This window comes from Aquarana catesbeiana, linkage group LG04 (genome assembly GCF_042186555.1).
Source record: "Aquarana catesbeiana isolate 2022-GZ linkage group LG04, ASM4218655v1, whole genome shotgun sequence".
Lineage (NCBI taxonomy): Eukaryota > Metazoa > Chordata > Amphibia > Anura > Ranidae > Aquarana > Aquarana catesbeiana.
This window is the reverse complement of record NC_133327.1, coordinates 234,872,524-235,092,024: the sequence shown is the minus strand read 5'-3', so window position 1 is coordinate 235,092,024 and position 219,501 is coordinate 234,872,524. Positions and strand designations below refer to the sequence as shown.

The window sequence follows — 219,501 nt, the reverse complement described above, 5'->3', positions numbered from 1 at the left end:
ACCAAAAAAAAAAAAAAAAATAGATTTTAAAAAACCAAAAAAATTAAAAACTTGATTTTAAAAAACCCAAAAAAATTAAAAACTTGATTTTAAAAAACCAAAAAAAATAAAAAACTTGATTTAAAAAAACCAAAAAAAAGAAAAAACTTGATTTTAAAAAAAACAAAAAAAATAAAAAACTTGATTTCAAAAAACCAAAAAAAAGAAAAAACTTGATTTTAAAAAAACAAAAAAAGAAAAAACTTGATTTTAAAAAAACAAAAAAAATAAAAACTTGATTTCAAAAAACCAAAAAAAGAAAAACTTGATTTTAAAAAAACAAAAAAAATAAAAAACTTGATTTCAAAAAACCAAAAAAAAGAAAAAACTTGATTTTAAAAAAACAAAAAAAAGAAAAAACTTGATTTTAAAAAAACAAAAAAAATAAAAAACTTGATTTCAAAAAACAAAAAAAAGAAAAACTTGATTTTAAAAAAATAAAAAAAGAAAAAACTTGATTTTAAAAAAACAAAAAAAAGAAAAAACTTGATTTAAAAAAACAAAAAAAAGAAAAAACTTGCTTTTAAAAAAACAAAAAAAGAAAAAACTTGATTAAAAAAAAAAAAAATTAAAAAACACTTGATTTTAAAAAACCAAAAAAACAAAAATAGACAAACTTTATTCAAAAAAAATAATAAAAACAAAATAACTTGCTAAAAAAATAAAAACATAAACACAAAAATTGCTTTAAAAACCAAAAAAAAAAAAAAACACAAAACAAAAACTTGATTTTCCCAAAACCAAAAAAAAAGCCTGTTTGTGAAAATCAAAAAGCCAAAAATAATTTTTGTGGATTTAGGTATAAATATTTAGATATAATTATATTTTGCTACATTATTAAGATATCATTCTATTTTTGTCAATGAACATTTTATACTAAATGCAGAACTGAATGCATAACAACCATTAATAAAAACATCTCCTTATAGGAATTAAATAAATGTGTGGTTTGTTATTTCAAGGCTCAGTATCATTTTAGTTATAATTGTAAAAAAGTTGTTTACAGTGGCAATGGAGCTTATTTAGACATTTAAAATTACAATACAGTTGGCACTACAACTGCTCGACCATAACCTAGGAGACAGCCCAAAAGAAAGGCAAGCAATAAATATAATGCAAGATTTCATCAATAATTTTTTTATTGGCAAAAATTATATATCCTGGCCCATTGCAATGGCCCCCCTACCCATAAAATAATTAACATATTGCTGTCTAACTTGACGGGCACTTTGGGGGGCCAAGCCAGTACGGACAGTATCCAGGCCTGTAAGGTTGGCTTCTATTTGTCCGGCCTCAGGCCCAACTGTGCCTATATAATTTGGAGCATGCTTATTTAAAAGTTGTGCAGAATGCAGCACGATAAAATGATAAAATTAAGTTTGTATTCCGCCAAATTAATGGCTGTTTGAAACAGGCGGAACCGGCTGGCCAGAATTCCAAACGCATTCTCAACCACTCTTCTAGCTCTGGCCAGCCGGTAATTAAAAACCCTCCTCTCCGGGGTGAGTGTTCTTTGGGGAATGGCCTCATGAGGTGCTTGCTGAGAGCGAAGGCTTCATCGGCAATGAAGACAAAGGGGAGTCCTTCCACGTTATCCTCATCAGGTGGCAATCCCAGGCCACCACTCTGGAGACGCTGGCAGAACTCCGTCTGGGCAAATACTCCTCCATCCGACATCCGGCCATTCTTCCCCACGTCCACATATAAAAAATCATAGTGTGCCGACACCACCGCCATTAAAACAATACTGTGGAACCCCTTATAATTAAAATAATATGACCCCGAATGGGGTGGTGGCACAATGTGGACATGTTTCCCATCTATAGCCCCTCCACAATTGGGAAAGTCCCAACGGCTGGCAAAATGGGATGCCACAGTCTGCCATTCCTGTGGCGTTGAAGGAAACTGGGAAATCAAAAAAGAAAACCAAAATCAATTAATTTGTAAGCTAACATTGCAAGAAAATTAGACAATTAAAAACATTATTCCCCAGCATCAGTATAACATTCAATAATTTAATTGTTCTGGAATAACTAATATGGAAAGGCACACTTATCAGATTGCTCACCCCCTCTGATGGAACATTGATTACATTTTAGGGGGTTGTGAAATCCCTAAAAAAATTACTTTTAGGACACGCAGGAATTTAGGGACTAAAAAGGCTACAAGACTGCAGTTGTCGCACTCTGCAGGTGCAGTTGCTAACCAGCTTACAGTAAATGAGGTAATGTAAAAAGGCATTCATGTTGCAAGGAGTACACAATCACATGCAAGGGCAATTAATGAAAACACTTTGAGGCTTGCATATGATTTGATGATGGAAATCAGCAGAGCTTCTGCTCATTTACTAAAGCACTGGAACAAATGCACTTGTAGAGTGCACATGCATTTTGCAAAGTGCCACATATATTTGCTTTAGACAAATCAACACCACAGAACATTCCAGCAAATTTTAACGAGGGTGGGGGTGGGGGGGTTGTGAAATCTAGATAATTGCTCATTAGCAGCAAACTATTTGGAGTGAGTTTAGGTGGGGGGGGGGGGTTGTGAAATCTAGATAATTGCTCATTAGCAGCAAACTATTTGGAGTGAGTTTAGGTGGGGGGGGGGGGGTTGTGAAATCTAGATAATTGCTCATTAGCAGCAAACTATTTGGAGTGAGTTTAGGTGGGGGGGGGGGGGGTTGTGAAATCTAGATAATTGCTCATTAGCAGCAAACTATTTGGAGTGAGTTTAGGTGGGGGGGTGGGGGGGTTGTGAAATCTAGATAATTGCTCATTAGCAGCAAACTATTTGGAGTGAGTTTAGGTGGGGGGGTGGGGGGTTGTGAAATCTAGATAATTGCTCATTAGCAGCAAACTATTTGGAGTGAGTTTAGGTGGGGGGGGGGGGGGGGGTTGTGAAATCTAGATAATTGCTCATTAGCAGCAAACTATTTGGAGTGAGTTTAGGTGGGGGGGGGGGGGTTGTGAAATCTAGATAATTGCTCATTAGCAGCAAACTAAATACACTCAAACAAAATACATTCCAAATGAGTAGACTAGGTGGATATGTTCCCATCACTTCATGCTGGGAAGGTTATTGAAGGAAAATATACATGCATGACAAAAAATAACAGGAAAAAAATCCAGCATGTGTGAGGATAAAAAGGGGACATTCACACTATATTGCAATGATGGTAAGTAGTGTTTGAAGCAAGAAATACATTATATTATCAAAGATTACATAAAAGAACATGTGCTGCTAATAAAAGAAAAATATCTTACCTTAATATAGTCCTTCTGCAGGACCTGTATGATGGCAGAACAGGTCTCTGGGATAATGATCCCCAGAGCCTGGGGGGAGATGCCTGTCGAGAACTTAAGGTCCTGCAGGCTTCTCCCTGTGGCCAAATACCGCAAGGTAGCGACCAGCCTCTGCTCCGGAGTGATGGCTTGCCTCATGCAGGTATCCTGCCTGCTGATATAGGGGGTCAGCAAAGCCAACAAACGGTCAAAAACGGGGTCCGTCATCCGGAGAAAGTTCCTGAAATCCTCAGGATTATTCTCACGGATCTCACGGAGCAAAGGCATGTGACAGAACTGGTCACGCTGAAGCAACCAATTCTTGGTCCATGAACTCCTCCTCGCCCTGTTCATGGACTGGTCTTGGGCTGAAGAATAAACTACAGCACCAAGCACATACAATGCACGAGCTCTACGACGAGTACGTACAGGTAACATGGCTTCAAAACGGTCGGCTGGTCAGAACGCACTAAACAGAACGCACTGAAGAACAGCAAGGCCTGTGAAGAACGACCTGAAAATCAGGAACGAGCGGCCAATAAAACAAAGATTTCTCAATGCCAACTGACCAAACGCACTGAAAAGCAGATACAAACCTCACAAGCACAGACTGAACAACAGTTAAAACGAACTGAAAAATACGAGTCTCACAAGCGCGAATCGTCTCTCACCAAACTTCTACTAACACGAGATAAACACGAGATTAGCAGAAGGAGCCCAAAGGGTGTCGTACGGGCTATTGAACTTCCGTTTTATAGTCTCGTCGGACTTGGTGTACGTCACCGCGTACTAGGCTGTCGTACTTTTGTGTGGTCGTGTGTGCGCAAGTCCGTTCGTAACAAAGTCTGCCGCAAGTCCGCCGAAGGTACGTCGGAAGTCTGTCGGACAGGCTGTCGGACTTTTGTAGACGAAAAGTCCGACCGTGTGTACGCGGCATAACAGTTACACTTAGAAACCTTCGCCACCTCAACCCTTCTCTTCTCTACTCTGCTACTGATCACCTCTACCACAAAATCTCACCCCTGTCCTGCCCCAACCTAGCCACTTTCATGTACAACAGCTCACTGTCTTCCTCCCTAGACAAGCTTGAACCCCTCACTACACGCAGAATTAGGCCCCGACCGCTACAACCCTGGCAAGCAAATGACACCAGAAGTCTCAGAAAACGTAGCCACGCTCTTGAGCGCCTGTGGCATAAGACTAAGTTCCAGGAAGACTTCACACAATATAAATCTGGCCTCCTAAAACACTATTCCTGCCTTCACACTGCCAAACAGACCTACTTTATCACACTCATTAACACCTTCTCATCCAGTCCACGTCAACTCTTCTCTACCTTCAACACTCTACTCTGTCCTCCACTGCCTCCACCCACCAACTCACTCACTGCCCAGGAGATTGCCAATCACTTCAAAACTAAGATTGATACAATTCATGAGGAGATCACCAATGCGCAAAAACCTCCCCCATGCAACACCCCATGTCCACAGATACAATCACTACTTTCCTCATTCAACCCTGCTACTTTTACTGAGGTTGCTAAACTTTTATCTAACACTCATCTAACCACCTGCCCCCTCGATCCTGCTCCCTTGCAAATGCTACACTCACCCTCTGACTCAATTATACACTCTCTAACTCACATTTTCAACCTCTCCCTCTCTAGTGGCATCTTCCCAAACTCTCTAAGACATGCGCTAGTCACCCCCATACTTAAAAAGTCCTCACTGGACCCCACCAATCTTAACAACCTACGTCCCATCTCCTTACTCGCCTTCTCCTCTAAACTTCTTGAAAGACTGGTCTACAACCGACTAAGCGACCATCTGACTATGAATAAACTTCTTGATCCCCTTCAGTCCGGATTTCGCCCCCAACACTCCACGGAAACTGCTCTCCTTAAACTCTCAAATGACCTACTAATGGCCAAAACCAGTGGACACTATTCTGTACTACTTCTCCTGGATCTCTCTGCTGCCTTTGACACAGTGGACCACCCCCTCCTCCTCAATAAACTCCACTCCTTTGGTCTCCGTGACTGTACTCTTCGCTGCTTCTCATCCTACCTATCCCACCGCTCTTTCAGTGTCACTTACAACTCTACTTCCTCCTCTCCTCTTCCTTTCTCCGTTGGGGTCCCCCAAGGTTCTGTTCTTGGACCTCTCCTTTTCTCAATCTACACCACCTCCCTGGGTCAGTTGATTGCCTCCCACGGATTTAAATATCATCTCTACGCTGATGACACCCAAATCTATCTCTCCACCCCCCAGCTCTCTCCATCTGTCTCCTCACGCATTACCAACTTACTAGCAGACATATCAGCCTGGATGTCACATCACTTCCTCAAACTCAACCTATCCAAAACCGAGCTCATGATATTTCCTCCCTCAGGTGCCACTTCCCCTGATTTCTCTGTCAATATCAACGGCTCATCTATCAACCCATCCCCCCACGCCATAGTCCTAGGTGTAATCCTGGACTCTGAACTAACCTTTCGGCCCCACATTCTATCACTATCCAAAATTTGCTTCCTCAACCTCTGCAACATCTCCAAGATACGCCCCTTCCTAACCAATGTCACCACAAAGCTATTAATTCACTCCCTGGTCATCTCCCGCCTCGACTACTGCAACTCCCTCCTCATTGGTTTACCTCTAAATAGGCTATCCCCACTTCAGTTCATCATGAACGCTGCTGCCAGGCTCAACCACTTCACAAACCGCTCAGTGTCTGCTATACCCCCCTGCCAATCCCTCCATTGGCTGCCACTCAGTCACCGAATTAAATTCAAGATACTAACTATAGCTTACAAAGCCATCCACAACCTGGCCCCCAGCTACATCTTTAACCTAGTCTCAAAATACCAACCTAATCCTTCTCTTCGCTCCTCCCAAGACCTCCTGCTCTCAAACTTCCTTGTCACCTCATCCCATGCTCGCCTTCAGGACTTCTCCAGAGCCTCTCCCATCCTCTGGAATGCTCTACCCCAATCCATCCATTTCTCCTACTTTATCTACTTTCAGACGATCCCTGAAAACTTATCTCTTCAGAGAAGCCTATCTGGTCCCCACCTAACAACTGTACATTAATATTCTCAATCAGCACATCACCCACAGTTATTACCTCTTGTATCTCTTGACCTTCCCTCTTAGACTGTAAGCTCTAAGGAGCAGGGTCCTCTGATTTCTACTGTATTAAAGTGTATTTGTACTGTCTACCCTCAAGTTGTAAAGCGCTACGTAAACAGTTGGCGCTATATAAATCCTGTATAATAATAATAATAATAATGATATGTACAGCTCTAAGCAGACCACAAGAGGGCAGCATATTTAAGTTAGTCTAAGCAAAGACTATAGCAACACTATTTACAGTCTATTGTTACAGACTAATTTTCTTTATTGTTTTAGCTGTAGGATACATATCTCATAACTGTCCCTCCTATGCAACCCAAATACCGATGTGCTTTTTTCTTGGACAATTGTCCATATTTTAGATAGATAGATAGATAGATAGATAGATAGATAGACATTTTCGGGGTTGCTATAGCAGTCCCACATGCTACCTTGGCTCTGCCCCATGGAACTTTTTCCGAAGTCCTGGTTTGAGCAGTTTTACTGCCTTTGTTGCACAATTTTTGCTTGCCGCATTTGGGAGCCTACAGCTTATTGGAAACTTCTTATTGCTGGCATTTTGACTTTAAGGCTGGGTTCACACTTATGCGAATTGGATGCAGATTTTCCCACATCCAATTTGCATGACAGGAGATTGTAACCAGGTCTCAATGGAGCCAGTTCACACAGCTCCAGGGCGACCGCAGAGTGCACTGGAAAAGGGTCCTGTGTGTCTTTGGCTCAGTTTCAGCCAAAAATTCAGACCTGATTTGCCCCTGAAATGGAGAACAGGGACGCACTGGCCCCCCTGCTGTGAGCCGCGGCGGCAGCTAGTGGGAACCCATCCTAAAGCTCAACTCCAAGCATTGTGCTCAGTCTGAGGAGGACTGATTGTCATCTTTGTCAGTGAGAGGATGGAGGGAAGCGGAGGTGGGCTCTGAAGGGTAGTAAGGGGATCTAAAGAGGCTCAGAGGGTGGAAGGGGGCTGAAAGGATTCTAAGGGCTTGTTCAGGCATGCGGCTAATATTGTTGCTCCTCTGAAAAACAACCTTTTCAGAGGGCGTTTGACAGGCGGTGAGGAGACAATATTTCACCTCCTCACTGCCTGTTTTACCTGTGAAAATGCGCTACAGCCATGTGCATTCCATTCATTTTGCTGTGGCTGCTAAGCAAAGCATCAGGCCATGGCATGTGTACAGCCCTGAGCAGCTGCATCTCCTTGTTTAGGTGGATTGTGGGGGAGTGTAAAAATGCACCTCAACCTCTTGCTTTTGCCACCCTCCATCCACCCTAAGGCCTTGTCTACACTTGCGGTTGGGATGGGGCAGTAACAAAGACAGCAGCATTGTGATATTCATGTTTGGCAAAAAATTATTCCCATCATATATGATAGGCAGTACCGCCTGTTAAATGCAACCTATGCAAGTGAAATGGGGCAAGCTCTAACTGTCCCACAACCGCATGCAATGCACGTGGTTTTCGCATGGTGGAGCAGGATTTTGTGGGTTAAAACAGGCATTAAACAGGTGACATAATGCCTCATTACTGCTTGTCAAACTTCATATCACTTTTCAGAGGGTTACTGCAAGTGTAAACTAGCCCTATGACTCTGTTCAAACCTATGAGGTGAGAAAGAGGGCGTGCATTTTTGCTCATCACATTTAGGGCAGCCCATCAATTTCAATGAGTTGCCCTACGAGCAAAAATCATACCAAATTGCATGACCCCTTTTAAAAATCGCACCACACCAAATTACATGGTACTTTGTTACCGTGCATTTTGGTGTGAGCAAACAAGCATAAAAGCGCACGTTAGTAAGGCACGTGGGGGTGCCATTAAGAACTAATGGCACAACTGCATGCCTGCAGAAGTGCTGCGCAATTTGTGTGTTGTGGGAATGCACACGATTTTGCACACATTCCAGCAACACACAAATGTGAACCTAGCCTAAGAGAGGGAGGAGGCTAAGGTGGTCTGAGGAGGGGAGGGGAGATCTGGGGTTGAGTTCTAACCCTCCTTCCCCATTGTATTCACAGATCACACAGTGAATGCAAAGCCTGTCTAAAATAAAGCAGCTAGCTTCTCCTTCTTCCCCTCTCCAGTCATGTGATTCGTCACATGACAAGAGGAGACAGGAATAAGGGCAGTCTGCCCTCACTCACTGGCAGCACTGGCTCACTTTCGCCCACAGCAGGCTGGAGTGAGGAGAGAGAAGAATCCTCCCTTCTGCAGCTATTAGCTTCTATTCTTTCTGACAGGAGTAATGCTGCAGTCATTCCTGTCAGTGAGGAATTGGACAAGTGGCTAAATAGCGCCCGCTCTACCTCAAGAAAGTGCCTGGGGCACATGCCTCTTCTGCTTCCTCTCTTGTCCCATTCCTGACTGGCAGATCCCGATATAGGAGGAATTCTACCTCCTAAAGTGGTTGTCACTCTCACTGGACTATGCAGGCTTTTTTAATGCATTATTATTGTTAACACTCCCTGAATGCAGTTCCCCTTTCTCTTGAACTTTGAGCTCCTGATTCTTTCAAGCATGAAACACTGAATGCTGGGAGATGTAGTTTGGATGCCAACAACATTGCATTCAAAATAAACTACAGGATCCGGTGTGCCTGGATGCAGGGGGGAGCCATATAAATAGAAAAGCCTGGGAAAGAGCAGGGAAGTTGGAAGTTCACTGCCAGTGTGTGCAACAGGGAAGAACCTTTTCAGAAAGAGTAAGGGAACTGAGTAGGCTGATTACAGACTAAGTGCTGCATCAGTGTCGGGACCTGTCAGTTCCTGAGAGCCACGCAATCAGCTGCTAACCGCTGAAATTAGATAAAGGGAGAGTGCAGCTAACTGCTGTTGGTCAAGTCCAATGCAGAGGCCTGTCAGAGCCCTGCTGGGGGGTTAAGAGCATAGAGCCTAGCCTAGCTGGCTGTACTACTGCTGCGCAGGACCCAAGCATGACCGTTGCTGTGTTGGAGTCCATTAATTATCAGATCTCTGCGAGAGAGGGGAAAACTACTCTCATCATCAGCCTGGGGGGTGTCACCCGATGCCTTTTTGTGGTTCAACCCAAATCTCCCCGAGCTCTGTGGTCACACCGACTTAACCTGGTGGAGTTGCCTTGGTGTCACTCATGTCTCTCATGTTTTTCTAAATAACCTTTTTGTTTCATTTGAGGACTTGAAGGGCCATCATGGTGTGGACAATAAGTACTTTTTAAAATATATATATATATATATATATATATATATATATATATATATATATAGTTGGGGGCTAAATTGTGGATGGCTTTGTATGTAGTTGTTAGTATTTTGAATCTAATTCTTTGGCTGAGCGGAAGCCAGTGGAGGGATTGACAGAGAGGAGTAGCAGACACAGTGCGATTGGTAAGGTGGATGAGTCTGGCAGCAGTATTCATGATGGATTGAAGAGGTGATAGACTATGTAGAGGTAAGCCAATGAGAAGGGAGTTGCAGTAGTCGAGAGATGACCAGCGAGAGAGCTTTGTTGTGTCATTGGTTAGAAAGGGGTGTATTTTGGAGATGTTGTGGAGGTTGAGGTGGCAGGATTTGGACAGTGATTGGACGTGTTGCTTAAAGGAGAGTTCAGAGTCCAGGACTACACCTAGAACCTTGGCATGTGGGGATGGGCTTATAGTTGTGCCATCGATTTTGACAGAGAGATCAGGGGAAGGGACATATGGGGGCGGAAAAATTATAAGTTCGGTTATGGATAGATTGAGTTTGAGGAAGTGGTGTGACATCCAGACTGATATATCTGATAGTAAATTAGTGCTACGTGAGGAGACAGAGGGAGTGAACTAAGGGGTAGAGAAATAGATTTGGGTGTTGTCAGCATAGAGGTGGAAGCCATGGGAGGCTATCAGCTGACCTAGGAAGGAGGTGTAGATTGAAAATAGGAGAGGTCCACGAACAGAACCTTGGGGGACCCCAACTGAGAAAGGAAGAGGAGAGAAGGAAGTAGAGTTGTAAGAAACGCTAAAGGTGCAGTTGGATAAGTAGGAAGAGAACCAGCGAAGAGTACAGTCACGGAGACCAAAGGTGTGGAGTTTTTTGAGGAGGAGGGGGTGGTCAACCGTATCAAAGGCAGCAGAGAGGTCCAGGAGTAGGAGTACAGAATAGTGTCGATTGGTTTTGGCCGTTAGTAGATCGTTTGTTAGTTTTAGGAGAGCAGTTTCTATGGAGTGTTGAGGACGAAATCCAGACTGAAGGGGATCAAGAAGGCTATTATCAGCGAGGTGGACACTCAGTCGGTTGTAGACCAAACATTCGAGGAGTTTGGATAAGAAGGGGAGCAAGGAGATGGGGCATAGGTTGTTATAATTGGATGGGTCCAGTGAGGGCTTTTTAAGTAAGGGTCTAACAAGTGCATGTTTTAGAGAGTTGGGGAAGATGCCAGAAGAGAGGGAGAGATTGAAGATGTGGGTTAGAGAGTGTAGCATAGAGCCAGAGGGTTAAGGTAGCATTTGTGAGGGAACAGGATCCAGAGGACAGGTGGTAAAGTGGACATTACCAAGTAGTTTAGAAACCTCATCTATAGTGGTGGGGTTGAAAGAGGGAAGTAATGATTGTGCCTGTGGGTATGAAGTGTAAAGCATGGAGGGTATCCGAACAGCAGAGATCTCCTTGCAAATTGCATCAATCTTCTGTTTGAAGTGATTGGCGAGCTCCTGGGCAGTGAGTGAGTTGGCGGGTGGAGGACGAAGTAGAGAGTTGAAGGTAGAGAAGAGTTGACGGGGACGGGATGATAAGTTGCTAATGAGAGTGATAAAATAGGTCTGCTAGGCAGAGAGGAGGCTGGAATTGTATTTTTGAAGGGCAGATTTATATTGGTTGAAATCTCTCTGAGACTTAGTCTTACGCCACAGGCGCTCATCAGCACGACTACATTTTTCAGACTTCTAGTATCATCTGTTTGCCAAGGTTGAAGGGGTCGGGGCCTAATTCTGTGTGTAGTGAGGGGGGCCAGTGAGTCCAGTGAGGCTAGAAGTGAAGCGTTGTAGACAGAAGTGGCTAGGCTTGTTTTGGTGCCTGGGCTTTCTGAGGAGGGTTGGGAAGAGGCCACCGAGGTTTGTTTAGAGGATGTTAGCAGTATGGCTGATCGACTTATTCAATTTTAGTTTATTCATCTTCTTCATTAGACTTCGGCCAGACTGCTGCCTCTTGTTCCGGTTGTAGACTTGGGGGTGCGGACCTTTTCCACATGTTTTGGGTTTGCAGCGTATTCTATTTTTAGCTGGGATTTATCTCTCTTCTTTTAGACTACCCTTCATCTTCCAGTGGCTCAAACACTGGTGTTTGGACTTATAGGTATTTTGAATGACTTTGTTCCTCTGACTCATGCTCACATCCTGCTCCACATGCTTTTGTTTTATGTTTAATCTTGCTATACTGGAAAAATGCTGTTTTACCCTCGGTCCAACAGTTCTTTCGCTTAGTTAGTGCTGATCTACCTACATTCAAATTGATCTGCAAGGGTCGGGCGTGTCCCAAGACGTTTACCAAAGTATGGCAGCCTTGGTTGGAATTCCTGAAGTCTTTTTGAGGGGAGGTTTCTCTATCCCAACAGTTCTAATTGCTTTTGTACTACTTATGTTGGTTCTTATTTTTATGGTCTGTAACTCTGTCTACATTGATTATTTACCTTGCATATAAATGGGGATTGCGGTGCTGGTGTGTATTTGTAAAAATGTGTTCTGGGTTCACATACTTATTTGTTCCAGACACTTAGTACTGTCACCTACTTTAGTTGTAGGGCCGTGTGTAGTTCTCAGAATTTGTAATGTCTCCGCTGCCCTCAGGTGCCGTACTCCTGTCTGTTATATGAAAGTTATGTAATATTTTGTCCTTACTTGTTGGTTAATTTTGTATGTATAGCAATACCCCCGAATGAGCTGCTTAAAGGTGTTCAGTCCGTTACTCTGTCTTTCAACCCCAGGAATGGCCTCAACCCCTCTGGCACACCTGGCAATGTGATTAAAAGAATTCCACAGTAATGACACACTGACTCAGTTCAAGTATTAATGTTTTATTTAATTTACTTAGGCAGCAAGAACTCAAAATGGTATTGGCCAGCCAGATCCCGGACAAACAACCAGGATTTGGTTGAAGTGATTTTTATAGTGCTCAAACAAATATGCAAATAGACAGCATCCATACAGTCAGTGACAGATAATCTGTAAATACCTTCTTCAAAACAATTGAGTACTTGTAGATATTACCAATACTAAAGGGGAACCCCAGGCCAAACTATTAACTGTTAACTCTAATGAGAGGTCTGACTTAAAGGCAATGGTATAAGGGCCTTTATAGCAACAATGACAGTAATGTCCCCATTGCAGATCTGATGGTCTTCACCAACATGGAGGAGCTCATTAACTTTTATCCAATAAGGTGGTAAGGTAATAGTAGCAAGCCATAGGTTTTTGTTGAAATGAGGAAAGCTAAAGGTGTCTCTGCACAGTGTTCAAAGTAGGTTCAGCAAAGTATTTCTAAGGTAGAGATGTCTGTGCAAAGTGTCCCAGTGAAACCGTGAGAAAGGATTTGTAAAGGTGGGCGACTGCCCTCTCACCAATGACCAGGCGATTCAGCGTCTCACAGACAGTAGCTCATGTAGCGACACTCGTGCAGCGGATCTGCTGTATCGAACTCCCAATGTGAACCTCAGTACACAGGTTGGCAGGCGACCAGAGTGGTGCTGGATGGGTGTCTGACGAACAGCAAACAGGGCCAGGTCCTTCTCATCGGGGTTGGAACGTGGTACACTCGGTGGTAGGCTGCAATCCCCCTCTCACAGCGACAGGATGGCATCCACATAAGGGCATCTAGGAAACAAAGAGCCATGGGCCTAGTCCGCCCTGCACTTTTTTTTATAGTCTCTCCCACAATTCTCTTGACTCTCTGCAGTGCAGCCTGGGATTTGCAGTCCTGTCACCTTAAAAGTCAGTAAGGCTGCTTTGTGCTGGGACTTCATATGCCACACTTCCTTTCTCCTCCTATAGTCTTCCCTTGATTGGCTGAGTTCATTCTGCCAATTAATAATTAGGGGAAAGGGCAGAGTAGGCTGTTTCTCCTGTGTCATGTCTGTGAGAAGAAAAGTAGGGAGAGGCGAAATCACTCTTGCAGAACTGACAGCTATGTCCCTGTTTAATGAGGGTCCTGGTCAGCTTGGCACGGTAATCCTGATGCAGCAGCCACTACATATGTATATGCAAAATCTTAAATAAACACCTCTTAAAAAAATTATCAGATCTCTGCATGAAGCCGCCTGAAATCAACACCATCCTAAAAGGGAGCCACATTTATCAGAAGAAAAGCTGCTACAACAGATACAGTGGAGCTGGTAAGCAGGTTACAGACCCATTAGTAACCTTCTTGACTTTGTGTATATTTATTAGGATGATTTAGTATTCTTTACCTCTACTGTTACTTCCCATCTGCCTGCTACTGGGCACCCTTAGTCCTATTGGTCAGAGTACAAATCTCTATCCATTCCGCAGAACATTAACCCCTTTGCTAGCCCTTCCCACTCCAGTGTTCCAAGGAATCCATTGTTTCCTAAAACTATTTCACTAAGTGAAGAAATTCCCCACGTCACATTTTTCATTAAGCACGCCAATGTCTTCAAGGGCCCCAACATAGCAGGCAGATACTAAATGTAATGACTGTACATAGTTCAATAACGAGAGTAGTTACCGTTACATTGCAATCTTCTTGTACAAAAGGACTAGCCTTCGCTCCCTCATCACAAGAGCCCATTGGCAAATTAGCCTATAGTATAACTGTGTTTGGTACTTATATTGGCTGCATTTTGCTGCTCATTTAGTAAGAAGAGCTACAGCTTATGCTGGTCAGATTTGAGTTTATTGCAGTACCGTAAATATCGCAAGAAACCCTTCATATATTGTGTATGCCATTACACTTTTTACCGTTTCCTTGTCCAACTGATATTTACTTGTCAGTACACTTTGTTATTTGCTACAAGATCTTGAGTCTCATTTTAGGATGAACCTTAAGGTATTAACAAAACAATTACTAATTTATCTCTAATAATGTGCATATCGAGGTGTCAGTGTTGGCATGTGCTGAGGCACATGCCAAGGTCAAGGTAAGGACAGAGGACCTGACATAATCAGTGGCTTCTTCAGGGTTGATGCTACATGTGGGAGCTCATCCGGGATTCCTCTGTTCTGAGTGTCAGTGACCTAGACAACGAGCCAGAAGAAGTCGACTTGGAACCTACTGAGCCAGAATTCGACTTGGAACCTACTGCAGCTTCTGAATGGTGCCAAGAGCAAAACAGCCAACTAAAACTGTGTGTAGTAGTTGATATACCAGAGAGTGAGTGGACTGAAGAACAAGCCCAACAGACACTAGTAGCTTTAGTCCCAGGCCAGCGAGTATTCATTCTAGACATGAAGACAAATCAAAGTACTCTTCATACCTACGTCCTCACAGAATGGAAAAAGGAGTTCCTGCTCTCCTGCAAGGAGACAATCTTCAGCTGACTGATGAAGTTGAAGTTCGTCTGATCCAACTGAACAGGCCAAGATCGGAAGTAGTCGCCACGGCAGCGGAAATGTCTTCTGAGGGATTTTTGATCTCTCTGGTGATTGAGCACAGGAAGCTGGTGGAAGGTATTCTAAAGCAGTGGTTCACAATCTCAGTCCTCAAGTTCCCCCAACAGAGCATATTTTTGGAATTTCTCTTAGATAAAATAGCTGTCCAAAATACCAAGCCATTGACTCTGATTTAAAGCACCTGTGCAAGATAAAGGAAAACCTGCAAACATGGCCTATTGTGGGTACTTGAGGACTGAGGTTGAAAACCATTGTTCTAAAGATTACAGTCCTGCTGTCAGAAACCATGAAATCAGACCGAGGCAGAAGTACAGTTAAATCACACTTGTTTAATAATAAAAGTAAAAAGAACAAACATAGTCAAAACATAGCCTAAGTTCAGTAACTGGAATGGATAGTCAGCCAAGCCCGAAGTTAGGGATCAATGTAGTGGAACAGCAAGCAGGATCTGGAGCCAGAAAGGATGTCAGCAAAGCAAGTCTTTAAAGAGGAACGCAGGAGAATGTCTCTGTGATGTTGACCAAGGAGAAGGCATATATCCACTGGGCTGAATGGCTTAAGTAGGCAGGACTGACCAGCAGGATATCATCAACAGCTGAGTAACTGTGGAGAAATAGGAGCTGGCAATTAGCCGACAGCTGAGCTACCAGCTTTGAGAAGGAAGGGCTGAGCTTAGCCCTGACACCTGCCAACCAGCTTTGATTACAGCAAGTTAGGATTCTTTTCTGGCAAGACCCCAACATCTTCTGGGGAGAATAACTTTGACACCTGGATCAATCAGGTGGTGCAGGCAGTTGAAGAGTGGGTAGTAGCTGATGCTGTCAAGAGTGATTGAGAGCCTATGGGCTCCAGCCTGAGATGTAATTCGGGACCTGAAACAAGAGAAGCCAGATTGCCCTGCATCAAAATGCCTAGAGGCTCTTTTAGAGATCTATGAGGGAGTTGAAAACTGTACAGATTTAAGCTACCTCTTTGAACATACCTATAAGAAATAGAACAAGAAAGTGTTAGACTATGTCATGCAAATACTGTAGATAGGATCCTTCATTAAGTCATCATTAACAGTGGGATGGAAGCAGAGGCTGCATGCAAGGCCCTATTATCTCAAGTCCAGAACATGCACAGCCTTTAGACCCCATTGTGTTTAAGCTTAGGGCAAGGGATCAGAATGATCCACTCAAAAACTCCAAACTGATAAATAATATTAGAGAGGAAGAAGCCTTTAATGCTGCCAAGAGCCAAAGACCCAAAACATTCAAAGGGCACAAGCTCAGCATGGCCACTTATCCTACTCAGGTGAGTGGTGATGCAGAGACTGACTTGGAAGTTGGGCCTTCCACTTCTATGGATGTTTTGACTTAAATCATAGCTCAGATGGCCCAGGCACAAACTGGCTCAGAAGACAGGGGGGCAAAAGTTCTTGCAAAAGTTCCTGTTAAAAATGAAAAACAGACTGTATACACTCTAGCAGTCAACAGTGGGGGTGCCTTACCCGCTCTCTCAAGGGAATGTTATCATTACGGGGAATAGTACACAGTGTAATAGTGGGGAGAATGTGGCAGATCTAACTGCAGAAGTTGGGAAAGTGTTATGGAAGTTGTTCCTCAGAAAGCTGGAGGAACACTCCAAGGAACCAACTGAGAGTTTACAAACTACTGAGAGCTCCAGGACCAAAGAAACCCAAACACTGAATCTGGGGGCTGGAAAAATGCCCCCTAATTACACTGTTGAAGAACAACCCAAGCCACATAATCTGCTCCCTGGCAAACAGGCACAGGAGGTTGATGCACATTATTCTGTTGGGCCCAGTAAGAAACATCATAAGAGACAAGCACAAGGCAAGGAGCGTGTGCAGATATGGACCACAGAACCTGCCCCAAACAAACTCCCTGATTGAAATCAGGACTTTGACCAGACCAGTCCATCATACCCCCTCCATTTCTTATTTTTGAGCCATTCCTTGGTGGATTTGCTTGTGTGCTTCGGATTATTAAAGTGGTTCTAAAGGCCTAAAGCGGAACTTCGGTATTTTTTCATCTTTCCTTCTATTAAATCCTCTGCCCTTTCTGTTTTAACTTTGTATAGTAAAACATGTTTTTTTTTCTGACAGTAAATACCTTATACAGCCCACTTCCTGTTTCTTGTTTGGTAAAAAGTCTAGGCTTATGACATCATGCACAGATCTCTCTAACTCTTGTGAGAGTTTGCCAGGAAGGGAGGGGGGGATGAGTAATAAGGGGCCAATGAGAGCTGCAGAGCTGGAGGTGTGCCTTTGTGTGTCTGTGTAAATCCAGAAAGTGAACAGGCAGCAGCTTCAGCTGCCCACAGTTAAAATTAATACTGCCAGACTCAGTGGAGGGAGATTTCTGCAGCATATTTGGCAAGTACAGAATCACAGTATATGTAAAATAATATGCAAAGTGGTTGGAGGGAAGCTTCAGAATGGCAAAAATGTTTTTATTACAAATTATGTGAGCAGACTGCAGTTCCTCTTTAAGGTTTTTTTTACCTTAAAGTGTTACTGGACCCACAATAGTACAATCAGTGTATATATGCAGTAAAGCATGCTTGTTATACTCACTGTGGAACCTAAGCAGTTAATCCTCTGCATTGTGTAAAAAGGCTGTTTGACCCTGTCTACTCTGATCCTCCCCTTCTTCCACAATTCCCAAACCATCTCCTGATAGAACAGAGCCTTGGGGGAAAGCTGCACATGCGCAGTCTGGTGTGTATTGCTAGAAGGTTTCTTTTTCTTGGGAGAGTGCACTGTACAGACAGAGGGCCAGGGGTCCTGCAGCCTCAGGACAGTCAGAGGAGAATGAAAACTCCTCCTACAAGTCATCAGACTCCTCTAACTGCTGATGAGAAAAGGTATTTAGCAGTTTATATTTACTAAAACTATTGCAGTTCCATGTTTTGTGTACTGTGGGAGACCGGATATAGTGAATGCAGGGTCCAGGGTTTAGTAACACGTTAAGGCCTCATGCACACTCGACATTCAGGGAATAAAAAAGCAGCGTTAAAAATTTGCCTAATAAGGTCTCATTTCTGAAATTTATACCGACCTGAACAATCAAAACACTTCAGATTCCCATCCTTACAGAGTTAAATGGGAAACTGAGTGCTCCTTGGAGCATGGAATCTGGAATGTCTGTTTAGACAATTTAAAGAAATGTACAAGGTCTCTTAACATGAGAGAAACAGCTCTTAAACTCTATGAAAGATGGTACCAGACCCCGGTTAAAATCCATTCTATCTTTACCCCAGTGTCACCCCTATGCTTTAGAGCAGGGGTCAGCAACCTTTTTCCACTTAAGGGCCGGATTCAATGTATGTGAATGCACCTCTGGCCCCCTTTACATTACACAGCCCCTGCACCTCTGGCCCCCTTTACATTATGAAGCCCCCTGTAACTTTGAACCCTTTTACATTACGCAGCCCCTGCACCTCTAGACCCCTTTACATTAAACAGCCCCACACCTCTGGACCACTTTACATTACACAGCCCGTGTACCTCTGGACCCCTTAACATTACACACCCCCCTGCATATTACACAGCCCCCCCTGCATTTATTACACAGACCCCCCCCCCCAACTGTTTAAGCATGGAGGAATGGGGTGCTTTAAAAAAAAAATCTTATTTATTTTATTTATTTATTTATTTTTACTCTGTCCCATTTCTGATCACTTTTATTGCTTTGAGAAGAAATGTAAACATTCCTTGTGACAGTAATAGGCAGTAAGAGGTAATCTTTTTTTTTTTCTTTATGTAATCTTTATTTTTAGGTTTAGCCTAGGACCATAACGTTGTACAACCTTTGAGTATTAGAAAAAACAGAAAAACTGGGGAGGCATGGAGAAGGGAGTGAGGAGTTAGGAAAATTGGTGGGAACTTGTATCATTGCAATGCATAGGGGAAGTTCAATCCTGGCACCATTGGCGTGAGCCCAGTCCATATTATAAGTTTCGTTTGATACGCTGAGGCGTATTTCAGCCCATCAGCCGCTAAGGACTCGACAGGCGCCCCCCCATAGGAGAGGGGCTAAAAAGCCTCCATCATACCTCCATCTAGGGGAGACACCCTCCGGGCCCCCACTGCAGCCTGCCTAGACACGAGTCCCACAAAGGTACCAGGGTTGTCAGGTGAATTTTCCCATTGGGTGCAACCATCAAAGTACTGTAAGAGCATTAGCTAGGAAAAAACATAACAAAAAGTTGCAAAGGACATGTTGAACCTTAGATTTGGTTTCAGTTGTCGGCTATATAAACCAGAAAGGGGAGAAGGAAGGGGTATAGGGATCTCAACTCCAGGAAGGGTCTGTGAAAGGTCAGGTTCAGGTATGCACGTCACCATTAACAGGTATTTTCAGTTTCAATGAGGGCTCTGCCAACTCCAACAGCGCAACATCCAGGCTAGATGGCACAGGGTCTGGGTCTGCAGTATATTTCTGCCACCGTGCCCAGATATTGGTAAAATGTTCGCCTTTGTCCCTACACCTCGCCACTCACTCCTCCGCCTCTCTAATTTCGTCCACCTTCTTAAGCCACTCCCTTATAGTAGGAATCTGTGGGCGTTTCCAATAGAGAGGAATAAGCTTTTTAGCAGCATTTAAGAGATGAGGAAGTGTGCTTTTCTTGTAATGGCTCAGAGAAAGGGCAGGGAGGTGCAAGAGAAAGCAAGCCGGGGAAAGCGGGATTTCGATCTGTAGGGCATCCTTTATACAGGTGCGGACATCTAGCCAGAATGGACTAATCACTGGGCAGTCCCACCAAATATGGAGGAGTGTACCTTTCTGGCCACAGCCGCGCCCCCCTGTGACCGAGGGGTAGATACGTGATAGAGCCGCAGGTACCCGGTACCAACAGGTCAGAAGTTTGTAGTTAGTTTCCTCTGTCTTGGAGTCTATGGAGCTGGAGTGTGCGGGTCTAAACATGTGCGACCTTTGCTCAGCTGAGAACTCGACTTCCAGGTCACGCTCCCATTCTCGGATAAAGGCCAGTTTGGTGACAGCGGAGGCTGATCCCAGAAGCTGATAGAGTTCAGAAATCAAATGGGGGTGGGTTCCTCTTCAATGAACAATCATTCACATGAAGTAAGAGTGTCTAACCCTCTTATAGAGGCACCTTGGGTCGCAATGAAATGTTGGAGCTGCTTTTGTCTCCACCAGTCCATTGGGAAGCATCTGTGCCTGTCCCTCATGGTCTCTGGGGGGTTCAACTTGCCTCCCTCCAGAAATTTGCCACAACTATAGTTGCCATCTGTGACCCAGGACCCAAAAAAGGCTGCCTGTTCCCCAGGAGGGAACCACAGGAATCCTCCTAGCGGTGCCAACGGGGAGCCAGGGGGGGCTAGGGCATACAAAATATTGATGCGATCCCAGACACGAAGGGCATGAGTGGTCAGCGGAGAAGCTGACTGTGAAAGCCCTCTGTATTCCTGGGGCAGCCAAGGGGCATATGATAGATTGCGACCTGCCAGGCTTTTTCTCTAGGGAGACCCACAGTTTAGAGCTGGTATGATGGCGCCAGTTTAAAATGTGCTGGAGCGCTATAGCTCTATAATAGTGACGTATGTCTGGAAGGCCTAGACCCCCCTCCTCTTTAGGTTTCTGTAGTAAGGACACGGCCAGCCTAGGTTTTTTTTTTATTGTGCCATATGAAACTAATCATTAGGCTTTGAAGCTGTGTGAAGAAGCTTTTGGGGAGGGGGGTAGGTAGCATCTGCATCAAGAAAAGTACCCTAGGGAGGACATTCATTTTAAGTATATTAACTTTGCCTAGCCATGTGAAAGAGGTCTTGGCCCAGTTTTGCAGGTCTCTGCGCACCATGCCCAGAAGAGTAGGGAAGTTAGCAGAGTATATTGTATCAAACCGGTCCGTGAGTTGGATCCCTAGGTATTTGATAGAGGCTTTGACCCAACTAAATGGGAAAGCTTGCCGCAGGTTAGTGGCCAACGTTTCGGGTATATTAATGTCATTGCTTGCCCGTACTGTTCTAAGGAGAGGCTCTAGAACTAGGGCAAACAGGAGGGGAGAGAGGGGCACCCTTGGCTCTTGCTATTCCGTATGGAGAATCCAGTGGGTAGATAGCCATTAACCTTAACTTTTGCACTGGGGGAGTAAGAGGTAATCTTTATGGAGGGATCTGGGGTCTAAAAGACCCCAAATCCCTCCTTGGCGCTTAAAGGCATTAAAAATGCCAAGTTTGGCTGTTTTGCATACTGTAATTTTTTTTTATTTGGTACCTTTAAGTCTTCTGTAAACTGGAATTGATGTTATGACATCGCTTCTGGGTTACTAGATCCGAGATCTGATCGAAGCCAATTCCAGCTTCGTTCAGGTCTCCGGCCAGCCGGCGGACGTGCTGGCTGGTCACCCAGGCAAGCCGCGGAAGGTGGTGGGAGGGGGGGGACACCCCCTCCTGCTGCTTGGGATAACAGCCAAGAGGCTTCTTAACCCCATCGGTTGTTATCCCAAGCATAGGCGTGCGCACAGGGTGTGCCGGGTGTGCCCAGGCACACCCTAATCACCCCATGCGCATTAGTGTTATCGCTCTGTGTAGCAGCAGGAACATGGTAAAGATCTCCCTCTTACCTGCTTTGCCATAAGAAAAGTGTTTATGCTGTTCTCTTTCACTGTGCCGGTAGGGAGATCAATGTGCCGGGTTCATATATATGTAGACACATACACATGCATGTGTGTTTGAGCTTAAGGGTGCACACCCTAATGCAATAGGCTGCGCACACCTATGATCCCAAGAAAGCCAACCGCCGGCTCTAAAAAACGGCTTCAAACCCCTTCAAACCGAGGCCGCATATTTGCGTACAGTCAGCGTGAAGAGGTTACAATGTCCGCAGGCTGGGTGCATGTGAATTCATCATGTGCACTGATGGGCCAAACATTTAGTGCCGGTTGCGTAGGTTGCTGACCCCTGCTTTAAAGGTTGTCACTCCCCTGGTACATTTCTACATCTCTGGGAATGCTCTCATGTGACTCCGATATGGAGAAAACTGAACCTCTCGGCCTCCAAAATAGCAGGTGCTAAGCTCTGTCTCACCCCATCACAATGTTTATTATTTGCTCCAATCACAAAGGTTACCACGCTACAGATGAGACTAATTCACACACTTTGTGTTGCTATCCATTGAGTAGTTGCTCTGCACTGGAAAACTCAATCAAATACCTCTCTCGCAAGTCAAACTCAGGATAGACTCCATAAGCAGGGTGGAAAAACATTTTCCTACCCTTTACCACACTACCCCTTTTAATGAAAGAAAATGGTCTCCTTGGTCCAGTCATTGCACAATTTTTGAATGTTCGTCATAGGCTATTCAGAACTCCACCTACACTATTATGTCGATATTTATGTTCATTCATTCTCTACTTTGTACTATAGGTATCACTAACATCATTGGTTCCATTTCACATTGACTTTTTTATGCTGTCAACTATTGTACTGTTATAGCCATATTCTATAATTTTTGACAAATTATTGTACTAAGAAATTACCGTATATACTCAAGTATAAGTCGACCCGAATATAAGCCGAGGCCCCTAATTTTACCACAAAAAACTGGGAAAACTTATTGACTCGAGTATAAGCCTAGGGTGAGAAATGCGCAGCTACTGTAAGTGGAAAAGAGGATCAACAATGCCCATTTTCAGCCTCACTGTGCCCATTTGCATGCCTACAGATTTGCAGCCATAGGTCCCCTGAACTTCAAACTCGCTAGTTAAAAGGTTCCTAGATGCCCCCTAGCTGCAGCCAAAATTTGGGGTCTCTGGACCCAAAGGGTCCCAAAATGACATTGCTGCAGATGGACACAGTTGACCGAATTTGGGGCCCCGTATCTCAGGGCCACTTGGTGCTAGGAACCCCAAATTTGGTGTGCAAACCCAGTGGAACTAGCACTACAACGCTTCCTAGCACCAAGTGGCCCTGAGATACAGGGCCCCAAAGTTGGTTCGGAAAATGTCAAGCACTTTTCTGCAGCAGAGAATGACATTTTCCGAACCAACTTTGGGGCCCCATATCTTGGGGCCACTTGGTGCTAGGAACCCCAAAAAAAGTTAGTAGAAAAAAAAAATGTGCCTAAATCCTCATTTTGTAAATGCGCATAAGTGACTGGGCATTCATTCATTTCATTGGTCAGATTCTGGCCACTGGAAAGAATGAATGACCAAGCACTATACACGCCTAGTGCTGAAGTACATTTAGATGTGTTTTCACGCATTTCGGCATGTCAAGTGTTTTTTACAGTGAAATTCTCCTCTCCTAAATGTGCTGGCCCTGGGGTTCTTTTTTCTGCCTCTAGATGCCTGTAAATGCCTATGTGTGCATGGACACATAGCTTAACATAGAGGGGCGTTTCGAGGCAGAAAAAAAAAAGTTAACCGCCCTTAAAAGCAGAGTTTTTGATGACTAGTGTGCATGAGGCCTAATGCATTCTAAGCATTAAAGTGGTTGTAAAGGCAGAAGGTTTTTTATCTTCATGCATTTTATGCATGAAGATAAAAAGCCTTCTGTGTGCAGCAGCCTCCCTAATAACTTACTTGAAGTCCCTCTATGTCTAGGGATGTCCAAGAGTGTCTCAGCCGTCTGAGAAACTCCCTCCCGATTGTATGAGACACAGCAGCGGCACCATTGGCTGCCACTGCTGTCAATTAAAGTCAGCTAGCCAATCAGGAGAGAGAGGGGACGAGGCAGGGCAGGGCTCAGTGTCTGAATGGACACAGGTAGCTGTGACTCAGCTCGGGTGCACCCATAGCAAGCTGCTTGCTGTTGGAGCACTGAACAGGAGGGATTGGCCAGGAGCACAGAAGAGGGACCAGAGAAGAGGAGGATCGGGGCTGCTCTGTGCAAAACTATTACAAAGGGCAGGTAAGTATAACATGTTTGTTATTTTTATAGGAAAAAAACAAGACTTTACAATCACTTTAAGGTAAAAAAAACAGTATCAGCTCCCCCCATAGCCCCTAAATACTTATCTGTCTCCTCTTTTGATCCAGCAATGTGCTGGATCTCCTCATAGGCACAGAGGCAGCAATCAATCAAATACCGTGAAGAGGGAGCAGGGGGTGGGGCTGCTTGGGAGCGTGGCTGCACATCTGCCCCTATAGCAAGTTCTTGCTATGAGGCCAAACACAGAGGAGGAGGAGCCAAGGGTGCCGGGGGCAGGAGAAGATACCATTGCACAGATCAGATGATTATAACATGTTTGGTACTTTATTAAAAAAAATGTTTGCCTTCAATAATGCTTTATTTTGTGTTGAAAAATCTATTTTCTGTAAAACTTAATGTTTTGAACAGATGGCCTCACATTTTCAATAAGCACACTTTGATATGATGCAATTCATAGTCAACTTAATGACTGCAAGCTGCCTAGGCCCTGAAGCAGCAAAGCAACCCCAAACCGTAATATTTCCACCACCATGCTTCACAGTTGGTTTGAGGTTCTACTCCTGAAACTCTATCTTCCATTTCCCCAAACTTGTCTTCTGTTACTCTGGGTAAACAACTCTTTGCTTCAACAGTCCACAGCCTACTGTTCCAGAAGGCCTGGTCTTTACGTTTGTTCATTTGGCAAACTGTAGTCTCGCTCTAGTTTTCTTTGTGGACAATAAAGCTTTTACCTAGCATACCTCCCATGCTGGTTAAATTGGTGCAATCTCTGATTGACAATAACTGTTGCAAGAGTTATTTGCAGATCTGGAAATTCAGTTTTAGGGTTCTTGAAGACTGCTTTTAGTATCAAACTGTCAGCTCTTGGACCAAATTTGCTGGGCCAACCAATCCTGGACAAATCAGCAGTTGTTAAAAAATGACACCACTTGTAGATTTTTACTCTTACAGTAAAATAATTGATTTTAATCCTGTCCATTTACATACCTTATGGTTCAGTCTCAATCTGCCTGAAAAACTGACAAACAGATTCAGACTGAATGCCAGTGTGAAAGGGCCCTTACACTTGCAGTTGGGATGCATTAAAAACATGCATTTTAGTTACAATTTCCTGTCCTGCAACCGCTCCAGCTTAGGGTAAATTCACTCTGGAACGCAGAGCTTTTGACACACACAGCGCAGCTCGGCCTTTACCCCACTCCCTTCTCACAAGATTTGATTGACAGCAGCAATAGCCCGGTCAAAAGTGCGACCTTTGTGACCCTGGTAGTTCAGCCACTGGCGTCAGTAGTTTTTTTCTCTTGTTATTTTATTTTTTAAATTATTTTTTTACAATTTTTTTTTTCTTTTTTTACAATATTTTTTAAAATGATTTTTTACAATTTTTTAGGAGCCGTGTTGAGGGCTTTGGTGAAATATTAGGGGTTTAATCCGACCCCTGATGTTATACCTTAGGGATAGAGAAAGGAGATTGAGGACACAACCCTAAATCTCCTTCTCTGCAGCATCAGAGTCAGTGATCGATACGGATCACTGACTCTCCATTTACAAAAGGAAGGGGCCAGTAAATGACACAGTTACAGTTCCCTTCCACGCTCTCCATCCTGACACATTCCCAGCAGCAGCTGACGGGAGTGGGGAGGGAGGAAGAGTGCAGGGGGGGTGGGGAAGGAAGATGGATAGGAGGAGTGGCGGGGCGGCAGCATATAGAGGAATCAATCGCTCTGTTTTCCCTCTGCAGCCACTGAATGCCCGTTTCTCTTCCCCTCCCATAGGCATTTAGCAGCTGCAGGAGAAAAATAAAGAGATTGATTCCGCAGCTGCCCCAACTGCTCAACCTATCCAGGCATACAGGTTTAAATTTTCCCCAATGTGCCTGCACCATGTATTAATGTAATTACAAACTGCAAAGAACAAGGGTTTTTTTTTCTACACTAATACACACTTACAGGAAAAACTAAAGTTCCTCTTTATGTAGGTAGGTAAACTATGCTGCCATTAGCAACAATTGTTAAGTTGTTGCCCAAACAAAGGGCCTAAGCCCAAAGAAAAGGGGACACTCTTGGGAGTACAGACAAGAAGGCTGCGCACCCCGAATATTGAATTAAAAAATGAAAAATCCCCCTAATGGGGCTTTTAATGCAGCCAATGGTATATGATAAACAGAATACAAAAGGAGTAGTAATGGCTATTTTGTTTTATTAATACAGCAAGTACTGACAACAAAAGTTGGGACGTAAGCTAAAATCCAAAGATGAGCAAAATGAGAAAACAATACCAATAACAAAGGGCAGTGTACGATAGGGTTACATCATAGGCAACAGTAATACAATAACACAGAGATGTTGATTGTGTGAGATACTGACGCGTTTCGACCCCAATGGGTCTTCTTCAGAGGATAAATATATAGAAAAACTGTAAAGATGTAAACATGTGTCAAACGATTTAAAGCCAAGAGAAAAAGAATATATGAACAGTTCCATATGGTGCATCTTTACCAGCCACGATGTACTCGATGGTTACAGGTGGCCATAATGTGAGGGAGTTTCCCTCTTATTGTATCCCCGACCTCCTAGCGGGTGGGCCAGTCACAAGGGGGGCGAGTGCCACCCACACATGTCTTGCAAGGAATCACACACTAGGTATCCCCAAAGAGTAGGGGGAGAGGAGGGGGTACACACTGCACCTGCGATAAAATCACAATGTGTATTAAGTAACGGATTCCAAAATAGGGTTTGTAAGGCAAAAAAGACAAAAGAAGAATATGTCTATGTGGCTGTTTGAGTTCTAGGGTTAAAACTGAATGGCGGACGTGATGGGATAACGGGTCCATACAAAAGGGAAGACATCTAGGATAGCAAATTATGGGGAAAAGGGTGGAGGAAGGAGGGTGAGGGAAAGGAAAGAAGGGGAGATAGGTGATGAACAGGGATGGAATGGAGGGGGGGGGAGGAAGAGGGGGGAAAGGCAGGGAGGGGAAAGAAGGGGGAAGGTACAAGGGGGCGGGAGAGAGAAAAAAAAAAAATTAAAATTAGGTATGGGAAGAACATATCTATTGTATGGGTCGACTCCCAAATCACGTACATGTTAGTGGGTGAGGTGGCTGAGACACTGGGGTGTACATGTGTAGAGACCAAAAAGTGTGGGGGAGGCCCCTCAAGGGGCCAAAAGGAGTGAATGGTGAAAAAACAAAGATGGACGTGAACAAAACAAAACAGAGCAAAAAAACCCCCATGCAGGTATAATAAGTAAGTGACATGTGAGAAAAGCATGTGAGGTGGAAGGGTGAGTGAGGGGGGGCTATTGATTAAGTGTAAAATCGATTAGGTCACAGAGCAAGTAATCAGGAATAATCTATAATAATCTATAATATCACAAAGTGTTGAACGGGTAGGTCAGAATTGTTGGCAAGATAAAGGAAAGTATCACAGTCGCGGTGTGGGCCACGCATCATGAATGCAGTAAAGGGGTGTATGAATCAATAAAAATGTGTACTTACCACCAAATTGAATGATAAGGCAGCACAGAAGCGTCCAGCGGCCTAAGCCCAATTCATTCTTTTCCAGCCTTTGTGTAGAGTGTTGTTGGGCTCAGTTACAATCAGTTTTGCACCTTATACATACTACCCAATTTCTTGAGATGGGAACGAGGGACACCTTTTAGCAAAAGTATGTAGGCATAGGACATGCCTCCTGCCATGCCCCCTTAATGGAAAATTATACACAAAAAAAAGGGGGGGGGACAGAGGAACTTTGTTTCAAATAAGGGACAGTCCCTTGAAATCAGGGACAGTTGGGGGCTAAGCCTCTAGGTTGCCTAGCTATGCTCATGCTAAAACTGGCCGGCTTCTGTTGAACAGAGAGGGAAAATGCGGATCAAAATTTGGCCAGTTCCTGCTGAACTGGCCAAATTTTGATATGTGTATGCTCAGCTTAAAGTACAACTAAAGGACAACGTTTTTTTTTAGTTTTGGATAGAGTGGAGAGGTATTTGAACGCTTCTCATTTTTTATTGCTTTTTGTGCCCCCGTTAAAGAGGAAATAAACTTCCCTCTAATTTTTGTACCTATAGGTAAGCCTAATAAGGTTAACCTACAGGTACTGTAAATATCTCCTTAACGTGCACCGTTTATGAGATATTTAGTGTATACTGTGCCGATGACATCATTGGTACATGCGCTCTGAAGGAACTCCAACAGGGACAACGACGGCTTCGTTTGCAGGTAAGTTTCACATAATTTGCTAGTATGCGATGAATACCAGCACATTACAGCCGTGGCCAAAAGTTTTGAGAATGACAAAAATATAAATTTTTACAAAGTCTGCTGCTTCAGTGTTTTTAGATCTTTTTGTCAGATGTTACTATGGTTAACTAAAGTGGAATTACAAGCAATTCGTAAGTGTCAAAGACTTTTATTGACAATTACATTACATTTATGCAAAGAGTCAATATTTGCAGTGTTGACCCTTCTTTTTCAAGACCTCTGCAAATCGCCATGGCATGCTGTCAATCAACTTCTGGGCCATATCCTGACTGATGGCAGCCCATTCTTGCATACTCAATACTTGGCGTTTGTCAGAATTTGTGAGGGGTTTTTTGTTCACCTGCCTCTTGAGGATTGACCACAAGTTCTCAATGGGATTAAGGTCTGGGAAGTTTCCCGGCCATGGACCCAAAATGGCGAGGTGCTCCATCATGCTGAAAAAGGCATTGTTTGTCACCAAACAGCTTTTGGACCATTCTTTATTCATGGCTGTGTTCTTAGGCAAAATTGTGAGTGAGCTCACTCCGTTGGCTGAGAAGCAACCCCAAACATGAATGATCTCAGGATGCTTTACTGTTGGCATGACACAGGGATGATGGTAGGGTTCAACTTTTCTTCCCCAGACAAGATTTTTTCCGAATACCCCAAACAATCCGAAAGGGGATTAATCAGAGAAAATTACTTTTCCCCAGTCCTCGGCAGGGCGATCCCTGTACCTTTTGCAGAATACTAGTCTGTCCCTTATGTTTTTCAGGAGAGAAGTGGCTTCTTTGCTGCCCTTCTTGACACCAGGCCATCCTCCAAAAGTCTTCTCCTCCAGCTCTGCCCTGGGGGTGCCCTGATCTCACAGCTGAATCAACTGTAGGAGACGGTCCTGGCGCTTGCTGGACTTTCTCGGGCGCCCTGAAGGCTTCATCAAAAATGCAGTGGAAAATAGGATTTTTTACTTACTGTAAAATCCGTTTCTCTGAGTTCATTAAAAGACACAGCCTTCTTTATTCAGAACGGGTTATATCATCTTTGCAGGAGTAGGCCTAGGCAGAACATAAAAACAACCCTTGGCTATGCCCATGGGCTGTCCTCTGTCAGTATATAACCCCCTCCCTACTCTAGGTATTCAGTTTAGTAGCAAGCAGTAATAGAAGTATCAAAAAGCTCCATAGAGGGGTGGGTGCTGTGTCTGTCAATGAACTCAGAGAAATGGATTTTACGGTAAGTAAAAAATCCTATTTTCTCTTTCGTTCATTGACAGACACAGCCTTCTTTATTCAGAATGGTAGGGACGTCCCAAAGCAGTGCTGAACATAAGGGGTGGACAGCGAAAAATCCCAAGGCTAACACAAAAGCCAACCAGGTAACAGGAGCTTCATACAGGACAAGCTGGAACCCAACCTGAACGATACCCCTTAAAGAGGGATTAGACCCTCTTAACAGCAGCCTGCAAAAAGCTTGCGGCCAAAAAAGGCACATGCAGATGCCAACCCATCCACTTCATAGAACTTGTGAAAAATGCGCCACAAACACCTGAAGACAGAAGGTCCAAGACGCACTAGGCGCCCGAGATGAATGCGCCGTAACAGAGAAAGCAGGGACCCAATTCCTGACAGAATAGCCCAGAGTCATCATCTGTCTGATCCATCCAGAAGAAGGTCGCAGAAGAAGCAGACAGCCCCTTTCTTGGCTTGTCCGTGAGTAAAGAGAGCCTGACGTCCAAAAGACTCAGTGGCTGGCAAATACAACCGGATCACCAAAAAACCATATCCCGGGCAGATAAGGCAAATTCCTTGGGATGTGTTGCCAGGGACACAAGAAAGGAAACACAATGTCCTTGTTCAAATGGAAATCCAGGGACGGAACTATAGAAAAGGGCGAAGCACCACTTAAACCTGGGTAAGGTGAACGAGAAGATAACGCCACCCTTTTCGACACCCTGTGAGCAGAGGTGAAAGCCACCAAGAGGCCACCTTCTGAGACAGAGTAAGCAGTGGAATCTTGCGATATTTTGAGAGAGGGAGAGAGAGAGCGGCTCCTGGAGAACCGAAAACACCAAGTTCAGATCCCACGGCGGTAGAAAAAAAAACGCACCGGTGGAAACAGACGTCTAACCCCTTGAATAAAGGTATACACCAGGGAGCGCGAGATCAGGGGATGCTGACCACCCAGCCTGACACATTGTTCTTTCTAGGTGGCTCCAATTCCGACCTCCTGCTAAACCCCCCCATGAATGGGGGTCGGAATTGGAGCCACCTAGAAAGAACAATGATGAATGCCGGTGCTTCACACCAGGATATATGCGCTCTCCACACCCGGAGGTTAAAACCTCCTAAAAGATGGACTCCCTAGCCATCAACAGTGTCGGAACTGCCGCACCATGCTCAACACAGCCAGGCCGTCAAAACCAGTGACTCTAAGGCAGGATGGAAGAAGGGCCCTGGGACCACAGATCCTTCCTGAGAAGCAGTCATCAAGGAACGCCGGCGACCAGGCGCACCCGGTTGGCGTACCCAGACCGACTGGAGCCATCCGGGGATAATAGAATGAACCCCTGCAGCCGTGATCCTGCGTAAAAGCCACAACAGAAGCTGGAGAGGAAGAAAGGCATAGGGAAAAGTCACTGGCCCCATGGGCCACCAGAGCAACCCGTGACCTTACCAGAAACCTTGGTACCGTCCAGTTGAACCAGGACAATGAGTGTCCCAGCTTGAACAAACCCGAAGAAACGCGGCCCGGTGAAGGGCCCATCCGCGGTCCAACCCTCGCCAACAGAGGTATCCGCCTGTCAGCATTCCACTCCTGGAATGCATACACCGGAAAAGGGCCGGACGAAACATTCTGCCCACCGGGGAATATTGTCAACAGCCAGGACCGCCACAGCTTATTTGACCCGCCCTGGTGAAGGGCATAAGCCATCGTGGTTGCCTTGTCTGACTAGAACCGTACCGGGAGCCCCCCGAAGTCGATCCGTCCATGATCCAGACTTAGCCTGATTGCTCGAAGTTCCAGGATATTACCTGGTAGTCCAGATTCCACCAGCGTACATCGACCCTGAGCAGAACTCAGTCCCAGGACATCCTACCCGGACCGACTGGTATTGGTGGTCACCCTGTTTAATACAAGGGGAGATAGATTTTATCCCGCCGAAGAGCAAGCCACCAGACCAGGCAACCCTGGTTTCCTAACTCAGCTGAATCCGATTGTCCCGAGACCTTGGGCATTTGTCTCATGCCAGGATCTCCCCGAAGGGAGCTTGTATGGAACTGCGCAAATGGAATAGTTTCAAAAAGGTAGAAACTCTCAGACCCAACACCCACCCGCAGGTCCACAGAGGGCCTACCTGCCAGACAGAAAAATAAAATAGCAGCATGCAACTTCTTGAGTTTGTCCAAGAGAAGAAAACACGCTGGCCAGAGCTGAAACTCGGGCTTAGATAATCCAACATTCTGGAAGGGCCCAAGCAGACTTCAGATAGTATAGATGACTACTGAAATCAGGGGTAGCCGAGGAGTGGCAGAAGACGATTGTCCAGGCAGCCAGGACCGCAAACCCCCACAGATGCAACCATGCCCGATCCGGGGCCAACACCTCGCGAATACCCGAGGAGTGGTGGCCAGACTATGCGTTGATCATGCACCGCACCCACAGCAAAACGGAGGAAGTGCTGGAATCGGGCACATAACGGAATGCGTAAACAAGCATTCGTGATGTCGATAGAAACCAGAAGGTCCCCATGATGAAGGGGTGCTACCGCCGTGCTAACGGACTCCATCCTGACCTTCTGTACCCACACAAGGCAGGCCAGGGCTTTAAACTGTTCCCAACACAGGAACCATGATAACCACACTCTGCAGCAATGGAGCTTGCAACCCCGCCCCCCCCCCCCCCCCCCCCCGCGCGGAGGACAGCAAGCGGTCCGGCAGTAGACGCCCATTGGAAGTATTGACATCCAGGGTAGCCCCCAAAATACCCATCTAAGCACCACTGAGGAGACCTTAGAAGCTCAGCAACCAGGGGAACTACAGCCAAGAGGCGTAGCTGACATACTGCAGTGCCTAGACCATAGGTCTGGCAATGCAGCAAAGGCAGGGGAATTCCCAAATGGGTACCTCACGGCAAGCGTTTTTTTTTTTTTTTTTTTTTTTTAGAAACACAAATGCACTCTAGACCCTCCCAGTCTTCAAGGACAATATTGCCAAGATAAGACAGCTTATGAAGTATCAGCTCTCCACCACAGCCACCGCTGCAACCCCCATCTTGAAAGGTTCCTGCACAGATGTAATAAGTGCGATAACCAGCGTTTTGTTTGTGCCCTACTGCAGTCATCATCACTCCCCGACAAGATAGGGAGCGTGGCCATCACCCCACAAGGTGGGCCATGTCTCCAGAGCCAGATAGGAGACAGAGGGCGGAGGGCAGGGGTGCCATATACTAGTGTAGCAATAACTCTCGGTGGAGCTGCTGGTTTAAGCAGGCTTGTTACCTTCACTCTCAACACCCCTGCTTCACTGGCACAGGGTCTAGGGTTCCGTTGAGTTTACCTCCTGACGATAAAAGCACCAACACTTGAATACGTTTTCAATGCTTTATTGAACCAAGTAACGAAGGAAGTAGCAGGAAAGAGGCAGGAGGGAAGCTACAGGGAAGCTCAAATACCTTTCTTTAGGATTCTTGAGAGCGTCCTTTACAGTTGAATATTGTAATCGGATGCAAGGGACACAATCTTTGCTCGCCTGGATAGACCTCTCTCACTTGCCTAGCAGCCAGTACGTAGCACAAACAAAAGTCTCTGCCACAGACTTGCTTGAAATAAATCCGTACAATCCTCTGCCACAGGATGTATTAAACTTTGCGGTGAATGTCAGACACAGTACTTGGACCTCTAAGCCAGCCCGGCAGTGCTATGCTGTAAAACTACTTTAGGATACGTCCTCCAACCGAGTCACCAGTCCCCTCTCCAGACCAGCACTCTGCGTGATCCTTCCATGATGGGTCCTCCCCTGGGATCTTCTCGGTTGTCCAGCTTCTTCACTCTGGATAGACAGCTCAAGACCATTCCTCGGCTGCTGTGGTAGGCCCCAGACATGCTTCTGGGCCCACCCACGCCCCGCAGCGGCGCAGGCCTCCGGAACGGAGGACCACGAGGTAGCACTCTACCTGTCGGCCAGGAGGGCTGAAAACGAACCCCAAAACATGGCGTCTGTCCCGTAAATACCCTCTCCCAGAATGCAACTTGGAGGACCACCTCCACCGAGTTGTCTCCGGGACAGAGGAGCACCCATACGCTTCGACACATTGCCTTTCCAACACTAGCCAATGGTAACAGCGACACCCACCGGCTCAGTGTGGAACCACACGCAACGTCAGCCAAGCTGGAATATAGGCAAATCTAACTCCCCTAACGAGCAATTTACTAAATTTACCTATCAGTTGGTAGATCATAAATCTACCAGCGCTACACTAGGCTATATGCCTAAGCGCTACCCCCAAAAAACACAGTGGGAGGGGGCCACCAACTGGAACCCCCGCGCCCGAGGTCCACATATGGGATGTTGACCGAGGCCCCTCACAGCGGGCACATACCAAGGCCCCTCACAGGGGGCACAGACCAAGGCCCCTTTACAGGGGGCACAAAACAGAGCCCCTAACAGGGGGCGCAGTCCGGGGTCCCCTCACAGGGGGCAAATACCGGGGGCACCTCACAGGGGGCAAATACCGGGGGGGGCCCTCACAGGGGGAACAGACCGGGGCCCCTCACCAAGGGCACATTCCGGGCCCCTCACAGGGAGCACATACCGCGGCCCCACACGGGGGCACAGACCGGGGGCCCCTCACGGGAGGCACATACCGGGGGCCCTCACAGGAGGCAAAGACTGGGGCCCCTCACAGGGGGGACGATCCAGGAGGCCACAGAAGCCGCAGCCCAATAGGTACAAAAATGCGGCCCAGTAGGCCGCAAAAGCCGTGGGCTAAGTTTTGGCTGTCCGCTGCGAGCGTGTGGCCCACGGTGGGACCGGACCGCCCGTCAGTAGGCCGCAAGGCCGCAGCCTAAACTTTCGGACCTCCAAGCCGGTAGGCCGAAAAGCCGTGGCCTAAATTACGGCAGCCACTCACCTCCCAGGCCCAACCCTAGATGCCCCCCCCAGTAACAATCCGAAGGTGGAAAAGGGGAACCATGTCCCAAAGCCCCTAGGCCGGGAGCCTGGGCTTCACCCGGGATAGAGGTGGGAGGGAGGAAGGGGGGAAGGAAGGGGGGTGGAGGAGAACCCCGGAGGGACCGACCACCTCAGGGAGTACCCGCGCCCAACACCACTCCAGGGAAGGAGAGGAGGGGACCCCTTACTTACCCCTCCAGCGAAAAGCACGGGTAACGCTCCCAGCCAGATCCTCCTCGCCACCGAAGTGGGGGGTTGTCGGCCATGAGGAATGCTGCAACACAGGCCAAGACCCGGCCGTATGCGACCTAGTGAGACATTTAACTCGCAGGGCCAGCCCCTGTCCAGTGGGGCTATGTTGTGGCCGACCTAGCGCGTAGCTGTGGTCTGCGCGCGCTGGGCAGACTGGGATGACCACTGGATCAAGCGTCCAGCCCGTTGCCCAGCCCGGTAGTTGATTATAGATCTCACTGGAAAAAATCCAGGAAAAAGAGAAAATAACAAAAAAATTCCCAGGACTAGAGATCCCCGCAGGGATCTAGGTCCTTACTCCTGACTAGGCAGAAAAACACTGAATACCTAGAGCAGGGAGGGGGTTATATACTGACGAAGGACAGCCCATGGGCGTAGCCAGAGGTTGTTTTTTTGTTCTGCCTAGTCCTACTCCTGCGGAGATGATATAACCTTACCTTTCTGAATAAAGAAGGCTGTATCTGTCAATGAACGAATGAGAAATGTTTTTTTATGAAATTAAGATCATTCTCACGGTAAAGAGGGACCTTGCAATTAATCTGCTCACTCTTCATAACTTTCTGGAGTATATGCAAATTGCCATCATAAAAACGGAGGCAGCAGAGTTTGTGAAAAATAATATTTGTGTAATTTCTCAAAACTTTGGCCACGGCTGTATTTGCTTTGCAGGTCACAAAAAAAGAGGCAGTGCTTACTTCCTCTTTAAGGAGATTCCCCCTCTCTATTTGTCCTGTTTATCATTATCAATGAAAGTGAAAGTAAAAGAAAATCCCAAATTTTGGGTTGTCTACAGAAAATTAATAGAGAGGAAATCTTCCATTGGGGACACTAGTTCTGGTGGCCGGGGGTCTCTAAAGAATGTCCCTAATTTGCAGGGATTTCCTCTCACTAAAGCCCAGTACACATGATCCGAAAATCGAAAAAATGCCACATTCGAATCGATCGTACGATAATCGGATCGTTAGTACAGAGCTTTCGAGAGCCGATCAGGACAGTTCATCCAATATTATTCTATCGGACATGCACAGAAATTTTTTTTCCTACAATGCCAGATTGTACGATTTTCGTTTAATCAGTACAGCTATAGTTCGAAAATGCAATACAAATGCATTACAACACATGACATCACTTCCGAATTTTTATTCTGTCGTACGGGAATTTTCGTGACTTAAGTAAAGTCATCTGATTCGACCTGAGATTAGCATGCAAAAAAAAACGGACGATCATTCGTCCGATAATCGGATCGTGTGGACGGGCCTTACTGTGTGGCTTTGGGACAGGAAGTGAAGGGAAATTTCCACAATGGGACACAGATAGCAAAAGGAAAATCAGGCAGTGGCTTTAATCCTCCCCTGCTCTATGCAAAATGGAAAAAAAATGTCTATAGTTCTACTTTAACCACGAGCTAAAGAGGCACCTTCCTGAGCCAAGCTGTAGAGTGCAGACAGGCTGGTAAAATTTGAATGTAGAAAAGACATAGTATGTCTGTTTTGCAAAAAAAACCCTGTCTCTTCGCATTTTTTTAAAGTTAAACTTTAAAATGGTATTAAACCCAAAAGCAAATATTTATTAGGTGTTTTCCTTGATTTTCACATGGTGATCCAGCCAGTAAGTCTATTGTTTTTCCAAAGAACAAGCTCTCCTGCCTTTACCTAAGGCCCCTTTCACACTGGGGCGGTTTGCAGGCGTTATTGCGCTAAAAATACCGCCTGCAAACCGCCCCTAAACAGCCTCCGCTGTTTGTTCAGTGTGAAAGCCCGAGGGCTTTCACACTGAAGTGGTGCGCTGGCAGGACGGTAAAAAAAGTCCTGCGAGCCGCGTCTTTTGGAGCGGTGAAGGAGCGGTGTGTTCACCGCTCCTAAACCGCTCCTTCCCATTGAAATCAATGGGACAGCGCGGCTATACCGGCTATATACCGGTAAATACTATAGCCGCGCTGTACGAGCGGGTTTAACCCTTTTTCGGCCGCCAACGACGGTAAAACAGCGCTAAAAATAGCGCTGTTTTACCGCCGACGCCCCCACCGCCCCAGTGTGAAAGGGGCCTTAGAGCGGACTCTTCAATACACACTCTCCTGCAAATCAGTTAGAGAGTTAATACAAACCATTTACTACTTTTAAGGGTGCTTACAATGATCAGATTTTATTTATTTATGTAAAAACCTTTATAACAAAAGGAACAACGCTGTGGCTGTAACTGCTTGTGTAACTGCAATCTGAACTGGAGTTTGGCTTCAATTTGTTAGTGTATTTAAATCTGCTAGTACATCTAACCCTCCCCTTCTTCCATTATGGCAATGCGGCTGTCCAAGGTGCCCCGTGAGCCTTTATGCCAGAAGGGGGTCACGCATACAGGAGTTGTGTTAATGGCCAGATCACCAGGTGAAAATAGAGAGGAGAAAGGAAACTAATGCAGCCACCACATCTATTGATTGGTAAACTGTAATACATTACAATTTTAGTGTTGAGTTTAATACCGCTTTAACCACTTCAGCCCTCTAAGGATTTACCCACTTCCTGACCAGGCCATTTTTTGTGATACAGCACTGCGTTGCTTTAACTGACAATTGCGCTGTCGCGCGACACTGTACCCAAACAAAATCATCCTTTTTTTCAAAGTCATCCTTTTTTTCCCCACAAATAGCGCTTTCTTTTGGTGGTATTTGATCACCTCTGTGGTTTTTATTTTTTGCGCTATAAACAAAAAAAGTGACAATTTTGAAAAAAAAACTTTTTTTTTTTACTTTTTGCTATAATACGTATCCATAAAAAAAAATAACAAATTTATTCATCAGTTTAGGCCAATATATATTCTTCTATTTTTGTTAAAAAAAAAATCACCATAGGCGTATATTGATTGGTTTGCGCAAAAGTTATCACGTCTACAAACTGTGGGATAGATTTAGGGACTTTTATTTATTTTTTATTATTTTTACTGGTAATAGTGGCGATCTGCGATTTTTAGCAGTACTGCGACATTGCGGCGGACAAATCTGACCCCAAATGACCCTTTTTGGGGACCAGTGACATTATTACATCGATCAGTGCTATAAAAATGCACTAGTCAATGTATAAATGACACTGGCAGGGAAGGGGTTAACACTAGGGGGCAATCAAGGGGTTAAGTGTGTTTCCTGGGTGTGTTCTAACTGTGGGGGGATGGGCTGCCTGGAACACCACAGAGATCACTGTTCCTGATCACTGGGAACAGCAGATCTCCATAATGTCCCCTGTCAAAACGGGGATCTGCCTTGTTTACATAGGCAGATCCCCGTTCTGCCTCTGTATACTGCGATCGTGGGTTGCTGGTGGACATCGAGTCCGCCGGACCTGCAGGTGCGCTCCCCTTATATCACATGCACGGACCGACGTACACCTGTATAACTGCGGCAGGTGGTCGGGAAGCGGTTAAAGTGGTTGTGAACCCTTACACTTACAGAGCGAAGTGACTGGCCTCGGGTGATACACAGAGATAAAACAAATCTGCCTACATAAGTTGTACCTGTCTATCTGCAGCCTTCTCTTCTCTACATCCGTTCAATGTGACAAATTTTAAATCTTTACTGAGATTTGGTGGAGAGCTGAAGTTAAACTCTGTAGAGCTCAGTGAGGAGAGCACTGAGAGCTGATTGGAGAGAAGAGACACCCCCTACATCCCACAGCACAGGAATCTGCTGGAGGTCCCTCCCCTGTCACCATTTTTCTCCTGGTGTCAGAAAAATTTGTCAGAAGTGACTCATGCAGATAGCAGAGGAGTGAAGCAGCAGAGAGAAATGACACTTAGCACTCTTAATAGAGACAAGTACACACTATAGAGCAGGGATATGCAATTAGTGGACATCCAGCTGTTACAGAACTACAAGTCCCATGAGACATAGCAACACTCTGACAGCCCCAAGCATGACACCCAGAGGCAGAGGCATGATGGGACTTGTAATTTTGCAACAGCTGGAGGTCCGCTAATTGCATATCACTGCTATAGAGGGATATGCTTTGTTCATATTTCATGTCTGAGGTTTACAACCACTTTGACCTCTTGGCGCTGACAGCAAGCAAATACGCAGCTACATATTTGTGTGCAATATTGCAAAAACAACTGTGCCGAGGGAGCGCGCATTGGTTGCCGGCGGCTAATGGAAAGCTCCTGATCGCTGCTTGCCATTGGGAGTTTTTTCGATCATGTGACTGCTGTGATCACCAATCACAGCAGTCACATAATCATAAACCCTGACCCACCTCGTGGCATCTGAAACCCCTTAATAGGCCAGGAGGCCCAGTGCCAAGGGGTTAATGTAAAAATGTATAGCCTTTAGAACTACTTTCATTGCAGGGGGGCTCCACTGCAAGGGAAGATTTAAAACAAAATGTCGTGTTATAACATGTAATCCAAGTACTGGTGGTTAAATGAATATTTCATTTAAAGCGGAACTCCAGCTACAATGCTTTGAGTAGTGTAGAGAGGCGATAGGACCTCAGGGTTTTATTGATGTGTCGTGACAGAAAGCCCATATCTTTGAGAATGTTATCAGTTGGATGAGTGTAATATATTTCACAATCCAGAGATAGAAGATGAAGGTAATGTACTAGGAATTTTGTGCAGCTTTTCACCTCCTTTGTGAAGAAAACCCATGTAGATTCAGAATGATCAGGATGATGTGTCTTGAAACTACAAAGACCAGCATCCTTTGCAGCATGGGTGGGTTGAAGAATGAAAGCATCCCCAGCCACAGCCTCCCTCCATCAGCTTCCCTTCAGCAGACAGGGAGACAGGACAAAAGGATCTCAGCTGGAAAAAATACAATTACATGCGATCCACAGCCCATCATTTAGCCTGTAGGTGAGTGTTTTCATTGCACTGCTTTCCTTTACAACCCTCTTACATTTTTAGATCCACTAGTGCTAATAAATCAGCCATTTACTGATCATGTCATAGGATTAGCATTGATGTATATTTCATCTGATCCATTACAGTCTGTAAAGATATATGCATTTCTTATGGTTTTTTTTTTCCCCATCTCCGCCCTATTACTGATATTCAGATTACACATTAATACTATTGATTGCATTGAGGCTTCAGGATATGTTCTACAGGGAGGGACTGCAATGCTGGGTTTGATTTATGTAATGGGGAGGATATCCTCAAAGGGGGGGGGGATCTTTCCTGCTGCTTATCACAGTAACATGAAGATGCTCTATATTTGTGTGTCGCTGTGGGTGTGCCTTATGTGGATGGTGCCACTTTAGGAGGCTGGAACACATCCCTGAATGTGAGATCCATATTGAGTCATACGCTTATCCTTTTTGTTGCCAGGCTAACTAAGCACTAAATAGGTTAAGCTTTACGGTTCAGGATAACCATAACCATATTATTGGTGATGTTATTCATTCAGTGCTAAATATGATTGTATTCATAACTTAGTTCCTTTTTGTATATACACACACACACACACACACACACACACACACACACACACACACACACCACCTTTTTGATAAATTTCAATCCATTTATGGCCAGAAGGGGGGGAGACTGATAATGCTTAAAAAGGAGCTCCAGTCTGGGAAAACAATAAAATTAGTCAGCAGCTACAGTGCTACAGTATTTGTAGCTGCTGACTTTAATATAAAGACACTTACCTGTCCAGGGATCCTACAATGTCGGCAACCCGAGCCGATTTGTCAATCGGCTTCAGGTGCAGGCATTGTGCGTAAGGGAAACCGACAGTGAAGCCTTCAGGCTTCACAACGGGTTTCCTACTGCACTTGCGCAAGTCACGCTGCGCTTTCTGAATGGTCCTATGGTCTTCTGGGACCTGCGTGTAACCCAGAAGGCGGAAAGAAAAGGAGGAGGGGCCAGAAATGTTTGTAGATCGCCGGGGCGATCTTACCCAGAAGTGGGAGCGGGTACCTGTCAAAACCAGGTGGTACCCGCTCCCCCAAAAAAGTGCCAAATGTGACAGTGGAGGGTGCAAACAAGCAGAGCTTCCCCTTTTCTGTATACCTGACTATTTTTAAGCCAGCCTGGTCATGTGATCTGTATACCTGACTACTTTTAAGCCAGCCTGGTCACGTGATCTGTATACCTGCCTATTTTTAAGCCAGCCTGGTCACGTGATCTGTATACCTGCCTATTTTTAAGCCAGCCTGGTCACGTGATCTGTATACCTGCCTATTTTTAAGCCAGCCTGGTCAGGTCACATGATCTGTATACCTGCCTATTTTTAGCCAGCTCTGGTCTTATGGTTGCCACCTCATCCCTTTAAACCCGAACACATATTAATTACACAGGTTCTGAGGGCTGATTAAGGTGGTAATTAAACTCACTTGGTACCTTATCTGCATTTAATTAGCCTCAGAACCTGTGTAATTCAAAGGTGTTTAAAGGGATGAGGTGGCAACTCTAACTGGTCTGGTCACATGGTCAGCTCCCTTGTGTCAGCCAGCAGCGGCTGCAGGGGAGAGGAGGGAGCCACCAACAACGGATGGGCCATAGGAGCCTAAGGGTGATGTCACTTCTCCCAGGCATAACCACCTATTGTCAAGCGCTGTTTCCTCTCCCCTGCAGCTGCTTACACAGGGGAGATTATGGGACCAGACCAGAGCGAGCTAAAAATAGGCAAGTATACAGATCTTTCTTAAGCTGGCCACACATAGCTCAGTTTTTTTTGTTCAGAAAAACTGAACTGATTCCCCAATCCACATGTTTGGGGTGAATGCAGAAATCCTCCCCACTGTGTCATTGTATTCTGAGAGGGGAGGAGTCAGCTAGACTCCTCCACTGTCAAAATACACTGATCAGCGCTGCAGTCTATTGGCTGCAGTGCTGATTGACCTAAAGCTTTCCAGCAAGCCCGTTCCTGAGCAGTAGATCAACTGCTGTCGAACAGGACCAGCCATAGATGGATCAAAATTCACCTGGTCCCTGCTGAACCAGACAAATTTCAATCCATTTATGGCCAGGAGGAGGGGGAAGAGAGCGTCCTCAAAAGTTGTTTGGAAAAGCCCAGAATTCAACTTTAGGCTTGGTTCACACTTTTGCAAATTGGATGCAGGTTTCCGCGCATCCAATTCGCATGACAGAAGACTGTGACCGTCTCTTAATGGAGCCGGTTCACACATCTAAAGGGCGGCTGCAGAGCGAATTGCACAGGGGTCCTGTGCGTCTTTGGCTCCGTTTCATGTCCAAATTCAGGCAAAAATTTGGGCCTGACTTGTCCCTGAAACGGAAAACAGGGATGCACCGGACCCCTGCTGTGAGCCACATGCAAATCAAGTGTGAACCCAACCTAAAGCATATCTAAAACCCCAAAACAAAATCTGATATTACTGCTGCTTACCAGATCTTGAATGTGGTGGTTGCATTAGTTTTTTCTTTTTTTACATTTTTCTTTCCTTTATTTTAACCTGGTAATTCTGCAGTTTTAACGCATTTCTTTTCCTAGGGTGACCACTGTACTGATCAGTGGTGTTGCCCCAAGACAGGGAATATGGTAAGACTCTCCCTCTCTTATTCATAATGGGGGGGGGTTTGTAGTCCATGAAGATAGTAGGAAATAATGCTAAGTAATAACCATTCAGGGGGCAGAGAGTACAAGTTACCAACTCAAATGATTTCTGGACAAATTAACACTTTTTTTTTTTCTTTAATGGCACATTTAACAGAGCAAATAAGGGAAATTTGTTTGAGTTTACATACATTTTAATGGGGTGTACATTTAAAAACCTAGATGATAAAAGATGAACCAGTTAAAATCACTTAACGCTGTTTGTTAGCTAAATGCATTATACTATAGCCATTACCAGGAATTAATATTTAATGGGAAGAGTTATGTTGTTACCGGAAAGCAGGAGAATTCCTCAGAGAATGTGAAGGTTATTTAATTTTTCCACTGTATGTACAAGATATTTAGTTTTTTCTGTACTGCACCATGGGGGCAAAGTACAGTAGGTAGGACTCTTGTCTTGAAGCACTGAGGCCCTGGACTGATTTCTACCAGAGATGTTGTCTGCATGGATTTAGTATTTACATTTTTTGAGTTTCCTCCGGGTGCTATGATTTTGCTCTTTCCAAATGGTGGTAGGTTGAAAGGTTTATAACCACACTGAGTGTATTTGAGTGTGGTAAGGCATAAGACTGTATGGCTTATGGAGGGCTGATATGAGTAGTCATGTTCCTGTAGGAGCTATATAAATGAGATAAAAGGGAAGCACAGTGGCTTAGTGGTTGGCCCTTCTTCCTAGCAGCACTAGGGCCCCATGTCCAAATCCCAACCAACATGCTACCTGCATGGAGTTTGCATGTTCTCTCTGTGTTTGCTGGGTTTCTTTCAGGTACTCAAGTTTCATCCCACTCTCTGAAAACATGCTGGTAAGTTAATTAGCTCCTGTCTAAAATTGGCCCTAACGTGTATGTATGCATGTGTGATATGCCTTGTTTCCACTGAGCGGATCGGTTTGGTTCGGTACAGTACGCTATTTTGAGTGTTTCCATTATGAAAGCAGCCCATACAACCGAACTGCACCATTCTGGGTCCTGCTTCAGATGTGGGGCCATAGAAAATGGTTGCAGTTCGTTTAGGGCGGAGCTATGAAACATTCCACTGATTGGCGGACGTGTGACGCCATGCTAGGCATTTTTTCTAAACCCACGTATAGCCCCTGGCGGTCCGAATGGCAGTGGAAACGCTCACCTGAATAGGCCGGACCATTCTAGGCCTTCCAAACTGTACCGAACCGAACCGATCCGCTCAGTGGAAACGAGGCAATAGTGACCTTAGATTTTAAGTTCCTTGAGAGCAGGGACTGATGTGCATGTGCAATATATGTACAGCGTTCAAAAATGGCTGGTGCTATATAAAAGTGAGTCATAAAATATGTAGGCCTTTCTAGGATGAGTGTTTAAGTATGGCAGACAGTACTGGGCCTGTTGGAATGCGATGAATAGAGGTTGACCAGTTCTCCTAACTCAAGATAACTAGTGCCAATGTGAATATTGCCTTTAAAAAAGAGCTCCAGACAAAAAAATAAAAATAAAAAAAGCACTTTTTCGAACCTGATCCCCTGCTCTCCAGGCTGTAAAACCAGTGCATGCAGCCTCTTCTCCCCTAGTGTTCAGCAGTCACAGGCCCTCTGATGTTATCAAGTACAATGCAGAGCCAAAAAACCTACCTTGGACATGAGGACGCCAAGGGACAGTCCACAGGCAGAAGCGTAAGGGAGAAGAGAATAGGAGTGCGCCATCTGCCAGGGGATCGGGTAAGCAAATGGCTTTTTCTGGTACCCCAGACATAAATGAGCATTAAAACCCTTGCACTGTGTGTGTGTGTGTGTGTGTGTGTGTGTGTGTGTGTGTGGGGGGGGATCAGCCCCACTGCAAGGGAAGATTGGTATCCCCCAAAGGTAGGCTTTTAAGGCTTTTAATAATTCTTTTCAATTAATGTTTACATATATTTTTTGTTTTTTTTTAGTATGTGCTTTACTCAGTCTTTTGTGAAAAAGGGACACCAGAGGGAACAAGGATCTCAATTTTATTTCTCTTCTAATGTCTAAGATTTCCATCAACCCCCTTTTGTAATTTTTTTTAACCTCCCTGGTGGTTTTCCCGAGTGTGCCTCGGGGTTAAAATTCAGTACCATTAGCGGTAACCCCGAGCCACACTCGGGATCGCATTGCAGGATCCTGGGGCGGCGTTACTTACCTTGTCCCCGGGATCCTGCGATGTCCCCCGCAGTGTCCGAGGGCTCCGTCCTCCTCCGAAGCCTCTCCGTGCCAGGCTCCGTTCCCTGCGAGCGGCGCGACGCACGGGGGCGCAGCCTGGCGGCAAATTAAAAAAAAAAGTAAAAATCATAACACATACAGTACTGTAATCTTACAGATTACAGTACTGTATGAAATGATTTCACATCCCTTTTGTCCCCAGTGCTTTGTCCAATGCCCTGCATGCAGTTTTACATGATATACACTGTTCTTTCTGCCTGGAAACTGGAGATTGTCCATAGCAACCAAAAAGTCTCCCTTTACGTCAAAAGTGGCTTTAGACCAGCTAGAAAACAGCGATAGTAAATTAGAACACTTGCAGAATTGAGCGATAGTGAATTGTGGGGAAATTTATTTTATTACTATTTTTTAAAATTTTTTTTAATTATTTATTTTTATTTATTATATTATAATTTATGTTTTTGTGTTTCAAACTTTATCATACCCGGGATATCAACTAGACTCTGGTTTGGACAGATTTAAGTGTGTTATTGTTAAGATTTACAGACCTACAATATAAAACGCCAAATTTCCATGCAAAATAATGGTACCGCTTTCAGCACCTAAAATCCGAAATAATCATACCGCCAGGGAGGTTAACAGGCTTATTTTAAAAAATATTTTCCTGATAGATATTTATATGCATTTTCTCAAAATGTATTTTACAGAATAATAACTATACAACGTATCTACTTGTGAGAAACGTATAGACCACATTAGGTAGCTATTTTTTTGTTCTTGTGCTATTGATCCATTTAAAGCAGTCCTATATCCAGAACTGTACAGCTGTAATGTGGAAGCTTTAACCTTTAACAAGTCCTGCTTTTTAGATATCATCAAAGGTTTCCCAATGGCTGATTGCCACAGCTATAAAAAAAGTGACTCTGAAAGCTGCCATGTTCTCTGATGTCAGCATGGTGACCTGGATCAGGTTGTCCAACACGCATCACAGAGAACATAGATGCCAGGTAAAACTTGCCATCTGGTGGTCATTGGTCGAACAGACAACAGCTGTGTGTTCCTAGCCAGGGGATCAGCTAAACCCAGTGAGGTGATAAGCATTTGGCTTTCCTAGAAAGTAGACAAGTTTGACAAGCACGATAGACTCTCTTTATACTCAGGTTGCAGGTAGAGGCTGGTAGCACTTGATATGGCCTATCTATATATTGTATGCTGTTAGTTTCGCAATAAGTATCCATGAACTGTAGAATGATGATCAGACCAGTTAAAAAAACAAACTGTCCTGTAACTTTATTTTTCTCCTTTTAAAGGCCAGTGCTAGAGGTTTTCATTCATGTTAAAGGCCTGGTTCACACTGGTACGACAAACGCTCCGACATTGGGAGCTCATGACACATGACAATCAATGTTTCCATATGGGAGCCGTCTTAACTGGTCCGACACAAGTTAGTCCGAATTTGAAAATGCTCCCTGCACTACTTTGGTCCTACTTCAGCCCATTGAATATCACTAAAGTCAGATCGCTGTCTTAACTAACCCGACTTTGACATGCGACTTGTGCTCTGATGATCTTGAAGGGGAACTCCACACCAAAGGGGGGGCTTCCAGATTCCGATAAGCACCCTACTCGCAGACCATGAAACCAACGGCCAGGGTTGTTGGGAAGGGGCCCTTGTCCTCATCAACATGGGGACAAGGTGCTTTGGGGTTGGGGGGGGGGGACAGGCCCCCCCCGCCCCAAAGCACCCACCCCAGCATGTTGAGGGCATGCGGCTTGGTACAGTTCAGGAGGGGGGGGGGGCGCTCGCTCGTCCTCACTGCCTTTCCTGACCTGCCAGGCTGTATGCTTGGATAAAGGGTCTGGTATGGATTTTGGGGAGACCCCAATGCTGTTTTTTCGGTGTGGGGGTTCGCCTGAAAATCCATACCAACCCAAAGGGCCTGGTATGTTTTTGGAGGGGGAACCCATGCCGTGTGTATTTTACATTGTGCGTGGAGTCCCCACTAAAGATTCATACCAGACACAGTGCCTGGTATTGTCAGGGATCAAAGTCGGATCCCTGTCCATTGAAGTCAGACTTCAAGTCGCAGGGCAAAGTTAGATCCAAAGTGGTACGACTGTCATGTCGTACCAAATTGAACCCGGCCAAAGGATCTAGTTGCCACCACAAATGTATGAGGGCAATTGGATCATTCCTGCACATCTGTCACTCACTGTATCTGATCAGCCTATGATAAGCTGACCATGGGTGTACTTTTTTTAAGGCATTTTTTTTTTTTCTTTTATATAGGGTGGGGAGAGATTAGAACACCTGTCGGTTTTTATTTCTTTCTGTGCCCCTGTAATGCTGGCCATACACTATACGAAAAATCTTTTGAACCCATTTTTGAAAAACGAACAATCGGCCATGAGAGCAAACGATAGTGCCGTCATGTAATGACCGATAAATTGTTCAATGGACGTAAATGAATCCGTTTTTTGTTCGTTTTTTCCACATATGCCTAGTGAAAACAGTTAGGACAGGAAACACATTAACCTTTCAATTTATCGTTCATTTGGTAGAAAATTTCCAAACTTGTCCTTCGTTATTTCAGCTCAAAAACGTCCCAATCGATTACCGATTTGTGCCAATTAACTGGCCCAAAAGCGAACAAACTGGTCTGGTACTGAATTTTGGCCATTTTTTCGTATAGTGTATAGCCAGCATTAGGAAGATATGAAAGAAAAACCACATCCAATTCTGCTAGGTCTGGAAGGTTTGGAAGGGTCAATGCCATAAAGATGAGTGTGTTACCCAAAATAATTTACATCTTACACACAGTGCCAATTACACTTCCACAAAGCTTTTTTAAAACTACGGAAGGCCTTTATATCATTTGTATGGAATGATAAGCATCCTAGATTGGTGCATGATATTTTACGGCAGGGGAAACTGGAAGGAGGACTGGGACTACCAGATGTAGCCTTGTACTACAGGGCGATGTCCTTGGTGCAGATCCTGAACTGGTGCCACGACCCCTTAAATAAAATTTGGTTCTCCTCTAGAACAGATAATGGCCGTCAGAAAGCTGGCAGGAATCCCTTGGATTCCGAGTGTAGACAGAGGCCCTTCAAAATGGACGTCACCATTAACTCTGAGCACTCTATCGATATGGGACAAGTTAAATTAACTAGGGGATTATGCCCCACGGATATCTCCCCTGACCTCACTGGAGGGGTACCCATGGTTTCCTCCAGGAGAGGAGGTGGGATCTCTGGGAGCTTGGGGGAGGGACGGGGATACTACATGTGGTAAATTTGCCCCATGTGGAATGTTAGCTCCCTTGCGAGATCTGAAATTGAAGATGGGAAAGGTACCTATGGAGGAGTGGAGATACCATCAATTGGTGTGTTTTTTTTTTTTTTTTTTTTTCAATAAGCTGAAACCCTTGATGAGACCATCAAACTCTCTTACTGTATTCGAATCTAGGTGTGTAAATACATCTAGTGACAGACATTTGCTGTCACAGATGTATAGAATGGTTCTCGTGACACAAAACAAAACGGTTCCCTATTTCATCAGGGGATGGGAAGGAGAATTAAGACACGGTTTTACTACGGCACAAATTAAAAAGCTCGACACACTCTACGTCCATAAGTTCAGGGGTCCAGGAGATGTCGTATACATTTTTGACCAGGTGGTATCAGACCCCAGTTAGACTGGCACAGATTTATCCGACGGTGGATGCCAGATGAACAAGATCCCAACAAAGCCATGTACGGATTTTAATCATGTTATTACTTTTTCAATAAAGAGGATTTTATTTTTCACTTTTCCAATCCGGAGTGCGGCTGTCCAGATTTTTCCATCACACACATACCGGTGGATGCCAGATGTTGGAGAGGGTGTGGGCAAAAAGGCACCTTCCTCCACCTATGGTGGTCATGCCCCGGATTAGGGTGTTTTGGGAAGTGATTGCTCCATGGGTTGGGAGGCTATCCTCCGGACCCATGGAGTTGACGCCCTTGAATTTCCTATTCCACGGGACCTCAATGTCCATCAGATCCTATAAGAAAAGTATTATCCCTCATTTATTAAATGCGGCTAAACTTTTAATACCTAGGCTATGGAAACAAACTAGATGTCCAACTTTGTTGGACTGGAAGAGAGAGGTCAACTTGATAACGGAGACTGAAAGGTGGGCACATGCAGTGAAAGATAGGAAAGATAAATTCAGGGAAATATGGGCAGGATGGGAACACTGCTCTATAGAGAGTGGACAGAGTAATAATGTATAGAGATGCATAATCTCTGGGTTCGGATGCCGGTGACTCTGGTGGGAGGGTGGACGACGACAGATTTTTCTATAAAATTCTTTTTTTCTTTTTATATAGAATTTTTTTTTTTTTTTTTTCTTTCCCCTGTCTTTTTCTTCTTTCTTCCAGATATTATATGCAGAAGTATAGAGTGTTGCACACGATTTTTTTGAAGACTGTGGTAATGGATATTGGGAGGTTATAAGGGATGGGGGGGAAAAGGGATGGTGGACACAGAGGGGGGGGGAGTTGGAGTAGATATAGTTAAGGGAAGAAATGGGGTATATACTTACTTTAGGTTAATAAGAGTGAAGTATGGCTCACAGAAGCCTCGTACGTTATTTTAAAAAAAGTAAAAGAAATTATTTTTTCATTTATTTTTTTTTTGGTTTGGTCTTTAAGAGTGGGATTGAGATGGAGCAGAGAAGCCTCCTAAATTTTTTTTTCTTTTTTTGATGGAATGTTTGAAGGATAGTATGAATTGAACAAATTGGGTTTAGTTAGGGGGGGGGGTGTAAGACACAACAAACACAATGCATTTGGAGGAAGAGGAGAAACGGGAGGTATAAGTACAATTTTATTTATTTATTTATTTTTTTCTTTTTGAGAGGGGGAGATATGGATAAGGATGTATCTATTTTGATAAATAAATATGAATATTTGTGATATGAAGTTTGTTTTAATGGATATGTTAAAAATTTATAAAAATGTAATAATAAAAAAAAAAAAAAACAATTCTGCTAGGTCTGTATTGTACAAACCAGTGGGGGAGCCCTTCACAACCTCCCAATAATAACACCCCCCACCCCAATCAGTTATACCTGTCTCAAAAAAATATCCAGAAAGAAACATATAATATAATGGATAGTGACAGTTGGAAAAAGTATACCAATATCTTTATTCTTTAAAAATACATAAATTCATACACATAGACAACTGGAATAACTCAATTATATTAAAAGCAACCAGCTGCCCAAACTCCACTCACATATCTGAATATTATATATATAACAAAGTTTACACATCTTATATATTAATGTAAAATTGGAGAGTTTATTAGTAGATCCTAAGCCAGGACTTAGGATGGTTTTATGCTCTCAATGTGGAACTACTGCATCTTTAGTAGATTTTCAATGGAATATTTTTTAATCAACTCTCCAATTATTACATTGGTTGGTTGTCTGGTGGCCATTTATAAGTGATATATAAAAAGATTTTTTTGAGACTGGTCCCTGTTAGGAAGATTCACCCTATTTGTCATGTTTACAATTATCATGAAAGTTTACCATTATCCTGATGGTGAAAGAAAATCCCAAATTTTAGGTTGTCATCTGAACAGGAATTGAGGGGACCCTAGATGGATTCCCTCGCTTTTTAAGGGATTTATTGTTCTAGCTATGGGACAGGAAGTGAAGGGAAGTCTCCCAAATGGGACACAGGATGCAAACAAAACCTGATATGGATTACAACCCTCCCAAATTATATCCAAAATTGGCGGGGGGGGGTGTAGCAGTTTTGCCTTCAGTTCTTTTGTTCCACAATTATGTCATCTGCCAAATAAAGATATCTATGTGGTGCAACTGAACAGATTGCTAAGTTTAAGTAGTTCAATGGCTCTGTAGCATAGATTTCAAATCTTACATGTAATTTACTATGGTTTACAGCATCCAATGAGCCTAATCTTTGACTCCAGGTTTTGAGAAAACATAAATGCTTTAGGACCGCTAGTAATTATAATGGCTTTCTAAGAAACCACAGTTTGCATACTTTATGAGAGACAAGGCATTGAACATAACAACATTAAAGTGTGCGGTCTTCTAATGTGTAGAGAAGCTTGTCTCTTTTTGTAGCCACTCCTTAGTTAAAGCGGTTGTAAAGTCTAAATTAAAAAAAAAAAAAAAAAAGTTTCACCCTGCAAGGTAATATCACAATGGGCTAGCATGCATTTCATACTAGTACATTATGAAAGACTTACCTTTTAAAACGAAGCCCTCCATTGGCGCGCTGTCACCGCTGCAGTGGCTTCCATCTTCACCTGGTCTTCCTTCCCGGGTTCTCGGACCTCGGGCTTCTGACTGGCGGAGCCGCGATGACATCACTCCCGCGCTGGAGTCTCGACCACGGCATACAGCTCTGAAGGAACGGCACAGATATGCCTTTCCTTCAGAGCGAATGCGCTGGTGATGTCACTGGCTGCTGCTCGCTAGAATTTCTCTTAAATGGTGTACATTTAGAGATAATCATTTTACCTACAGGTAAGCTTTATTATAAGCTTATCTGTAGGTAAAAAATAAACAGCCTTTACAACCACTTTAATTCCATTTGTCAATTTTCACCGCTCCTTCACCGCTCCTGCCCATTGAAATCAATGGGGCAGCACGGCAATACCACTGCCAAAGTGCCTTTTGTGGTGGTTTTTAACCCTTTCTCGACCACTAGCGGGGGGGGTAAAACCGCCCCCGCTAGTGGCCAAATACCGCCTCTAAAACAACTAGCTTTACCGCCGACACACCTCCCACCCCAGTGTGAAAGGGGTCTTAGGCCCTTTGCCAGCGGTATAGCCGCGCTGTCCCATTGATTTCAATGGGCAGGAGCGGTGAATACACCGCTCCTTCCCCGCGCCAAAGATGCTGCTGGCAGGACTTTTTTTCCCGTCCTGCCGGCGCACCTCTCCAATGTGAAAGCCCTCGGGGCTTTCACACTGGATACAAAGCAGCGGCACTTTCGGGTCGGTTTGCAGGCGCCATTATTAGTGCAATAGCGCCTGCAAACCGCCCCAGTGTGAAAGGGCCCTTAGTAATATATCTCCTTCACAAAATATATAGCATGCTAATAGGATAATTGGCTTCTGTCTAAATTGGCCCTAGTGTGTGTATGTACTGTATGTGGATTGAGGACCTTGAAATGTAAGGGCAGGGACTGAGGTAAACGTACAATATACAGTATACGTGTGGCCCCTTTCACACGTGCGGACCATATGTCCGTATTTCATCCATCCGTTTTCGGATGAAATACGGACATACTTGCATCCCTATGGGATTGCAATATCATCCGTCCCCGCTCTCATCCGATTATGCAGACGGAGGGAAATCCTATTTTTCTATTCGTCTGCAGAGCGGATCGGATGAACACGGACAGACGGTCCGTGTTCCTCCGATCCCCCATAGGGGAGAGCGGAGATCTGACAGGGCGGTCCCTGCACAGTGTGCGGGCCCTGCCCTGTCATCCGCCGGCTCAGCTGGGAAAAACGGAGCGATCCCCGCTGAGCAGCGGATGTTCACGGGTTGGATCAACACGGATCCATCCCGTGTGAAAGGGGCCTAAAGCACTTTTGTTGGCTCTATATAAATGCCTGTAATAGATAAATGAATAAAGCTTGCTTTGTATGGTTTTAAAAGACAAATATATGGGAGCAGCAAATGCAGGCCTTTTATGAAGGTGTATGCTGTAAGATGTTATAATTTTCCCTCTTTTATTACAACTTGCAAGACACTCGCCTTAAAGAAGCGAATGCATGTTAGGTGTTGAGATACCTAAATTACATACTGTATGCTTGGTCAGTTTTTGGCCCACTCAGCAGTAAATCAATGAGAAGGATGACAGTCCCAGGGCAACATCCACCTTGAAAAACAAATCAGCTTATCTTGGCCTTACCTTTTTTGGCTTTTTTTTCGCAAATGGAAGGTTGGTGATGGCTTCCTTACATGGGTCCAAGCATTGGAACCAGTAGTGAAAGATATCCTCTCTAATATAAATATCTTGAGTAGAGTTGGCAGGTGCTTCGCATAAATTGTCCCTATTTGCTGATGACATTTTGGCATTCATCACTTCACCACATACCTCCTTGCTTAATTTTCTATCCTCATTCTGTTCTATTTGCATCTATATTGGGCTTAAAAATCAGTCAAGTAAAATCCAAAGCAATGAGTGTTTCCCTTGCCTATCAAACCATAATGCACCTGAATCAGAATTGCTCCTTTCACTTCCCCTGCTTATCTTGGAAACCTCTTAACTTTGACATACTGTATCCTTTACCAGGTTTATTTTCTCCTCCTGATGCACAGACGCAAGCAATGTCTTTAGACCTGGATGGGCAGGAGCAATGCAGTAAAAATGGCTTATTTATCTAAGCTTTTATATGTGTTTTGGGGCTTATCCGTCTATGTTCCATTTCATACTCTTTTTGTATTTTGCAGAGTGATGTTCTCAAACTTATCTGGAGCCCATCTAGACCAAGAGTTAAGCCTCATACACACAATCGGATTTTCGGCAGGGAATTGTGTGATGACAGACTGCCTAAAATCCGACCGTTGGTACACTCCTTCAGACAATTTTAGTCCAACTTTCCACCAACAAATGTTGGCTGGCAGGCTAGTAAATTTTTGCCGGACATCGGCCTGTTGTCAGATTTTCGTATCGTGTGTACACAAGTCCATCATACAAAAGTCCAAAGTACAAACATGTATGCTCGGAATCAATGCTCACCAAACACGACATTAGCAGAAGGTGCCCAAAGGGTGGCGCTCAAGAGCTGAAATTCCACATAGTACGTCACTACGTTTGTGTTTGTTGACTGACAATTGTGTACTGTTTGTATTCAAGACAAGTTCCCGGCACACGCCCTTCGGACAAAAGTCTGGCGCTCTGTTGGCCAACAATCTGATCGTGTGTACGAGGCTTAACCAGGCAGACTTTGTACCAGCAGATTCAAGGAAAAAATGGCTATAGATATACTTTAATGTCTGGCATGTATGCATTAAAATGAATTATCCTTGTTAATCTGTTTATGTTGTGATATGATCACAAACTTATAATAAAGAAACAGAAATGAAAAATGTAGAGAGATAGACAATGATAGACGTAGAAGTGGACATGAATGAATGAGTGACTTGTATAGCGCTACCTACGCGAACTGAATCGCCTCGGGGCGCTTTTCGCCGCCGGTGTCCATCTGCAGTATAGCACGGTCCTTTGCCCCATGGGGTCCTGACACGCTTACAAACACATACACATACAACATACACATATTTGGCCAATTTTTCGACAAGATCTAATTAACCTACCAGCATGTCTTTGGAGCATGGGAGGAAACCGGAGTACCCGGAGGAAACCCACGCAGGCACAGGTAGAACATGCAAACTCCAGGCAGATGGTGTCGTGATCGGGATTTGAACCAGCAACCCTATTGCTGCTAGGTGAAAGTGCTAACCACTACACCACTGTGCTGCCCTATATTTCCCATGGGGGTTGGTCCCCTCCCCTTTTTTTTTTTTTTCACATCAAATTCTCGGTTTATCTTTCCTGAACAGCTATCCATCTAGATCAGCCATTCTCAACCTTTTCAACAAAGGGGAACCCTTTAAATAACTCTCTGGTCTCGGAGAACCCCTGCAAAAAATGACTATAGCCACAACTACTGATTCATTAGTGTGATGGTCAGTTGGAAGAATGCTTCTTACACCTGTGGTCATTGGAAAGAATCTCAACATCTCCCCCCCCCCCCCCCCTTACAGAGAGCTGAAAAGATCAATGGTGTCAGTAGGAGCTTTTCTGAGAAGCAGACATTGCTCAAGGAACCCCTAGCAACCCTTGGAGGAACCCTAGTTGAGAAACCCTGATCTAGATCTACTAGTTACTAAATATAGTAGTTCTATATTTGATGTCCAACCTCTAAACAATTGCCATGTTTTTAGCCATGTGGCATTTATTTTATTTTTTATTTTTTACGTATTTCAACACCGATGCTTTGTTTATGGGGCAATAGACATCGTTACATAAAGATCCGTAATGCAGTGATGCATTGAAAATAAAATAGAAAATGTTACACTGGACTGCAGTAATTTGTGTGTGTATATGCAAGAATATTATTTGCATAAATTGAAGCACTGGCAGCTAGTGGAGGATGAAGAAAAGTTTTCCATGTTTATGCGCCTGTGCGTGTGTATTATGTGAAGTCTTTAAAAATATAACTTGCATTTTTTTTTATTTGGGATCATATGTAATCAAGATCCTGCATATAATCATCAGTAAATTGTGTCTGTGTACAAGGGCCCAACAGTGCTGCATGATAAATATCTAAAGCTAAAGTGTTTTTGTTTTACCTTAATGCATTACCTGCATTAAGGCTCATTTCACACCTGAGCATAGCAATTTACTGGCGTTTTTCAGGTTTTTTTTTTTTTTTTTTAAGCATTTTAGAAGTGCATTACATGCGTTTTACAGCTTCAGGCGTTTTTGTTTATCCAATAGAAAGCACTAGGAGAGAATAAGGAGAAAAAGAAATTAGGAGAGGAGAGCTGCTGTTTGAGATGAAAACGAGCGACAAAACGCTTGAAAAGCGCTCAAGTCAGGTTTTGTGTTAAAGTCTTTGGGGCCAAAAATACTTGTAATCTGCCAAAAAGAAGCTCATGTACTTTTTTGAGCGACAGGCGGTGTGCTTCACGCAACAGACTGCTCTGATGTGAACAGGGGCCATTGAAATGAATGGGATTTGGCTTGTTCAGCGTTTTTAGAGCTACAACCTTTAGGCCCCTTTCACACTGGGGCGGTTTGCAGGCGTTATTGCGCTAAAAATACCGCCTGCAAACCGCCCCTAAACAGCCTCCGCTGTTTGTTCAGTGTGAAAGCCCGAGGACTTTCACACTGAAGCGGTGCGCTGGCAGGACGGTAAAAAAAGTCCTGCGAGCCGCATCTTTGGAGCGGTGAAGGAGCGGTGTGTTCACTGCTCCTAAACCGCTCCTTCCCATTGAAATCAATGGGACAGCGCGTCTATACCGCGGTAATACCGCAGCTATAGTCGCACTGTACGAGCGGGTTTAACCCTTTTTCGGCCGCCAGCGAGGGTTAAAACCGCACCGCTAGCGGCCGAATACAGCCGCAAAAACGACGGTAAAACAGCGCTAAAAATAGCGCTGTTTTACCGCCGACGCCCCCACCGCCCCAGTGTGAAAGGGGCCTTACCACTTGTTGTGACTTTCCCACCCCCCCAACAAACACTTAAAGCGTCTACAACCCGGCTTGGGAATGCACCCACATGTGTGCCCTCATACCCCGTTTCCCCGAAAATAAGACCTAGCGTGATTGTCGGTGATGGCTGCAATATAAGCCCTTCCCCCCAAATAAGCCCTAGTTAAAGTCCTTGTAGGTCTTATTTTCAGGGAAACAGGGTAGGGCTTATTTGGGGGGTGGGGCTTATATTGCAGCCATTACCGACAATCACGCTTGGTATAATTTTTGGGGAAACAGGTTAGCACATGGCTTGCTATGGGTGCACATGCAGGAGAGCATGAGTGGAGAGCGCCGGTGGGGGACTCCGGAAGTGGACTTAATATATTATTATTATAATATTATATATATATATAAAAAATATATTTTAAAGCCTTTATAACCACTGAAAAAAAAAAACAAAACAAAGTACTTTGGTGTATTGCCACAAAATAGGCAATACAATTTCCCTATACGCAGCCAGTTTGATTTTGGTTTAGATTTGATCATGATTTATGAACAGGGAACATGGCAAGGGTCCATCTGCTGGTGGTAAAGCGTGTTCCTCTTTCCCATCCCAAGCAGGTGGAAGGTATGAAAGAGGAAGGAGTAGAAAAGGAACATAGGCTGCTGCTGTTAGAACCTAATTCCAGGAAAAACTTTTTTTTGGATAGAATGAGGAAGGATTAAAAAGTCTGTCATGTTTTTATTGCTTGTGCAAGGTCTAAGGCTAGGTTCACACTGCTGCAGTGCGAATTTACCGCGATTTTACCGCGAATTTACCGCGATTTTACCGCGAATTTCAGGAGTTGGATATAGCTGCGATTGATAGTCTAGCCAATGGAATCATAATGTAAAAAAAAAAAGGGTCTTAACTTCCTGTGTACTTCCTGGTTTTTGTGGAGAGTAGTGTGGTGGAATTCGCACATATGTGAACCATCAATGCGATTCAAGAACGATTTACATTGATGTCTATGGAGACTAAATTCGCAACGCAACGCAGTAAACTCGCACAGGACCTTTTTTTCACGCAGGTTATATTCGCAACGCGTCGATGTGAACGGCACTAATGTTAATCTATGTAATTTAAATGACTTGCGAATTTGAGCGATCGCAACGGCTCAAATTCGCAATAGAATTCGCAGCAGTGTGAACCTAGCCTAAGAGTGTGAAATGAAAGGTCTTAATCGTTAAATATTGATTCATAGTAAGACAACCTCTTGTCTCAAAGGGGGTCTCAACACCCTTTATCAAGGCTACAAATTAGATATAAAAATGGTTGCAAACATATGAATTCCTGTATTGGTTCAGGCAGGGCTTTTTTTCAGCGGGAACGTGGGGGAACGCAGTTCCGGCACCTCCACCACTGAATGTATGTAATGGCAAGGAGTGCTGGGTTGTGCTACAGTGTCTATCGATGCTGGCTGCTGATGGATCTATTGTTGCTGGAGGGGATCTATTTCTGCAGAAGGGTTGATTGCTGCTGGGGAGGTCTATTGTTGCTGGTGGGGGAGCTATTGTTGCTGGGGTGGGTCTTATGTTGCTGGGGGGGGGGGGTCAGTTTTCGCTGGGAGGGATCTACTGTTGAGGGAGCAGTCTTTTATAGCTGGCTGCTAGAGGGTCTATTGTTGCTGGGTGGTATTTTGTTGTAGGTGGTCCATTGTTGCAGTGGGGATCTATTGTTGCTGGTGGGTCTATTGTTGTTGGCTGTGGGGGGGGGTCTATTTTACTGTTGTTCTTGTTATCAATAACAAATTCCATACAAATTACTTAGTACCACAAATGTTACTTGGTCCTGTATTCTCTAAAAGGGGCAGTGCTGGGAGGTGGGTAGGGGGTGGAACAAAGGACTGGTGCTCAGAAGTAGGTAGGGGCAAAGACAATGGGTAACTCCCAAAAGGGGGAGTTTCTGCACCTATTCTCTGAGAAAAAAAGCCCTGGGTTCAGGACAGATTAGGGTATATCAACTCATATATAAATAAAAAAAATTGCAATGAAATAAAAACAGAGGAGAATGCTCAATTGTAACCAATAATAATATTAGTAAACTTTTTGAAAAGGGCCTCTGATTAAAATTGCATTAATTAAAATATTTGTAGGATAAAAAAATGATATCGGCAATAAGGCCTCACACACCCAGGATATCTATTCAGCCCCTCTGATCTCCAACTGTATACTCATGGCAGGAAAAAAACTGCTTTAAAAATGTGCCAAAAATGCTGTATTGCACATGCGCTTAGGCACCTCAAGCATTTAAGCGTTAATGTCTAAATGGGTCTAGTGTTTAGGTGCATTTACACGCGTTTTTGCGCGTCAAGCGTTTTTTTTTTTCTGCTTAAGCTTCTCTCCTGATTGCAGTTTGATGGCCTGTAAACACCCCTCTTCTAATAAGCCTGTAAATGCCTATGTGTGCATGGACACATAGGCTTACATAGTGGTGCCTTTTACAAGCTGAAAAAAACGCCAAATGCCTGTAAAAGCAGTGGGTGTTGTTTTTTTTGTTTTTTTTTTTTTTTATTTTAAGCCCAGTTTTCATGAGGCCTAAAATGTATTGGGAATCATTAGGAAACAAATAAGAATTGTAAATACAATAATACCACAAAACTGATCACTATTTAATGGAGAACTATACTCACCTTCTATCCAGTGCTGCAGTCTCCCGGAGAGCCCCACCAGCCACAGTCATCTTCAGCCAAATCAGCTTCTGGGTACCAATCTTTGGCCATTTTCATTGATCTGGCCAAGATGACATCATTGCTAAAATTTGTACATTAAGCTGCGAATATGACGCTCAGTGTACAGGGCTTACAGGCAGGTTGTGGGCAGGTTAATCCAGTTAGGTGCTGTCCCAGCTGGGAAGGGGAGAGTTCATTCCATGTCCATGTCCATTTCTAGGTCTTTTTGATGGGTTCTGCTCTGGGTCCGGCCCACTTGTCCTGTATCATATACATTGGGACAGCGGTCCAGTTTGTGTGTTGTGGTCGGCCCCCAGAAGTAGTTGGGGGAGAGAGAGACCCCAGAGCGTTCAAGAGTCCCAGCACAACTGTGGGTTGTAATACCCATAAGGGATTGAAACAAAGGAGAACCAGTGGAGCAGGAGAATGTCGTTCACCACTGCCTACTTGTAAAGACTTCTAACCTGGGGTTCGCCCTGAAGACACCAGTTCTGGGGACTGACCCTGAAGGACCTACACTTGCGTCAGAGAACCTCTGAAGGTCTACGATTACTAGAATATGCTTTTGCAGGTATGCTGGGGCAGCGCTCAGTCTGTAGTTATAGTTAGGGAATGAGGAAAAATAATGCCTTATCTGTGGAACTGTGAAATGTTAGTTTGCACTTTTTAAGTAACCGGCACACACGCAGTTAACCAGTGGGTCTTAACACATTGGGATAGGAATGCATCAGCGTAAAATGAAATAGTGTGAAGGCACATGTGGTCACCTACAGTAACGCAGTGGTGTCACTAGGGTTGGTGTCACCCGGTGCAGAAAATAAATTGGTGTCACCCCCCCTCCACTAACTAACTACAGTCCCCCTTCAGTACAGACCCCCCTTCCTTAGTACAGAACCCACCGACTAAGTACAGACCCCTCTCCCGCAGTATAGACCCCCCTCCATCAGTATAGACTTCCCCCTCAGTACAGACCCCCCTCTTGCTCCGGTATAGACACCCCCCCTCCATTAGTATAGACCCCCCCTTCAGTGCAGAGGTTATTTAACAGTATTGCACATTTCATGTATCTATGACACCTGGAAATCTGATAAGGGTGACTGTTCGATCAGGTCCGCTGTCATCCGCCGCTCTGCTTTGATCAGTTGGGGATCAGCAGTCAGATCTCACCGGAGTTCGCCCTGTGTGAAAGGGACCTAAGGCATGTTCACATTGCGTCGATATGATTTTGGCCCATATTCATTGGGTCCAAAATTGTACAGGAAACTTTTCCAAAATTGCTCCATGCTAAGTCCCATTTAATGTGTATAGAAACCATTGAAAACAATGTGCTTTCCTTTGTCATGCGATTCTGTGTAAGTCGCATCTAAAATCGCACTAGCAATAGCACTAGACCTCAGCAGTCCCTGTGCTGACCACACAGGTATTAAAAATGATCTCAACAGGCACCCTCAACAAACCTAATAATCTAACCCTTCACTACTTTACTAAAGAAAGTGATAAAGGAAAAAAAATCCTTTTTTGAAAAATTTGAATTACCATCCATCTTGGGGACCATACAGGAGGTGAATAAAAAAACTGCTAGATGGGATCACAGACAATGATAAAAATAAAAACTTGCATAGATTTTAACCCTTTCCTCACTCTGGATTACTGTTCCTTTCTCCAGTCTATTCAGAATTAACTAGGCTCACTTCCCTCCCTAATGCATCTTCTCATGGGAGCACATGACTCCTGCGCAGTCAGCAGTGAAGGGGAAAGCAGAGAGCTGCAGACTAAACAGTCAACGCTCACAGCAGGGGGTGGGGGGGAGGAGAACTGAGCGATCAACGGTGCTCAGTTCTTCAGGTGGAGCTGGAGGGACAGCTGCAGCTCGGATCCATGCCGGATGATATTTTATTTTATTGAATCCCATTCTCTTTTTTAAATACCTTTCCCAAGTATGTAACTAAAAGGATTGGTGTTTTTCCAATGTTGCCCTTAAAGTCACATTAAGCATGGGTTCACACTATTGCGAGTTGGATGCAGAGTTCCCCATATGCACAGGGGTCCTGTGCATCTTTTGGCATGAATTCAGACGGTCCGTGTTCATCTGATCCCCCCATAGGGGAGAGCGGAGATCTGACAGGGCGGTCCCTGCACAGTGTGCAGGGACCGCCCTGTCATCCGCCGGCTCAGTGGAGATCAACAGAGCGATCCCTGCTGAGCAAGCGGATGTTCACGGGGCGGATCATCAGGGATCCGTCCCGTGTGAAAGGACCCTAAGACCCCTTTCACACCAGGGCGGTTTGCAGGCGTTATTGTGCTAAAAATAGCGCCTGCAAACCGCCCCTAAACAGCCTCCGCTGTTTGTTCAGTGTGAAAGCCCGAGGGCTTTCACACTGAAGCGGTGCGCTGGCAGGAGAAGAAAAAATCTCCTGTCAGCCGCTTCTTTGGAGCGGTGAAGGAGCGGTGTATTCACCGCTCCTAAACCGCTCCTGCCCATTGAAATCAATGGGACAGCGCGGCTATACCGCGGTAATACCGCGGCTATAGCCGCGCTATATGAGGGGTTTTAACCCTTTTTTTCGGCCGCCAGCGGGGGGTTAAAACCGCACCGCTAGCGGCCGAATACCGCGGTAAAACAGCGCTAAATATAGCGCTGTTTTACCGCCGACGCCCCCTACCGCCCCAGTGTCAAAGGGGCCTAAAGGAGGACCCGCTCCCTACTGTAAAGTGTTTTGTTTTTTAGCATTCATAATGCCTATGCTTAATTTTCAGCTCTATGGAAGGCCCTCCCTTCTGCAGCTGGACAACCTTTTCCATATAATGCGTCATCGTATCAAAATGTTGAGATCCTTTGATACTTAATAAAGAGTTGATCTAAATTGAGATAGTGGCCTCCTAAAGTGAAAATTTTCTTTTTTATAGGTAACCTCTAGAAATTATTTGTGTTTTTATAGGTAACCTCTGCAGGTATAAGTTATTTGTGCCTAAGCAGTACCCTCAATTTTTTTTTTTTTCCTGAATTACTCCTGAAAAAAAATAGGACTGCACATCCTGAGATGTGACTGTACCTAGGCACTCCCTGATTTGTTGCTTAATAGCTGTATATCTGTGAAGTTCTATAAGGTGCTGTTGCCTCTATGCAAAACAACAACAAAGAGAGGGCACACCAACCTAGCGCATTACCATAATAACATTTATTGAAGGATAAAAAAAAAACAGGTATTATACTCACAAATATGCCACAAGTGTGCATGTCAAGAAAAGCAATTGAGATCGCCTCCAGGTCTGCTGCAATCAACTGAAGATGTGGGAAGACCAGGCACGGTCCTAGACCAGGCAGCAATCCCAAATGCTTTTCTTGACATGCACACTTGTGTCATAGGTTTGGGAGTAGAATACCTGTAGAAAACGAGAAAGGGGGAGGTGCCATCTAAGTGTAGTATTAAGAAGTCAGCATTTATTGCACAAGGTTTAAAACGCTGGGTCCCAGCCTGCTTACATCTCATCCCAGCCCTCTGGTCTGCTTGTGGAGCCTGCAAGACGGCGAAGGTCGCAAGACTGATCATACACTGATGAGCATGAATTTTTCTGCCTCCTGTAAGTGTTTTTAAACCTTGTGCAATAAATGCTGACTTATCAATACTACACTTAGGTGGCGCCTCCCCCTTTCTCTTTTTCTAAATGCCTTACAGAGTTCCTGGACACACTCTGAGAATGGCTGCCTCCTTTTAGCCTTTTATTATCTTTTCACTTGGACTAGTAAACTTTTTATTCACCCGTTTTTAGCATGCGCTTATTTAAGAGACATATACCATTTGGAGTTCCAGATCCCCAATCTTGTACTTTTCATTGAGTATAATACTGGCTGTTTTTTTTAATATCCTTCAATAAATTTTATTATGGTAATGCGAGAGGTTGGTGCACTGTCACTTTGTTGTTGTTTTGCAGTATATAAAATAATAATACCTGTCAAAACCAGGTACTCTTTCTCTTCTCCCCCCCACAAAAAAAAAAAAATAAGTGCCAAATGTGAAGAAGGAGGGGGTGAAAGAGCGGAACTTCCCCGTTTGGGTGAAGTTCTGCTTTAATCATTCCCTCTCTAGTATTTAAATCACCAGTCCTCAAGTGGACAGCTGGTAGGAAATGTGGGGGTTGCAGACTTTTTTTCTGAAAATGTTATTAGATAGCCCTTACTGGCTTTAATACTGCCTAAATCTCTCATTTTAGAATGAGCATTTATATCACTGAAGTCATTGAGGTCTTCATCTTGTTCTGGGTTAGTGGTCCTAATGGGTTTATTTATAGTGAAGAGTGGATACCACAATCTGCTGGACATCACAATGTTACTGCACACTGTGCTCTGCATTTTACATTCCAGCTATAAAATGCAGGCAGAGATGTAGAGCTTGACAATTAGTATCAGAAGGTTTCCCTCTAGATATGGAGGGCAAAACAAGAGCGTAATTTAACTTGTACCTGCCCAGCAGCATATACTTGACTTTTCTTCACTTTCCCACTGTTCTGTTCAGTTGCGGGAGCAATAAGAAATACACAGTACTTTCAGATTAAAAGGAGCATGTGATTCAATCCTCTTCGCCATATGACAGGGCAGGTGCCTGGTGATTGGTCCAGTGCAGTCACCCGGAGGCTGAGAGAGTCTTCAGCCCTGTGTAAGCTTCAACACAGGGCTCTAAAGTCAGTTTAGAGCTTACACAGGCCTTTGCTCCCTTGGTCCTGGCTGTTAAATGGGGCAACAGGGGAGTGAAGAAAAGGTAAGTGTTGCTGGGGAAGGGTCACATTCCTGGTTTAAAAAATGCCACCTAATGGAAATGTTACCTGGTCAATGTGAAGTGTCCCTTGTGCTGATGCCTGCAGAATATGTTGAAATGCTTTATCCTACAATATCCCCCCGATCCCGTAGCCATTGTCTTCCAGTGCTGAGGAGGCTCATAGGGGCGAGGGACCAGTTATATGCACTCATCAAGAGTGCCAACTACGCTGCCCTTTCTGCCCACCTCCTCCACTAATAGAAGCTGTATTATAGTTTCCATGAATGAAAAGCACTCTGTGAATGGAAGACGGGTGGATGAATGAAAGGCCTGTCTTCTCATTCATAGATCGTTTTTCATTCATAAAAACTATAGTACAGCATCTATGAATGGAGGAGGGGGATGGGCGGAAAGGGCAATCATAGTGCCCTATGTAACTGAATATCAAAATGCACATCTGTCTAAGGGAGATGCACACCTCAAATTGTAAGATGCTAGGGGTTAGGATGTCTGGTATAATAAAATCTTAGATGTTAGCAGGGCTTTTTTTCTCTCAGAGAATAGGTTCAGGAACACCCCTTTTCAAGTCACCCCTTGTCTTTGCCCCTATCCACCTCTGAGCACCACCCCTTGGTTCCATCCTCTACCCACCTTCCAGTACGGACCTTTTTTAGAGAATACAGAACCAAGTATCATTTTGTAGTGCTATGTAATTTGTATAGATTTTATTAATAAGAATTATTAAGATATACACCCTTCTTTCAACAATAGACCCCCCACAACAAAATGACCCTCCAGTAACAAAAGATCCACTCTAGTAACAACAGATCCACCCCAGTAACAATAGACCCCTTTCAGCAACAACAGATCTCCCAGAAACCAGCATCAATAGACCCTCCAGCAGCCAGCAACAATAAACCCCTCTCTCATCAGTAGATCCCTCCCCGCAACAATTAGCCCCCAGCAACGATAGATCCCCATCAGCCAGCATCAATGGACCCTCCAGTAGCCAACAACAATAGACCCCTCCCATCAACAATAGATCTCCCAGCCTCCAGCACACCCCAGCACCCTTTGCCATTACATACATTCAGTGCAGGAGGTGCCGGAACTGCGTTCCCCCAGGTTCCCGCTGAAAAAAAGCCCTGGATGTTAGTAATGGTGACAGCTTGAATTTGCTGTTTTATAATTATAATTTAATTAAAAATTAGGTTCTGTGCTGTAAATGTGTGCAAATATATATATCCTCATGGTGGGCACAGAAGTATTCACTATGGTCACACCCGGTCCTCAAGAGCTTTAGCTCTCAGTATCGGCCTTTCACCTCTCCTAGCCGACTTCCTAGAGTCCAGACGAGCGGTAGCAGCGTACAGCAGAAACTGTGGTGGCCTCTCACCGGAGTTGGATTATAACATACCTATTTGTATGTACTGAAGTGTGAGTTGTCCTATTCTCCTAATCCTATTGCTCTTAACAATAAATGAACCCAAATGTATATACTTAGGCAGGCCATAGACGGTGTTAATAGAGAAATTTGCATAATTCCACTATGAACACAGACACTGCTGACAGGGAAATCCTTCCTGCCAAGATATTGTATTCTTCAAGGGTGGAGAGCGGGGAAAGCCATCCCCGCCAAGAGACAGTGATTACTGCTAGCAGTTATAGCAGCCGCTAGCAGTAATCACAAGTAAATCTGGCAGGCTGGTTGTACCCAAGTTGGTTGATCGAACTTGAGCATTTAGGTGTGAGCAGAAGGCACGTGGAAAGCAGACAAACTGCATTCTGGGCATTCATCCTTGGGTGCATACTGCCCTAAATATTAGTAGCATTTGATGTACCATCCAGTCCCCTACAGTCTCAGCAGCTGTCAGCCTCTCAGAGTTTTATAGGCTGGCAGCATCAGGGCTTGAGTGTGTCCCGTGTTCTCCCCCCTTCCCTAGAATGTCCATGAGGCCAAGTGCCATCAAGTTTTACTTTTTCTTTCTATTGCATTATGAAGGAATTTCAGGGTTGCATTATTGCAAATTGAAGGGTTACATTATTGTGTACCTGTAACCTTTCCATTATAATCGCCATACTTTAAACCACTATTTCACAATTCTTGCTTGGTTGTTTACTGCCATTAAAAGATTTGTCATAACCAAGGGCCAACTGTACTATTTCCGATAACCACCTTCACTGCTTGTATCCAGTTGGGGCAATGTGCTCCCAAAATGTAGGAAAATGTATAAATCCATACAAACGATTTGCTATACTCCCTGCAGTATGTTAATTAATTTTGGATGGGTTTCCAACACACCACACACAGGTTTCAATTGACCTAGAGACATTGGGGTGTCCCAGAAAGAGCAGATACTGCTATGTTCTGTCCGCTATAAATAGACTCCATAATGTCAAAAACCCTACATACCACCAAAGAATCCTATACACTGTCTGTAACAGGCCTGGCCAAAACTTGTTCTTTAAAACCTGTGCCAAATCTGATAACCAAATCTGTTTACTTTTGTAGCGGTGTGGTTGCCACTAGTAACTAACATCCACCATATCACCCTGCTGCCAGACCTCCATATATCACCTCTGAGACAATGAACAGCCATTTGCTTTGTTTTGTTTTTGTTTATTGGGGGGTATAACTTGGTTGGGGAAAGGGGTATATGGGATGCCCATAGATCAAATTACTTTCCCATCATATTTATAGATTAGAACTTCGTTTGAGCCTTGAAGAAATGATGCACATGTATAACATCTACAGTCTCTTCCCTGCATCACCATGCAGATTATTGCTCCTCCTCTGCGTAACTTCTGCAGACTATTGCTCTCAGGAATCCTTCCCTCCTGCACAAAACTTATTCTGTAGCACATTACGTTTCTTGTCACTTCCTCTTCTATATGCAAAAGAACCCACTCTGAATAGTCTCTAATGCTGACTCTGATTGCTGCTACTAGGCCAGAGGTCTGCAGTACCTCTCCCCAGAGGCCTAGTAGTTTAATAGCATGTGCTGAACGGTGGACTACTGTTCCCAGCTAGTCCAGCTTGCAGATCCTGCGCCCTCGGGCTGCATCGATTTGACACTATTCCCCGCAGTCTCTCCTCTGATCCAGGACTCCTCATCAATGACCGTGTAATGATGAGGACTTCACCCATGACCGTGTAAGGGTGAAGTTCTCTCACAGTTCTCCCGGGCCTCCTCCTGCAATCGGCAGATGGGGATGGCCTCCTGCTGCTGTCTAGTACTCTATTCTCCATTATCTATTCTCCACTTCTCCCAGCCGACAACTCCCCCCAGTGGCCTGTTACCTCAGCTTATATGGGAGGCCCACCCCCTGCCAATTCCAGTTGGGGATTGGTCAGGGCTCCTCACATGAGCTGCCTGCCACTCCAGTCCTAGACCCTGCCCCTCTTCCAGAACATTTTCCCTGGAAGCAGAGGAGGCGCCTCAGCACTGAAGCACAGGTGGTCACACCCACTGCTACACTAACCACTCCCTGCCACCAGGTCAAAACAAACAGGCCTAGCTTGAAGCATAGGCCTGCCTAAATTTACCTGTATTGACAGTTTCCCTAGCAAAAATCCTATGCTAGCACCTACCTATGGTAGAGGGTGCTACATTTATTGTACTTGGTATCTTCTCATTCCCTGCTTTCATTATGCTCCTTTGTGAAAAAGCCACACTGACTTTACAAGTCTGGCTCGTGGAACACAAAGGAGCAGCACATTGATGAGGTCATCCCTCCTGTAATCATATTTGTTGTTTGGGGTCATTCACACAGGCATTTGAGCCTCAGTTTTAACACTCCCTGGCCCCCCCCCCCCCAACCTAACACAGCACTTGGGAGGTGGGTTGTACATATGTGTGCTGCCAAACACAACAGATTCAAGTGATCGTGGCCTTGACGCAATTTCTTGCGTGCACTGTGGTGTGGGCTTTCCAGTGTTAAAACGGGGTTGGGATGGTGAAATATAGACTCCTATCCGCCCATCAACCACCATCTGAAAAGTAAAACACGGATCCCTCTTCAAAGGGGTGGTAAGGGCTTCTGCTAATGTAAACGAGCCCCAAGGTTGACAATTGCTGGGCGAAGCAAAAGAGCCCTAGTTGGCTCAGGGTGCAGCCTTTCTCTTTTTTTCTAATCCTGAATATTTTAGTGCCGAGGAATACAGGAAGCTGATCTCATGAAAGATTCAGGTATAAATACCAGTTCTATGTAAACATTGTGCCTAATTGATACATACCTAGATTGACTGTTATGTTTAATATTTGTTTTGGAGTTCGGGTTTAATTTTTGGAGATATACAGTCCTATGTAATTACTGTCACCAGCAATCCATGATTATTTAAGGAGCAAATAAAGGTGTTCATTCAAATGTTTCCTTGGTGGATAATTCAAGTAATTAATGGCAGAATACAGCAGAAGAAAACAATGTTGTTCCCTAAGAGAAATGCAGGCTGGTCAGACATCTATTATTACAAATTCAGCAAGATTTGCTGCAGAACGATGACGGAGTACTGTGCATAAGGGGAAAAACAGGCAATTTAAATTCAGGCTGGGTAGCTTCTCTGGGCTGAAGGACTATTTTTAGACACAGCTGAGGCTTAATTTAGAAATCAACCACTTGAAGTTCTATTTTATTTCTAGATTTCACGTTCTCCCTAGAGGTTTAGAAGGGAAAAGACTCGGGTACATTCCCCTTGTACACTGCATAGCTTTTCATGAGGGTGTGTGACAGATAAGATGGGGATGATGCAAAGAAAAATCTTTGTAATACTCTACTTGTGCAAACTGGGTAGGAGAAAATGTGTTTTTGCAGACTGATTAAAAAATGCCAGTAAGCCCCAAGAATAAAAAAAAAAAAAAAACCTTGTTGATCAATGATGCGTCAGACCTGCTATGCAGATAATCACAGTATAACCCACTCCCACTGGCATACCAAATGACCAGAGTGGGGTAAAATCCATTTTGTGTATAAAATCTAGACCTAGTCACAGGATTCTATGGAGAAAATCCAATGATTTGCATATGTTTCTGCTGCTGGATAAGCTTTAAGTGTCATTTTGTTAAGGTGGTCATGCAGGCTCACCAATGATATGTAGAAGTTAATAGTTATATAAATCTTAAACCCAAATGCATTAACAAATCCCAGAGTGCATCGCGACACAATTACTGGTACTCATGAAAAGCTTTACACATAACATAAGTATCATTCCCCAATTTCATATATGTTAAAAATGAAAGTGCCCAAAAATGTTAAAATTTACTAATTTAATCACAAATTGTCATTATGACGTACCAATCCTTATCCAATTCTGGCACTCCTCTTTCATGTAAACATAGTTTTTTTGCTAGAAAATTACTCAGAACCCCAAAACATTATATATGTTTAGCCGAGACCCCAGGGAATAAAATGGCGGATATTTCAACTTTTTATGTCAAACGGTATTTGCGCAGCAATTTTTCAAATTGTTTAGTGTTTTTTTTTTTTTTTCAAAAAAAAAAAAAAAAGTTAGCCCAGTTTTCTTGTATAATGTGAAAGATGATGTTATGCAGAGTAAATAGATGCCCAACATGTCACGCTTTAAAATTGCGTACACTCGTGGAATGGCGCCAAACTTCGGTACTTACAAAATCTCCATAGGCAGCGCTATAAAAATGTTTACAGGTTACCTGTTTAGAGTTACAAAGGGGCTCTTGGGATATAATTGTTGCTCTAACGTTCGCGGTGATACCTCACATGTGTGGTTTGAACGCCGTTTACATATGTGGGCGCGATGTACGTATGCGTTCGCTTCTGCATGCGAGCACGCAGGGACGCATAAAATGTATAAGTCCCCAGATCTCGCCTCTAGCCTGGAAAGACTGAGATAAAAATAAAATGATCTCAGCCTTTCCAGCCAAATACACGGCAGTGTTACAACTGCCGGGGTCGGACGTGATGTCATAACGTTGTGCCCGGCCTCCGAAGGTCATAGAGACTGCTAGGGACCATCTGGTCTCTGGTATTCTCTATGGTGAACTAACGACACCGGCGGATTCCTTCTCCGGTGTTCTGCCAAAAAATCCAACTTGCCTAAATCTCCAACCACATCACTTCTGGTAACTCTCCAGCAGCAATAATTGGAGATTTAGACGTGTTGGCTGTTTTCACAGAACACCAGCAGCGTATACACTACAGTACACAATGAGTTGTCTGCTTTGACAGAACACCAGGTAACAATGAAAAAAAAAAAAGTTGATGCCGCCTTGGAGGCGGCCATGTTGTTGGTTACTAGCGGGCGGACTAACAATGTTCACTCATTATATTGTGTACCCTAGTGTATACGCTGCCGGTGTTCTGTGAAAACAGTCAACTCATTGAAATCTCCAATTACTGATGTTGGACAGTCACCAGAAGGGATGTGGTTGGAAAATTTTGGCATATTGGAGTTTTCGGCAGAACACTGGTTCACCAATCACACAGGAGAGCTGGTAGAAGCACCGGAGGGCGGCGGGAAGCGGGAGGGGGATGTCCCCTTGCGCCACCTTCAAAAATTAAATCAAGCGGCTGAACAGCCGCTATGATAGTTTTTACAGTGCAGGGAATTGCCGGCGGTAAAGAATATATCTGAATAATGCCTGTTGCTGCAGGCATCATTCAGATATCCCCACTCAAAACCCAGGATGTCATATGACGTACTGTGGTATGGAAGTAGTTAAATAAAAAGTCCACAATCTCTTCTTCTTAAAACGTGTGATATCACTATTCAAATAATGTGTTTCACTGCATGCGTGCTCCAGATATACCATGCAAAACAATATAAATAATAAAAGGAAAGTGCTCCAGTACTGCTGTGTCCCACCACCCGTCTCTGCTGCCTCTTACCTCAAGGGTCAACTCACACAATGGTAAGGTCAACCAAAGCTGTCCCAGATACCTGGGTCAAGTTACTGCAGCAATCCTCCAAGAGTATATAAGAAAATCTCTCTCCACTCTGCACCTCAGGAAACATTCTACTCAACATGGAAGTAAAACATGAAAAACTCCTCTCCTATTATTACTCTCTCCAAAACTGAGGCAGGCTGGGAGTAATTATATCAGGCTGTCCTTACAGCTCTGGTTTGCCAGTGTCTTCTGAAGGTAGCAGTATACCCTATAAATTTGAATACTCTGTCCCATAATGTACTCCAAGAAAATGATTTTATGATGCATGCAAAATCCCTTTTTTTTTTCTCCTAGCTTCACATATCTAGCTGCAAAACAAATATTTTTCCACTAGTTTCCACCAAAACACTTATATTTTCCTTTTGAAAGCCAAGCCATGTCCCTCTTTTGCGCTTCACCAGAACTTTTGATTGGAGAATACAGACTGAAAACTGCATTAAATTATGGGTTGGGACTACATGTCTCATATTTCCTTGCCCACCCTTCGCACTGCCCATGTAGCATCACATATGGCGACCCATCACATTTCGCTACCCGTTGGAGTGTGCATGCTCGACACCACCTTATGCGTTCTAACACTTTTACGACAATACTCCACCCCTAAGTCCAGGTTCAAACCCCACCATCCAAGTGGACATAGAGTTAGTTTATAATTATGCCAAGTGAAGCGATGCTGTGCCCGAAGCGTGACGAGCGAAGCGTGACGAGCAAAGCAGAGATGTGAACTGTGTTCTGCAAGTTTACTGCAAGCTCATTTTGAAGCCTATGAACATAAAATTTGCACTGCACCATAGGAATTTGTATCGTACCCGAAGTCAACACGCACAGGACCCCTTTTTTTTTTTTTTTTCCACACCAAATTCGCAACGCATAACCAAAGTCATGGAATGCTATGCTTTTTACATGACCTGCGAATCTATGTGTTCCTAAATGCATCAAACTTGCTGTAAATTCGCATTAGTGTGAACCCAGGCTTAAAGTGAAAATCCAGGAAAATTAAAATTTTTGATATTTGGTGGGTCTAGCATAGTTACAACTAATAGTATACTACATTTGGAGGGCTGCTGAGAATGCTAAAAATCTTAGCTGTATTCATACTGGATTTCAGTTTTGATGTTTAGCTCCACCTCTCACAGAGGAATGATAGTAGGTTGCTCGCTCTCCACCTTGTCCACTCAGAACACCTTGTATTTTCACAGAATACAAGGCGCTATGCAATTATAGGAAGGAGATTGACATTTATCTGCCCCTCCCTTCATCCAATTACCTTTTCATTCTGTGAAAAGAATACAAAATGTCTTCTGAATAGATGAGGTGAATAGTAAGTGACCCACCATCATCACTGTAGAGAGTTGGAGCTCACAGCAGCTGAGCCAGAAGATCAAAGCAGATAGTGGGATCCGGCATAATATAAATGATGTTTTACCAGCCACAGCAGCCAATATGCTGGTACTTTTGTAAAAAAAATAAAAATAAAATACAATAAACTCTTTGTGTTGTATTGGTTTCAAGAGAGTTGCATTCACCCACCACCCACCACATTATGTACTGTATATGTTTATACATTCGGCATAACACCCTACACATTTGTTATTTTAAGGGAATCATTTGTATTGGTTGGGAAAACTCAATTTAACCAATTTCTATCCTCCTAGGATTGACTTGAGCGTAATGTTCTTGTCATGTTTGTGGATAACTTTTATTCTTTTTTTAAAAGATGTTCTTTAAGATTACATATATACAGTACATTAATTCCAATGATCATATAAAATTCTAATCAAACTATTCATTCAACAGAGAACATATCTGTGGAGCCATCTACTATGGGGGGTAATGCAATCCAGAGTTCCTGTATCAAATTTAGGTTTCCTTTTATGAAACTGCGGTAAAATACTGCTATTCAGTTCTCAGGCATTCTCAGATGAGATTGCTCTCCTCTGAGTGCCTGTTTATGAAGGTCTGTAGATCGCTTCTCATGTTGAGTTGAGAAGCGATCTACAAACTCCGGGAACTCCTGAGAACGGCTCCTCTCACTGTAATCTCGCGTGATGTAGCGGGATTACAGTATGAGGAAGTGTAAAATACAAAAGTTTAACACGAATCAGCACACATTATTCCCCAACATATTAATCAAATAATAAAGTTAAATTCCCCCTACACAATATACATTAACCTAATTATTAAAAAAAACATTGTTTTTATCAATATTTAAACATCATATATGTGTCTATTTAAATGTGAATGGTGTATAGTAAATGAATGTAATCCACATATGTAATGCAGCTATACACCATTCATTTAAATGCAAAATACATTTATAATCATTAAAATAAAATCTATTTCATAATTGATAAACACCCGTATAACTGTAATAATAGAACATGCCATGGGTAAAACCATATTTCAGGGTTTACAACATTTTATTAACTAATAAATTAAAAATTATATAAAAATGACATTAATAATAGCATTTAAATGCAGGTAGAATAATTATATATATATATATATATATATATATATATATATATATATATATATATATATATATCTATATCTCTATCGTTTCATGTGACAACACTGAATAATTGACACTTTGCTACAATTTTTAAAGTAGTGAGTGTACATCTTGTATAACAGTGTAAATTTGCTGTCCCCTCGAAATACCTCAACACACAGCCGTTATTGTCTAAACCACTGAAAACAATAGTGAGTACACCCCTAAGTGAAAATGTCCAAATTGGGCCGAAAGTGTCAATATTTTGTGTGGCCAGCATTAATTTCGAGCACTGCCTTAACCCTCTTGGGCATGGAGTTTACCAGAGCTTCACAGGTTGCCACTGGAGTCCTCTTCCATTCCTCCATGACGACATCATGGAGCTGGTGGATGGTAGAGACCTTGCACTCCTCCACCTTCCCTTTGAGGATGCCCCACAGATGCTCAATAGGGTTTAGGTCTGGAGACATGCTTGGCCAGTCCATCGCCTTTACCCTCAGCTTCTTTAGCAAGGCAGTGGTCATCTTGGAGGTGTGTTTGGGGTCATTATCATGTTGGAATACTGCCCTGCAGCCCAGTCCCTGAAGGGAGGGAATAATGCTCTGCCTCAGTATGTCACAGTACATGTTGGCTTTCATTTTTCCCTCAATGAACTGTAGCTCCCCAGTGCCAGCAGCACTCATGCAGCCCCAGACCATGGCACTCCAACCACCTGTAGACTGTAGACAAGACACACTTGTCTTTGTACTCCTTACCTGGTTGGCGCCACACACGCTTGACACCATCTGAACCAAATAAATTTATCTTGGTCTCATCAGGCCACAGGACATGGTTCCAGTAATCCATGTCCTTAGTCTGCTTGCCTTCAGTAAACTGTTTGCGAGCTTTCTTGTGTATCATCTTTAGAAGAGGCTTCCTTCTGGGATGACAGCCATGCAGACCAATTTGATGCACTGTGCGGCGTATGGTCTGAGCACTGACAGGCTGACCCCCCCACCCCTTCAACCTCTGCAGCAATGCTGGCAGCACTCTGTTTCCCAAAGACAACCTCTGGATATGACGCTGAGCATGTGCACTCAACTTCTTTGGTCGACCATGGCGAGGCCTGTTCTGAGTGGAACCTGTCCTGTTACACCTCTGTATGGTCTTGGCCACTGTGCTGCAGCTGAGTTTAAGGGTCTTGGCAATCTTCTTATAGCCTAGGCCATCTTTATGTAGAGAAACAATTCCTTTTTTTCACATCCTCAGAAAGCTCGTTGCCATGAGGTGCCATGTTGAACTTCTGGTGACCAGTATGAGAGAGAGCGATTAACACCAAATTTAACACACCTGCTCCCCATTCACACCTGAGACCTTGTAACACCAACGAGTCACATGACACCGGGGAGGGAAAATGGCTAATTGGGCCCAATTTGGACATTTTCACTTAGGGGTGTACTCACTTTTGTTGCCAGCGGTTAAAACATTAATGGCTGTGTGTTGTGTTATTTTGAGGGGACAGCAAATTTACATTGTACACTAACTATTTGACATCATAGCAAAGTGTAATTTCTTCAATATTGTCACATGAAAAGATATAATAAAATATTTACAAAAATGTGAGGGGTGTACTCACTCTTGTGAGATACTGTAAATAGATAGAGAGAGAGAGAGAAAGAGGCTGGCATCACAATTGTGCAATCACAGATATTGCATGTGACGCATTGCTGTGCATATCACATGCAATGTTTGTGCAATGCAAATTTAAGGCTAGGTTCCCACTGCTGCGATGCAGGAACGCTGCAAATCTACTGCGGGTTCCTGCATCGCACGTCTCCCTGCTGGGAGTGTCAGTTAAAAGTTAACGACACCCCCAAATCAGTTCGCATATTGCAGTGCGATCTGCAAACTCGGACAGGAATCGGATCGCATGGGTGTGAACACCCATGTGATCCGATTCTGCTGCGGACCAAAAAAAGGGTCCTGTACGAGTTTGGTCCGAATGCAATGTGAATTCAGCCATACTATCTGTATGGCTGAAATCGCATCGCACAGAGATTGGATGTGATTTGCACTGCAGTGCGGTGCGAATCACATCCGATCTCGGACACTGCAGCAGTGGGAACTGGCCCTAAATCTTATAGCATTTGCACCAAAATGGTACAGGACCCTTTATTTGGTCCGCACTGGAATCGGATCGCATGGGTGTGAACACCCATGCGATCCGATTCCTGCACCATTACATAGTTCGCACTGCGATCTGTGAAATGATCTGGGGGTGTCATTAACTTTACATTGACACCCGCAGTGATGCGCAGATGTCAATGTAGGTGCCATGTGGAAACCCGCACAGGAATCACGCTGGCTGGGTTCACACTTGTGCGATGTGTGAACCAGAGACGTAGATATATATATATATATTATACACTATAATTCAAAAGACTTCTTGCTTTCTCCAGAATACTCAGCCAGCTTCGTGCTTCTCTCTTTGATTCTCCACCTCTGGAATGGTGAATCAGAAAGTGAGAATTCTGTCATAGATCGCCAGTGAGGTGCCGAGATCGCACCTTCGTAAACTGGCCGTTCCTGTGACAGTCCGCTACAGATTCTCACTGTGCTGCGATAATCAGTGTTAACATGTTCTCCGCTGATTACCTCAGTTTCATACACTGGTAATGACCTGAGATCAGCGGTGAGACTTGGGATCGCTGCTGATCTCAGTTTCATAAAAGGACACTTTAGTGCACATTTTATTTCCTTACATGTGAGTTTATAGCAAGGAAAGGCTAGGTTTATAATATTTTTGCACTATGGTGACCCAGGTTCGCATTTGGGTCCCCTACTGTATTATTAGTATAAAAGCATAAAAACAGCATGTACCCATAAAATATTTAAGCATATTTGCTAAGGATGACATCATTGGTGATTACTTCTGGGATACTACTGAAAAGCCGTTGCTTCAGTTTGTGTCTGTACACATGTGCCGATGACGTCGGCACATGCAAATACAGGGGATATCTCCTAAACCGCGCAGGTTTAGGAGATATCCTGGGTAGCTACAGGTAAGCCTTATTATAGGCTTACTTGTAGCGAAAAGTGGTCTGTAAGGGTTTACAACCACTTTACCGTCCTGTTGGGCCACTGACAAGGTTTTAGTTATGGGTACTTCAGGTGTCACGAGGGCTATGTCCTTTTGGGGGTTGGCACTACCAGTAAAGTCTCTGTCCTTCCAAGGTTTCAAGAGATTATCATGATATATTTGCTCTGGTTTTCTTTTCCCTGCCTGGTAAACTTTGTAGTTTACTTCCCCTACTCTTTTTTCATAATTTCAAAGAGACCTTGCCACTTTGCTAGGAATTTAAGCTCAGCTGTGAGGACTAGTACCAGCACTCTTTCACCAGGGTTGAAGGCTCTGGTCTTGGCACCCCAATTATAAACCCTTTTCTGGGCCTCCTGGGCTTGCTCCATATGTTCCCGTACAAGTGGCATGACAGCTGCAGACCTTGCATCAGTGAGATATGCTCGATGACGCTTCTATAAGGCGTGGTCTCTCCCTCCCACGTTTCTTTTGCGACATCTAGCAATCCCCTGAGATGTCTACCACAGTAGTTCAAAGGGGGAATAACCTGTAGATGCCTGAGGTACCTCTTGAATAGCAAACATAAGGTACGGTAGCAAAAAATCCCAATTTCTCTCATCTTTGTCCACCACCTTTTTTTAATGCGCTTTTGAGCATCTTCTTAAATCTCTCCACAAGACCATCAGTTTGGGGGTGGTAGACAAAGGTACGGAGATGGGAGATTTTGAACACCTTTCGGAATACCTGCACGACTAAATACTTGGGCAAGCTCTTTGGCAATAGTCTTAACTGAGGTATTACGCAAGGGAATTGGTTCAGGATACCGTGTGGCATAGTTCAGTGTTACCAGTATGTGCTGATGGCCGGGCAGACTTTACTACCGGTCCCACCAGATCCATGCCAATTCTTTCAAAAGGTACTTCAATTATCGGTAACCGTACCAGCGGACTGCGAAAATGGGGTGACGGCGCAGAATACTGGCACTCTGGGCATGACGCACAATATTCTTTGACATCTGCATGTAACCTGGGCCAAAAGAATCTTTGGGTTATCCTCTCCTTAGTTTTCTCTATATCCAGGTGTGCACCCATTATATGACCATGGGCTAATAGGAACCACTAGTTGCTCTACCTCCACTTCCCCTTGCTTTACCACTTGATACAGCAAGTTATTTTTAAGAGCCATGTAGGGAAACTACACCCCTACATTAGGTTCAACAGATTCACCATCAATCATTTTAACATTTTCTCTGGCTCTATTGAGTGTGGAGTCTCTCAGTAGTTCCGTACAAAAGTCATCTTTCTTGACTTCGAAGTCAGGCACCACATTCTGTCCACTCTCTCTCCCTTTTAGAGTCATAGATAATTTCTTGTTCATTAACCTCAAGCTGGGGGCTGGATTCCAGCTCCTCCTGCTCCCCAGCCATTACAGAAAAAGGATCTACTCCTTCATTGGACACACCAACAGTTTCCCTTTCAATTTTGCAAGCAAAAGGGTCTGGAGTGAGTTCCGGTGTTTCCTTGGCAGGGGGAGCTCTGTCCTCCTGACTCCTTTTGTTTTCCCATAAACTCCAAAAGTGTGGAAAATCTCTCCCCACTAGGGCTTCATGAAGCAGTGAGGGTACCACCCACCACTGAATGTGTCACCGTGCCCCAAGGGGTATCAACCTTAACTACAGCAGTCTGGTAGTCACGTGTGACACCATGTATGCAAATCACCCCAATAGTGCTAGGGTGTAACCTTGCAGGATTTACACAATCACCTTTGACTAATGTCACAACACTACCAGAATCAAGCAGAGCCATGACTGGTTTTCCATCAACTGAAATCTCACACATTTGTTTTTCCATGCATCCCGACATGATGCAGCACATGCCACTTGTGCGAAAAGAGACAGACATGTGTATTTTCAAATAAGCATTGCATTGCATTGCATTGGTTCATCATTTTAGGGAACAGTTGGCAGCAATATGACGTAGCGCATGACAGCGATAACATTTTATGCGTTCTGTAGCCAGTCCTCTAAATGGCCCCAGAGACCTACCTGACCTATTTGGCCAGTCTCCAGGCCCTGAGCTCATAGTTTCATTATATGTAGCAACAATCCTTTTTTTTTCCCCAAGCCCTTGAACCCTGGAACAGTCTTATCAGATCCTCCATGCATTTTTTTCATCCCTAGCGACATTGGGATGGGGCACGGGTGTGTTCAACAAGTCCTCAGCAGCAGTATATCTCTTTACCAGGTCCACCAGCTGGTTTGCGGTCTTGGGGTCCCCATGGCTGACCCACTTCCTCAAAGTGGCAGGGAGTGCGCGTAAATAACGGTCTATGACCACACGCTCCACAATCATAGGGCCTGACAATGTCTCTGGCTGCAGCCACTTCTTGGTGAGGTGTATCAAGTCAAACACCTGGGGGCGGGGTGGCTTGTCAGTACTGTATGACCACTGAGCCCCGACCGCAATGGTGATGCCCAGCCATGCAAATATCTCAGCTATCAGCGTTTCATAATCTTGTGCAACATCTGGTTCCAGGTCAAAATAGGCCGTTTGGGGTTCTTCTGTTAGAAAGGGCACTAGCAATCCAGCCCATTGCTCTTTTTGCCATCCTTCTCAAACAGCGACCCTTTCAAAAGTCGCTAGCTAAGTTTCCACATCAACTGCAGGTGTCCTCTTCTGCAGATAAAAGCTGGCACGCACCATTTTCTCTTCCACTGGCAAAGGACCTGCGGACCCCTTCTTTAATTCCACCAGGGCCTCCGCAAACTGGCAATTCACCTCCTGCTGCTGGCGGTTGGTTTCCTGCTGGGGTGCAGTGGCCTGCAGCAGGGCTCTTAACACGTCCTCCATCTTTCCACTTGTTCAGGAAGATGCCTGCCCAAATCCACCATGTCGGGGGTTGGCTCAATGGGAGTCGCCTTCCCTGGGAAAAAGGGTAGTCCAAACAGCAGGTTTTCTTAAAATCTAACCTATAGCCAGTTTTATTTTTAAAAAGTTGCATGAAAATCCAATAAACAAAACAGAAAATAAATCCTTTGTCATCCAGGCACTAACTAAACAGTTCAGGATCCTAACTCACAGGTGAATGGCTTCTCCCAGTCACCCACAAAACAAAGATAATGCAAACCTTATTCTGTCTCTCACAAAGCAGACATCACATCAGTAGCTCTCTCAGGTATGCCTTTCTGAGTCCCAGGCCAAGAGCAGTCTTTTACTCCAGTTCTGCTTTATTTATACTGCCTGTTGGTGGACACAAGTGGACCATAAAATCTGGTCCGGAACCAACCCTGCTAAGGTGGCTGTAAAACCCAGACTGGATTCCACCTTAATTTCCTGCAAATGAACGCATGCGAGGTGAAACATAACGTCCGTCCATCACCTTGCCTTTCAAAATGTCACAATATATATAAAGCAGACAGTAAGTGCACGCATTGGGACTTACAACAGGAGACATTTTTCCATCGTAGTTTGGCTGATTTGATGAAACTATGTTGGAAAATTCTTCCTGTTGTAAGTCCAGTTGAGTGCACCTACTGCTTGCTTTAAATTCTACTTGCTTTTTTCATGGATTGCACCCTGGCCAATATCCCTACAAGCGTGTGCAGTGGCCCACCTCTGCAATATATAAAATACATATATAAACAGAGGGCCCCAAAAAATATATACACGCTTAAACATGAAGTATATGATGCATCAAAACTATATTTGGGTATAGACATGGGACTTTTAAGGCACAGCATTTTGTGTAAAAATTAGACTTTTATTCAAATACACTTAAGACAAGACAATTTGATCCATATAACAGGCTATAATAAAATACAAATTCTAAAACCTATCAGTCTCCAACATTGGAATGATTGTGCATGGTAGTCTTTACAGCCCAACGCGTTTCTTGGCCAAGGTCCTCTTCATCAGTAGATATTAATACACACTTTCTATACCTGCCATCTAGATAGAATGACAAGCTTTTAGTATTTATATCAAAATATACCAATGTATTTATCACATAATGCAATTATGTTCCCCCAGGGACCTCTGCTTAGGCCTAGTCACTTCCACATAGATGCACACATACATGCGCGCGCACACACACACACATGTACATATATACCCACACATACATGCACACACACACGTGCACGTGCCCCTGGCGACCCCAAGACCCCCCCTCCTTCTCCTCCAACCTCCAATATAGTCCTACTTATTTACTCACTTTCTAAATAGTTTCCATATATTATTGAGAATGCTTCTGTAATTATGTGACATAAGCCTATTTTCAAAAGAAATTAAATTAAATGGACAAGAAAAATCCATTTACATTTTCTTAAAATAAGGGGAATTTGTTTTGAGACTGTTATGCCCTGTACACGTGGTCGGATTTTATGATGGAAAATGTGTGATAGGACCTTGTTGTCGGAAATTCCGACCGTGTGTGGGCTCCATCACACATTTTCCATTGGAATTTCCGACACACAAAGTTTGAGAACTTGCTTTAAAATTTTCCGACAACTTTGTGTGACCGTGTGTATGCAAGACAAGTTTGAGCCAACATCCGTCGGAAAAAATCCATGGATTTTGTTGTCGGAATGTCCGATCAATATCCGACCGTGTGTACAGGGCATTATTCTGTATCTTCCTCCCATTAGGTTGAGAACATAGTCTGGCAGTTTCACTAGTAGATGTTTCTCTGTGTACAAGGAATGAACATAAATTCCTTGCAGTGGAGACCCTAAAGTTTACCATTGTTAAGTGCAATGGCATGTACACTGCTATCTTATTAATAACACTATCCCACCAGTAGGTATATTTATAGTGCTATAATTACCTTTCATGATGTAACATATAATATATATTGAAACGTTTACGTCCTCACTGCTGGCATATTATAGATAGTCCACAGAGCAAACAGAAGCTGAAAACTCCTTCACAAAATTTAAATTTGGTTTCCTCAAGGGGAGTCTATAAAATAGAATAGAATGACAATAATAATAATAATAATAAATATCAATATTTTGTAATTAATTTCCAAGTTTTATAGAGGTGCAATGGATCATTTATTAATTATATTAAATTCAGGACCTACCATGAAAAAAGGTCTTTCAAACTTGAGATGCCCCAGAGCCTGCAATGTTACTTCATTCAAGCAAAACCTGACATCTGCAAGGTAAATAGGAGAGTATGCTTGCCATCAAAAGCAAATACTTTGAAAGGCATGCTAAAAAAGCAAAGCCTCTCATAAGGATGTCCATACCTTGTGTTTGCTGTGTCCTGCCACCCGATCTCTCTACCTATTCTTAGAACTATGAAGGAGGAAGAGGAGGACTCCGGGATCCCCCAGGCCATATACGTGCCCCTAATTACCTCTGATTTGCCCCAGTTGGGGCCCGGTAGTCAGAAATTAATGTCCAATCCTAATCCAAAATGGACGGGGGAGCCTCAGATGGAAGGGTGCCTACGTGCCAAATGACTTTGCATATGCGTCATCGTCATAAGTATATGCATAGAAATGTTATTACTAGATTTTTATAAACATTAAAGGGTAGCTGTAAGTCATGTTTAAATTATGAAGAGACATTAGGTGCTCAAAGTGGTCACCATTAGCATTCAGACACTTTTGATATCGACGAACTACTGTATGAACAACTTTGACTACAACTTTTATTTTGTTCATAAATGACCTTCAGGATGGGGTAAACAGTTCAATCTCTGTATTTGCGGACGATACTAAGCTAAGCAGGGCGATAACTTCTCCGCAGGATGTGGAAACCTTGCAAAAAGATCTGAACAACTTAATTTGGTGGGCAACTACATGGCAAATGAGGTTCAATGTAGAAAAATGTAAAATAATGCATTTGGGTGGCAAAAATATGAATGCAATCTATACACTGGGGGGAGAACCTCTGGGGGAATCTAGGATGGAAAAGGACCTGGGGGTCCTAGTAGATGATAGGCTCAGCAATGGCATGCAATGCCAAGCTGCTGCTAACAAAGCAAACAGAATATTGCCATGCATTAAAAAGGGGATTAATTCCAGAGATAAAATGATAATTCTACTACTCTACAAGACTCTGGTCCGGCCGCACCTAGAGTAGGCTGTCCAGTTCTGGGCACCAGTCCTCAGGAAGGATGTACTGGAAATGGAGCGAGTACAAAGAAGGGCAACAAAGCTAATAAAGGGTCTGGAGGATATTAGTTATGAGGAAAGGTTGCAAGCACTGAACTTATTCTCTCTGGAGAAGAGACGCTTGAGAGGGGATATGATTTCAATTTATAAATACAGTACTAGTGACCCCACAATAGGAATAAAACTTTTTCGCGGAAGGGAGTTTAACAAGACACGTGGCCACTCATTAAAATTAGAAGAAGAAGAGGTTTAACCTTAAACTACTTATAGAGCTCTTTACTGTAAGAGCAGTAAGGATGTGGAATTCCCTTCCACAGGCGGTGGTCTCAGCGAGGGGCATCGATAGTTTAAAAAAACTTTTAGATAAGCACCTGAACGACCACAACATACAGGGATATACAATGTAATACTGACATATAATCACACACATAGGTTGGACTTGATGGACTTGTGTCTTTTTTCAACCTCACCTACTATGTAACTATGTACAATGTCCACAGGAATTGCTCAGCATAATGGTTTTCTACGGTACACCACATCCTTTAGTATTCACCACAGATAGAATTCGAGGGATGTTAAGTCCGGGGACCGTGGAAGGAATTCAACAGCACCTATACGTTCTATCCAAAGTCGTGGCAGAATGTCATCAAGATAGACTCTTGCGTCTTGGTGGTAGTAAGGTGGTGCCCCATCTTGCTGGAAGTAAAATTGATCACCCTGCATAAACTGCACAAATGGCCAGTAAAATGGAGGTACGGTGGACCAGTGACTGTGCCTTCAAAACAGAGTGGTCCAATGAAACCCCTGGATGACACAATACCACTTCTAAATGGTCTTGCGTTGCTTGAAAGTCAAGCGTATCCTCTGCCATTTTCTTTGACCATCTCCTGATGGTCACATGATAACATCAACAATGGTGCGACTACTGACATCTTTAGGGGAAACATAATGCTACCATAATTCAATTTGTGCTTTAAAAAAGGGCATAACAACAACTGTTGAAGTGTTGAATTTTGTTTACAACTGGCCATTATTGCGATGATATGCCATTTTATGTTTTTGTTTCTGGTTTTGAATCTTCAGATCAGAAACCGATTCCCAGAGAAAAGAATCCCTTTTGTGTAGGTTCTTTCAATTTTTTATTTTAGCTTGCTTTGTTATGAAGCACTTTTTTTTTAAAAACTGGTTTCTTTCTTCCCCAAAATAAAGTGTGGTTGACAGCATATTTTAATAAGCAACCTTCCCATGTTAGCAGCTGCTTCTCTATATCTTGTTTGGTTGCCAAATCTCCATAAATGCAGGGTGCGGTGACATCACACTTCCTATGGTGCTAATTATCAGTTCCTAAGAATAGTATCATGTATAAAGAATAGAATATAGAATGTGCTTCCATCCTCTCCACAGCAGAGATGCAGCTTTGCTGACTAAAAACCATGCACAGAAGACTCCATAACACGTTTTTAGATCAGAAATGGCTGAAAACCTATACTTCATGCACTTTATGCAGACACAGATTAACACAAGGTAAGTATTTATTAAAAACCAGAAGGCCTCTTGCACACTGCAGCTTAAAGCTCAGTACAGCTTTTTTTTTTACTAAACTAAAATACAGCCCATTAATTGTAATGTGCCTATGCACACAGTCGTGTAAACAAGCGCCATGCATTCTTCAGTAAACAAAACTAGAAAAATCTGCTTTTTTTTTTTTTTTTTTGGCAGTAATTTACGCCTAATGCACGCAAATATGCACGAATGAGCGCAAATGACCATTTACATATTGTGAAGAATGAGAACGTGAGAATAAGTTCTCGTGGAAAATGTGTGTTTGTGCGAACACATATATACGTGAAAATACGCGCAAATACATACTAAAGAAAAAAAACTGGAGTATCATGTGCATGAGGCCTTAAACAGGTTTATTTTTTTATTGTGGTTAGTCCAAACACCTGAGTGCCCTGTACAACAGTGCTCAACCTGGGAGAGGGTGGGGCTGCAGTAGGAACCAATCGGATTCTGCTGCACTAAACATGTGCTGCAAATGAAAAGAGAACTGAAGGATAACCATGATTTAATTGCAGCCCTCTATTCGATTTGTGGATACAGATGTGGCCCTTGGGCTCTTTTTAGGTTGAATGCCGCTGTTTTATGAAAAGAAAACTATCAGGTTGAGATTGCATAGTGCAAGGTTTGGTGAAGCTCATACACACCTGATGAAACTATAGCAAGCTCAATAGGCGTGCCTCCAAGCAGAGGAATGCTTTGTATATAAACACAAATATCCAAAGAGCTAGTATTTCAAATGCAACTTTAAAAGGCACATTGCAAATTACTTTAAACAAGCCTGTAGTTTGCCCATTTAAAGTGGATGTAAACCCAATGTCATCCTTTGTAAACTACTGCCATAGGGGTTATCTATAAGGATATACACGCCTCCTGCATGTATCATTACCTGTCAAATGTCTCCCCTCTGTCTGTTATGAGAGACGAAAAACTGCAGATTCTGTGGGTGGGTCTGTTGTCTGGAGCTCGGTGGGTGGAGTCATGATGTCAGTAGACTCCCCGCCCACCTCTACACTCCTTGTCATTATGCATTTTCTCCTGTGTATTTCTTACACTGAACTTCTGCTTTGATCTCTAACATCCAGTGAAAAGACAGGAAAGTAACCACATGACTTCAGCATGCCAAATCATGCTGAGGTGTGGAACAGCCAATCCTTGCAGAGCTGCTGAAGAAAGGAGTGGGGGAGGGAATTTAAAAATAATGCCTGTGTCTTAGGCTAGTGCACGAGATGTAAATCTCCTGTCACTCACAGCAAGGGGGAGGATTTGACAAAGTTTTTCTCAGTTTGTCAAGAATTATCTCACTGAACAATAAAATGGGGATTGCTCAGAGATGGATTAACTCTTTGAGGCAAGGCTGGGCTCAAATGATAGCAAATCTTATACTCTACAGTATGATATAAAAAAAATTAAAAAAAAAATTTCGGGTTTACATCCACTTTAAGTAAAAGCAACAGTATTTTTCTTTGATCCAAGCCAGCAGTATATTTTCACCTTTCCTTCACGCCCCTTTTAGAGCTGGGAGCTGGTACTTCTGGGTATGGGGAAGCATGTGACCTGTTCCATGTGACAGCACCCGGCCAATTAGCTCTGTCACAAAATAGGTCCAGAGTCCTTTGTAAGATACAAATCCCACCACTTACACAGGGCTTTCTTTTCAATCCTGAAGGCTGGATGTCGTGGCAGGGGAGCAAGAGGAAGGCAACTAAGTGCGTCTGTTGAGGTCTGGATTAAAGTGAGCCTGTTGCTTTGGCCTTCATGGGCAAAGCACAGATTCCCCTTTAAAGAGAAAAAGAATTCTGGAAGCTGTGCCCAAAAAATGAAGGCAAAGGACTAGTCATCAGTACTATCGGGAAAGTGTCTTGAAAACCTTAGCTTTGCGTTACACCTGTCATTAACGTGTAGGAGATTGGTAATGCGATTTCATACCTTTGGAAAAAAATGTCTTTATTGTACTGTACTGAAGAGAGCTGTTACTATGGAGTTTATCAGGCAGGCTTCTGGAGGAGCGAAATGGAAATAAAACTGGTTGAGATCATATAGTGCATTTTTTTTTTTTTTAGTGCACCTGTTCCTTTAATTGTGCCTAAACTGTACTTTGTTTTTTCAACTGGTGACCCTTAAAGCTCGTATGGCTCTACTTCTGTGAATCACAGGAGTGCAGTTCAATCTGCACTCCTGTGAGGCCCGCTGTGGGCTGACGTCACAAGGCCGGTTCAGGCTGAGGAAAGATCGCGACCATAGAGTCAGGATCTGCCCAGGATGGATCCTGACAGAGCAGACCAGTCACCAGCTCTCTGCTCACGAGCGGTCAGTGGCATTTGCTGCATCCCCCTAGGTAAGTATGATTCTTGGGGTGGGGGGGGACCCTAGGGGCCCTTTCACATAGATGTGTTTTTGCTGCATTTTTTCCTTGCTAAAAGCACAAAGAAAAGCATAATACAAATCTTTACCTTTTTAAATCCTATAGGACCCTTCACACAGCTGTGCTGCAGCTCCCCTTTGAAATGAATGGAAAATGTGTCAAAAAGCATTAAGCGTGCATTGATTTGCACTTTTGCTTTTTTTTTTCTCATGTCCATGTTTCGCAGGTGCATGCCAACCAAAAAAAATGCATGAAAGACGCATGTGCGTTGCAAGATTTTTTTCCAGTTCAACTTCAGCTCTTAAACAGACATGCTTACGCAGTCATCAAGCACACCTTTGATATGCTGAATAATTGATCGTGGACTTGATGACTGCAAGCTGCTTAGAACCTAAAATTGCAAAGAAGCTCCACACCACAACATCTCCACCACCATGTTTTAGTTCCTTATCCTGAAATGCTGTTTTTAGGTTGCCCCAAACCACAGCGCATTGTTCCAGAAAGCCTGGTTTTTGCCTATAGGTTCAATGGCAAACTGTATTCTTGTATGAATGATCTTTTCAACCCAGGCTGGTGAGATGATGTACGCTTGGGGGTGTTGAGCAGGGTCCATGACAGTCAATTTTGATTGGTCTATGCTATAGCTTGAAATGGCTTTAGCTATTTTTGCAATGTAGCAAAAAAAGTGCCATTACCTGCTTGTATGCTTGACTGGTGCTGTATATTGTGGGGGGGCAACAAGACACCCCCACCCTCCTTCGATCAGTCGGTCCATCCGTCGGATGGTCGGTTGCTCGCTCGTCTGTCCCCCCCACCAACTAGGGTTGCCACCCCTTTAAACCCGAACACATATGAATTACACAGGTTCTGAGGCTAAATTAATGCAGATAAGGCACCAAGTGAGTTTAATTACCACCTTAATCAGCCACAGAACCTGTGTAATTCATATGTGTTTGGTTTTAAAGGGATGAGGTGCCAACCCTACCACCAGCCCTGCACTTACCCCATCTACCAGCTTCGACTCCTTCCTGCGTCTCCTTCTCTTCCATGGTGGCGGCTTTCTCCTCGTTGGCTTCAAATCAGCTTCGTTCTTGGCGGCCAATACGATTGAGCGACCCAACTGGTTGTACTGAAGTCGATCTATGGATTGACTTCGATACAACCAGCCTGCCCATATATGGATCGAATTTCAGGCTGGTCCTTGCTGAACAGGTGAAAATTTGAGCCATCTGTAACTGGCTTAAAGCTACATTCACACCAGCGATTTAGGCCGGTGCAAATTGCAGAGGCAAGAATCTTGTGATTCCTATTGGCAGGTGTGAGTGACTAGGTCCGGCCACTGACCCTGTTTGTTTGTAACGACAGGTTGGCAGCGGCCGCAGCTATTCGCAAGTTTATCCAATGATTACCAGTGCTGGTCACTAAGTGACCTGTGCTTATAGTGACTTGGGCTGGTTGCCACACCTAGCCGCAGCAGCAATCAGAAAATTCCTGCTGCAACTTGGATCGCTGGTGTGAATGTAGCCCAAGCTGATAGGGAGGTACATAGTTAAAATATATGAGAGAACAGTCTGGGGTCACTAGTATGGTGATATTCAGCAATAGCCCAGATTGCAGGCAAGGGTAATACAATTCCCAGTACTGTAGGCTCTGAAAGGTGTAGTCGCTCTCTGCATGCTTTTGAGCTTTATAGCACAGCAAGAGGGTTTGGATAAAAAGACTGTATTAAATGACAAATCTTCTGGCAGTTAAAATCAAAGTGCTTTTTTACTGGTTTTAGCTATGCATGTCGCTGTTTGATTGTATGTGTGATTTAATTATCTTATCCGTAAAAATATGCAGAATATGTAAACTATTTAGGATCACGTGTGCATTCCTTACACTGACAAGGCTTGTTAGTTTCTTCCATACAATGAAATACAGATTCAGAGAGAATAGAACATCTCTTCTGCACTATAACATGTTAGACTGCTGACACAGATCTATTCCCAGTATAGTTCAGTCAGCCAGTGCCAGCCTTCCAGGAGGGGCGATGGGGGCTTGATGAATGCTTAACCCTTTTGTTGCTTGAATGAAAAATATACTCCTTAGCATAAATGTTTGTGAAAATCAGAAGCATTACCTAACCGATTGATTTATGTTTATTTAATGGATTACTCATGTGGATTCGTAAATTGATGTTGTCGTGCATCCATAGCAACCAATCAGTTGTCATCATGCCTTTTCTGATTGTTTCTAAACTGTAGTTTGGTACAGGATACTGCAATCAACCATTACCATTGTTTTTTTTGCATAGCCCAATGATTATTTTAGAATTGGCTACCAGAAGATCACAAATTCTTTGCTCTGTTGCTGAAAAGTAATACTGTGCCAGTTTAACCACTGCAGCCCCGGAAGGTTTTACCCACTTCCTGACCGGGTCATTTTTTTGCGATACGACACTGCGTCGCTTTAACTGACAATTGCGCGGTCGTGCGATGCTGTACCCAAATAAAATTGATGTCCTATTTTTCCTCACAAATAGAGCTTTTTTTTTTGGTAGACATTGTAGAGATTGTAGACACCGGGATCTCAAACAGAGAAAGAAATATTGGGAAACGAGAGGCAGTCAGATATGCACTGAACAAGTGTGTGGGCCTGTGTTGGAAGGCTTTTGTTCACTTCAAGTGCTTTCATTCCTATACAAGTCTATGGGAATGCAAAACCCACTTGAAGCAGGTCAGATGCACCTGTCCGTGTCTTCTGAATGATCTCATAAGTGTCTCAAACTAATGATATTGACATTTCTGTGTCACTAATCTTCTTGATCGCCATCAGTATAGTAGCATCTCTTAAAGCGTAACTCGACTTTTGTTGAGAAAAAAACATTCCCCTCTGGGTGATCTATGTACAGTACAAGGATTTTAACAAACTTTGTTGCAGATTCCTACCTTTTGTTATTCTGAAGAAATCCCTGTGTGTTTCTCTGTATCCATGTGGGAAAGTGAATCTAATGGGAGTGGTTTCATAATTATCAATCAGCTTTGCACCTGCAGGGTTCTAATGAGGAAAGCTGCTGGATCTGCATCCCTTTAGCTGTGATTTCCTATTGGGAGTATATCACCAAAAAATACATTTTTGTTGTAGGGGATGCCTGATATCTGACTTGTATCTTAGTGCAGACTTCTGGGAAAATCAGTGAGCCAATCATACAAGCAGGAAATTACATATCTGGGGGGGGGGGTGTTCTGTAAAAATTTTCTGTACAGAACACCTTCAGGTAGCCATATTGCATTGCATTTTACAGAAAATGACAGAGCTGCAGATTGAGAAGGAAAGGGAATGTTTAATAACATTCAATTACAATATGACTTGTGTCGCAGTTGTATAAGCTATATTATTTGTTCGCAATTTTTTTTTCCCCACAAAAGTGGAGTTACCCTTTTAGGGAAACATGTACTAATGCAGAGACTGCCATTCAAAAATCCTAGACATCTGGCTCTCTCTGACTTCATTACAGCCACTAACCACGTGTGTAACTAGCAAAGTCATACAGACAAGACCAGGTTTCCATTGCTGAGGACTATAGGCCCACAGTCTGTGCCTGAAGCACTTACTAGAGTAATCCCTTTCACACAAACATCTTGCTTTAGGACGGTTTTACACTCTTCATGACCAGGCCATTTTTTGCTGTTCGGCACTGCGCTACTTTAATTGACAATTGCACAGTCATGCAACACTGTGCGCAAACAAAATGTGTATCATTTTTTTTTTCACACAAATGGAGCTTTCTTTTGGTGGTATGTGATCACCACTGGGTTTTTATTTATTTATTTTTTTTTTTTATTATATAAATTAAAGACCAATAATTTTGAAAAAAAAAAAAAAAAACAATATTTACTTTCTGCTATAAAACCTGTCCAATAATGTCTGTCCAAACCTGTCTTCATGAATTTAGACCAAAATGTATTCTACTACATGTCTTTGGTAAAACAAAATTCCAATTGGAGTATATTATTTGGTTTGCATGAAAATGATAGCGTCTAAAAACGATGTTATATATACAGGAATTTTTATTTACTTTATTTTATACTAGTATGGCGGTACTCAAGGACTTATAGGGGGACTGTTATAGTGTAGCAAAAATCTGACACTAGCTGACGCTGGCTTGGGAGAACACTGACATCAATAGTGACACTAATACAGTGATCAGTGCTAATACTGTATACACTTCCACTGTACTAATGACACTGGATGGGAAGGGGGTTAGCATTTAGGGGCAATCAAGGGGTTACCTGTGTGTCCAACAATGTGTAATATGTGGTGCTTTTACTAAGCAATCTTTTTTTGTTTTCCCTGCTTTACAAAGGGAAAAAGAAACAGCAAGATCACTTGTCAGTATTCGGAGCTCTGTGTTGTTTACAACACATATCTCACTTCTGTGAATAACAGAGCCAATCAGCGGGTCCTGGCAATCAGTCATTGGCCAGAACCCGCTGACTGGCTTGTGCTGTAACAAATCACAGCACAGCCGGGGTGGTGGGCGTCCGCCTTACCTGGAAGCGCTGATTACGTACCAGATACAGTGCCTTGCAAAAGTATTCACCCCCTTGGGTTTTTACCTATTTTGTTACATTACAGCCTTTAGTTCAATGTTTTTTAAATCTGAATTATATGTGATGGATCAGAACACAATAGTCTAAGTTGGTAAAGTAAAATTAGAAAAATTTTAACATAAAACTATTTTTCAGAAATAAAAAACTGATAAGTGGCATGTGCGTATGTTTTCACCCCCTTTGTTACAAAGTCCATAAAAAGCTCTGGTGCGGCCAATTACCTTCAGAAGTCACATAATTAGTAAAATGATGTCAACCTGTGTGCAATCTAAGTATCACATGATCTGTCATTACATATAAACACCTTTTTGAAAGGGCCCAGAGGCTGCAACACCTAAGCAAGAGGCACCACTAACCAAACACTGCCATGAAGACCAAAGAACTCTCCAAACAAGTAAGGGACAATGTTGTACAAGTCAGGGTTAGATTATAAAAAAAAATATCCAAATCTTTGATGATCTCTAGGAGCTCCATCAAATCTATCATAACCAAATGGAAAGAACATGGCACAACAGCAAACCTGCCAAGAGATGGCCGCACACCAAAACTCACGGACCAGACAAGGAGGGCATTAATCAGAGAGGCAGCACAGAGACCTAAGGTAACCCTAGAGGAGCTTCAGAGTTCCACAGCAGAGACTGGAGTATCTGTACATAGGACGACAATAAGCCATATGCTCCATAAAGTTGGGCTTTATGGCAGAGTGGCAAGAAGAAAGCCATTACTTTCAGCAAAAAACAAAATGGCACATTTTGAGTTTGCAAAAAGGCATGTGGGAGACTCCCAAAATGTATGGAGGAAAGTGTTCTGGTCTGATGAGACTAAAATTGAACTTTTTGGCCATCAAAGAAAACGCTATGTCTGGCGCAAAACCAACACATCACCCAAAGGTCACCATCTCCATAGTGAAATATGGTGGTGGCAGCATCATGCTGTGGGGATGTTTTCAGCAGTCGGAACTGGGAAACTGGTCAGAGTTGAGGGAAAGGTGGATGGTGCTAAATACAGGGATATTCTTGAGCAAAACCTGTACCACTCTGTGTGTGATTTGAGGCTAGGACGGAGGTTCACCTTCCAGCAGGACAATGACTCCAAACACACTGCTAAAGCAACACTTGATTGGTTTAAGGGGAAACATGTAAAGGTGTTGGAATGGCCTAGTCAAAGCTCAGACCTCAATCCAATAAAATATCTGTGGTCAGACTTTAAATATTGCTGTTCACAAGCGCAAACCATCCAACCTGAAGATGCTGGAGCAGTTTTGCAAGGAGGAATGGACAAAAATCCCAGTGGTAAGATGTGGCAAGCTCATAGAGACTTATCCAAAGCGACTTGGCGCTGTGATAGCCGCAAAAGGTGGCTCTACAAAGTATCGACTTTAGGGGGGTGAATAGTTAGGCACATTGACTTTTTCTGCTATTTTGCCCTATTTGTTGTTTGCTTCACAATAAAAAAAAAACATCTTCGAAGTTGTGGGCATGTTCTGTAAATTAAATGATGCAAATCCTCAAGCAATCCATGTTAATTCCAGGTTATGAGGCAACAAAACACGAAAAATGCCAAGGGGGGTGAATACTTTTGCAAGGCACTGTACGTGATCCAGTGCACAGCGGCTGCCCTGCTACAGTATATGTACATGAGGTGGTCCGCAAGCGATTAACCTGGTCTAGAATACTTTTGAAAATGTGTGAGCAAAGATCAGTTGACTGCATTTTTACGGATGAAAGGAGAAAAAATGTGCGCCTGAAAACTTTACATCCAAAAGCCACTGCTTCCCCTATGCTGGTTATAGGCACAAGCCCTAAGGTAAATACTGTACAGCCCTGCATAGAAGTTGGCATCGTGGAGGGGTGGGGTTTTAGTTTCTGGTCATTTAAAGCCTTTGCATTAGGGATTCTGTGGATCGCCTTGGATCTTAGGACCAGGCTGTATATGAATATCCACTTTTTATTAGGCTCTGCCCCACGCTGGTTTTTCAAATACCAGAACTTCAGCGTTAGAAGTAGCATTTGATAGCTAAAGAAGATTATCTATTTTGGCAGAAGCTGTGGCCCTTATTACAAACTGGAATAACACAGGGGTTGGTGCTGGGTTGGTCTAAAAGTAGGTGGACCCACATCCCAAGGTAAAACTTGCTTTGTGGAAAATTGATCCTCTATGGGGACTTTTAGAGGGAACACCTACTTATGGGTCATAAGAAGTATGGAGAGTAATAGGGGTTGTATGAAAAAATATTTAATGAACGTATAAATCTTATAGTACATCTGTGGTACAGGGGGTAAATGTGCAGCAAACGTGATACATACAGAAACCGGCAATACAAAACATGTATGGATTAATTCACAATCCTAGAACTCCAATACATATACAATACATATGCGGGGAGTACCCGACGCGTTTCGAGCATATGCTCTTCCTCAGGGGTATCAGATTGGAATCAGCAAACAGACAGATGTGTCTATAAATCAAAAACAATAATAGTAGTAATAAGCCAGTTATAGGGGAAATGTAATTGTTCTACATATATCATAAAAAGTAAAAGATACAAATATAGAATATCTGTAAGGAGACACAATGAATACTGACCATGTAGTAATGCTAAGGAGGCATGTATCTAATGCTGCATCCATAAAAAAGGAAGAAGGGGGGGGGGGGACGTGACACCATCGGACGTAGGTCCTGCTCCTGGTCCGCAAGACCGCGAGGCCTGTATACCCACCCGAGGCACGTAAGCCCGGGAACGCAATCCCCAACAAAGGGCGTCCCAAACACACCAGGTGGTGTTTGGGACGCCCTTTGTTGGGGATTGCGTTCCCGGGCTTACGTGCCTCGGGTGGGTATACAGGCCTCGCGGTCTTGCGGACCAGGAGCAGGACCTACGTCCGATGGTGTCACGTCCCCCCCCCCTTCTTCCTTTTTTATGGATGCAGCATTAGATACATGCCTCCTTAGCATTACTACATGGTCAGTATTCATTGTGTCTCCTTACAGATATTGTATATTTGTATCTTTTACTTTTTATGATATATGTAGAACAATTACATTTCCCCTATAACTGGCTTATTACTACTATTATTGTTTTTGATTTATAGACACATCTGTCTGTTTGCTGATTCCAATCTGATACCCCTGAGGAAGAGCATATGCTCGAAACGCGTCGGGTACTCCCCGCATATGTATTGTATATGTATTGGAGTTCTAGGATTGTGAATTAATCCATACATGTTTTGTATTGCCGGTTTCTGTATGTATCACGTTTGCTGCACATTTACCCCCTGTACCACAGATGTACTATAAGATTTATACGTTCATTAAATATTTTTTCATACAACCCCTATTACTCTCCATACTTCTTATGACCCATAAGTAGGTGTTCCCTCTAAAAGTCCCCATAGAGGATCAATTTTCCACAAAGCAACTTATTACAAACTGAACCTAAGATCCAAGGGAAACCACAGGAACACCGATTGATTTAAAGACTAACACAGGTCCTTCTGTACAAACAAATGGCAACCACCCCAACCTATAACTAGCCTTTGCAGCAAGGAGCACTTGGAAGGTCATATGTCAAAAAAACAAACAAAAATTCCCAGCTCACTTACCAGCCAGCCTGCAACAAAATGTTCATGTTAAAAACAACAGGTTTAGTTTGCACACATTTGCAAATGTATGTGTAAGCTGCTGTGGCCACATCCCGACCCCCCAGTGCACTACAGTCCTAACTCTAGTCTTAAAAGAGAAGTATGGTTTTTTTTTTTTTTTTTGGAGATTCATACTTACCTAGGTGGATGCAGCATCAGACCAATGCTGCAGCTGTTCCCTGGCATCTCTGCACTGAGAACCGAGCCACCGAACATCGCCGATGGCTCGGTTCTCTCACCTCCCCGAGCGGAGAACTGCTGACTGTCAGTCAGCAGCTCTCCTCTCTGCTCCTCCCCGCTCATTGGAGCACTGGGCTGTGGAGGGACGGGGAGTGGCTGTCTCAGCGGCTCGCTAAGACGCTGAGATTGCCATCAATCAAGGCAGCCGGTGGATCCAGATTTCTTAAGTCGGGATGATGTGCTGCCTCGACTGATTGCAGTGACGTCAGCGGATCGCTCTCCGCTGAAAACTGGTCACAGGAGTGCAAAACGAATTGCACTCCTGTGATTATTAGGAGAAGGCCAGCCTAAAAAGCTCAGGCTGGACTTCTCCTTTAACTCTATAATTGTGAGAGTCTCCCAAGTTGGAGCACATATAGTATACCAAGTGCAGCGCTGTCAAAAAAGAAATATCAATGTGTGACTAGAATCAATCAGCAGTTTTCATGGGAGATATACACACCATAAACAATAAATCAAAAAATAAACTGCGCTAATTAAATAAAATAATATTGACGAGGGAAAATATAGTATATTATAATGGATAGATTAAGGGCAGGTCCTTGTCTGCACCATATGATACCTAGATTTTAGCACTATTCTTAACTACATACATTCAAGGAAATGTTGGAAAAATGGATTTCCGATCATAAATGTGGTAATCCACAGTATTTATGTATATAATGTATACCTTTTGAGACAATAGAGGTCAATGTACAGTAATGGCAAGAAGACTTAAGCTGGCCAGAGACGGTTCGAATGAACCGGCTGAGATTCGAACCATGTATGGGCAGGCTGAATATACCCAAGTTGATCGATTGATCAACTTGGGTACAATCAGCCTGTTGGATTTTACATGCGATCATTAATAGCATCTGTTATAGCAATAATCACTCTGGCTCTGTGGGAGGGATTCCCCTGTCAACACTGGGTTGTAAAGTGTGGGGATTCAGTCAGCGCAAAACGGTATATATGTCATATATCACACTGTGGAAGCAGCTGTACACTAAAAGGTCAATATATAAAAATCCTTCAAAACATGTAATAGGTAAATAACAGTGCAGTGCTAAAGATACATAAAGAAACAAAATAACAGATTGCTCATAGCATAAAATGTTAAAAAGTCCCCTTTGGTATGAAAGATGGATATAAAAGTTGACAGATAAGATCTCCTCAGCGGTGATAAGGCTGCTCATAGACATTCATGTGTTATCTCCTAATCAGTGATTCCTCCACCAGCTAGCCAAACCGCTCACCTCAATCACTGGACCCTTGCTTTAACAGATGGGTCAAATTGGCGCTCACCACTTAATGTGGTCACAGATGGAAGCTTGGATGTACAGATACAATGTCCAACAACTTTTAACAACCGCATGTTGTCACTCTTAAATTCCAACTGTAGTACCATGAAAAAAAACAATAAAAAATATATAGTGCACACTGTGTAGCTAAAATACTTTCTTTTATTCATAAAAGCCGGGTACTCACATAAAAAGCACTGTAACCCCATTGCTGGGATGAATGGCATGTAGTATTATCGGTGAACATAGGTTGATAAGGTGGCTGCAGTGACATCACAAAGTCCTTCTACGGCTTAGTGACACTTTAGGTTTATCTATGAGGATATTTGTCCAAATGGCTTGATATATTGCAATTACAGGGCAGCAGGCACAAATTTTGCTTGTGTGACACTCTAGAGTACCAATTGGGTCAAACCTGGTTAAACCACACACAAGACCTTCTCCTACCTCTACAATTGAGGAATGCATTCTCTAGCCATGAAAGTGAAAGGAAACGGTAATGGTTCTTTTGTGTGGGTGCTTTTTTATACACACACACCAAAAGTATTGGGATGCCTGTCTTTACACGCACGTGAACTTAAATGGCATCCCAGTCTTAGTTTGTAGGGTTTATTATGGAGTTGGCCCACTCTTTGCTATAAGGGCTTGTTCACACTTGACTAAATTTGTAACGCTTAACAAATGCTCCTATAGCGTTACTATGGGTGTTAGACTCGCGTTAATGACCTTTTAGTATGGGCATTAGACTAGCATTTTACAAGCGTTAATGATGAGTTAAAATTGCTCCCCAAATTCCCTATGGGCAGTTTTGAAGTGCTTGATGAGCGTTAAGACAAGCTAAAACCGCTCCATGAATGCCTATTCCATTGCAGTAAATTAACTAATCTTAATGCCCCACAACTGCACCGCAACTGCCTGCCAGAGCATTTGCGAAGCGTTACCATAGACCTGAATGGGTGGCGTAGAAAGTTTGTATGACCCCCACGTGCTTGTATGCATGCCTGACAACGTCGGGGCATGCTCCTAATGAGACGACGGATGGTGTCCTGGGGTATTTCCTCCCAGATCTGGACCAGGGCATTACTGAGCTCCTGAACAGACTGAGGTGCAACCTATCTGCATCGGATGGACCGAAATATAATGTCCCAGAGGTGTTCTATTGGACTTAGGTCAGGCGAGCGTGGGGGCCATTCAGTGGTCACAAATTCCTTCATCCTCCAGGAACTGGTTGCATACTCTCGCCACATGAGGCCAGCCATTGTTGTGCACCTAGTGGAACCCAGGACCCACTGCACCAGCGTAGGTTATGACAATGGGTCCAAGGATTTCATCCCAAAACCTAATGGCAGTCAGAGTGCCATTGTCTATCCTGTGGAGGTCTGTGCGTCCCTCCATGGATATGCCTCCCCAGACCATCACTGACCCACCACCAAACCGGTCATGCTGAACGATGTTACAGGCAGCACTAACCTTCCCCATGGCTTCTCCAGTCCCTTTCACCTCTGTCACATGTGCTCAGGGTGAACCTGCTCTCATCTGTGAAAAGCACGGGGCGCTAGTGGCAGACCTGCCAATTCTGGTGTTCAATGGCAAATGCCAATGGAGCTCCACGGTGCCAGGCAGTGAGCACAGGACCCACTAGAGAACGTTGGGCCCTCAGGCCACCCTCATGAAGTCTGTTTCTGATTGGTCAGAGACATTCACACCAGTGGCCATTTTGTAGGGCTCTAGCAGTCTGCTCATCCTGTTCCTCCTTGCAAAAAGGAGCAGACCCCCCCCGCTGATGGGTTTTCTTCTACGGCCCTGTTTAGCTCTCTTAGAGTAACTGCCTGTCTTCTGGAATCTCCTTCGTTACTGCCAGCACTGAGGAGCTACAGTTCATTGAGGGAACCATGAATGCCAACATGTACTGTGACATACTGAAGCCGAGCATGGTACCCTCCCTTCGGAGACTGGGCCGCAGGGCAGTATTCCAACATAACGACCCCAAACACACCTCCAAGACGACCACTGCCTTGCTAAAGAAGCTGAGGGAAAAGGTGATGGACTGGCCAAGCATATCTCCAGACCTAAACTCTATTGAGCATCTGTGGGGCATCCTCAAACGGAAGGTGGAGGAGCGCAAGGTCTCTAACATCCACCAGCTCCGTGAAGTCGTCATGGAGGAGTGGAAGAGGACTCCAGTGGCAACCTGTGAAGCTCTGGTGAACTCCATGCCCAAGAGGGTTAAGGCAGTGCTGGAAAATAATGGTGGCCACACAAAATATTGACACTTTGGGCCCAATTGGGACATTTTCACTTAGGGGTGTACTCACTTTTGTTGTCAGCGGTTTATACATTAATGGCTGTGTGTTATTTTGAGGGGACAGCAAATTTACATGGTTATACAAGCTGTACACTCACTACTTTGAAATGTAGCAAAGTGTCATTTCTTCAGTGTTGTCACATGAAAAGATATAATAAAATATTTATAAAAATGTGAGGGGTGTACTCACTTTTGTGAGATACTGTATATACACTGTGTGTGAGTGTGTAAATGAACCTTTAGCCATGTTGTTGGATAGCTTTTCAGATGGATTTCAGTCTCAAAATGCTTTTTTGCTTATTGAGCTAAGCACTGAAATGTGCATTCCCCGAATGGCTGGATTTAATGCACCGTACAGCATTGTGGGCAAGGAACTGGTTAAGTTTCCTTTTTTAGTGACGCAGGCCTGTGAATCCCATGGCAACTGTCTGTCATGTGGGCTCAGCCTGTGTTGCAGAAGAAGAAGCTTCCTGCTGCTGGGAGTTGCTAGGCTTCAGTGTAAGTAGCATGGAAAATCTCTTACTGCTCAGATGACCTCCCCTATTTTGTCTGCATGTTTTCCCTTTTAGTGTAACATCCTGGAGGGGGTGGCTGGGTCCCTTCTAGTCATGACCCAGGCTGCTTCTTGAGAACGGGAACTGAAGTGTATGCGACTAGAGCGCATGTAACAGCTCCTGGAAATATTAGGAACATGAAATGTGAACATGTTGGGGGAGGATTTTTACAGGGGTCTGTATCCAACCACAGCATTGCTGTTACTGGCAAAAAATCTTTTCGTTCCTTTTGTATCACCAATCTCGTCAGTAGTTACGAAAAGCGTTTTTCTAATGGAAGCGGAAGGTTTAACCCTTCGAAATAAAGGGTCTGCTTTTATTTAAGCAATAAAGGCCACGTTTGTTCGGTGCATCTGTAAGGAGAAATCTCACATGACTGGGCCGCTGCTCCACTTTGTACATATTTGTGTATGGAGTCTGCAATTCACAGCCTTTTACTGAAGTACTGCGCTGTAGAATATGTTGGCGATTTTTATAAACGAAAGAATAACAATAAAAAAAAAATGCATGTTTACTTGCAATCAAAAGCTATTCTAGGCCAGCAGTCAAGTCTTATATGATCCTGCAGTTGAACTCTAAAAACTTTACACAGACGATTAATCATGTGATTTCGAGCGTTGGCTATTTCTTGTGCTACTCAAGCAGCTGCAAGATTAATCTCCTGAAATTAAGCTTTCAGCTCCAGTTCAATAATCGTCCTCAGTCGTCCAAACTGACTGAGGTTTTAATTACATACATTTTCACATGCCAAACTGTAGCACTCCCCACACGCAGTAATATTTTGGTTTCAGATTGTTGAGGCTCGTAAGAAAATCGGGTGTACATTTTCGTCCAAAGAATTTTCATATAGTGTGTACACAACTTTTCACAGCCGATTTCCGAATTTTCGTCCGAAAATTCCCCAAGAGACACACTCCAAAATTGTTTTCCTATGGAAACAGAATGAATGTTTTTTCCTACAAGAAAAATCAGAAAACCACTGCGCATGATAAGAAACCATAAACCACAAAAAAAAAAAAAAAGAATTTTCGTGCAAATTTTCGTTCATCGGTTCCCGATTTTGCTGTGAAACAACGAGAAAAATCAGACGATCATTCGCCCGATTTTCTTATACACAAAAGAGGAACTTCCGCTTTTCGGAACCCTCCCCCATCCGGTGTCACATTTTGCACCTTTCAGGGGGAGGGGGGTGCAGATACCTGTCTAATACAGTTATTTGCACCCACTTCCGGGCATAGACTACGCCCCAACCCGCCCCCCCCCCCCTCGCTGTCTGCTGGGAAACACACGGGTCCCAGAGACAGCAGGGACCATCCAGATTGAGCAGCACAACTCACGCATGCGCAGTAGGGAACCGGGAAGTGAAGCCGCAACGCTTCACTTCCTGATTACCTCACCGAGGATGGCGGCAGCAGCTGAGAGCCAAGCGATTGATCGTCTTCGGCTTCCAACATCGCTGGACCCTGGGACAGGTAAGTGTCCATTTATTCAAAGTCAGCAGCTGCAGTATTTGTAGTTGCTGGCTTTTAATATTATTTTTTTATTTTTTTTACTGTTATGCAAGGTAAAAAAAAAAAAAAAACTGCATGCAGCTTTCCCCCAAATACGTACCCCGAGCCAGATCCAGTGATGTACATAAGAGGCGCTGCTTTCCCAGGTCTCTGCCTCCTGCCTGTCATTCACAGCTGGGGGGGGGGTAGCAAGGGGTGGGACTGAGCTATAGAGGTGGCTCAGAAGCGAGCACGCCCTATTTACCGCATAGCAAGCGACCTGGGCTGGTTCGAGGATTTTTATCTACTGAGACAAGGTTTTTCCACTCCCGCCACCCCCTCCATAACGGCAGTCCTGGAGCCATTTTTTTTTTTTTACATTTTTACGTTTTTTGTTTACATGTTTTAAAAATCATTTTAGGCCTGAAAATTACTTAAAACCCCCAAAATATTATTTTTATTTTTTAAAGCAGAAATCCTAGAGAATAAAATGTTGGTAGTTCTAATTTTTTATGTTGCACAACATTTAGCGCAATTTGTTTTAGTAGAGGCAAATTTTCAGTAATAAATACATTAAAGTTCATTTCTGGGCACATAAATGCAATTTATTATCAAATTGTTTTGGTAAACTAGAAAAGATGAGGTTGTGCCGAGTAAATAGATACCAATAGATTTCAAACCTTAAAATTGAGTGTGCCCACAACGGGGACTCTTAAAAGAATCTACAGGACATCAGTTTAGAGTTATGCAGGAGAACTGGTGCTAAAATGATTGCTCTCATTCTAAGCATACGTGCTGATATATAACATGTGTAGTACAACTGCCGTTTTCATTCCTATGTACCCCAACGCACGCTTTTTTTTTTTTTTTTTTTTTTTTTTTTTTTTAGGTGTGAGTGTTCCAAAAAATATTTTTTAATATTTTTTATTTGTGTCCTTATTATATGCTTTAAAACATATTTTTTTTTTTTTTAATTTTTTTATTCTTACATAACTTGCTAGCCAATAGCCCCCTATGTGATAGCATATACACTCACCAGCATATACACTCACCGGCCACTTTATTAGGTACACCTAGCTAGTACCGGGTTGGACCCCCTTTTGCCTTCAGAACTGCCTTAATTCTTCGTGACATAGATTTAACAAGGTGTGTTGGAAACATTCCTCAGAGATTTTGGTCTATATTGACACGATGGCATCACGCAGTTGCTGCAGATTTGTCGGCTGCACATCCATGATGCAAATCTCCTGTTCCACCACATCCCAAAGGTGCTCTATTGAATTGAGATCTGGTGACTGTGCAGGCCATTGGGGTACAGTGAACTCATTGTCATGCTCAAGAAAACCAGTTTGAGATGATTTGAGCTTTGTGACACTATCCTGCTGAAAGTAGCCCTCAGAAGATAGGTACACTGTAGTCATAAAGAGATGGACATGGTCAGCAACAATACTCAGGTAGGCCGTGGCATTTAAACCAAGCTCAATTGGTACTAAGGGGCCCAAAGTGTGCCATGAAAATATCTCCCACACCATTACACCACCACCAGCAGCCTGAACCATTGATACAAAGCAGAATTGATCCATGCTTCTTGAACCAGTCTGCCCATTCTCCACTGACCTCTGACATTACAAAGGCATTTTCATCCACACAACTGCCGCTCACTGGATATTTTCTCTTTTTTGGACCATTCTCTGTAAACCCTAGAGATGGTTCTGGGTGAAAATCCCAGTAGATCGTGAGTTTTTGAAATGCTCAGATCAGCCTGTCTGGCACCAGCAACCATACCACATTCAAAGTCACTTAAATCCCCATTCTGATGCTCAGTTTGAACTTCAGCAAGTCATCTTCACCATGTCTAGATGCCTAAATGCAATGAGTTTCTGCCATGTGATTGGCTGATTAGCAATTTGTGTTACCAAGCTTTTGCCGATGGGATGGGTTTTTTTGGATGAGAGATATTGCATTAAAGTAGATGGGAATCCTCTCATTATTATATTTTCCTCACCTTTTTGTTTTCATGTTCCTCCGCAGCATTCCTTTGGTGGTCACCGGTGACTTCTTTGTTTATTGGGCCTCTTGCTGTGCCAAATTTTGACACTGGGGGGAGAATCTTGGATTTTCATTTGCAGTTGGCAGAATTTGTTGCAGTTTTCGTGGCCTCCGCTGGTTGCTGCTATTACCTGAGCTATGCCTCAGACAACTTGTTTCAGGTCCCTTCATTCTTATCATTCATGTATGGGGTACCAATGTAGGGCTTTACTAGTCTGTAGATTCAGTCTCCTCAATTAGGCTTGTTATTGCTCAATGTTGTGCAACTTTTATCATATCTATAATTTGGTCCAACATTGTCCCTTTTCTGGTTTGGGCCCATCGCATACTTTTCTTCTTGCTTCTGGTTCTTGTTTTGGAGCGGTTTTGCGGCAAGGTGAATGCCCAGGTTTCCAAATTTGTCTGCAGGATTGGTGGCCACCACAAGGGTCTTGAGGGAGATAACAGTATTTTTTTCAGGCCTTATGGGGTTCATTTATATGATTGGCCTCGATATGTATAATCTCAGCCTACGATCTGTTATCGAGCAGGTGCTGGCTGCGGTGGGGCTCTTGTCAGTGTACCAATGACTTGCGTGTGGCAGTTTTAACCTTGCCAGCATTTGATGTTGCTTTATGGGCTATGCCCTCAAGTTAAATTCTGGGGTCCGTCTAAAGCCTGTCTGACACTGATGGTAAGGGCAGGCCTCTTAGACTATGTGAGTTTTATGTTTTATGGGTGCTCACAATATAACTGTGACTGGTATTGTTGTTTGGTATACTTAGAAATTTGTTAAATTTGGAAAATTCACTAAAGCAGTGGCCTTGCCCTATTTTCAACTTAAGCAGTTTCCATGTCTTTTTAGTGTCAAGCTATTGGTTTATTAGTTGGACATTAATGAACCTATGCTTCTCAGCAGTCGTATATTCTCCCATACAAGACACATCTCTGGCTTCTTGTACAATACATATAAACATGCAAATCGGGAAAAGAATAATGATGTCCACAAACCAACCTATCCTTTCTCAAGGAGGACTTGTTTAGGCAAAATCTCTTTTACCTTTTTAAAAGCCCCACAGACTACTTCGGAGCCCATCTGAGGCACATTGTATGACTGTGAGCGAGACCGTTGCATGCCGCTTCCAGTGCAGCAGAAGTCCTAAAGCAGCTGCCAACCCCAACATGGTGGTCTAGCACAGGTGCTTAAAGCGGGATTCCGGCCTAAAAAAAAAAAAAAAATTAAAAGTCAGCAGCTACAAACACTGTAGCTGCTGACTTTAAATAAGTACATACCTGTCCTGGGTGCCCGCGATGTCAACTGCCCAAGGCCGACCCGTCCCTCGGCTCTCGAGTTCCGGCACCACCATCCTAGGTAAGGGAAACAAGCAGTGGAGCCTTGCGGCTTCACTGCCAGTTTCTTACTGCGCATGCGCGAGCGGCGCGGCGCTCTGTGAATGGCCCCGTGGTGTTCTGGGAACACACACAGTTCCCAGAAGACAACTGGGCCGCTCACCGAGGAGCAGAAGACGCCACAGAAAAGGAAGAGGCAGATTAGGAAGACTGCCTAGCAACAAGAGTTTAGGTAAGTTTAATTTTTTTTTTTATATTTTTTTTTTGGATTTTTGGTGTAATTTTTTTTTTTCAGGGTGGCCCCCCACTTTAAGGGACACCAGGTGACAGCATGACAAAAAAAAATAGCACAGTTCTTCATAAGAGTCCAGTGAGTGGGAGAAAGCAGAGAGATGATGGGGGAGAGGATACAAAACGCCCAATACTAAGAAAATAAGCAAAAAAAAAAAACACCAAAGAAAGTAGCAGATAAGCAAATAAAAGGATGATGAAAGATGCATTAAAAACAATAGCCATTATGTAATCTATTGGAAATTTGTCTGAATATAGCAGACCCAGTTTACAGAAAAACAGATAAATCCCACATTTAGACCCCATTCGTACTTGGCGATTTGGAATCGCCACAATTCTGGCCACAAATCCAAATCACGTAGCAATCAGTGCAACATGCACAACATGTGTTTGGGCACCCCAAATGCAGTGGGATTTTGCAGTGCGACAGAATTGCACTGCAATCCTGGCAAAATGTCACTTTAAAAATTGTGCGAGGCTTGTCCCCACAAAAAAAGGATGCATAAACTTCTATAAAACATTTACTATTTAACTATAAAAAGTATTTTACAATGCTAAACCTTTCATTCAGTTTATAAATTGTATTTGTAAATTTCAGAAACCCAGTAAAGGGTAGTGTTAAAGCATTTGTGGGTTTAACACATTTTTTGTATAATAATTCTCCATGTAATGTGGTGTGGCAGGAGGTGTGTACTTTGCCTAAATACTTTCTGCTAATAGGTGTCCCTTTTTCTCATCTCAGAAAGTTGGGAGGTATGGAAAACTGTCAGCTACTAGATGGTTATTTCTATCTGTTGGCTTACAAAATAATTCAGTTGGAAAGCACCCATTGTGTTGGCTAATTTCAACATCAAGGAAATGTATCTACTCTTGACTGCTATCCAGAGTAAAAGATTGTAGGCATACAGGAATTTAAATAGGAATGAAATGCTAGTTCCTCCTGCGAGCCCTGTCAAATAAAAGAATATGTTGTTTTTGGATCTGAGCCTTGCCTATACACGGCTGAGACACATAATAGGGGAATCCCTCCTCGCAGAACACGGTGTTCACTGTCGGCTGCTATAGCTGCTGGCAGTGACTGTATGCACAAAAATCCAACAGGATGGTTGCAGTAAAGTTGATCGATGGGTCAACTTTAGTACAACCAGCCTGCCCATAGATAGATCAAATCCTGTTGGTCCCTGCTGAACCGACCAAGATTCGATCCACCTATGACTGGCTTTAGGAAGAAGAGAGACACAGTGATGATTTTGCTGGGATGAGGATAGGGTATTTAATAAAAATGGGAAGGTTTATTTTAAAAAAAAATTATGGTTTTCATGATATTATTTATCTAAGGATAACTAGGAATAGAACAGTTGAAAGAAAATCCTAAGGATTTATCATGTGTAAACCACATAAACTAGCTAATAGTGCGATTTTTGTTTAATCAAAATATGCAATGAAGATACGATTACTGTAATTGGTACTTGTCACCTCATGTTGATTTGTCCACTATTTGGGTTCAAAATTTAAGAGAATCTTATTGTTTCAGCATTCTCTGTGTAGAGCGCAGCACCAATCTCTGCTTGCCCTCCGTGATCTGGGGTGAAAAAGATGCTGGCTGTTGAAGCCCCTGTTCTAGTGTGTTGCAAGTCCATACAAGAAAGACCATACACTAATGATGTCAATCCTCAAAGATGCGTTTATTCAGGGCATTTCGCTTCACACCTGGTGCTGGAAGCTCATGTTCCGTGCACGTTTCTCACACCGCGTTCAAAACGCACTCCAGTTACGATCTGCAGCGCGGGTATCTGAATTAGGTTATTAACACCCCAAATTCAGGTCACAAATGCAGTGTGTATGTCTGCACCGGATTGCATGGTACAAAAGTACCATGCAATGTGGTTGCAGTGAGCATGCACTACTTTTGGTGTGATACAATTTCAGCTCATTGAAATTGAATTGGCTGAAATCACACTGCACAGAGATGCATGTGAATCGCACAGGAACATACAGTGTTTCCCTGTGTGAATCCCATTCTGAAGCGGTCCTTACAGTCCCTGCCTATAGCCATACCCTTCTGATGTTTCCCCCTGGTTCAGCTCAGTCATAGAGATGGGAGTGACCGGGGAGGGTAGTTATACACGACATACAATTAGGGCTGGTTCACACCACAATTTCTGCGTTCTGGATGCATTTTTGAAAGTGCATTTGCAGGTGTTTTTTAAATGTTTTTGATGCATTTCTTTCAACTTGTTATTTCTTCATCTCAATTCAGGACATGTACATTCCAGTGAATTTTCCGTGCATTTTGCCAAGCTCTAGATGTGTTCCATACAGAAAAAATGGCAGCATGTTCTACTTTTATTGACTGCACTAGAATGCACTGCACTGAACTAGGGTCTATTGGAATGCTTGGAAAACACTACGCCTGTGTACTTGATGCAGAATAAAAACGCACTGGGTGCATCTGGTGTGAACCAGCCATTAAGAACACTTCAGACTGCTGTTATTTAAAGGGATATAGTACACGTTAAACAAAACACTGTTCACATAATCTTAGAGATCACACTTTCATCAATCACGCTATATTGAACAAATTCCTAAAAGCAGCAGAAAATAACTGAAACATGAAAAACAGGAATGAAGAAAAGACGGGGGGGGGGGGGGGGGGTGGAGGGTAGGAAGCAATAAAAGAAAAAGGAGGGAAGGTCTCATCCTTAATAGTATGTAATGTCCTAATGTTTGGAAAATGGTCCATCATGCGGTCATGTCCGTATACATGTCCTGAATAAACATATCTTTTCAGGACTGATGTCATTAGTCTGTGGCCCTTGTATAAAATCTTGTTTTACTTTTTTTTTTTTTTTTTTTTGAGATATTAAATGGTTTTTGTTACCCCATCCCCTCCCTTATTAAAATCCCCCTACACTTTACAAAAATTCAGTTTTGTTCTGCAAATTTTGAAGCAATATCTTATAATAAATGATGGGCCTTTGGAGATTGCAATTATTGGTCCCTCTACACGTAGAAGGGTATTAGTAGCAAGTAATCAATTTTCCTATACAGAGATAACAACCTGTTTGATTCTAATAATGCAGAATAGGCAGTTTATACATTACTTACAAAAACTAAATGAAATGCTGACGCCTTTGCAGTCTTTAGACATAGACCTACTTTGACTCCTATTGTGGATTTTTAAAGTACCTTTGTGGACTTGCATCCTATGTTTCTTTGCCATGTATTGGTATGGCTGAGATACATAGACAACATTTTTATTTGGCAGGGCTCATTACTATTTGAATTTCCATATGCCTACAATCTTACTCTGTATAACAGTCAAGAGCAGATACATTTCCAGTTGAAGCTCTTGCATACTATACTGGAGGCCCATAGAATAAAGGACACCCCAGACTATCTGGATTTCTGATAATGTGAATATGGCTGAGGCAGGGGGACCCTTTAGGAACACATTTTTACAATGGTCAAGTGACAGGGTCTTTTTAAAGTTGTGGTTCCCTTAAACAAAAAGTTGAAAGAATAAATGGCTGTAATGTAGATATGATAGAACGTGTGTTCTCAGAGGACTGCTGTAAAGTAACATGAATTATATCTTCCTTTAGCATGCTAAATATTAATTACAGACAACAAGTAAAATCTATCAATAAGCTACTAAGGCAAAACAACAAACATGGCAATCATGCTTGTTTTTGAAAAATCACGTATATTTTGAAGCCAAATTCAACTTACAGTTTAAATTAGCTAAATACATTCAAGGGGCATCAAAACAAAAGGTTTGTTAAGTAATATTGTTCATTTTCCATTAAAAAAAACAAAAAAACAAAAAACAACCACAACCTGAGTAGAAAAGCCTGTCCACTGCCTTTAGAAAGGGACCCTTGCTCTTAGGCTCCATGCACACTGAAGCTCAAAAAAGCTTTTTCTGGACGCCAGATTGCTGGCAAAAAGGTGCTTTCAACAGCGTTTTGTACTAGCGTTTATGAGGGTTTATGAGCGTTTTTTAGCGTTAGCGTTTATGGGCGTTTTTAATAAAAATACACAGAGGACACTCAAAAAATCCCACAATGCATTCCAAACTCCCACAATGCACTGAAAAAATAGAACGCCGAACGCTAATAAACACGTGTTTATGAGCGTTTATCGGCGTTTGGCTTTTTTAGCTGTGAAAAACGGCACTTTGAACAAGAATTTCTGGCGTTCAGAAAAAAGCCTATAAACTCCACTGCTCATTAAAGCTAAAAAACGTCCATGTGTGCATGGATACATAGGCTAACATAGAGTGGAGTTTATGGGCTTTTAAAAAAAACGCCCAAACGCCAATAAACTGCAGTTTATCAGCTCCAGTGTGCATGGAGCCTAATGCCCTGTACACACGATAGGATTTTCCGATGGAAAATGTGTGATAGGACCTTGTTGTCGGAAATTCCGACCGTGTGTGGGCTCCATCACACATTTTCCATAGGACACACAAAGTTTGAGAGCTTGCTATAAAATTTTCCAACAACAAAATCGGTTGTCAGAAATTCCGATCGTGTGTACACAAATCCGATGCACAAAGTGCCACGCATGCTCAGAATAAATTAAGAAACGAAAGCCATTGGCTACTGCCCCGTTTATAGTCCCGACGTACGTGTTTTACGTCACCGCGTTCAGAACGATCGGATTTTCCGACAACTTTTGTGACCGTGTGTATGCAAGACAAGTTTGAACCAACATCCGTCGGAAAAAATCCTAGGATTTTGTTGTCAGAATGTCCGATCAATGTCCGACCGTGTGTACAGGGCATTAGTGTGAAAGTAATGGTCTCTCTGCAGAGGTAGCACTGGCAATGTTGATAGTAGATGTTGTTAGAGAGCATTTGTGATGAATATTAGGCTGGTTTCACACGGACGTTCCGTTTTTTTTTTTTTTTTTTTGTTCAGCTCAGTCACATTTAAAAATCCTTTAAAAAAAAGGATCAAAAATGGATACGGATATATATATATACAGATTTTTACCTCTGTTTTCATATCCGCTGACAAAAAAAAGTGACTGAACTGAACACTATATATAGCTGGTTGCTAAGGAGGGGGCCGGGAAGCGGGCCGCCGTGTCCTTAACAATCGATGAGTCATCAGCTGTCAGCGGGGTTCCCAACTGATGGCTGAATATAGAAAAAAAAAATTGCCGGTAAAAAAAAAAAAAGACGGGGAAAAAATGGTGTGAGGTCCCCCTAGGTCCAAACCAGGCCCCTCAGGTCTAGTATGGATACAGAGGAACCCCCCCCCCACGCCAATTTTTTTTAACCACTTGCTGACCAGCCGCCGCAAGAATTACTGCGGCAGAATGGCACGGCTCGGCGAAACGTTACCTTACGTCGCTTCGCCCTATGGCCACTAGGGGCCCGCATCGTGTGCGAGAGCCCGGCAGGGGCGATGACCGCCAGGCTCCCGCGATTGCTCGTGACAGACAAGGGAGAGGAGAGAGATCGTGTGTTCATACTATGTATGAACACCTATCTCTCTCCTCCTAGACAGTCCCATCCCCCCACAGTTAGAACACACTGAGGGAACACAGTTAACCCCTTGATCGCCCCCTAGTGTTAACCCCTTCCCTGCCAGTGACATTTACACAGTGATAAGTGCATTTTTTTAGCACTGATCGCTGTATAATTGTCAATGGTTTCAAAAATGTGTCAAAAGTGTCCGATGTGTCCGCCATAATGTCGCAGTTCCGATAAAAATCGCGGATCGCCACCATTACTAGTAAAAAAAAAAAAAAAAAAAAAAAAAAATTGTAAAAATGCCATGAATCTATCCCCTATTATGTAGACGCTACAACTTTTGCGCAAACCAATCAATATACGCTTATTGCGATATTATTTTTTTTTTTTTTACCAAAAATATGTAGAAGAATACATATCAGCCTAAACTGAGGAAAAAATTATTTTTTTTTATATAAAAATGTGAGATATTTATTATAGCAAAAAGTAAAAGATATTGGGGGTTATTTACGAAAGGCAAATCCACTTTGCAATGCAAGTGCACTTGGAAGTGCAGTCGCTGTAAATCTGAGGGGTAGATCTGAAATGAGGGGAATCTCTGCTGATTTTATCATCCAATCATATGCAAGCTAAAATGCTGTTTTTTATTATCCTTGCATGTCCCCCACAGATTTACAGTGACTGCACTTCTAAGTGCACTTGCAGTGCAAAGTGGATTTGCCTTTTGTAAATAACCCCCATTGTGTTTTTTTTTTTTTCAAAATTGTCGCTGTTCTTTTGTTTTATAGTGCAAAATATTAAAACTGCAGAGGCGATCAAATACCACCAAAAGAAAGCTTGATTTGTGGGAAGAAAAGAACGTCAATGTTGTTTGGGTACAGAGCTGCACAACCGCGCAATTGTCAGTTAAAGCGACGCAGTGCCGAATCGCAAAAAATGGCCTGGTCATTGAGCAACCAAATCTTCGGGGCTGGTTAAAGTGGTTAAAAATGGCGTAGGGTCCCCCCAAAATCTATACCAGACCCTTATCCGAGCATGCAGCCCGGCAGGTCAGGAGGGGGGGGGACGAGCGAGCACCCCCCCCTTAACTATACCAGGCCGCATGCCCTCAACATGGGGGGGTGATTTGGGGAGGGGGGGGTTCTGCGCCCCCCCAGAGCACCTTGCCCCCATGTTGATGAGGACAATGGCCTCTTCCTGACAACCCTGGCCGGTGGTTGTCGGGGTCTGCAGGCGGGGGCCATATGATCTGCTAACATCCACTATCCCATAGAGATACATATTTTTTCATAGTTTTTCATCTGTCAATGGATGGATGAAAAACAGACTTCCGGAACAGCCGTGTGAAAGGGGCCTTACTGTTGTAAGGGTCCTGCGTTTCACCCTAACCATGGGCCTTTTCCACGTGTAGGTTGTTTATTCTCACTGTGCTTTTGAAAGCTTGGTAGGGTAGGGTGTGATATGGGTAGTCTGATACTCTCTATTATGATATAGCTAGGTGTAAATAATGTTTTGATATGTGGAAAATAAAAAGATGTCTAAATGATCAATCAAATTTGGAAGATGAAGGCATGGTAATTTTCAAAGTTTTTTTTTTTTTTATCACATATGATGTTCATCCCTTGTGATAGTAGGACAGTTGATGAAATAAAAAAAAATAAAGAGATAGGGTGCACTTGCTCCAGAGCTTAGTAAATGAGGTAAAGCTTCACTTTACAAAGCATACTCAATCACATGCAAGGAAAATAAAAAGAAACAGCATTTTTGCTTGCACATAAGAAATCAGCAGAGCTTCCCCTCAGATCTAGAGCAACTGCACTTGCGATGCAAAGTATATTTGCCTTTAGTAAATCAACCTCAATGTATCAAACAAAAATGTAAATAATAAGAAAAAATATTTAAAGCGCTCCTGTCCCCATATGCTCACATGCAAACACATACGTAGATCCTGCACGCATACGTAAACAGTGATTGCAACACATGTGAGGTATTGCTTCTAACATCAGATTGAAAGCCATCATTCTTGCACCAGACCTCCTGTTTAACTCTAAACTGTAACCTGTAAAGGCTTTTAAATCGCCGCTTATGGAGATTTTTAGGTGCTGTAGTTTGTCGCCATTTCACGGGTGTACACAGTTTTAAAGTGCGACATGTTGGGTATTTCATCTACTTTACTGTGTATAACATCCTCTTTTATATTTTTTCCAAAATGTATAATTTTATTGTATTTGTGTGCACTATAATTCATTAAAGTGTATTTTTTCCTGAAAATTTGATTTTGAATGGACTGCTGCGCAAATAGTGTAACATAAAAAAAAAAACTTCTCCAGGGTCTTTGCTTTCAGAAAATATATCCTGTGGGTTTTAAGTAATTATGTAGTAACAAAATACAGATTTTTACATGTTCTGTATGTGAGAAGTGTCAGAATTGGCTTGGGCAGCAAGTGGTTAAAATACAACTTGCTAACAGAAGTACATTTTTAAATCATCCCCATTATATGGTTTATGGTGTAATATATGCACATTTATTTATTTTTTTTCAAATATAATTTTTATTGAAACCCTGAAAGGGCAAAACCAAGTCATTACATCAATGAAAACTTCAATCACAGAATTTACAACATATCTAACATATAAATAACTGAGGTGCAGAATTCTCAGGTAGATATTGGTAAAGGATATACAGTTGTGCTCATAAGTTTACATACCCTGGCAGAATTTATGTTTTTCTTGGCCATTTTTCAGAGAATATGAATGATAACACAAAAACCTTTTTCACTCATGGTTAGTTTTTGGCTGAAGCCATTTATTATCAATCAACTGTGTTTACTCTTTTTTAAATCATAATGACAACAGAAACTACCCAAATGACCCTGATCAAAAGTTTACATACCCCAGTTCTTAATATTGTGTATTGCCCCCTTTAACATCAATGACAGCTTGAAGTCTTTTGTGGTATTTGTGGATGAGGCTCTATCTTCTCAGATGGTAAAGCTGCCCATTCTTCTTGGCAAAAAGCCTCCAGTTCCTGTAAATTCTTGGGCTGTCTTGCATGAACTGCATGTTTGAGATCTCCCCAGAGTGGCTCAATGATATTGAGGTCAGGACACTGAGATGGCCACTCCAGAACCTTCACTTTATTCTGCTGTAGCCAATGACAGGTTGACTTGGCCTTGTGTTTTGGATCATTGTCATGTTGGAATGTCCAAGTACATCCCATGCACAGCTTCCTGGCTGATGAATGCAAATGTTCCTCCAGTATTTTTTGATAGAATACTGCATTCATCTTGTCATAAATTTTGACCAAATTTCCTGTGCCTTTTGTAGCTCACACATCCCCAAAACATCAGTAATCCACCTCCGTGTTTCACAGTAGGAATGGTGTACCTTTCATCATAGGCCTTGTTGACTGCTCTCCAGATGAAGCGTTTATGGTTGTGGCCAAAAAGCTCAATTTTGGACTCATCACTCCAAATGGCTTTGTGCCAGAAGGTTTCAGGCTTGTCTCTGTGCTCTTTGGTGCATTGTAGGTGGGATACTTTGTGGCATTCGCGTAGTAATGGCTTTCTTCTGGTGACTCGACCATGCAGCCCATCTTTCTTCAAGTGCCTCCTTATTATGCATCTTGAAACTGCCACACCACATGTTTTCAGAGTCCTGTATTTCACCTGAAGTTATTTGTGGGTTTTTCTTTGCATACCGAACAATTTGTGGCTGATATTTTAGTTGGTCTACCTGACCTTGGTTTGGTTTCAACAGAACCCATCATTTTCCACTTTTTGATTAGTTTGAACACTGCTAATTGTCATTCTAAATTCCTTGGAAATCTTTTTATATCCCTTTCCTGTTTTATACAGTTCAACTACCTTTTGCCATAGATGCTTTGACAATTCTGTTGCTTTCCCCATGACTCAGAATCCAAAAATGTCAGTGCAGCACTAGATGAAAGATACAAGAGTCTGTCAGGAGTCCAGAAACTCATTGACCTTTTATACACACACACACTAATTCAAGCAAACAGATCACAGGTGAGGATGGTTACCTTTAATAGCCATTCAAACCCCTTTGTGTCAACTTGTGTGCATGTTATCAGGCCAAAATCACCAGGGTATCTAAACTTTTTTGATCAGGGTCATTTGGGTAGTTTCTGTTGTCATTATGATTTAAAATGAGTAAACACAGTTGATTGATAATAAATGGCTTCAGCCAAACGCTAATCATGAGTGAAAGAAATGTTTTGTGTTATCATTCATATTCTCTGAAAAATGGCCAAGAAATCATAAATTCTGCCAGGGTATGTAAACTTATGGGCACAGCTGTATCAGACAGTTTTCTGCATTTGTGCTGTTCATCATAACAAAAGAAGTGGAACTATTGAGAGAGGAATTGGGTTGTCCAATCCCATTTTCCAAAAAAAATAGTAGAGAAAGTAGATCAGGAAGAAGGGGGAAGGAAAAGATAAAAAAAATAATAGTGAAAAAGAGGCGGGGGGGGGGGGGGGTACGGGAGGGGAATAAGTATGAGATGGCGATGGTAAAAAACAAACCGGTTCCAAAGCACCCAGGTTTTAGAATATGTCTCACGTTTGTCGTGCTGGGAGTATCAAGTCCTCCATCTTATTTATATCTTCTACTTTGCGAGGCCAACTCACAATGGTCAGCGGGCGGTTTCCAATGAAGAGGAATACAGGATTTTGCGTTTTTAAAAGGTGACGCACAATGGATTTTTTGCTTATTATAGCAGGGATATTTGAAACATGTAGCAAGAAGAAGGCTGGATCATCAGGTATCTTATACTCTGTAAATTTTTGAGTAATTGTGCTGATTTCCACACAAAATTGTGTCAACTTAGGGCAGGACCAGAATATGTGGAGCATCGTTCCTTTGCTCTCCTGGCATCTCCAGCAACGGTTTAGAGGTATAAAAATAGCATTTGTGTGACCTAAGAGGGGTAAGATACCACCTTGTCAACACTTTAAAGTTAGTCTCTTGAATTTTTGTACATATTGACGATTTGAGGGAGAATCTGATAATGTGTTTTGGGGCTGACGTGAAGTTGCGTTTCAGCTCCGTTTCCCATTTTTCTATAAAGGGTAGATGTGGCTGTTCAGAGGGAGAGTTCAGCAAAGTATAGGTTTTAGAAAATTTGGGGTAGAGTTCCCCTGTCAGAGCAGTACTCCTCAAAGGTTGTCAAATGGCAGCTAAAATCCTAAAAATTTGGTAGAGCATGTAAAAAGTGGTGCAATTGGAGGGCATTCCAAAAGGGAAGCTTAAAGGGGCCTGTATTGCTCATCAATATTGCTATTGACGTCCGTTTGTCCGTCACTAGAAATTTGGATGCTTGGTCACAGCCAGAATGGCGTAGGGTCTTGAACTCGGAAGATTGAAGACCAGGAGAAAATTGTGGGTTCCCTAAAATCGGGAATAGAGGGGAATCTTGTGTAGTGAGAGATGCCTGTAGGTAGATTTGAGAGCGGAGCGTGATACCTAGTAGAGGGTGTGATTTTTAACTCCGGTGGCAAATTGTCGTAGCATCGTAGCACCACAATGCACTCTTTAGAGGAATTTCTGTTTGGGCCTGTTCCAATTGTGTCCAGAGTTTAGAGTCACAATGGCAGCGCCAATCAATAATCCTACCCAGGTGAATCGCCTAAGAGTACTTACGGACATCGGAAAGTGCCAGGCCACCATATTGTTTAGGGAGTGATAATTGATGACAAGGGAGGCAAGGTTTTGTGAGAGCCCAAACAAATTGGGTGAAGAGGGACTGAACCTGTTTAAAGTAGTAAGAAGGTATCTGAATTGGCAGGGCTTGGAATAGGTAGAGGTATTTCGGCAGGATGCACATTTTTATTAGATTACATCTGCCAAACCAGGAGTGTAGGCCTTTATGGCAGCTCTCCAGCAGAGTATAGGTTCTAGCCAGCAAAGGGAGGAAGTTGAGGTTATAAGTGCCGGACAGATCGGAGGGGATATACAGTGCCTTGAAAAAGTGTTCATACCCCTTGAAATTTTCCACATTTTGTCATGTTACAAGCAAAAAACCAACACAAAGTGGCGCATAATTGTGAAGTGGAAGGAATGATAAATCATTTTCAATTTTTTTTTTATAAATTCTTATCTGAAAAGGCTTCTTGCAAACTGCAAATGGGACTTCTTATGACTTTCATTCAACAATGGCTTTCTTCTTGCCACTCCTCCATAAAGGCTTCCATATTAGGCCAACCCTGCTTTAAACTTCTCTAGAATTTTATCCCTGACCTGTCTGGTGTGTTTCTTGGCCTTCATGATGCTGTTCGTTCAATAAGGTTTTATAACAGACCTCGGAGGGCTTCACAGAATAGCTGTATTTATACTGAGATTAACTTACACACAGGTGGACTTTTTTTTTTTTTTTTTTTTACTAATTAGGTGACTTCTGAAGGCAGTTGGTTCCACTAGATTTTAGTTAGGGGTATCAGAGTAAGGCCCCTTTCACACATGCGGACAGTATGTCCGTATTTCATCCATCCGTTTTCGGATGAAATACGGACATACATGCATCCCTATGGGATAGCGGGTGTCAGCGGATGTACATCCGCTAACACCCGATGTTGTCCGGCTCCGCTCTCGTCCGATTCTGCGGACGGAAGAAAATCCTATTTTTCTATCCGTCTGCAGAGCGGATCGGAGGAACACGGACAGACGGTCCGTGTTCCTCCGATCCCCCATAGGGGAGAGCGGAGATCTGACAGGGCGGTCCCTGCACAGTGTGCGGGTCCCGCCCTGTCATCTGCCTGCTCAGCTGGGGAAAGCGGAGCGATCCCCGCTGAGCAGCGGATAAACACGGGGCGGATCAACACGGATCCGTCCCGTGTGAAAGGGGCCTAAAGGGGGCTGAATACAAATGCACGCCACACTTTTCAGATATTTATTTGTAAAAAATGTTGAAAACCATTTATTCTCATTTTCCTTCCAATTCACAATTATGTGGCACTTTGTGTTGGTCTATTACATAAAATCCCAATAAAATACATTTACATTTTTGGTTGTAATGTGGAGAATTTCAAGGGGTATGAATACTTTTTCAAGGCACTGTATGTACCTAGGTATTTTAATGGTGAGTCCGTCCATTTAAAGTTAAAATCAATTTTAAAGTTGGTAGAAGGAGAGGAGGTATCGCAACTTCCATTACTTCGGACTCTTTTAAAATGTATCTTCAGGTTCGAACGTGCCCCATAGAGATCAAGTTCTCGAAGAACATTTGGGAGTGATTATTGCAGGGTTTGTCAAGGAGAAAAGTAAATCATCAGCATACGCAGATATTTTGTGTTGGGCGTCCCCAACAGATAGAGTGGAGATCCCTGCCTCGTTCCATTCATAATGGGGAAAGGGTCAGAGAGGATTCCAATGGACTTAACTTGAGCTGTCGAAAAGAAAAACTAGTGCACAAGGCACGGTATGACCCCTCGGGGACTTTTATTGACAGACCAAACGTGATAGAAAAAGTCAATGTTTATTAGACAAAATTGGAAAAAGATAAATACAGAGACATGTAAATATCAAAATAATTTAATGTTCAACACGATTAAAATACATGAAAAGCATGAGACTTAGCTGCTCTGGGTACATAGGGTGGGCTAACATAAGCAAATGCCATATATGACGCCTGAGATATTTCGGACCGAATTGTCCTTCTTCAAAGGCTTTGTGTCACATACAAAGATATGTGATTTTATAGAAAAACTACATATTAGTACAAAAAGTCAATAATGTATGCATAATTATACGTTGCTGTTAAAGTTGCATATGCGACCCCAAAAAATATTTACGTAAAACCAACGTGTGAATTCAAAAAGATGTACCGAATGTACTTACAATTAGAGGTCGACTGATATGGGTTTTTCTCTGGCCGATGCCGGTATTTAGAAATCGGCCGATGGCCGATATGTGATGCCGATTTTTTTTTTTTGGGCCGATATATTAGGCCGATTTTTTTTTTTTTTTTTTTTTTTTTTCCCTTCATCTCATAAAATCTAACAGTTAGACCCCTTTCACACTGGGGCGTTTTTCAGGCGCTTTTGGGCTAAAAATAGCGCCTGTAAAGTGCCTGTAAAATGGCTCCCCTGCAGTCTCAGCGTGAAAGCCCGAGTGCTTTCACACTGAGGCGATGCGCTGGCAGGATGTTAAAAAAAAGTCCTGCAAGCGGCATCTTTGGAGCGGTGTATACCGCTCCTCCACCACTCCTGCCCATTGAAATGAATGCGCACCGCTGCCGAAGCGCCTGCAAAGCGTTTCGGCAGCGGCGCTTCAGGGGCGCATTTAACCCCATCCTCGGCTGCTAGCTGGGTTATAAGAGCCCTGCTAGCAGCCAAATAGCGCCACTAAAATGACGGTAAAGCGCCGCTAAAACTAGCAGCGTTTTACCGTCAACGCATGCCTGCTCCAGTGTGGGAGCAACCTTAAATGATACAGAAAATTTTTTACATTTAAACATTTATTAAACAAAACAAACCTCCAATCAGTTCACTTGTATGTAGAATTTAGATTAAAAAAAATTAAAAAAAACTATATCTTAAATATTAAATACCCAAAAACAGGTAATCAAAACTTTTGGATGAAAAAAATGGGCTAACTTTACTGCTATTTAAATTAATATATAATATTGCGTTTGAAAGACCGCTGCGCAAATACCGTGTGACATAAAATATTGCAACAACCGCTATTTTATTCCCTAGGGTCTCTGCAAAAAAAAATATATAATGTTTGAGGGTTCTAAGTGATTTTCTAGCAGAAAATACAGGATTTTTACTTGTAAGCAACATGTGTCAGAAAAGATTTAGTCTTTAAATGGTTAAACTGAGAGCTTCTACACATGGAGCTCAGTTCATTCAGAAGTGTAAACATTGTATCCTTCAGGTTCTTTTTATCAGATTTGGCAGGCTGCCCAGAGGAGGGGAGAAGTCTCTTCACAGAAGTTTTCAGGCAACTTGTATTGACTTCTATTACAGAAGTCATTTGCAAGTCAGCTGATATCGGCCTTTTTTATCAGCACAATTGGCCGATGCCGATTAAGTAAAAAACACCAAATATCGGTTGACCTCTACTTACAATAGCAGTTGGCCAACGATGAGCACATGTGGAGATCAGAAGGCACATATAGTGAGATGGAACCAGCTCAGGGAGGGGCCAGAAAGATGGAGAGTATGCCACTATATTGCAATGCTGTCGCAAAAACAAGAGGGGGATCTAATGCTGTAAGAGCACCCAGTGCTCTTGCAGCATTAGATCCCCCTCTATTTTTTGGGGTTGCAAGAGGTAGGGTCCTTGCCCTCCTTATGGATAACGGAAACATGCGCCTTTAAGGTGTCCCTAGGGAAGACGGTGTCTGATCCAACAGCATTGAATAGCTTCACCACATAGGGGCCAAGGATCGGGAGGAGAGTTTTAGAGTATTGTAAGGTGAAAATCTATCAGAATGCCAAAACTACCTAATCGTAATGGTGCCACATCCCAAAAGGAACATAAAAACTAGAACTATGGGTGGGACTTTTGCGAAGGCACCAGTACAAAGGTTATAATAAAACATACAAAAGTTTATTGCATATAAGGTTAAAAACAAGATGTCAAGATGAAATTTCATACAAACAACGAATGCAGGTCGAGCAAAGTAGAAGAATCGCCATTCATGAAGGAAGCCCTTGAACCCAAAAGAGTGGGCACCCCTACATGTTTACATGTTTCAACTCAGAGTCTTCATCAGGGGGTTCTTTTTAAACCATGCAATGAACAGATTTCTACAAAATAAACATCAATTGGTAAAGTACAAAAAATAGTTTACAAGTATGTGCATATATAACAAATGATCCATACTGATATAACTCACTATGTGTAGATTGCAGTATAAGTATGTGCAGACACCAGGATATCTCCAGGAGTTCCAACAGCCAGAGAACAATTCAAGGGACAGTAACCTAATGTATAATAAACACTTGGTAATTGTCTAATATCATGCCCTAAAAGGAAAACAAAAAAAGGCAAGGCAAACATGCACCTTACTACTGATGGTGGGTCAGATAGCATAGATATCTTATATGGCACATATATGGACAATTATACATCAAAGATATATGATGTAAAAAACTGCCAAGGACACTTGCTTAATAATAGATGAGTATGATGTATATCCAAGCGTGTAGTTGTAAATACAACCAGAAAGTAGTAGGATGGAAAGTAAAAAAAGGCCACAGAATTCCTTGCAGTCACAGGATCCTTCTCCTTAATGGGCAAAGGTCCATATAGAGGTAGTGGATAAAAGATAAAAGGCACCCTTTAAAAATTTGCAGCAAAAACAGAGGGGCAGGCTGTAAGCCGAGTGTGGTGTGCTGATCAGCCGCCATAGTGTCCCCCACCTCGCACCCCGAGAAATTACGCCACTTCCGGTAGACGGAAACCTCGTATCTGGTACATTTACTGATGTGTGCGTGACCACTGGCCCGGAAGCTGCACAACTTCTCCAAGACCAACGAGTGGTCAAGTCCAACATGCCAAAAATCTGTGGGAGAACCCAACCGGATAGTTGGGTTCTCCCATTGATTTTGGGCATGTTGGACTTGACCACTCGTTGGTCATGGGGGAAGTTGTGCGGCTTTCAGGCCAGTGGTCATGCACGCATCAGTGCGCCTCCCTGGCTTCCAGGCCGCACACTGCGTGCTGGCACAGCTGCATCCGTCTGATGCACGCACTGCGGGTTCCACCGCGACCGGATATGGTGTTTCTGTCTACCAGAAGTGACATAATTTTCTGCGGTGTGAGGTGGGGGACACTATGGCGGCTGATCAGTACACTACGCGCGGCTTACAGCGGGTCCTGCTGTTTTTGCCACAAATTTCTATACAGTCTATGTTGATTGAACAGAGGGTTTCTGGCCTGGTGTATTCGACTGTTATCGGCACATGCTAAAACTCCACCCACTATCTGCTGCTTTATTAGTGGGATTTGATGAGCGTGCAGCACATCTCTGGAACTTTGCAACATGTCTGATATACACAAGATCTGAGTGCCTCATTGGGGTAAGCCAGCTTTGCAGTCTTGTTTTTGATATCCCTTTATATTAGTGTCACTATTTGACGATCTACATTTCCCTATTTGACCTACTAATGTAGGTATTATTCCTGCCACACTTTTTTTGATTTTTAAAGGGTGCCTTTTATCTTTTATCCACTACCTCTACAGTATATAGACCTTTGCCCATTAAGGAGAAGGATCCTGTGACTGCAAGGAATTCTGTGGCCTATTTTACTGCCCCTTTCTGATTGTACTTACAACTACATGCTTGGATATATATCATTCTCATCTGTTATTAACCAATTGCCGACCAGCTGTCGTCATTATACGGTGGCAGGTCGGCTGGTTCCCACGAATCGCCGTACTTGTACGTTGGCTCCTTTTTAAGAGCCATAGTAGGCGCGCGTCCGCCTGCTGCTCAGCGGGGGACCCAATGCGTGTGGCTGGCGGCCGCAATGTCTGCCGGCCACCCACGATCGGCACGAGAGCCAGAACGGGGATCTATGTATGTAAACATACAAATCCCCGTTTTGACAGGGGAGGAGAGACAGATCTGCTGTTCCTAGTAATTAGGAACAGCGATCTGTGTCGTCCTCCAGTCAGTCCCTTCCCCCTACAGTTAGAAACACACATGAGGGAACACATTTAACCCCTTGATCGCCTAGTGTTAACCCCTTCCCTGCCAGTGACATTTACACAGTAATCAGTGCATTTTTATAGTCCCGCTAAAAATCGCAGATCGCCTCCATTGCTAGTAATATAAAAAAAAAAAATGCCATAAATCTCGTATTTTGTAGACGCTATAAATTGTGCGCAAACCAATCAATATACTCTTAATGTGATTTTTTTTTTGTTTGCCAAAAATATTTACAAGAATACATATTGGCCTAAACTGATGAAGAAATTTTGTTTTTTAAAAAAAATTTGGGGGAAATTTATTATAGCAAAATTTAAAAAATATTTTTTTTTTTCAAAATTGTCACGCTTTTTTTGTTTATAGCACAAAAAATAAAAACCGCAGAGGTTATCAAATACCGCCAAAAGGAAGCTCTATTTGTGGGAAAAAATGGATGTCAATTTTGTTTCGGTATAGCGTCGCACGACCTCGCAATTGTCAGTTAAAATGACGCAGTGCTGAATTGCAAAAATTTGCCTGGTCATTAAGGGGGGAAAATCTTCCGGGGCTGAAGTGGTACCTACCAAACATTTATTATACGTTAGGTTACTGTCCCTTGCATTGTTCTCTGGCTGTTGGAACTCCTGGAGATATCCTGGTGTCTGCACATACCTATATTGCATATACTCTACACATAGTGAGTTAAATCTGTATGGATCATTTGTTATATATACACATGCTTGTAAACTATTTTTTGTACTTTATTGATTGATGTTTATTTTGTAGAAATCTGTTTATTGCATTGTTTAAAAAGAACCCCCGATGAAGACTGTGAGTTGAAACACGTAGGGGTGCCCACTCTTTTGGGTTCCAGTGCTTCCTTCATGAATGGAGATTCTTCTACTTTGCTCCACCTGCATTCGTTGTTAGTTTGTATGAAATTTCATCTTGACATTGTTTTTAACCTTGTATGCAATAAACTTTCATATGTTTTATTATAACCTTTCTGGTGCCTTTACAAAAGTCCCACCTATAGTTCTAGCAGAATATAATGCAAAAGGAATGTGTCTCTGCAATCTAACCGTGTCACATACCTTCCCACAGTGCCGCTTGGCGCTTCCGTGACCCGCCTGATCGGTCTTCCCTGGCACAAGCACTGCAGAGGGAGGGGGGCCAGAGATCCCGCGATGACAGCTGGCAGAAGAGGAGAGCAGCGGGGATCAGCTGAGCGTGGCTCGGCGTTTCCGTGACCCGTCTGAGCTCTCCCACCCACTCCGAGCTTTGCAGAGGGGGGGCCCAAGATCCCCCGATGACAGCTGGCAAATGAGGAGAGCAGTGGGGATCAGCTGAGCGCGGCTTGGTGCCTCCGTGAACCGCCTGAGCTCTTCTACCCACTCTGAGCCTTGTAGAGGGAGGGGGGGGCGAAATCCCCCGTTGACAGCTGGGAGAAGGGGAGGACTCCAGCAGCCCACAATCAGCCTATTACAAAGTGCAATCTATCACAACATAAACCATAAACATATGATATTAATCCCCAATGTCCATTGCTCAAAACCAAAACGAGGCTTAAAGCGCACGCCGGGATCGAGAAACTAAGCGGCATGACAGATCCCTTAAACAAAACACTGGAGAGACTCGGTGCCGGTTCTAAGGCACTATAAAATGTAGGGAGCGTTTCTTATATATTTTTTTACTGGCCAAAAATAAATCCTTTATATAAATATACTGCGCAATGATACCAACATGGGGCATGGTGAAATGACGAGCGTCTAGTGGCTAACTAGTTGGAGGAACGCCAGGATAGTGGACTGGTTATCCCTATATAAACCAAAGGCAAAACTTTTTCTAGGCTCTGGTGAGTGCCCATTTTAGAAGGTGGTGGTGGCACAATGAAGCAGTGAAAAGTTGTTATAAAGCACGGATGAAAATTGAAGCATATGAGCACACTGAATACATATGACAAATGGCAATGAGCATTGGGGATTAATATCATATGTTTATGGTTTAAGTTGTGCTAGATTGCACTTTGTAATATTTGGCACTTTATTGTCACATTGCACTTTATAAATTTAAAGAGCAAGGTCGGTATATAAGGTATAAACACCGTATTCGTGGTAATATTGTATTAGCACTTGTTTGGATTAGCGCGGTTACATTATTTGAATACATTCTTTCCTAAATCTATGGTATAGGACATTTTAACTGCAGTAGATCAATTTTGTAAATTTTATAAATATCACATATATTTTTTTTTATATACATATTTTCTTTGTGCCAGTGACACAATTTTACAAGTACTTTGACTCCGCATGTCAGGTGAGCCTGCGTTATTTGCCAGGGTGACCTGCTTGTATACCAATCCTGCTGGTCGATGGGAGTCCCCCTACTGCTATAGCTACTGGTGACACCTGCTGATAACAGAAGAACCAGGCAGCAGAGATAAATGACACCCTGGAGAGAGGCACAGTATAAACACCGTATAGAAGATGCGCTTTATTCAGGATCAATGCCACAATCAAAACCACTTTAAAGGTGGCATAAAATGTATGTGAACCCTTTGGGATTAACTGTTTTTTTCTGCAGTAATTTTCTATAAAATGTTATTTGATCCTCATCAAATTCACAATAGACAAACACAATGTGCTTAAGCTGATAACACACAAACTATTCTAATTAGATGTGTCTCTTTTTTTAGGACATCCATTAAACATTCACAGTGCTGGAGGAAAAGTAAGTGAACCCCGGGGCTTAATAGTTGGTTTTACTGCTACAGGGTGGCCGCTGTGTGCAGGATCGTGTGTGTGTGTGTGTGTGTGTGTGTGTGTGTGTGCGCGCGCGCGCGCGTGTGTGCATATATATATATATATATATATATATATATATATATATATATATATATATATATATATATGTGATTCTCCACTTCTGGGTAGCAGGCACGGGTACGCGCCACCGGCAGCTCACTCCTGCTGTGATTATGCACAGCGGGAGCTGATGGGTGGGTACAGCGGACTCTGTCTGCTGGCACCCATCGATCATGCAGTACACAGGCAGAACAGGAGTCTGCTTACGTAAACAAGGCAGACTGTTGTTCTGTCAGCAGGGAAGACATGGATCCTATGTCTCTGCAAAGCAGGGACATGGATCTATGTCTTCCCCTTGTAAAAGCACCTCCCCCACAGTAAAAAAAAAACCCAGCTAGGCACACATTTAACCCTTGTGTCAGTTAGTGTCCGATTGTTTGCTGCAGTATTGCAGTCCCGCTATAAGTCGCTGATCACCATTACTAGTAAAAAAAAAAAAATTGTTTGTAGCTATAACTTTTGCACAAACCAATCAATATACGCTTATTCGGATTTTTTTAACCAAAAATATGTAGCAGAATACATATTGAGCTAAATTTATGAAGACCTTTTTTTATTGATGGCAGAGTAAAAAGTTTGTAAAAGCAAAAAATATTGTTTTTCAAAATTGTCTTTTTGTTTATAGTGCAAAAAAAAACAAAACAATGCATAGGTGATCAAATACCACCAAAAGAAAGCTCTATTTGTAGGAAAAAGGACATAAATTTTATTTGGGTACAGGGGCGCACGACCACGCAATTGTCAGTTAAAGTAATGCAGTGCCGTGTCACAAAAAATGGCCTGGCCATGAAGGGGGTTACATCTTCCGAAGGTCAAGTGGTTAAAGTGGCAATCAGCACGCACATTAGGATCTATGTTCAACATTTACAAAACTGGAGCTGAATTGTACTTTAGCCCACGTTCACATCGGGCCGATTTGGCATGTGATTTGACATGCCAGATCGGAGCCTATTGCCGGAAATGGCATCACCCAAATCGGTGCAACGCTGACTTTGCGACACTGCACGATTCCCAATAGTAGTTTTTGCACTACTTTTGGCGACTTCAGGGGCGATTTAAATTGACATCTGTGCATGGACCCGCACAGATGTCTCTCAAATCGCCCCTAAAGTCGGACTGAAATGCTGGTTTGAAATCGTGTGAGTTCAGCTGAACTCACACGATTTAAAACCCGCCCTCAGTGTGAGCGAGGGCTCAAGGGCTCTTTCACCCTTGTGTTAAAGTGGTTGTAAAGGCACAAGGTTTTTTACCTTCATGCATGAGTGGAGGTAAAAAAAAACCTCTGTTTGCAGCAGCCACCGCAGCCCCACTAATATTTACCCGAGCCCCCTTTCGATCCAGCAATGTCCAGGAGAGCCTTGCCTCTCTGGGGACTTGCACTTCTGATTGGCTTTTAGCAGCAGTGGGGAGCAATTAGCTCCCGCTGCTGTCAATCACAGCCAGTTAGCCAATCAGGAGCTGGAGGGGGCGGGGGAGAGCCACGGCTCCATGTGTGCATGGACACACAGAGCTCGGGAGTGTACCTGCTTGAGTGCTCCCAGAGCAAGCTGCTTGCTGTAGGAGCACGTGGCAGGAGGGAGGAGCCAGAAGTGCTAGTGTGGGACCCCTAGAAGAAGAGGATCTGGGCTGCTCTGTGTAAAACCATTGCACAGAGCAGGTAAGTATAACATGTTTGTTATTTTAAAAAAAACGTTAATATCGCTTTAAATTTTAAAGCAGCCTAAAAGTACATTAATGCACCTATAGCATTAATGAACATTTAGGATGTATTGTACAGGCATTCATATTGTGTCAGGCAACACTTCTCAAATGCCCTGCGTGTTTTTTTTTTTTTTTTTTACAGGGCTAAAATGGGAAAAAATCACTTTTTAAACTTTGCAAGCACACTGTAAATGCCATAGGTACGTTTACAGTGCATTAGGGGTGCAGTTGCGGTGAATTTTAATAGAATTGAATGGAGGCAGTTGCAAAGTGTCAACGCCTGCCAAACTTTGCAGGCAGTGTTATCTCCAATAGCAAATTCTAGGATTAGTATTTACTAAACTAATGTGTAACACAAGGGTTGATGCTTATATAGAAGGATGTCATCATTCATGTCTACATAGGACACCATAATGTCTAAATACAACTCTGGGTGTGTATATCGGAAAATCACTCTTGTTTGACTATGGATTTCGGCAATCAATCACTAAATATAGCAGCTGTTGCCTTCTATAAAAATCACGAGACACTTGTGTGTTGCCAAGATAGTCTGCAACTAATTAGACTCAACTGCAGCATTGCGCAGTAGTATCAGAGTAATGGCAGATGATCCTGGCAAGACGTGGCACACGAGCAATCAGTAGAAAAGTTGATAGCTGCAGTTCTAATGAAAAAAAAAAAAAAAAAAAAACCTGGTCATCCTACTGGTCTGGCAAAAAAAAAAAAAAAAAAAAAAAAAGGAATCTTATTGGTTAAAATTTCAGTTTTTCTTGTTTTCTATATTTTTGCGACCGCTGTTGTCTTGCTCTGTGAAGTAAATTTTGGGATTTAAAATATTCTTTTATTTTCATCAATAGCCTTTTAAGGCCCCATTCACAGTTGAGATTATGGGTATAACATGAATTTCTGTGGGAGACTGAATAGGAGGGCTGCTGTTAGGAATCACGGGGTCCTGTACAGCCTACCTGACACAAGCCCCCCGAATTACAAAATTACAATTCTTGTAAATTTATTTTTTGCAATTTAATTTTTATTTTTTACAATATTGTGTGGGTGGGGGAGTTTGGATGAAATATCAGGGGTATAAACAGACGTCTAACATCTTACCTTTGATACAGAGAAAGGAATTGAGGACACATTCTTCAATTCCTTTCTCTGTAGCCTCAGTTGCACTAAGGCTGCTTTCACACTGAGGAGCTTTACAGGCGCTATGGCGCTAAACATAGCGCCTGCAAAGTGCCTCTCCTCTCACGCCAGTGTGAAAGCCCAAGTGCTTTCACACTGGAGCAGTGCACTGGCAGGACGCTAAAAAAAGTCCTCAAGCAGCATCTTTGAGGCGTTGCAGGGGCGGTATATACACCACTCCTAAAGCGCCCCTGCCCAATGAAATCAATGGGCAGCGGCGCCGAAGCGCAGGCTTTGTGGATGCTTTTAACCCTTTTTCGGCCATTAGCGGGGGATAAAAGCGCCCCACTAGCGGCTAAAAAAAGCACCGCAAAAACAACGGTAAAACGCCGACACCCTCCCCAGTGTGGAAGTGCTTTATAGATGAATGAACAGGAGACAGAGGCTCCTGTTTATTCATAAACTGAAGCATAGTACAAGCAGTTTAGTATGCTCAGTTATGAATGGACACAGGAGTAATCCATACCTCCACTCTCCATCTGCTTGTGCAGCAGCCGGTGGGAGAGGGAAGCCAGTGGTGCTGCGGAGGGACAATGCACTGTGTCTGTGTCTCTCCCTCCAGCAGCTGGCTTTCAGCTGCTGGAGGGAAAGTCACAAACACAGTGCATTGTTCTGTAATTGTACTCCCACCCCGCTACACTGACAGTGTTAATTTTGGCAGTAAATTTCGATTTAGTTTTAGTCTTAGTCTTAGGACTAAAATGGCATTTTAGTTTTAGTCCCATTTTAGTCTTCCGAAAGTGTTTTAGTTTTAGTCGCGTACACACGGCCAGACTTCCCGACAGAAAAAGTCAGATGGGAGCTTTCGGACGGACATTCTGACCGTGTGTATGCCCCATCGGACTTTTTCTGTCTGCATTTCTGACGGACTCAGATAAAGAACATGTTCTAAATCTCTCCGTCGGAAATGCCGACAGAGTTTAGACCGTTCGCAAGTCCGGCCGTGTGTACGCGGCATTAATCTTTGACTCAAATGCCATTTTAGTTTTAGTCCCATTTTAGTCGACTAAACTAAACACCAACTGCAGTATACTATCACCAAGACAGAACATAAAACATCCGCTTATCAAAAATGTGACCTCTTAAACTTATGAGGTCACATGCACTTGTTCCTCTGCTGGATATTTGCATCCACTTCACTCAAAAAGTAACAATAGTGTATAGTAGCTCTCTCCCAAGAGCGACCTTTCGCCACTCTGTCTGGTCCAGTACCAATCATAGGCACCACATATATGCAAAGCATAAAGTACACTATAGTGCAAAAGTTCAGGAGGTCAAATTTTTTGATAAGCAAATGATGTGTGTTCTGTCTTGGTGATGGGATAATGAAGTTGGTGCAAACAGCTTGTAGTGTATCTGCACATGTTTATCATGGCACAATTTTATTGGACTTTTTGTATGAAAATTTATATTTTATGCATATTATTTAATGTACTAGCACTTTGTAATGTGTATATATAGTGTGTGTGTGTGTGTGTATATGTATGTGTGTGTGTGTGTGTATATATATATATAAAATTATATGACTTTCACATGAGCGGTCTGATCGGGTCCCCTCAACTGTTTGTCAGGTGGACCCGAGTGGTGGACCATCCATTCTCCTTTATGGAGTGGCCAATGGACCAAAACAAACAGATCTGTTCCCCTCCATCTAGGCAGATTGGAGGGTAGTGGGATGTAAACAGACAGTGAAGTCTGTTTAAATCTGACTGCCCATAGAGTAGAGGTCCACTCTGTAGAAACTGAGCAGACACGGACCTGTCATCCACCCACACTCAGCAGGAGATCAGCAGACAGATCACCCACTGATTAAAGCCCACCCTGTGTGAAAGGGGCCTTATTGTCAATGTCTTCTGTTTTGTCCCCATGTCCCCTTCTCTTTTTCCCTGCTCTATGTCCCCTTTTCTGTCCCCAACTATTCCCCATGATGTACATGTAGCAGCTGCAGGCTGTATAATCACAAAACATATAATCACATAGAGTGAGGCATCTAATCCATGTGCTACCTTCCACTGAGGATTGTCATCTGTGCTATCCAATCCTAATCCCGTGCCTGCTGGCCCCGCCCCCTGGTATCACTCAGCGCCTCCCTCTGGTCTTACTCGGCTCCTCCCAGGCTCCCCCTCACCTCACTCGCCTTCAGTTCAACGGTAAAATGCTAGACTGGAGGTGGGACTCTGTGGAAGGGGATTGGTAATAGGGCGGGATGGGGGGGGGGGGGGTCAGAAATGAAGGGCCCTGCATCTTACTGGGAGAGAGGAGGAGGGGCTGAAATTCACAGCGCCTGGAGCTGTGCTGCCTGTCGCCATGCGCGCCGTGTCAGCTGTGCTGAACGAGGTAAAGTTGCGAACAGGGCTGGAGTCAGCATAAGTCCCTCCTTGCCATTAATGTCCCATTTTCATTACTTAACGAAAACGGATTCTATTTTCGTCATAGTTTTTGTCAGTTGACGAAAATGTGCTGTACTTTTAGTTTTGTTTTCCTCACTGTAAAAAAGCCTCTGACAAAAACGTTTTCGTTGACGAAATTAACACTGTACACTGATCCTCCTCTCATGTTTTTTCACCTTGCTGCATCCTATGCATTAAGGTAAAAAAACTTCTGACACTGAACGGCCTCCTAGCCCCCCCGTTTTACTCACCTGAGCCCGTTCTTTCCCACGCCAGAGACAAGATCTTCCTCTCTGCCCGTTGTCTCAGCTCTTGATTGGATAGATTGATAGCAGCGCAGCCATTGGCTCTCGCTGCTGTCAATCAAATCCAATGACGTGGGGGGGGCTAAGTCCTGCATTCTGTGTGAATTTACACAGATGCAGGACTTGGGAGAACGTCCGCATGAGTGTCCACCTTAGGAGAGTCTTCTCCAATGTGGACACTCGATGTGGGGAGGAGCTACCAGCACCACCGGGGGACCCCAGAAGTCGAGGTTCGGGGCCACTCTGTACAAAACGAACTGCACAGTGGAGGGAAGTATGACATGTTTGTTATTTTTTATCTATTTATTCATTTATTTTTTAAAGGAGGGTTGTCATTGCTGCATCTTCCGGATGCGTTTTTTGAAACGGTTTCAATGATTTTGTTTTGATGTCAATGTTTTTTATGCGTTTTGCGTTTTTGGGAGGTATCTGTTGACATGCAAGAGAAACCACCAAAAATGCGGCAGAAATGCATAAAAAAATGCAAGCACTGCGTTTTTGATGCATTTCCATTGAAGTCTATGGAACCAAAGACGCAACCTGCTGCGGGCAAAAAAGTCTCTGACCCTTTCCAAAAAAACACACAGATGTGAACGTGACCCATAGGAAATCATGTTAAAAGGACTGTAGTGCATTTCTGCAAAACTGAAAATGCATAGGTGTGAACCAGGCCTTAAGCAGTTCTTCAGCCTCTTTGAAAATAAATTAAGTCAGCAGCTACAAGTGTGGGAAACGCAGTTATTCCAGTGCTGATGGCACCACCTGTGGAAAGTGACATGTGTACAGCCATGAGTGGCTGTATATTACTGTTCAAGCTCAACCGCCTAGTATTACTGCCCCCAAATTAGGACTCCATTCACACTGTGCATTTCTGAAAAGTGTGTTTTGGAAACGTGCTGCAAACACGCATTGCACTTGTGGTCTCATTCTTTGTTAACCAGTTAAAGAGGAGTTCCGCCCCCCCACCCCCTTCCAAAAATTAAAAGTCAGCAGTTACAAAAACTGTAGCTGCTGACTTTTACTATTGGGGCACTTACCTGTCTAGGCATCCAGCCGTGAACTCCCCTGAGCCGATTCTTGAATCGGCTGTTGGGTGCTGGCACCACCATCTTGGCTAAAGGAAACCGACAGTGAAGCCTTGCATGACTTGTGCTGCGCTCTGCAAATAAGTGGGTCGAAGGAGGAGGGGGGCCTGTCACTTTGCTGCGGCGAAGTGAGCTAGAAGTGGGAGCGGGTGCCTGTCAAAAACAGATACCCGCTCCCCCCAAAAGGTGCTAAATGTGGCAGCAGAGGGGAGGAGGAAGCAGACAAGTGGAGCTTCCCTTTTTGGGTAGAGCTTCGCTTTAACCACTTCAGCCCCTGGAAGGTTTTACCCCCTTCCTGACCAGAGCACTTTTTACAATTTGGCACCAGGTCGCTTTAACTGGTAATTGCGCGGTCATGCAATGCTGTACCTAAACAAAATTTGCGTCCTTTTCTTCCCACATATAGAGCTTTCTTTTGGTGCTATTTGATCACCACTGCGTTGTTTTATTTTTTGCGCTATACACAAAAAAAGAGCGACAATTTTGAAAAAAAAAAAAACAATATTTTTTACTTTTTGCTATAATAAATATCCCCAAAAATGTTTTTAAAAAACAAATTTCTTCATCAGTTTAGGCCAATATATATTCTTCTACATATTTTTGGTAAAAAAATTGCAATAAGCGGATCTTGATTGGTTTGCACAAAAGTTATAGCATCTACAAACTATATAGGAAAGGTTTATGGCATTTTTATTATTATTTTGTTTTTTTACTAGTAATGGCGGTGATCTGCAATTTTTAGCAGTATTGCGGCGGACAGATCAAAGACTTTTGACACATTTTTGGGACCACTGACTTATACAGCGATCAGTGCTATAAAAAATGCACTGATTACTGTGTAAATGAAACTGGTAGGGAAGGGGTTAACAATAGGGGGCGATCAAGGGGTTAAATGTGTGTCCCCTTAGCGTGTTCTAACTGTATGGGGATAGGACTGAGTAGGAGAGTAGACATTTTGCTGTTCCTACATAGTAGGAACAAACGACATGTCTCCTCTCCTCTGACAGCACAGGGATTTGTGTGTTTACAAATGCGCGATCGTGCGTGTCCTCTGGTGGCTCTTAACCACTTCGCGCCCGCGCTATACCCTGGACGTCCAGCTGTTTACTTCCGCAATGCGCACTCCCGCGGCCGCGCATCGGGGAAGTTCTGTGCTGGCCGTGTCCCTCGGACACAGCCAGTCACAGATCGCCGTAAACGGCCAATGACAGCGGCCGTTTACAGTGCAATCGGCTGTGCCAATGAGAGAGGATCTCATATGTAAACATATGAGATCCTCTCTCATCGCCGGCTCTCCCTCCTCACACAGAGACAGCGTGTGAGGAGGGAGAGCGAACCGCTGCAGCGGTGAGTGTAAAAAGAAAAAAAAAACAGAAAAAAAGTCGTCAGTGTCATCTGTCATCCCTCCCCACTGTCCTCTGTCACTAGTGCCATCCGTCCCCACTGCCATCCGTCCCCACTGCCATCTGTCCCCACTGCCATCCCTCCCCAGTGCCATCCTTCCCCACTGCCATCCCTCGCCAGTGCCATCCCTCCCCAGTGCCATCTGTCATCAGTGCCACGTATCAGTGGCATCTGTCATCAGTGTCACGTGTCATCAGTGTCACGTATTAGTGCCATCTGTCATCAGTGCCACGTAATAGTACCATCTGTCATCAGTGCCATGTATTCGTGCCATCTGTCATCAGTGCCACGTGTCATCACTGCCACGTATTGGTGCCATCTGTCATCACTGCCACGTGTCATTAGTGCCATCTGTCATCAGTGTCACGTGTCAGTGCCACATATTCGTGCCATCTGTCATCAGTGTCACGTGTCATCAGTGCCATGTATTAGTGCAATCTGTCAGTGCCACGTATTAGTGCCAAATGTCATCAGTGCCAGGTATTAGTGCCATCTGTCATCAGTGCCACGTATCGGTGCCATCTGTCATCAGTATCACATGTCATTGTCCTGGTGCTCCAGGGCCTTCAAAAGTGTAATAGGTAGTCAACAAGTTAGATGTGTAATTTATGCTCCTAGAACACCTGATGGTGCTCCCTGCATGTTGGGTCTCTGTATGTGACCAGGCTGTGAAAAAGTCCCACACATGTGGTATAACCATACTCAGGAGGAGTAGCAGAATGTATTTTGGGGTGTTATTTTTGGTATACACATGCCATGTGAGAGAAATAACATATTATAATGACAATTTTGTGGGGGGGGGAAATCTTCATTTTGCAAAGAATTGTGGGAAAAAATGACAACATCACAAAACTCACCATGCATCTTACTAAATACCTTGGAATGTCTACTTTCAAAAAAGGGGTCATTTGGGGGGTATTTGTACTTTCCTGGCTTGTTCGGGTCACAAGAAATGAGATAGGCCACCAGTACATCAGGTGTGATCAATTTTTTATGATTTGCACCACAGCTTGTAGACTCTCTAACTTTCACACGGACCAAATAATATCCACTAATTTGGGTTATTTTTACCAAAGATATGTAGCAGTATAAATTGTGGCCAAAATTTATGAAGAGAAATTAATAATTTGCAAAATGTTATCACAGAAACTAAGAAAAATGCGTTTTTTTTTCAAAATTTTCTGTCTTTTTTTATTTATAGCGCAAAAAATAAAAAGCCCAGAGGTGATCAAATACCACCAAAAGAAAGCTCTATTTGTATGAAAAAAAGGACAAAAAATTAATTTGGGTACAGTATTACATGACTGAGTAATTGTCATTCAAAGTGTGAGAGCACCGAAAGCTGAAAATTGGCCTGGGCAGGAGGGGGGTTTAAGTGCCCAGTAGGCAAGTGGTTAAAGGAACCCCGTGTATATATACAGGGTTTCGCACAGCGGTGCCATTGTGCCACAGTATATGTACGTGAGCCGGTCGGAAACCGGTTAAGGTCCACCCTATAGCAGTTTTACTGCTACAAGGTGGCACCTTTGCGCTGGATTATGTGTGTGTGTGTGTGTGTGTATATATATATATATATATATATATATATATATAATATATAGTGTGATCCAACTCTTCCACCACCCGCCAATTATCAGGCTGAGAGGCAGCACAGCAGTCTGCCTATGTAAACAAGGGAGATCGCCCTTCTGATAGGAGGGAAGAGATGAAATTTGTGTCTATGCAAAGCAGGGAATAAATGTAATCTCTTCCCCTTAGTAAAAGCACCTCACACAGTATAGTAAAACACAAGCTAGGCACACAGTTGACTCTTCGATCGCCCCTGATGTTCACCCCTTCCCAGCCAGTGTCATTAGTACAGTGACAGTGCATATTTTTAGCACTGATCACTGTATTCGTGTCACTGGTTCCTAAAGAGTTTGAAAAATGTCAGTAAGGGCTTATTCACACTTGACTAAATTTCTAATGCTTAACAAATGCTCCCATAGTATTAGTATGGGTGTTAGACTCGTGTCAATGAGCTTTAGTATGGGCGTTTAGACTGGCGTCAATGAGCTTTAGTATGGGCGTTAGACTGGCAATTTACAAGCATAAATCGAAGCCCCCGCAGCGGTCCCGGCACACTGCTCTGCCTGGCGACATGTCTCCTGGAGTTATTTCCGGGTATTGCGGGCACCTCCGCTGTGATTGGCTGGAGCCGCGATGACTTCACTCCCGCATCGTCTGTAACGGCAAGTCAGCTGAAGCAACGGCACAAACGAGCCGTTGCTTCAGTGCACATGTGCCGATGGCGTTGGCACATGCTGATACAGGGGATATTGGAGATATGCACGATATCCACAGTAGCTACAGTTAAGCCTTATTATAGGCTTACCGGTAGTGAAAAGTGATCTGTAAGGGTTAATAACCACTTTAATGATGAGTTAAAAATGCTCCCCAAACGCCCTATGCGCAGTTTTGAAGTGTTTGAGTGTTAAGGCGTGTTAAAACTGCTCCACAATGGAAAGTGACATTACAGGAAATAAACTCATTTTAATGCACCGCAAGCATGCTGCAAGCGCCTGCCAGAGCCTTTTTCAAAGCATTACCATAGACTTGAATGGGAGGCGTTGAAAGGCTTCAAACGCCTCCTGACTCGACATGAGGCTTCAATTCTGAAGCAACGCAATGCTAACGCTTCATGTTTTAATAATATGAACAGCACTGTGTGCTGTCCATTGTATCATTTACATAGGCATTTTTAACGCCCCTCAAATGTTTGCTTTTAATGCCAGTATGAACTTCGCCTTAGTGTCTGAATGTCTGCTGCAATTTTGCAGTCCCGCTATAAGTCGCTGATCGCCTCCATTACTAGTAAAATAAAAAAAAAATCTATCCCATAGTTTGTAGACACTATAAGGGCTCATTTACACTTGCTTTGGCTTCAACACACATTAACGGCTAGTTTACACTTGGTTCAAAACATGGCTTTGGACAGGCTTTGTCAAAGCTCCTGTCACTAAATAAAATGGTTAGCTTACAGTCCTGTTTACACCTTGCTTTTGCTTTGGCTTCACTTCAAAAATTATACCCCATGTAGCTTTAGTGGTACGTCAAAGCGTCTTCAAAGCCTCCATAGAAGTCTATGGCAAAGCTCGCCTGAAGCCCCACAAAGCCTCATGGAAACCCCACAAAGCCTCATGGAAGCCCCACAAAGCCTCATGGAAGCCCCACAAAGCCTGATCGAAGCCCCACTGAAGCCTGATCGAAGCCCCACTGAAGCCTGATCGAAGCCCCACTGAAGCCTGATCGAAGCCCCACTGAAGCCTGATCGAAGCCCCTCTGAAGCCTGATCGAAGCCCCTCTGAAGCCTGATCGAAGCCCCTCTGAAGCCTGATCGAAGCCTCACTGAAGCCTGATCAAAGCCCCACTGAAGCCTGATCGAAGCCCCACTGAAGCCTGATCGAAGCCCCACTGAAGCCTGATCGAAGCCCCATCGAAACCCGATCGAAGCCTCATCGAAGCACCAAGCAAAAGCAAGGTGTAAACAGGACTGTAAGCTATTTTATTTAGTGACAGGAGCTTTGACTGGCGTTCAGAGAGCTTTAACAAAGCCTGTCCGAAGCCTTATTTTGAAGCAAATGTAAACTAGCCCTAACGTTTGCGCAAACCAATCTATATACCCTTATTGGGTTTTTTTTTGTTTACCAAAAATATGTAGCAGAATACATATTGGCCTAAATTTATCAAGAAATTCGATTTCATTTTTTTATTGGATATGGTTTACAGCAGAAAGTAAAAACTACTGTTTTTTTTTTCAAAGTTGTTGGTCTTTTTTGTTTATATCGTAAGAAATAAAAACTGCAGATGTGATCAAATACCACCAAAAGAAAGCTTTATTTGTGGTAAAAAAAGACAAAAATTGTATTTGGGTACAGCGTCGCACGACCGCACAATTTCATTTATAGTAATGCAGTGCAGTATTGCAACAAATGGCCTGGTCATGAAGGGAGGTAAATCTTTCGGAGGTCAAGTGGTTTAATGGCACCCCAAGCACGGGTAGCAGTGTTTTGCTGCGCTATAATCATGTCACTTTCCATTATAGAAAAGGTTCTGGAGCTTCTTTGGGGCGTTTGTTGCATGTAGGTCAGCCCATTATTAATATTATACAGGATTTATTCAAGTGAATGGGCTGCCCCATGTAAGACAAGCAGAAGCCCTCAAAACGAACAATCATATATGAAAAGAAAAAGCCTCCAAATTGCCCAGCTATGCTCATATGTGAACTGGGGCTTAGTCTGCATCTTCTATTTCCTCGCTATTTATCTTTCTTGTGTGTGTATATACAGTATCTCACAAAAGTGAGTATACCCCTCACATTTTTGTAAATATTTTATTATATCTTTTCATGTGATAACACTGAAGAAATGACACTTTGCTACAATGTAAAGTAGTGAGTGTACAGCTTGTATAACAGTGTAAATGTTATAATAAAAATAACTCAACACACAGCCATTAATGCAGTGGTTCTCAACCTGGGGGTCGAATGACGATTTGTCAGGGGTCACCAAATCCTGGACTGTTCCTGAATCCCGCACCGCTCTCCCAGCCTTTTCGCGGCCGCCTTCAGCTGGGATGTTCCTGGAGCCCATGGCCGCCCACTCAGCCTCTTCGCAGCCGCCCATTCAGTTCACGGCATGGCTGGAGGGCAGAGACTAGAGGTCAACTGACTAATGAGGAATGTGAAGTGGGAGGGGCTAAAGGAGACCCTATCTCCTGATTTCTGCATAGGTGTCACTGCTGCGAGACACCACAAAGTCTGAGACATAGTGAGTAACATTACCTGTGATTATAGGTGCCATTAAAAGTCCCCACTGCAGTTCTCAGATCAGCAGATGACCTTTATCAAGAGCACCCAAGTTGGCTGATCAGCCAGCACTGCCACTGATCCCACCCCCCACCAGCACTGCTACTCATCCCAACTCCCCACCAGCACTGCCACTTATCCCATTCCCCCCCCCCCCCTACTTTTTGTTTTTTTTTTGTTTACCAAAAATATGTAGCAGAATACATATTGGCCTAAATTGGCACTGGCACTGATCCCACCCCCCACCAGCATGCTACTCATCCCAACTCCTCACCAGCACTGCCACTCATCCCATCCCCCCCCCCCCCAGGTTGCCACTGGAGTCCTCTTCTACTCCTCCATGATGACATTATGGAGCTGGTGGATGTTAGAGTCCTTGTGCTCCTCCGCCTTCCATTTGAGGATGTCCCACAGATACTCAATAGGGTTTAGGTCTGGAGACATGCTTGGCCAGTCCATCACCTTTATCCTCAGCTTCTTTAGCAAGGCAGTGGTCATCTTGGAGGTGTGTTTGGGGTCATTATCATGTTGGAATACTGCCCTGTGGCCCAGTCTCTGAGGGGAGGGAATAATGCTCTGCCTCAGTATGTCACAGTACATGTTGGCTTTCATGGTTCCCTCAATGAACTGTAGCTCCCCAGTACCAGCAGCACTCATGCAGCCCCAGACCATGACACTCCCACCACCATGCTTGACTGTAGGCAAGACACACTTGTCTTTGTACTCCTCACCTGGTTGCCACCACACACGCTTGACACCATCTGAACCAAATTTATCTTGGTCTCATCAGACCACAGGACATGGTTCCAGTAATCCATGTCCTTAGTCTGCTTGTCTTCAGCAAACTGTTTGGAGGCTTTCTTGTGCATCATCTTTAGAAGAGGCTTCCTTCTAGGACGACAGCCATGCAGACCAATATGATGCAGTGTGCGGCGTATGGTCTGAGCACTGACAGGCTGATCCCCCCACCCCTTCAACCTCTGCAGCAATGCTGGAAGCACTCATACATCTATTTCCCAAAGACAACCTCTGGATATGACGCTGAGCATGTGCACTCAACTTCTTTGGTCGACCATGGAGAGGCCTCTTCTGAGTGGAACCTGTCCTGTTAAACCGCTGTATGGTCTTGGCCACCGTGCTGCAGCTCAGTTTCAGGGTCTTGACAATCTTCTTATAGCCTAGGCCATCTTTATGTAGAGCAACAATTATTTTTTTCAGATAATAAGAGAGTTCTTTGCCATGAGGTGCCATGTTAAACTTCCAGTGACCAGTATGAGAGAGTGAGAATGATAAACACAAAATTTAACACACCTGCTCCCCATTCACACCTGAGACCTTGTAACACTAACGAGTCACATGACACCAGGGAGGGAAAATGGCTAATTGGGCCCAATTTGGACATTTTCACTTAGGGGTGTACTCACTTTTGTCGGCAGCGGTTTAGACCTTATTAGCTGTGTGTTGAGTTATTTTGAGGGGACAGCAAATTTACACTGTTATACAAGCTGTACACTCACTACTTTACATTGTAGCAAAGTGTCATTTCTTCAGTGTTGTCACATGAAAAGCTATAATAAAATATTTACAAAAATGTGAGGGGTGTACTCACTTTTGTGAGATACTGTGTGTGTATATATATATATATATATATATATATATATATATATATATATATAGTGTTTGTGTGTGTGTGTGTGTATATATATATATATATATATATATATATATATATATATATATATATATATATATATAGTAATTCAGACACATTCCCCTTTAGGCAGTTGCTATGAACACACACGTCTTCTTCCTCGACAAGCTGATAAAGGAAGCGCTGTGTAGTGAACGTTCTCCTCCACTCTGCAGTACTTGGTAGCGTCCTGCTCTTGGTACGGGCGATACCATTGGTACGTAGAGGGGTGTGGAGACGTCAGGCTCCCGCGCCGCCTGTCTGCACTCGGGTTGGGAGCGGTAGAGGTGGCGGATGACAGACGGCTCCTAGAAGGCGGCAGAGCCGAGATGTGCGGCTTTGGAGGGCGAGACTGACATTTTCTACAGCTAGCCATTGGAAGAGATCTCCTCCCCCCTTTTCCCCGGTGCCGTTGGTTGGGGTCTGGGTGTGGCGGATCGCGGGGCCGTGTGATACAGACTGACGGAGGCCGCCGCTACTAAAGTGATCCGGGCACCAGAGGCGGCGGGGAGCGGAGGACAGACGAGGCCTCGGGCCAGGAGCGGGTAATGTGACATTGTGCTGGTCAGCATAGGCCTCATCCATACAGCCATTGCTCTCCCCTCCTCCATCATCATCATCCTCCTTCCTCACTGCTGCACCCTGCCTCTTCCCACCATCCTCCTCCTCCATCCTCACCCTCCACATCCCCTCATCATCCACCTCCTCCAGCCTGTCATCCCTGCCTGCACTGGTCGGATCCTCTCCCCCTCCCCCCAAATTTCCATCCTCCATTCTTTAGTAAGCAGACACATTGGGTTGGTTTACTAAAACTGGAGAGAGCAAAATCAGCTGCAGCTCTACATAGAAACCAGTCAGCTTCCAGGTTTTATTGTCAAAGCTTCATTGAAGAAGCTGATGTTAAAAGCTGATTGTCTGTCATTTACAGCTGGTCCAGATTTTGCACTCTCCAGTTTTAGTAAATCAACCCCTATTGTGTGCATAGGATCTGCCATCCCACCCGGTCGGTTCTCCCTGGCCTGTACACATTCATCAATCCCATCACAGGAGGTGTACACTCGCTCGGTCCTAAGACATGGGAGGTGCGTGCTGATCAGTCACTCCTAGGACACAGGAGGTGCGCGCTGATCAGTCACTCCTAGGACACAGGAGGTGCGTGCTGATCAGTCACTCCTAGGACACAGGAGGTGCGCGCTGATCAGTCGCTCCTAGGACACAGGAGGTGCGTGCTGATCAGTCACTCCTAGGACACGGGAGGTGCGCGCTGATCAGTCACTCCTAGGACACGGGAGGTGCGCACTGATCAGTCACTCCTAGGACATAGGAGGTGCGCGCTGATCAGTCACTCCTAGGACATAGGAGGTGCGCGCTGATCAGTCACTCCTAGGACATAGGAGGTGCGCGCTGATCAGTCACTCCTAGGACATGGGAGGTGCGCACTGATCGGTCACTCCTAGGACATGGGAGGTGCGCACTGATCGGTCACTCCTAGGACATGGGAGGTGCGCACTGATCGGTCACTCCTAGGACATGGGAGGTGCGCACTGATCGGTCACTCCTAGGACACGGGAGGTGCGCACTGCTCGGTCACTCCTAGGACACGGGAGGTGCGCGCTGATCAGTCACTCCTAGGACACGGGAGGTGCGCGCTGATCAGTCACTCCTAGGACACGGGAGGTGCGCGCTGCTCAGTCACTCCTAGGACACGGGAGGTGCGCGCTGCTCAGTCACTCCTAGGACACGGGAGGTGCGCGCTGCTCAGTCACTCCTAGGACACGGGAGGTGCGCGCTGCTCAGTCACTCCTAGGACACGGGAGGTGCGCGCTGCTCGGTCACTCCTAGGACACGGGAGGTGCGCGCTGCTCGGTCACTCCTAGGACACGGGAGGTGCGCACTGCTCGGTCACTCCTAGGACACGGGAGGTGCGCACTGCTCGGTCACTCCTAGGACACGGGAGGTGCGCACTGCTCGGTCACTCCTAGGACACGGGAGGTGCGCACTGCTCGGTCACTCCTAGGACACGGGAGGTGCGCACTGCTCGGTCACTCCTAGGACACGGGAGGTGCGCACTGCTCGGTCACTCCTAGGACACGGGAGGTGCGCACTGCTCGGTCACTCCTAGGACACGGGAGGTGCGCACTGCTCGGTCACTCCTAGGACACGGGAGGTGCGCACTGCTCGGTCACTCCTAGGACACGGGAGGTGCGCACTGCTCGGTCACTCCTAGGACACGGGAGGTGCGCACTGCTCGGTCACTCCTAGGACACGGGAGGTGCGCACTGCTCGGTCACTCCTAGGACACGGGAGGTGCGCACTGATCGGTCACTCCTAGGACATGGGAGGTGCGCACTGATCGGTCACTCCTAGGACATGGGAGGTGCGCACTGATCGGTCACTCCTAGGACATGGGAGGTGCGCACTGATCGGTCACTCCTAGGACATGGGAGGTGCGCACCGATCGGTCACTCCTAGGACATGGGAGGTGCGCACCGATCAGTCACTCCTAGGACATGGGAGGTGCGCACTGATCGGTCACTCCTAGGACATGGGAGGTGCGCACTGACCAGTTAATTCTAGGTCATCGGTCTGGGGGGTTCACTTAGAGCCATCGTCCACCTTTTTAAAAAAAAAAATTGTAATCCACCTATGTTAACCACTTGCGGACCGTCCACCGTATATATACAGCGGCAGCTCCGAAAGGGATCTGATGAGCGCACGCCACCAGCGACCCTCTCCCACTGTGATTAGACCGCGGAAGGTGTACTGCGGACTCAATGTCCACCAGCACCTGCCGGTTATTAGACAGAGAGCTAGAATGGCGATCTGCCTATGTAAACAGGGCAGATCACCGTTCTGTCAGTAGGGAAAGCATTGATATTCTGTTTCTGCATGTCAGGAACATGGATCAATGCCCTTTTCCTAGTAAAAGCACCTCCCACACAGTGCACAAATACTCCCTAGGCACACAGTTAACCCTTTGATCGCCCCTGATTTTAACATCTTCCCAGTCTGTGTCAGTACAGTGACCGTGCATATTTTTTTTAGCACTGATCACTGTATTGGTGTCACTGGTTCCCAAAAAGTGTCAGTTACTGTCCGCCTCAATTTTGCAGTCCCACTATAAGTCGGTGTCGGTTAAAGTAACACAGTGCTGTATTGTAAAAAATGGTCTGTTCATGAAGGGGGGGTATATCTTCCGGAGCTGAGTTGGTTAAAGCAGAACTCCAGCCAAAAATACTGAGCTAAAACAAATAGCCTATTAAAAGCTGAAATACCAAAATTGTTTTCTGCTACAATATTCGCCTACACAGTACAGATTTCCTCTGCAGTACTTGTTTTCTTCCAGTGGAGGTCCTTAGTCTGACCACTTTCTTTGAGACCAGACTGCTGAACCCACCCCTGTCTGTGACTGGGCAGTGAAAAGAGGAGCAGCACAGTGAGGAGCTTACCCCTCTCTTTTCTCCTGTCAACATGCTGCTTGTCAGCCACATTAACTGATTGGCTCCTTGTGCTGCTTGTTTCTCTATCTCTCTCTCTACCAAGCACTCCTATGCGGGGACCACAAGAGGCTATTACTGGGTACTTGTATTTAAAGTGGTTGTAAAGAAGGTTTTTTCCTTTTCATTAATGCCATCTCTGCATTTAGGGAAAAAAAAAAAAAACTTTTAATAGTAGCCTCCCCCCTAAATACTAACCTGAGTCTGTTCAGAATTTTGTGCATGAATGAACTACAAGTACTGTAAGCTGCTGTAGCTAACGACTTGTAGCTCTCAGTGAACTGCGAGGGCCCTGGTGAGAACTCTGTTCATTGATAATGCCTGCCCATATCCAATGTGTAGTGAGAGTCTGCAGGCGCCAGGCATTGCACCTGTGATTTGCTGATTGTGAGTGCAATGCTTTACATGAGTAAAAAAATAATAAATACGTTTTTTGCCCACAAAAAGATGTGCAGCTTTTTTTTTTTTTTTTTTTTTTTTTTTTTTTTTTTTTTACAAAAGGCGAACCCCACCTTTAAATTAGAACGGCAGACAGATACTGCAGTGGAATAAGGGTGGCCATATCTAGGTCTAGTCCGAGTCATACATGAGCTGCCAGAGTGCTATGAACAGAGAGTTGACTCATCACTGCTACTGCTGTGCTATCAATGTCCAATCCTAGGCTGTGGGAAGGGATGTGACCATGCAGTATTGCTAAATAGACTGTTATTGGGAGGAAGAAAGGGTGGGGGCAGACTGGTTGGGTATAAGGGCTCTTCTCTTGCAGGGAACTTTCAGCAGGTGTCTTGGTTAGCTGGGAATTGCAGATCAAACAGACTAGGGTGGAGGCTTTCTTGGCTGTAAAGCAGGGATCCTCAATCTACGGTCCTCCAGCTGTTGCAGAACTACACTTCCCATGAGGCATTGTAAAACTCTGACATTCACAGACATGACTAGGCATGATGGGATTTGTAGTTTCTGAACAACTGGAGGGCCGTCGTTTGAAGTTTTTTTCTTTTCTTATTCTTTCTCTTATCGCTGCTGATTCAGCAAAATAGAGCAGTGCTGCTTACATTGAATGTTTACGTCAGGTGAAAAACATTCCCATTGTTCCAAGCTTAGGCCTGTGTGTGGTTTCCTTTAGTATGATCCAGCGGAAGAATAGCCTATACTGTTATTCTGTAGTTCAACATATTTGCCCTTATTTTTCATAATCTCCTACAAATCAGACATTCCAACAACCTTCATTCACTTGGCAATAACCATGTAGCCAGCAGATGGTAATGCCGCGTACACACGGTCGGACTTTTCAGCTACAAAAGTCCGACAGACTTTCGGTGGACTTTCAACAGACTTTCTAAGGACCGGACTTGCCTACACACGATCACACAAAAGTCCGACGGATTCATACGTGCTGACGTACATCGGACTAAAATAAGGAAGTTGATAGCCAGTAGCCAATAGCTGCCCTAGCGTGGGTTTTTGTCCGTCGGATTAGCATACAGACGAGCGGATTTCTGGGTCCGGCGGAGTTACGACGTAAAGATTTAAAGCATGTTCCAAATCTAAAGTCTGTCAGATTTGGGACTGGAAAAGTCCGGTGAAGCCCACACACGATTGGAGTGTCCGCTGGATTTGGTCCGTTGGCGTCCGTCGGACAAGTCCGGTCGAAAAGTCCGACTGTGTGTACGCTGCATAAGAGTTTACGCCATACAAATTGTATCACCTGTCTGTATTTGCAGTCAAATGTAGCAAGTTCCATATACACTCACTGGCCACTTTATTAGGTACACCTGTTCAGTTGCATGGTAACACAAATTGCTGATCAGCCAATCACATGGCAGCAACTCAATGCATTTAGGCATCTAGACAACGTGGTGAAGACGACTTGCTGAAGTTCAGACTGAGCATCAGAATGGGGAAGAAAGAGGATTTAAGTTACTTTGAACGTGGCATGGTTGTTGGTGCCAGACGAGCTGATCTGAGTATTTCAAAAACTGCTGATCTACTGGGATTTTCATGTAGAACCATCTCTAGGGTTTACAGAGAATGGTCCGAAAAAGAGAAAATATTCAAAAATGCCTTGTTAATGTCAGAGGTCAGAGGAGAATGGACAGACTGGTTCTAGATGATAGGCAACCATAACGCAAATAACCACTCGTTACAACCAAGGTATGCAGAATACCATCTCTGAATGCATAACACATCGAACATTGAAGAAGATGGGCTACAGCAGCAGAGTGACACTCCTGTCAGCTAAGAACAGGAAACTGAGGCTACAATTCACACAGGCTCACCAAAATTGGACAATAGAAGTTTGAAAAAAACGTTGCCTGGTCTGATGAGCGTCGATTTCAGCTGCTACATTCAGATGGTAGGATCAGAATTTTGGCGTAAATTACATGAAAGCATGGATCCATCTTGCCTTGTATCAACACTTCAGGCTGCTGGAAGCGTAATGGGGGATAGTCTTTTGGCACACTTCGGGCCCCTTAGTACCAATTGAGCATTGTTTAAATGCCACAGCCTACCTGAGTATTGTTGCTGACCATGTCCATTCCTTTATGACTACAATGTACCCATCTACTGATGGCTCCTTCCAGCAGGATAATGCACCATGTCACAAAGCTCAAATCATCTCACCACTGGTTTCTTGAACATAACAATGAGTTCACTGTAATCCAATGGCCTTCACAGTCACCAGATCTCAATCCAATAGAGCACCTTTGGGATGTGGTGGAATGGGAGATTTGAATCATGGATGTGCAGCCAACAAATCTGCAGCAACTCTGTGATGCTATCATGTCAATATGGACCAAAATCTCTGAGGAATGTTTCCAACACCTTGTTGATCCTATGCCATGAAAAATTAAGGCAGTTCAGAAGGCAAAAGGGGGTCCAACCCGGTACTAGCAAGGTGTACCTAATAATAAAGTGTCCGGTGAGTGTATATCGTGTGCAACATTATGTCTTTGCAATCCAAATAAACATTTTACACGTTTCGTCCATCTCAAGATCTGAATCGTTAACATCATTGCTTTTTAATGCTTTTAACATTCTGTTTTAAATGGACTTTCCTAAATGAAGACCACATTCACTGTTGGAAATTGTTTAATTTAAAAAAAAAATTCCATACTGCTCCTTCCAAAACAATCATTGATTTGACACCACTAACCATTGGAAAATAAAGCAAACATTTTTCAAATGAAATTCTAATGGTGCATGGTTAGCTTAAAGTGGATCTTTAGTCAATCTTTTTTTATTTATTTTTTTTCTGACCAAAAATGCACCAAGCTGGATTTTTAACACCACAATGGAAGCCCAACAGACCAGTGTGTAGACATACATAGAATTCTTACGATTAAGGAGCCAATAAAGGCTGACCAAGTCATATTAATTTAAATTGATGATATAAAAAAATCTGATTTGAATACAATGCAATATAAATATTTTGTAAAAACCTGTAATTTTCAGTTTTCAGCCAAGTGCATCTGGCATTTTTGGTTTCGGCACCAAAATTTCCATTCGGGGCACCATTACTTTTGGTAGCAGAATTATTAATGTGGAATGTATGTTCCTTGCTAAAGCATATTTTTTTAATTAATTTATTTTTTTTATCATGTTATGAGTTAAGTTCTGCTTTAAAGTGGAGTTCCACCCATTTAAAAGTCACCAGCTACAAAAAGTGTAGCTGCTGTCTGTTAATTATCAGGCACTCACCTGTCCCACGGTCCATCGATGCGGGCGCAAGAAGCCTCGCTCCTCTCCCCCTCCTTTATGAGGCATCGGTATTGTAACTGTGGGTGCCCAGCTGTGGCTGTGCGCGTTTTGAATGGCCGGGCAATCTTCTGGGACCTGTGACATGTCCCAGAAGATTGCAGGAAGGGAGGGGGGAGAGGTGAACTTCCTTTCGGTGCCAAGTGTGGATGGTCATCCTTAAGACAGCTCATAAGGCCAAACTACCCTTAAATGGAGAACTCGCAAAAACCTTGGTATAACTTATAGCTGTGAGAGCAAAGATAAACAGAGAGAAAAAGAAAAAATTGAAATACACTGTATGACTGCAATGCTAAGACACCTGTACCAACTGTTGTGAGCCAAAGGGATTCATACATGTGGATTTCTACTAAACAGGAGGTATCAAGCTGAAGGTTGAGGTATTAACCGATCTGCAATCACAGTGAGCTATATAGATTTAATGCCTCTCTGTCACAGTTCGGGAGAGGGGGTTTAGTTGTGTCCCAGTGGGATAGTCCTGTGAGTGTACCTATAGAAGTGATGGCGAACCTTGGCACCCCAGATGTTTTGGTACTACATTTTCCATGATGCTCATGCACTCTGCAGTGTAGGTGAGCATCATGGGAAATGTAGTTCCAAAACATCTGGGGTGCCAAGGTTAGCCATCACTGACCTATAGGATAACAGGGAAAAGCAGAAAGAGAAGGATAGAAAAGAGATACAAGGGGAAAAAAAAAAAAAAGTATTATGGTGACGGTGTGATATTTGCCCTTCTACATGTATCTAGGGTTGGGGGAGTTGGTAGGTGTTAGAGATATGTATCTGGTCCAGGGTTCCCAGATGGTGGCATGTTTGTCAACAGTATCCAAGAGGATGCTGTCTTCTCCTGGGCCAAAATCCCATGAGATTTTCCTTTTGACCAAGAAGAAGGAAACAGTAGGTTGCTTCCAGGCTCGAGCAATTGTCAGCTTGGTCCCATGGAGAATAAACATAATGATGCATTGGGCCAATTTCAGGGTCCTGGGGCTAGGAAAGTTAAGAAGAGCTATTTGAGGAGTCTTCCGAATGGGTATGCCCGTAACTTTCCTGATGGCTTGAAAGACTTTATTCCATAGTCCCCTGAGCTTGGGACAATTCCAGCATATGTGCAGCATTGACCCAATGTGCCCGCAATTACAAAAGCACAGAGGGGAAGCGCTCCGGTATATTCTGGCAATTTTTAGTGGGGCTAAATACCACCTCATTAGGACTTTAGCCTCGATTAGTGCTATGTTCAGAATGCCCTTGGAGCCTGATCCGAAGCTCTGTGCCACTCTGCAATGCTCCATTGTTGTTCCAGGTCTTTCTCCCAGTCCCTCATGAAGAGAGATTTGATCTTTGCCCTAGCAAGTGATCGGTATATCGCTGTTATTCCTCCCCTCTGCTCCATGGCTTGACCACACCACATTTCTTACGACGTGATCGAGAGTGGGTTGAGTTTAGAGGTCCATAAAGAGTGAATAAAAATGAGAGATTTGGTGGAATCTAAACCTTTCTGACCTTGGCATGTCAAGCTTACTGACGCAGTGGGCCAGAATGAGAGGTCCCATAGGGTTGACAATATGTCCTATCCTATAGAACCCCTTGTCCAACCACCAATGGAAGGCCTTGATGTCCATGCCAGGGGGAAACGGGGTTTTGAAAAATGAGAGTGGGGGTGCCAGTCGGAGATCAGGTGTGGGTTATTTTTGAGAGAATCCCATAGGACATTTCTCTTCTCTCTGTTTCTTTTCATCACTCTGTTAGCACTGGGGTCATGTTAACTGAGAGGGGCAAACCAGGATGCTTTGCAGTATTATCAACCAATGACATCACTGGTTGTTAGGATGCCAGCGGCTAGAAGGCTGTAATGGTTGACAATGAAAACTTGTGGCTTTATGTAACTAAAAGGCAGGCTTCGTCCATCTGCTGGCTTGTATACAATTTTAGTCAATTCTTAGGCATTTTACCAAGGTACTCCGGAAGAAACCTGAAGGCACCCCAGGGTGCCTGGGCACTGTGGTTGAAAAACGCTGTACTGGCATTTTTGTAAATTAACATAAACATGTTATACTCACCTGCTCTGTTAGTATTGCACAGAGTGGCCCCAGTCCTCCTCTTCTGGGGTCTCTCACCAATGATTTTGTCTCATCTCTGCTTGTTATGGGGGAATAAATGCGTGCTCACTTCCTCTTTTGGCCCTGCCCCCACCATTGGTTCCTGCTGCTGCCTGAGTCCCTATGTGAAGAGGAAGATAGGTAAGAAGAAATCCATCTGTAAACTGCAGGGAATGCTTTAAGGTTAAAGTTTTTGCTTTGAAAACGTTTTATGGCAAAAAAAAGAAACTTGCACGGCAATAGCATAATGTGCTAGTATGCATCGCATACTAGCACATTATGAAATGCTTACCTTAGAACAACATCGGCGCCTGGTCACCACTGATGGAGCCGATAGATACCCCTGGCGTCTCTTCGGGATGTGAGTGGCCGGAGCCACGATGACATCACTCCTGCACACGCGTGCGGGAGCCCTCCGGCAAGAAGTTCTGGAGCTCCAGCATGATACGCCGGACCTTCAGAGCGCATGCACCGCCGACGTCAACGGCTGCATGCATGATGAATATCTCCTAAACCGTGTAGGTTTAGGAGATATTCATTTTGCCTACAGGTAAGCCTTATTATAGGCTTACCTGAAGGTAAAAATCACCAAGCAAGGGTATACAACTGCTTTAATTTGAATTGATTGCCAATGCACCAGCGCAGACCAAAACCTGCACCATTTTTCTTGATCTAATACATTGCAACTTGTGCTAGTTTGTTACTGTGCATTGTGTTGCTTTAGTGTTCACTTGAATGGTGCACTGCAGTAATGCACCCATTACTGCAGCGCAACCTTAACGGTTTACATGGTGTAAGTGAAAGAACTGCTATCCTTTTTACAACTTTGGGCGTTTCTCCAGCTTTTTGCCCAGTTCAGTCGCCAGGTGTAATAGATACAAATATGGAAAGAAATGAATTCAGTTACACCTTAGAAACTGTTGTCAGTTTTCCAATTGCATCATCGATGCTTCTTTGGGAAACTCGTGTAGTAAAATTTTTTTATCTTCTGCATGGAAAGTGGTGGCAGCCTATGATTTTATCGATCTAGTTTGCTTAATACCGGATTGTAATTATGATAGTAGCTGAATAGGAACAAAGGTATTGTTTTAACCACTTCTGGACCAAGCCTATTTTTGACACTTGTTTACAAGTTAAAATCAGTATTATTTGATAGAAAATTACTTAGAACCCCCCCCAAATATATATATGTGTGTGTATATGTGTGTGTGTGTGTGTGTATATGTATATGTATATATATATATATATATATATATATATATATGTATGTGTATATGTATGTGTGTGTGTGTTTGTTAAAAAAAAAAAAAGATTCAGGACAATAAAATGGCAGTCATTGCATTATTTTATGTCACATGGTATTTGCACAGCACCTGTACCTTTTTGTAGATTGCCTGTTCTGCTGTATGCAAACCTTAGCAGTGAAGTTCTCTTGGAAGTGTTTTGTTATATCTGTGCGAAGAGTACAGGAAAAAAAAAATCTGATCTTGTCAGAAGATCTGAGTCGTTTTTGTGTCCTGTGTGTTATCTCAAGAAGCCTGATCAGCCCTACAGATCAATTAGTGCACATGAGAAGAAAAGGCGTGATTGAGCAGTTAAAAAGAGGAAACCTGGGCAGAGCTGGCACTTTCAATCCACAGTAATGCTGTGTGTTGTCAGGTCATAACAGAACTTAAAGTGGATGTAAACCAGTGAAGTGAACAGCAGATGATGCATAGAGATGAACCAAATCTCCCTACATAAGTTTTACATGTATATCTGCTGTCTTCGGCTTTTTATATTCTTTAGAATATGCACATCATGTTAGAAATGTTTCTTCCTGTTTCAGCAGTGGCAGGGCAGTCTGGGCATACACTGTGTGTAAGCTGATTGTAGGAAAGGCACCCCCCCCCCCTCCACATTGGCAGAGGAACGAATAAACTTGCAGAGCTGTGCTGTGAATAGATCAGCTCTCTGCTAATCTATTTATAACACCCTTCCCGACACAAATTTCCAGCTGCTTTTACAGTGAGGGGGGGGGGAGTATTTGATCCCCTGCTGACATACAAAATCAGCAGGGGATCAAATACTTTTTTTTGTGTCTGAGAACTTGTCAGAAGTTATGCTGATAACAGAGGGACAGAGCAGCAGAAAGACACAGGACTTAGAGAGAGATAAGTGAACACCTAGATATGTGCCCAGGTCAGTATTCATGAATGGGGTTTACTTCCACTTTAAGCCTGGTACACAGTATCAATTCTTTGATGTGGTGGCTGCTTTAAATTTTTTATTTTGTCTTTTTTCTTTTTGTTTTTTGTTTTTACTTGGTGGTCCTTAAGGCCTTATGTACACTACAGCTTCTAAACTTGAGTTTAAGATTCTTTCGCTAAACTCAACTCCATAAAAGCGTATGTGTCCATGTGCACTCACAGGCTTTTACAAGAGTTTAGAAGCTGCTGTTCAACCTCCCCTCCCCTCTCCTGAACGTAGAAGAATCAAGAAACGTCCTCTTTTTGGATACTGTGTAGCATTGACTGAATAATGAGGAAGATATTTTTTTTTTTTTTTTAACTGGTGCCTTTATATTTTTATCAGTTTTAGGGCGACCTATAACACTGAGGTGCTTGAACAGTCGCAGCAACATTTCATAATGTGAATTAAAAGTGCAAGTCCTTGCAGTGTTCTATAGTATCCCAACCTCTGCCTCACTTGCTGGTCAGCTTAGTTTACATCCCAGTGTATTAAAATATATAAAGGCATGTGAAAAAAAACAAAGATACAATATAGCAAACACTTTTATCACAGGTATTAACATAAAGTTGTCAAAATAAAATGATTTTAGCAGTGGTGGTCTTTTAAATGCACAGGGCTCGTTAGCAGTGCATGTACAAGGTTGGCAAAGGCAAGCAAAGTGGTCTGCAATGGCTGAGCAGTACATCCAGACAGGGCATGTGCTAGGACTGGGCTGATTTTGTATGGCTTGCGGTTTCATCCCTGTATTAATAGGTAAAGATGCAAATCGTATGGTTTGAGTATGTAATTAAACTGTGCCTGTCTCATAAAATCTGAATATCATTTATCACTGTGTGTTGCTAATTTATAGATTTCTTAAAATCCACTTCATAGATTTTTAGGGAATTTGCTTTTAAAACTTGGAGATCAGCAAGACTGTTTTCTTTGCAGCTGTCATAACGCTGACATATGTGACAACAACGGATTACTAAGTAACCCTTTTGTGGAGCCTCTGGAAGTGAAGGGTAAACTAACATTTACTTCCTTAACAGAGGCGTGGTAGACTGTTTCCTGTTTTTGTGCTAGATGTCTAGTAGAGGCACCTCTGTTTTAAACACTTCCAGAGTTGCAGGAGGGGGGAGACAATAGCGGCATGACCTCAGATCAAGGTTGCACCTAAGATAGTTTCCTGTTTTGCCTCTTGATGGGGATGATCTTTTACATGTGCCTGAGCAACTCCTCTACTAGTAAGTGTATAATCCAAAAAAAACCCTTTTGTTTGACTAGTAAAGATAAATAACTTTTTTACAGTCATTTCAGTTTCGCTTTATTACAAAGTGCTATTTAAGTTAAGAAAAGGTGCACATGTAAGGCTCCATGCACACTAGGAGCAGAAAAAACGTCAATGTTTTTAGCTTAAAAACGTGGCATAAAAGACGCAAATTGAAAACATATTGTACAAAGTTTAGGTGAGTCTATGAGAGTTTAAGAGCATTTTAGTTTTATAGGTGTTTTTTGCACTACACGCCTCTCTGCAAAAGTTTTACTCCCAAAATAAGTATTTCACAGCCTTTTTTTGCTGGATGCCATTTTGGACAAAGGATATTGTGAGCAGAGATTCCTGAGACATCAAGAGCCATGCCACTCTACTCTTCCGAAATACTCAGGGTGCTCCAGTTCACGCTATCTCCTCCCAGGATGAATGTTTTATAATTCTGTCCTTATAATCTGGGTGAGATTTATCCCAGAGGTTGGCATGTCCTTGCACAGCTGCAATCAACCGATGTTGTGTGACCTCCCTCCTGGTCATGTCCTGAATTTGTGGCTCTCATATAAAGATGGGGACGATGGACAGGGTCAAAAGATACTTCCTGTAAAGCCAGGAAATGATGTACAGTGACAACACACCTTTTTTTACTAAAACGTTGAAAATTGACGCTTAGGAGAGACTGACATTTTTACAGCTCCTAAACTTCTCCAGAAAATGCAATATAGAAGGGTTTTTTTTTTTCCTGCCTCTGAACGTCCCTGACAGAAAACACCTGTAGTAGTCATAATGTGCAGAGACACATAGAACACAATAGAAGTTCTTCTAGAGGCAGGTGAAAAAAAAATGTCAAACGCATGTAGAATCGACGTTTAAGTCCAGTGTGCATGGAACCTGAAAGATGGCGGTTAGTAAATATTCTTACCAGTGTGTAACCATTTAAGTCTTGTATTTGCATGGACTTAAATCTTAAATACTTTTCTTTTTTTTTTTCCCCTCCCACCTCCAGCAGCCCTATTTGGCTGAACACAGGCTAGCAGATGGGTTGAGACCTTTTTCTTTTTTTTGTTGACAAACTTTTTTTATTAGGTATAAAACAGAAAAAAGAACGGTAACAGTACAAAATGTTGATTATCAAGAGAATTACGATAAGTAATCATCAGTACAAAAAATTGCAATTTTGTATACAGTGGTTGTGCAAATTTGGCAAAAACACTAAGAATTTATTTTAGAAAGGTAGAGGAAGATACATAATTATTCTAAGTTTATAAAACGATTTGCATGAGTGGGTTGAGACCTTTTTTTTAACACACATCAAATCATTTTCAGTCTGTGCGAACAGAACTACATTTCCCATGATTCTGCAGCAGTTGGCCTTCTTGTGGGCAGGGCTATGGGGAGAATGTCACAAACTGCACGGAAGTTGTTGCCTTTCACTGTACTGGGCGTGGATTGAGCAGGAAGAGACTGGCCCTAATGACAGCTGTACCACTTGGACCTGCGCCAATTTCATGACATTCAATGCTCTTTGGGAATATAAAGGGAATGAAGGGTGAACAATCACTTGGGCAAATAGGAGGTGCAGGGGAATGGTTACCTTTTAGTGGAAGAAGAGCTTTTACAGTCCCTACAAGACTTCAGGTTGACTATATTGCAGATTGCTAAAGAAAAAGTGTTTTCTTATCACTAAAAACACTATTGAGAATGGTGTTTGTAAAGTCTCGTGTTTTTTTTTTTTTTTTTTTTTTCCTCTTCAAATAACAAACATGTTATACTTGTCTGCTCTGTGCAGAGGTCTTGCACAGAGCAGCCCAGATCATCCTCTTCTCGGGTCCCTCTTAAGCTCTCCTTGCCCCTCCCTCCTGTTGAGTGCTTCCACAGCAAGCAGCTTGCTATGGGGGCACCATTCAGACATGGGCAGTGGTTCGACCCCGCCCCTCTCTCTCCTTTGACAGCAGCAGGAGCAATTTGGCGAGGAGAGTCCTGGGCAGCCAAGGCACTCGTGGACATCGCTAGAGAGAGATGGGGCTCAAGCAAGTATTAGGGGTGCTGGGGCCGGAAGGCTTCACTGCCCATTTCCCCTACCTAAGATGCGGATTGAAGAATCAGCTTGTATGAGGACATCGCTGGTTCCAGGGGCAGGTAAGTGTCCTTGTATTAAGTCAGCAGCTACAGTATTTGTAGCTGCTGACTTTTTCATTTTTTGGGGGAAGCGCCTCCTTTTTTAATGTGAATATTTTCTTTGCCCATGTCAGGTAAAATAGAAGGTATGCTCCACCCCTCTAGGATGTACGCTCCTTTTCTTTGCTCCCACACCCTATTTTTCAACTTCCAGGAGCAAAGTAGAATACCCAGCACGCTGCCATAATGACACTACTAGGTTCCTTCTGATTACCACTGCACAGTGCTGTGGTATGCACCATGTGGAAGGAGTCTATAGCTCTGTGTATACTCTGACAAGTCAATCTGGAGTTTCCCGGGGATTTTGTTTTCGTTTTCCCGGTCCTGGTGGCCAAATGGAGAAATAAGAGATGTGTGTATATGTATGTGTATGTATGTGTGTGTAATTTTATTTATTTATTGTGGGGAAATTAGCTCTTGGGGATCACCTTTTCTGAATAGCAGTCAGCAAATGGGCACTTAAAAATCTGGCGGATGCCAGGTTTATTTGCAGGAGGTTTGCAAAATAAAAACAAACAGTAAATTAAATCCTTGCCGTCTGGCACTAACTAAACAAATGGTCTCCTCTCTATAAAGTGCGGGGCTGGTCCCCATCACCCACAAAAACATGCGGAAAAGCAAACCTTTTAGTCTACCCAGAGCTCCTCTCACTCAGGTTCCTTCCTGAGTCTCAAAACCAGAGCGACCTGCTGTGCTCTCTTCCTGGATATTTAAAGTCCAGATGACTGTGGACTCCAGTGGACCCAACATCCGGACCGGAACCCAGCCTGCCACAGAGGCTGGAAAAACCGGGCCGGATTCCGGTTCAGTCCCTTACAATGGAACGAATGTGAGGTGAAATGTACCTATTATCATGTATGTCACCTCGCATACCGTCACATATCCTCCCCCCCTGCTCAAGCCCCTGTGGCTGAGCACTTGACCCAATCATACAGTGCACGCGAGAGAGGGCATCTGCATTATTTTGGAATTTTCCCAGCCTGTGCGCCATCGTAAACCGAAAGGGCTGTAAGGCCAGGAACCACCTTGTCACACAGCCATTTTTCTCCCTGTTGTCACACATCCACTTTAGTGGAGCATGGTTGGTGACCAGTTTAAATGACCTCCCTAGTAGGTAATACCTTAGGGGTCTAAGGCCCATTTAATGGCGAGACACTCCTTTTCTATGATGGCATAGTTCTTTTCGTGCTTGTTCAGCTTCCAGCTTAGGTATACAACTGGGTGCTCCTCCCCATCCCTGTTGTATGACAGTACAGCCCCTAGGCCCACCTCAGAAGCATCCGTCTGTACGACAAACTGCTTGCTGAAGTCCGGGCCACTAGTACTGGTAACCCACAAAGGGTCTGCTTTAAATTTTTGAAAGGCCTCCTCGGCTTCAGGATTCCACTTGACCATAACTGACCCTCTACCCTTTGTCAGGTCGGTCAGAGGGGCGGCCATGGTGGCAAAGTTGGGTATGAACCGTCTGTAATGCCCAGGAAGGCCCTCACTTGTTTTTTTATTGATCGGTTGTTAAATTAAATCCTTGCCGTCTGGCACTAACTAAACAAATAGTCTCCTCTCTATACAGTGCGGGGCTGGTCCCCGTCACCCACAAAAACATGCGGAAAAGCAAACCTTTTAGTCCAACACCCAGAGCTCCTCTCACTCAGGTTCCTTCCTGAGTCTCAAAACCAGAGCGACCTGCTGTGCTCTCTTCCTGGATATTTAAAGTCCAGCTGACTGTGGACCTGAACATCCGGACCGGAACCCAGCCTGCCACAGAGGCTGGAAAAACCGGGCCGGATTCCAGTTCAGTCCCTTACAATGGAACAAATGCGAGGTGAAATGTACCTATTATCATGTATCTCACCTCGCATACCGTCACAATAAATATGTTGGTAATAAACATTGCCGGCTGCTTTTTTTTTTTTTTTTTTTTTTTTTGACGGCTCCAATTACCGGACTTTTTTAACACTGGGGAGACCCACTGACAGCTCAAAGAGCCGAGTCTGAAAGTATTGGTTTCAGGTATCGGTGCATTTGCACGAGTAGCGACACTTGTGCAAATATCCGTAATGGCACCGATACTAGTATCGGTGCAACCCTAATCATGGCTAAACGTGCATTACCGCCAATACAAAAAGCTACTAAAAGCAAGTTTGTACAGCTGCTTTTTCCTGGCGTTGCAGCTTTTTTTTTTTTTTTTCTAACGCCCTGCGTGCGTAAGCCCTTGGGCTCCTTTTCACACTGCTCTGTAGCAAAATCACAGTAAAAACGTATATGCGGTCCTGCGTTTGTCTTGCAAGGTAAAAACGCAGGAAAAAACGTATCAGTGTGAAAGGGCCCTTAGAACCCACTCTTTTTGTGTACTGACATCCCATTCATTTTGCCTAAAGCAGCTGGTCTCTGTAGGGCATTTTCTGGGACTGCTATTCTGGTATTTGCTTCACTGTCTATTGAGTAACTGTTCGGGGTGGGATTCAGGTTGGGGGGCTCTGCCAGTCTGGTATCGTACATGTTCCCAGTCACTAAATCATAAATTAGTGAGGCTAAGATCAGGATGATGGAGTTTAAAATTGTTTTTTTTTTTTTTTTTTGAGGATCCAGGAGCACAGCAGAGAATAAGAGTAAATTCCACTTGTGTGAAGGAAATCCCTGTTTATACATAGTATAAGCTCCATAGGTGTCACTAGTGCTAGGCAACCAGGGCATAGGCGTGAGTGTTTCGGTAGCTGTTGGCTTCTGTCCCCATCGGGAGACCTGAGCAACCAGCCGAACAAAGCTGATATCAGCTGACATACTTCCAATGTAACTGGGAAGCAGGGTGGACTTGATTTAAATCAAGTAGATTTAAATTGTGATTTAAATCACTAGTAAAAAGGCATGATTTAAATCGTACATTTTTTTTTTTTTTGCAAATTCTGTTTATTATTTTTCAGGTTACGAGGTTGGTCACAAAACAGAGCCTCTGTGCATGCCCTGGCTCAAGTATCAACTAACAGAAACCAACTATTGCAAGGTCTAGACAATACAACAACAAGGTCTGCTCGCCTACTCTAAATCATAATTTTTAAAGAGCAACTGTCATTTCTGTCCCGCAGTGGCTCCTCCCCAAGGTGAGGGAGGTGGCGGCAGCAGGTGAGTGGATGCCCGCTAACAGGTACTGCCATGATGGATCTGAAATGACAAGTGCTCTTTAAATGTAAAGACTCATTCTTGCTGGTAGTTAGAATCTTTAATATCTGCAAACAAAATGAAGGTTTCCTGTTTAGTATAATAAGCTGTCAGGTTAGCGATATCAGAACTGATTCAGTCATACAGTTTGTAGTGTACATAGATTTGCAAAACAATGGGATAAAGGAATATTCCTGAACTTTGTTTTATCTCATGGTTACTGTGATATAGTGTGAATGCATCAGTGCAGTATATGTTATCTCAGCTTGCAGAGCTTGGCTTCATTGAATGAGTTTACCAAAAATGTAATTATTACAGAATATACAGCCTCTTGCTACATAACTAAGCTTGTGCTGAATAAACTAAATTATTAATGTATCTTAAATTGAAAACTATTTTTAGATATATTTTTACGCCAAAAGCATTTTTTTAGAGGAAGTAAACCCTGATGGGTGTACTTCCTCTTTGTTTCCCTGCAAAGGTAAAGCATAATGGACTACTATGCATCGCATAGTAGCCCATTATATGTCACTTACTTGACACAGGAGCCTGCAATGTCACCGCTGTCCCCTCTTCTACGGAGCGTCCATCTTCTTTCTGGGTATCGTGGCTCCGGCGCTGTGATTGGCCGGAGCCGCAATGACGTCACTTCCGCGCATGCGCACGGGAGCCGCCACTAATGGCATATCGCTGTAGACAGCGGTGCCTGTCTTTTTGCAAATATCTCCTAAACCGTGTAGGTTTAGGAGATATTTCTTGGACCTACAGGTAAGCCTTAATCTAGGCTTACTTGTAGGTCAAAGTGGTCTGTAAGGGTTTTATCTGCAATTTTTATCCACCCTGCTCGAAGGCATGACCAGACATACTTCTGGTTTACCTGAATGTCAATGTGCCATTTTAAAAAAAATCTAAAGCATTCAAAACCACAGATCTTGGTGTTTTTAATGCTTTTAAGGGCAGAGGAGAGATTTGGGATCTTATAGACCCCAGATCCCTCGATTTAAAAAGTACCTGTCACAAGGATTTTAACATTCCTTGTGAAAGCAATAAAAGTGATAAAAAATAAAAAAAATTGAAGCAACAGTGTAAAAAAAACAAACAAAACAAAATTGAAGTGCCCCCGTCCCCCCCTGTCCTACAGCAATCATCCCACACGTGCGTTATCACCACGAATGTCCGATCATGGGCAGTAATTCTAGCACTAGACCTCCTCTGTACTTCTAAAGTGGTAACCTGTAAAGGCTTTTAAAGCATTACCTAGTAAAATATACATTGTTTGTCGCTGTTGCATGGGCGTGCGCAATCTTAAAGCATGACATTGTTTGCTATCTCTTTACTCAGCGTAACATCTTTTATATTTTCCCCAAAAAATTTAGTTATGTATTGTTTTTTTTTTTTTCATTAAAATTTAAAGTATACCTTTTTTCAAAAAACTGTTTTTAAAAACCACTGCGCAAATGCCGTGCGACATAAAAAAAATTGCAACAACTGCCTTTTTATTCTCTATGGCTTCTGCTTTAAAAAATATATGTTTGGGCGTTCTAATGAATTACCTAGCAAAAAATACTGATTGTTACATGTAAGCAAAAAGTATCAGAAAAGGCCTGATCTGGAAGTGGATAGTTATGTGTTACAACCTGAATTGCCTGGCACTTCCATTTACAGAAAGCAAGGGGGACTGTAATATCTTGGCAGGGACTGTTAAAGATTTGTGTGAAGTTAATTCTTCAGCTTTCGACATGTACTGGCTAAAGTGGACTCCTTTTTATTGAGACAGTGTGTACTAGTTTCTGGTAGACATATCTCGTTCTACACAGCTTCCACATATTCCAATAGGCAGAAAAAAGAAGGCAATTCCTAGAAAGCCCTTTCCTGTTCTTGAAAGATGATTGGCCCAATTTCCAAGATGTTTTTCCCCTTCTGACATGTTTGTGGGCTTGTACCCGATGATAGAAAAGGATTTTAAAAAGGCTATTCTTGAACTACATAATCAATCTACAATTTGTATTGAGGACATTCCCTCCTTTTTAGGTAGCTCCACTTTCGTGGGGGAAAAAAATATCAAGTAATATAGCGTATACAATTGCAACACAAGTCGTAATTGAATGTTATTAAAAATTACCTTTCCTTTTCAATCTGCAGCCGCTGTAATTTTCTGTAAATGCAATATGGCTACCTGGAGGTGTTCTGTACACAGAATGTGTACAGCATGCCCCCCAGAAAGATAATTTCCTGCTTGTATGATTGGCTCACTGATTTTCCCAGAAGTCTGCACTAAGATACAAGTCAGATTTCAGGCATCCCCTACAACAAAAATGTCATTTTTTTCGTGAGATACTCCCAATAGGAAATCACAGGTAAAGGGATGCAGGCCCAGCAGCTTTCCTCATTAGTGCCCTGCAGGTGCCACAGCTGATTGATAATAAAGAAACCACTGCCATTAGAATAATTTTCCCACGTGGGCACAGGGAAACACACAGGGATTTCTTCAGAATAACAAAATGTAGGAATCTGCAACAAAATTTGTTAAAATCTTTGTAATGTACACAGATCACCCAGGGAAAAAGTTTTTTTTTTTCTCAACAAAAGGAGTTGCGCTTTAAGAATTCAGTTGATAGGTGTTTGGAGACTCTCTTGAGGTCCTGCTCTGGTCCGTCGAGCCCTGCAGCTGGCTAATGGCATTTTGTCGGTTGCCCAGACTATGGCAAACTCGACAGAAGAACTCATTTGATAATGATATGCATAGTTCCTATTCATTCTGCAAGATTACAGCTCTTGCCCACTGTCCTATTCATTGCAGATGTCACTAAAAATGTGATTCGTCAAATATCTGCAATGTCTTTACTTTTTGTGCATATCCTCAGAATTTCTTGGCTTAGAGCTTGGTTGGTTAGTTCATCCTGCTTTTGTGCATGCCCTTTAAAGTTGATGTCCTCTTTGGAAAATCCCTTGATGACTTCATTGAGGTGGTTTCGGAGGGAAGAGGGGTTCCTACCCCCACTATCCATAATAACAGCTCCCTGTGGAATTGCCCTCCTTTATCTTGTAGGTTCTGTTCACCCTTCCAGGCTGCATCATCTACTAAAGATCCTTCCTTTCATGACAGGTCCTCCACCCCTAAGCCCCCCAGACCTGCTCAGCCTTCTTCACGTTACAATGGTTGTAAAAGCTGAAATTTGTGTGTGTGTTTGTTATTTTTTAACCTTTAATGCATTCTCTGCATTAAGTTGAAAAATCCCTTCTGTTGTCAGCCCCCCCCCCCAGCCCCACAAATACTTACCTGAGCCCAACCTCTATCCATCACTGCCCAAGAGCAGCGGCACTGCTCTCTCCCTCACTGGACTCAGAGCAGCGGAATCCATTGGCTCCTGCTGCTGACAATCAAATCCAGTAATGAGAGAGCGGGGGTGGGGCTAAGCCACACTGTATCAAAGCACACACAGGGTGCGGCTCAGGATTGATCCCGCATGTGTGCTACCATAGGAAGCGGATTCCTATGGTGGCACATGGAAAAGAGGTGCCTAGAGCGCCAACAGGGGACCTGAAAAGAGGAGGATCTGGGCTGCGCTGTGCAAAACCATTGCACAGAGCATTTAGGTATGACATGTTTGTTATTTAAAAAAATAAATGTTTTAACTTTTACAATAACTTTAAAGATTCGCCTCCAGCCCTGGAGGTGTTGGCAGGTCTACTGATATTTGCTCCAGCATAAAACCGAGAAGCCTTTTTATATTATTCTGCCTTTTGGAGAGATAAGCAAAGCGTCTATTGCTGACCCCCCTCTCTTCCTTTCAGTTACCACTGGCTTTGGCCTCTTGTGTTGTTTCCAGTTGTAAATTACAAATTTGGCACGGGTTGCTAGGCAATGCAATAAAATCCTTTCTCTAGTGCCGCTGCTCCTTTTACCCTTTTGATGAAGTCACAGGTCATGTGATGGAATGTGTCAGGGGCGGAGCCACGTGACGTCAGCAGGTATATCTGTAAGCGAAAGTAAGGCTATGTGTGTATGCAGAGATGTTAATGCTGATCCTTAAGATGGCAGTATTAGATCTAAACTAGATGATGTTCTATGTTTGTTGAGGTATTTTTGTTTTTTGTTTTTTTTTTTTTTTTCCCCATGCTTTTAATAAATATCTGCTGCATTTGAATATATTACACTATGAGAGGCTGTTTTATTGTATCTTTTTGAGCAAATATGAATGTAGCTGACCATTGGAAAACAGAGGACCACAGATTGATAAGTTTGGTGAACATCCGAAGGAAATACTGACGCGGGTTAAAGGGCAAGGCGCAGTGTGACCTAACTTTCTGAGTGGGTCATAAAGACTGGTGAAGGCTGCAGTAATACCCTCACTACTTTGGATTTAACAAAATCTTTGATGGCATAATACTACACCATTTATTCAAGTGGCATTTCTTATTAATACGACTTTTGTGGGTGGTGTATTATATTTATTGTAAAATACCAGCGCTTAATTTAGATTTTGTTACTCTTCTACTTGGACTGTTTTATGTTCACACTGAAACTCAATTTTTTGGGTTGGTTGCGCTGCACATTTTTTAAATAGATATAGATATATAGATATTGCAGTTGATGTGGGAATAGGTTGACAGTGTGCTAGCAGCAAAACATATGGTTTTGTCTTTTACTTTTGTTGGTGGTGCAGGGTGTTGCTTTTATTTATTTTACCGTTGCAGAGACAGAACTCCAAGGACAAAAACAAGATTCTTTTACGTGCAGAGGACTAAGCTCAGTCTGTTGAAACGTGTGTTTTTGGCCCTGCATCCAATGGTTGGATGTTCTGCCATTTGGAGAGGGGAAGTTCATGATAGAAGAAGCTTAAAAAGTAACCAAAGGTGTAACAAAAGTTAGCCTTTAATTCATATTTAAACGTTTCCATTTTCCTTCATGTTGTTCAAAAATTCTTATAGGCCTCATTCACACTGGCATAATTAAAGCAGACCTCCACCCTAAAGGAGAAGTTCTGCTTTATGTCCACCAAACCCCCTATTACCTTTTGGAATAGTACTCTTCTTTTTTTATTTTTTTGAGGGGGCGGGAACCTGGTTTTGGTAGGTATCCACTCTCACTTCTGCTTAAATCACCTTGGCGAGCAGAAGTTTGCCCCCCCCCCTTCTCTTTGCCCGCAGTCTTCTGGGACACGGCATAGGTCCCAGAAGGCTGTGGGACCGTTCTCAAAGGACAATGGGAAGTTGGCTGTGAAGCGCCAAGTAGTCACAGCCGGCTTCCCACAGTAAACATGCTGGCTTAAAAATTGGCAAGGAACCTGTCCAGGTGAGGACATCAATAGATCCCTGGACAGGTTAGTGTTCAGTATTTGTAGCTGCAGACTTTTTTTTTTTCTCTCTCTCTCTAGTAGAGCTGGCACGTTTGGGTTTTTTTTTTTTTTTTTTTTTTTCTTTGCGATTTTGAAAAAAGTGTTTCAGGATTCTTGCTATGCAAAGAATTCTCTTTGCTCTTCTGAAGCCACAGCCCTCAAAAGAAAGGAAGAGAAAAACTGGGCAGTCTGCCAAGAATCAGACATTCTTTAGCAATTAAACTTAAGTATAAACATTGTAACAATTTGTCAATGACAAATAGACTTGTGTGTAAGTGAGGAAAGTTTAACCACTTAAACACGAAACCTTTTTCTGACATTTGTTGGTTTCAAGCTGAAATCATTTTTGCTAGAAAATTACTTAGAACCCCCAAACATTATATAATATATTTTTTTTTTTAGTAGAGACCCTAGAGAATAAAATGGTGGTTGTTGCAATATTTTATGTCGCACTGTATTTGCGCAGCGGTCTTTCAAATGCATTTTTTTTTTGGAAAAAATTACTTTAATGAATTAAAAAAAAAAAAAAAAAGTAAAGTTAGCCCAATTTTTTTGTAAAAGATGTGAAAGATTTTACATTGCGAGAATCGTGATCTTTTCTCATTTTAATCAGAATCGTGCAGCTCTACTCTCCAAGGTGAAGATCTTTAAGCGTATGACCAGGTGAGGGCCATGTTTGCCTGGCCTCCCTGGAACACCTGTGCATCCCCATGCAGGCTTCAAGTTTGACATTGTGTCTAAACTCGGAGAGTGTAAGTTCAGGGACATGCACCAGCACAGCTGTCAAACTGGGAACAGCGGCTGTGTCTGCAGCTGCTGTTTTCAATTTGACATGAATGGGACTGCCTTCATCTAAATAAGTTTTAGGGTCCATTCACGCTAGGTGTGGAGGGACTGTTGGGCAGCTATACCACTGCTATCTCACCAAAAAACAAGACAAAATGCCTTGTCTCCTACATGCCACACCACTGTGTTGTGGTGTGTGCTGAAAAATAAGTACAGCAGGTCATACTTGTCAATACAACTCAGTGCAAGGCAATCTACTTCCTCGCACCGCCAATAGAAAATGTATGTGTAACATTCATTAAAGTTAGTTAAAAAAAAAAAAAAGCCTTGCAATTGTCCTGCTGCATCTCACTGCACACCAGTCGCTGCGTTTTTGTGAATAGACACAAAGTATCGTTTATAAACCGGACAAATAGCATAATAGAAGCATAGCTCTGTTGTTAAAATGTGCCTAGTATTGGCTGCAGTGTCTTTGCACTGCAAGGGTAAATGCTCCTTAAATCTATGTGCAGATGAAAAGGCTGCACTGCGCTGTCCTCTTCTCCCTCCGGCGCCGTGTGTGGTCCTGTCTTTGCAAAAAAAAAAATAAAGTTCTGGCATTCTTTAGACCAGTGTTTAGCAATGTTGTGCAGGCCTGTGGTCAAATCTGTCTTTGCCTTGCAACCATTACTGATAGATTAATAATATATATGTCTTCTTAAAATAAGTGTCATCGTTTTCAAAATGCTGTTTTTCTTTTCTCTTTTAGACCCGTTCTTGCAGTTGGTGGCCAAGGTGTGTAGTTTTTGCACATCATCAAAATGAGTGAGTTGGAGCAGTTACGGCAAGAAGCGGAGCAGCTGCGGAATCAAATAAGAGTAAGTATTTGGCTGGGTGTGTTGCAACACTGTGCCAACAGTGGACAAAGCGTATAAAAGGGAAGTGGGCTTGGGATTTACAAAGGGGAAGCTTTGGGTCGAAGGGCTTGGTATTAGGTGTCAGATATTACCTCCGCTGCCGTGTTGCTGCAGTTTGCTGAAGACTAGATCGCCAATTTAAAATGTCAGAAGAATTTACCAATAAAAACTATCAGCCAGCTGACAGATATGATTAGACCTTCACACACAATATCCTCTTCTAGAAAACACAGAAGATTCATGAAAACTGCACTGCAAAAAATGAAACTATTAATATGCAATAATAGTGCACAAGTGTAAGAGGACCTTAGTTAAAATTGACATGCCAAATGATCTTTTTGGTGATGGTTTTTCGGAGTGTATTTCTCCTAAATAATATTGATGCTTTGCTCTGTGTAGTTCAAAGGGTAATTAAAAACAATGAAAATGTCAGTGCCTTATATTTATATTAAATATTTGACTATTGAGATGGTAGGCGACTCATCTGTTTGCATGGTCCTTATGTTTGGCAGCATTATGCCTTTTGGATAAGCAAATTATGTCCATTAACAACTCATAAGCATAATCATAGATCCTGCTCTTTTTTTTTTTTCTCTCTGTTAGGATGCCAGGAAGGCATGCAGCGACACAACTCTTGTTCAGGTACATAGAAAAATTGCAGTGTTTTATTAATGTGTGTGAGTTCTTTAAATGTTTTATCCCCTAACACTGGACATTGCTCTTTTTAGATCACGACCAGTTTGGACTCTGTAGGTCGGATCCAGATGCGAACTCGACGCACATTGCGAGGTCACTTAGCTAAAATTTATGCCATGCACTGGGGTTCAGACTCAAGGTATGTGTGTTTTTTTTTTTTTTTTTTTGAAGCTGCTTTAGTGCTGTTTTCTTGTTTGAAGGATGCTTGTTTAACCCATTGCTAACTGCATAAAGTATATATGTGTTGGCAAAGAGTATGTTTTCACGACCAGCAATCCCACTTATGCTTCTATGGCAGCATGAGATTGTGTGCTGTGAATGCGCTCCCACCACTCTCTTACCAAGCTGCCACAGACGGCTCTGATTGGAACCAGTGAGACCATTTCCTAGACATGTGACGGTTGTGAGCCAATAACAGCAGTCACCTGATAGTGAAGCTGCGCTGCCTCCCAAGCATTAAAGCAGTAAAGTCTGCTTTGTGATTTTTACCTACAGGTAAGCCTGTAATAAGGCTTACCTGTAGGTAAAATGAATATCTCCTAAACATGCACCGTTTAGGAAATATTCACCCTGGATGCAGCTAGTGATGTCACCGACGCATGCGCTCTGAAAAATTGACATACAGTGCCGGATCTCCATAGCACGCTACTGTAACCAAGGACTTCCGTGAGCATGCACGGGAGTGACATCGTTGCGGCTTCGGCCATTCGCACAGCCAGAGTTCACGAACCTGGAAGGAAGGCCGGGAGAAGATAGAAGCCCTCTCAGCGGTGACAGCCCGCCGCTAGAGGGCTTACATTTTAAGGTACATAATTCATATTGAGCTATTATTATATTTTGCAGGGGAAAGTGTGTTTTTATTTTTTTTTTGTTTTTTTTTATTTTTTGCAGCAGTTTACTACTGCTTCAAGGACCACTTTAAGCAGGAACTAAAATCTCCTCTTTTAAAACTTCAAGCAGGCTGACCTTTTTTAATTTCATAAAAAAAAAAAAACATACAAGGTCTCTTCTGCAATATTATAAAACAAAACCTACCTGCCTGCTCTCAGTCTTTAGGATGTACACTGAGCTGTGCATGTGCAGCTCAGTTTATATTCTGGCACAGATCCTGTGTGCTGGGATGGCTGAACTCCTGTGTATGTGCTGGAGTAACGTCATCCACTGGCCAATTTAAACAGCTTCAGCCTGACACTCAGAAAAAGCTGTGTAGAAGATGCCGGAAAGGAAAGTTGGACCGTTGAAGAAAAGGTAAATATTTGGGACTGTAGTTCAGCTTTATAGAGCTGCCAGGAAGTGGCGTGAAGGGGTTGAAAGATGCTGTAAACTTCTAAACATTGTATATTCTGTACTGTTTAGTCTGTTAGTCTGCATCCTCTTCTATCTTTTTTTTTTTTTTTCTAAACTCGCACTTCTGGCTGTGGACTGTGCTCCCTAGTATGACATCACCCTGCTTTCGAGACTACATGCCCCAGCAGCCCTTGGGGTGAAATGCATGCACTCCCCATACACTTGTAATCAAGCTGAACTGATGGCAATTGCATACCCCGTCAGCTGAAGAAATCAAGCTTTCCGCACCCCCCTCTCAGGCGCACCCATTCCCTAGGTGCACCTTTTCCCCACCTCGTCTGTGCTTCCGATACAACCAGAGCTGTCAGTCAATGCACAGGAGGAGGTACATAGGTGGGGCTTCTGTTGTAATGAAGACTGGGCCTTTGCAGGGAGGCAGTGCAGAGGTGGGTCTGCAGTGTTCATTAATATTGGGATACCAGTGCGTGCAGGCATAGGCAGAGTTAGGACACTAGGATGTAGTCCTATGCCTGAGAGCATGCACGCACAGATGCTCCCATCGGATCAGCACAGTCAGGGGGCACTTGCAAAGGAGACTGCCAGAAGTTGACAAGAGGCAGCCAAAAAAAAATACTATAAAGCCATGGCTTCACAACAAAAGGTTAGGCTTCTTGCTTATACATAATTTATAAGAAACTTGTAATATAAAAAAAACTAGGGTTTATTAGCACTTTAAATCAAATTCATATATGGTTGTGCAATAGTTTGATTTAATGGATGGGTCTCTTGATGGGGATCACAAAATTTCAGTTTGATTTTCTTAAACAGTTTCTCACAGAAAGCTTGTTGATTTTTACTCTTGCATATATTTCCATAGGAAATTACAAGAATTATCTCTGATTTCATATTTTATCATCTTAAAATATACTTGGACAGCAAGATGTATACTGCATACATATGACAGTGATTGTCAGGCTATGCATTCATAATCCTGCCATTAGAAGAGCAGTGCTACAGAACACTATTTTATTCTAATTGCATTGGATCCCATCTTGTCTAACCGTACAGTAACTTGTAAACATTTACTCTCTGGATTTACTAGACACACTTACAGCATGTATTTCTTTATATCTGTGGTAACTATTAAAAAGCAGATCCCTACCATTTCCTTTTTGCTGACATGGTAAGTCCCCTTTCACACGGGGCGGACTCTGTCAAGCAATTCCGCCTGCACAGCGGGAATCTGCACTCTGAGCAGGCGGATGACAGGTCAGTGGAGCAGCCACAACCCACTGTTCTCTATGGGCGGTCGGATGGAAATGGCCTGCCTGTCCATTTCCATCCAACTGTTGTCTGATCCGCCAGCAGGATGGGGAACGGATCCCCATCTGTCTGTTTTTGGCAGATGGGATCATAAGCAGGAGGGGTCTAAAAGGACACACATCAGTTTACATCTGCCTCCCCATAGAGAACAGTGGGTGGTATGATCAGGTCTGCCTGAAAACTGAGAGGGGAACCTGATTGGTCCACTAGTGTGAAAGGGGCCTTAACAGTCTTTTTATCATATGAACTGATGATGTTTTCCAAAATAAGCCGTATATGAAGTTTACCGGGTAACATTTAACTGTTTAGTAGTTTTCTGTCTGAAAGTAGAACTACAGATAACATGCGCCTTTAAAATGCCTGTTGCGGGATGTATGATGATGCTTCTCAGTTGAGCTGACGTGATTTTGATGAACAACTGATATTTCCTATATAGTTCATTTTTATTTTTCTACTTTCAAATTACTGAAACTCCCCTGTATCCCCTTTTTAATTCTAATTCAATGTTTATATTTTTTAGATTTGTTTTTTTAAAATATGTTGCCTTTTGTCTTTAGGCTATTAGTCAGTGCATCTCAAGATGGAAAATTAATTATCTGGGACAGCTATACAACAAATAAGGTAAAGTACTTGCTAGATTTGAAAATTATATTTTAATGGTTGCTTTACAAACTTTTAGATGATTGAGTAGAATGATTGTGTGTAGCGAACAATGATGCAGTTTTTACTTGCCTATATATAGTTGGGGCAGCTAATTTTGTAAATGAGAATGCATACAATTGGTCATCACCACCAATTATTTTGTAACTTTTTTTTTATTATTTATTTTTTTATAACTTCAGCATATATTGCAGCTGCTTCCACTATGAAAGCATCTGGTGCAGCTGGCTCTTACGTCTTACCATTTAAAAAATGCTGCCAGTTGTAGTTGGTGCAAAATTTACACAGTACTGTTATGAGTGTGCTTCTCTAACTATTTAGTCAGGTATTTGAAACCAGAGCAACAGAGTGGGACTTTGCATGAGGCGCTAGGTGGGTAGAGCCAAGCGTCTCCATCCCTAACAATTTGAACAAAAAAAGGAAACGAAAAGGTGGGACTTTATATGAAACATGCACTCCAGGAGATAACAACATAATAACCATGAATATGGAAAGTACCCAGAATACAACAGAACCAAAAACACGTTGCATGGAAGCATCACATAACCTCAATTGGCATTATATAATTTATTGATGTATAAATTGTAACAAAAGTAAAAATAATAATGACATGGTTCATAATAATATTAAAAAAACCTTAATTCATAACGAGACAGGTCTTAAATTATACATAAGATATAGCAAAAATACAGTTAATGACATGATTAGTTCATATTGTACATACTGTAAAAAGCAATTCCATAAAAGACAGGTCTCTATGATATCATCATAAATCGTGACATACCAAAATCAGCAAAGTGATCATAGTAACACACTAAAAACAGCGCTAGTGTTGAGCTAAACGGATAATGTGGCCAACTACACATGCAGAAAAAGTCCTTCAAGAGAGAAGAGCAGTAAAAATGATGGTTCAGATAGTGTTCATAGGTGATCAAAAGTAGAAAAGTTCAGCGTGCACCTTCCACCGATCCATCCACTTCCACCCTGTGAGAACACACTCCCCTCAGGGGGTTAAACTCACCAGAGCCTAGTAATAGTAAGCATCCAAGAAAAGGTCAATCCAAGCCACCAGCCACTGTCTGCTACCCTCCAGAGGAATCCAAGATGGTCAAGGCTCACATATCACCAAACAACAAAAGATAAAGCGCACATAGCGTAATCCTGTTTATTTTATATATATAGCCCTTCACATCACACAAAGATCCCCCCTTCAAACATTATACGTACATTATAAAAGCAATCAAAAGAGCATATCACAAGGAAGCATTTAGACACAGCACTTCACCGTAATCGACTCCAGCCGGTTCCGCTTTCCAGGCACCAATTTCTGACTTCCTGGTTGCAGTACAGACTGTGGTGGAGCGCAATCGTCACTTCCGGCGTCGTGTAGGCCACGCCCTGACGCGTTTCGTCATATCCTGACTTCAACAGAGGGCCTTGTGATATGCTCTTTTGATTGCTTTTATAATGTACGTATAATGTTTGAAGGGGGGATCTTTGTGTGATGTGAAGGGCTATATATATAATAAACAGGATTACGCTATGTGCGCTTTATCTTTTGTTGTTTGGTGATATATGAGCCTTGACCATCTTGGATTCCTCTGGAGGGTAGCAGACAGTGGCTGGTGGCTTGGATTGACCTTTTCTTGGATGCTTACTATTACTAGGCTCTGGTGAGTTTAACCCCCTGAGGGGAGTGTGTTCTCACAGGGTGGAAGTGGATGGATCGGTGGAAGGTGCACGCTGAACTTTTCTACTTTTGATCACCTATGAACACTATCTGAACCATCATTTTTACTGCTCTTCTCTCTTGAAGGACTTTTTCTGCATGTGTAGTTGGCCACATTATCCGTTTAGCTCAACACTAGCGCTGTTTTTAGTGTGTTACTATGATCACTTTGCTGATTTTGGTATGTCACGATTTATGATGATGTCTTTGCAATTTTAAACGGCTGCTTCTCTGCTTAGTCTTATTTGAGACTTTTTGTCACTTAATATTTCAGTGTCATTTTACTTATTTATTTTGTTCCCTGTTTGTTTCACATTCATTACTGCTCTGGTACTGCTAGGGCCCTTGGCGCTGAGTGGTGTATTTTTGGGCCTGTAAGTACACCCTTTTACAGGTCTCTATGATAGTTCATTATAAACTGGGTAGGTGAGCAAAATCCAGTTGATGTGTAAAATAAATTAATAATGCAATTTTAGACATATGGGGCAACAATTGGCTCACACTCCCATAGTAGAACAACATGGTTGGTTCATGTTAATACATACTGTAGATAGCCAGATTCACTGAAGTGTATCTCCATAGTAAATAGTTGTAGCTAGAATTTGTTGGTACAGTCCAATTAGTATAGGGACGGTAGTAAGATGATAGTAATATAGTGTAGATACGGGGGCATCTATTGGCTCAACGCGTTTCGTGGCGACTGCCACTCTTCAGGAGCAGGTATGCGGTAGGTGTCTATAGATATTAAAAAACATATATATTAAAAGAGCCTAAATGGTAGATCTGTGTAGAGGAGGAGGAAGGACGAGAAAAAAGGGGGGGGGTATAGCCCGATTCTAAAAACTACTTACAGGTAATCCTATGAGTTTGGGTGTAGGCATGGAGGGCTGGGGGCCGACCGAAGGAACATCAGCCCCCGGGAGCTGAGGTGGACTGGCCCAGAACACAGCGGTGGAAATCCAGTATCAAGTAACAGTCCCCAGGGATGCATCCTCATGAGTGTCAAAATATGTGTGATCCACGGGGTGGTCATCTATAAAAAAAAAAAGGGGTAGATATATATAGAGACCGTGGGGATATGTATTAAGGGAGTGATAGGGAAAATATGTGTGCAGGTGTCAGTGAGAAGACGGGAAAAATGGCAGAATAAATCAGTGATATCACACAGAGGAGAAAAGAAAGAGAGATATGGGGAAAACCATAAAAATTACCTAAAAAGAGAGAGTGTGGGCAATGTTAATCTGGAAGTGCCTGGATACCATGGGGATGACCACCGTGCGGGGACTGGAATTGAACTGGAGGGAGTATAAATACTCTGGTGTGATGGTGGGTGTCCACCAACGCCACGTAGGCAGCCAATGGGAGGCGACAGCGCCAGACAGCTGAGCAGCATCAGCTGCCCACTATCAGACGGTAGTCGCCTCGTGTAGGAAGCCGGATGGAATCAACAGCGGCGGCGCGCCGACCTCATGGTAAGTGATGCAGAGCGCGTTGGCGCTGGAAGCGTGACGTTGATGCTCAATTGGGTGTGCGCCCGCATCGCAGCTCCCGGAAACTGAGCAAGACAGCCAATTGGCCAAACCAGCTCTCCTCCCGACCCAGTAGAATACACATAGGAAGTATGGCAGGGAACACACATTGTAGGTAACAGTATTATACGGTAACATAATGTAGTGGACCTCCTCAAACCTATACTGATGTAAATTTCGAAGTTGGCAATATAAAAATAATTGATGCTTTAACATAAATAGACACCTGGATTGTTGATGGCAATGGGGAGTACCAACATTTAAATAATATAAAAAGGTAGGGGTGCATGTTTCCATCCCTTATATGAATACATATTTGAAACCAGAGCAACAGAGTGGGACTTTGCATGAGGCGCTAGGTGGGTAGAGCCAAGCGTCTCCATCCCTAACAATTTGAACAAAAAAAGGAAACGAAAAGGTGGGACTTTATATGAAACATGCACTCCAGGAGATAATAACCATGAATATGGCAAGTACCCAGAATACAACAGAACCAAAAACACGTTGCATGGAAGCATCACATAACCTCAATTGGTACTTGCCATATTCATGGTTATTATGATGTTATCTCCTGGAGTGCATGTTTCATATAAAGTCCCACCTTTTCGTTTCCTTTTTTTATTTAGTCAGGTAATTTCATTTCTGACAGTTGCTGCCCTGTGAACTGTCTGGCCTTGCAAACTTTGAACATTATAGTCAGATACCAGAGCCCTGTGGTCAAAAGTTCTGTGGAAATTGGAGGGTTCGGTTTGGCCCTTTTATGCACGTATAAAAGGTATTAAACATTGGCCCTGCAAAATCAAGCAGTGTAATGTCCTTTTTGGATGTTGAGATTTAAAGATTTTAATGTTGTTTTTTTTACTTTTTGTACCTGTAGATGCATGCTATTCCTTTGCGGTCCTCATGGGTAATGACTTGTGCTTATGCTCCATCTGGAAATTACGTAGCTTGTGGAGGTCTAGACAACATCTGTTCCATTTACAACCTGAAGACAAGAGAAGGCAATGTGCGAGTGAGCAGAGAGCTGCCAGGACACACTGGTAAGATATATCAGTTTAGGTAATGGCTATGTTTAAACAGGTAATCTTATACATGGGCATCATGGATCTGAATGCTTCAAAAAAATAGAAGTTCCCTAGTATACCTGAATTCAAATTGGCCTGCCAACAGTTGGCAAAATATACAGTTAAAATATGTTTATGGTACTCTTTTTGTCCCAGCAAACTTGAGCCTCAAATAAGCAAAACTGCATCTGAAGCCAAGAAGAGTTCATTTTGTTTTTCTCAGGCCTTAAAGTCCAGGCCAAAGTCCAGGAGCAATCGGCAATCGCAGATCCTGGACCTCCAAATCTTCAGAAATCCTCCTTTGGAATGAAGGGATACTACCGCTTTCCAAAGTTAGGGGGAACTCTTTTGGCTTTTATGGACACTTTGACTGAATGCACCCCATATGGATGGGTAAAAGACATGGTGTGGCTAGAAGCTACATGCTAGAGCTCTCTGTCTCCAGCCTGCTTCACGTACTCCAACCTGCCTGTGTCTTCACAAAGGCTAACAGACCTCCATTTTGCTATGGTTTCTACTCCAACCTGTTCACTGTTCCTGAAGTCAAATGGGGCTTTCAGTCACTCTTGGATCTGAAGTCACCTAACATTTTAATTTAAGTTAACCCCTTCCCGCCGAGCGTACGCAGATGTGCATACTCGGCTTTCTGGGGATATACCGGGATGATGCCCGCAGCTGCAGGCATCATCCTGGTACCATGCTGTATAGCGGGCGATCGGCTATCCATGTATAACAACCGATGCGGCTAAAAGCCGCTCGGCTGTTATACCGGAGGAGCGGGAGGGGACGTCCCGCCGCTCTTACCGGGCCTTCCGATCCACCGGGAGGCCCGATCGATGATCCGCTGCCTCCGGTTGCTGCTGACAGTCTGGAACAAAGCCGTGTATGGCTTCGTTCCAGTCTTCTAATTGTAAACGCGGAAGCGACGTCATGACGTCACTTCCCGTTTACTCGGCTGCCAATGACGCTGGTTTTTAAATGAATACACAGTATTCAGAATCGCTGTTTTCGGCGATCTGAATACTGTGAAGTGCAAAGGAGGGATCGGGGGTCTTTCAGACCCCCGATCCCTCCATAAAGAGTATCTGACACCACCTATTACTGTCACAAGGGATGTTTACATTCCTTGTGACAGCAATAAAAGTGATAAAAAAAAACACACAATTAAAAATAAAATAAATAAGAAAAAAATATTTTTTTTTAAAGCGCCCCAGTCCCCACGAGCTCGCGCAGCAAAGAAAACGCATACAGAAGTCATGCCCGCAAATGTAAACAGTGTTCAAATCACACATGTGAGGTATCGCCGCGATCGTCAGAGAGAAAGCAATAATTCTAGCCCTAGACCTCCTCTGTAACTCTAACCTGGTAACCATAAAAAAAAATATAAGGCGTCACCTATGGAGATTTTTAGGTACCGTAGTTTGTCGCCATTCCACGAATGCGTGCAATTATAAAGCGTGACATGTTTGGTATCTATTTACTCGGCGTAACATCATCTTTCACATTATACAAAAAAATTGGGCTAACTTTACTGTTTGGTTTTTTTTAAATTCATGAAAGTGGGGGCGTGGCCTGGATTGGCATGGTGTAGGACGCACTGAATGGGAGCTCCGCTTGCCCGATATCCGAATATCCTGGGGCTAATCACTTGAAATACTTACCCTTCATCGGATACCTGGACTCCCCTGCCCTCAGGTCATGTCGCCACCAAAAAAGCCCGCTGACTCGGCCGCAAAGCTGGCCAAATACAAGCATGTGGATAAAGAAGCTGGGGTAGAAAATGGCGCCGGCACTTCTCCCCCCACAGACGCAGCTGCAGAGGATACAGCACGCGTCCTAGAGGATATATCTGACTGCAAAAGCACCCTGACCAGCAAGATAGAGGAGGTAAAAATAGATGTCTCCCTGATCCGCCAAGACCTGCAGAAACTCAGGGACCGGGTCACAAAAACGGAGACCCACATCAGCCATGTGGAGGATGAGATACCGCCACTGCAGGTTCATACTTACAACACCAACTAAATATAGTGCTGGCTAAGCAAGATGACATTGAAAATCGCCTGAGACGATGTAACCTGCGATTTGTGGGTCTCCCTGAGGGCTTGGAGGGCCCGGAACCCCCTCATTTCTGGAGAATTTATTAATCAGCACATTTGGAAGAAATGAATTTTCTACATTCTTTGTGATCGAGCATGCACACAAGCTGGCAGCTAAACCCCCGCCTCCAGGTGCACTGCCACGCACGTTCATTGCCAAACTGTTGAACTTCCGAGACAGAGACACTGTTTTGCGTCTCACCAGGCTGAAGGGTAATATTCCCTTTAAGAACAGCGAGATTAAAGTGTTCCCGGACTTCTCGGCGGAGGTGCAGAAAAAGAGGGCCCATTTCACGGAAGCCAAGTGTCAGCTGAGGAGTCGCCATTACTCGTATGCTATGCTTTTTCCGGCCAGACTGTGTGTTGTTGGAGAAGACAGAGCTCGTTTTTTTGACACACCAGAGGCTGTCCTGGCCTGGTTGGAAAATAAAGCAGCAACTGGCGGAGGGCATGCCTGATGCCCCTGCTCTTGCTTACCTGGATAACTCTGGGGACACACGGTACTATAACTATTGAATTTACAGGAAATCTACATTCTCTTTATATTTGAACATGATGCAAATTTCCCCCATCTCCTCCCCCCCTATTGTGCTCCTCTCATCCCCTTGTCGAAAAACTTGCTTGTTGATTACACGGCCCCCTTTCCTTATCACACCCCCCCCCCCCCCGGCATATATATGATCTCTGTGAGCAGATGTGAGTTCCTGCCCCACACTTCACTATTTTGTGACAAGCCAAAGCCCGTCATGACACCTGATACGTGGACTCAGACAGTTATATCCTTTATCTCCCCCAGCTTATACCATCCTGGAGACCCCAGACCAGGAGTCTCACTCCTACTGCTGCTGTCCGCTTTGCAGCAAATAATCGTCTGACTAGCGACGGGAATTCTCACGGATCCCGTCTCTTCATATTTTGATTGCAACGTTTGCCATGTGGCACAAGCCTGGTTTCCCTGGCCTGGTCGGCTTCAGCAACCTGCACTTGATTTAAATTTGGTGCATTGCCTACCCGGACAGGCTAGCGTTTTAGTTTGTTTTTAGTTTTTTTGTTTTTTTTTTATTCTTTCAGTTTTTGGTTTATTGTTCAGTTTACATTTTACATGCATGAGAATGATAGCCACTGGTGTTTCAATGAGTTTATTGATGCTATACGATATAAAGGAAGCACAACTACTATTGGACGGTCAGAACCAATCTGGCGGGTACTGCAGTGTCCTGGGCTCACCCTGTGTCCTGGAGTCGCTGGTGTGATCCCCTTTGATTTTGGGATGACCCAGGGTACAGGGATCAGAGCCCTAGCTGCTGGACAAATCACGATTCATTATCTGTCCTTATGGTTGATCTAAAATGTATTACATGGAATGTGCGAGGTCTTAGGGCGGTATCTAAATGTAATGCAGTCTTAACTTACCTTAAAACACAAAGGGCGGACCTCATGGTACTGGTGGAGACTCCCCTTACGGGCCATCTCCAAATGACACTTAAGAAACCATGGTTGGGCTGGATATACCAGGCCCCATATTCTGCGCACTACAGAGGTATTGTACTACTGGTGGCTAAAACAGTGCGATTCGTACTATTAACACTCAGATCTGACCCCCAGGGCAGATTTTTATTTTTACACACCAAGATAAATGGCCTAGAATTATTAATCCTGGCTATATATATATATATATATATATATATATATATATATATATATATATATATAAATTACACCACCCCCTTTCCAATTTCATGTCATCACTGAAGGTATTGCCTTCATGTCCCAGTTCCCCTCTGTCCCTGCGATTTGGCTAGGGGACTTCAATAATGTTGTTAATGGCAATCTGGACAGACTCTCAACGATATCTCCCGACCACTCCCCCCACTCATACACTAGATTTGGAAGACTTCTGGCTGACCTGAACTTGGTAGACACCTGGAGACACCAACATCCCCAAGACAGGGTATTTTCATGTTTTTCAACTACACACAATTCAATGTCGCGCATAGATCTTATCCTCCTATCCCATACCCTTCTCCCTTTCCTGGGAAGGGTGAGATTTAATCCACGTGTTCTTTCTGACCATGCCCCATATTGGATTACTCTCCGACTGCACTCCCTCCCTACACAATAATACACCTGGAAACTAAATCCTTTTTGGCTGACTGTTGTCCCCGCATTAGAGGAGGCGGCGACTGAATGGGATTTTTTTTTTTCAGACTAACAAAGATACTGCACCACTCGATGTGATTTGGTATGCATTTAAATCCCACGCTCGAATGATTCCGTCACATCGCATAGCTAGATACCGGTAGACTTCTTCCCAGGTACTTAGACAGGCTGAACAGGCTCTAGCTGAGGCAGAGAAACTTTTTACTGATGATCCCTCCCCATCTACTGCTGACCAACTAAAGCTCCAAACAAGGGTAGTGAATAGTCTTCTTTTTGAGAAAGCTGAACGGAAAATATATTACTCTAAACTGAGGCATTATGAATGTGGAGAATGAGCGGGCCGTCTTTTGGCCTATTTAGCCCACCTGGATCACAGACCCCCTACGGTGGTCTCTTTGCGTACTACTAATGGCAGGTTATTGACAGATCCTGATGAGGTAGTTGATGAGTTCCGCTCCTTCTTCACAGCCCTATACTCCTCAGCCACTGACAGTTCTACAGAAGAAATAGGGATCTTTTTGGCAAACATAGAACTACCCACCCTCACACAATCCCAAATTGAGTTATTAGACGCCCCTATCACTGTAGACGAGATCACAAAAGTGATATCCCTCCTCAAACCCTCCAAGGCGCCGGGCTCTGATGGCCTACCCCTTGAATTTTACACTACTTATAGGGAGACACTTATTCCCAGACTCCATGAACTGTTCTCTTATATATTTACTCACGGATCCCTACCCTCCTCTATGGGAGAGGCTTATATTGTATTAAAACCCAAACCCGGTAAAAACCTGTAACTCCCCGAATCATACCGCCCAATATCTCTTCTTCAATTAGACATTAAAATTCTGGCCAAGATCCTGGCGCTACGCCTCAACACTGTGATCCTTATGCTGATTCGACCAGACTGGGTTTATGCCAGCTAAAAACACGGCATATAATCTGCGTAGACTCCATATGAATATGCAGGCTAAGCATGATAAGATGGGTTCAAGGGTGATAGTCTCTCTCGACGCCGCAAAGGCGTTCAATTCAGTTGAGTGGGACTACCTCTAGGAATGCCTTGCAAGATTTGGTTTCGGATCAAATTTTATTAAATGGATCTGACTCCTATATCAAAATCCGCGCGCCAGGATCTTGGTCAATGGTAAAATCTCTGACCCATTCCCTCTCTCTAGGCGCACACGTCAGGGATGCCCCTTGTCCCCTTTATTATATGCTCTTGCAGTAGAGCCTCTTGCCTCCACACTTAGAACACACTCGGGAGTTAGTGGGTTGCGACAAGGAGATTTAACAGAAAAAATCAGCCTGTATGCGGATGTTGGGTGTCGTGTCAGTAAATCTTAATATGGTAGGTTGGCAACACTGCATGAGACAAATATCCAGAATGGCTCTAATCATCATTCATATGTGCAAAATTCTATGGCTTGGACAGCGGAATTTGTCTGTAAAAGGCACTTCACACACATGCCATTCCAAGGAATATTCTGTTTGGTGAAGCACTGATCAACTCATCAAAGAGGTCACAGGTGGGGAAAAAAAGTACCAAAACCGCTCACCTTAGGAGCCCCAAGCTCCTCTATGTGCAGATCACCTGCATGCATGCTTTTAATCGGGCTTCAACTTCCAAACCTAAATTCAAAGATTTTAGCCAAAAGGCTTGGCCCAGAAAGGCTACCAAGTATTCCCAAAGCTCTCTTCCCAATGAAGGGCTGCCCTCATACCTAAGAGTGAGGGGACTTCTCCTACAGTTTACATATTTCTGGGTCACAGACCTGTGGGTTAAGTTGGTGATTTCAAAAGGGTACAAGATGAAGTTCAAAATTTTACCGCCTTCTTTCAAATCAACCAAAAAACGTACGACCGTCACTTTTGCAGAATGCCCTGAAATGCCTCTTGTCCCTGGGAGTCATTGTACCAGTACCGTCACCAGACAGGTTCAAGGGATTCTACTCAAAACTGTTCATGGTACCAAAGGTCATGTTCCTCTTATCCTGGACTTAAAATCCCTCAACAAATTCCTTTAAATTACAAAGTTTTGCATGGAATCCTCAAGGTAATTGCTTCTTTGAGATGAGGGGAACACAAAGCATCCGTGGACATCCAAGATTTCTAGCTGCAGATTCCTTTTACTCCTCATCAGCAATTTCTATGTTTTACAGTGGCAGACAACTTCTAGTTTGTTCCCCTGCCCTTTGGCCTATCCTTTGTAGCCAGGGTTTTCACAAAGCCTTGCTTGCCCTATAGACTTTCTCCTGAATGATTCTTCCATCATTCAACTCTAGCAATTGTTAAAAAGACAAGGCTCTTGGCTGGGTGATCAATTTGCTCTCCATCTTTACCTGTGCTTATAATACTTGTATCTGATCCTGGATACATCCCAAGAAAAAGTCTTTCTTCCAAAAAAGAAAGTTATTTCTCTGCCGTGTACCCAAGGTCAGACTTTCTGGCAGGAAAAGTCCGACTGAGTCTTTTCATCAGACATTCTGATCGTGTGTGGGCCTTTTTCGGACTTTTTTTTTTTTTTTTGAAAATTCTGACAGACCTAGAAATAGAACATGTTTTAAATCTTTCTGACGGAATCTGTTCCTATCGGGAAAACCGCTCGTCTGTATGCTGTTCCGACGGACCAAAAACGACGCATGCTCTGAAGCAAGTACGAGACGGCAGCTATTGGCTACTCGCTATTGAACTTCCTTTTTCTAGTCCCGTTGTACGTCACCTCGTTCTAGACGGTCGGACTTTGGTGTGATCGCGTGTAGGCAAGACCGTTTCAGCGGAACTCCGTCGGAAAAAACCTCAGAGTTTATTCCGACGGAAAAAACGGTCGTGTGTACGCGGCATAAGAGCTCTTGCTGGACAACTGAGATCCAAGAGAAGTCCTACACTGAGATTTGCCATGAGAGTTCTGGGTCTAATGGTTGCCTCCTTCGAGACGAGTACCTTTCGCTCAACTACACTCAAGAACTCTCCAACTAAACATTCTGTAAGCATGAAAAAAGCAGGCGCTTTCCCTTGATTTACACATGCTTCTGTCCAGCTAAACAAGAACTTCCTTGTCCTGGTGAATCACTGCCTCAGCTTTAACCGTGGGAAAGCCTTTCCCTCCCTACAATTGGAAAGTTCTAACAGACGCAATTCTGTCAGGCTGAGGAGGATTTCTCCGATTCTTGACAATTCAAGGAACATAGAGTGGAACCAAACTCGGCATTAGTATCTTGAAGCTCAGAGCAGTCAGGTTTTCCTTCCAGCACTGGATCTCACATTCTAAATGAACACCCAAACCTGGTGCAATCAGACAGCGTAACCACAGTAGCATATATCAACCATCAAGGGGGCATGAGGAGCCTGGCTGCCTTGAAGAAAACAAACTAGTTTCCCTTATGGACAGAAATTCGCTGATCAGATAATTCTGTTGTGTAGTCTCGGGAGCGGACAACTGGCAGGTGGATTACCTCAGCTGCCACTGCTTGGACCAAGGAGATTAGTCTCTTCATCCACGTGTTCAATCTGATATGCCAAAAATTGGGGACCCCAGATGAGGACATCCTAGCCTCCATATATAATCGTAAACTACTTATTTTTGTAGCTTGAACCAGGAGTCTTCCAGCTCTGGCCTCATGTGCTCTAATTATGCCCTGGTCTAAGTTCTGGCTCATCTATGCCTTCCTTCCACTGGGAGTTCTGCTTTGCCTACTCCACAAAATAGAGCTAGAAAGGAAAATGGTGATTCTACTTTCACTGAAGTGGTCCAGTAGAACCTGCTACTCAGATTTCTAGCAGACAACCCCTGGGCTCTTGACAACAGGCCAGATCTTCTATCTCAAGACACTCTGTTCCACACAGTTTCAGACTGATTGTAACGGCATAACATGGCTGTTAAAATCCGAGACTTAAAGAATAGAGGGATTTCTGAGTCTGTTATTCTTATACCTTGATGAAAGCAAGAAAGACCACTTCCAGGAAGATCTATTATTTTACCTGGATTTCTTACTTTGGTGTGTATGCAGACAATTGGTCTGAGATTACTCTGTGCCTCGCATTCTGGTCTTTCTGCAAGCAGGTCGTCACCAAAATCTAGCTCATGGCTACCTAAAAGGGGTAAGTATCAGCCTTACTCATCCTTTTTCAGAGGCCATTGGCAAATAAAAGGTTTATTTATTTCAGGAATTTGTATAGCGCCGTCAATTTATGCAGCGCTTTACATATACGTTGTACATTCACATCAGTCCCTACCCTCAAGGAGCTTACACTCTAAGGTCCCTAACTCACATTCATACATACTAGGGACAATTTAGACAGGATCCAGTTAACCTACCAGCATGTATTTCGAGTGTGGGAGGAAACTGGAGTTCCCGGAAGAAACCCACGCAGGTACAAGGAGAACATGCAAACTCCAGACAGGTAGTGTCGTGGTTGGGATTCGAACCAGCAACCCTTCTTACTAGGCGAAAGTGCTATCCACTACACCACTGTGCCGCCCCTTATTCAAGGTGTTTCTTATTTTAGGGCTCTGTTGCAGTACCCTGTGCTTCCCTTTTGAACTCATCAAGGATATTCCTTAAGATTTTAGTCAGCAAAGTAGCCTTTTTGTTAGGCGTTGCATCTGTCAGACGTGTCTTTGAAATGGTGGCTCTTTCCTGCAAAGAGCTTTTCCGCATACTTCATAACAAAAAAGGTTGTATTTGCGTCCAAGACCATCTTTTCTTCCAAAGGCAATTTCAGTATTTCGGCTTGGTGAAGACCTGTTCAGCCATCCTTGTGCCCTACTCCTAATAATCCAAAGGAATTTTCTCTACATTTAATTGCCTGCATGTAGTCAGACATTAGCGTGTATCTAAAAGCTTCTGCTTCCATTAGACAAACCGATTCCCTGTTTGTTCTTTCCTCAGGACCTTGCAAGGGGTACCCTGCTTCAAAATCCACCATTGCACAGGGGATAAGGAACTTGATTACAAGAGCATCTGCTCGTGGGGGGGGGGGGAGGGAGAAAAACCCCTCCTGCACTGTTGTGTCCCCACTCCACAAGATCAGTCGGAGTATCCTGGGCTTTCAAATTTTCTTAGTTTTTTACCAGGTGGATGTCCAATCTTCTCCAGAAGCAACTTTCATTCACAATATTTTCATAGCGCCAGTGTGAACTTTGGTCTTTTATTTGTTTTGTTTTTTTAGTTTTTTTTGGGCCTGTTGGCACAGTTCTGTTTTGCCCAGTTGCTCACTTTGTATTCATTGCTTGGTTACATCAAATGGTGTAACCAAGCAATGAATACAAATGAATAGGTTGCCTGAGTGTTGTACTGTATGTTTAACATAAGAGGAAATTTGACTTGCCCGTAAATGCCATATCTTGGAGTACAGTACGGGACACAGGCAGAAAGCCCCCCCCCCCCAAGCATTACTTGTTCATCTGCATTACTTGCTACAAAATTGAGGACTCATGGAGTGGGGTAGGGTTATAAAGGGGGGGGGGGGGGGTACCCAGGGGCATCACCCAGAGTAAAGTGGTTGTAAAGGCAGACTTTTTTTTTTTTTAATCTTAATGCATTCTAAATAAAGGACACGGCTTTCGAGGTTACCTTTCTGTTTCCATGCTTTTAATTCAACATGTTTTGCTGTGAGCCTTCTTCAGGAAAGGCATGGAGTCAATACTACTAAATGAAAAAACATGTCAAACACTAAACCTAGATTTTTTTTATTTCAATGTATATGTATATATATGTGTGTGTGTGTGTGTGTGTGTGTGTGTGTGTGTGTTTTTTTTTTTTTTGTTTTTTTTTTCTTGCATATTCTCCTGGAATTCTGCTGTAACCTTGACACCATCAACTACAGGTGCATCTCAAAGTATATTTATTTCAGTAATTCAATTCAAAAAGTGAAACTCTTTTTATAATAAATAGATTCATTACACAGAGTGATATATTTCAAGTATTTTTTTTCTTTTGATGATTTTAGGTAGTGAAAACCCAAATCAGTATCTCAGAAAATGAGAATATTGTGAAAAAGTTCAATATTGTAGATAGTGTCACACTCTAATCAGCTAATTAACTCAGAACCCCTGTAAAGGTTTCCTGAGCCTTTGAATGGTCTCTCTGGTTCAGTAGGTTACAGAATCATGGGAAAGACTGCTGACTTGACAGTTGTCCAGAAGACAGTCATTGACACCCTTCACAAGGAGGGTAAGTCACAAAAGGTCATTGCTAAAGGAGCTGGCTGTTCAGAGTGCTGTATTCAAGCATATTAATGGAAAGTTGAGTGGATGGAAAAAGTGTGGTAGAAAAAGGTCCACAGCCTTGAGAGGATTGTGAAGCAAAGGCCATGCAAGAATTTGGGGGAAATTCACAAGGAGTGGACTACGGCTGGTGTCAGTGCTTCAAGAGCCACCACACGCGTATCCAGGAAATGGGTTACAACCTTTGCATTCCTTGTGTCAACCCACTCCTAAACCAGAGGCAACGTCAGAAGAGTCTTACCTGGGCTAAGGAGAAAAAGGACTGGATCGTCTCTGTGGTCCAAAGTCCTCTTTTCGGATGAAAGTCAATTTTGCATTTCATTTTGGAAATCAAGGTCTCAGAGTCTGGAGGAAGAGTGGAGGGGCACACAATCCAAGATGTATCAGTCAGCGCAGCCCTCTACCAGGAAATTCTAGAGCACGTCATGCTTCCCTTTGCTGACCAGCTTTATGGAGATGCTGATTTCATTTTCCAGCAGGACTTGGCACCTGCCCACACTGCTAAAAGTACCAATACCTGGTTTAATGATCATGGTATCACTGTGCTTGATTGGCCAGCAAACTCGCCTGACCTAAACCCCATAGAGAATTTGTGGGGTATTGTCAAGAGGAAGATGAGACACCAGACCCAACAATGTGAAAGAGCTGAAGGCCACTATCGAGCAACCTGGGTTTCCATACCACCTCAGCAGTGCCACAGGTTGATCGCCTCCAAGTCGCATTGATGCAGTAATTCATGCAAAAGGAGCCTCAACCAAGTATTGAGTGCATACTATTCTGTACATGGACATAATTTTCAGTAAGCCTACATTTCTGTATTAAAAATCCGCTGTTTTTTTTGGGGGGGGGGGGGGGGGGGGTTATTGGTCTTGTAGAGATACTGAATTTTGGGTTTTCACTAGCTGTAAGCCATTATCCTCAAAATTAAATGAAAGAAATGATTGAAATATATCACTGTGTGTAAAGAATCTATACAGTATATATGAGCTTTACTTTTTGAATAAAATTTCTGAAATAAATTAACCTTTTGATCAAATTTTTTGAGATGCACCTGTATGTCCACCCTCCCTTTCCCTTCTGTTTATTTGTTGTGCTTGAAAGCGACTTTGATAGGACCTCAACTAGGCCTGGTTTGCTGTTGATGTGGGTTAGTTAGGATGCCAGTCACTGCAGGCATAACTTTTTTGTTACCTTTTTTTTTCAGGCTGTGTCTCCCTAGTTGAGATATCCTCTTGTTTCCTCTCTAGACAGGAAGTGATGGGATACCTCTTCAGTGGGGACATACAGTAGGCTATAATGAAACACATTTTGCTCACTAACATAGAGAATGGTATAAACATTTTAGCTTTCAGGAAACCTTTGTTTGATCTTGTAGCAGTGTAATTCTAATACTTTGTCTGTAAACTGACTTGATAAACCAGGTTACTGAGGTTCAGTTACGTCTTTAGGTCTATTTGTGCTATGCTTAGGCAGAACACTAGCATTCACATTCATATCAAATAGCTCTCCTGTCACAATGTACAGAATGATTCCACTTTTAATGCAGCATGTTTTGCTCTGCCGGTTAACAGGGAGGAGCTCAGTAAACCCATTTTATTACCACAAACAACACCTTTTGCAAGTGGTAGTAAATAAAGAGAGCACCCCTAGTCTGAAATTGAAAATACCTGGGTAAAATACCTTTTACATATATGTAAATACAGCTGCTTGTAACAGTGTCATAGGCCAAGTATGCATGTTTGTTGATTTATGTCTTTGTACTGTGGATCAAGTTAAGCTGTAGGCTAGGTGGCTGTGTAAAAAAAAAAAAAAAAAAAAAAAAAGAAAAGTGCTGCGCTTATTCAATATAGTGTATCATAAAATAAAATAAACAAAACTAATTTAAAAAAATGCAAAAAAGTCCAAGTAAAGCCCAGTGGTATGAATCAGTTTATATAGAGATGGATATATTATAAATGGTAGCTTGATAGAAGGAAAACAAAGCATCAATCCAACATCGATTGTAAAATTTATAGATTGGCCGCTCACCTCCAGCAATGACCAAAAGGTCAAACAAGGCTCATCAGACAGCGAATGGGGAATCCTGCTGGTGGATCTGTGAAGACATTCAGGTCCCAAGCGAAGACGAAATGCTGCATGGAATCTTGGCACCAAGGCATCCTGCGTTCACCAATGTGTAGTTGCATATATAGAGAAAAGCTTGCTCCAAAGAATAAATACTTTTTTTGTGTGAATGGCACTCAAAGAAAACAAAAAACAACCATAGTGCAATACTGCCAGATAAAGTAAAACTTGTTTAATAAAAGAAGCTGCTTACATCAGGTATGAACAAAATCCGCAGTATAAAATGGGAGTAGTGACACACTCTCCTCCTCACCACGCTTCCACAATCTGCGCCGTAAATGACATCACAAGGCTCCACCCGACGTGTTGCATCACTGGTCACGTGACTTCCTCAGGGATAAGAGCCATGTGATAAGCGTCGGGTATGTATACCCCATCTACACCAATGGGTTTGCCTTAGTAACAAGTGAGTCATCAGTTCATCTGTGTCTTATGTAGTTAATTGGCCAGTCAGAAAAAAACACCAGTCATGGCCAGAAAACTACCAAGCAACCAAAGCTGATAGGTTGAATACAATAAAATAGAATAGATACAATAATAAAATGCAGACAAGTATGGAAAATTAGGCATTAGATATACAAATGAATACAATTAATTTATAAACATTCACAGTCTACCAAAAGGGGTTTAGGAGAGAGAAACATCCTAACTCATTAAAAAATAAAAATAAAATACAAAAACGGGAGAGAAATGCATTGTAGTGACATCTAGTGGGCAAAAACGAAAATGCTGCCAAATAAATCCTATATTGAAATATATGTGGATGACATCTAGTGGGCAAGAACAGTTTCACTGCTATGTGGATCCTATATGTATATATACCTATAAGGATGACCCAAAATGGTCAAATGTGCCATACAATAATTGTATTACCGCTACACGTAAGGGAAGAGAAGAACAAATAAAATTAGAAATAAAAATAGACATCTAATGGGGTGGAAAGATTTCATTCAAAAAATCCATTTTGTTTTGCATCTACTAAGTGTATTAACCCTATTACTCCCTCTCTAGTGAGATATATATCTTTAAATTGCCCAAAATTTCAATACTGAAGGATCCTGTGAATGAAATTGGGCAAAATGTCTAGGGACACTATGCTTGGTGAACCCCTTGCAAATTTTTTGAATATGCTCTCAAATCCATTTCCACATAGGAAGTTTGGTCCTACCAATGTATTGTTTCGAACACTGACATTGGAGGACATATACCACCCCTTCTGTCCTGCATGAAATGAACTCTTTGATCTGGTATTCCTTATTTGTAACAGTGGATTTCAATGTATCTCCTTTTTGGCCATTCAACTTGGTGTTCTTATATACATAACATCTCCTACATGGGGAAAAAAAACCTTTTCCTTTGAAAAAAAAAAAAAGGTAAAACTAGTTACTTGGCTGGGAGGATCAGGGATATTCTTCGCAATCATATCTCGTAGAGTGGGTGCTCGCCTGTATGTAAATTTCGTACGTAAAGCTCTTAAAACGGACCAATGTTTCTTAAATATTTTTTTCTATTTGCTTATGCTGTACATTATAATTCAAGATAATGGGAAGATCATAGGTGGTTCTTTCATTTCTTGATTTATCTAGCGTCAGGGATGTCCTCTCCATTCTGGTAACTTGTTCTATTTTATGATGAAATCTTCATTGTATCCTCTTTGGATAAATCTGTTACAGATGAATCTTGCCTGTTCGTTGAAATCTTGTTTGTTCGTACAATTTGTGCATAATCTAATCGGCTATCCTTTTGGTATATTGATAAGCCACGGGTCGTGGTGGCAACTATCTGTTGGGATGTAGTGATTCCGATCAACCTTGAGAAAGGTTTTCGTAATGAATTTTCGGTCTTTAAATTCTATAGTTAGATCAAGAATGTGTATCAATGTATTGCTATATTCCAATGACAGCCATATATTTTTTGTGTTAACATTCAGCTGTTGGAAGAAAACTTGGATGACTCTCTTCATCCCCTGTCCAGATTACTATGACATCATCAATATACCTCTTGTACAATAGGAGTTCATGGGGAGAATTATTATAAACTCTTTTTTTCTTCCCACCTTGCCATTAAACTTATTAGCTACACTTGGTGCATGGCGAGCACCCATGGCGATCCCCTTAATTTGTTTATGGTAGTCGGAGTTGAAACAATAATAATTGTGACTAAGCCCACAAAATAATTTCAGTATGAAAGGTAGGGGTGTGTGTGTATATGTGTGTGTGTGTGTGTGTGTGTGTGTATATATATATAATATATATATATATATATATATATATATATATATATATATATATATATATATATATATATATAAATTTTTATTTTTAATAGCAGTGCATGTCATTGTACTTTTGTAAAATCTGCTTCTTTGGATCCTTTATCTATACTTTACACTTTTTTTTTTCTTCTTCTTTCAGGTTATCTTTCATGCTGCCGTTTTCTAGATGACAACCAAATTGTTACAAGTTCTGGAGACACAACTTGGTATGTGATCCGGTTTAATTTTAAATAACCTTTAAAATCTGATTGTATTGCATTATTCTCTTCTGTAAATTAGAATACAGTAGTTTCAGCATTGCAGAGTATGTGCCTAACTGCTTGATTGTATAAACCAATACAAACCATTTACTATGCATCTTTAAAGTAAAATGCTTAGAACACTAGGGGGGGGGGGGAGGGAAGGGAAGGGAACAGTCTGAATCCTTGCAGTACCTAAAGGGCAAAAGCACTTTTTTCACTTTTTTTTTTTTTTTTTAAATCTTTCCTTACATTTTCAATACTGACAGTGTATATACAACCCCTAGCAAAAAGTATGGAATTGCGACTCTTGGAAAAATGTTCATTCAATTGTTTTAATTGTGAAGAAAAAAACATGCCTCCAAAACTATTTTAATTTAACATTCCAACTTTCTGGCTTTAACCCCTTGCCGACCAGCTCACGGCGATATATACGTCGGTAGAATAGCACGTACAGGTATATTAACGTGCCTGTACGTTGCCCTTTAAGACGCAGCATTGTGGGTGCGCGCCCGCCGCGTGCTCCGTGAGTGTGATCGCGGGTCCCGTAGGATCACCGCTCCCTGTAATTGAGAGCGGTGATCAGTTTCGTGACACACGTAGCCCATCCCTCCCACAGTTAGAATCACTACCTAGGACACACGTAACCCCTGCAGCGCCACCTACTGATTAACCCCTTCACTGCCAGTCACATTTACACAGTAATCGGTGCATTTTTAATCGCACTGATCACTGTATAAATGGGAATGGTCCCAAAATAGCGCAAAAAAGTGTCTGATCTGTTCGCCATAATGTCGCAGTCACGATAAATGCAGATCGCCGCCATTACTAGTTAAAAAAAAAAAAAATTATTAATAAAAATGCCATAAAACTATCCCCTATTTTGTAGACGCTATAACTTTTGCGCAAACCAATCAATAAATGCTTATTGCGATTTTTTTTTTTTTTTTTTGTAGAAGAATACGTATCACTCTAAACTGAGGAAAATAATTGTTTTTTTATATATATTTTTGGGGGATATTTATTACAGCAAAAAGTAAAAAATAATGCATTTTTTTTTTTTTTCAAAATTGTCGCTCTTTTTTTGTTTATAGAGCAAAAAATAAAAACCGCAGAGGTGATCCACCAAAAGAAAGCTCTATTTGTGGGGAAAAAGAATGTCAATTTTGTTTGGGAGCCACGTCGCAAGACCACGCAATTGTCAATTAAAGCGACGCAGTGCCGAATCTCAAAAAACGCTCTGGTCTTTGGCCAGCCAAATGGTCCGGGGCTGAAGTGGTTAAGAAACACTTACAATATTAAACAAAAGAAGACTAGTCAGTTGCAAATGTTTTTGCAGATCAAGCAGAGCAAAAAAATATGGAATCCCTCCATTCTGAAATTATGGAATCGCCATGTGCTTTACGGTTCTAAAACAAACCTCTGCATCAGATTACATTCTGAGAAATTATGTAATCATCGCCAAACATCCTTTCAGTTGATGGGATAAGAAAAGTGTCCCAAATCTCAATATAAAATTGTGCATTTATTGAAGATTTAATGACTGTCCTCTCCCCCCCGTACTTTTTACCTGACGTGCAACCCCATATCATCAATGATTGTGGAAATTTGCCCAATGCAGATGTGTGATTCATTGCTGAATATCACTTTCATCCACAGTCCAATAATGGTTTTCGTTTGGCCTTTCTGTATGTAAATTCTATTTCCTTTAGGCGCAATGTCTTACAGTTCGGTCACAGACATTGAATCCAGTTTCTGACCATTTGTCGTCCCCCCCCCCTTTGTTTTGTTATGCATTTTCTGTTTTCTATCTTGACGCTTTGATGTCTTCCTTGGTCTACCAGTACGCTTCCCTTTAACAACCTTCCCATTTGATTTGTACTAAGAAAAACCATCATTAACACCTAAACCGAAAAAAAAACAAGATTACAGTGGGATAAAGAAAATCAATCATGGACTGTGGATGACTGGATGAAAGTGATATTCAGTGATAAATCACAAATCTCCATTGGGCAGGGTGATGATGCTGAAACTTTTGTTTGGTTCAGTTCCAATGAAATGTCTAAAGACTGCCTGAAGAAAACATGCAAAGGATGTTTGGTGATGATGACATCATTTTGGATGTAATCTGCTGCAGAAGTTTGTTTTAGAACTGCAAAGTACATGGTGATTCCATAATATTTACCTCAGAATTGAGTGATTCCATATTTTTTTCCCATGCTTGATCTAAAAAAAAAACTTTGCAATTGACTACAGTTTTTTCTTTTCTTTTTTTTTTTTTTTTTTTTTTTTTTGTGTTTCTTAAAGCCAGAAGGTTGGCTTATTAAATGAAAATCGTTTTGAGGCATGTCTGTGATTTAGTTTTTGTTCTACACCATTAAACAATTGAATGATCATTTTCCAAGAGTGGTGATTCCATACTTTTTTTGCCAGGGTTGTAAAACACACATGAGCGGTTAGCCCACACAGGGGCACAACCCGTAGACAAAACTATCAAAAATAAAGAAGTTATGTGCATGGCTCGAGCACAGGTACAACAGGATTAATAAGGATAAAGCCCCCGCCAATCCCAAATTACATGAAAGGCAATGTCTCAGCAACATTAAACATCAACAGAAGTAGCCATGGAGGGAGTATCCACCCAGCTTGACCAAAACTTCAGATATTTTTTGGAACCCTCTGTTTCTTGGTATAGAGGTAGGTTAGCTAAAGCGGAGTTCCGCCGTTTTTTTTTTTTTTTTAAAGTCAGCAGCTACAAATACTGCAGCTGATGACTTTTAAAATATGGACACTTACCTGTCCAGGGCGCCCGCGATGGCACCCAAAGCCAATCCATCCTTCGGCTGTTGGGTGCTGCCGCCGCCATCCTCGGTAGGGGAACCAGGAAGTAATCACTTCCTGGTTCCCTAATGCGCATGTGCGCCTCACGACCCTGCTGTTTTCTGGGACCCGTGGGTCTCCCAGAATACAGCGGGGGGTCGGTGGCGTAGATACCCACGGGTGGCTCGGGTATCTATGGCCCGGAAGTGGGAGCAAAATACCTGTATTAGACAGACTGGTATTTCCTCCCCCCTCCCCCCTGAAAGGTGCCAAATGTGACACCGGAGGGGGGGAGAAGACGGAAGTTCCACTTTTGGGTGGAACACCGCTTTCACCAGTTGCATCCAGAAACTGACCATGGGGGCTGAGGATTTTTTTCCAGCACACCTTCCTAGCATAAAACGGTATTAAGCTTAGGAGAGTCCTCACTGCTACCATGTTGGCCAGGTCTTCTACCAGGTACAAGCAATACCTAGCAGTAAGTTGTACCTGCATCATGGAAATGACAACTTGAAGCACACTTTACCAGTATGAAACAATAGCTGGACAGGCCCAAAAATGTGAAAAAAAGCTCCAATCGAATGTGTTCATCTCCAGCAAGCAGAGGAGAGCACTTTTCATTTTTAGTCTCCTCCTGGTGGCTGCCATCAACCCTGACAATTTTCATAATCACCTGTCTTCACGATGTGGCCTGCTCAGTGCTGTACAGCCACTTTCTGCATTCCGCAGAGTGAAGTATAGACTTCCTGATTGACAAACCAAATGTGCATATACCAATAGAGGGTTTTAAAGAAGAGACTGTCCGGTGCTGAAAAAAGCCTACTGTTCCTTAAAGCTTGGAACTTTTAATATTCATGCTTGCCCACTAACTGGTAAAATTTTGACAATACTTTTTCTGAATCTGAAGGATAAATAGTAAAAAAAAAAAAAAAATTAATTTTACAGTACAGCTCCTTTTAAATCTTGAACATGGTTTTATGCTGCTACCTTCAGGTGAGAACTCTGACAAAGTTGTTAAGACAGCTCATGACACCTCCCTCTCCCAGCAATCCCCAGTTTTGTGCTAGTTTCTACTGAAAACAGGTTTCCGGCTTATGATTCTTAATATTTTGGAGGATTGGAAACTGTTTTGCTGCTTCTTCTCATGGAGAAACCATTTTTCCCCCTAGCTGCATTGACACCACTGGCAATAGGACTGCAGTTTCCTGATCGGTTGACCTCCCACAGCACCTTTGGGAACTGTACCCAGACCTCTCTGCGGGGAAAACACTCGGCCAACCTGTAACGTTGCCTCTGGCACTGAACACTGTGTTTTGGCACTCCCCCTCAGTACAGCAAAACATAGTGTAGCTAGCTGCAGTGCAGAAGATCTACAGGTCCAGGGCAGTACCCATCCAAATCTCAGGAGTTCCAGTCCCAGGCGACCATACCCATGAGGGAGTGAATTGTTCCTTTCAGTGTGGGTGAACTGGGGAATTTCCACCTTTTAAGTGGTCTTTAATCTGGGTAGGTGCCTGTACCCTGATGTGAGTCTGGGGCTTTGCCGATCCCCCTAACCCTCTCACACCCAGCCATCTTTCTTTCACCAGCCTGGGGGAGGGGATTGAGCTCCTGGACACCAGGCCACCTGCCTTGGACACAACAGACAGCAACAGCCTCTGCACTGATTAAAGCTGAGCTCCACCCAAAAGAGGAAGCTCTGCTTGTTTGTACCATCCCCTTTCCCTCTGCTGCCACATTTGCCACACTTTGGGGGGGGAGGATCGGGTACCTGGTTTTGACAGGTACCCTCTCTCACGGTTCAGATAGCCGCAGTGAATTGAGCTGGACGTACGCCCCCCCCCCCCCTCTTCTCCCCCGCAGACTTCTGGGACATCACAGGTCCCAGAAGACTACAGGACAATAAACAAAGTGTGGCACGATTTGGGCATGGGCAGTAGGAAGCCGGCTGAGACGCTAAAAGACTTTGCTTCCTGTTTCCCTTACTAGAGATGCCTGCACTCTTTCTGCATATAAAATATATATGACTCAAGACGTTTGTGCAGCAGTACACAGTGGAGGAGACCAACCACAAAAAGTGGAAGGTGCTTGTGATGGATCTGACTATTTCTCGCTACAATAAATCCCTTTCGGTTTCCATTTGAGGATGTCCCAGACTTCAGACCCAGTGGACAAGAGGTTGGAGGACCTCCTTATAACCTCCTTTTTGCTTTATTGAGCTTGGCACCCTGTTCTTACACATCTGGTCTTGGAATCTTAATTTAGTCCTGTTGAAATTAAAGAAGCCTCCTTTTGAGCCTATTCGAATATCCCCTTGGCCAACCTTATTTACAGGGTAGTTTTTGTGACTATCGCTCCAACGACACTGGTCTCGGAACTGGTGCCTTATCCAGTAAAAATCCTGCTTTGTTCAGAAAGCTTTTGAGGCCCCAAGCCTCATTTCTTCCTAAGATTGTTTTCTTCCGCCTTAATCAGGGCATCAGCCCTTCTTCTGCGTCCTGCTCTAAAGCATCCCAAAGATCTTTACATTGTTTAGATGTAGTATACGCTGTGTGAGTTTCTCTTGGCCACTGCATCCATCCGAACATCAGATTCTCTGTTTGTCCTGTCTGCGGATTCTAACAGGCTGTAATGCATCACCATCTCTATATACATTAGGCAGGTTATAACTGTACGCTTACAACTTGAAGTATAGGAATAATTCCTTTCCGTATTGAGGCTCATTTGCCTCCTTCAGTCGGTGCCTTTTGGGCTTTTCAGCACCAGGCATCTGTCTCTCAAATACAAGGCCGCCACCTGGTTTTCAGTTCACGCATTTGTAAAGTATTGCTGAATGGATATACTGGCCTCAGCTGACACCAACTTCTGCCGTAAGGTGCCTCGAGCTGCTCTTTAAGTTAGGGGACCTGGTTCTCTTGTTTTGGACATGCTAGCTGTGTTTTCTTTCTTCAGTTGTGTTGCTTTTTTTGGCTGTTCTGCCCACTCTTCAGTTGTGTTGCTTTGGGGCGTTCCATGGTCAAGATTTAAAGTAGCCCATGTACTGTAGGATTAATATATAAGGATTTTTGACTTGTGTGTAAACTCCTTTTCATGGGATATTGTAAAGGACACAGGACACTGTCCCTTTTTTATCCTGGCATTTTCCCCTGATTGCTTGCTAAATAACTGAGGGTTGTTGGGAGCAAGAGGTGTTATATGGGCTGTTCCAAAAACGGTGTTTGCCAGCTCTTCACCTGAAGGTGGCAGCATACACAGTGGCAAGAAAAAGTTTGTGAACCAGTTGGAATTAACTGGTTTTCTGCAGTAATTTGCCAAAAAAACGTGATCTTATCCACGTCTACTTCGCAGCAATGTGCTTGGGCTAAAAACATACAAACAATTCTAATTTCTCATGTCTTCATTTAACACACCCATTAAACATTAACCGTGCTGGAGGAAAAAGTGAGTGAACCCATAGGCCTATTACTTCAATGAAAATGAATTGGAGTCACTGGTTTGCACACCTGGAGTCCAATTAATGAAATGAGTTTGAAGGTGTGATTTAGAGCTACTTTCATTGATAAGACAATCAAATATTTTAAGATTGCTGTTCATAAGAAGCATCAGCTGAGGACATCAGATCAAGAGTAGTTTGATCAGCATAAGGCTGGAAAGAGGTACAAAGCAATCTCAAAGTATTTAGGCAGACAAATTGTCTAAAATTAGAGACCATTAAGTACTGTGGCTACTCTTCCTAGGAGTGGGCTCCCAGCCAAGATGACTCCCAAGGCACAACACAAAATACTGAGAGGTAAAAAAGAACCCAGGAGTAACAGCTAAAGCAGGGGTAGGCAACCTCGGCCCTCCAGCTGTAGTGAAACTACAAATCCCATCATGCCTCTGCCTCTAGGAGTCATGTCTGTGATACACAATTCTTTGAAACAGGTAGGGTATCAATGGCAGAACAACACTGCTTCCCATAAAAATAAAAAAAAAACATTGCTGTGCGCCTGAAGTTTGCTAAAAAAACACTTTGGCAAACAACAAAACTACTGAGAAAATGTGTTGTGGATCCATGAAATAAAAGTTTAATTGTTGGAAGAATACTCGGCACTTTGGTGTAAAAAGGGCACAGCCTACCAACATCAAAACATCATCCCAACAGTGAGGTATGGAGGAGGGAACATTATGATTGGGCTTGCTTCGGCCTGGACCATTTGCCATCAAAGAGGGGAAAATATCCTACAGGATAATACCAGGGTGTCTGCCAGCTCAAGCTTAATAGAAGTTGGTGATGCAGCAGAACAATGACCCTAAGCATTGAAGTAAGTTCACAAATAAATTGCACCTTTTTGGTGTGGTCCATTCAGAACCCAGACCTTAACCCCATAGAAATGCTGTGGGATGACCTCAAGAGAGCCATTCACACCAGACATCCTAAAAATGTGTCTGAGCTGAACCAGTTTTGTAAAGAGGAATAGTCAAAAATTTCCCCTGATTGTTGCAGGTCTTATCCAGAGCTACCGGAAGCACTAATTCAAAGTCATTAATGGCAAAGGAGGTTCGACCAGCTGTTAACACCAAGGATTCACATACTTTTTCCTCCAGCACTGTGAATGTTTAATGGGTGTGTTGAATAGACACAAAAAATTTGAATTGTTTGTGTTATCAGCTTCCACACATTGGGGTTGATTTACTAAAATTGGAGAGTGAAACTTCTGGTGCAGCTGTGCATGGTAGCCGCTTCTAACTTCAGCTTGTTCAGTTAAACTTTGACAAAAAAAACTGGAAGCAGATTATTTTCTATGTAGAGTTGCACTAGATTTTGCGCACTCCAGCTTTAGTAAATCAACCCCATTGTATTTGTCTATTGCTGTGACTAAGGCTGGGTTCACTCATATGTGGCCACGGTTTCAGCTTGGCAATCTGGTGCTGTTCTGTTTATCGGTTCAGGTGCAAATTTTTATTCAAATTGGATGCGGTAAAAAAATGCATCCACAATTCACATATATGTGAACTGGCCTTAGATGAGGATCAGATCACATTTTGTGACAAATTACTGCAGAAAACCAGGTAATTCCAATGGGGTTCACATACTTATTCTTGCCACTGTAACTACAGTCAAGATTTAAATGCTATAAAAATCCTTAGTTTGCATGATTGGTATTGTTCTTTTAATAGGCAAAACAATTTAAGCTTCTAAGTGTAATGATTGTAGTTTTAGGATGTGACAAATGTTCACTTTTTTTTTTGCAGTGCACTGTGGGATATAGAAACAGGACAGCAGACCACAACCTTCACAGGACATACTGGAGATGTGATGAGCTTGTCTCTGAGCCCCGACATGAGGACTTTTGTCTCTGGCGCTTGTGATGCTTCTTCTAAGCTGTGGGACATCCGCGATGGAATGTGCAGGCAGTCATTTACTGGACATGTTTCCGATATTAATGCAGTCTGTGTAAGTTGAACATAACCTGTAGCAACACAGAACAAAGATGAGTATTAAAGCAGTATTCAACACAAAAATGGGGGGGGGAGCCTGAAAAAAGAAAAAAAATACAGCCATCACATTTAAAGGTTTAGTTCACCTTTTGAAAAAAAAAATGTTTTATATTCCTGTAAACAGGGCCGATGACACAACAAAAGCACACTGCATCACAAAAAAAAAGTTTCTCTTTGGTTTCACTGCAAAGTCACAACTTCTACTCTGTCAAGTCTCCATCCTGATCTAACTTGGAACAGATGAGAAGCTGACAGTGCTGGTTTACCTATTAAGATCATGCTCTGAGCCCTTATCCTCCCTCCTTGTACATGCTCTGCATTTCCATTGATCACCTGGGTGAGCATGGTGCTCGCTCACAACCAGTACAGTGTTCTCTCTCTCTCTCTCTCTCTCTCTCTCTCTCTCTCTCTCTCTCTCTCTCTCTCTCTCTCTCTCTCTCTCTCTCTCTCTCTCTCTCTCTCTCTCTCTCTCTCTCTCTCTCTCTCTCTCTCTCTCTCTCTCTCTCTCTCTCTCAGAAGCTTGGGTTGGGGTGCTTCACCCTTGACCCCCCCGAGCACAGGACTCAACCTTCCCCTTAATTGCCCCTTAAAATGATAAAGTGATGCATTAGGAATGTAACATGCCGTCATGTATTTTATTTTTCGGGTACCCTGCAGCACCCTTTTGGAAGTCTGATGCTCTGCTCATCATTCCAGGGGGTCCTAGACCAGGTCCAGCTTCCACATCTTCCACTGTTTCCAGCTGGATTGGTAGGGTGATGATCCAGGCCTACGCTCCTTTGGGCAGCGAGGCTCCATTCCCAATTACGGCACATTCTACAAGGGCTCTTGCGTGTCTTGGGATTTTTGTCTCTGCTTTCTGCTTCTGTTCAAGTTTGCAGGGCGGTTACTTGGTCGTCAGTTCACTCTTTTACCTGCTTTTACAAGGTTGATGTAGCTGCCTTAGTGGATGCTAACTTGGCCGGAAAAGTTTCGCAGGTGACAGTCTGAGTTCAGCGTGGGGTCAGTTCCCTGTTCTGTTATGGGCCCACCTCTTCTTCTTCTTCTTCTTCTTTTTTTTTTTTTTTTTTTTTTTTCTGGCACTGCTTTGGGACCTTCCAAGTAAGCTGTCAGTCAATGCAAGATGGGGAAAACTCACCTTAAAAAAAACTTTTCTAAGTTGGTTAAAGGACACAGCACCTGCCCAGTGTTTTTTTTTTTTTTTTTTTTTTTGGATGTTTTGGTGTCATCCTGGTACTGCTGGCTACTAACTGAATCCTGGATTGCAAATAGGGGGCTTGGCCACCACCAGAGAGCCGCCCTTTAGGCCTGCTTTTAGTTTAGTTGCATCTAGCGTCCTGCTCCTGAAGGTGGCCACATCAAACCCTTTTGTGATGAAGTAAGCAGTGTCCTTCAATGAACTCGGAGAAAAGGATTTCTAGGTGACTTCTACTCACAAAAAAATAAAAATAAAAAGGAGTACCAAGTACTCATTTACGTGGGAGAGTGGTATCTAGGGCCCCCCTTAAATTTTAAAGGGTGATTTCAGGATTCCAAAAAGACCCCCAGCCGCGGATCCCCACAGAAAGCAAGATACAGAGACATGCACAGAGAGGGGAGAAATTGATGTAATTACAAAGATAGAGTTGGAGAAGTATTTGTTATATACATATGTACATTTTTTATTATATCTTTTCTTGTGACAACACTGAAGAAATGACACTTTGCTACAATGTAAAGTAGTGAGTGTACAGTTTGTATAACAGTGTAAATTTGCTGTCACCTCAAAATAACTCCACACACAGCCATTAATGTCTAAACCGCTGGCAACAATTGAGTACACCTCTAATGCCCCGTACACACGAGCGGAATTTCCGTTGGAAAAATCTTGGATGGTTCTTCCGACGGAATTACGCTCAAGCTTAGCTTGCATACACATGGTCACACAAAAGTTCTCTGAACTTTCGACCGTCAAGAACGCGGTGACGTACAACACTATGACGAGCCGAGAAAATGAAGTTCAATGCTTCCGAGCATGCGTCGGAATTGGTACAGACGATCGGAACTTTTTCCGACCGAAAAATAGGGAACCTGCTCTCAATCTTTTGCTGGCGGGAATTCCGCCAGCAAAAGTCCGATGGAGCATACACACGGTCGGAATTTCTGACCAAAAGCTCACATCGGACTTTTGCTGGTGGAATTTTCGATTGTGTGTACGGGGCATAAGTGAAAATGTCTAAATTGGGCCCAAAGTGTCAATATTTTGTGTGGCCACCATTATTTTCCAGCACTGCCTTAACCCTCTTGTGTGGAGTTCACCAGAGCTTCACAGGTTGCCACTGAAGTCCTCTTCCACTCCTCCATGACGACATCTCGGAGCTGGTCGATGTTAGAGACCTTGTGCTCCTCCACCTTTCGTTTTGAGGATGCTCAATAGGGTTTAGGTCTGGAGACATGCTTGGCCAGTCCATCACCTTTACCCTGCAGACGAGTCTCTGAAAGGAAGGGCATCATGCTTTGCTTCAGTATGTCGCAGTACATGTTGGCATTCATGGTTTCCTCAATGAATTGTAGCTCCCCAGTGCCGGCAGCACTTATGCAGCCCCAGACCATGGCGCTCCCACCACCATGCTTGACTGTAGGCAAGACACACTTGTCTTTGTACTCCTCACCTTGTTGCTGTGACACACGCTTGACACCATCTGAACCAAATAAGTTTATCTTGGTCTCATCAGACCACAGGACATGGTTCAGTAATCCATGTCCTTAGTCTGCTGCTTGTCTTTAGCAAACTGTTTGTTTGTGGGCTTTCTTGTGCATCATCTTTAGAAGAGGCCTCCTTCTTGGACAACAGCCATGCAGACCAATTTGGTGCAGTGTGTGGTGTATGGTCTGAGCACTGACAGGCTGACCCCCCCCCCCCCTCACCCCTTCAACCTCTGCAGCAGTGCTGGCAGCACTCATACGTCTATTTCCCAAAGATAACCTCTGGATATGACGCTGAGCATGTGCACTCAACCTCTTAGGTCGACCATAACGAGGCCTGTTCTGAGTGGAACCTGTCCTGTTAAACCGCTGTATGGTCTTGGCCACCATGCTGCAGCTCAGTTTCAGGGTCTTGGCAATCTTTTTATAGCCTAGCCCTAGGCCATCGTTATGTAGAGCAACAATTATTTTTTTCAGATCCTCAGAGTTCTTTGCAATGAGGTGACATGTTGAACTTCCAGTGACCAGCATGAGAGAGTGAGAGCGATAACATCAAATTTAACACACCTGCTCCCCATTCACACCTGAGACCTTGTAACACTAACGAGTCACATGACACCGGGGAGGAAAAATGGCTACAGGCGGTCCCCGGGTTACAAATAGGATAGGGTCTGTATGTTTGTTCTTAAGTTGAATCTGTTTGTAAGTCGGAACAGGTACATTTTTTAAGTGTAGCTCCAGCCTAAAAAAATAATTTTAAGCTTTTTGGATAGCATAGGAAAGGGTCAAAACCCCATAATAACTCTTACAGGAGTGAATTTCCCTTCCTAGGGGAAGATTTCCTCTCACTTCCTGTTGTCTCCCTCTGTTTCTAAGTTGGAGTTGTTTGTAAGTCAGATGTTTGTAACTAGGGGACCGCCTGTAATTGGGCCCAATTTGGACATTTTCACTTAGGGGTGTATTCATTTTTGTTGCCAGCGGTTTAGACATTAATGGTTGTGTGTTGAGTTATTTTGAGGGGACAGGAAATTTACACTGTTATACAAGCTGTACACTCACTACTTTACATTGTAGCAAAGTGTCATTTCTTCAGTGTTGTCACATGAAGAGATATAATAAAATATTTACAAAAAATGTGAGGGGTGTACTCACTTTTGTGAGATACTGTATATGTCATTTCAAGCTCTCCCTCCTCCCAGTCACAAATCACAGGTGGAGGAGAAGACTGAGCTGTGTAGAGCTGAGTGAAAAGCTGTTCTTGTTCCTGATCAGCCCCTCCTGTACAGGCACACAAAGAATGCAATTGATTGCTGAGGAAACAGTGTGTTTTCAGTAACTTACATTTTCAGTCTATCAAGTTTAATGTTCTTGTGATAGGGGCATTTTACATTTGGATTTCTAGGCCTTGTTCACACAGAGGTACCTAAGTGTACCCCCGAGAGCTGTGTTTGCTCAGTAGTCCCAATTATGTCAACTGGAATGCAGCGGCGACACAGCCTCTGCTCCCAATTTGACATCTGTGCTGGTGTGTGTCCCTGAACTCGCACACTCTGCATTAGGGGAAAAGGTGCTCACGCAGAAGTCTAATTGGGAGCAGTGGCTGTGTCTGTGCAGCCACTGCAACCCAGTTCACATGAATGGGACTGCCTGCATATGGATGCATGGTAAATCTCTGTATCCCGTGCAGGCAAAGACTGTTCTCGCACAGGCGTATGCTTGCATACCTCTATGCGAACATGGCCATAATTTGAGTTGCAGACCCAGATGGTTAAGGAGCTGTGTTAGTAATCGGGAAAAGGAAAGCATGTATTTAGTAGCTCTGCTATTATGATTTCCATTTTCATTTTGTTTCAGTTTTTCCCCAATGGGCACGCCTTTGCTACCGGCTCTGATGATGCAACGTGTAGGCTGTTTGACCTGCGTGCAGACCAGGAGTTGATGATGTATTCGCATGACAACATCATTTGCGGTATCACATCGGTAGCGTTTTCTAAAAGTGGTCGTTTGTTACTAGCGGGATATGATGACTTCAACTGCAACGTATGGGACACTTTGAAGGGTGAAAGAGCAGGTGAGTGTTTAGTTTAAAGGTACAATGTGGTTAGGGGTTCATTTCTAATGTTTTTTTTTTCTTTACTATAGAAGAACATGGTGTTTTGACAATGGTTTGTGGTAGTGTGGTCAGGTCTGTCTGCCACCCAGCCCCCACACACCGATAGAGTACCAGCCGCCACTGGTTATGAGGTTGATATACTAAAGGAAGAGAGCTTTTTAAAGGCTAATCATAGAAATTTTTAAAATACTTTATATATTGTTCTTCGTGTATGTACATGAAAAATTTGTTTTGATTTGTTTAGAGTAAGGAAGGTTACTCTAACCCTATCAGGTTAGTTTTATTTAGTCTTTTTGCTGTCTTTGTTCCATGGGGTATATTTTCTTTTCTTCTTGAAGACACAACAGAAAATGATAGAAAGTCCCTCCAAAGTGAGTGGAATTCCAGTGTTATTTGTCTCCAAGAACAGGTCTCCGTAGGAGGATTTTCCCTCACCTCTAGGTCTAGTGATAACTCTAACAATTTTGCATTTTGTCTCAATTTCTATATTTGTGACACTGGTTTTCATAACAGAGGGGTAACTCTCCCCAGCAAAGACGGAGAGCTAAATCAATTTGGGAATGGGTCTAAACCTTCTCTACTCTATACAAAAAAAAAAGAAAAAGAAATAGCATTGCCTTTATATATACATTTCAATAAACACGCACCTTTTGCTTGTTGCCCTATGTTGTAGCATTTCCCACAAAAACTTTGAGTTGGCTTTTATGATTATTCAGTTGAATAGTTTTGGACACTTCTGCTCAACTCTATCCACATGTATATAGCAGAAGTCTATATTCATGAAAATCTAACCTTCTTTTTTGTTTCTCTTTTTTTGCTTGCAGGAGTCCTTGCTGGTCATGATAACCGAGTGAGCTGTTTAGGTGTAACCGACGATGGCATGGCTGTAGCTACAGGGTCTTGGGACAGTTTTCTCAGAATCTGGAATTAACTTGGGCAAAGATAGCTGATCTTGTTAATTCTCCACCGAGATCTGGAGAGGTCAATGCTGCAGCCTATAGCTGTGAAATAACATTTCTACCTTGTATTTGCAGGTGAAGTTTTTCTATTCACTGATTATTACACAAAAAAGGCTTTCTTTAAACTAGTAAAAAAAAAAAAAAATCAAGTTGAGGTCATAAAGGGTTTAAAGGGGGTAAAGAGCACTGGTGACTATTTCAAAGGGGCTAGCACACAGGATCATGGTGACTGAGAGCCTAGGAGCCAGTCTTTATTTTGTGGCTTGGTTAAGTTGTTTTAACCCTTTTGCTGCTAGAAATGTCAGTTTTGCATTGTAGACCTTTACAGCAGCCACACGGTTAAAGGATTTCTGCTTTGTGCTCAAAGTCTGCTGAGTCTGTACCTATTATTTTTTTTTTTTTTTTTTTTTTTTTTTTATTATTATTTTTTGTACATACCTGAATGTACACACTATAGCAGCCGATCATGTAATGTTTGTATGTAAAAAAAACAAAACAAAAACTACAGAAAAAAAAAGAAATATTGCCTTTTTTATTTAAAGAATATGAATTGTAGCTTTTTTGAACGCCACAATAGTTTAGTGATAAATATACTTGATTGTTGTGTTTTTTTTTTTTTTTTTCTTTTGTGTTTTTTTTTTTTTTTTATTATTCTTTGTGAACTTGCTGTGGATGAGATGAATCATTGCTCTGTGTTTGTATCCATACAGTTGTAGTATAGCTTCACATTTAGACAGGCCAGTTTGTATATCCGCTCACGCTATTCCCTCACCTTTTTCTTCATACGACATAATGCTCATGATGATTTGCTGTACTGATCCAATTGTGCAGTACATATGCAGGAAACATGTAACCCACTAGTCTAATTCCTAACTCGAATGCACTAAATGTAAATTGCTAAAATCCCCATCTACCTGCACTGAAAAAAGACTTGAACTATTTTTTTATTTTTTTTGGGTCCTTTTTTCAAAGCAACTCATACATTTTAGTGATTTCTTTTTTCACCTCCTCACGTGACAATCATGGATGAACAAATCGGTTTACACCTCCTATTAGCCATTTTATGGAAAAATGTTATCCTAGATGACCCGTGAATCTTAATTTCTAATGTCAGATTGTCATGGCTTAATAGAAGCTGGCCAGAGATTTTATTAGAACTACTGCATTTCTGCACCGTTGCATAGTACTATGCAATAGAAGCACACCCGTCGATATGAAATCACCCTACCTTTTGTAATTGTCATTTTTTCTTTTGCATTCTGTCACACTTTTGGATATTGGAGTGGTTTGTTGCAGTGTAGGGCGGTAGGATTTTTAGACTTTTAGGAATATGAAGACTTTTGAATCTGAATTGATGTGGCCAAGTTTAAAAAGTGCACTTTTTCAGTAAGAATAAAGTTCATCACTTAGCTGTAATGGGCCTCTTATTGTTAGTGGAAATAGAATGACATAAATTATAATGGCACTTCTGAGGATAGCTGCTCACCCAGCAGCAAAGTATTGTGATGCCAGGACAGTGGGCTGGTCTTGCTTGCCTTGCTGGAAAGCTTCTATTAGAGATTGCATTCCAGCTTTTGCACCTAGACTGTTTATAAACTCTTGTACCCTTTAATGACATTTTAGACCTGTCTTTTCCCCATACAAGCATTTTAAGCTTGTTTCGTAAAAAATTACATACTTTTTACTCAGTACACATCCATGTTTGCACCGATTTAGGATAGCTTGTTGACTCTTCTATTGACACCCCCCCCCCCTTCCAATCCTCAGGGTAAAGCATTCCAAGTGGAGATGGGATGCAGGCCAAGCACAGGTGCCAAATGATCTGCTTCTGCATCCAGCTGCCATAGAGGTTTAACCTCAACTAGGTGATAACCATGGACAGCTGCTGCTGATCTTTACCCCATTCTAATGAATGTGGGTGACCTCGGTTTGCTGCCTACACCCCAGGGAGTTTAATTTTAGTGTGGCCACTTTATCATATTTGTGCATATAATCCATTCAAAAACATGGTATTATTGCATAAACACGTTTATCCATTTAGTTTGAACAGCCAGCCGGCTTTGTGGCAGACATGCAGGTACCTCCGATAGGAGGAGGTCAGGCAGACATGCACTTTTTGTTTTGTTTTTATTAAAATACTCATGTCACAAGCATGCATTTCTTTCCTATAAAGCAGAATGGGGGAAGTGTGGTCGGACACCAATGGCACTGGCTTAGATTGGGCATAATAGAGAAGGCAAAAAATATGCCCAGAGATCCATACAATGGAGTTTATGACATCATTATCTGGGTTTGTGCTATTGTCAGAATAATACATAGCCATTAAAGTTTATCATATACTTTACTTTGTGTTGTACAACCAACTATTACGTTGCCAGTTGCTTACTTGCGAAAGACCATAATGTTGACGTTCACTATTGGGTTGTTATTATAGGTTGCTGTTAGGTGGCCACTTCTGCTTACATTCCAGAAGTAATTCACTTTTATAAGCTTTGTGCTTGTGCACGTGTTTGAGGAGGCTTCACCTTGGCCCCCTCCTGGTAATGTGCCAATGGTATATGCTTTAGGGCTCTTGTTAACATTCCCCAGCTACCGTCCCCGCTAGCATGTCAAGAGGAAAGGTTCAGAAGGAAGGTACAAAGTGCTTTAACCTGTAAACAATGGGTACAGTGGACCGACGGAGAGCTGATTCTCTAGTATCCTTATATCTGCTGATAATGAAGTGTAGCCTTTTCCAGAAATGAAGGTCTAAGGCTCGGTTCACACAACTGCGATGCAATTTTATTTCACTGATTTTCACTGCAGTTATGTAGTGCGACTTTGATGTGACTTGGATGCGTTTTTGCATATTCTATGGGGCCAAGTCGCGCTGTAAACCACATCAAAGTAGCACAGGAACCTTTTCCAAAATCACACCTTGCTGAGTTGCGTTGATTAGAACTAGCACCATTGAATATAATGTGATTTTCTTTGTCATGCGATTCTGAGGGACTGGAGTCGCATCAGAAATTGCACCAGTGTGAACCAGCACAAAGAGCCAGAACTACTGTAAAATAGGTACAGTGTTTTTGTTTGAAAAAGGATCTAGGTATGTAGCTTGTTATTGGAAATAAACCATATAAAAACATTGACTTGCATTGGGTTTATTCAGCAAAGGGGTATGAAGGGGCAGGGATGATGTTTTGAGTGCAGACATTTGTAACAAATCACAGCAAAAGGTGATTACTGAATGCTGCTGTGAGGTTCCAATTCTTTGCACATCATCGTTTATCTTTATGCCTCATTAATGAATAAGTACATTGGTTAAAAAGCACCTAGTTGTCAATGGGTGGGAAGAAGAGGAAAATGTCACTTTTAGTGCCAAAACAGCTTGGCCTTTGCACCCAGTGCATGGTCAGAACGGAGGACACTTTGAGGGCAGAACCACCAGTATTGTGAAGGCGTCCTGTGACATCAATGTTTGTACCTCAATAGTGTCACTTTGTTTTTATTAATGAAGTTTTTTCTTTCTTTCTTTTTTTTTTTTTTTTTTTTTTTAATACGGTTTGAGCCAACAAAACATCTACCTTTCTTGTGTGATTTTTTTTTTTTTTTTTTATTATTATTATTACTGTGCCTCTCGCCATGTTTCTAATGAAGAAAGTGCCAAGCAGCCAGACAGACCTCTACATTCAAGGGCGCTTTTCTGCTGAAGTATTCTAATTCAGTGTGAAGGACCAGTAGGGTAATGGTCATAGTATTGCACTGCACTAGTGCCACTTCCCCTTCTACTAGCTAACAGCTTTTATTTTTATTATGTTTGATTTAGATCTGCCAAGGCCACTGAAAACTTCTGTAGAATAGATTACAAATTATTAAAGCTGAATTCTAGGTTTACTGCTCTTTTAACTAGTTCATTCGGGCCAAGGTAGCCCAAACAAACTATTGTCTACACCATTGGTCTCCAAACTATGATCCAGGGAGCAGATGCGGTTCTTTGCTTGCTTTTATCTGGCCCTTGGGGCAATATTACTCCCACTGATACAAGGCACTATTCCTCAGACTGACCCCAACAATGGGGCATAATTCTTGACACTGACACCAATGATGGGGCAATATTCCTTCCCTGATACCAACAGGGCATTTTCTACTCCCACTAACCCCCCTGAAAGTCTGAAGGACAGTAGGCTGGCCCTTTGTTTAGAAAATGTGGAGACCCCTGGTCTCCACTAACAGGTGTGCCAGCTGGGCTCCCTGTATAAACTGTATATAACCTCAGCTACATAACCGTGTACAGTGCTGTGTTCCAGCAGTGGGATAGGAACTCTCGTCCCTTTTCTGAAATAAAATAGTTGGGCTGAGCACTGCTTAGCCATTCATAAGCAGCTTTGTATTCTCTGGCTTTCTCTGATTGGCCCAGTCGGAGGTTATAACGTTATTCGCACGCTGCAGCCAGAGGAAGCTTTGTATTTATTCAGAGAATGCAAAGCTTCCTATGAATGGCTGAGCTTCATCCAGCCCAATTCTCCTCTCACTACTGGAACACAAGACTGTATATTGTGTAAGTTTAGACCCCTTTCACACTGAGGTGTCTGAAAAGCGCCTCTCATGCCTCCCCAGTGTGAAAGACCCAGTGCGTTCACACTGGGGCGTTGTGCTTGTGGGACGGGAAAAAAAAAGTCCTGCAAGCAGCATCTTTGGGGCGGTTTGGGAGCGGTATATACACCCCTCCAAAAACGCCCTGCCCATTGAAATGAATGTGCAGCCCTGCCGAAGCACCTGCAAAGTGCTTTGGCAGCAACACTGGCACTATTAACCCTTTCTTTGGCCGCTAGCGGGGGTGAAAAGCATTGCTAAAATTAGTGGTGCTTTACCGCTAACGCAACCCCGCCCCAGTGTGCAAGTAGCCTTAGTTTGTACAGCATGCCCAGCGGGCACACCTGCTAGTGTGCAAAAGTTGGCCCACGCAAACTACTTAATGGGACAGTAAACTTGGAATTCAGCATTAAGGTCCCCTTTGAGATCATACTGACTAGACATAATGAATATAATCCTTTAAAGCAGAATAAATCATCAAATACATGGTTGACATACATATGTTTATATACAAATCTGGGTCAATCAATCTTCTGAAACACACCTGACACGCAGGGACTGCCAGTTAGGTGACATGTCTATTGCACAGTTGTAGCTTTTAGTTTAATTTGCCAGCCTATAGGACAATTGGTCATACATATGCTGACTTTAATTTTGTCTGTTGAGCAGAAAGGTGATACTGGAACCCACGGAGCTGAGATAGGAAATAGCAGTCTCACCTTCTTCGCTGTGCAGGGTGGTACCAGGCTGTAAACCACAAGGTTGGCTCAACAAAATTAAAAATATTTGGGTAGGAAAAACGGTTGACAGATTTGTATTTCAGCTGTGCATTTAGTGTTTTTGTTAGAGTTCTACTCTAATGTGACTTTAAATTATTTTTTGTTTATTTCATGTAACCCCTTCCCCCCCATCCCTGATGCTGAGCTGGCCACACACTTCAGATAGTCACCCACATAGAGGATCCAGCATGGTCCTGCTGAGATCCTCTTCTCTGAAGCCACCGCCGCCTTGTCCCGTGCCACTATGTTCATCTGTGACGTCATTGGGAGACTGCGCCACCTTTTACGGGTTCTGGCACAGCCTACCGATACTGCACTACTAGGCCTACCCCGCTCCTCTGTTGGTGAATGGGCTGCCGTGCGGGACTCCCGGTGCCTCCTGGGATATGCACGTCGTATATCCCAGGAGTCATTGGGGGCACTGATGTCCTTCAGCTAGGTGAATGAGGGAGAATGGGGAGGGTGGGCTGAATGGTAATAATAAATAAAAAACCATGATGTGGGATGCAGTGGAGCCAAGTCAGTGGAATGGGTGAAGATCGACTATACCTAACCACACTGCAGTGCCATCACCTCGTCTTTATAGCCCCCAACCTTTAAGATTTCTCACATTTAAACAGTGGACGTGTTTGTTGTGCAGCAGCTGGGAGTACCAGGATATCTGGGTCTCGGCCTAACTGGGCTTTGTGCAGTGCTAATTGGATATCCAGAGCACTATAATTACTGTATGTAACGTTTTGGCTTGTGTTGCTGTGAAATGATTGAGAGTAGTAAGCAGGATTTTCTAGTATTTTATAAGAGTACATGTGAAGTTTATTATGAATAGACACAAAATGACGGTTATGGTAAAAAGCATTTAATTCACAATTTCTCTAGACACTATCTGTGCCAGTTGTGTAGTATATGTCAGGTATTGCATCCTTGATAGATTGTACTTCCTGATCACCAGGGTGCCCACATACTGATTTTGTGATATGGTGATGCCTAAGAATCATTAATATATTTGTAGCTAATGTTAGTTCGGTGGTTCTGATGAGGAATCCACAATGTGCCAATATCTGAAATCTCTGTTATGATGCCAACTGTAGCGACTGACCTTTCATTCTAAGCTTGTTTCACTCCTGACATGTGGGGCAGATGCTGCCAACGTGGTTACCCCATCCCACCCACCTCTCTATGTACACCAGAGGTGAGGCTTCAGATTGCCAAATTCTAGCAAATGACAGCATCGCCATCTGACACTTCTAATGTGCATATAAAGACGGCTCCATTATATATGCACAGACATGGGTGTGTGTTGGGTGTATAGGAGGCTTTCTGCACTAGAATTGCTGGTTTTTAAGACTTGACACATTCATAAACAAGTGTCTGTGTTGTGCCAGTATAATAAAGAAACTAATCTGGGGCTGGCTAAAAGCGGTTTCTGAAAAGCCAGGCACTTTTGCTTTATACTTCACAGAATTTATAAATGTTCAGTTGTGAGCTATAAATTGTACTTTGCCAAAATATGCAAAGCACAGCAACTGACCTCTTTTCAGCCTGCACTAGCTTTAGAAGGATCCTCTGTGTATAATAAGACCCAAGCATCTGTATTAGACTAGTATGTGGTTCTCCTAGTCCCTAGTGGGGCAGGCCCTGCTTTCTGCCTTGTGCGGGACTATATAGTGATCTTTCTCCTGCCACCATAACCTTCTCTCCATTCAGTACATTCCAACACTATGGTGTAATAAAGGATCGTTACCACTACAGGCCTCATATACTGTATCCTGGTGCCTGCGTAACTCAAGCTCACCCTGAACATTTGTATCCGCAATGAGGTTTTCCGGAAGAGTGACAGAATGTGCGAGTGCGTTTCATGTGCAAGTAATGAAGCATGGTTCATAGAGCACCTTGTCTACTCTCTGGCATGCATGCTAGTGAAATATCTTCCTGAAGTTCAGAGGCACCACTGGCCTTGTCTCTTTTCTCTTTTTATCCAATTGCTGGTTGTATAAAATACATGCAGAATGTTTTAATGCCGTGTTGTATGGTAATATGTGCAAACAGTGTTACTGATTGATATAACCTAATAACACATATACATGTGTCTCACCAAATCTTCTACCACACAGTATGATAGGGTTCGAATATTATGGACTTCAGTGGAGACTAGTTCTAGAACTTTGCAGCCTTTTATTGCTTTCTTTACATAGTGGTGCTTAATCCTGTGTGTTTCTCCATTCTGGGGGAATAAAGGCAAAAAGAAAAAAAAAATTAATAAAGAAAAAAAATATATATATTAAACAAAAAAAAAATCTTCTAACATGTGAGTTATACACTTTATATCCATTGAAAGTCCAGGGTTTAGTTGCTTTTAAAGAAACATTGTTTGGTTGCTGTAATATACACTTTAAACAATTTGACAATTCTAGCACATTCATTTTATAACATTTTTACTCATGTGTTGCTGACTTTTGACAAAAGGCTTTATAAATATTGATTCTGAATTAATTCTGCACTGCCTTTTGGATTGTGTATGTATTAAAAACTGTCTTAAAGGTTTTAAGCCAATTAAAAACCAGGACATGCTTTTTTTTTTTTTTTTTTTTTTTTTTTTTTTTTTTTCCCCCATTTCTTTTATTCTGTTCTCCTTTAACAGTCGCTGTTGTATAAACAAAAACAAAATAATTCCCTGTGAAATAATCACTTGCTATAAACGTTTTGTTTATATTTTTCCACGTTTGATTTTTTTTTTCTTTGTATTTGTACAGTGGCTCAGTGAAACCAATATGTTGCCATGAATTGATATTGTAACCAATAAACAAGTGCTTTTAACCAGAGGACTGTTGTACATTCTTGTTCATGAAAAATTATGTTAATGGCTAAGTTCATTTTTTTTTTCTAATTTCCAGCTCCCCTATGTACCAACATATTATTAAATGTACCCCCTGTTGCGGAAACATAAGATTTCAATGACTTAGAACAAGGCCTTATCTCAGCCCTGGTGTGTTCCTTAGAAAAGTTTATGACTTCCTGGTATGTAGATTTGAAACATGAAAACTCTTAAGACACAGGAAGGAGTTCACCAGCTGACCTCATTAGCACGCACACAGACTGCACCCATCAGCTATGTTTTCACTGTATTCTGGCATCCCTCCAGGTGTGCATTTGCCTGCCTTGTCCATGTGGGCTATGTTTGTACGGCATCCCTGGTGTTCCTCTAGACCTGGGCCACATGCTAAACCCTCTGGAGCTGCAGGTTGAACACCCCTGATGTAGTGCAAGGGCCTGCCTGATTGAATACAGAGTGAATAGATAGATCGGTGGGTCCTCCTATTCCATAGTTTTTGGTAAATTGGAAATTGTAGAGAGATGCATGCATGCACATGGTAGCACATGCGCACACACAAGCGTTCTTAAGCGTTTTCCTTTCAAAGAAAACAGTAAAGCAGAGTGTTTAGGTGTTAACCAGCCCATAGGAAACTTTACAGCAGGAAAATGGATGTGTAAATAGGCCCTTAAAAAAAGCATTTAAAGCCGGGACTTCATATCTTTTGTGATGACAACTGTAAAATTTTGGAATGATAATGGTCACCAGGATGAAGGGAGGGTGCTGCATACAGCAAAACCTGAAGTTCTTATTAAAACCCCTTTCACACTTTAAATTGATTGTAAAGTCTTTCTTTTTTCTTAAAATAACAGATTTATACACAATTTGACAGCAGTAGGAGCCAGTGGCTTCAACTGCTGCCCCTGTCCTGTGAATGCAGGGAGAGAACCGCTACAGATGAGCACATTGCTGATCAACTGAGCTCTCATAAGTATTTGGGTGGGTGGGGGGGGGGTTCCATATAAATGCTGGCACATTTTTTACCTTAATGCAGGGAATGTATTAGGACAGTGATGGCGAACCTATGGCAAGCGTGCCACAGCCGACACGCCGAGCCCTCTGTGGGCACATGAGAAAATCCTGTATGAGGTGTATCTCATCCACACCTCCTCTCCCCATAGAATTACATCTCCCACATGGCTCTGGGGCCAGGGGTGATGTGCCTAGGGTGAGCGTGGACAAGATGAACCGGTGCTGCTGGGTTGGATGGCAGGCAGAACACATGGTGGGGATCGAGCCAATGGGGGGCTGTGATGGTGCCTACTGAAGATGCCCAATCACAGGTCGTTCTCGTGCCCGGGAGCCGAGTCGGCTGATGTGTGTATTATTGGAGTGCTGTGGCAATCGTTATTAAAGTAAGTGTATATGCTGTGTGGGGAATAAATGTGTTTAGCTGTGTACACTGTTTCTGTGCCTCTTCAAATAGATTCTATTCCTTGGGGACTTTTTTTTTTTTTTCTTGCTCCCAACATTGCCACAAAATATCAAAGGGTATGGCCACAATGTGTATATGCTGTCTGTGTTACTCTCTCTCAAAGCTGTCAGAGAAGCATTTTCCGTAGGATATGAAGAGGGAATAAATTAAATCGGCAGACGTCTCATGCTTTGTGTTGGCTATTCGGGTTTATCTGGCTGGGAATGCCTCTAGATGCCTCTAGATTTTGCAGAGACCACTGCAGTACAGTGAGCTGTGAATACATATAGTTTTTGTCCCTGCCTTCCCCCTATATTTCATGACATCAGTCATGAATCACTGGCATTATACAGGGAGGAGGTGTAGAGCTGCTGCTGGGAGTGTGCAATGAACTGCACAGGCATTGTGAGTGAACCACATTGGTAAAGCATTGCTACAGTTGTCCTTGAGTCTTCACTTTCAGAAGGATGTTTCCTGGACATATGAACCTAATCAGGAATGAGAGATTTTCTAAGTAGACTTCCACTTCAGCAATGCAGGGCAACCAGTACGTCTTCGGCCGGAGTAGAACTACAGATCTCAACACACCTTGGCAGCCAAAGAGTGCATAATGTGTGCTAGCAGGGCAATATGGGGGGGACTGAAGTTTCTGCTGCAGCTGGAGAGTTGCTGGTTGCATGTCACCCCAGTAACAGGATTTCGTTATCATCCAGCCAGTGCTTCTACTGAACGACTAGTAATTTAAAGTGCACCTGTCATACAAGTTGAGTGTATTGAATATTTATGTTATAGTTAGTAGAATAGAGTTCACTATGTGAAGGTCATTGATTTCTAGTTACCATTTAGCAGATTCCATTTTAGCTGTGTTTGGTGCACATGTATAGGTGTTGTACGGTGCTAGTCTACTTTTCTCATCTGTTGCTCTTCTTGAAAGTAAATGTAAGCTGTTATCGACTTTTATATCGTTTTGCTTTCAGCTTGGTGTGTCACAAACATATGACATATGAAAAGGATTGACAATGTCGCCCTAAAAAAAAAAAAAAACACACTCAAGGGCCCAGGCACCGTACATGTGCTTTCCACTGTCAAACATGCACAGCATAGCGGCTAGTCACATACATAGCTGCAATCCGATTACTGCTCCTCATGACACAGCCCAATGATTTCTGATGTGTCCCATGTTCACCCCCAGACATCACAGCACACGCTCATCAAGTTCTGTATATGTTGGCACTCTGAAATAAATACATTGCAGTGTAGCCTTTTATAACCACTTTAACTGGTCCCCCTAACCATTACAGTTGAGACATGCCATGTGCTCTCAACCAAACTGTTAAATGACTGGTGTCATAAGTGATCCCCATGACAGTTGATGATCAAACAGAGGTCAAGGTGGCAGGTTTCCTGTCTAAAAACAATAGGCAGGCTTAGTTTCACTTTAAAGCAAAACTTTTTTTTTTTTTTTTTTTTAATAGTCATGTGAAAAGAAGTACACTCCATGGAAACAATGTTCTTTTTAACATTTGAACAAGCATATTTTACACTCTTATACAGTGCTTACAGAAAGACAAGAATATTTTGTCTTTGTCTATTTATTCAACAAAAATATCAATAGCTGTAATTGTGTATTATGGGAAAAAGTATGCCTTTGGGACCCGGAGGCCGCCATTGCTCATTTAACAGGAAAGACTTATTGATGTTTTACATAACTGCTTACCAGTTTCTGACATTGACTTGTTGAAATTTTAACCACTTCTCTATGCAAAATTCCTTCACTCGCAAGATATTGAGCTTCCTTGTATAAACTGTTTTGCTTCAAATCTTACAGCATTTAGATGGGATTTAAATCAGGGCCTTAAGTGGGCCAGGCCATAACCCTCCATTTTTTTTTTTTCTTTTTGGGCCATTCTTTTGTAGATTTGCTAGTGTGCCTTTGGCCATTCTTATGTTGACCCATTTCCAGTTTTTAACCTCCAATTTTGGACAGGTGGCTTCACATTCTTATTAAACATATGATGTGAATTAAAATTTATAAGTGACTCAGTGATTGCAGTGGGCAGCAAAGCTGCTCCAACTCCATAACCTTTCCACAATCGTGTCACAGTTGGTATGAGGTTCATCTTTGGTTTGCACTAACCATCTCTACTGTATCTTTAATGCATCAGTCCACATAACAATGTTCTAGTGTTCTTTTTAGACTACAATTTTTTTTTTTGTTTTGTTTTTTAATCTTACAGTACGGGACACAGGATCAGAACCTATACTGTACACTTTCAAACAAAGCTGTAAGAACAACCCACTACCAGCAAGTCTGTTTTTTTTCCCCTGCTAGCGTTCTTGGGTGATGGACATATTTTGTCTGCATACCCCACTTTTTAAAAAAACTGTTTTCCAAGATTATTCTAGCAAGTTTCTAGCTGCTACATTGTTAGTGCGGGTCCATTATTGGCAGCTTTCTGAAATAGGTTGATTCCTGGGCTGAGCCTTGGGGAACCGTACCTGGATACCCACCAGGAAGAAGGTAGAGGCCTTCAATTTTGCTTTGCGCACTGGGTAGCACTCACCTTGGTGCGTAGTGCAGTGCATTGTTAGCTGCAGAGTTGTATTCATATATGGAGCCATTGTACATCCAACAGTGGAGCTCTGTCCTTAGGGCTTAAGTCCTTATATGCCAGCCAGAAGGGTGAAGAAATGGATGGGGTTTGTCCTTAAAATACTAGTCTCTTACTGTGCCAGACTTGTGGTTCTCCCAGCAAGTAATGGCCTTTTTGCCCCTTTTAATAATGCCCACAGTACTGTTGCTCCAGCCCCCTGCAGGTTAGTTGTGGAACATAGATTGCAACATGTTTAAATGTTCTGTTGCAGCCATGGAGCAGGAACACAAATTCTGTCCCCTTGCCTTTTTAAACTTGGTGCTCTTTTAGCCTCTTCTCAGTTCACAGGGCTGCCACTGCTGTCTTCTTTTCAACAAGCTCATTGTGCATGTGCATGCCATTTTTTTACACCCACGCACTCTGACTGTCTGCTCCTGTGTAATAAAAGAAAAATTGCGCATAGAGAAAAGATAAGCTGTCAACACACCACTAGACATATAGTATAAAAGACAATAGTGTGGTGCCAAAGTGGACTAATTGAAACACTTGTGAATGGCCAGAGCAAAGTAAAAAAGTAAATCAATATGTAAATAACGGTCAAAGATGATTGACAATGGAGATGCGCAAAAGTCTTTCTTGTGTAGTTCAACTAGATCTTGAAAGTACAATCAATATGGTAAAGTGGTTAAGCTTACCAGATTCGGTGGACACATGTACCATATAGCACATGGGTCAAACAGGCAATCTTGAGGAAATAGCCTCAATAGAATCTCCCACAACAGGAACAATGGTGTGGTAAATTGGACTCCACCCGATAATGAACACAATCCAATAAAACAAGCTTGTTAGTAATATAAAAACATGCGCAACGATTCCAGGAGCATTACCCGACACATTTCGTCCTATTGGACATCATCTGGGGTGTGAGGCTTTATAGAACAGTTTATAGAATATAAAACTTCATGCAGGGCACTGGACAAAGCACTAGGGACAAAAGGATGTGAAATGATTTCATACAGTAATGTAATCTGTAAGATTACAGTGTACTGTATGTTATGAATTTACAATTTTTTGAATTTGCCACCGGCTCCGCCCCGTGCTTCGCGACACTCGCGGGGAACAGAGCCTGGGACACAGAGCATCAGGCAGAGGACAGAGCCCGCAGACACAGTGGAGGGACATTGCAGGATCCTGGGGCCAAGGTAAGTACACTGCACCAGGATCCTGCAATGCAATCCCGAGTGTGGCTTGGGGTCTGCGCTATTGCTACTGAAATTTAACCCCGAGCCACACTCGGGAAAACTGCCAGGGAGGTTAATGATTTTGGGGACAATTTTCATCTGAAGAGATGGAGCACCTCTATAAATGACGTCCGCCCTATCAGGGAGTAGTGGTCCTAAAACACAATCATTCTTCAAAACACGCCAGTGCTTATTGATAATGTGTTTGATCTCACGATGTTGGACTAAAAAAAAGACGTAAAAGGAGACAATTTAGCCCTGGTTCACACTGTAGCGATTTGGCGGCAATTGCTGATAATGGCACCATTCGAATCAGTGCAATGACACATTTGCGGCATCGCACTGATTCCCAAAAGTAGTTTCTGTATTACTTTTGGTGACTTTGGGGTCCGATTTCCACTGCCATCTGTGCAGCAACCCACACAGATGTGTGGCTGTTTCAAGATGCACAATAAGGAGGCACTTGAAGAAAGATGGACTGCATGGTCGAGTCGCCAGAAGAAAGCCATTACTACGCAAATGCCACAAAGTATCCCGCTTACAATATGCCAAACAGCACAGAGACAAGCCTCAAAGCTTCTGGCATAGTCATTTGGATTGATGAGACCAAAATTGATCTCAAACATGCAGTTCATGCAAGACAGCCCAAGAATTTACAGGAACTGGAGGCTTTTTGCCAAGAGGAATGGGCAGCTTTACTATCTGAGAAGATAGAGCCTCATCTACAAATACCACAAAAGACTTCAAGCTGTCATTGATGTTAAAGGGGGCAATACACGGTATTAAGAACTGGGGTATGTAAACTTATGATCAGGGTCATTTGGTTAGTTTCTGTTGTGATTATGATTTAAAAAGAGTAAAGACAGTTGATTAATAATAAATGGCTTCAGCCAAACACTAACCATGAGTGAAAGTGTGTTATTCTTATTCAGTGAAAAATGGCCAAGAACTCAAATTCTGCCAGGGTATGTAAACTTATGAGCACAACTGTATAAAATGTTCCATAGAATCCATGTTTTAGTATACAACTCACATTTGTGTTGGTTTGTCTGTATGAGATCAACATTGTACTCCATAACACTTGGACAAACCAGCCAAGTCTGAGAAAAAAAAAAAAAATATCACTCCTCACAATGAGGGGTGCTACCACTTAGAATAAGAGGGTAGTCTGCCTGCCTTCTTACCCATCTGGTGCCAAGACATTTCACAAATACCAAAGCAGGTGTATCTATATGCTGCTGTCCAGTTCCTTTCTGAAATCTCTGTACCAAGATTCTAGGCAGTGTACTCACACCTGTTTACAAGGCAAAATGAGGCATTTGCCCCATTTTAAATCGGACTCATTGCTTGGTGTATTTAGGCCTAGTCTTCCCCAAGAAAAGCTCCCTGCAGCATATATGTCCTGCCCCTCAGATTTTGCATAGGGTTTCTGGGTCTGATGGTAGCCTCACTTGAGTCAGTACCATATATGCCCAGCTCCACAATCAGCATGTGACAAACAGGCTCTGGATCGTCTATGCGCTTGACCAGCAATGCCAGACACTGCTGGCATGGTGGATTTTTGATCTAGTCATGGATTCAGAGAAATCTTTTCTCCCAATGACTTGGAAAGTTTCCATAATGAAGGCCAGCCTGTTCAGCTAGAGAGAAGTCCTGGATATCCCCTCAGCACAGGGGACTTTTTGTTCTTTGGCCTTTCAGCATCAAGTTTGTTTCACAGATTTGTAAGGCCGCCACTCAGTCCTCTCTTCACACCTTTGAATTTTACTTAAATGCTTAGCAAGATGTTAAAGTTTCTGCTGATGCCTGCTTCAGCTGTCAGGTGTTACACACAGCTGTCTAGTTAGGCTCGTAGACCCCCTTCTTTTTGTTTTGCTTTGTTGCCCACACCTCTTTTAATGTATTGCTTTTGACATCCCAGCCACCTATGACAGTGCTTGTGTCCTATACAATCAAGAAAAAAGGATTTTTGACTTACCTGTAAAATATGTTTCTTAGGGTAAAGTACACACCACACTTCTCTGTCTGTTAATCCCTTTTTGCTTGCTATAAAACTGAGGATAACTGTCAGTGAGTGGGGTCCTAAGAGTTCTGTACCAGTGTCCAATCACCTGAAGGTAGCAGTATATAGCCCAATTGTATACAGCTATGCCGGTGTCCTGTACTGTAAGAAATACCGTATTTATCGGCGTATAACACGCAATCCAAGTTTAGGAGGGAATTTTAGGGAAAAAACTTACATTTAAATGCCCATCAATGCAGCCTTGCACAGAGTCCATCTGCATGCTTGTCCAGTGTCCCTTGCAGCCTTGGTGTCATTTGCAGCCTTATCAGTGTCCATTTACAGCCTTGCAGCTTTGTCAGTGCCCATCTGCCCACTTTGTCTGTGTCCATTTGCAGCCTTGCCCAGGCTGCAGTGAAACTGCAGTGATTTGTCAGTGTCACTGCAGTTTGAAAATGGCACTGCCGGCGCCAAGATACATAGCCGTGACTTGTGGCGGCTCTCGGCCACTTTCGGCTCCACTCGTAGTCCCGCCCGGGATGGGCGTGACTGTGAGCGGAGCGAGCGCCGCCCATATACAGATAGCCGAGTGTACTCGGCTAGCTCCGCTCACAGTCACGCTCAGTCCCACCCTATGATGGACACAGGGACTGGGCGTGACTGTGAGCGGAGCTAGCCGAGTAAACTCGGCTATCTTTATATGGGCGGCGCTCGCTCCGCTCACAGTCACGCCTATCCCGGGCGGGACTACAAGTGGAGCCGAAAGTGTCCGAGAGCCGCCGCAAGTCACGGCTATATATCTTGACGCCGGCGGCGCCATTTTCAAACTCGGCTATCTATCGCTCTGCTCACAGTCAGCGGGGGATCGCAGGGGATCTGCGTATAACACGCACCCGCGATTTTCCCCTGATTTTAAGGGGAAAAAAAGTGCGTGTTATACGCTGATAAATACGGTACATTTTATAGGTAAGTCAAAAACATTTTTCCTGACACCAACTTGGCAGCATACTAGTGATAGAGCTCTGCCTCTTATTTATCCACTCCCTCAGGATCAGTGAATAGCATAAAAAAAAAAAAAAAAAGAGTAGACACCCCCCCCCCCCCATCCTCCTTTTTTTCCCCTCATACCTCAACACAACACACCAGTGATGAAGTAAGCAGTATTATGTCTTCACCTCTGTGCATCATCCAGCTGGGTTTAGCCTCTCCCAGTATGCAGTCCCAGGGTTCAGGCTGCTAAATAGCCTGGGAACCCCTTCTGTGGGTCTTTATGGGGCCTGCAGTGTTTCCTCACTAGGAAAGAAATCTGCCATTTTTATAACTGATTGTGGGCAGAGGTGTGTGTGGAGGGCGGGCAGCTATTACTTTCATTTCGTTTGGCCGCTTGCCCTATTTAGGGTATGCTGTCCCTTTTAATCTCAGTTTTCCTTACCCTCTGTCTTTGCTCTCTGTTTCTTTTCTTACAGGTCTCTCTGGGTGGCTCTGCTTTTGCGCCATCTTGGTGTGCAGGTCGAGCTGTTTTGGGGGTTTCTGGCTGCCCTTAGAGGATGAGGACAGCTGCCGTGTGCTTCCTTTCTTCCTAGGGGACACTGTAATACCGTCATCGGGCTGCGCATGTGCGATGGTCTGGTGGGAGCGTTGTCCGCCATTTCTGTTGAGGAAAAAAATGTTAGTCTTTTGCCCGGTAGGCATGGAGGACTGGGGAGGTCTCTGGCTTCCCTGGGTCTATTTAAAGGGCTTAGTTTGCCTTGGATGGCTGGCAAATACACAGCCTCCCACTGTCAGCTGCCTGGAAGAATTTGCAATGGACAGAGAACAGGAGCCTACCCAGGTGTCATCCTTGCTGAAAAAAGGGGTGCGAGACTCCATCTTGGAGTTCACTTCCATTATTCTGGCCAGACAGTCCGTCAGTGGCACTAGTCACGAAGCCCCATTGGAGGATCAGCCAGGGACTTCAGCAGGTAGTGCTCCTCCTTTCAGCATGGTTTCTGCAGAATCCGCACAGCCGGCAGAGGACAGCAGCTTCTCTTCTTCAGAGAGTGATCAAGAGCAACTTGGATTTAGCTTTTCCTTGGTGAACTGCTTTATCCTTCTGGAAAGATTCAAAATGGAGTCCATTCATACAATCATCCAAGCAGTACAACTGGATGCTTTCATTGGATCTGCAAGGCGCCTGTCTTCATGTCCAAATCTTGCCCTCTTTTCCGAAGTATCTGAGGTTTACAATTGGTCGCAGGCATCTGCAATTCACCAGGCCTACTTTCGGTCTATGCACATGCCCGAGGATATTCACAAATGTCCTCATTGCAGTATTAGCCCTGCTCACAGTGCAGGGTATCTGGGTCCATCATTATGCGAACAAAGTTCTCCTGTTGGCCAGGGACTGAAGAGAACTCCTGAAGAGTTTCCGAACTTCAGGCCCTGGGAGCCTCAGAGAGACATATATTTTTTCCAGACCAAGTGGAACAATGACCAGTAGACCATTTTGTGCCAAACGTAGCAGCATCATTTCACAAAACGGGCATCTGGACTTTGCCTAAATCCTCTAACGGAAAGTTAGGCAAACTACATGAGCTGGACGTTTCCAGAACATTAAGGAAATATCCGTTGGCCACAACTCTCTTTAGATGCTCAGATAAACTCTTTATAATCCCAGGCGGAAAACATTGAGGAAAGGAGGCTGGAAAATTGTATCAAACGCTTACCGTAATTTTCCTTTCTTAATGTCAAACCATGGCAGCATACTAGTGATGGAGCTCTGCCTCTTGTCCACTCACTCAGAACCAGTGAATAGCATAAAAAAGGAGTAATTGGATGCTCCCCCTTTCTTTGTAACAAGCCACATACCGAAACGTACAGGGTGGGCCCATATGCTGCCATGGTTTGGTGTCAGGAAAGGAAAATTACGGTAAGTATTTGATGCAATTTTTCCTGACGGCCAACATGGCAGCATACTAGTGATAAATAACTAGCTGACAGGGTGGGTACTGCTTTTTTTTTTTATAACGTAACAGAAGACTGGATTGTTCTTCTACCAAAGTCCACAGATGATAAGGCACCTGGATCCACTCTATAATGTCTTAGGAAAGTATTTTGGGAAGACCTAGCTAGCACAGCTCCCATGCAGGTTAAAAAAATTTATGATTGTAGATGCTTGCACTGACTCCAACCAATTCTTCTGCAGAAAACCCCAAAAATGCATCCCACAATGAATTTTTGGGGTTTTTGGAAATTTCTTTTTGCATCAAATGGTCAGCCAGTGCTGGACTGATTTGTGTTTGTTTAAATACGTGAGGGGAAAAAATAATTTAATCCCCTGCTGATTTTGTATGTTTGCCCACTGGCAAAGAAATGATCAGTATAGAACTTTAATGGTAGGTTTATTTTAACAGTGAGAGACAGGGTAACAACAAAAATATCCAGAAAAACGCATTGCTCCTCC

General features: G+C 43.2%; 1 protein-coding gene across 7 annotated transcripts; it reads left to right on the top strand.

The window, feature by feature from the left end:
• The first annotated feature begins 39,289 nt into the window (after positions 1-39,289).
• GNB4 (G protein subunit beta 4) lies at positions 39,290-208,758 on the top strand. 7 transcript variants are annotated; one of them, XM_073626260.1, is made up of 11 exons: positions 39,295-39,431; positions 123,157-123,191; positions 162,969-163,077; positions 163,720-163,758; positions 163,845-163,951; positions 166,980-167,043; positions 171,218-171,380; positions 186,428-186,494; positions 194,583-194,784; positions 199,368-199,584; positions 200,451-208,758. In XM_073626260.1, exons 3-11 carry the CDS (start codon positions 163,021-163,023, stop codon positions 200,555-200,557), a joined length of 1,023 nt encoding a protein of 340 aa, XP_073482361.1. In that variant the 5' UTR covers positions 39,295-39,431; positions 123,157-123,191; positions 162,969-163,020; the 3' UTR covers positions 200,558-208,758. The 7 variants fall into 7 exon arrangements, with proteins under 7 accessions (XP_073482364.1, XP_073482361.1, XP_073482366.1 ...); XM_073626261.1 differs by having other exon boundaries at positions 39,320-39,427; XM_073626262.1 differs by lacking the exon at positions 39,295-39,431 and adding an exon at positions 98,022-98,100.
• Positions 208,759-219,501: the final 10,743 nt, after the last annotated feature.

What these genes read in the sequence shown, in the direction of transcription:
- GNB4 (XM_073626263.1), top strand. Translation starts at nt 163,021, where the DNA reads ATGAGTGAGTTGGAGCAGTTACGGCAAGAAGCGGAGCAGCTGCGGAAT. An exon ending in AGCTGCGGAATCAAATAAGA is followed by an intron (nt 163,078 to 163,719) that starts GTAAGTATTTGG and finishes TCTCTCTGTTAG; the next exon opens with GATGCCAGGAAGGCATGCAG. An exon ending in GCGACACAACTCTTGTTCAG is followed by an intron (nt 163,759 to 163,844) that starts GTACATAGAAAA and finishes TGCTCTTTTTAG; the next exon opens with ATCACGACCAGTTTGGACTC.